The sequence below is a fragment of the Pungitius pungitius genome, chromosome 9, assembly GCF_949316345.1.
Source record: "Pungitius pungitius chromosome 9, fPunPun2.1, whole genome shotgun sequence".
Taxonomy (NCBI): domain Eukaryota; kingdom Metazoa; phylum Chordata; class Actinopteri; order Perciformes; family Gasterosteidae; genus Pungitius; species Pungitius pungitius.
The window spans coordinates 12,809,577-13,046,299 of NC_084908.1; the positions used below are offsets into that span (position 1 = coordinate 12,809,577).

General features: G+C 41.1%; 13 protein-coding genes across 24 annotated transcripts; 7 read left to right on the forward strand and 6 right to left on the reverse strand.

Moving 5' to 3' along the window:
* Positions 1 to 558: 558 nt before the first annotated feature.
* Positions 559 to 12,342, forward strand: lonrf1 (LON peptidase N-terminal domain and ring finger 1). Of its 3 annotated transcripts, none has more exons than XM_037472808.2 (12): positions 559 to 1,326; positions 3,828 to 3,946; positions 4,722 to 4,844; positions 7,193 to 7,384; positions 7,487 to 7,700; positions 7,936 to 8,041; positions 8,135 to 8,249; positions 8,357 to 8,478; positions 8,585 to 8,743; positions 8,924 to 9,086; positions 9,311 to 9,463; positions 10,557 to 12,342. In XM_037472808.2, the coding sequence occupies exons 1-12, from the start codon at positions 741 to 743 to the stop codon at positions 10,713 to 10,715; spliced, it is 2,211 nt and encodes a 736-aa protein (XP_037328705.1). In that variant the 5' UTR covers positions 559 to 740; the 3' UTR covers positions 10,716 to 12,342. The 3 variants fall into 3 exon arrangements, with proteins under 3 accessions (XP_037328705.1, XP_037328706.1, XP_037328707.1); XM_037472809.2 differs by having other exon boundaries at positions 7,490 to 7,700; XM_037472810.2 differs by lacking the exon at positions 4,722 to 4,844.
* A 109-nt stretch (positions 12,343 to 12,451) lies between these two features.
* cabp4 (calcium binding protein 4) lies at positions 12,452 to 25,546 on the reverse strand. Its single transcript, XM_037472811.2, has 9 exons — positions 25,491 to 25,546; positions 24,894 to 24,995; positions 24,398 to 24,524; positions 19,445 to 19,475; positions 19,103 to 19,246; positions 15,732 to 15,841; positions 14,886 to 15,033; positions 12,986 to 13,052; positions 12,452 to 12,619 (listed from the first exon to the last, which is right to left on the reverse strand). Exons 1-8 carry the CDS (start codon positions 25,544 to 25,546, stop codon positions 13,024 to 13,026), a joined length of 747 nt encoding a protein of 248 aa, XP_037328708.1. The 3' UTR covers positions 12,452 to 12,619; positions 12,986 to 13,023.
* A 13,447-nt stretch (positions 25,547 to 38,993) lies between these two features.
* Positions 38,994 to 64,744, forward strand: doc2d (double C2-like domains, delta). Its single transcript, XM_037472373.2, has 11 exons — positions 38,994 to 39,219; positions 41,122 to 41,542; positions 42,050 to 42,129; positions 42,654 to 42,728; positions 45,937 to 46,046; positions 50,968 to 51,094; positions 51,422 to 51,478; positions 52,173 to 52,297; positions 58,422 to 58,503; positions 58,756 to 58,852; positions 61,072 to 64,744. The coding sequence occupies exons 2-11, from the start codon at positions 41,140 to 41,142 to the stop codon at positions 61,209 to 61,211; spliced, it is 1,296 nt and encodes a 431-aa protein (XP_037328270.2). The 5' UTR covers positions 38,994 to 39,219; positions 41,122 to 41,139; the 3' UTR covers positions 61,212 to 64,744.
* A 71-nt stretch (positions 64,745 to 64,815) lies between these two features.
* On the reverse strand, positions 64,816 to 68,569 carry serping1 (serpin peptidase inhibitor, clade G (C1 inhibitor), member 1). Of its 2 annotated transcripts, none has more exons than XM_037472884.2 (11): positions 68,466 to 68,569; positions 68,085 to 68,132; positions 67,808 to 67,916; positions 67,558 to 67,725; positions 67,139 to 67,429; positions 66,835 to 67,050; positions 66,358 to 66,501; positions 66,044 to 66,247; positions 65,829 to 65,968; positions 65,469 to 65,691; positions 64,816 to 65,200 (listed from the first exon to the last, which is right to left on the reverse strand). In XM_037472884.2, exons 2-11 carry the CDS (start codon positions 68,130 to 68,132, stop codon positions 64,953 to 64,955), a joined length of 1,791 nt encoding a protein of 596 aa, XP_037328781.2. In that variant the 5' UTR covers positions 68,466 to 68,569; the 3' UTR covers positions 64,816 to 64,952. The 2 variants fall into 2 exon arrangements, with proteins under 2 accessions (XP_037328781.2, XP_037328780.2); XM_037472883.2 differs by having other exon boundaries at positions 68,085 to 68,220.
* Positions 68,570 to 69,508: 939 nt separating this feature from the next.
* Positions 69,509 to 72,513, forward strand: tmem134 (transmembrane protein 134). The gene is made up of 8 exons (XM_037473247.2): positions 69,509 to 69,728; positions 70,144 to 70,406; positions 70,504 to 70,571; positions 70,656 to 70,742; positions 70,833 to 70,909; positions 71,444 to 71,488; positions 72,010 to 72,063; positions 72,165 to 72,513. The coding sequence occupies exons 2-8, from the start codon at positions 70,188 to 70,190 to the stop codon at positions 72,245 to 72,247; spliced, it is 633 nt and encodes a 210-aa protein (XP_037329144.2). The 5' UTR covers positions 69,509 to 69,728; positions 70,144 to 70,187; the 3' UTR covers positions 72,248 to 72,513.
* An 888-nt stretch (positions 72,514 to 73,401) lies between these two features.
* On the forward strand, positions 73,402 to 76,635 carry aip (aryl hydrocarbon receptor interacting protein). Its single transcript, XM_037472424.2, has 7 exons — positions 73,402 to 73,549; positions 74,119 to 74,301; positions 74,381 to 74,569; positions 74,883 to 75,059; positions 75,176 to 75,317; positions 75,461 to 75,690; positions 75,789 to 76,635. The coding sequence occupies exons 1-7, from the start codon at positions 73,451 to 73,453 to the stop codon at positions 75,792 to 75,794; spliced, it is 1,026 nt and encodes a 341-aa protein (XP_037328321.1). The 5' UTR covers positions 73,402 to 73,450; the 3' UTR covers positions 75,795 to 76,635.
* Positions 76,636 to 77,169: 534 nt separating this feature from the next.
* cdk2ap2 (cyclin dependent kinase 2 associated protein 2) lies at positions 77,170 to 81,141 on the reverse strand. The gene is made up of 5 exons (XM_037472425.2): positions 81,060 to 81,141; positions 79,685 to 79,840; positions 79,312 to 79,403; positions 78,549 to 78,669; positions 77,170 to 77,844 (listed from the first exon to the last, which is right to left on the reverse strand). Exons 2-5 carry the CDS (start codon positions 79,737 to 79,739, stop codon positions 77,777 to 77,779), a joined length of 336 nt encoding a protein of 111 aa, XP_037328322.1. The 5' UTR covers positions 79,740 to 79,840; positions 81,060 to 81,141; the 3' UTR covers positions 77,170 to 77,776.
* Positions 81,142 to 90,544: 9,403 nt separating this feature from the next.
* Positions 90,545 to 97,148, reverse strand: gpr83 (G protein-coupled receptor 83). Its single transcript, XM_037470829.2, has 4 exons — positions 96,597 to 97,148; positions 96,192 to 96,317; positions 92,912 to 93,045; positions 90,545 to 92,497 (listed from the first exon to the last, which is right to left on the reverse strand). Exons 1-4 carry the CDS (start codon positions 97,029 to 97,031, stop codon positions 91,786 to 91,788), a joined length of 1,407 nt encoding a protein of 468 aa, XP_037326726.2. The 5' UTR covers positions 97,032 to 97,148; the 3' UTR covers positions 90,545 to 91,785.
* A 4,699-nt stretch (positions 97,149 to 101,847) lies between these two features.
* Positions 101,848 to 107,126, forward strand: ankrd49 (ankyrin repeat domain 49). 2 transcript variants are annotated; one of them, XM_037473082.2, is made up of 3 exons: positions 101,848 to 101,981; positions 102,775 to 103,005; positions 105,948 to 107,126. In XM_037473082.2, the coding sequence occupies exons 2-3, from the start codon at positions 102,787 to 102,789 to the stop codon at positions 106,425 to 106,427; spliced, it is 699 nt and encodes a 232-aa protein (XP_037328979.2). In that variant the 5' UTR covers positions 101,848 to 101,981; positions 102,775 to 102,786; the 3' UTR covers positions 106,428 to 107,126. The 2 variants fall into 2 exon arrangements, with proteins under 2 accessions (XP_037328979.2, XP_037328982.2); XM_037473085.2 differs by lacking the exon at positions 101,848 to 101,981 and adding an exon at positions 102,366 to 102,502.
* Positions 107,127 to 120,129: 13,003 nt separating this feature from the next.
* Positions 120,130 to 153,937, forward strand: LOC119218641 (glutamate receptor 2-like). 4 transcript variants are annotated; one of them, XM_037473230.2, is made up of 20 exons: positions 120,130 to 120,259; positions 125,489 to 125,629; positions 128,721 to 128,960; positions 129,205 to 129,326; positions 130,108 to 130,182; positions 130,598 to 130,651; positions 131,109 to 131,267; positions 131,605 to 131,772; positions 131,921 to 132,025; positions 132,142 to 132,249; positions 132,352 to 132,415; positions 132,597 to 132,739; positions 132,911 to 133,126; positions 133,640 to 133,794; positions 134,625 to 134,823; positions 134,935 to 135,182; positions 141,783 to 141,897; positions 145,634 to 145,768; positions 147,079 to 147,254; positions 150,214 to 150,355. In XM_037473230.2, the coding sequence occupies exons 1-19, from the start codon at positions 120,160 to 120,162 to the stop codon at positions 147,247 to 147,249; spliced, it is 2,718 nt and encodes a 905-aa protein (XP_037329127.1). In that variant the 5' UTR covers positions 120,130 to 120,159; the 3' UTR covers positions 147,250 to 147,254; positions 150,214 to 150,355. The 4 variants fall into 4 exon arrangements, with proteins under 4 accessions (XP_037329127.1, XP_037329129.1, XP_037329130.1 ...); XM_037473232.2 differs by lacking the exon at positions 141,783 to 141,897 and adding an exon at positions 142,779 to 142,893; XM_037473233.2 differs by lacking the exon at positions 147,079 to 147,254 and having other exon boundaries at positions 150,214 to 153,937.
* A 1,986-nt stretch (positions 153,938 to 155,923) lies between these two features.
* Positions 155,924 to 162,027, reverse strand: LOC119218568 (zinc finger protein 239-like). Of its 4 annotated transcripts, none has more exons than XM_037473099.2 (4): positions 161,734 to 162,027; positions 159,793 to 159,826; positions 159,201 to 159,386; positions 155,924 to 158,791 (listed from the first exon to the last, which is right to left on the reverse strand). In XM_037473099.2, the coding sequence occupies exons 3-4, from the start codon at positions 159,216 to 159,218 to the stop codon at positions 157,664 to 157,666; spliced, it is 1,146 nt and encodes a 381-aa protein (XP_037328996.2). In that variant the 5' UTR covers positions 159,219 to 159,386; positions 159,793 to 159,826; positions 161,734 to 162,027; the 3' UTR covers positions 155,924 to 157,663. The 4 variants fall into 4 exon arrangements, with proteins under 4 accessions (XP_037328996.2, XP_037328995.2, XP_037328993.2 ...); XM_037473098.2 differs by having other exon boundaries at positions 161,697 to 162,027; XM_037473096.2 differs by lacking the exon at positions 159,793 to 159,826.
* Positions 162,028 to 162,724: 697 nt separating this feature from the next.
* LOC119217656 (elongation factor 1-alpha 1) lies at positions 162,725 to 168,123 on the forward strand. The gene is made up of 8 exons (XM_037471481.2): positions 162,725 to 162,857; positions 164,882 to 165,046; positions 165,205 to 165,384; positions 165,640 to 165,936; positions 166,348 to 166,498; positions 166,760 to 167,016; positions 167,111 to 167,345; positions 167,433 to 168,123. Exons 2-8 carry the CDS (start codon positions 164,903 to 164,905, stop codon positions 167,555 to 167,557), a joined length of 1,389 nt encoding a protein of 462 aa, XP_037327378.2. The 5' UTR covers positions 162,725 to 162,857; positions 164,882 to 164,902; the 3' UTR covers positions 167,558 to 168,123.
* A 5-nt stretch (positions 168,124 to 168,128) lies between these two features.
* On the reverse strand, positions 168,129 to 234,604 carry kcnq5b (potassium voltage-gated channel, KQT-like subfamily, member 5b). Of its 2 annotated transcripts, none has more exons than XM_062564234.1 (14): positions 233,759 to 234,604; positions 186,051 to 186,141; positions 185,723 to 185,849; positions 182,982 to 183,157; positions 182,540 to 182,665; positions 180,971 to 181,081; positions 180,628 to 180,723; positions 179,779 to 179,873; positions 178,018 to 178,044; positions 174,620 to 174,843; positions 173,113 to 173,218; positions 172,465 to 172,596; positions 172,020 to 172,146; positions 168,129 to 171,629 (listed from the first exon to the last, which is right to left on the reverse strand). In XM_062564234.1, exons 1-14 carry the CDS (start codon positions 234,085 to 234,087, stop codon positions 170,400 to 170,402), a joined length of 2,997 nt encoding a protein of 998 aa, XP_062420218.1. In that variant the 5' UTR covers positions 234,088 to 234,604; the 3' UTR covers positions 168,129 to 170,399. The 2 variants fall into 2 exon arrangements, with proteins under 2 accessions (XP_062420218.1, XP_037327377.2); XM_037471480.2 differs by having other exon boundaries at positions 173,113 to 173,221; positions 233,759 to 234,511.
* Between the last annotated feature and the right edge of the window lie 2,119 nt (positions 234,605 to 236,723).

Consider the following 236,723-nt stretch of genomic DNA (forward strand, 5'->3'; position numbering starts at 1 on the left):
TATTTGTGTCAACTACAGAAACCCACCACATCAAAACACCTTTGAGCACATTATGGTATACATGGGAACACAGGGCTACTTGATGATCTTTTTTGCAAGTATGAGACGTGCATGAGATCATATTTTTTGTCCTTTCTCTATTCAAGCAAAATTTTCTCACACAAACAGAACGTGCATCATTCATAGTTAAAGTGAAATCCTTGATAATAAGTGTCATAATAAAGGACACCAGGCGACCAGGGAATATCAAATGGTGATATTTAAATGAAACATGGGTGTTACAAAATCCTATTATACAACCAGTTAGGAATGGGGGTTTTGGACAGCTTTCACAAAAACGACTGATAAATAGGACAACAGGAACGTATATTACTGTTTCTGTCGTGTTGTTTTATTTTATATTAGCGTACTAGTACACCCAGTGGGATTACTGAAGAAGAGCACAACAGGAAAAACTGTGTGCAATGCAACTTGGCCCAGTTTCAATTAACTTCACTACGTCCTCCCCTTAGTTATAAAACTTCCCAACGCGGGTTTCGTAACCAAGCCGTCCTGACCAATCACAGCTCGAGATCGCTGTTCACGTGATGGTGTTTTTATGTAACAAACGTATGTCTGTGGGTGAAGTCGGGTCCTCTGGCGCTGTGAAGGACCGCGGCAGCCGTCGAAATGCATAGGAACGTTAAGCGAAAAAATCCTAAACCTACGTAACATTTCGTTTTCTCATTTTTGACGCCGCAATGTCGCTCCAACCGCCGGTGGAGGACGCGCAGGAGGCGAGAAGCGCCTTCTTCATCGGGTCGGACGACTCGGAAGAGCAGGACCACCATCCGCTCATACTACAAAAAGCCAACGCGCTGGCGTCGGGGAACTGCCTGAGAGAAGCCATTGACTTGTTTTCGGTGGCTTTGCGGTACGGTCCCGTGCTGCCCGAACAACTAGGCACCTTGGCGGACTGCATCCTGCGCAACTTTAAGAGCAAAAAAGCGGCCGGTCCGGACTCGCCGAGGCACGCGGAGGAGAGCCGCGGGGACGACGTGTTTGACTGCCCCAACTGTCGTAGCTTTTTAGGGGAGCCCGTGACGATAGCCTGTGGACATTCGTATTGTAAGAGGTGTTTGCGACGAGAGCTGCTCTCCAAGTGTAAGCTGTGCGGCGGGGCCGTCGGCGGCGAGGAGAAAGTGAATGTAGTTCTGTGCGGACTTTTGGAGAAATGGTTCCCCGGCGAGCTGAAAAGGTCAAAAACGCTGTGCGAGGTGGACGAGCTGTGTAGAAGAAGACGCTACCACGAGGCAGTGTCGTTAGCGACCGACGCCATTCAGTCTGGTGAGTTTTAATAAATCTAATTTTACGTTAAATGCATGTTTTCAGATGGGGAGTTTTCTTTTTTTAAGCCGACGACGTGGTTGCTGCGCACCCTCGGTGAGCATGCGTAGGGGCGCGCGACGTTTCGAGTATACAATTGATACATTTGAACATGACGCAGCACTCAGTTTATTGGTAACGTTAGTTGACAAAGAAACTTGGGTTCCAGTGACCGGCATTTTGAAAACCAGTAAGGTATTTAAGCAGCCCGTTGCAGGCCTCTTCCCTGGAAGCTGTGTTACGCTCTGTGGCTCCTGCTTACGAAAGTTCTCAAACTGCGCATGCGCGCAGGAGACAAGTTGCGTAAGGCGGGTCGTGACACTCAGCGAGGCAGGTTTTGTAACTTAATGGAGGGCGTTAGGATTCTGTAACAGTTATGGCTGATATAAGCTCATTTTATACATGATTTAACTTTATATGAGCAGGAATGTGGCGTTAACGGGTCAAAAGAGGAGGGGGAGGATACGGAGGATGATGATGATGACGACGACGACGAGGAGTCAGGCCAGGCCTGGTGGCCCTGTGTCAACCAGGCAGTGAGGTGGCTTCTGTCACAGATCCTAAAGGTTCCTGCGGCGAGAGACACTAAGCCATCTCTGTGTCAAAAGATAGGTCATAGGTCGGCAGCTGTAGCACATCCTAATGTTTAAATGCACGTATAACTGATGTCAATGAGTTATGCTTCTGTCCCCAGTAACAACGATGGTCTCAAGCACCCCTTGAGCAAGGCATTTAATGCCAAGGTGCTCCAGCGCAACTGGCTTGAAGTATAAAACTGCTTGTATATCCACTGAGCACTTCCCTGATTTAAAATAATTATTTTGGTCATCATGGCCTGCCTTCGCTGGGACTCTAAGGACATATTTGCAGTATTGGTAGTTGACACTCGAACCGCTCAATCACAAATTACTTCTAACCACGAATGGTGACTTCCGTATACTATTTATGTTACTGTAGTTAGGTTTTTAGCATTAAATGGCTGTGGGGGATAGTTTCACATCTGATCTCCGACAGCCTGGTTGTCCGATAGTACGGCTGTAAATTGTTCAGGGCCCTTCCTTACAGAAACATCTGTGGAATCTGAGTCAAGTGATTAAACACGCATGTAACTCTGGTGTTACTTGGACCTTGGAAAATAAAAGACGTCATCTAAACCTCTGCATGATAACAAATTCACTGGCCCTGACACCAATGTAACGACAGACAGCAGTTAAGAGTTCAACATTTACCCTTTTCTTCTAACTCAAAATATTTGCACAATGACAGATTGGGAGAGTGGAAAAGCTGAATAAACATTACATCTCTTTTCAAAATTTGATTTCACAATCCAGTATGTTCCAGCATTAAGTAACTGGATTTACATAATCCAGTTGGCCCCACAGTATCTAGGGTTATGGGCCCACTGGTTTGTCCCTCAGACCTTTTGTCGTACCCCCCTTCCCACTCTCCTCTACTTATTTCCTGTCCGCCCTTTCTGCCATTTGAAAACGCCAAGATAATGTAAGAAAGGAAGACATTATACAAGTTCTGAAGAGGTCAGATGAGGCAAACAGTCACTAGTCATCAGGTCAAAGGTGCTCACTGTGGCGCTTGGTAGAAACACTCTTGACAGTTTCGGTCCCTAGAGTTGCAGACAACCCCGAGGAGAAGCAGGACATAAACGTCTGGATATTCAGAGATTCATCTAATGAGGTCTAGAAAAACTGCCTGCGGTCCTGCCCACATTAGCATTTGTTAAACCTCATCCCATTTGTCTCAGCGAGAGGTAATACATTATTTGGAGTGAGAGCAGCCATTCCGGGAAAAGCCACAACTCTGTGAGGAAAATAAATGCCAGTGAACTTTTGATCGATTGTAAACTTAATTCACTATTGGAATTAAATTACCTCGAATGTCTACTCCACAGATTCAGAAAGTTTAAATTTGCTCAAAATGAAGTGACATAGTTGAGTAATGAGATGAATGCCAAGTGTGTGCTTTTAACGTGATCCACATTCATTAAAGATCAATGACACGCCGTTAATTTTAACCCCAAATCCGTCAGCCATCAAGTTTTGAGATTACTTTTTTTGTATTTAGGGCTCTAGTGTCCCCAAGATATATTCTTAAAAGAAATTAGTGATCTGATTGGTCAAATGACCATTTATCCTTCTTCATGCCTTCTTGGCATTAATAATCCACCAAATGATCGTCCAAATCCATTATATCTCCTGAACCTCCCCCCCCCTGCTTTAGAAAAGTATGGTCTGTGTTTGTCATGCAGTTCAGTAACAGAAGAAAATAGAAAAAATAGAAAATGTTGGCAGCAGTCAATAGAATTAATGCCACGTTGTGTTTTGTTATGTTAATTGCAGTAAAAAGTATATTTAATTTGCTTCAAACCAAATGGCTGCACTCTCCGATTTTCTAGATTCAACCTTAAACGAACAAAGATTAACATTTTCCCCCCACTCCTCCTACAGATCCAGAGTCGGCGGCCGGGGCCCGGCTGTCTCGGGCCGGGGCGTACATGGCTCTCAAACTGTACCGGCTGGCTTTGGAGGACACCGAATTCAGTCCCTGGTCCAGCTGTTCTGCTGAAGTAAGTCACACGATGGTACAGGAATGTTATTCTGGGTCGAATTGTGTGCCGTTGATTTGTCTCCATACTTTTGCCTTTCCCCAAGAGGGTCTGCCGCGTGTTAGTCAGCCGCTCATATTAAGATCAAGATGTATTTTAGGACTGCCACTCACAGAGAGTGAGCCCATGATTTGTCCCGCCCCGGGAGCATCGTGACAAGTAGACTCTGGGCCAGTTTTCACACGTGTCGGGTTCTGGATGCTTCCTGGCAGATGAATTTATGACGGTCTAAAATTGATTTGTTAGGTTTGACCCAGTATTTTTTTTTTCAGGGCATATTTATAATGGACTGCTGCAGCTTTTAGTTGTATAAAAGGGCTTTTCATATGGTGAGTAGTTACAACAGCATCTAGACTCCATCTGAGAACGCAGTGATTAACGTCAGACATCATTTAATAATGGATTGGATAATGGAAAGACCAAATGTCCGGTATCCACGATGAAAAGACAAAATGTCCGGTATTCACGGTCCGGTATTCAAGACCAAATGTCCGGTATTCACGATGAAAAGTATGCCGTGTTGATTTATTCATTGAAGAATTGCGTTTAGACAAAGCTGTTTGTCTGTTTTTAAGAAAGGTTCAGCATGTTTTTGATCAGTTGTTCTTAAGCAGCACTGGTGTTTTTTGTCCACGGTCCTTAAAGGGACTTTTCATCAGAGGATTCACAGTGAAATGTAAATGATGGTCCAGAAGTATCATTTTTCTCTTCCCGTCCTTGCTTTCTGTTCTTTCAGGCTTTGTTTAGGAAAGCTATGGTGCTGCATGAGATGGGCCAAGTGGAGGAGTCCCTCCAAGTCTTTCTCCACTGCCTGGCTGTGGACAAGGACTTCCCCGGTGCTAAGAGACAAGTGGAAAAGGTCAGATGATTTAAGTGAAAGGATTTGTGATCAGTCTGTGACAATTTGGGAATGGAGAGGATGTTTGAATGTCATCCTTAAGTCTGTAGTCAGGTGGGTTGAAATCGCACTGTTGCTGCAAGTAGGCTGGAGGAGCTCTAGCTTCAAAGCAACGTAAGCCAAGGCTTTAAGTGAAACCTGGTGCGTTGCTTCTAGTGATGGGTAGCCAGGAACGTAAAGCTATTCCTTTATTTTAATCTTATTGCACAACAGGGCAAGTTGATGGAATAAGGTCAAAATACGGTTAACTGTAGGGATCAGTCAGAGTCTCAATCCGTCATGGAATTGCGTAAGTTGTTAGTGAAACAGATCTTAGGACTCTTGCTGGTAATGACATTAGTGCCACTTAATAGATTGACCACGGGGTTGTAGTTGGGTAAGGGCTCAACAGTTGACACCCGTATGCAGCACATTTTTAGAATGATGTGAGTTTGTTGCCACTATGTTTCATTCAGTCGCTAATGCTGCTCAAGTTTTGTGTACAACACATAAAAGCCTCATAGCAGTTTTCATCTTGTCTAAAGTGTGCAAAATTGATTGGGCCCGTTTGTAATGGTTGCTGGCTGAATTGACTTCTTGTTTAGCATGTCTTACCATTATGACCCAGAAAAATACAAACACTTCTCGAGCTAGACATCAATTTACAACAGTTTGAGAGGCAGATGGCATGTCCAATCATGTTTGTGTTGCCTCTAATCGCATGCCAAGACCTTCCCACAGCCCATCACATGAAGACCGCTAATTAATGCAATTGAAAAGGATGAGGACAAGGTATCCAGATAATGCTGCGCATATAATTAAATAATCCCAGTTAGGAGGAAATGCTCAAAAGTAAGCGAAATAAAGCAAATACAGAGGAAGAGTTCTGTGATTTACGTCCAGGATGTGCTGTAACTTTGTAAATGACTGAACTGGGCGATTAGGTTGATCTGTTACTGGGTCATATACACTAAGGTCACCGATATCTGCAGTAGTTGGAACATTTGTGATGCCTCCTCTTTTTCTGCCCAATGCCATGTCCATTATCATGTCTATGTTTGCTCTTAGTGTTGGTTATGGAATTTTATATTAGGGGTAGATGAAATCCAGCCTTCTGATAATGTCGATAATGTAAAATTGCTGTTCACATTGACCCGAGCGTTCCATATCAATGCGCACTCAAAGTAACAGGTTAGATTCTGTTGGGCCCGTTGGTTGACATTTTATCTTTTAGCTCTGTGGCGATCGCTGAAAACCCCCTGGAAATCCCACAAATGAGTTCCTTTCGCAACAATTAAGGTGGACGTCATAAGCGATGTGAATGAATGAGATGGTGCGGGACCCAATGCAGTTTACATGCACCTACAGGGACTATTTTTCCACTAGACTGATGAAATGTGATACAAAACGTTTGGTGGCTACAACGATCATTCATAATTTCGCTGGTAACCGTGTTATGAAAGCAATAAGGAACTAGGGTTGTCCCGATACCACAATGCTGACTTCAATACTATACCTGGAAAAATATTTCGATACTCGATACTTTTCGATACGATACCACAAGATATGCAAGATACTGGAATATTTATCTATGATAGTAATAAATAAAACATCTGTAAGGTTCCCTTTTTACCAGCCTGTTCCTGCTCAGCTTTTTGAACACTTAACAAAAGGCATTCATATTAGTATTAGCCCACAGCACAATATTAATGAAAAAGCATTGATTTATACACAGCTATGTAGGCCTATTGTCCAAATCTATATGACTACATAGTTTTTTCCATAAGTATGAATAACACAATTTTACAGATGTGTTTGAGGTGGAAAAAAACTAAAGCTATGTGGATTGGGTAAATTAAAGATGGACACATAACTAAAGGGCAATTTCACCCTTATTGAAAAACGACAATGAAAATTGCATCTAGTGTGTATTATTTTGTACAATTCTGTGTGCATTCTGACCTCATGATCACATAGCCCCATATGAGTGAAATTTTTCATTTGCTATCTTGCTTTGTCTTGTGTTGCACTTGCTTGTTGTTTGACTGTTAGGAAAGTTGCTACAGGCTGCCATCTCTTACGGTGGTACCTTTCTAGTAGTAGTTTACCTTTTGTGCAGATAGGAAAGAAAACTTATTTTCCTTCCAGTTTTAAGCCTTATGTTTAAACAAAGTTTTAACGAATGCTTAATCCCCACCCCTCTTCGCCCCAATAAGGGAATTTCAAAAGACATTTTTATTTTCAGTTTTATTCCCAAACACATTTTTCCTTTCACATGTGATGACTCAAAAGGTTTGTCCACTTGCTGACCAACTGCACGCTTCTTACAGATCCTGTGTGACTTGCTCTCCCCCGCTGATGAGAATGTCAAGGTCGGCCTGAGGGAGACGGCACAGAACACGTCACCTCACTTGCGCAATAAAAACCTGGTGTCCGACGCTGAAACTCAACCACCGAGCCCGGTGCAAAGACAACACCAGCTCCGCGCCGCCTCGGCACACGACCATCCGGAAATCCTTGAGGTATCAGCGGACTGAGTAATGCTGTCACATTGTTTGAGGAATAGCTCTGTTGGCACGGTCCATAACAGAATCGTCGTTAACTGGTGTTCTGGCATTGTTCAGAAGCGGTGGGAAAGCCTGGAGCGGCCTGGTCTTAGCAGAACTCATTCGCTTCGGGCGCACGGATCTCTCTGTGGCGAGGAAGGACTGAAGAGAGTTTGCTCAGCCCCTCAGCTGGGGGACCAGGACAAGGGGAGCCTGCTGAAGAGGAAATTGTCCGTGTCGGACACGGAACAGTATGTCACTGCCAGTGGAAGTAATAAGCTTAAAAAACAAGGTGAACGGCCCAAATCTCCTGTTTTTGTTCTGACGAATAACTTTTTTTAAACTGAAAACCTATAATGTTAGAAAAACTGAGTTGAAATAGCCACTTGAATACAGACTGTATTCTTTGATAAAATACTGTGCAATAGTTTGGGTAGACGTTCAGCCCAAACCAATGATTTAACACATCTCATTTCCCAAAAACCTATAAAAGTAACCATGATACGCTTTCTTCCTTTTGACTAAAGGCGTAGCGAAAGGCTCCAAGCAAAAGGCCGTCACAGGTAAGAGCCCCCGAAGTGTTCCTGAGGACCTGCTGGACCCCAACGACTTGGAGTGCTCTCTCTGCATGAGGTGAGGGAACAGACTGGTGGTCGGATCCATGAAATAAATGTCCGAGGATTAGAAAATGGGAAACTGAATGTTGCATCTCTGTGATCAATGCAGGCTGTTCTATGAGCCTGTCACTACACCGTGTGGCCACACCTTCTGTAAAAACTGTTTGGAGCGCTGCTTGGACCACACGCCCCAGTGTCCGCTCTGTAAAGAGAGCCTGAAAGAGGTGGGAGCTGCCTCTGCTCGAACTGAATCTGGATATTTATCTTTTTTTAAGTGAAAAACATGCTCCCTGCATCTTGTTTTAATTACCGCCTATGCCACTGTCTCCAGTATCTAGCGTGTAGGAATTACATAGTGACCACCGTCTTGGACATGCTGATCAAGCAGTATTTGAGTCAGGCGTATGCAGAGAGGACTAAAACGCACCTGGAGGAAGCCAGGGAGCTTTCTGAGTAAGCACTGCTGTCTCCGGCCTGGTTGATTCCAATCTTCAGCATCACAAGTTGTCTGTAGCAAAAGTTTAATGTTTTTTTCTTTTACCTATCTCCCTCCATGCAGTCTGACAAAGAACGTGCCTATCTTTGTGTGTACCATGGCCTACCCCACCGTGCCTTGCCCCCTGCATGTCTTCGAACCACGTTACCGCCTCATGATTCGCCGCTGCATGGACACGGGCACGCGGCAGTTTGGGATGTGCATAAACGACCCCCAGAAAGGGTGAGCATGCGAGCCGAAATACTCCTGCAAGCCCTGTTCTTTTATACGAGTTCTTTAATAGGTGAAACCAGACACATAGCTTCACATAAAGAAAAGAGTTCCAATTCAGCACAGGGGGAGAGGAACCACTGGCACAAAATGGCAAAACTTAATTCTCACAGAAACAAACGTCCACTGCAGGTTTGTAGATTACGGGTGCATGCTGACCATCAGGAGTGTCCATTTCCTCCCCGACGGACGATCAGTAGTGGACACCATCGGAGGAAAGCGCTTCCGCGTAGTGTCCCGAGGAATGAAGGATGGCTACAGTATTGCTGACATCGAGTACTTGGGTGACACAAGAGTAAGAACCACAATACATTGATTAATATCTTTGACAATATGTTTTACTTAACTGTTCCAAGTCAGTCTTCAATAGGAGAATATAAGCCTATAGTGGTTGATTTCGGGTGTCACTTTAAGTAGATTTGCTTTTGTTATCATTCATTGCCAATTCTTTTCAAAGCTCAATGCTTTTTGAAGTTTAAATATTCCAGAAGGAACTAAAGATTCATTATTTTCCACCAGGTTGAGAGCAGTGATGAGCTACAGAGACTGCAAGAGCTGCACGATGCAGTATATGAACAGGCCCGCGTCTGGTTCCAGAACCTCAAGATCCACTTCCACAACCAGATCCTGCAGCACTTTGGACCAATGCCGGAACGAGAAGCTGACATCCAGGTACACATCTCACCTGTAGAGGTCCTGTCCACATTAGTTCATGTGAGGACTTCGTTTTAAAAGGATTCCTTTGAATGAATGTTTCTCAGAAATCCCCTGTTGGAATTCCTTCAAATTTGACACAAACACTCATAGAATCAAGGAAGGAACTGATACAGTTTATGTGAACAGAGATCAAGGTCACTGTGACCTGAAGAAACACATTTTGTGGCATAACTCCAGAATTCCCATGCTAATTCACTTTTCAGCGGCATGTCACACCTCAGAAGTCCAGAGTCATTTGGTTAACTGCCTTCCTCAAATACATACCACTATTTAAACCACCAGATATGCAAATAATCAAAGCATCACCAATCTATAAATTATATATATATATATATATATATATATATATATATATATATATATATATATATTATATATATTTATATATATATATTATATATATATATAATATATATATATAATATATAATATATATATATATATATATATAATATATAATATATATATAAATTATAATCAGAACCATATCAGCTGATCTCTGGCAGTAATTTTCTCCAAAGTACTGCAAGGCCTGTAAAGATTTTATTACCTGATCTGAAACAGCAAGACAAATGGATCATTTCATGACCCACTTGCCTTTAGGGGACACCCGCATTACCACGGATTCACCTGCCTTAGAAGTCATAATACCGGAACATAGTTGTTGTGTGCGCTCGGCTCATAGCCTGCAGCGTCGGGAGGGATTACAGCTCTGCTCTAAGGACCACCGCGGGGAGGAGTCCATTGATAATAGAGGCTAAAGAGCTTTAAGGGTGCTTCATGCCTAATCCCAGTGGCCCTGTCGCGTGAGAGGAGTGGCATGGCGCACACACACACACACACACACACACACAGGGCTAATTCCAGTGTGACATGAAAAGTTTGCGCAGGCGCAGTACATATCGTTCACTGGAAATTCTCGGGGCGTGTTAAGCACATCTTGTAACTGGCCCGGTGTCTTTCCAGTGGTGCGGTTGAGACACACACACACACACAGGGATTCCTCTAGCTTTCACACGGGTCTAATACTGCTCCGCCTCTCTCCTAGGCAACACCTAACGGTCCAGCGTGCTGCTGGTGGCTCCTGGCTGTTCTGCCCATCGACCCGCGATACCAGCTCTCCGTGCTCTCCATGACCAGCCTCAAAGACCGCCTGGTGAAGATCCAGCAAATCCTCACATATCTGCAGAGCATCCCCAACAACTAAAGCCTCCCTTTCTCATCACCACACACACATCCTTTGGACTTAAATGACATTCAAGCAACCCTGTATCAACTGCTATTTGAAATCTTCTTTTTCGAACTCTTGTTTTTCCATCCACAAGACACGTTCTTTATAAGAAAAAAAAAAGCCTACACAAGATAAAAGCAAAGTTCTTGAATGTGGATCACTGAAACCAGAGATGTGGCCAAACCACCTCAGGGATAATTCCACTAATGCATTTTTTGTGACATTCAAAATGATTAATGAGATGAGAGAAATATGACCAACTATTTTCTACCGCCATCGTTCTTAATGCTGATCACTTTCATAAGAACATCCGTGAATTACCTCGTTGAAATAAGCAGAGCAGATACTTAGTAGATGCCATTGTGCTGATTGCGTAGAGTAACAATCCATCTCTTGTGGACCTTCTCGAAGGCTCGTACGTGCAGCACCGAGGTGAGGACAATATTATAGTTGTGTTGAGTCATCACTGTCGAGATCTTTTGAAAAGGTTTTTTTTTTCTTGTATTTTGGCTGGTTGTAAGATTTGTTACTAATGGAGGAGGGCTGAGGTGATTCTGTGAAACTAGATCCTAAATGCTGAAAGTCCAAAAAAAGTGATAGCAGAGTTGGGTTTAACTCAACCATTTAAAGGAGATTTTTACAAAACCAAGTGCAACTTAAGGCCGGCGTGTGTGTGTGTGTACCAAACTCTCCCGTAAGTATTCATTGATATCTTCCGAGCATCGCATTACTTCTCACTCACTTGTCCCACATGCTAAAGTGCTCGACTTCCAACTAGTGGTGGCAGGGACGTAGTTGTTGTAGAAAGAATGAGTAGGTTTGTGTTTCTTCCCATCTTTTTCCACTTTGATTTTCTTCAGTTGTCACTTGTGCAGAGATTGACTTTTTTTCTATTGAACCTGACTTCAGGTCTGAGGAAGGCTCACAGCGCTGAAATCTCCTTGATTCTGAGCTTTTTAAATGCTTTTCTTCCTCTCAAAACAAACCTTAAATCATATGCACTGTCTTCCAAACCGTTTGTTTGATAAGGAGCTTTTGAGATCCTTGGTGAAGTGCAGGGATTAAGTGTTGGAGGTTCACTGGTTCTGTCCATGTGCCATTTGGCCTTCCTTTTGAACCAAAAGATTCTGCTGCCCATTACATCCACTTGTACCTAATTAATTTAAAAGTAAGAATACTACTTGTACTTTCTTCCCGTGTGATTGTATGATACGTGTTCAGGTGTTCCTTCAATAATGTGACAAATCAAAAGCAGACAAAAACGAAATGTGTAGTCAACGGGTGGGTCTGCATTACTCTTCATTCACAGCTGATCTTTGTCTGCTTGGAGGACTTGACTTGCAGTGCTTGACACAGGACTGCGTTGGCCTTACACCATTTTGCATTGTGATTTAAACTACACGATACGTTGGCTTTACTACCATTCCTTTTTGCCATGCTGAGAAATATGCATTTTTGTTCTCAGAGCTTCAGGCACCATTTTATCCCAATGTGTATTAATACAAGTCAAGGCCGTTTATATGTAAATCATCTGTAAAAATGCTCTTTGGACGATGTTTAAGTTATCAATTTTCAATAATAAATGCACTTTTTTTCAACTTTAGGTCGAGTGTCTACTGCTTCATCCATTTCTGAAAAAGCACTGAGCAACCGGGAAGCAGTTTTTACCTCTCAAAACGTTGCATTCAAACAAAGCATTTCTAGCCTACATAGAATTTTAACCAAGTAAAAAAAACGTATATTTATTTATCAAGAATTTTGACACAAAAAATCAACTCAGGCCTGTGTGGTTGTGGCTTTATTAGATTTGATTATGACCAAACTATCCATACGAGGTACTAATTGTTTGCATTGTAGTATAGAAACATCATCGCTGCCCACTTCAGTCGGTCAGAGGGACATAGAAGAATAGAGGGGAAAAAAAACATGAGGACTCCATCACAGTAAAGCTGAGTTTAGAAAGTGTTTTTCATAGATTAACAGTTAATATGTAATCAGTGGGCAAAGAAATTTAATTTGCCCTCATTCTGTGGAATGCTGTTATAACCACAAGGGGGCGATAATGCAGCATTGTTGAAACACACATTCAAGCATTTCATAACTCATCCTTTGTTCTCTGTATAACTAAACTTTTATAATCAAATCATAATCGCATCTCTTTGGCCCCATCTTGTTTTTTCACAATCCTCCGTTACACAAACACAACGTTGCAGAAAACAGAATTATAGGAAGGAGAAAGTACTTACATCAGCTGTTGTATGCTCTCTTTTTTCCATCAGACGTGTCATTGAGCAGAAAGCATCATAACAAACTCTGTAGAGGAAGACAGCAGCAGATCCACTGATAAGCACTAATGACACTGATGTCATAAATGGACGGCATGGGATGCAAACACATTATTTCCAGGCTGTGAACTGAAAACTAACACAGCTCAGTGTGACGTAACGTTTTCATTATCACCGACTTAATGAAAAGTCATAGCAGCGGCGAGGTGTGATATGTAAAAGAGAAGAGTAGCAGAAACAATTCAGTAGCATTTTAGTTTTTTTTAAAAGATCTTTTTTGATTTTTTCAATTTGAAACAAGAGAGAGCCCAAGTTGATCCGTTGGATGAACGTTGCATTCAGCTCGCTCCGGCCATTATTGCATTCACGTGTCAATCCAGGCAGCTATCGAAGTGTCAATGAAACCCAGCTTCAGAAAGCTCGAGGCAGGTTTCCCTAAATCAATCCGGTCATGTCTTCCATTTCCCACCATCCCTCCGTGAGGCTTTGCCCTGAAAGACTTCTGCCTCTCGGTGTGAATCTATTGATTGACCGAGTCGTAAAGCTTAATTCCGGACTAAGCCACCAACATCATCTCTTGAGATACTCCCGCAGACCTTTTCTTCTTAAGAAGGAGTGAATCGAGCAGAACGCCAGCTCCTCGCCACCTGTTATGCTCAGCATAACGAGCTTCTCCCCGCACCTGCGGATGCTTGTTTTCTGCACACGTGGCTGAGCTGGACGGAGACACACAGACGCTCCCCAGAGGGCCAATCGAGGACACGGAGGAGCACCTGTTCATTGATCCCTTCAGGGACCGACAAACCTATTCATATGTTCCCGATAACCGTAATTGATTGGACCGCCGAGGCAGGACAAACAGGATCACGCCTCTGAGCCCTTAGTGGGCCGCCGTGCATAATCGCACACACGTGTGCGGTGCTGCTGGTGCCTACGCACGTGCAGATATGTAAGTGTGTGTGTGTGTGCTTGTGGAAATGGAAAGGAAAGTCCTTGAAAAAGTGCCCAAGTGTGCGTTCTTCATGTGGCAGGTGTCTAGGCATGTGTATCGATCGGCTTAATGTGCTGCTGATTAGATCTGCTGGGCACTTCCAGCTAACCCACCTTGACTTAACCAACCCTTCTTTCCAATTGCAACCTTTTCCCTCCCTTATTACTTATAGATTTTCTCCTTCGGTCCCCCTCATCCTGAACCCAGTTCAAGGAGATTCACTGACCCCTCTGCCGTTTCCTCTTTTGCTCCCTCAGATCCTGCAGACTAGCAGTTACCAACCTTTTTCATCGGATTAATTGCGCGTATGTAGTCTAGGAATACAATTAACATAATGAAAGATATTAGTGATATATTAGAAAGCCAACCCCAAATTCTCTTATTCCGGGAACACCTTTAGCTTCACCTTGCTACACTTTTGTTTCTTTTACTTGCTCACGATTTGGCACCAGTTCTTTTTAAGTTTATGGCCAAAATTACTAATGAAAGAGGGCCCTCTTTGCAGATACAGCTACGGGTGGTCTGTCCTAAGTGATGATTAAAAGCAATTCGTTTTTTATTTCATGTCATTTAGATCGATTCTACTCATTGTGCCTTCTAAAAATCCTATATGACAAATATATACAAATATAACATCATCATAATAAAGTGGAATATAGTTTCCACGCACCCTCTGGCACCTGCAGCAGTGTCCTCTGGGGTTCAAGTACCTCATGATTGGGAATCACTACTGCACGGCACTCCTGTTTCAGCGTTTCATCATTATTTGGAATTCATGGTTTCAATGTCCTCTCACACCTTGCCTGAAGTCTGTCGACTCCTCTCCAACAGACCCTCCCCCCGCACCCCCCAAAATCCCAAGCCACTCACCATCAAAGTCAATGTTGCCGTCTTTGTTGAGGTCAATGTCGCTGAGGATCTCCTCCAGCTCACCTTTCTTCATCTTCTCCCCCAGGAGGGTCTTCATGCCCTCCTTCAGCTCATCGAGCGTGATCTTTCCATCACCATCACAGTCAAACTGCAGCGCGTGTGGTCAGTGGAGAGCGTCGAGGTGGGGAAGTGGACGTGTAGTGCATGAGGAGAGACAAACCGATCGGAGATGAAGAGGATCAGAGATCACTCAAGAAATACGGAAGAAATGTCTGTGTTGCTGATGTGGAGGCTGGAGATTCCGGTATGACTTTCTGGGGTGCAGCAATAGCAAATAGAGGGAGAGGAAGTCTTTATGAGACATAAAACCTAGAGATTCAGAGGTGATGTAATTCTTTAAAAAAGTTTCACATTGTCAGTGCAGCTACGACATGGATGCACGAGGTCCCTGCAAGTCTGAGAACAGCTTGAGAGGCAGATGGGGCAATGCTGACTCATGAGGTGTTAGTCGAGTGTTAGTGTTCGTACCGAAGTGAGACCCACTTTTTTTACTGAATATGAGGGCTGAGTTAAGATGAGGTGAAAATGTTTCCTCATCCGCCACGGAGTAAAAAAACAGCTTTTTAAATGAGAGAAGCTGTGCTTATGAAGGAACCCCCCCCCCCCTTTGCTTTTCTTGGTTGTTCTGGAAAAGTAACACCACTGCTCGCCTTTGAGTGACAAGCAATTGAGCACTTTGCCTCTATTCTGACGTCAAAGAGAGCAACTATTTCCTCCAGACCAATGAAGCACAATTCAACATGTTAGTCAAAGAAGTGTGAAATGATATATTAACGTCTCAGTTACCTGTTTGAAGGCACAGCGGAGCTCCTTCAGCCCGACCATATGAGCCGTCTCAGCCAGCATCCGGGGCCCCATTAACTCGCAGAAATCATCAAAGTCTACGTGACCCCCCCCTGCAGAATGACACGGGACACACACACACACACACACACACACACAGCTTTTGACACACAGAAGCGCAGGTCAACAACCAAAGTTGTAACTTCTTTTATACATAAGGATTTATGTAGAGAGCATTGAGGGGTCAGTAGATAAGTCCATCTGTCTGCTCTGTGTTTTTCAAATACTCAAATCTTCATTTTTTTTTTGGTTGTCTTTGTTTTTGTTGTTTATGTGCCGGGAGAACAAAGTGAAACCCCGAGTCAAATTCCGAGCACGGCCAATAAAGCGGGTTCTGATTCTGTTGCCCTTTTTAGCTCTGCTTTGTTCTCCACCTGGCAGAGCTCAGTTGGGGCTGCAGTGTTGTTGATGAATTCTCTTTGGTTTCATCACTGAGGGACCTTTTTCTGCTTAGGCTACTGCTGGTAAATTTGATCCATTTTCAATATAGTGGTATTGATTAGAGACGTGTTGAGTAAAAGTAGCAGCAACACAATTGAGCGATTCAGTGTATGAACGTACAACATGTTGAATGTGTAATATACACACAGGTATGTTCACCATCTACTAGTAAATATTAAATTGAGACAAAGACCATGTTAATAATTCATGTCTGTTACAGGCAACTTGTATACCAATTCAAGTATTAGAAGTCCAGTAAAAGTACTGTACATCAATGTTGTAAATAAATATTGTATTTAAGTACAAGTAAAACGTGACACCACCCTTCTGTGTTAAAAGTTTATAAAGGTCTGTTTCCAGCACCTCAGTTAAACAGTTTGTTTGTGTGAGCCGCGTGTTCATTATCAACACACACTTGTACACAAAAGCAAAAGCAAAGCTTATTTCATTGTGTAGACCAGTGGACTTGTCTGTTTTCATTACGTGGGCCTTTGTAGGATGTGAATGACTAATCCAATAAAGCCAGGCGGTCATTTTCTCCTTAAAAAATGGAATCAGCGCTCAAAGTGTAAGGACTGTTATAGATGAAAAGCAAGCTATGCCAAAGTGTGCTTGCTGAAGAATCCTAAAAGGAAAGAACGTCTTTGATTATTCAAAGATTTAGGAGCTAACAAAGGATTTTCTCAAGGTAGTTTAAAATCTTTTTTGCTGACTGGCTTTGCCTTCATGGAGCAGCAGTCATCGGGGGATTTCCTGACACCTTCTTGAAGAATTGGGCCTTAAGTAGGTCGGTTTAAATCCTGCAGTGGAAGAACTGTCCCAAAAGTCGTCAGGGAGATTATTATTAATTCTTAATGATACTGCAACACTAATTATATAAGAGTGGCCGAATTTCACGGGATTAATGGCTCTGTAGGGATTACGCTTCAGAGATTAAGTTAGGGATGTTTGAAACTCATTCTACCTCGTGGGTCAAATTAAGGCATCAATGAGCAGATGAATAATTCATATTAAACAGTATAGCAGAAAATATCAAATGAAGACACCCCCACCACTAAAGCCTAAAGCACATGTTATGAACAATGCCTCTTTCAGGTAGAGCTTTTAAACGCTTTTCAACATAGTTTCAACCATCAGATATTACATCCAGTAGTGAAGTGGCAATTATTATTCATGTATTTGAATAATTTGTCAGGTTTTTTTTTTCTTTTTCTTTTCACATAAGATTCTGTAATGCACATCAAATGGGGACATGCATTGGGTACTTATGTGAGTTTGACGAAGCAACTGCTTTGAAGATCCTTGCTGTTGTTATTCTAACCACCTGATCAGGAAATTGTGTACGCCTGGGACACCAGGTGATGCTAATTAACTAGCTGCCAGGGCAAGAGCCAGCTGCACCCTGCACGCCGAGGACCGCAGCGGCGTGACTCACTCTAGTGATGCAAATGCTTTGAGGCAAATGCTTCACATTATTGTACTGCACCTTTCTTCTGGGTTTAGGATGTTTTTCAGAGTGGGCACTTACAGGTATCAAAATGACTCACATCTTCCCTGCATGTGTCATTGGTTATGATGTGATGTTGCATTGAAAATGACAAGACATCCACAGCGACATCGGAATCATCCACGGGTTATTTCTTCAACGGTCAACGGGAGGAATATCGAGCTAGAAACAATCATAAGCAGTGATAACAACAACACTTCAATCAAAACAAAGAAAAAAAAGGTTTCCAGAAATGCTTAATTCTCAGTGGACGGAGGTTCGTGTCCTTGTCTTGTGTCACATCGACGGAGGCTGGCAAGAGGAGCTCCCCAGCTGGGCAACGAGAGACACACCAAGCGGCCTGCGCCAAATGGTTAGAGACAGTTCAATAAGCAACGTGGGGGGGGGGGGAGAGTAAGGACCGCGGCAGCGTGCAAAAGGATCGACGTGGCACCCAGGAGTAAGATTACGAGCCGCTCAGTGTCCGCGGAAAACAGCACTGTTGGTTCGTCGCGCTGTTGTACGGGCAGAGGTCAGATGAGAAGGAGAGTGCCGCTGTCACTTTGGGTTTCACAGCAGACGTGTACAGGCCGACGGAAAAACGGAATCAAGTAAAAGTTGATTTAATTTCAGTCAAACTGTTAAGAGCATTTAAATGAAAGCATCAAGTCAGTTTCACCTCTGGTCACACACACACACACACACACACACACAGTAAGGGGTGTGCTGGGCGAGCTCTCTTTAGCCTTTAACCACACACGTCAGTGACGTCATGGTGTACTCGCAGGTACAGAAGGATCGCGGATGCGAAAATGTGAGTTAGTTGGTGATTTGGAGTTGGTGATCAGCTCCACTAGAAAATATTCATATGTAAAGTCTACCAAATAGAATTAACATCGATGCTGGATTGCTGAACACGTGATTCTAAATAAGAATATTACAAAAGGTCACACCTGTAGCGCGCTGCATGTGTGTATTTGTAGGTTTGTGTAAAGCCTCCCGGCAGACGCTCCTAGTTCAGATTTGTCTCCGACACCAGGTACGTGTTACGGGGAACTTGTGCTTCAGACTCCACACCGGACAAAAATCAATCAAATCAATACAGTGATTATTCACCTTAGACTTCAAACACACACCACGCCCGAATCTATGCTGGATCATTCAGTAGAGACGGCAAAGCAAGAGTTGGATCTCGACCAAACGCACACGTCTCCACGCTGTGCGGCGGCCATTAATCGGCCTGCTGAAAGGTCACAGACTCACAGGTGAGACAGCGTTGGTGCCACAGACACATCGCTCAGGCGCTCACACCCGCTCACTCCAGAGCGACAGGCGCACCTGCGTTAATGAACCAGTCAGGAGGCAAAACAAAGTGATGCGTACGCACATTTCATCTTGATTTGCTGGATGATCTCGATGAGCTCCATCTCTGTGGGCATGTAGCCCATGGTCCTCATGCAGTCCGCGATGTCTTTGTAGTGGATGAAGCCGTCCCCGTCGTAGTCAAATTCCTTGAAGGCCCCTTGGAGCTCTGACGGACAGGTAAACAAATGACAAGTAGGGTAAAATATCAAAGAAACTCTTTTTAAGTTATGTTTTTCCATTGTTTCGATTTTGTAGCTCTGAGTCATCGGCCCAAATGTCACAAAGAGGAGCGAATAAGTGTTTGACAAAGCTGTGCAATTGACTTTTTGTTTATTAATTAATCGAATCATAATTGCAATCTCACCATCTATCTCCTCTGGCATCAGAGATCTCTCCTGTGGAGCACAGGAGAAAAAACGATCAGAGGGCGGGACGTAAAATCAGGGTGACTTTTAAACAGCAAATTCCCCTGAGAAATCCCCCTGTGATTATCTGTTTTTGACAACCAAATTACACTATAATGCGTATCATGTGAATGCTGCTGCATGCTGACGGTAAATTCTGATGGGATTTCACCCTGCCACATGTCTTTCTAATTTGCAAAATGACAGACTACCACCTCCAACTACGTGCATACACACACACACACACACACACACACACACACACACACACACACACACACACTACATCTACAGCGTCCCAAAGGACATGCAGCATAAGCTCAGGACTGTGTGCACACAAACACACACCCACGCACAACCGCCAGACAATGAGCTGCGCGAACCGCTCACAGTCACAAAGAAATGGATACATGTCAAGTAAGATGCAGAAACACACACACACACACGCACGCACACGCACACCCACATACTTGCCTAGACAGACACGAGGCATTTGCATAGAGCCTTTTGTGTGTGTATGTGTGTGTGTGTGAGAATCATTGAGTATTCTCTGCCTTGTTTTGACATTTGCTGAGGGGGATCGCCCCTCCTTCTAATTCATTCTGTGTTTTCAGCGGAAAGAAAGCCATTAGCCAAATGTGCACATAGCTGTCGGAAGAGAAAAAGGTTCCAGTGGTTGTAGACGATCCACGAATCCACCTTTACGGTTGAATGACAAGTTGCAAGGCATGTCCTCGGGCAACAAATACTCTATTACGCTATTTTTCGTCGAATAAGCCTAAAAATGTGCCGATACATCAGTTTCTGTGAAGCAACTGTGTAGCGCTACACAGCAGGGAGAGTTACAGCAACAACAACAAACTCTGGTTCACAGCGACAGCTACGGTGAGGAAAAAGGAGGCGTGGATGGAAAAAGAGAGAAACTAACTGCTCACAGATAACGACTCTACTTGTGGCCGAGGTCCCTCTAGACGAAGAACACGTGTCTGAAGTAAAGTTATACTCTCAAATAGACACTGAGAACAACGTTAGCGGATGTGGTCTGTTTGGAGGACGCGTTCACCACGCGCTGGAGATCGATGGGCTTCCATCTGTGTCGAGGCCCCACAAAGTTGACTGTGAAATGAGTCGTCTACATACCCATTTGAACAGAGTTTAGGTTGAAAAATAGACTAGGTTTGTGTCCAAAATGTTGTTTTTCACACCAGATTTGTTGGCATTTAGTCTGTGAGGAACATAATATTCACTGCGGTCAAACTGTTTTGATTCACTGGGTTTTATTCAGTGATGCAAGTTGATTTAATTTAACACTTCACTCACCCAATGCATTGCTTTTTCAATTTTGAGGAGGTTTTTTATGGATTCTATATTCATTTATTAGGCTTATTGTACACATTGTGCTGTGAACCGTTGCACATTCTTTCAATAATTCGGCACATTTCAACCCAAAACTAATGCTTGTAACCCCAAAGCAGGTTCCTTTTTGAAAAAACGTACTGGATGATAAACCTGGTTCATTTTCTGAAACAATGCTCTGATTAGCACACTTGTAAACATACACCGACCTTGAAATGACATTCATCATCCAATCATGTACTAAAAATGCTTGTATCAAGTCAATATTGTACAATATGGCCTGTTAACAATTAGCAACTCTTCTGCTGAGGCATCGTCACATCTGCAGGGGAAGCAAGAAGCATGCAAACTCAGCCATATTCCTATGGAGCAATCGGACCTGACGTATATATTGCCTAGCACAAAGATGGCACAGGAGGTCTTTAAGTTCAAATAGACTTGACACGCATGCTTGTAAAGCTGATTATTGCGAGCACACGTTTGCCGTGGGCTGGTTTTTACTCCTCTTCTTCGGTGAGGAAAAACATTGAGACAGAATAGAACTGAGAAAAGGGCCCAGTGAGGGAACATGGTATCCATTCATGATGCTGTCATTTCTATTATCAGACATGTCCTTCCACTGTGTTGCCATAGCAGCCGACCAGATGAAAGGTTTCATAAGAAAAATGTTGCATTGTTAAAATATCCAATGGAGGAGATGGACAGCCTTGAATGTTAAAATAATTTGAATGCATCTGATTCAACAGTTTCCTCTTTGATCATAGACAATGAAGATGCTCAACTTGTGTTTTTTGCTTGGGGCCTTTTCTTGGGAACGACAGGAAAGGGGATGACGCACAACGGAGGGTCTAAATCAAACCTGGGCTTAAGCCAACAAGTCAACCAGATCTTTGCTTCTAACCAGTCTTTCCATTACTGTATGCATTTTTTTTGTATTGAAAATGAGTTTTATAACTTCAGTGCAAAAAAAGGAGTCGCAGTGCAACTGCAATGCAAAGGGAAGTTCAATATTTTCCCTCTTGATACATGTTGGCACTTTGTGTGGCTATTACAAAAATCATACAAGGTCATACTGCTCAAGAGCACAATGGCTTGAGGAAAAGAAGAGCCCCCCCCCACAGTTTTTTTGGAAGCTGCTCTCGATGGCAGCCGTTCAAATGATTATTCACTGTATAATATTGCCAACAGAGACGAAACACAAATGCGATGCCAGGTTGCAGTTCCATCCAGAGTTACCTCACTCCACGGGAACTGGATTTTCTTTTTTGTTTTTACTGCAGCATTAATGAAAAAACACATTGCCCAGAGTCCAACAGTGCTGTTTACCCTGCAGAGGATCCTTCAGCCTGCAAGCATAGCAAGGTCAACACTTTAATTGGATTTTTTTCAACCAGAAAGGATAAGACCGCATGCAATGCGGACTCTCAATTCATCCGTCAGAACGATCCCATTAACTGTTAATTTCATTCTGTCTGCCTTCCCACGGTCCATTGAGCAGCCTGCTGCTTTGCAAGCATGACGCATGGACACGTAAGTGGTGTGTGACAAACACATGGTCGCCACACTCAAAGAAACAGTAGCACATATGAAGCTCTGTGATTGGTACGGTTGATTTTTGCTTAACGTTCATCTCCGACTTGCAAAATGCATCGAATGTTTTTCCTCTCGCAATATCTTTCCTCGGGCCCCGTCTTCAGTTGGGTCCAAATGAAGGCTGACAGTGAACCTTGCCGAGGGGGTTATTAATACGTGCGGTGCGGCAGGGTTTAGGACTGCTGAGGGATGGGCGGCCTCCCTTCCCGAGGTGTCAGGGTTGCAGCCAACACCCTGTGTCCTGTGGACACGCTGCAGACCTCCCTACCTGGTAAATACAAGCCAGCGACTCTCGGAGTGAAGGAAGCCGGATCGGTGGTGGCAGGTCAGGCACTAACTCAGAGACAGATGTGGAAATCCACAGATCCACTGTGGCCAAAGGTCACTGGGAAACAGCCTCCATTTCCCCTACAAACGTTCCATTTGTTAATAGGAAATCTAGTTCTAAAATATAATTAATACATTCATCAGCTTTTTTATTTTGTCATCTTATCTTTTACAGTATATCCCTTTCCGGTGATGAAGGCATTCATGGTTGGTCTGCTTGGTTTTATGACCAGGGTCCCATATGGTTCCATAACCCCTAACCCTAACCCTATATTATAATGATAATACTAAGAAAAATCCCCAATTTTTTAAAATGGAAAATGTATTCAATTGAGTTTATTAGAACTCTAGTAATAAAACATGCCAGTTCTGTTCGCACTCAAAGCAAATCAAGTAGTGATGCAAGCAATCAACCAACTGACCAGAATAATAATTATCCTAAAGATATTAACATCTCAGGACGTTTCTACTGATTTGTAAGAGAATAATTATATCCTTCTGCATGTGAAGTTTTAGCTTTCAAATTCAGCAGATCATGACTAAGACCTTGTGATTAATTTCCATATCCTAACAATTATTCTAATGGGCATTTTGCCATTCTAAAAGTTTTTAAGTAGGTCTCATTAACATCTGCTCCCTTCATACAGAGAAACACACCATGCAGCCATAGTCTACAAGGATCCCCTTTATCTGCTCAGGTAGTTTTTCCCACTCTATCTTTAAATAGAAAAAAAGTTGTTTGTCTCTATATTAATAGTGTGTCAAATTTAACAGATTTAAAGATGTTTAAAACGTGTTCTCTATAAATCAACTAATGATTTTAACAGAGATAGGAAAGGTGCCATTGAGCAGGATCGTTTCATCTCCCCATTTACAGTTGGAATTTTCCCAAAAAAGTCAGTGATGCCCTGCAGCAATCGGGGATCAGGGTATCAGTCTTGAGCGGCGCCAAATGCTTCACTTGAACCAGCCAGAGCACGAATGGAAGCCAGCCCAGTGTCCAGGCCGTAAATCATCCGTGACGTGGAATTACTGGAGTGACTTCTTGGAAAGGATTTATTTTTATGTAGCATGAGTTAGCACCTCTCAGTCCTAATCATATGCTTTGATTTTCAAACGAAGAGAGGTGGCTACTGAGGTCTTTCCACAATTGTTTCACTGATTCTGTATCAGCAATTGCTGGTTTGCAAACCGGCACATTTATTTTGGGGTAAATCACACTGCAAACAGCTGTAACTACTGTTTTGAAGCGATAGTAACCACTTCAAATCAGCTGAATTAATGGTTCCATTTGCCAACTCTGTGTTGTGTAACGCTTTTCCACAATTGCTCATCTTTCTTTCTTAGCCGGCATCTTCAAACATCTGTTAATATCATTAAGAAGGGAGACGTGACTGGCTCCGCCCCATTTGTTATGTCGACAGAGAGAGATTTGAAAAAGCAACATTATGAAATGGCAAAAAAAATTGCATTGTGGAAAAGTGTTGGAATTAAATATAAATAGTCTCTCAGGAACATGTGAATGTGTGAGAAAACAACTGCGTGATCAGCTGGCACATGGCGTTTTATATAAATACCGGAAGCTTTAAACTAGCATCTGAGAAATGTGTCAAGACTGTGACTGTGGTTGAACTGACCTGTCCAAAGAGTTTGTTCAGGTAGGAAATGTAGGCAGCAGCCACCGCTGAGCTGTTGCTGAGGCTCCTTTTACTGTGCCGACGGGCCTCCTCCTTCCCCTGGGCCGAGGGCGACTCTGACCTTGAGCTGTGGAGTGTGTGGATTCACGCGCCGAGTGCGGAGATCGATCATCACAAAAGCCAAGCCGTTAGTTTTCCCTCCCAATTTACTTTACCAAACACACTTAAGTGCCTTTTGGGTGATTGATCGCTAGTATCCTTTGAAATAATTGCTCGGCTTGAGCGAAATGATCGAAAAACGTCTGCACTCCAATCACCTGACATCAGCAGCTACGTCAGTCACTACAAAAGGACTTTTTTGGGTGGAAAAGATTCCAATTCTACAGGCTTTTTTTGCAGCTTACTTATCAATTGACACTAATTGGGTGCACAAATCTACACAATCCCTTATTCTTGTGTTAATCAATGTTGATTAGAAACAGAGAATCATAATAACCAGAATTTCTTGGAGAGGCTGAGCTGAAGAGCCTTGTTTTTAAATCTCCCAGAGGCGGGCGATCTGCCAGCTGCTGCGCCCTTCCCTCCTCGTGGAGCGATGCTAGGAGAGAGAGAGAGAGAGAAGCTTCAATCAATTTCAAGTGCACTAACTGCTAATTAATGGGACTGTTATTTTAAGTAAGATTTCTCATAAACAACAATAAAACTCGACACTGAGCCCTGTGGCTTTTATTAAGGACGGGCCCTGTTGAGGAAATCAAGATGGATTCACACTGCAGATGAAGAGCAGCAGCAGCAGCAATGGGAGACAATTGTTATCATATTGGAAGTTTCATGCACTGTGTTACCCAGAAACGCTTTAAAAATGAAAAATATCTTTCCAAAGCAGGCTGGGACCATAGATCCTTTTATTTCCTGTTAGAGCCCAACATTGTGATTTCGACGAATGTAATCTTTTAAATCGAAGTCCTGCCAAGTGCAGGATTGAACCTCAGAGCTTCACCTCTTGAATTTGATTAGATTGTTAATTGGATTTTACTGAAAGTATTCATTACCTATTCATTTAGTCCACCACTATTAGTGAGATCTCACTTACCTGGCAGCAGAGGACGGTTTACTTTCTGGTCCTCCCTTTGCACCTTTTACAGACATCCTGGTTGGAAAAAGATAAATGTGGAAAAGGGTTAGCGTGGGGGTGTGTGGGGGGGCGGGCAAGGAGCGAAATCTGCCCTAACGGAGTACTAAAAACGAATAGCTGTGCAATTCCGACAAAAAGGAACAGCTAATCTTTCACTTTATGAGGATCTTAAGGCAGCTTTAAAACAGCAGAAAATGTGTTGACAACGGTTTTTATCTATTTGCAATTTAATGAGAGCATTCCAGAGGATTTGTAGTTCCTGTCAGTCTGGTGGATTTAAGTCCAGTGTTTTTAGCTTGACACCAACTAGTACAGAGTAATACTTAGACTTGCCAGCTCTTTGTGTCTCCATAGTGTACAGTGACGTTATTGGAGCTTTTCTGATTGGTGGCAAATAAAGTTGATTAAACATAGCTCTAAATGTGTTGGCCTTAAAAACGAAACAATTAAACAAATGGATTTGAGAAGAACATTAAGGCTTGGATTCATTGTTCCTATAAAGCTTTTGATTAGAACGGCTTCAACCATTGTATTTGCACAGCACTCTGTGTTCATTGACATGAGAATTTAATGACGCCCACATGTGTACGACTCGCAGAGGGAAGACTAATGGCCGCCTGTTTGAGAGGCAGATTAATGTTCTGTCACGGGCCTCTCGGTTCTGCCTATCAACTCCTTATGATGAACAGCACTGACGCGCCATAAATATAATGCCCCACTTGCATGGCACCAAGACACACGCCCGAGATCTGCTCCATCCGTCGCTGCTTCGCGCGCCAGAGGCCGCGGTGGCCTTAATGAGAAGGGACACAAAGACCAGCTAGTCCTCTAAATTACACTTGACCGTTTAAACGCGGCTCGAAAACCAAGCCCGCATCTCCAAACTCCCACCGGGTCCGAGAAAACGTGCCGTGACTTGAGTACCGATGGCCTGTCTCACGCCATGAGCGAGCATGTGATTCTTGCTGGTTGCAACACGCTTGGAGCATGTTAAGCTGGTAGTGTAGTGAAGGTACAGCTTAGATTAATAGATACTAGTTACTTTATTAATCCTGCAAGGGGAAATCATTTTTCTACATCAGCATTAATATACTGTATATATATATTAATTAATATGTATAAGTCAAGAAATAGCAGAGTAAAAAATATAGAAAAATTCAAAGAAATGTATGTGTTTAAAAGCTCCGTATTTATAGTGCTTTATGTATTATATAATCGTTTATTTTTTAAATATGTATGCAGCAGATGATGAATGCAGTTTTACATTAAGTTTTTAGTGTTTGTAATATTGCTCACATATTTGCGGATACACCCACATCCACACATCTCTTCCACTCCTCTAAAACATTACCTCTGTGCATTTGGGAAAAAGGGAGAAATGTTGACTTTCCATAGCGTTGGTTTCACATTGTTTGCCTGAAGAATTTCTTTCATCTTCACTGAGCACAACTCCCCTCAGAGTAAACATACAGACCGCTGCACGTTTCACTACGCCGCCATTGAGCAGCATCGCTGTGTGTCTGCAGCTCTCCTCCCTAAGTGGCCAATTGCTGTCAATCACCGAGCCAACGCAAGCAATTTTAGATCCTCATTATGCTAATCGAGGTAATGCAATCGAGGGCAAGGGGGACCTCCCTAAAGCGAACGACTAATGATGGAGAGCAAGCGTAGCTTGAAGAGCTGCGATGTCGTGGTAGCATTTGAGTTGTCCTCTGTGGAGCATTAGGGGTTAAACACTAAATAGAGTCATTTTAAAGGAGGCTAGAATGAAGACTCCAGATCCGCATTGTGTGGATCGCAAACAAGACGCAATCAGTACAGTAGACTAAACAAAGAGATATTTTAGTCGATATCACAAGAAAAATATTTCTGCTTTCCGATGAGAGAATAACAACAGAAACACACATCATGCTAATTGGCTGATAGGGATTAGGATTTTGGGGGGGGTTTCTTGGGCAGCGATCATTCCAAGATGCGTCGCTAGACACGAGCCGCCCACAAAAGATTTGTTCTGCTGTGATACGGTGTGATCATGGTGGACAATTAAAAGAAGCCAAAGAATAGATGTGGCAGAGCCGCAGATATCCTCCTTTTTTATTTTGCGTGTTCCTTGTCATGTCTGGAACCTACGTATCCTTGAATTGAACTCCTTCATTGATTATTGGGTCGGAGAACGACGGGGCCCTGTGCTGGTAGCCAGAGATCAGGCTCCAGAAGTCTAGTGATCTCGTTTCTTTCTTTATTTGCAAACCGATTCATGAGTGAAATCCAGTGTCATTTAATTGAGGCGATGTTTTAAAGTTCAATCCGCTCCCTCTGGATTCACAAGTGTTATATTATCACATGCAAGTAGCACACCACATGCGTTGAGTTATTTATATTGTTCCTGTCTATTCATTCACAGAAACGTGTCGAAATTCCACTGTTCCACTCGTCTTTTTGGGAGCGCTTTAACCCTTCAACCTCATCCTTCACTCGTTCACGCCCTGCAAGGTGCCACCTGCCCACCTGACTAACTAACCAATCACAATCATTCAAACACTGCAGGAGCAGCGGCACGGGGGGGGGGGGGGCGGGATTGCACCAGCTGATTCTCTGATTAGTGGAGTTCAGCACGACCCGGCGCTACCACCGAGACACCGGAGCAGTTATTCCCTGGAACAAGATTCAGATAATTACAGCACGTTGTTTGAGATACGCTTCCAATTACTCAGCCAACACAAGTGGCAGGAAAATTAACCTCCCTGGCAGACGTTTAAAAAAAACAAAAAAAATGACATACAAAGTAAGAGACAGAAAAACATGCACAGGGCAACTCAGACTGGCTGACCTCAGGTCAGTATTCACTCCTCTTTGTGCTCTCCCTCTATTGCCTCTTTGTTTTCGTATCACTTCTTCAATTCAAAAGCGAATCAATGGGCCGAACCAGCCTGTGTCTGATCCATAAACAACCGATAGTAATGCAATCGGGTCAGGCGCTCCATCTTATCTTCACCTATCTCAACACCTCTCCACCACTTGCTTCCCCCCCCCCAGCACTGATTTCATGTCACGGCTCCGGAATGAGACTGTCACCTTCATCACTGGTGGGATAGGAGGGAAAAGAGAGAACGCGTCACATTGTTCACATTCCCAGACATATTTTCTTGTCTCTTCACTTGGAACTATCTTATTATATATCATGGCCACTCTGTATAATTCATGTCTAATTACAAGCTCTTCCTTTTTTGTATTTCTGGAGGCGAGCCTGATAATCACACAGTAGAGCTGCTTTAAAGACGGCTGTAGATGTGATTGCCTTGAAGTAACAGTGGCATGATTATTGAACCAAAACAAACATAAACAGTGGGCTGGCCATCTGTTAGTTTAAACTGCAAAATAAATTCCAGATCCACATAATAAAATATTATAAAGCAGAGAACAGACGTTTCAGTGAAATTTGATTTGCTACTTCTGGTTTTTCACCACGAATTTGGTGTCACCACTTATTTATAAATCATGGCCAAGTTAAACAAGCATATACATGGTTAGCAAAAGAAAATAGCCTTTTAGACTAGCTTACCTTGTGCTATCCCTGTTTGTCTTTGTAGAGAGGTGTAAGTGAGCTGTATCTCTAATGAAGCCTCACTTGACCTGAGGATTATAAAATACAAGGTGATTATCCAGCTAAATATGTCTGGATTAGAAATGTAACTGGCTGCCTCTGTCCCCAAGAACAAAAAGGCCAATGACATTGTCTTACTCCAGAAATGTTGGGGAAGCAGATTCCATGAATCAAGATACATTTATATCTAATTTAAATCAGTTTTGGTTTGAATTACTTTAGAATGGAGATGCATAATGATTAAACCCCTTTAAACCCTGACCGACCGACCTCTGAGTCCATCTCAGATGCACGGATAAGAATTTTGTTACAAATAACTAAGAATCCAGCTTGGGTACAACGCTTTGTGACAACAAATAGGACAGAATCGAGGCCGGGCAGGTCTGCGTTCATGAATAAAATGAGTATGACATATAAAACATGTGTCACTGGTCCGAAAGGTTCGGGAGAATAACCACGGATGTCATGCTGACTTTGGTGGAGATGTTAACAAAAACGTTTGATATTCAGGAAAATGGCCCCGATGTGCATTGCAATAATGTTGCATTTATTAATTTGTGGCATCGTTACATCATCATTGGATATGAATGAAGTGGAGCGAGCAGAAGGAGAAAATAGAGGGTAGATTAAAATGAAAGTTTCAAAAGGTTAATTAACTATCAATAACAGATAAAGACGTTCATTTAAGCCAGATGTAACAGGTCCACCGGCCAAATGATGGGATGTTGAGTGTCATGTAATGAAAGTGGATTCCCCATTTGAGGTCTGAGGTCTGTTGGTTACATCAGACAAAGGGTGCAGAGGAAGTTCATGACCCCGGGGTCATTTCCTATTGTGCGCCACACTGTTCATCCACTGCGACCTGGTCCAAACATGCCAGCTGTTGTTGCTGACCTGACAGCTCAAGTTTCACCTGTGTAGAAGGAATAGTGTTTAACTGAGCCATAGAGTGGATGTCTGTTATTTGATCGATAAAAGTAATCTCAAAGAGCTGCAATTGTTCATAGAAACTCTTTTCTTCTCTTTGGCATTTTTGTTTGCCGAGCAGAGGTCAGTCCCTGAACTTGGTCTCACTCCACTTGGTCTCAATCCTGTGGCCGTACCCATGACTCTTTTAAATGTCATACCTCGCTTGAAAGTTATTAAAAACAAAATTGCTGTATTTTTCTGCCTTGTCATTGAAATAAAGAAAATATTCTGTAATTTCAAAGAGTTTAAATCCCATCCCATATACAGTACTTTAAATAGGTAGATTGTAGAGAAAATTACTGAATTGAATTTTTCATATTATAATATGATACAAAATAAGAGTAAAAAAAAAAAAACAAGGCATTTTTCTCTGTTTCTTTTGTCTCTGTTTCCCTATATTTATATATATGTGCTGCAGTGGGATCAGACCCTCGCTACGCTCAAATATGCTTACCACGTCTAACCAAAGCACACATTTGGCACGTTGCTTCCTTGAAGAAGTGCAAACTTATTTTCAGCCCATACCTTCACGGAAAAAAACGGAGAGTGCAATAATGTTGTTGTATTTCATGCACTAGTCAGCACCCAATGGAGTGTCGCCCTTGTTAGATCTACTTTGGTATGATTGTGATTAGCTCGAAGCAGTGAATTCTGCTTTTAAGACCAAATGCTTTTCACAAAGTGCAGGACTAAGATGTTGGAGTGCTGGGTTTGTATCCTGTGTTGACACTTTTGGTTAAAGGTCAGGCTTTCGGTTACACGTTACCATACACGGATCTTCAAGTCACGGTTGACTTTTTTCTGTGTTTCACAAAGACAACTTCCATTTCCAAATCTTCCTGAACATCCTTTCTGCTCGACAGACGATTGGGGCCATTGTCTATTTCTGTAGTCCCTGTCAGGATGTGTTTTTGGATGTTTTGGACTATTTATTTCCCCCGTGGGCAACAATAATGCTTTAAACAAAACAGAACCACTCACTCTGCAGGAGGACACTCTCATTCTTGTATTCAGACCAATGTTATTATAAGGCTGTATACAACGTTTGGATGGATTTTGAGTAGAAAATGAAAGGTGACATTCAGTTGGACGTCTTTGAGTTCAAGAAGCCATGTGAGCTAGAGACAGACAGGCCAGTGCGGTTAATGGTTGATGACCTTTTCAATTGTCTGCTCTGTTGCCTCATTAAGCACAAGATGAGGTCCAGCCCGGGGGCACTGGCTGCACACCTTGGTGCAATCACTGTTATTTTGGTAAGTCCCCAATTTACTCCTTTATTTGCTGCTATGCTGTTCATCCCATGGTCTGCATTTGGTCTCCTGCCATTATTTTATAGTTGGGCCATTTTCCTTTCAGCTTTTAAAATCCTTTTACAATCCACTGTTTAATCCTCCCCCGTGTTTCTTTGTATTCTTCCAGTTCGCTTCAGTCCATTTACTTAACTTTTAACATACTTACTTTCATTCTTTTTTCAATTCCTCTCTTTTTCTCTGTCTTTTCTTTTTACTGAAGTCACCTTCACACTCCTCATCTGAAGCGTTTGGCTTGTCTCTCCGTGCATTCTGCAAGTACTCATTGCCCTGCCTCTAGGCCAGACATGCTCCACCACTCTCCCCCTCTTTTATTTATGGGAAAACGCTGATGAAGCAAAACAAGGAAATACAATGTTACACGTACTGAGAAGCAGAAATTAAAATATGGAAAAGACGAGGACTAAACTGTGAAAGAGAACCCAGTTAATCACAGGCCAGTCATTTGTCCTAAAAATATAAAACCATTCATCAAAAGGAACAGAAGAGAGATTGGGAGAAGGGGAACGAGGAGAAGAGAAGGGAGGGAGTTACATGTATCACAGGATCCTTGCGGGATCTAATTGGGTCAGTGACAAATAATGTGGTTGTGTCAAGGCTGAGCTTTGCTTCACAGTTGTAGCAGCAGGCTGGTTGGAGAACAATATCAGCAAGGTGATTCAATCACATGAGACAACACGAAAAAAAAAGCAACCTGGATATCACAAGTGTTTCTCCAGCCATGTGGTTACTTATTACACAAAAACATGGAATTGAGCAAAAAGAGCGAGAGGAGAAGTATGAAATCATCAAATATAAAGTACATTTATCCTGAGGGAGGATCATTCAGTCACTCTGTGATTTTATTTGACAGGAGTCATTCTTTCTTTTGCATTGCTTGCTGGGCCTGTCAAAAAACATTAGAAAAATGAGCACTTTTTTTTTTTTTTTTAAAGACACGTCAGTGCTTTTTACATGCAATCTCTGTATAGGACACATCCCAGGTAGGGTTGAGAGGGAAAGAGAGAGAGAGAAAGAGAGAGAGAGAGGATGGCGGAGAAAGACGGACGTGGACGGCTTCTCATGCGAGACCAGGAACCGTGTGGGGCTGGAGTTGGGAATGTGGCGCAGGATGAAAAGAATAATGTATTTTGACAGAAAAGCACTCTCTGCCAACACGACCCTTGACCCCTCCCTACCGGTGACACTAACCGCCACCCCAGGGGACCTCCAACAACTGGCCCACCTGTTTAGGAATGCCCCCTAACATCACACTGCTTTTTAAAATTCCTTAAATTGTAAAAGAGTGTATTTTAATGATTTCTCTTCTGAATTCAAATGTCACCCAAACAATTTGTCCCGCTTTCAGGGAAAATGAGCTCCATTCATCTTGCTCTTGAAAAGCTAACTGGAACTTTTAAAGGGAGAAATTACACATTCGTCTTCAAATAAAAAGCACACATGCACTAATGCAGCATTCACACGGCATATGCAGATGAAAGAGGGCCAACCAGACACACTTTGATTGGAACAAAACATAAAAGTTAGTCGGTAGAGAATATGATGAAACGGGTATAGTTGATTTTGCTACATATATGTATTATTAATGAAAAACTACCTTTTTAACTACATGCATTAATAGAAAAATGGCATGAAACGTAGGCACAGAAAGTCATCGAAAAGCTCCTTGGTGGCGGATGGTATTTGCTCCAAGGTGCCGGAGCTCTCCACATCGGTGTGCTCCACAAATATTCGGCACAAAGTCAAACACGTTTTCCAGTGTGTGTTGGCCTTCGCCAGGGTTGTAACTTGTCACCAATCATGTTTGTAACTTTCATGGACAGGATCTCAAGGGCGCGGCCTCGAGGCGCAGACTGTCCGATTTGAAGAAGTCCAGAATTTCGTCACTGCACTCCTCGGATAATGCCGTTTGGTTGGATCCTTCAGAAAGTGACCTTCAGCACACGCAGTGGGGGTGTGATGCGGCTGGAATGAGAGTCGGCAACACCAAGTCTGAGGCCACTGTTGGATCATACCCTCCGGGGTATTGGAGAGGCACTGACGCAAGCGAGTTAAGTAGTTTGAGTTTCAAGGGGTCTAAAATTGAGCATGAGATGGACGGACGGTTTTGTGCACGCCAGCACTGCTGCGGGTGGTGCAGAATAATCAGTTAATCTACATTCCAACCTTCACCTGTGGTCGTGAGCTTTGTTTTTTTCGTGAGATAGCAGATGCAAGCAGCCGAAATGAGCTTCCTTGTTGGGGTAGCTCTCTCAGCGATAGAGAGATATCGTGAGGAGCTCAGACTAGATTGTATTTTATTTTGATAACTATGATATTTTGTATTTTAATTATTGATATATATATATATTTAGTTCAAATACAAATGACAAGTAATTGAAATACCTATTTTAAATACAACTAATAGAAATACAGCCCATCTCTGTTTCCCTGTCAGGGTTAGAGGCCCCAAAGTAGACGTAGAGCTGCTTTCGAGATCATGTCCTTCAGACCTCGGAACACCTCAGGGTTCCTCAGGGAGAGCTGGAAAGCATTGCTCGGGAAAGGAACCTCTGAGATACGCTTCTAAGCTTGGATGTGTCTCAAATAGGGGTTTAGTTTTGTGGTCCAGCCATTTTATTGAGATGTTTTTTTGTTCCATGTGAATGCAGCATATTTCAATACAGTCAGGATCTTCGTTGCTACAGTCTCAGTAGCTTAAAGTTGCTAACATTAGCTAACGGCTGTGATACTGACATCGGCATGTCTCTTCTCTACTTTAACATCATTTACCTGAGACAGGTAGTTATCCTAACCTGTCAATGTTAGCATTGATTCTCACTTGACCTTGAGTCAAAGTTTTTTCGACACCTGCTGAGACATTTGTTCAAACGGAAATTTCCATTCAATCGTATTACAATTCTTATCTGATTTTCTACAACAACTGCCGAAAAGAATGACACACATCCGTCCTTCACTGTAGCAGAATAGGAAGTTACCGCCCGAAGGTACCAGTGGACCACTGCAGAAGAAGAGAGGGCATCAAGATTATGTAGGAGTCTGAAAAACAATGTGTAAAACATTTAGTTTCCATCATTTTATATAATATATACACTCACCAGCCACTTTATTAGGTACACCTGTCCAACTGCTCGTTAACACTTAATTTCTAAGCAGCCAATCACATGGCGGCAACTCAGTGCATTTAGGCATGTAGACATTGTCAGGACAATCTCCTGCAGTTCAAACCGATCATCAGTATGGGGAAGAAAGGTGATTTGAGTGACTTTGAACGTGGCATGATTGTTGGTGCCAGAAGGGCTGGTCTGAGTATTTCAGAAACTGCTAATCTACTGGGATTTTCACGCACAACCATCTCTAGGGTTTACAGAGAATGGTCCGAAAAAGAAAAAACATCCAGTGAGCGGAAGTTCTGTGGGCGGAAATGCCTTGTTGATGCCAGAGGTCAGAGGAGAATGGCCAGACTGGTTCGAGCTGATAGAAGGGCAACAGTGACTCAAATAACCACCCGTTACAACCAAGGTGGGCATAAGAGCATCTCTGAACGCACAGTACGTCGAACTTTGAGGCAGATGGGCTACAGCAGCAGAAGACCACACCGGGTGCCACTCCTTTCAGCTAAGAACAGGAAACTGAGGCTACAATTTGCACAAGCTCATCGAAATTGGACAATAGAAGATTGGAAAAACGTTGCCTGGTCTGATGAGTCTCGATTTCTGCTGCGACATTCGGATGGTAGGGTCAGAATTTGGCGTCTACAACATGAAAGCATGGATCCATCCTGCCTTGTATCAACGGTTCAGGCTGGTGGTGGTGGTGTCATGGTGTGGGGAATATTTTCTTGGCACTCTTTGGGCCCCTTGGTACCAATTGAGCATCGTTGCAACGCCACAGCCTACCTGAGTATTGTTGCTGACCATGTCCATCCCTTTATGACCACAATGTACCCAACTTCTGATGGCTACTTTCAGCAGGATAAAGCGCCATGTCATAAAGCTGGAATCATCTCAGACTGGTTTCTTGAACATGACAATGAGTTCGCTGTACTCAAATGGCCTCCACAATCACCAGATCTCAATCCAATAGAGCATCTTTGGGATGTGGTGGAACGGGAGATTCGCATCATAGATGTGCAGCCGACAAATCTGCGGCAACTGTGTGATGCCATCATGTCAACATGGACCAAACTCCCTGAGGAATGCTTCCAGCACCTTGTTGAATCTATGCCACGAAGAATTGAGGCAGTTCTGAAGGCAAAAGTGGGTCCAACCCGTTACTAGCATGGGGTACCTAATAAAGTGGCTGGTGAGTGTATATCTATTCCACTTTGAATGATTTTGCAGCTTTTTCAGTCAGTTGGATTGGAACAACTTAATACTTTTCCCTAATTTCCAATGCAGGTAAGTACCTTTTTTTATATTATTTAATATATGATTACATTTTTATATGATTTTGCTGTATAACTAAGCCAGTCTATGCAAATATCGTTCCAGTAAAACCATACAGCATCTTACATCACCCACTCTGCACAGATGTAACGGATGTAACTCTGAAATTCAAGATATGTCTGCATATATCTTCAAGGGCAAGTGTAGGATAGGGTGAGCAGTTCCTTTTGATCTCTATCAGAAAATATATGCATTTTCCGCATACTGTGTGGTGCTAAAAAAAATGTCGAAAAATTCAGCATGTGGTGGTGCTATGCTGTGTGTAAATCAAGGTTTATTTGATCCGAGAGCTAATGGCTGGCTGACAGGCTGGGGAGCTTGTGGTTGTACACTAAATGGAAAACCTGCACTGCTTTGTGCTATTGTAATGGGGAGGAGATTATCTTGCCATGCAGAAGGACTGGATGAATGCTCCTCCACGAATTGGCCGTACCCTCTCCCTCCTTCCCTCAAATCTCTCTCACTCTAGATGTTTATTATTTATTTTATTCCGTGAATGCTTGAATCACACTGGGAAGGAGGCTGAAGCACGTTTTGCAGCTGGATGGGTTTTTGGTTCATCACGACTTTTTCTTTTAGCCTGTGATTTTTCGCCAAGGTAGGTTGAGTTATTTGCTTTTGCACACGTTTCAGTTGTGTCATTAACACTTTGAATTCACCAGCTTTCATCTGTACTTCTTTGTCACTCTTCTGGTGTAAATCCCACACATTTTTCTAGCTTTGAATGCTACTTACGATGATTCACTTGTCAGCTCATGGCCAATGCCACTGTGTTAAATTTCTATCTGACAGGCTGTCTAATGTGTGCCCCTGTGAAAGATCAATACTGCAGTGCCATTGTCCAGACTTCATTCTTCAAGCACAATTGATTGTGCTTCATGCTCAGAACTGCCGTGGACATGCTTAACAAGATAAATCCATGTGGTTTTGGTGAGCTGTGAATGGAAAGCCAAAGTATTAGTATAAAGTATTTTAAAGTAGTCTGCCTGTTTGATGCACCTATTACCTAAGTTACCACATAATCAATTTGTGCTCAAAATGTCATCTTTCCTTTCAGACAAAAATTCTTCAGTGCTTTCACGTTGGATTCTTGATTGGCATGATTTCTTTTCTCTATGTGTTGTGCTTGATTTAAAACAAATTGTACCATGTTTTTTAAAAACTAATTTATTTAGATTTCTATCAACTCCCAATGTTGCCAAACCCTCTGAATTCCATGGCAGACACCACCTCGGGGTGGGCTATGACCCTGGCATGATATCTCTGTGGGGATAATTCTTTGATTTGTTAAACCAACCCTGCACAAGTACATCAGAAAACAGCAATTCGGCATAAATCCTTCGTGACCTAAACATGCAGAGACCGCTGCCTCTCTCAGTGTGGATGCACGTCTCTTGGGTGCCAAGCTGCACGGAGAGCATCAGAGGGTTTTGGTGCTCAGCAGGTCAGCTGTGAGTGCTCTGCAGTTGGCTGATAACTGCTGCTGCGGGTGGAGTAAGCCCTGACCTATGCACAGTTGCACATGTGTGCTTTTTCCGGCAAAGAGACAAGCTGCTCAGTAGAGGCCAACCCCGCGGAGACTACGAGAGGACCCGTTGTCCGACGTGAGTCCTTCTGCGTTCATTTCAAGCGTAGCTCACATCTAAAGCGCATACTTAGCGGGGGATAGATGGTTTAGCGTTGGTAGACTGAGCTTTCATTTATCTCATTTCAGCTCATTTAGTCCCCCATGTTCTTTCTGCAAATTAATGCAGTGTAACAGTCCGTTAACACAATATTGATGAGGTGACAGTAATAAGGTGCCCAGTAACTCAAGGTGTTTACAAATGAACGAGCACATGCTTCCACATGCATTCTCTCTACTTCTTCCTCCAGCTGACCATTAATCTAATTGAACAGGCTTGATGTTGTTCATCTGTTACTTATCGCCCGTCGAAAATCCAATATATCAATTAGTGTGCTGATTGCTTCCCAAACAGCTCTTTGTCAATGAAGTGATATTCCATCAAGTTTTGTATTACTAGCTCTCCTGTTAAATCTAAAAAAGGGAAGATGGATTTAATTCATTTCTCACTTTCATTTTTATCTCGATGTCTAATCCTTTAAACATTTCTTTCTTTTATCTCTAGTCTATACTTAAAGATTTAGAACTTTCTCCCAGTAGCGCTGTTTTAATTAAGCCTTATTTCCTCTTTGTTTTAGATTAGACCCCATTTTTACATTCAGATATGCTTCTCCTGATTTAATTCAACACTAATGTGTAAAGAACTATTATAGTCCCTGACCAACATATATTAGTATATTAGCTATTCATGAACAATTATCCTGTGCTTTTCAAAAATGAATTCATAAACAAAGTTATCTACAGGATGTACATCCTCCAAGGGGATTTTAAAGGTCAGGATCAGTTAAACTCATTGATGCAAGTCTGTTATAATAGATATCCAAATGGAATTATTTGAGAGTTTGTAGATTTGTGTAAATAAACTCCAGTCAGAAATCTGTCAATCACAGTGAAAATATTTAAATACCAAGTTAAAGAGATCCCTGAGAGACTCCAAATGGAAGTGACGTGATTCTGTTGCAGACTGAAATATGTCATTGGTTTAAAATCCTGTTTTCAAGCAAATCTCATTAAGCAACAAGATCTAAACTTGAAATCCCTCACAGCTCATTCATCCGAGATGCTTGCACTCTGTTACTCTTGGAGCATTGTTGCTTTGATTCATGTTATCACTTGGGGAGGCTGCACATACAGACAAAGCGCACGCACACACGCACAGACACACATGTGCTTGTGTGATTTTGACAGTATTCATAGCCAACACAAACTCGTCTGGCAGTGCAATGGCATCCAGTCAGCGCCGCCAACCCGTTGAATTTAATTTCCTTTCTCTGTTCTTCAGCTATCGGTCCTCTTTTTTTTGTTTTCAATCTTTTCACAGCCATATATATATATATATATAAACCTATAAAATATAAATGGGTTTTAACTCACACGCACGCCCACATGCACGCGCATGCACTCATGCTGCTGTTTCCCGGGTTTCCTTAAATCCCCCCCCATCCTGCCGAGAAAGTGACCGACGGCATGCACAGTCTGCAAAGGACTGACGCGGATTTTAACCACATACGTCACAACTACTGGAGGAGAGAAAGAGAGAGGGACGGAGGAGAGGAGAGGAGGAGAGCAGAGACACAGGGAGAGAATGTGAGAGAGAGAGAGAGAGAGAGAGGGCGAGAGAGAAGGGGATATATTGACTCAAAGCTGCTCTGCATGCTCCTCAGTGTATGAGAGACAGAGGACGTGAGAGCAGGCAAGATGGAGTGCCGGCACAGATGAAGACTGTCCCTGGGTACGTAGTTGTGAGTGTGTGTGTGTGTGTGTGTGTGTGTGTGCACATGTGTTTGCATGTGCGTGTCTCTCTATGTGAGAGGAGTCAGAGCGATGGAGTTTGCGGCAACATGCTGCCTGAACGCGGGTACCCAAGCAGTGGATTTCAGTGTTGTTACATAAGAGCGGTGCGAGGGACTGAATGAGTGCAGGTATTGAAGATGAGAACAGACAGTCCTCGTGTGTGCATGTATGGTCTTGACACAAGTGTGTCGACTCAAGTGCTGGGACTCACCGTAGTGAGGAAGGAGCGATGTGCTCTTGGAATTGTAAGTTCACAACTGAGTCTAAGTCTCTTGTTCTGTTGGAAGCATTTGTTTATTGAGCCTACACACCGTCCATGTCCAGTGTGTTCAGCGTATATCAGCGGAGGTCAGTGTCGCTTCCGAGGAAGAGATACGATGTGTCTCATGATGCACGAGACGTGTGTCATAGTAATTCTGGTGTAAACAATTCCGAACCCAGATCTCAGTATTTCCAGGCACCCTGGGGAGGAATCGACCTCAGTATCCGGTCGGTTCATTGTTTTTCCGTAGCTTCTACCTCACGAATAATGAGACAATGTCAATGTGTGGACATAATGTAATCAGTTGGCAACACGCGTACTGTACATGACGACATACATGATCATTGTAACACATTATCAAAAAGGAAGATTCCACTGGTTCATCTGTCAGCTACTAAAGAGGGAGGACATTAACTATTGCTGAAATAATTCATTCATTACCTTAACAGCGGAAAATATATCTTCATTTTTGATCGCGATGTTAAGTCATTTCTTTTTGTAAAATCACAAGAATTCTGCAGTTTTAAACTTGTTTCTCGAATAGTAATCAGTAAGTCAGTGAGTCAACTCTTGAGTTTTTCAATGCAACACAAGATGAATGACAGTGAGCCAATTTCTTTCACACAACAGACCCATCAGTCAAAAACTAGAAGAGCAATATTATTTCATTTTGGGAAAAGAACAATGACAAAATGTGAAATGTCACGTGATGAAAGCGTGTTTTAGGTAAAGACCATGTGCATTTTGAACGGAACGGGTAAACAAAGGGATCAGATTGAGGTTCAGCGCTGTGGCTCCTGGAATAACGGCTGTTCTTGAATTAATAAAGACACGAGTGCACTGTTAGGGACGCATCAGATAAAACATGTGTTTGATCTCTCTGGTTCAATGTGAGGAAAATAGGAACGCATATTGGTTAACATGTTTGCAATTCTGGCCAGCAGTTTTTTTGCTTCATTTGGTTACAAATATGTTAAGGACCGCGAATGTCTTCAAATAGTATTATGTAAATATTTCTCAGGGGACTTGGAGATGAGCGAGAGGGAGAGGAGTGAAACAGAGAGATAAGGAATGGATTAGGGTGAAGTGCAGATACACAAGTGACATCACTTGTTCATACTTTACAGCACTGGGTTTGAATAATAATTGAGTGCACAGACTTGGTGTGCTGACACAACGCGTGAGTCACACTTGAAGTGCCAAAGGTTCTGGCAGATTCTATTTTGGCTGTTGTGATATCTGATTTTGCATTAATGGATGGAAATAGAAACGTGACTTATCTTCCAATGTTTTAGATGTGTGCTGTGTTTTTTTTTTTTTTGTTCTTTTTTTTGTGAATGCATTGTCGATGTTGACTTGCTTTGGATATAAATTACTCATTGTGCTACTTCACAGGCATTTAGAAAAGCGGCGAGTTGGAAGCTCAAAGGAGGCGGATGACATGACAGTTATTTAGTCTTTCTCTTCTAGTTCTGAGCCTCTCGTACCTCCCCTCCGCTGTGATCCCAGCTGCTGTTCTCTTTCTCTTTCTCGCCTCATTCATGTCTCCCTTCCCGTGTCCCCGTTGTCGTCCCGCAGTCTCGTTCGACAGTGCACATGAGCGTCTCCAAGCCCCCACCGCCCCCCTCCACCTCCCACCTGGCTATCCCCCCTTCCTCCACCTCCGCCCCTTCCTCGTCGGCGACGTCCCCCTCGGCGACGTCCCCCTCGGCGACGCCCCACCCCACCGGTCCGCCCCCTCCCTCGCCGGTCAAGATCTCTATGCAGGAGCACTTTGCCATCAACGTGTGCCCGGGCCCAATCCTCCCCATCCCACAGATCTCAGACTTCTTCCCCCGTTTCCACGACTACCCCTGCACGCCACCGCCTCCGAGGGAGAAGAAGATCCTAAAGGAGGAGACTTTCAACGGGGAGACGGGTGTAGGATACAAGGACGGGGAGAGAAGGTTGGACAACGACGGAGACAGAGAGGAGGCGGTGGACTCTGATGATGAGGACAGTGAGTTCTGAGGGGGGTTACCAAAGCTTTGTGGTGTGAAAGTTGTGTTCGTATTGTGCATATTTTTGCTCAAGGGAAAATTCCAAGATAATGCAGAAGAAAAATGAACACCTCTTACACTTTAGAGGCGAAAGTCATCTTTTTTTGTTTTTTACTCAAATCTAGTTCATGTATTTTGCTCCGGAGCACAGCATATGCTTTCAGAGTAATTGTGGAGTCGAGCATTTTTCCAAGTGTTTGTCACTCCCACTTTGGGTGACACGGCTTCTCCAATGATTTATTACACGTTGTAGCAGTAGGGACACTGCAAAGTTTATTTTCATTCCCAAACAGTAATAAAACAAGACAGATCAATTTATATTAAGGAGCATTATGTTTTTCAAGACCATCCGCTGCAAATATGACTCAGAGCTTCTGAGTGTGAGTGTGAGAGTGTTTGTGTGTTGGCGACTATGCGTTTCTTTTCCCCTCACTAGCAGTAATTGCCGTGGTTTGTGTTGTTTTCAGCCTACTTGGGAACGCTGGAGTTCACGCTGCTCTTTGATCAGGAGAACAACTGTCTCCATTGTACCATTAACAAGGCAAAGGTACACACTGTTTCAATATCTTCTCCATATAAACTGTGTCGTCGCATAATCCTCCATGAAGTCCCAATGAAAAAACATTTCCCTTAAGGCGTTCACAATGGCACCAGACGTCAGACTGCTTCCTCTCAACCTTTTTAAATTGGCTTTTTTTCCCACAAACTCTCTGCAGCTTGTCCATTCTAATGACACTGCGAAATGTTGGATAGTGTTGCCATGTCGCTGAGGCGGACACATTTTGGTTTGGACATGGTGCAAAGGCACAAGCCTCGTATCTTCGACTGTGTTCTGACACATGATGTTAATTATGTAGATGTCACCGAGCGCTTCCTTTGAGGACAACACGAAGGAGCCCAGGATGGTAGAATGTAGTGGCGTGGAAAGACGTGCCCCGCAGTACTATCGAGCCGTCACGACAGTAGAAGACAACTCTCTTATCTTCTTTGTGATTTTCCGACCCTGTCATTTCTGCAAAATGTTTGAGGACTTTTTGCCAAAACATAATGTGTGCGTAATTGTGTCCACAGGGACTGAAAGCCATGGACTCCAATGGACTGGCCGATCCATACGTCAAGCTTCATCTTCTCCCTGGGGCAAGCAAGGTCACTGCTCCAACCTCACCTCAGTGGCAATTAATGTAACATGCTACCACACCGGGCTATCCCAGACACTGACACTCACTCAGCAAGGTCCCGCATCACACAGAAGCTGCTGACCAAAAAAAAAAAAAAGATCTTTTATTGAAAAGACTAAAAATAGGAACCATTTCATTCATTATTTAACCGGAGAAAACAAAAACAGTTATTTACTTCTTTAAAATTCTCCCTTGTTGATTCAGACGCCACAAAAAGGTCAATATGCTCTTGCGGGAAACATAAAAGGGCAGCGGCCCAATTTAATGTGTCGTTTTGATCCGTTGAGCAGGGAGCACTCCAACCCGCTTACCGCTTAATGTGGCACGTCCGATGCTCAGCTTTATCGAGCACAAACACGCTCTGGTCTGCTGCACAGCTCCTGTCTTGTTTTCAGCTCAGGAAGCAGGGATGATAAGGCTCGCCACAACAGGAACCCCCGTCTACGGCAGAATGCAACCTGTTGTCGGCCATTTTGGCTCAAGGTTGACACGAAATGAGACAAGTGCGGGGAGGAGGCTGAGCCAAGATAGGTGGAAATAAGGCAGCTGTCTGAGGTGCGAGGGGCTAAGAATAACAACGTCTGGGGGAACTTTTGTCCTCCAGCTGTTTTCTTTCCCATTGTTATTGCACTCTTACCCCCCCCCCCCCTTTCCTGCCCCATCTGTGTCTGTATTTCACTATTTGGCTCTGACCCTCTTTGACCTTGAAAATACCGACAGTGTGTGGAGTGCGCGGAGACAACTGAGAGTGAGCAGTGGGGGACAGAGAAAGAAAGAATGAAGGGAGGGAGGAACGGAGGAAGGGAGAGACAGATGAGGGGAGGACAGCAGCAGGTGGTTGTCATGGAAACAGGGGGGATTGTTACACGGCTCACGTCAACAGGCAAGTGTTGATGGGGGGGGGGGGGGGCGAGGGGTGTGTAGAGGTGGGGGGGGGGGCGTGGCGAAAGCGTCAATGAGTAGGTAAGTACCAATGAACAGCCCTTTAAAGTGGAAGCGTGTGTGTGCTGTGAGTGAGTGTAGCACCAACCCACCTACTCCTGTGTCCACACACACACACACAGACTCAGCAACGATGCAGCAGCGAGTTATCCAGGACACAAAAGGTTTCACTTCCAGTGAAAAAAAAAAAATGGAGTTATCAAAACACAGAGAGCAGAGAGGCGCCTCCTCTGACCCACTCGTTGTGCTTCTCTCTCAGCCTTTCATCCTCCGGCACGTGATCTTTAACCAGCACAGAGTCCTACATGCCGCCTTTGTGATGTGGAACATCCACTGCAACACACGCGGCGCATGACCTTGCGTGAATGCAGACACTTGCTAAGGCTTTGGTCACACAGAGATTCTTCCTTCCTTCCCTGCCACCGCGTCCCGTCCACTCGCTGTGGACCCAGCAATTGCTTGAGCCTCTGTGTTGGTATTTTCATCGTCCCATTCCCAGTCATCCACAGCTCTGGGAAGTAAGGATTGAGAGAGAAGGGGAGTGTGAAATAAGTCAAAGAGATCCATAGACAGATGGAGAGAGAGAGAGAAGGGCAAGTGCGATGGACAGATGGAGGGCGAGAGATAAAACATTTAGAAACAGATGCAAACGCTCTCGTGTAGAGGGAGAAATGAGAGGGGAGGAGTGAGGGAGGGCTGTGAGAGGGAACTGGTGTTTGGAATATCTGCAGATGGATCATGTTGGAATATGTGTTACAAAAAAAATACATTCAGTCAAACTGGAGTAGTGATCATTTGTGAAATCGCTGCTGTTTGTTTGTCGAGCTGCGGTGGCCCACATACAGCTGTGCGACACCGCTGTAATTCCTGATTCCGCCTGTGAACGTCATCTCCTGCGCATTAATGAGTCAAACAAATGACATAAATCGAAAACACTTGTTCCATTCATGCAACAATCTCTGAGGGAGCCGAGTCTTTTAGATAAGCCACATGTTTCCAGCAGAAAATTGCAAATACTGGGAGTGTGGCACAAATGAAAAGAGAGAGTGAGACGAAGTGTTTATCTGCAAAGCTTCAGAAATAATCAAGAGTATTTGGAGAGAATAGTCTACACCAGCTGGATCTTCAGTAAGTACAATATGAAAGATATGATGCATTGTATAAACACAGATACTTGAATGGGGAAAGCAATTCTATGAAGTAAAGGGAATATACTCTATTAAAAATAAAGGCATAACGTGTGATGAATAAAAATAATCAAATGTTAAATATTAATTTTGAAGAAAGAAAAAAATGTGTCGGTCTATGCAGCACTTGAGTGTAACTGATGCACTCATTTGTCACCTTTTAATATACTCTTTGACATTTTTAAAGCTAGCGCTACACATTTCTTCTTGATTTGATGCAAACAGCCAAATCAACGAGGGGGAAGTCGGTCCCTCAATACTGTCAGACTCCTCCATGCCGAGCTGTAGCATTCAGCCTCGAGCAAACATGTTTCCTACTTTAAATGGGTCACAAATACACACTTTCAAAGGAATAACTCCCCAAAAGCTCTGCACTTTATTCCGATCGAGAGCTCACTCAAGCCGCAAAATAATCAACTGTGCATTTGTTCGGGACTATTTTCAGTGGCGGATTAATACACATTGGGACAAGACATTTTTTAATGTGGGATTGACTCAAAATAGACTAGCGTGCTTGTGGCCGAAGGGACACACCATAGCTTTTACAGATGTGGGCTGGTTTACTTTAGTTGTATAATTTCTTCTATGGCTCCAAAGGGAGCTCTCCAAAAGCTCTCGCATCAAGCGGTAGTTAGCAATTCGTCTCTTGGAAAAGCGTGAATATTTCATGCCGTGTTTGTTGTGCAATTTAATTGGCTGCCGTGCGGCGTGTGATCCACGGGGCTTGTTTGGGCTGTGATATCATGTTGGGGAGGAGACAGAAGGACAGGTGAGGCGAGGGAAGCCTCGTGTCCTCTAAACAGTAGGCAGCACATGTCTGCGATTTCCTGAGGGAGAGAAATAAATGATGGTTCTCTTTTTTTGTTTCCCTTCTTAATATTTTAGTGTCACTACGCTCCCTTCCTTTCATGATCTTTTTTTCTCCTCTCTCTCTCTCTCTCTCTCTCTCTTTCTAATCCGACAAGATTGCTTCTTCATTTTTCTGTTCTTCTGGTGTTTCCATTTCCATGAGTTCCTTTACATATTTGTGCTTCTTTTTCTCCTCAGGCCAACAAGCTCCGCACAAAAACCCTGAAGAATACGCTTAACCCAGTGTGGAACGAAACCCTGATGTACCACGGCATCACCGCAGCCGACATGACCACCAAAACGCTCAGGTAGGAGCTGCTCTCTGTTCTCAGTTAGTCCGCAAATGACCAGTTTGTTAGGGAGAGGATGGAGATCCATCGCTTCCAATCCTCTGGGGAAATTGCCATCAGCCGTCTTCACTTCCCAGTGGGCTTTACCAGGTAGATCATTATCTCCACCAGGCGACGCCAGCCAACTGTTACCGCTCGCTGTTGCTGCGGTAACAGCCCAGGTGTTGCCTGCGCGGTGAGTCTCTCTCCGCTCCCCCTCGTTCCCACGGTGCTCTTTGTGCGGAGGGATTTAGGTCAAGCGTAGCCATCTTGGCCCAAAAAGTCTGACGCACCCGTGTCATCCTGCGTGCGTAAGTTAATTCAGACGCAGATTGTTTGCTTGTGTTGTCTGTGAACGTGTCTGCTGCGTCCGATCACCGTCAGTGTGCTCAGCAGATTCACAATAGGGTTGGAGGGCATTGCTTCTCCTGTGGAAACAAAAGGATAGATGCCCACACACACATGAATCCAGCGCACACATACAAATGCAGGCAGTTGGGTGTGTGTGTGTGTGTGTGTTTGTCAGCGGCAATCACTGGCAGGAAACAACATGAATGGTCCCCTCCTCTGTATGTAGCTAAAAGATACACACATTGGCAAACGAAACACTTCCTTTTGCAAACACGTACATTCTGAAATAACATTTGCTCTCCCTCTGCACACACACACACACACACATGTACACAAAAACAGTCACACGAGGTCACACGCCTCGAGCTGGAGAGAACCCACTTGACCTCTGCTCAAGGACATCGCACACAGACACAAACCAGCAAGGGGCCGCGGGGCAGCAAAAACGAGGAAGAGGAGGAGGTGTCTGACCAGTGTCAAGCAGGAGATGAAGAGAGAGAGAGAGAGAGGGACATGCCAACATCAACAAAGAGAGTAAGGGGACGTAGGAATGATGTCAAGTGACAGATAAAGCGGCGTGGGAAAGGTCACTAGGGAGGCCAACGTTGAGGAAGATGACAGAGTAGAGGGATGGATAGGATCCATGAGTTAATCGAGGGAAAGACACAGATATTGGCTCATGGAGTGTGTAGTGAGATGTATGAATGAGGAAATTCATTTAGCCGAGGAAAAGGGCGAGTGACGAGTAGGAGTTCACTCAAAGGGAAGCCAAAAAAACAAAAGAATGAGCACAGGGAGTGAATGAAACGGCGTCTGACAGGATGGATCGAGGGGGGGGGGCGATATAAGAGGGAATCTGCTCCCTCCAGCGCTCTGTGGACGCGTTCAGGTGCAGCACGATTCCTAAAGACAAGAGACACACCGGGTTCTCATCGCTCCGTCAGAAAAGGGAGAGACATAGAGGGAAGCCCCCCCCGCATAGATGGGGGGTGCACCCGCTCTGGAGGTCCAAGCAGGCTGCAGAGGAGAGGAAGCTGTGCTCTTTGATCTTTGTGCTCTGCAGCCGAACTCTTTCCAGTCTACCTCCGAATGTAACGTGCCGGAAGGCCTGGAAGGTGTGAAGTTCAGCCGTGTCGCATACTGGTATTTTCAATGATTATGTCTAATCAGCTCTTTTCATTCACCTTCTACACCACTACCAACCATAAAACATTTGATACATGAAAAGTAGAAGTGCACTGATATTGATAATCGGATAATCAGCCGATATGAATTCAAATAGCTCGATCAGCAGTAGGCCAGATGTTCATACACCATCACAAACTGTAATTTTAATTTATTTTCATCAACTTGTTTCTGCATTAAAACGTTTTACAATTAAATTGTAATTTCTGTGAATTAACGTATTTTCATCATTTCTGGTGTACAAATTATTTTAATAGCAATGTTGCTTTCAGGCCTGACGTTGCCTTAGTGATCCCAATCTCTTCTACACAGTGAGGCGTGCAGATTTAATAAACACTGGAATGGGGTGTTCACAATGTATTGTGCACGGCTGAAGTATTGTTACCAATATGGAGACTGAAAAACGGATCCTTGATGAAAACTTTTTGTGTCAAAGTCCATCCTGCTTCACTGCTTTTACTCTGGAGGACAAATGATGTGAAAACCTTAATGCCTTGAATAAAGTGGAGAGAGAGGACTCGTTTCATGCAGTTATTTAATTATTTCGCCATTCATTCACTCATTTGCAGCTGCAATGATTATATAAAGCCATTAAACAGAAGCAACATGCACTTAAATAGAAAGGAACGATGGTTATGAAATGGCTTGGAGAGAAAAAGAAATCTCTCAAAGTTGTTGAGAAATCTTTTTTTGTATTCCATACTCAAATATTCCTAAATCCTGGGCACACTTAATCTCTGAGGGCCTTTGGACGTCCAGTCTGTTATGAAGAATGAATCAGCTGATTAAACTAACATCAAGTGTCCTCAATCCAGACTTCAGGGTTGGCTTCATAGTGGATAATCCTTCAAATGGTGCAGCAAGGCTGCCTGAGCTGCGTAAAATCAACCGAACTGGAGTCATTTACTCTGTTTCTTAGTCGTACAACTGTAATGGTCTAGTTTGAAAGAACGTTTTTATTTCTTTCAGTCCTGATTTCATTTTCCTTTTAAGCCTGTCAGCAGTTTGAGTCTCTCTGAATTTTGTTTTACTGCAGTGAGGCCGCTCACTTTATCTCCTCGGGGCGGCAATCTGCCTCTGCCTTTGGGCAAGAGTGAGTTGATTTAGCACACGGTGACAGTGGTAATGTCGTGCCTCAGTCCCTCCCCCCAATGAAACCGCTCAGGCTTCTTGTGCCTTTCTAAACGATGCAAAGAAAACTTCAAGTGAATTGTACATTTATGACTTTGAGGAGAATCTCATCTTTATTGTTTTCAACAAGTGTTATGTGTTTTTGTGTTAGTGTGTGTGTGTGTGTGTGTGTTAAAGGTGTACCAAAAATATGTAGAAGATGTCTCCCTCTCATTTTCGTCTCTATCGGGCCTTAATAGACTCCCACTGACCTCGGTTTTGGGAAGATGGGGATAAATATGGGACCTGGTCTGGTGTTTTATGAGGGGCGAGGCTGAGCTTGGCTTCTGGGTGCCTCCGGTGTGATGTATAGTAAAACAACTTTGACAAGGTGTAATGTCTAAAAGGGATATTTTTGACTTGGGTCTCTTTTAGATTGGCCAGTGGAAATATGTCACTTCTCCAAATTTCCCAAAGGAATATCTCAACAACTATAGGATGGATTGCTTATATTTTATGCAGACACGCCTGTGTACGAACGATGAGTTCTGCTGATTTAAGGGATTCTCTGACATTTTTCTAGCGCCAGCACCACATTTGTGGTTTGGAGTGAAATAATTCAACAGCTATTTAATGCATTGCTATAATAAAATATTATAAGCACTGGTAAGACTCTATACAGCCTCACAAAACTGGTTAAACGATAGTAGAAGATTCCTTTAACTTTTCAAAAACATTAGATTTTAATGTCCAAATTGCTCTTAGTGTACAACCAGCATTTCTGATTTTCCACAAAAATCATGTGGCATATACTTGTACATCCTGTATCATTCAAATTTACTTAATATATTATGTGGCCTAATTACATCATCGCCTAATATTTTAGGTTCATTGTTTCATATTTTATGGCAATGATCCTTTAAATTATTCTTTTAAAAACGAAAAACACAGCAAAGGTCATCCTTGTCAGCCAGTTTTTTTTTTCTTCCCACTTCCTGCTTTTTTTGACACCATCAAAGAGACATTTTCACGATCACCAAGCAGGCGTGCTAAAACACTCTGATTATCTAATGGAACTCAGGAGGCGGATTTTGTCAGCGACTCCACACTAAATTTGGCACCGCAGGTTGAACAGACTCCACGAGCATCTGCTTGGTTCGTATAGAAATTCTATGGATGCAAAAAATAGTGGGAGAGGGTGCGCGAGGAAATGAACGGAGCGCTTTTACCGTGAGACGCCCAGGGTTTGCGGCGGAACTGGTGTTCACATCCCCCCCCCCCAACCTTCACTTCATCACAGACAACCTGCATGTATGACGGAGCTAAGGCACATTAATCACCTGACAGCCGGGCTCGTGAGTCAGAGTTACTCTGAAGCTTCGGCTAGAGATACTCATTCGTTATGACCAAAAGGCTGCAAGCAGCATGTCAAACATCCAAAACGTCAGAGGGACAGGAAGAGAACAGGAAGATGGGGGGGTGGGGGGGGGGAGGTGGAGGAGCCAGAGAGAGCAAGGTAGAAATCAAGAGCAGTGACAGTCCGTCTGGGAATGTTTGAGCACAGAGGGAATATTGTAGCAGGTGATGGGCTGTGAAGCCTGTTCTGTCGAGCTGTGATGGAATATTCACCCTCCATCAAGCATCCCCATAACCTTAAGTCAGCGTGCACTGTGGAGGAGGAAGTCATTTTGCAGAGCTGTAGCAAAATCGACAAACGGATTCAGTTGTCTCTTTTGCAATTTAAAAGTAACTATTGAGAGATGAACGCATGCCTGGAAACTCTTAGTCTTGTTTTGTCTTTTGAGTTACTGCCTGAAAAGTAACTTTGAATTATTAATTCAACGCATAATGAATTCAACTCATAGCACTCCTTTTGATTTGTTTTGCTATCATAGAAGGCAAAATCAATGTATTTTTAACTGATTGAAACAGTCTCTCACACATTTCAATTACAATAAATTAGTGTCTGATGGAGTAACAGCCAAGAAGTAAATTACCCCCTTTTTTCTCTTCAGCAGTTACTCAATTTCTAACGATTCATGAGGCTGCTCACATGACACCACCAACCATGAACCCTGCTTTTGGAGGATGGAGGATGGTTTTTCAGGGTCTACGAGTGAATGAGCAAAGCAAAACAGTGGTGGTGGTTCAGCTGTTACTTTTTTACTGACTCTCTTGAAAATCTCTTTTCTTTGTTTGCATCTGTATGTGTGTGTGTGTGTGTGTGTGTGTGTGTGTGTGTGTGTGTGTGTAGGCTGTGTGTGTGTGACATGGACAGACTCGGACGAAATGAATTCATTGGAGAGGTGAGAGTGGCTCTGAAGAAACTAAAAGAGGGCGAGAACAAACGCTATAATATGGGCCTGGAGAGAATTGCACAGGTAGGTTCATTATATGTTGCAAGTCGCTTTGGATTAAAGCGTCAGCTAAATGACATGTAATGTAATATGTGTGTGTGTGTGTGTGTGTGTGTGTGTGTGTGTGTGTGTGTGTGTGTGTGTGTGTGTGTGTGTGTGTGTGTGTGGCCGAGCGCCCAAACCAAATGGGTTTCTGTGGACGTATACATCGAGATGTGTCCTATCTCCAAAGTTCATGTTTGCCTGGAGACAATCAGTCATCCATTTAAAACGCTGCATTATGATATGTAATAGATATTCACCTGGGAGCGATGTGGGCTATAACCATTATGTGTCTCTTTCTCATTTCAGAATAAAGATGCCAACAATCCAACGGTGGAGCAGGGAGCGGTCGTAGCAGAGGAGGAGGTAAAAGTATCATCAGCTTCACCATCACAATCATGACCATTATCAACCAAAAGCAATCTTTAGCTTCCTCTACTACTCTCCTATATCTAGTACCGTTAATCTGTTCAGCAATTGTAATGTATTCCCTTTTTAATCATCTCTCGCTCAATAAGGTTTTTTTCCGAATTGGTATATGTTTCTAAGGCATGACCTCTCGTAGACAGACGTAAAGGGACACTACTCCAGGTCCCCCCACAGGAACAGGTTGTAAATTACGCCGCGGCTGTGTGTTCGCTGCATTCCTCCTCTGGTGGACGTTGTCTAATTTCTCCTCAGGATTTCGAAGACAGAGGCTAATAGCTTTTGGTCCCTGATTAGATTCAGATTAAGAGGAGAGAATGAGCAGTGCCATTTTGCTGGGCTCAGATGAGGCTTTTTAATTAAACGTTTTAATTTAACTGCACTAGTTGCTAGTAGATACAAAAAGAACTGTTATTTATTAGGTAATGAAACATGTTGCAGCAAATTACATTTTCTCTATAATTACTTGGAGTTTATTGTGATTGTATAATGTGTAATTTATGTTGCTTTGAGGGAAAAAGGGTTTTGAGAAACTGGTGACCGTGCTACAGGATTCCCCCACTCTGCATTCACAGGGAAATGTCAGGTTGAAAACAGGTGCTGTATGTGACACTGTTGTTTTCTGTGTTACCAGCGGGGACGCATCCTGGTGTCACTGTGCTATAACACAGAGAAGGGCTGCCTGCTGGTAGGAATCATACGCTGTGCCCATCTGGCAGCCATGGACTCCAACGGCTACTCTGACCCCTTCGTCAAAATGTGAGTCATGTCTGGTAGTCATGAACCAACCCCGGTAACAAGTGGGATGCGCATACAACACTACTGTATATGGCCGTGATCTTTGACCTGAGCTTGGCCTGATCTTAACTGATGAACTTAACCATAAGCATCGCAATAATGTTCAATTTATTTCAAAAATGAAGAAAGCAGTAAACCTGTCACTATCGTGGCATTTTTGTATTTAATGTTTTTTATTTTGCTTTGTTAGACAAAATTGAGCAATTTATCAACAATGACGATTTACATTAGTATGCATGCTTTGTTTGGACAGGAAATGCGGCAGAGCAATAGCTTGTCAAGCTATGCAAGAGGAAAATAACCAAAAGCAACTTTAAAAATTGGCACTACACATCTGTGAGTTTGTAGGATAAATTAGAAAATTGACCAATATTATGTCTAATGTACATTTATGCAGTGAGGAAGCTTAGTGTGCAGATTGTTCTGTGTAGTCCTAGTGTTCGGTTTAGTCGTTTTTTAAAGACACAGCACGCATTCTAGACTGTTGGCACGCAATTACAATTCAGTCACAAAACATAGAAAACACAGAGCGATTGTGAGCTGCTGACACCCTGAAATCACGTTTGTCAGAGGCTTTCTTTTGTCAAAAAGAGCGAGCAAGATGTTTTTTCAAAGATTTAATACTTTTCATGTTGTGTTATCTGAAGAGTTTCTACAGGTGTCATTTCACCAACGACCATTTAAAAAAAAAACTTGTGTAAAGAAAGAAGCCAGTTTTTCACTTGTTCCTTCTTCTTCAAAGGGAGGATTTTCTCCTTTGCTCTTTTTTACACCACTGTAAATCCGCCATCTTTGGATGTTGGACGGGTGGTCGGATAAACTGGAATTCCTGCATATTTAATAAGTGCAACCATTACGTTAAACCTTACGTTTACATTTCAATTTTTAATTAAAATTGATTACAATCCACAGATGGATCAACGATTAAAAACAAGTGATTGTGGCCCAACGCTTCTTTTACCGATCTGCTACAGTTCATTCCACACTGAGAGCTTCTGTCAGCCAATGCGTTGAGTTTTCAAATTGTTTGAGCCACTGCACACCTGTGACAAATTAAAGCCACACAACTCAATCTCCGATCTGCCTGGAGCATTTAAATACCAGCAGTGCAGGGAGCGAGAGGAAAACCAATGTACAGCCAACACCACCTCCAGTAGTGGGAGGCCTCCCGGCATTGAGCTTCAGGTCGCCGAAATGCCTTCTAAAGTTTGAATGGCTCTTAAAGCGGATCAAAGCGGGATCAAACCCATCCAACTGCTATTGGAATACAGTGATTGAAGGTTCAGGTACTGGACTTGGTTTTCATCCCAATGACTAAGATAATTGTTTTAGGCCTGGCGGTGGTGGCATAAGAAGCAGGGGAAAAAAATGAAATGATGGATGTTAAGGTTGTTCGACATACACAGCTGGATGACACATTGTTTGAGGTATTCACTTTGCCTCCCCTGTGAGCGGGTGAGATCTACACCTACCGATAACACCCTTCTCTGTGCAAGTCCCTCGAGGAAAATTGGAGCGGCGGCTGTTTCAGCAATTGCCTGAAAAGAATGACATTTGTTTACTATGAAATGACAAAGCCCCGTAGCATAAGATGGTTGACGTGAGGGAGAAAGTAAGTGTGATGTTGTTGTGGAGCCACAAACACGAGACACAACTGTTCTTTTCAGGCTCTCGCAATCAACATTGGTTTCTTTTAACCATAGCAATTATAGTTCCACAACATTAAACATGTGGATATAATTATAAAAATGTCGTTTGAACCCAAACCATGACATTTATCAATAGTTGACGTTTCTGTCCCCCTCTTCGTGCACATGCTGAAATGTCCTTGGGCAACCCACTGGACCAAATTGCTCCCAATGGTCACATTATGTGGTTGAAAAGATGAATGAGAGGCAAATTGTGAAGCGCCTGAGGAAGTAAATGCTTTTACAATGCAGCAATTACCTAACCAAAGGAGTATTTGTCCGTAAACCTAATCAACCGTTGAAGTTCCAGAGAGACGGAAGTTGGAGGGACATGAGCTTTTGTGCTGTGATTTATTCCCCAGAATTATAAAAAATCAGAGCAATGAACATACGCAAGGGCGTTTAATCAAATTCTTTGCATCCAACTGGACCGCTGAAAGTTGGTTGGATTCAAACTGTAACTGCAGAGGACCTTGTCTCCACACACACACACACACACACACACACACATACACCTACTTTGTCTTTTACGGTTGCAGATTAAATAATAGACGGATGTCATGTCAAAATTAGTTTGAACAATTAGGATGCTGGATCAGAAAGCGCTAGTTGCAGAGGGCATGTATAAGGAACTATGTTTTTGTTTAATTAAGAGGACTTGTGATGGACTGAAGTTGGGAGAGTAAGTGCAGTTTGGTCCAAATTAAACAATTATAAAAACATAAATGAGCGTAACATTTTTGATAGTCACCCACAGTATTTGGATTCTCAAGGTTGTCTGTAGTTTCTTTAGAGAGATGGGAGAAACAAAAAAAAAAGGTAGCTTACGTCTTGTAAAAAAGAAAAGTATTGTTCTGACAGTCATGGCTATTAGTTCCCCTTTCTCTCTGAGGTATTGATTTGTTCCTCCACTTCAAAGGTTGCACCCAAAGTATTTGTCTCCTTCTGTCACTTCCTTCTCCCCGCAAATTGCATTTTATTCTATTTGGTTTTTCTCCCTCCTTTTTGTACAGGTTCCTTTAGTTTACATGGGTTTTTTAATCGTATTCCTGGCACTCACATTTTCCACTCGCCTGTCTGCCAAAGGTTCCTTTGTTCTCTTTTGTGACGGCGTCTCTGTTTCCTTCACAAAGAGCCTGGTCCAACCCATGTTTATTTGTTGTTCTGTAGAGTATATTTTGCTCTTTTTAATGCATATTTTTTGTGATTTACACTCTAGAGCAGGACATAATTAATGCGTGGATTTTGTATTAAACTTTAAACACACACAAAATAATATGAGGTGAATGTATTGCTGGCAAAGGTGGTTATTGAGCAATTATGTCTCCTCCGAGGTAAAGAATGAATCTGCTTCGGTAGCTTACATCACAGCCAGAGTGCTGCAGCAGTAACGCTTGCTGGTGGTCCTCATGAGGCATCTGTAGGCTGAACTAGATGGTCTGTCTTTATCCAGACTGTTTGTGCGTTTGTCCAGAGGGTCCAAATTAGTCTTTTCTCTCAATCAGCTTTCCGAAGCTAAGTGACACAGGGTCAGATTGATTGCAGAAGGAACTTTGCATTTCTTTCAAAAGGACAAATTGCCCTTTGGAGACTAAATGAGTTTACATCCTTCAGAATGACCCACTTTCCCCTTCCCTGCTCTTCACGTATTACCAGAAATGTTTAGGGCCGTCTGGAATAAATTACTCACTCCGAAGAAAAGATATGTCACAGCAAAAAAAAAAAAATGTGCAAAACATGTCAGATATTTCCTGCTGACCAAGCGCAGTGCCAAGCTTCACAGTTTCATGCTCTCTTTCGCCCTGTGCTCGTGTGAAGTGAAAATCACGAGTCCTCTCTGCAGAAGGCATATATTTAGCTCCTTTATTTGACTCGCTCTCATTTATCTATCACATTTGAGTTTGTTTGTGCCTCTGTGTGTCATGTCTTTGGTTCCGGTTTTTGACACTTGCTCCCTTAACTGCTAAATTGTAATTGTTTCTCTGAGTCACAGGGATGCTCTCGGTCCTCCACTTGTCTTTCCCTCGACTAAGCCTGCTATCAGAATAGTTTAAGGTACCTACTGAGAGATGAAGAAAAGAATTCGGCTTGTGTTGTAATCTGTCCTGTTACATACCCAAATTCAATTAAATTTTCAAATTATAAAATGAAATGAAAATGAACTAAAAAATGTAATAAAACCTTGTTTTTTTGTTGTTCAATGGCAGAAGAGGCAGAAGAGGTAAAGAAAAGAAATTCATTTTTAAAAGCTTTTTAAATACAACAAAGAAGGTCCTCTTCCTTGTGTGTTGTGAGTCGGCATTTTCTTTTCTAATGCGAGATTTGACTGTTCTTTCTGTGTGTTCCTGTTGTATTGAGTTCACCCAGAAAAAAAAACATTTCATGGAACACAGTGTATAGCACAGAGTGTTAGTTCGCCATATTTGCTGTGCACAACGTACTTTTTAAGGAAACCGCCAAGAATAATTGAAAAGATAATCCCCACTATCTGCAGGGGCCAGCCATCCATGTCATGAATTATTCTGCACATTGAATTCAACACAGTAATTTGGGTATATACAATATTTGTGCTGTCATTGTTGTGGATGTTGCTGTCAAATGATGTTTTGTTACTCTGCAAATTGAAATCCCTTGTCTGAACGGCCTCGGAGCCACATGTGAAATGTGATTTGGCGAAGCTCAGCCTGAGATGTCCCCCGGGCCCTCGCCTCACCCTCTCACATGCTGCCGGCCCGATAGCTGCTTTGTTTAGCCGCCTCGCCCAGTGGATTTCTTTCCTTCTTTTATTACTTGTTTTTTTCACAAAGGCCGTCAGACCATTGTATAAGGCTCTGGTATTTTAATACTGATTAGATTATGGAGAAAATGGCCTTTTTAATATACAATAAACACCTAAAAGAACCTGTGGGTTTTTACAAGAAGCTGTTTGGTTACATGTTATTGAATCTTTAGTGTATGAGGTACACTGTAGCTGTATACATCTTTTCAGAAAGTATTTCACCAAAGAGGAGAGACAACGATTGAGAATAATCAAAAAATAATCATACGGTATTTTGCTGTTGAGAATAATCTGTAAAGATGAAAATGGAAAGAAAGGCTTCATACATTTTTTTTTCCTGTAATTCGCACAAATTTGGAAAATGGACAATTTGTGTTTATTCCCCTACGATGGCCAATATCCTTATACTTCACAAAGATTAAACTTGAGAATCTCACACCGTGTTTACTGCACCGTCTGACAAAACTAGACACCTTCCACCCATATGCAGATTCATCAGCTCCTGTTTCCAACCTCAACCCACCACAGCATCATCACATTTTAATGTTTATAGAAATGAATACTGAGGTGTTTACTCGCGATCTCACTTCACAGGTTATTTATTGAAGTGGTGAGCAGTTAAACCAATAAATGACTTTAAAAAAGATGGTTATACCAAATTTGTTTTCAAAGTGATAGTAATCACTGTTATCGATGTTCACTGTGACCAACATGTCATCCGTCAGATTTATCTTGCCATCACAGCTGGGTTAAACATCTGTAATGTAACTGATATTGAGGCTCCTTCTGTCAACCCTTGGTAAAGACCAATGCAAGAGTATGCCAATAAGTTACTCTAAACATCATAAATTCAGCCAAATCAATACATTTTATGACTAATGTATTTTCACCCCCTTTGCGCCTCCCTTTTTAAAGTTCCCTCCCTTCCTGTTTCTTTCCCACCTCGATCCCTCCATCATTCTCTCGTTGTGTTTACGGCGCTGCGGCGACAACTCGGCGCAGCGGCTGTCAGGCCAGGATTCGTCACTGGCTGTGGGTGGGGATGAGGTCTGGCTCAAAGAGTGAGATATCTCACTGCCGGAAGATCTTGACATCTTGAGTTTATGCTGATGATGACTCCCGTTGCCCTTTAGCGATCCTTCTGTTGCCTCTTTGCAGGAGGCATGATTCTAATCTCTGTCTCTGTCCTGCCGTCACTCTCTCACTGACCCCGTCTCTGTTCAAAAGTCTTCTGGGTCACAATAAACTCGGAAAGAGATTTAGCAAATCCCACTCTCCCTTTTGTCTCCCATTCAGCAAAGTTCACTGTCAAAATAGGGCAAAGAAATGAAAAAAAGGGGAAAAGATGAATTCATTTGAACTCAGCAGTGATGGTTGCTCTGACCTTTGCTCTGGCATGTTAAGATCTCAACTGTACAACCCTCACCAAACTGCACGTTTAAATCTCTGCCTATTTTACTCACTCATTCAACTCATTACGGAGCGGATCAGAAAATGTACCAAAAATTGTCAAAGAATGTCTAATCATGAGGTTGGACACCAGCTGATGACTACACAAGGTCCCGATGAATGTGTGTCCTCTTTAGCATTTGCTCTCTTTTTTTTCTCTCTTCATCAGCATGTTGCAGCCAGATATGGGGAAAAAGTCCAAATACAAGACAACAGTGAAGAAAAAGACTCTCAATCCAGAATTTAATGAGGTACAACTTAACTCCAGTTCCACAAATAAACACAATATATCTAGCACCTTTTTTGTATCAAGCACATGCGTATATTCTGTAGTGTATCGCAATCAAGAAATATCTTTTTAAACTTTAAACATTCCTTCCGTGTATGTGCTCTCGGCGTCAATCCGCATGTTTCTCCTGAAAATCCGATAAACTATGAATTCCGTTTCTTTCAAACCCACATGTTAATGAATCATTAATATAAATATGCTCTTGTGTGCACAGGAGTTTTCATATGAAGTTACCTTGGACCAGCTGGCAAAGAAAACCCTGGAGATCTCTGTGTGGGACTACGACCTCGGAATGAGCAACGACTTCATAGGTAGGCTCAAAAGAAACGGAGGAGTCGGCGGGGGGGGGGGGGGCGGGGGGGAGACGCTGTGCGAGAGTGCTGGAATCAAAGCGGAGCAATTGCAGAAAACATAAAAACCAGGCCGAGCGTGGGCGGAGGGAGGAGCGGAGAAAAGGAATGCGGGGAAACGAGGGGTAATCGTGAGGCTTGAGGAGAACGATTTCATGAAGCAAAACAGGAAATGCTTTAGAAAAGAAAAAAGAAAGAAAGGAACCCCCCCCCCCATCCTTCATGGGCTTGGCACATCAGATGGCTGCTGCTTAGTCAAACTGCTGAACAGCTTTCGTAGGGTCTAATGTGTATATCATGGTAATGGCGCACATGGGAGCTTAGGGGGTGATGAGGAACTAGTGGGGAGGCACAGTGAGAACGGATTACCACCCCATGAGCTTCAAGGCCTTCAGATCAAAGCTCTTTCCAATGTGTGTGTGTGTGTGTGTGTGTGGGCATGGGTGGGTTGTGTGGTAGTACACACCTAGTGTTTAGATAAACTCAGTGAGCCATTAGCCCTGCCGGGAGAAAAGGCCATCGGTCTAACGCGAGGCATTAGATAACGGTCATTCCCCCTGACCGTTATCATTATCATTGCAGGTTCAGCTACATCGGCCTGCCAGTTATGTTAATTGATGCCGGGAGAAAAATGACACTGGAACAAAGAAGAATGGAGAAAAAGCGTTGATAAAGAGCCCGAGCGAACATAATCCCAGTGCATTTGTGTCAGGGTGAGAGCAATAACAAGCGGGCTAAATGGCTTCGCCGAAGACAGACAGGGTCTCAGTGTAAAAGGGGGAGATTTCAGAAATACAAGGAGACTAAAGATGAACAGTGACAATACAGCACGAGGTCAAAAGTACCCAAGAAAACAACACAGTAAATCAAGTGGATGACTTTTGTGGGCAAGATCGATACCCGAGAAGAGATGGGAGATTTCACCCCCGACCATGAATTAAGCCCAAAACTGATTTTAAGTGAGTTGTGTTGTCGTTCCCCCCCCCCCCCCACCAAACGCTCTTTACTCGAAGCACGAGTTACTCAAAATTAATCGATGATCCGAACAAGCGCTTTTTCTTTGAAACATATGCATTCAGGTTTGCACTTCTGCTCGCGTGTTCCAGACAGCGTTCAGCGGCGAGCTCGTGATGGCCCGATGAGTCGTCGATCGGCAAGATCGTTGCTGTCGTATCCCAAAAGGCGCCGTTAGAAACAGAAGGCAGCGTCGCCAAAATAGCGGGTTTAAAACTCCGCGGCCCATTAACTGTGCAATCGCAGCCGAGGGGCAATGGCTTTGCAAAAAAAGCCTCTGGGAGGCGACTGCCTGCATCTCTCCTTTCACAGTCCGCCTCTCCGCCGACGTCACCTGAGTCACTTCCTGCGTTTCCATATTCCCCCGTAAAACCTTTTCAATAAATAATTTGTGGTGTAACTCTCTGTCTTGTGAGTCCCCAGCTATTCCTCTTTATCTCTGCCTGGAGGAATTTGTGTTGGATGTCTGTTCAGTTCCTTCTTGGCTGAGAGTCAAACAATTATGATCTTTATTGGCATGAAAGTCAATATGCAATTTTATCAAAGCTCAATTACATTATCGAAAAGACTTTTCAAAAGAGAAAGAAATCCCCTTGTTATTTTCTGATGCCTCAGATGGTGGAAACATTTATGGCTACCTTAGTTTCTTAGGTGCTTGAACTGGCATACGTTTGTACTTCAAACCAAAGTGACTTTTCGGAATGAGACTTTTGATAAGCTTATAAAACAAAAAGGCATTGTTAAAAAAAAATGAAAGGAAGTGGATGTTGACCTCCTACAAACAAATAGTGTCAAGTTGGGTTCCCTGGTCTTGTCTTATGTGTCTATGCGTTGTTTGAAATTCCACTGATTTCTTTTTTAAACTTCTCAGCGCCTCTGATATCAAATGACGACGCGGCAACGAGGTCTGCAGAGAATTATCGGCTAAATCTGCCGCTCCCCTCGGCTTTGCACGTCTTTTGAGTTTCACTTCATTGTTTAGTTCTCCTGCTGCAGCAGCAAAGGACTTCTTGTGCAATGACACACAAGTATTGACAATTCGATAATAATTTACTACACGAGCCTTCCTTTCTTTAGTTTCCTATCCTTGATTCCTCTCCTTTCATTTGCCTCCAATGACTCCCCATCCCCTCCTGCTTAATCTTCTCTGTTTCATGTGTTTGTAGGTGGAGTGGAGCTGGGCATCAATGCAAGCGGACAGAGACTCAGACACTGGTTTGACTGTCTCAAGAATAAAGGGAAGAAAGTGGAGTACTGGCATACGCTCACACAGCAAGGAGCCCCGAGCGGTGACAAACCCGACTAGATTACACAAGACATTCATGCATACAAACGCACGCACACACACACACACACACACACACAAAGACACACACATTTGTCTCCCAGGACGATGGATGATAACAGAGACTAAGTAAAGCAGTAATAAGAGAAAAACATGCAATAATAATAATGTTGAAAATTATCATATAACTCCAATCATTACTGCACCCACTATTAGTATAATATGATATTCATACTAATATTATTGATAGTAATAAGGTGTAATCTGATCACTTTTTTAAAAAGTTGAACCAAAATGTGACGATGTCCTCATTGAAGTGACGTAACAAAACAATTCTCACAAAATTGTTCTCAAGACCTCACTGTATTGTGGAAGTCGCTCGTATTCTGTCATTCAAATTTACACCTATGAAGAGATTTGAGATGAATGTACTCAAAATGAATTCAGTAAAAGGCACTCAAAGTATGTGCAAACTGGAGTATCATAATGTGATGTACTGTATAGTTGCAGTAGAGGGAATGTTATGAAAGAGATATTCTATATTGAGAAGTTTTGACTTTAGTGGTTGTTGATCTGATGCAAAACAACACACCGTATTACAAAGCACAAAAGGATCCATTTGGTGGATTTGAACCTTTACCGTTTGTTTCAATGTTCTTGTTCTTCTGTCTTTCATTGTCTTTAAGTGACAGTGGCTTTCTCTCCACTCTCATTTCGGACATTTATGTATCAATATATGTGTGTGACTGTATGTGTGTGAATGTGTGTGTGTGTGTGGGTGTGCATGAGGGCTTTAAAAATATAAGTGCATACATTTTTTATCTGTACTGTGTGTTTTTGTGTGAATGTGTATATGTGTTCGTGTCATGACTCATTCAAAATGTCTGAATGCAACTTCAGAGCCACAGAGATGTTAATAAGAAATAATAAAAGCAATGGGGGACTCTGGCAGCTCGAGGGGTCAAGGGTGAAAAAAAAACCATAGGGACCATAAGGACAGCAGCATGCAGAAAGTTTTCAAGCATGTTGGGCGACCTATATGACGCTGCAACATGTCTTCTAAATTTTAAGGACACCTTAAAGGGCGCTTCAACATGTTTTCCCCACTGGAAGGGCACCATAAAGGGCACCTTATCATATTTTATCTACCCTAGGGGTTTTTAAAGGGTACTTTTGCATGGTTTTCCTTTCATTTCATGTTTTGGACAGGGGTCTCCAAGTGAATAAAGGACATGAAAGCTACATTCAAGAGCGTTCCCCACCACATCCCTCAGTGGTGTGAGTGCTCCTGGCTCGGGAAAAGTGCCGTCTCTCTTTTCCCATTGCCGGAGAGTCGTGGATCAACTTTAAGAAAAGAATTTGTCTTGATGCGTTACCTCTGGCTGAACAGATATTGCTCTCTTTGGAGGCGCTTTTTGCACCTTGGCTTCACTGCAGCTTTATGAACTTAATTTCAACAGGATCGAGGAAGGTTTTCCTCAGTTTCTCCAGTTCAGTCCATTCGGGGTGCCATCTCACCGCCACAAGTTGCCGATATACTTTGAGTGCATTCAGCATCTTTGTCTCTCTCTCTCTCTCTCTGTCACACTCTGTCTCTAACACACACATTATGCTACTGTTGTTCAAACCAAGAAATATGTAAACATGGTGACTGCACTTGAACCCGGCCATGGCCATTTTCTAATGGTAGTTGGCCTCGTTGCGACGTGGCTTCTTTTTCTAGTTGTTTTCTTCATCTACTACCTCCAGCGGTCTTACTTAAACCATCAGCAATATCTCATGCTGGCTGAAATGTATTTCAATGTAGGATATCACAATCTAATGCAGATGTTTTAGTACAGGCCGATACTCAAATAGATCATTTATTTTGAATCTCATTAACAGATTTCATTAACCAATACACGTAATAAAGAAGCAATAGCAATAAGAAGTGAATCCAAATGGAAAGAATAAATGCTATAAATGCGAACCAAAAAGGTATAGGCTGACACCTTATCACCGACTCTCATCTTTTGGTTTATAAATCTACTCAACGTCTAGGTTTTACTTCAAGCACGGTCAGGGATGATGCAACATTTTCTCCCTGCAGCACTAATGTATGCATTTGAAAATGCCGGTATCTGATTGGTCCTGTAATCTAATTTATGAGAATAGGGCTGTCTCGAACCCTTAAGACAACAATCTCAGAAGTTATGCAAGGAATGTGGCTGGAGTCTACGTCCACCATTAGAGGGAATCGTTGCTTTATTCAATGTTGCATTCATCCAATTACTTCAGACCCATTAGATATTGGGGCTACAGTGGCATGTATTTCATCCAATGGACAAGAGACACTGGGACTACCGTGTCCACGTCTTTGACAGAGGATCACCTGCTGTTAGTAGAATTGTCCTACATTTTAACCCCAGGAGGTCAAATGGAAGTTCACCCTGCATGCGTGGTAGCCCGGGACAGTGTCTTGTTATGCGTCTCAAAACACATCTCACACAACATCAGTGGTACATAGCGGCTAGACTACCACTGAATTGTGTAAATGTCTGACAGGATATCAAATGTACTCTCCCCTGTTCCTCTTTCTCTGCAGCTCCTGCTGTACACTAGTTCACATTAGCACCCCCACAGTCGGCCACTGGCCTGCAGGAGTTTTTCTAACTGTTTAATCGATCCGGCTGCTCATATTCTTGGTGTCCTTCAACAACCTTGTGAATGTCTCATCGTTGACTGCAAAAAAAAAAAAATGGATCCTTCAGTGGTGAATTAGGTTTAGAGTAAACAAGGGCTTGGCCATAATCGAAGCTTTGAACTACACCTTGTGGTGTAACAGAAGGATAAACATATTTTCTGTTCGCTCTTTAATGACTAATGGCGGGATTTATTCAGTACTTTCTCTATGCACATCAAAACTCCCAGCGCGTTGGCAGTGAGATAATAAAACCAAAACAACATTATTATGTTATCAAGGCATCAAAGATGCATTTCTGGGAATACTCAGTACTTTGATTGGGTCTAGGCTGGGTGACAGCGATCTAATAGAGGTCACATTTCAGGCTGGTTGCTTATTCCTGTCTCTGGATCTGCTGGTTTTGTTTACAGTCACCGAATTTAATGACTCTTGTCTATTGACCCCGCTTTGCTTATGTAATCATTTTACCTGCAATACAGCTGCATGTTTAGCAATCACTATCAGCATGTATACTAGAGTGCAACCATGGCTGATCATTCGGAATGCTGATGTGTTTACAGTCTATGCCATCAGTGTGTTTTGGGTTTTATTTGTGAATACAATGATTCAGGGTATTTTTTGCTCAGTTGCCGTTCTTTACCAAGCAAGCTATTGCTTTAAGAAACAAAACCTTTACTAACACAGATTTTGACACTTCGTCTTCCTTAAATTGATTACAGCTGTAATGATACAGGGGGGCATGGCCAATTGAGATGGGGAATTCACTACTGCAGTCCCTGTGTATTCACTGTCAATGTCAATCACACAGTATGGCTGCCATCCTGTGGTGGGTTTGTGTAACTACTTCACCAAATAAATTGAAGTTGTTTCAGTGGTTGTCCGTCTTCCTTTGATGTGATCTGCACCTTATTCTTGAAAAATATAAGACAGGCAACATATAGGTTGTATTGATAATGTGTTTATTCATCATCATCTTGGAAATCAACCCACGTCAAGCTCACTGCAGTCCAGGGACTACTTGAAGCAATGCTGTTACTGGATTTATATTGTGCTCACGCAACAATAAATCTTTCTTTCTCTCATGGGTCGGTCACTCTGCCAATAAAGAGTGGCACATTGGCCTGGTCACTCCACAGCAGCATGACGAAGGGCCGCAGTGCAGAGAAGGAAGGGAAGGAGCGAGAGAAAGACACGGAGGTGACGGCCCCGGCCTCGACCCCTTGTTCGGTCAGGGAGAGGACGGCTCTGTGTCTGGCATCGTCCAGGATAATCCTCTCTTCTGAGCAGAGGCCACACAAGTTGGCATCCTCAAAGAGGGACGAAAGTCCTGGTGGTGGGGGGGGGGACAGGAATAAAATAGTGCGGAAAGGTGAACGTAGGGAGGGAAAATGAACAGACAGAAGCAAAGTGGATCAGATGGTTGGAAATCAAAGCACGGAAGAAGGTATGGTTATTTCACAAATGAGACTTGATGGATGTCTACTAGCTGGAAGCTAAAGCTATAAACAAACTGAAAGCATGGGTGATTTTCAATTTTGGCCACATTGAGCTGAATGATTTTGACGGACGGAAAAGATGATGAAATAAGAACAAACCTAATTTCTTGATAAGCATGTTCATGTCTGCCTGGATATTCAGCCGAATCTGGGGCAGAGTGACCTCGACTTGCTGCGGAGATGTTGTCTTCATTTCTTCTATCATTTGACGCACAGTTGTTTCTGTCATCCTCTCCTCCACCTGCTGCAGGCCTGTCACTTTGCTGGAGTGAGGTAGCAGGATGTAAAGACTGGCGTCTCCTGTGAGGGCAAAACTTGCCACCTATTGACAAATCAAACACCTGTTACCGTTTGCCAGAGGTCCTTAATGTGCCACACCGTGGGCCCACAACACTAAAGTCATGTATTTTTATGTCTGAGTTATGAAATTTGGAGACAATTTCAAAGGATTTTTCATACCTGTGCCTTCAGCTGAACAATGTAATTCAAAGCCACCATGTATTTCGGGTGATAGAGGAGAGGCACCGTCACCATATCACCATCCAGTTTTGTGAAAAGTCCTTTCTTGGGTTTCGCATCATACTTGACCTTCCACTGACCTGACATACACATATACACTGTACATTAGTTTCCACCATTTCCACATGAACACACCCACAGCATTAGACACTGACCGTTAAAGGAGACAGCGTTGAGCAGCATCAGCTGTGTACTCGGTGCTACAGAGTCGACCAAGTGTTGGATTTTATTGTCGGTCTTATTTGCCACCCAGCTGTTGATCATCTGTGTGTTCTCCTCGCTGGTTTCCAGCAACCTGGTGGGCTCTGCGTCATAGAACTGGATTGACTGGTTAGTAAAGGACCTGCTAAGATTCATTTCTAAGGAAGAGAACGGAAAAATCATGATGAGCTGAGCAGACAAAGACCGTTCTCTGATCCAATCTCTGTGACCTCAGAGGAGCCATTTTGTGAGCTTGTGATAGTAATACTTGGGTTGTAGAAGATCTGAGAAGCCATCTGCAAGGAACTGGCCAACTTCTCTCTCAGCTTCTTCATCTGGAGGTGAACACAATGGAAGTCATGAGGCACAGAGACGGCCCTCTCAATGGCTTTACGTGTGTCGCCCCTTGTACCTGAAGGTAACGTGATGAAGGAAAGACAAAACTGAAAGATATTTATATATATATATATATATATATATATTTACTTAATGGTGACCACCAAGGCTGCGAGGATTTAAACACACATGAAGAAAGACTTGCATGTCAAAGTAAAAAACACAAAACAATGATTCGTTCAGCCAAGCTCCACAATTGTTAGACCAGCCAAATTGTAAAATATATAGATGTTATTCTGTTTTTTAACAATTACAATAACAAACTTTTTGAGTATACAAGAATAATTCAAAATGGTTATGTATCTTCATGTTGTCATTTTAAAACAGGGTCCTGCTTTGTTTGTCTTACCTAACAACAAATGGGAGAGCAAGCCGCTGATACTGATCGGAGAGAAGAGCAAGTTGCTGGAGGGTTGTGATTCTCTGAGGAAAGAATACAGCTTCATGGAAAACCCTGTGATGGATTCCTGCAACATGGGCTGCCCTGTGCGACTGTTCTCGTCCTGGCAGGTCTCCCACGGTGTGGTGAAGCCACTGCAGGAGTGAGGAACAGCGGTGGGAGAAACTGAAAGAAATATTAAACAAACCGATAAGTCTGCATTGATGTGGACTAAAATTACATTTAGGAATATGGAAAAGGTTGCCAAACCTACCTTCAACAATGACATTCACAAAGCTCAGACTCTGTCCCTCAGGAGACTGACATATGTAATTTCCAGCATCCTCCTCCACAATATCTCTGATTAGGATGGCCTGATCATGGTCCAGTGGATAAAGCTGCTCTACTCTACTATTATTGTCTCCAAGGGGAAGCTGTGTCCTCTTTTCACGATTTGTCTCTTTAAACCAAATTGCATCGGTCTTGACTTCGTTGGAAGGTGGAAAATGGCACGGGAGGTTAGCAGTGGAGCCCTCAAATACCTTGACGGTGTACATAAACAAGACTGTGAAGAGAACATGAAAAACACATTTTTAGAGTCAAGTATTGCATAATGTTAAATATTGAAATGTGTTCTAGATACTCTATTCAAAAAGTTCCTATGGGTTCATGTATAGTGAAGACTATATTCACCAAGAACTGTAATGTGGTAAGTCCTTATCATCTCCATGCCGTTCTCCTTTATCAGACACAAGTAGTCGCCCTCGTTGGCAGCAGTAACGTGGGATAAAGAGAGATACAAGCCACCTTGTCGAACTCGAGGCGAGTCACGTGACTGAGCGGTGACAGGCACATCTTCCCCTGCAATAAGAAAAGACCTGACTCATTGCATTCTCTAGCAAAACAGTCCAGTGCTGGTGGTAGTTAGAAAATATGATAAGACCATTGAATTTCCAGGTGATGGCCGCTCCAGTGTAGCCAGTTTGAAACGGAAGACAGGGCAGCTCCAGTGAGGAACCAGGTATCACCACTAGATGAGTGCACGAGGAAAGCTAAGTGGAAAGACAGAGTCAAAACGTGTGAGGAAATGTTGGTAATTTCAAAAATTGAGAAAGAGGGGGTCAAAGTCCTTAATACAATATTTGGTATTGAAGATGAATAAACATTCAACTTGAGCTACGGTGTAAGGAGATTGTTCTAAATTGTTCTGGTAAGGTTACCTCACAATTGAGCAGCAGCAAGAGGCCAAGTAAAGCCTTTGGTTTCATCTTCGGTGGAAGAACGGAGCAGAGAGAGCAGGTTAAAGTGGCCAAGTTGTTTTGCAAGTGAGGATTTCAAACTGAATATGGCACCAAGCTGGAAAGAGGGTCAATAATGTGGCGCAATCTGTGAATCATGTTGCCCAATATTGAAACTTTTTAAACTTTATTAATTTAGCTACAGCTTCCATTTGAAATAAATACACCCTTACTAGAGAGTAATCCTAATACAACTTTTGAGGATAAATTACAAAAGTAATGTATTTTATACTGCAAATCTAATCGCTTTAGTTCAGTGAAAAATAAACAATAAAACAGAAAGAAAACATTAAAAACTCAAACCTTGAATTGAATGTATCCAAATTCAATTTCTGCCACACCCGTCACTGTTCACTCTATCTACAGCTCGAACTGTCTGCTCCTCAAAGCTATAACACTCAATAACTAATCTGTGCCTATTGGTTTAGAGATGTTTATTTGCATAATGCAGGTCTTCTGACTTGGTGGAAATCACATGACTTCCAATGTTGGCAACAGGCATCAAGTGGGGTAATTTATTTTTCTGTTTTTCCTTTAATGCATTTATTTTTGCATGGCAAATATATGGTTATTTTATTACCTATGACATTAGTACTTCAGTCCAGTTTTTCTAAATGTAAATCATAACAGCTCAGCTTGGCAAGAAAAATACAGTTATTAGAAGTTGGCACTAAGCAGTCTCACTTTGGCTGACTATCTGAAGGTCGCCCTTGAAACCCTTGGAACACTCTGAGAGGGGGGACTAGGGAGGGGCATTCTGCTGGATGCAGTCTGCACTATATGCCACTAAATCCTATTGCTTTTAAGGGTACATTTGGGTTACTTTGATTCACTACACTTTGACATGGGAGGCAAATAGGTTACTGTACTTAATTCATCTCCATTTATTTGAGTAGTGAGTAATTAGTTCCAACCGATTCAAGTTTTTTTTCTGAAAAAACATCAAAAGATCTTATCATATATTGTTGTATTGTTGATTAAAAAAATATATTATTATAATATATAATTATTTTGATCATTTTAAAACATCTGGAATTTGACTATTTGTTAAACCACACAATCATTGTCAGGATAAGTAAGTAAAATAACAATGACCAATTTCTAGATAAAATAATTTATTATGAAAATGAATTATAATATAGTATTTTAAATTATACTTTAATTTTAAGCAAGAACAATACAATTAAGCCTACACATTTATCCGTGATCAATGGTTCTCTAATTATGTAATAGTACATTAACATGACATAAAACACGTTTTCTACTTTAAGTACCATTACTATCCTGGAAAAACTCTACCACACGATCGAGCAACCGACACTCGATTAAGAAGACTGACCTCTCGAAGAGATCTTTGGGCGTAATCAGACATGAGTAGTCAATTATCGAGTTAAAAACAGAACGCGATCCTCAAAACTTTTGAAAAATCTTTTATCGCTTTGCTCTCGAGATCAAACGTGATAAGAAGGGTTGAAATATAGCTTTCAGTGTACAAATATGTGACCTGAGTGGTTAAATCTTGGATTTGGGTTTCAGCCTTGCCGGAGAAAGAGTTTACTTAAGAAAGTAAGTATTCCTTCTAGTCATCTGATCGACTAGCGGAAAAAGCACCAACAATGGCCAGTTAGCTGCTGCTTTATTTTTAGGTAACTTTGACCCAGTCTGCTCGTAGGCCGGGTCGAGGCAGTACTGTAGCAAATTCGGACTGAATGGGTACATTCGCCCCTTTCGCTTTGTAAATATGAACTAACGTAACGTTAGTTAACGCTAAGTGCGTTGCATAGAGGGGATATTGAACGCGAGTCTATTTGTTTGCGAGTAACATTTTAGCGTTATAGTGCTATAGTTACGTGTGCACGTGTTTAAGAAATGGCCGAGGTCTCAGGGAGAAAAACGGATCCGTGATGTTACGCCAGTACTTAACTACCATGAAATGTTTCTCCAAGCTGTGAGGACTTTTTTTTTTTTACTGAATCAACAGTGCGCACCAAGCCACAGGCCCTCAGCGCGTGAAAGGCTATCACCATGGCGACGCAGTTTAGTATCGACGATGCCTTCGTACTGGAGGGGGATGAGGAAGGAGCTGTGTCGGGTGGAGAAGCACAGGGACGGAAAGGCAGAGATAACGACCGAGAAGCAGGCGAGATGACTTTTGGTCCCCTAACTTTCTCCAAACCTCAGACTCAACCCTCACCTGCTGCTGCTGCTGCTGGCTCTCCTGAACACTGTAACCTAAAATATCAGGTATATCATTTACAATAAATAATAATACATATGTGTGTGTGTGTGTGTGTGTGTGTGTGTTTTACTGCAACTCCTTTCTTATCCGATGCATCTTCAGAATCTAGAAAACGAAGATGCCTTGGGCACCAATGGAAATTCCTCTTTCAATAATTTCTTCAAAATCAGGTGGGTGCTACAGGTATAATTAGTGATCGTAGACTTGATTGTGCTTTGAAAGTGAGGTAAAGTGTGTCCGTGCTCTCTCCCCAGCGACCCTTCCACTCTGTCTTACTGCAGCTCCCAGTGGTCATTCAGCACGTTGAGTTCAGTCACACAGCTCTCTGCGCACTGCTGTGGGTGAGTCCAACCCCCCCCCCTCCTCACACACACACACACACACATAGCCACAACAGACAAACACATTTACTAAAAAGAATGTTTTCTTAGGTGGGTGTCCCATCCGATGGTGAAGAAAAACAGAAGAGTTGTTCTCGCTTCATTCCTTCTCCTCATCACTGGAGTTGGTAAGTCTTTACAGAGATGTTTACTCATTGCCTATGAAATATCCAACCAGAAAGATTTTGCTGTGATAAAGTCTTATCTCATCAACGAATGCTGTTATTTTAATTTGGTCTTAAGTGCCTGTTTTTCATCACCTTTTCATAGATTTCTTCTTATGAATAGTCTAGTGTCACATGAATAATGTATGTCACTAATGGCTCTGACCTTTTTAGAATAGTTTCTTGAAAGGGACTGTCAATGGTTCAGAAAATAAAATGCAGTAACTGTTTCTTCTTCTTGGATAAAGTAGATCCAATTTAAATGACTATAATGTCAATTCTATTTTTAAACTGCTCTGAAACCTTTTTGTGTGACACAAGAATGCTTCATATGAAATTGTGCTCCATTATTGTAACATAAAGATAATTATTCATCTTTATGTTAAGTTTGTGTTAAGTTTAGACCATGTATGTATGTATGTATGGACTTGAAAATCTCTAGCATTTCCGTACTGGATTGTACTGTACTGTTGTAATATTTGTATTGTTTCATTTTAGCTCTTATTTTCACGGGTGTTGTCATACAGCTGAATCCAAATGCGGGTAAGGAAAAAAGATGAACCAACCATGTACAAATAGTTATAGTTTGCAAGTTTGGACCTATTCAATTAGATACCTTGATAGAGGGAAATACATACCGTATAACAAATGGCTAAATTACTACATGGTTTTGTGTTATAATATCATTACAAGTGGACAACAATAATGGAATACTAAGTTGTCTGTGGACTCTGAAAAAGTGATGCTTGTGCATCACTTTTTTCTTTAATGTCATGGTATTTGATATTTGGGGAAGAAGATTTACTATGTTAATTAGGGAACTTCAGTCTGATTTCATTACCTTTGGACAGAGCCAGGATAGCTTTCTCCAGTGCTAAGCTGACAATCCTATAGCTTTAACTTCATATTTAGTTTAGAAACACGAGAGTGGTATCAATCCTCTAATCCAGTTCTTGGCATGAAAGCAAAACAGCCTTTTCCCCAGATCTTTTATTGTGTGGTTTCATTGACTAGTGTTGGATGACTACTTCTTTGCGTTGTAACTAATAAAAGTGTCCTTATAGGGGTTTCAAGTGCTATTTTCTTTGTACCTGGATTTCTTCTCTTCATCCCTGGAGGTAAATTTAGCCATTGTTTCCTACAATTTGTGTTTTTCTTGGCCTTTTTCTGTACCAGTAAATGCTTGTTTTGTTGATATTAACAATATCATGTCCTACAGTGTACCATGTGATATACATCAGCTGTGCTGTCCGGGGAAGGAGAGGCTTCAAATTGTTCTACTTGCCCTATTTTGAAAAATGACATATTTTCAGTAGATTTATTTTTTTGCTATCTTAAAATGAATTGTATTTTTTTCACTTGTAGCACATGTATGTACACATGGTTGTTTTTTTCTTGTCATTGTAATGACCACTACTAAATCAACCACTCATTGCATTAATTATGTTTTCACTACAATAACTGATATTGCTGTAAGTGTCCACAAAAAGAAGGATTGGCCCTACCTGTGTTTTTATGTCGTGTGAATGATGACTGTGAAATTATAATAAAACTTTTTGTACATTTTATTTTGTGCCAGTTGAGATTTTCTTTTTCCAATCAAGGTTAAAGCTTGTACCCAGTATGTCTCTAAAACAAATTACACTGATGCAGGACTTTTTCTGACATAAAACACTGACTTTAAAGGCCATATTATTGGTGCCGGCCAGAGACGTTATAAAAGACAAAAGTTTTTAGCCTATTCTTAAATTTTGCGATGATGTCTGCCCCCCTTACTTAAAATGGGAGCTGGTTCCATGCGAGAGACTCTTAATAGCTAAACTGAAATTGGATAGAAGTCACAAAACTTCACAGGTGTGAAATAGAGATCAAAATAAAGTGTGAGTTTGAAGTGTGGACAGAGCAAGGGAGCCAATTAACTGTAAATGTTGTGACTTTAGATATCCGGTCCTTGCTGGTTTGAATTACATAAGTCAAACCGGTACAATGGCAAAGGGAAAAAGAGATGGAGGAACTTGTAAAACAATAAGGGAAAATATTTATTAAGCTGGTATTATATAATAGGCAAAGTAAATCTATTCCGATTTGAAATAAACTGATCATGATAAGAAACTTGCATTAAGACTACAGATTTAGGGTTGCATGAAATAAGAATCTATGCATCCAACCTATAGATAAATAATTACACCCTTAATTGACCTACAAGTGTATTTTCTTAACATGCACAAACCGCAAAAATGTCATGTCAGCAGTTTTCACAGTGTGAAAGTATTTGGAAATTCAGATGAATTTACCGAGTGACGAGAGCAGTTGATTTTGTATATATTCAGGACACATTTTATTTGTTATTTTAGTAAAGGAGTATTGGATCGCAAAGCCTTTACTGGCACTCATGCAGACTACGACTAGAGGGCGCTGTGGGGCGCAAAGAGAAGTCTTACGAAACGACCAGGCTGGCAGCTTCGGCAAACATCGGCATCCGTCGTTAATGATACTCGATCAAGGATGGAGGAAGAGGCACGCAAGCTTCTCGAGGAAGGAATAATAAAGAAAGTGGTCAGCCCTGGTAGAGGGGAGCTATCTACATTTCCCAATGGAACCAAGGTAAAACTAGAGTGTGTCGAAGGTTGGAACTGTTATTGTCCGGTACGCTGAATTAGTTGAAGAAATGCGGTGAAGCACTTTAGCTAATGCTAACATTAGCTAGCTAACACAGTAGACGTGTTAGATGTTAGTGTAAACGTTACCGCAAACGCAATGCGTCAGTATTCTGACACCGCAGACGCTCATGGGAACGTTGCTCCCTTTTTGTGTACACAACCATCGATTCGTTTGGTGCTGTCTTTTTTGTTTTTAGCCGGTTTACATTTTTCGTCCCTTATTTTTTTCATCTGATGGAAAGGCAGGGGGTGGGACAGGATGGCGTGTGTTTATGAATGCTGATTGGTCGGCATACTACGTCAGTCTATTTTCCATTGTTCTGATTGGTCAGAATAAGATAGAGCATAGACATTTCGGCAGGCCTGTGAGATCCGTACAGATTTCTCTTTGGTTTCTTGTAAACGAGCTCGATCGAATACATCTCGTCCCCCTCAAACGGCGCTGTCCTTCCAGTCGAGCGGTGTGTAACGTGTTTTAATGTCGTCCATGTTCGTCCTGTATTTGTTTACCAGGTGGTCTTCCACTACCGCACCAGCCTGTGTGATGGCAAAGTGCTGGATGACTCCAGAACCATGGGGGGCCGCAGCAAACCCATGGAGCTCATCTTGGGCAAGAAGTTTAAACTAGCTGTGTGGGAGAGAGTGGTCATCACCATGAAACAAGGCGAATTGGCAGAATTTACCTGCGACACTAAGGTTAGTGAGCTGGCAATTTGGGATGGAGTGGCAATCAGTTGTTCTTTCAGTGCATTTAGTATTTCTGTTTATCCCCTAGCACACAGCACTTTATCCGCTTGTGTCCCAGTCCTTGAGAAACATCAGTGCTGGTAAGGATCCCCTGGAGGGCCAGAGGCACTGCTGTGGCATTGCTCAGATCCACTCCCACCACTCTCTGGGGCACAAGGACCTGGATGAGCTTCAGGCCAATCAGCAGCCTCTTGTCTTCTCCATCGAGCTGCTGGAGGTGAGAAATTCAGAGGAGGACCCGGAGTTCAATATCAATGGTGCTCATTGTATTTGGTTCCATTCAGAGTTGCAAACTCAGTATTGTTAGATTTTCTTTTCTGTTGTATTACACAATAGCTGAGTTTTGCTAGCACTACCAGCACCCTTTTATATATAGCTTTCTTTGACATTTGTTATTTTCAAACCATTGTTGCATTAGACTGTAAATGTGAATCTCATGAACTTGCCATGCGCTCCAAACCACAACTGCAGTCCTAACCCCCCTTGTAAGCTCTGGCTGCTTCTGATCTTCTATCTCTTTCTCTGCTCAGGTTCTGCCACCAGGATCTTTTCAGCTTGATGTGTGGGCTATGACGGACGAGGAGAAACTCAAGCTTGTGCCTCAGATCCATGAGGAGGGCAACATGCTTTTCAAAAAGGGCCAAATTAAGGAAGCCACAGAAAAGTACTACAATGGCATTGCCTGCCTCAAAAATCTGCAGATGAAGGTTAGAGCACAGTGGAATACAAGCGGATAAGGACCAGCTTTTATAATATCCATTTCTTTCCAGTCTAAGCACTTAAATATGCAAACCTTTCTATGATCTTTGGTCTCGCATTGAAGGAGCACCCTGGGGATGAATTGTGGGTGAAGTTGGACCATATGATCACGCCGCTGCTCCTCAACTTTTGCCAGTGCAAGCTCCTCCAGGGGCAGTACTACGAAGTCATCGAACACTGCTCAGCCATACTCTTCAAATATGAGGGTACGGTTTTGTTGTTGGCACTGTATATGGTAGATTGATACCATTTAATTAAACCTAATAAGCTTTAACTATGTTTTTTCAGCGTTTTTACATTATGTGTAAAGTAAGATTTTCTATTCATTCAATTTCCCCCTTCCCAATAGACAATGTAAAGGCCTTCTACAAGCGAGCTAAGGCCCACGCTGCAGTGTGGAATGAGGTAGAGGCACGAGCAGACTTTGATAAGGTGTTGGAGCTGGACCCCTCTCTGGGACCATCTGTTGCCAAGGAGCTGAAGGCCATGGAGGAGAAGATCCGCACCAAAGAGAAAGAGGAAAAGGGACGCTACAAAGGGCTGTTCAACTACAACGCAAGACCAGCCACTGCCACCACGGTCAGTCTACTTTAAGTTGTATTTCTTATAGCTGAATCTTCCAATCTGGATCTTTTGTAGGAACTCAGAGGTATCTGTTCTTCCCCCCCCTCTTGCAGGGTTGAATCTTACAGTGGGATCAAGAGGACGCCTGTGAATTTCATGATTGGAGGAGAAACAGTGCTTACTGCTGTTTAAGATTTTATCCATGCATCCAAGCCAAAAACTGTTGCCAGTCAGCCCTCCATGGAACACACACAAATATTTGCAGAGGAATCAGATCAGATACACGCAAAGTCATGCATATATACTAAGGAGCGATTTGCATTGCTGCCTTATTCCTTTTCTCAAAGTAATATTAAGTTCCATGATTAAAGCAGGCTGAGATTATGAGATTGACTTACTTGAAAGTCCAAAATCCCAGGAATGCTCCGGCAAACATCATCATTTTAGAACGTCATACTTTCCAATCGATACTAATCTTGTTTGTTCTTTACTTGGCCCATTATGGCTTCTGAAATGTCAGCACTCTTGGTAAATAACTTGCGCACAGTAAAGAGCTATTACCGACAGCATGTTATCCTTTTTACAGGATTTATTTTTTATTTTTAAACAAATAGTTAAGAATTTTTATGTTGTCTTGTTTTCCCTGAAATATGAGCACCGCTGTTTTGAAGATCCTAAAATGATTTGGAATTGTAGGAGATTCCAAAGGATTCCCCAAAAAACGTCATGTCCTCTTGTGCTCACATCTGCCTTCCACGCCAGATCCCCTCTTTGATGGTGACACTGGGAGCACTGAGGAGACCATGATTCGGGTTGATGTGACCAGGAAACCAAGATGTCTTGCGACAATCATTATAAAACACCCCAAGGACTTGTCTTATATTCGCTTTTATCTTTGTACTTAGTTCATTATGTAAGAACGATACCATCACATTGTTTGTCAAGATGCACTCAACAAAGCCCTCACTATCTCCTTCACTTGCTAATAAAGAGCTACTCATCACCCTTCTTGTGAAGCAGCGGTTGTTAGGCAACCTTTCAGAAGTGAGGCGTTATTGAGTTTGTGTATTATGTAAATGACAATAAATTTGTGTTAATCCCCAATTTGCATTTTACTTATATTTCATTACAAATGTCAAATATAAATAACGTAATTCATAGAAACATTCCCCATTGCATTCTAGAGTAACATGTATTTAAAAAGGAGCCCCTTTCACATATCATAGGAAGGTATAAGATGTGTAATTGATCAAATTTACTACAGTCCCATTCTGTAGTCCATATCTCGTGAACCAGGGTGCACAACTGTCACAACGTCCTAAATGTAACTGGCTCATAATTTAACTTGTGTTTACCCTGCAAAGACACCAAAATGACAGCTGTGAAAATGGCCTTGTGTCGCAAAAATGATAGTGGATTTACAGTGTATGTGGAAAATATCCCTTCCCTAGAAATCTATTAAACATGTTTCACAAATGAATCAAACATGGAAAGTATTTTTTTCTATTATTTAATTAAGATATACATAACTGCAAAAATCCGGTTTACAAAATTTCCATACTAACAAATTGACTTGAGATGTACAGTGTTTTGAGGATGGAGAAACTATGTAATGGGTGTCCACATTACAATAAAGCAAAGTGAGGATGGATAGAAATGGGGTATATTGAAAATGTCCCAATTAACAAAAAACATTCAGGGGTTGATCCAAAAACAAACCTAAAGCGGTGGTCGAGTTGCAACAAAAATGTCATTTTCAAAAAATGCTGATATATTGGCTTAATTTCCATTATTGAACAAATACTACTTCAAATATTACCATCCATATTAAGGTTTTAACACAGAGCTCAGATTTAAAATGTTATGAAATTTAGAAATCAATGCAAAACTGGATTTTGTCTAAACACAAAGTTTGTGTTGAGCCAAACGGTGTGGTGGAACGATGGAGACAATAACGTTGTAATGCATCTATAAAATCCTTTTAGAAGAGAGTAATAAGTGAAAAGATTTGGTTGGAAAACAGACGATAGGGATCTGAATGAAGACCGGGTTTTTTTTTTAAGAGGGAAAGAATGAAGAGTGAAGGGAGCTTTTGAAAAGGTTATGTGCGGGCACTTCTCTCCGTCTCTGCAAGACACTCCCTGACCAGTGCACGGGCGTGGATTATACCTGGAAAAGACCGACACAGGGTGCAACGAGGCATTAAATCAACAGTTTGACATTCATGAGATGCATTGCTACAATAATTGGTAAGAATTGTCTTCTACCTCTAGTAAAAACAAATCTCAAGTTAGAGGGCTTTCCTAATGCATGTGATTCTATTTGAATCCCGCCAGTCTATCACTTCACTATCTATCTGAATTTAAAAAACACTGAAATAAATGTGCGTGGGAGAAAATTGCTGCTCATTCACAGGCTCAATTACCACAGTGACTGACCCTGAGGTTTAGTTGCCTCCCTTTCCAAAACAGACAATCCAGAGTTTCCCTCATCTCAGGGTTAAAAAACAGGGATTTCACTAAACACTAAAACTTCTTGAAATGGACCCCAGGTGTCTATTAGAAAAAACACATTTCCAATCTGAAATTACATTTTCCCAGAGAACCCAGATGCTCCAGTTTTCCACCAGCACGTAAACGTAGCATTGGTATACACAGGAAGCTTTTCAAAGAGGAGAGTTGTTCAGACCTGTGAATATCAATTTAAAAATAAATAAATAAATATATAAGCAAATTATTCATATTTGCTGAAAAAAACCTGTCTTATACATTTTAAATTGCTTGGTGTTTGTGTTTAGATTGGAACGTTAATTTGAGAAGATCACAAATGATTGTCCACATCTATAATCCTATTTGTGAGCAAAGTAAAAATACCTCTCTTTAGCCTCTCCATAGCGCTCTTGCTCCCAGCGTACGTTGGTCTGATCTCACGGCTCATTTCCTCAATGACAGAGAGAAGCTCACTGTAGGTGGATCCTTGAGAAACTTTGACTGGCTGTGTGTGTAATTTCACAAACAGCCATGTTTGGGGGAGACGATAAATAGAGAATTTACTTTTGTCACATCTTGAAATAAAAATATAAAACACTTTTTTATTTTAGACACTTGACCCCATTGACTATCGCAACAGGCTCATATAATCCCATGTATGCAGCTGCCTCTCAGTAACAGTGATGAGGTCAGAAATTAAGGAAGATGGTCAAACCAGCCCCCACATTGTTTAGTGGTAGATGAATAAAGGAATGTGAACTGACTTCGAATGAATGAATGTAAAAAAAAAGGATGCAAATAACTTTTGCAACTTAACCATAGAAGACAATATTTCCAAAGACGAGGTTTACACTCTGTGTGTCACTCAGACTATATTAGCACATTTTGATGTGTAATTACAAAATAAAAGCCCTTAAAAGCAGGGCTCCTTTTAAATTCAGATTCCTTTATTACAGCAATAATGCTGATATGATTATACATATAAAAGAAAAGGATCAAATAGTTATTTCACATAAAATACAGTAAGATGTATTGTGTATCACGACATAGCTTAAATAATGCTATAAGTCATATTCTTCAGCCCTTTGTGTATGTATGTATTAACAAATACAACATTACAGCATGAACAACTGTTCCTTAGACATACCTGAACAAAGCCCATGGAGGGTGGGCCAAAGTCACTAAAAGCTGGCCTAAAGTTGGACGACGAGGGCAGGGATGGAGAGGGCACCGAGGAGCCTAGACAGAAGATGGGAAGAGAAGTAACACACAATGGTTGAAAGTTGTAACACCCAGAACAGTGAGAAGAAACTTACCTTCTAAAACCTATAACTTAATCTCAGTCTAAATATTCATTATTGGTATGAACCCTGTTTTTTGCATTATAATATAATATTGGCAACACTATAGCTTTATAATGGTAATTAAAGTGTTAAGCATGAGTAAGTCCCATTGCCATTGACATGATTTAAAGTGTTTTACATCCATAATGTCAATGTCCAGCTGGGTGGTGCAAGGACCTGGAGGTGTGTGGTTGGAGCCGGATGGCGCAGGGGCGATGGGTTTGTAACTCATGGCGATCTCGGCAGGCAGCTCCCCGTACGATGCGCCGCTACCTTCGCTCCCGTCAACCCGGTGCTTATACAGCTTTACTGGTGGTTTTGAGCTCCTAAGAGCTGATTAAAAGACAACAAACAGAAACACAATAAAAGGTTTAAAATGTCTAAGTAATCCTCAGAATAACAAAGGGAGCTTAGTTGTGCAGTTAAGACCAGGGAATGCCATTTTGTTGGCGTTTCAGTGTCTTTGATACGCTTTACTGTAGAGAGATGATATAGAAAAGAACAAGGGATAGAAAAATAAATGTCCCCAGACCAGCCCAAAGCCAGCGATGCTGCGGTGCATTCGATGCTTCTCATCCTTGAGCTAAGGAGGTTCAGTTTTTTTACATGTTAAAAGTTTTAAAAGAGAGTTAAGATTCATGCTCTTTGTCCTTTAGAGTTGTGTTTACCTTCAGTCCATCAGACATGTATGCAACACCAGCCTCAAGTAGTTAATTCTAAAACAACAATAGTGACGTGAGAGTTGTTACAGTGTCCAGGTATTCAGCTGAGGGTAAGCACTTCCAAATGAGTTACATCGTAATGAACAAAATTCCCCCCAAAAAATGAACCAATGGGTTGCATGGAAGTCGAGATGCTGCTGCTTTTCTGTGTATCCTGTGAACAGAATACATCTCTGACTGATCCTGGAAGAACCACCTTGGGTCCTCTGTTAGTAGTCTGCTAATCCTCTCCAGTCTAAATTAATTACTCATTTACCAACCCCACTGATCATTATCATTTCATAGCTTCTACTTTCTCATCGTGTTGTTTGGGTCCAGCAATATCATTTAAATACAATGTTCTCCTTTCTTTTCAAACGCGTGTTTAACATGTAATATTGTTTGTGCATTTTGAGCCGCGTGAATGGAAATGAACCGAAAGCATTTGATTTCCTTTCACTTATGACACATGAACACGAGAAGGATCCGACCTGTTCGCTTTCCTGCGTCCGGGTTTACAAACACCCCCCTTTCCACAGGGAGGATTATACGAAAGTGATCGCTCGGCACGAACCACTGACAGGTGGTGTCGAGTAAAACGAAAGCTGGCGTGACGTTAGTTTCGGAGGAAGTTTGCGAGCTAACGAGCGTCGCTACTTGGTGATGTTAGCTAGATTAGCTAACATCACCGGTTAGCATAACAACAGAAGTAACAGTTAACGTCTCAAAGAAAATAGTCGTGTTGCAAAAATTGACAACCCACACACAGACGGTGAACGGTACAGAGGTTATTTACACTCGTGACGATTGAGAAGACTAGAAATGACTCAAAAGAGTGTCATTTGAATTACCTTTATAAGGAGACTAGAAATCCTCTGTGGGAAGCGAGACTCGAGCCGGAGTGAGTCTGCGCAGTAGAGACGCGTAGTGAACTCGCGTTTTCTGTTTTTTTTTTTACTTTTAAAGCGTTGCGATTGGCTGACGGACTGACCTATACGGTATGTCCATCACGAAGAACGTCCGCAGTAAACTAATCAAATTAATATGCGAATCGATGTGTGTTTGATCAGCCGCAAGTGTATCAACTTTTCGATGTGGTAACGCTGTCATCCTTATTGCATTAATTCCAATAGACCATCACGTGAAAGAGGCAGAAAGACAGGCTGTGAGGTCCGGAAGGCACTTAGATCTCACACACCTGAAGAGGACAAGGGAATATACAGTATAGTTATAGAAATAAAAAAATAAAAAAATAACATTTAATAGTGTCTAGAAAACAGACACAGACTGAGAAACTGTTTGTTTTCCAGAGCTGTAGCCCCCCCATATTCCGAGAAAGCACATACATTAAATACAACATTAAGTGACAATATTTAAATCAATATCCTGTAACAAACCAGATGGTTCGAGAACTCAAGTTCACCAACATTTTATATAAATAACATGACATTACTTTTGGCCTGAAGTTAAGTGGGTTGAGGAAATGGTGCTGATATAATTTTGTCCACCAGAGGATGTGAGGAACAATCCAAGTTTCCCTTCAACTCACCTTCATTACATCCTCAATTCATAAACAAATTGAGATGGGAGTTTGCGGACTATTAACCTCAATCTATTTTCCTTTTGAGGTTAAATAAACCATAAATACAGACTCTGAAAACTAAATTAACATCTATCTGCAAAACAGTGAATGAACCACATTATTTTGTGGCTTCTCATTTGACAATTTCTTCACATCCTGCCACTTGATCTTTAAACAAACCAAATACCAAAACCGTTGAATTGATCTGCAAAGATGTGATCAGCAATAAATAATTCAAGAAACGTCCTTGTTTTCCATCTGGAAATTAGAAAGTATTTTGCAGCGTGACTTGCAGACAATCAGCTATCAGAGAAGGTACAGCTGCACACAAGAGCTCCCAAAGACTGAATCGCACCTGCGTTGGGGGTCAGGTGACATTATTAGGCATGCAGAATGAATCAGCTGAAGGTTTTTCCATAGTGTTTAATCCAGCATTTTGATTCGTAACATACTTTTAAGCCACATAAGGAAGCCAAATGTTTCTATTGTTCTGATAATTGTAGTCTACATACAACATCAAATCTAAAATGAAAGGGTTGAGTGCATTGTGTGTGTTACACAATGGTTGTCATATCTTATGAACAAGTTACTCCTCCTCTGGGCGTTAAGGCAGGATGTCACGTAAATGAACTCATCCACCTTTCCCAACAGCCCTGTGTGGGTTTACGAGGGCTTTATGCTTCCTTGTTCATAACTATGTGGATTACATAAGAACAGAAGAAGAAGAATTTTGTGGGATATCTTTGAATTACAGTGCTTTTATTTGTGTTAGTAGCTGCAGCTACAAATGCTTGCTGCATGAATGCTGAAATAGTTTGGTTTAATTGACAAGAGAAAATGTAAGGTGCCGGGTGTAATGCACCAGCATTCCTCAGCTGACAGGTGCAGACAGGTGCAGATGATTCATAATTTGCTTTCTTGTGATGATGTTTCCTGAATGAAAGAACATGTAAGAAAGAAGAAACCTAGCCGAATTCCTTGAATAAACTCAAACCGCAACACGGAACTGTGAAAAGAAGAGACATTGGGTGAATTAGCTCAATGCCTTTCATATTTGCCATTTCTTTATTTGAACCAATGGTTTTTAGTACATGCTTTTCGACGCGATGAGTCATGATGTGAATCATCCTTGTAGGGCTGGTTCATGAATGTTGAATTACTCTTTGTGTTATTCATCTTTCCTTAATACTTTAACTTAATTAAATAGTTTTAAGAATTTCCAGTATTTCCTTGTATACATCTTTAACATAACTGACACACACCATAAGTTATAATGTACTGTTCCCACTGCTCAATCCAATGAAATTGCTATGTTTTTGTTTTTTGGCATCAATGCATACTATGTAGTGGTTGTCACAATTTGATTAACACAGTGTATCACAATTATTGAAATCCACCTGCTTTGATTTGACACAATATTCCGCTGAGTGTGAATTCAGATAATAATGAATGCATTTTGCTGACTATGAAAGACTCTGCAGCTACAGGTCATGGGCGCAGAATTTCCATGACCAGAAAACCACTTACCACCGAAATTGGCCTTCGGAATGATTACCATAACAACCACAATTTGCTTTAAATATACCTTACTGTCTTTAGAAAAAGCAGACAAGGTTGTTTGAGAAACACATGGAAACCTTTCAGCAGCACTTTCCAGCAAAGGCAGGTGTGACACTTGTCCACTTACGGAGGTGATCTAAAGCCGGAAGGAATAAAAACTTTGGAATCCAAGTCCATGAATGACGTTTTTGAAGAAAGTGTTGGAGATTTTGTCTCATAAAGTATTGGCTGTGAGATTAGATATGCACTCAGTTATTTATGCAGAAAACACTAGGGAACTTCATTAGCGCATACACGGTTCAGATGGAATTGCAGGAGTCAAAAAACAACCTTAAAGCTCCATTTGCTTAACTATATGGTGCTCCTTGACTGCATTTGTTTTGTGACTGAATACACTCATTTTTTTGTGTGGTATCTATTTGTAAACCTCTCAGTACTATATTTAGCAAGTTGTAGATCACAGGAGGCGGAGCCTCTACCACCAAGGTGTGCACAGGTGTTCTGCAAACAGTGATTGGGATGGAATTTGCTTCTGGCCCTGGTTTTCCAACTGAATCATGTGTGCTGTGATGGCCACACAAAGTGTGCAGATAACTATCCATTTGAGCTTTTGACACCTCCAGCTGCCTATTTGAGATAAAGACGGTTGACGTTGTCGGCGATGGTGGCGCATGGAGCAGTGCAGTGCGCTGGGGGCAACAAGGTTGGTGGGTCAAATCCCAGCTGCCCCATGTGCCATGTCGAAGTGTCCCTGAGCAAGACACCTAACCCCTAATTGCTCCCCAGGCAAAAATGTAATGCATGGGTTATAATGCAATGCATGGGTTATAATGTGTAAGTCGCTTTGAATAAAAGCGTCAGCTAAATAACATGTAATGTAATGTAACGCAGTGGTTATCCTGTGTTCCTGTCTTTAACCCTTTGACGTTTTTCTCCTATGTTACCAATGTTTTCCAAGTAATTTTAGAATTGTATTCAATAATCCATTCCACATGTATCTTTAAATACGAAATTACACTCCCCTACTCATCAGCAAAAGTAAAGTGTTACACTTAAACAGATCAGATTGCCAGACATGTTGTGCTTTTGCTTCAAAACTGGGGTTGACAAAGTAATAGAAAAAAAAAACACTGACTGTTGAGGACGAGCAGGTTTGAAGGCTTACCAGGACTATATTTTTGGAAGAGTGTTTTACAATCCCAAGGTCTACTTGTCATTTTCTTGACCTTGTCTTAGACATCAGTTAGACAGGTTTCATACAGATCGTTTTAGGTATGTCTGCCCACTTCAGGAGGGGTTTGTCAAGGAGCATTTTGCTGCGAGAAGATTTCCTTGCCTCTATGTGCGCATGTTATGTGGCACATGAACATAGTTGGGATTGTTTTTTTGTACTGCTGTCAAACAATTAAAATATTTAATGACGATTAATCACATTTATGTCATAGTTAACTCCAAATGAATCACAATGAATCGTACATTTGTATCTATTCTAAATGTCCCTCATTGATTTTTGGCTTGCTTTATGCAAATGTTTTATTTTACTGAAAAACAACATTGCCAACATTGCAATTTTGCTGCACAAAAAAAAACAAGAACTCAGCCTATAGTGCAGTTAAACCATGGCTTAATATTTTCTTATTTTAAGTTTGCTGTGAACAAAGCAAGCAGGCCTCTTATTTCAGAAACAATGTAACAGTTAGGTTACCAATAAACTACTTCTTTGCTTTTAGCCAGCTTCTCCAACAGACAAGCTTGTTGACATTTTCAGGCAACAGTCATCCACCCCCCTCAAATAAAAAAAAAATGAAAAAAATAACGTTGTTGAACATTGTATGAACGTTGTTCATAGCGTATTTAACTGACAGCACTATTTTAATTATCTGGAAGGAGTGAATTAACTATGTTGGTATCGCATTAGTCCTCAAAGCTGTTTTGTCATGATGATGGAAAATCATCCGTCAACATAACTGAAGAAAGACAATTGACTAAAGGTTATGGACAAATTGAGATAATCACAGGACAATAAAGCAATTGTGGGGTGGTTGCGCTCAATTTGGCTGGTCTATAAAATACAAATCTATTATAGGAGTTGTATTGTACTGTTGTCAGATAGATATTTGGGATTGTACAATGTAGAAGAGGAACTTAATTGCATAATACTTAAATTCATTTTCTTGCTTTTGAATCCCTAAATGGAGAAAAAAAGAGACATTTTATACAGTAGACAAGAGTTGATAAACTGTTCATTAATATCATATCAAGACTAAAATTGTATTGCGTTCTAGTTTGACAATTGTGTTTTAAAAATCTGCTTCATCAAGGCAATCACTTTAGTTCCTTCTTTAGGTAAGGATTTGAGACATGGACAACAGGTGGTTCGACTGAAATATTAAAAGGCTAATTATTTTACAACGTATAGCTAGAAAAGATAGATAAGTAGGGGAAGAATTTGTCCAAGAAATTATAACTATAATAGATACATTTACACTATATATATTCCTCCACTGCAGCTCATCTTGAAAACACGATAATAACAAGCCATGAAGATTTATTATTTTATGCACATCTCTCTAGATAAAAAGAAAAGTCACAGAAACAGGCAACATTCAATAAATCTTCAGTTTACAAGGGAGAAGTTTGACTGGAAGGATTTTAGCCAGAGAGGGTTGATTTAAACTCAGATGTTGATATTTTCTTATACCTTACCAAGTAGCTTTGTTGCATTAGATCAGAAAGGGCTCTCTGGATGAATGAACTCACTGATCAGATTGACTTGTTGGTATCGGTTCGTAACCTCTTGTTCTTCTATCTAGTACATTGTTTACTGGTGGATTACAGCAGTATGAAGCCTAAAGCGCCAAACTATACTGTCCCCGAGTTCATTTACTCCAAACAAGCTGATAGAAACAGGACCATTATACGTTTCTTTTCCTTCTATATTTTAAAAGTTTGCTTGACAATTGAATGGAAGTTAATTTGAAACACTTAGAGGTACGCATTCACAACACTTATTATAAATATTAAGGAAATAACAGAAGTCTAATACAAACCTTTCTATGAACTTTTTAGCTGTTAATTACTAAGCTGCCTACGGTCAATTTGAGTAGAGAACTGAGGTCTTGAATTGACCGTCGTGTTCCAACTTTGACTTGACATTTACATTTTCTAATGATATGTCTTCATTTTCTTCTCACCACTTAGCCGTCAACAAGAATAAAAGCCCTTTTCATCTGAAGAAAATGGCCTATTTTTTCGTTATTATTTTAATTGCCTGACCAATACTTCTTTCTTGCATTCAAACACAATGAGTGCTCTGAAAAGACTAAAACAATGTCCTCAGGGTCATTAAAATGTATGCACAGCGTCTTGGGGAAATAAATCAATTGCCTCCTCTTGATTTAAGGATGCAGAAGAGGTAACGCAAGAAAGAAAAACACAATTTTATGGATTTCACTTTTTTGAAGCCTAACCCTGATGTTTTTCCCAGACCTCTATTGCCTGTAACACAAATGTGTTCTTATTTGAGATAAAAAGTTGGATACGTCGTCTGATTTCCGCTAATATCCATATAAAATGTCATGGCCATTCACACATTTGACACATTTCAGTCAGAATCAAAGGGGTTTGAGTGATATCATAGACCTACACAGCAAGTACAGCAAAACATCTTCCCCTTAGCTGCCTTTCTTACAGTTTTCTCTCTGGTGCTTTCTTTGGACACACGGATGTGTTTGAGTGTTGAGTGTGCCAACTTTTCTATCTTAGTTTTAATGAGATTTATGTATAAACCGGACCAAACATTCTGCCGAAAGGTTCCTGGAAGAAATGATACTCAGGTTGTTTTTGCTCTTGCACAGACTGGACCCTTTGCCTTTGCACTGCAATGTTTGCAATTTAAGGAGGATCAAAATTTCTTAACGCCATGAGATAATTACTCCTAATATCATTTGTCATTTGTCAACTACATATGCCAGAGTACTTGCACTTCCATATCTTCTTTAACATAGAGCAATAATGCAAATTATTGTTATCTCTCACTACTAAATGGGAAACCTGATGATTAACAGGAAAAAGGTGGAATCTTTTGCACTGGCAATTGCTTTGCTAAATGAATGTTCTTTAAACAACGACAATAACTGAGCCTTGCTTTAACCTGCTTACTGACCTGCTTACGTCACTCTCACCAGACAAAGAAAACACAAGAAGCTCAAGTTGATCAATACAAGTTTACGGGATCGGTTTCTTCTAGGCAAGGCGAGTTCATTTGTACAGCACATTTCAACAACAGGGCATTGCTTGGTGCTTCATATAAAACTATTAAAAGCATCAAAACATGAGACAAAAAAGGACATTTAGGTATAATTAACAACATTGATTAAAACATTAGAAACAGTCAAAAAATTAACCAAGCCGAAAATAGAAACATTTGCAGAGCAGTTTCAAGAAATAAAATACTGTATGCTTTCAATCCTTAAAGTTGCTTCAAACAGAAATGTCTTCAATCTTATCGATATCAAGCAGCTGAGACTCTAAGCAGACCTTCAGCGTTTAGGGAGTTTATTCCAGATATGTGGAGCAGAAAGAAAAAAAACGTATAGTCAATATTACACAGTTAATCACGAAAGGAAAGGAAGGGGCTGCTGAATGCACACCGTGCACAAAAGGCTAAATCTTGATTCAGAAAATAATAATCGCTTGCTATTTATAGAACTGTCTCGCCACAAGCATGCGCCCAGCATGTCTACATCTTTAATCAAAGGTCATACCGAAGTCATTTCAAAATCATTGAAAGGCGCAGCATAGGTCCTCGTTGGGGATGATGCACTTACATTTACAGTTTCTGCAGCTCTTCACAGTACATAATGTCACACGTAGAACTGCCCGCTACCAACGTTTGTCACTTCAATGATGGAAATGTGGATAAAGTGTTAAAATTGTGTCCCTCCATCAGTCTTATTTTTTTCATCTTAACAAAGCTATTAAAAATAGTGCATGATCTCCGTACATGCTGTAGGTCAGTGCTTGCCAAACCAAATGAAGGCTGACTCATGCCAAGAGCACAGTGTGCTTCTGTCCCATCATCCCTCCCGTAATATGCCACCGGTGGTTAAGTGATGTTTGTACTTGGCATTCTGTTGACGCGGCTGGTCAGAACGATCTTCATCTTCCGGAAAACTCTTTCGATTTGGTAAAATCGATATTCGCTTGTACTCAAGATCTAACATTATTGACAGGTTTTGAAAGTTTTGAGCACATTGTCAGGTTGAAGTATAAACAACGCATATAAAACAGGTGCCCAAAACCGCAGATTATTCAGGAGGGGGCCAACCACAAGGTTTATGAAGACATTAGTTGAAAATCCTGAATACAGCAAAATAAAAATGGGCATGCATTCGTCAATAAAAGCAAAGCAGCATGAAGGACTCTAAGCTGCACGATTGCTGCTAGATTTGCTCAATAGAACATGATTTTGCATCTATTAAAAATGAGAATGCAGGTTTCAATACATATTTTGTTATTAATAACCAACCAGTCGCCAAATTATAATCAGGGCTTTACCCTAGTAACAGCTTTATTATGAATCCCACTGCTTTTCTTCACTCTCAGTTATGAAAAACCTGGTTTATCAGGTCAATGCTTAACCCTTACCAACAAGCTGTACCAGCAGGTCTTGCCAAGAAAAACAAGATCTCATAAGAAAGTCAGAGGATTATGATTTATTTAATGTCCTTCACTGGGAAAAATGTTAGCAACCACATGTTGGAATTAAAAGAAAATCAAATTGAGATCATTAAGTCATTATGATTAATTTTCCTTGAGTTACCTAATTACCTTGAAGGGTTGAACAAAATCGTTTTTTTGCTCACCTGAAGATGGAAGACGTATGAGGACACAGGATGCTCTTTTTAATAACCTCTGATAATAAAACTGCACTGACAATGTGTAAAACTCTGAGCATGTCTCCACCTTTACTCAAACCTCCTTCAATAGTCATTGAAAGGCTCAACAGACTCATGGCATGCAGGTATATGCACTGCCTCTATTTATTGCTTATTGGGAAAAGGAATCATTGTATTTTTCACTGCAGTAAAACCAACACAACAAGTGTGAGCACACAGACCCCCCCGGGCTGTGTACTGAGTCCCACTGCTGTACTCAATCACCACATACAATTTTATTGTAGAGACTAACTTATAGTAGAAATGTATACCTTTTCATCATATTTTGTCATCTGTCCTCTAAGGAGACGATTAGATAAAGAAAGCTTAGCTTTAAGAAAAGAGAAGAGCAGAATCCTAACCCATCTTTGGGTTGTGATCATAGGATCACACAATAGCGCTTTGGTTATTAACAATAAGTCCAATTATATTATATTGTACAGTTATATTGCTGTAAAAATCCATTTTGTCTATGAGAAGCAAGTTGTGTTGACTTGAGTGCCTGCAGCGAAGGCCGCAGATAAGAGTGAGGAGGCGTCCAAAAAGGGAGGGGTTTAATTCTAAAACAGATTCCTTTGGTTGTTCACTGTGAGGCACAAATACATGACCTTGAATTTAATAAAATTCAATCTCTGTGTGGTGTGGGTGTCTGTTAGTGAACAAGTCAGAAGTCAAATCTGCCTGCCGACTACTCGCACAATGTCGTTTCATTACCAAAATAACCCATTAAATATGGCAAGACACCAGGAGGAGCCCCGTGGTGGAACCGAGGACCCAGCTGGCGCTCCTTCTCCACTACGACAAAATTAAGGTAGGCAGAGAAAACTGTTCTGAGCTTACTAGTCTACTACCACAAAGTAGTTTCCTAGTAGTGAGATGAATCTATTCCTGTGGGTTTTGGAAGTCTCGGGTCCTCTGAGCTGTATAACAGACAGAAGGCTGAGTGAATTCCCGGGGCAAGGCAAGGTCGTCCGAGACAGTAGTCTCAGTCGACGTTGTTATTATACATGTGTTCATCACTTTAGGATTAAAAAGATTTTTTCTTAAGAATTTCAAGGTTGAACCATCATCATAACCCATTTGTTGTCTTTTCACCGCAGCAATATGTCTCATGAAATCTGAGGTATTAATCAAGTCAAATACATTTTATTTTAGTCAATGTCAAACATTCACAGTAATAAACAGCAAAACACAATGTTCTTCACATCGATGAACTATTAACTGATGATCATTTCTACAGTTGCCCACAAGCCGATAAACCAAAAATAAAGCAACTGTTTATGTACTACAAATTTCAGCAATTCTATTTTTAAATAAAACATGCACAAAGGAATATTTTAACATACAACATAACAATATATTTTGTACACAAGACAAACACATGTTCTATATCTTCCCTGCAATCCTTTTTTTTGTTAATATTACAATTAACACGCATTTTTATTTCAGCTACAAAAACAATGCCTTCTTTTCTCAGCTAAATGCTGCCGTTCATTTCTAACTCAGATTATTCTGAAAACCATCAGCACCATTACATTTATTGTTGTCATTTCCACTGCTTTGGTTAAAAAACTAAATATTCTATTCTCTAACATCTGTTAAGTGATGTGATGGAAATTTTTCAAAGGGAAAAATTGTTTTATATTAATTCAAATTACTCTAGCAGCGGGCATAACAAACCGAAAGATATCAAGCATGGAAAAAACAACGGATAACCACTTTCTTTTTGAACAAGCTTTAACCTTTCCCAATGCATACTCTAGGTAAGTGGTATGAGTAGCAGCATGTACTGAATGGGGCCAGTGGATCAATATGAAGATGATTTTGTTCTTAACATGTATATATGTCCACTGAGATTGGATGCATCGTATGCAGAATACGTTCCCTTTGTTCATGCAGAAGGCTGCTGAAAAAAATGACAGACCTGACTGTTACATTAGAATATGAATATCAATGCCCAACATATTTTTGGGCGAGAAATTTGAACACTATAAAAGATAAGGTTTCGGTGAGTTTCATGTAGATCGTCTTAATGCTGCAAACGTATGAAAACCCTTCATACAAATTGGTTGAAAGCGGTAGAACATCTACTTAATGGACAATATGCTAATTGTTTTCTCTTTACAAAGATGGACATTTTTTCAGACAAAATGAATAGCCAGCCAACATGGGGGAGAATGCATTAAGAATATAATGGAAATTTTAAAAATAGTATTCAAACTAGGGTCGGGCATTCCAATTGCAGTATGGTAATTACTGCAAATATCTCTTGTGCTGAGGCTTAACTAGATTGAAAAGCATGGCGAATAGAAATAATAACTAAAACCACAGGGAAACCCATGGAAAAACAACCTGACCGAATGTTCTGTTTAAAGCCACTAATGAATGTCCTCTGCTTCCATTAACATCCTGTGAAGACACGCCGAGGCAGCTCTGACATTTTCTGATTTCCCGTCCATTTTAAAGCACCATTCCAATTGCGGCAGTTATTTCCACTCAGCTCACAGCCACGATAGGTTCCACCGAGAGGATGTCTATCTTTCCGCTGAGGACCTGTCTGGCCGTGAAGAGAACACGTTTATCTTTCAGGTTGTGGGAGCGACTGGAGGTGGTGTGGCTCGGCTGTGAGGAGGCGGGCCCCATGTGGGACAGAGCGCGCCTTGGCTCCGACGCCGCGCAGTTGTCGGGCCACGCAGTCCTGTGACGGGGAGGAGCTACTGGCCGGAGCTCTGGCTCCAGCTCGACCACCGCCCCGCGCTTCCTCCTGCAAATGTCGAAGAGGAGCCTCAGCTCGGCGCGGAAGGCCGGATTCAGGCAGCAGTAGATGAAAGGGTTGTAGCAGGTGGAGCTCATAGCCAGCCAGTGAAAGCAGAAGTACAGGGCGTTAGAGGAGTGGATGGCCTGGCTGGACAGCAGCACCACATAGCAGTTGAGGGGGAACCAGCAGACGGCAAACACCCCAACCACCAGCAGCAGCATGGCCAACGTCCGCCGCCGCTTTCTTCGCTGCGCAGCGTGCTGAGCGGTCGTGGTGTCACCGATGGTGTTGTGGCTCCACAGCCGACAGGCCACCGTGGTGTAGGAGGCGGTGATGATGAGGAGAGGCAGCATGTAAAGTAATATGAAGGTCAGGAGGTCAATGTACTTCCAGTAGACGTCTGCGGGCTCTGGGAAGTCTGGGACACAAAAGCTGCGCTCTTTTTCCTTGCTGGTGAGGTGTGTTACAGTACAGTGGAAGCAAGAACGACAGATTAGTGAACAAGCATTGGGTTGCAGGAGAGTGTAGGCCTGCTCCAATAAAACGTATTATTAATAAGACAACTGAAAATTTGGGAAATAAGCCATTATGCCTCACCCAATGAAAGCTTACTATTGTTTGACAAAACCTTGAAATAGCCAATTCATTTTGTAATGTATATGATTAAAGAAGCAGGAGGACAGTGTTGATGGTTTTGTTAACAATATGCTGGCCTTAGACACAAGAGTTAAGTGACATTTAATCTCAACAGTTGACTCAATGAAGATTCCCAACATTGACAGAGTGTATCCCCCAAATGCTTCTTCTATTACCAACCTCTATCGAAACATCAACAAGATCTCTTTGAGAGTGTATCATTTGTACCTGTACATAAAAGTCAGGAGTTTTTGATAGATTGCATGAGGGAGGGAGAAGCAGGTAGCCATCATCCATACAACAGCAACCCAAACACCGCCTTTTGTCAGGGACATTCGAGGTCTCAAAGGGTGCAAAATCACCTGAAAGAAAATCACCAGACAGATTGAACTGTACAAATACACAAACACATACACACACATGAGAGCACATTATTTGCAATTTTTCTACATCTTTGAATTTCTGTCTGAGTTGCTTCAGATCTGTCTTGAAGCCCTCCAACCTCCATTGCCCTCTTCTCCAGCGCCTCATGGCGCTCCAACTCTCACTGGAGCGGATTGCAGCCGAGTGCGATGCGGTCGGGGCCAAAAGGCAAAACACTCGATCTACCGGTCAATCTTCGTTCCCACCCTCACATATGGTCATGAAGGATGGGTCATCACCGAAAGAATTAGGTTACAGGCTCAAGCAACGAATTGGTTTCCTCAGGAGAAGGGTGGCATGGCGTCTCCATAAAGACCGGATTTGACGAGTTTAGCTGGTGAACATGTTGAAGGCTTGTATAAGGCTGGCTTTGGAGCTTCACTTCTCTCACTCTAGATGTCTAATAGCTTCTCACAGACATAACGAGTGGTCACTCAAAGTGCTTTTTGTTTTACCCATTCACACACACATTCATACACTGATGCCAGAGGCTACAGGCAAACAAGGGGCCACCTGCTTATCAGAACACAAATGGCACGGCCCTTTGGGACTGTTCAGGATTCTGTCTAAAAGACATTTCAACAGGTGGACTGGAGGAAGCACATGAAGGCGAGTCAGCCGTTTATCAATACTTTTATCCGATGCATCGAAAATAGGAAAATCCTTTGAAGCTTTTCCAAAGGGGCAACAACATCCTCTTCCTCTAGAGAGATACTGGATGTAAACAGAATAGTTTGTAAATGAAGACTGGACCTATTTACATACTATTGATGACAACATTTTGGGGGAATATTTTTTTGGAAAGAGCAGTTGTCTTTGCGGCGCCAACTGAAAACATGGATGGACGAGCCGGCCAAAAAAACGACACTCCGCTGCATTAGAAAAAGTCCCTTCAAAATGATTTTTTTATTCTTTTTATTTTATTTTCCCATGCAACGGCCCGCGACCCACTAAAAACGGGTCCGCGAGCCACTAGTGGACCCACCAGTTGAGAACCACTGCTTTAGAGGATTGTTGATGTTCGTTGTATTGCAATAAATCCAAAAACTATTGTAATGTTATTTTAGAAGCAATTGTTGCAATTGTTGCAATAAAAGTTAAATAGCAATGCATGTATGAAGAAGCACAGTTAACTGATACAAAATACTTTCTTATTATAACTGGGGAGCCATTCTTGCACTTAAAAATCCAATTTAACAACATGTTTTGCACTTTGCAAAGCAAAACCTAAAGTATAGCAGAGGAGGATCAGACAGGGTATGGGTATAATAGGTGTAATTAAACATTTAGTGGAAAGAATAAAAGCCTTAAGACAATCCAGGCCAATGAGTATGCATATAATTGAATTGCTATTGGAATAGGATTATGGCCACAACAGTATCAAAAGCACTAAGCTTTCTACCAATAAAAGCTCAAACACATCTTCATTTAAGTCACAGACCTGTCCCTTAGCTTTAACCAACCGTAAATATTGCAGAAATGTTGTAAAGGTAATATTTACAGATAAACCGAATTCTATGATTTCATAGAATGATTCACTTCAAATCATTATTCTCCAACTTAACAATGTTGCAGCTTTCAAATTCAGCACCATGGACAGTGTAACCAGGACCACACTGCGAGACGGTGTCCATGCAGGATTGTAATCCAAACTGCGTATCGCTTGAAGAGGAAACACCAAAGCATTCAGTGGGCCCATGTACGCATAAAAAGACCTTTGAATTTGCAGTGGGCTTTGTAGAGTTTCCCACAAAGCTAAGCAGCAAGGGAAAAAATGATGAATGGTAATGAAAAAGACCAAAATCCTATCCATAAGTTTTTTGAGGGTTCACTGTAAAAATCTGTTGAAAATACGCTAAAATACTGGCATCTGTGGTGGTCAGAACTCCACTGTAAAAATGACAGCGACACTGTATTAGACATTACGGGATGTTTTCTGGCAGTTGTAAATTTCAAAGTTCAAAACCGTTATTTGTTTATGGTAATTTACTTTGAAACCAATATACAGTGTTCAAGGGCAAATTTGAATTTCCCCACTTTCACTAAAAACTGATGCTGGAATGAACATATTGTTGTTTATGTCGGCATGGCATTGCTAATTACTAGTATGTTGCCTAGTGTTTCATAAACAATAATGTATTAAATGTATTGTTAAATGTTCATGTATATTGGAAATGACTTGAGCCTATCAAACACCTACATCACAGTAGATTTTAGGCCAATTTCTTTTATTGTACAGATTATATATATATATATATATAGAGGATTCTATTTTCTCACTGTCCATCTGCAATATAATGTAGTTCCCTTTCTTTGCTTTGGTATTTGATGATTTCTTTGCAATTCTTAGAACTACATACTGTGTTGCAAAAAAAAGCAATACACAAATATCTACGCCTCTAGCAATGACAGAAAATTGGCATTTATGAGAGTCTGAAATTGCTGTTTACATTCTCCAGTAATGTGGGTTTAGCATGTGAAGAGGGTTTTCTTAATATTTTAATGGCATCTGGATCTTTCACTGGGCAAACTGCATTTTTCTGATTTGTAAGGGAAATGTGAATGATCAATTTCAAACTCAGCTGTAAAACCAGTTCAAAGCCTTTGATTTGTTCTCAGATATCTGACCATTGTTGTGGAGACAGGTAGAGCCGGTTCATAATTTAATTCTTAGGTTAGGATGGAGTCAAAGGCAACTCAAGTTCTATCTGAAAACCTTATCACTTTATGTTGCACATGTATCAACAAGATGAGAAGTTGACGTTATAGCAGCTGCTGATCTCATAAAAGGGCCCCAAATAGACATTACTTTTTTCAGTTGTGAACCACTGGTTCAAGTTTAAGAATTTAGTTTGTCAGTTGATTAATAAGAATAAGAACTAACATTATCAGAAAAATGTAATGGAGTATAAAGTACAATAAGTTGCTAAAATAAAAGTTGTAGTATTTCATTTGACTGACTTTCCACTGCTGCCAAGGACCAACATGTGAAGCTTCCAGCTAAAAACAGTTAACTTTATGGCATAACTTCAAATTGAGATCTCTGTACAAAACCAAAAGAAAAAATGTCAAGCTGGAAACAAACCTGCCGACGGTCCAGGGCGATAGCGGTGAGGGTGAGAGTGGAGACGTGCAGGGAGCAGTACTGTACGAAGCGACTGATGTGACACATTGTCCTCCCAAACACCCAGGTGCTGTTCACAAACCGGACCTGAGAAAACAAGGGGGTCATGTGCAGCCTCATCATTCCATCAAGACATCACTGTATGGCCACGGTTATGGTCTGTTTCTCTCATGATAGACAGCTGTGTGACCACTAAGCGACACTTGAGCGTTTCGTTAGTAAGCAATGGTAAAAATTGTCTTTTTCAAAACAAGTTCCAGACTAAGAAATAGATAGAGGTCTCTCTTTCCCTCTGTCTCTGGCTCTCTTGGTATCTATCTCTCTCATAGGTACTCATGCAGGTACTAAGATGTAAGGTGCTCCTACCAGAGTGAACGGAGTATTGAGGACAGTGATGAAGATATCAGCCACGGCGAGGTTCATAATAAACAAGCTGGTGGCAGACAAGTTGCGCTTGTTTTTGACCACCACGTGGCACACCAGGGTGTTCCCGAACAAGGAGATGACAATGATGAGGGAGTAGGCGGCCACCAGCAGCGCCTTGACGCCGCCGTCCTGCGACTCCCCGCCGCGACGCTTCTTGCTGGCCAGAGAGCGCCAGTCCTCCAGCATCCCCTCATCGAAGTCCAAGAGGAGAAACCCTGAAGTCCGGTTACCGGCCCGCCCCGACCCGTTGTGCAAATGAGCCGTGAGGGAAAATGTCTCCTCTCCCATAAGTGAAGAGTCGTTGAGTTTGTGTCCCGCTGCTGCGGGGCTGCCGATCCAGAGCAGCGCGCAGAGCCAAACACACGCCTCTCTCATTTCAGCACTTTTTCTATTTTGTAGTGTTATCTGAAAAGCTGCGTCCCCGGTGTCACTGTGGTGGAGAAGCAGAAGCGAGAGCAACAGGTTGTGTTAAGCAAGGCTACTCATTTTAAAGAGGAGAGAGAGAGAGAGAGAGAGAGAGAGAGATGAAACGCAGACATCTCAGCCTCAGGCACCAAAAGCTGGCAATCTAAAAAGGAAGTAAAAACACGGCAACCATGGTTACTGTTCAATGGGTGATGGTGAGACACAAAGGCACTTCCTTATAAAATGCAACACGTTCAATGAAATAACAAGCAAAACCCGAGGAGAGGTTCAGCTCAGTCGGGATTTTGACAACATTCTTCTTGAATCCCTCTAGTCAAATTGGGACAACTTATCCATTTTTTGTCCGTCAAAAGTGAACACTGTAAAGAAGATAAAGTTGAGGAGAAGACAGAAATTGGGTGTGATTTCCGATTTAGACCCATCATTCTTGTTGTTGTCAGCCAGGCCAGTTTCCTACCAGCTTGAACAAATCTCCGACTCTCCATAAGACCCAGCAGGGCTCCATGTAACTTTTACGGTTTAATCAACGGTACTGTACAAAGGTTAAATTCTATGTTTGATTCTGATGATTCCTATAAGGTTTATTTTACTGTGACTTCTGTACAACTTTGCCTGGCTCAGAGACTGCAACAAAGCAGGGAGACCAGCAAGCTACTAAGAAGGAATAACTGTATTGTTAACAAAAAGCAATCAAGCACTGTAAGGTGGAGGTATCAGTTATAAGTGGTGCGGTGTAGATGTGTATGGACCTAAGGCAGTGAGCACAAAACACAACAACACAGCAACGGTCTCATGCCAGAGACACCAGAAGCCCCCCTGTGGCCTTCTTCTTCTTCATTGGCGGGTAGCGAATACAGGAGTGTGTAAAGTGACTTATGGCAAGGCTGGACTATTTCCCCCGTGTTGCCAAATGGAGAAGATAATGTAGGCCGTGCCACCCCGGCTCAGGTGTGGCTCATCCAGCTGACGACACTCCAATCAGCACCTGCGACAAACAACCAAAACCACCAGGCCACCTGGAACATGAGAGGAGGAGGTAAATGTCTACAATGTTTGCGTTGTATAGGCAAAATACAAGTAAGAAAGATGGTCCAAAGCTGCTTATGTTGTAAATGCTTGTTTATTAAAAAAAGCCTTATTGATAAGAACGAAACCGCTGCAAGGTCACCGTGTTCATAGCTATGTTTCATGAATATGATACAGATATTATACCAGGCTGTTGACTACTTAGTTTGGTTGTTGCTAATGTGTGCAGAGGGATGTGAGCCTGAGCCTGTCTTCTTTTACTGCTTTTTTCTGTTTGACTGATTTAAAATGGTCCCCATTCTCTGTCTGCACTTTGTCAAATGATGAGTGTCTTAATACGTGGATTTATTTTAGACCCCTACTTTCCTTGCTCTGTACATGGCTTGTTGCAACACATTACTTGTTCTACCAAAATGAAAAGAAAGCCACCATTTGATGAAAGAAAAATAATCTTTTAAGAAGACTGTAAAAGAAGCCCGTAGCGCCTATCACTGCCATAGGCCATAGGCAGTGATAGGCCTATCACTGCCTATGAGTCGTTGCGTTATATAAATTGATCACCTTGAAATTGTGTAACATATCACGTCGCCATGACCACGTAAAAAAAATGAATTACAACTGAGAATTTAAAACTTTATTTGAATGGTCTGTCCTCACAAGACAATCTCAAATACTGTTTTACTGTTCTGTGTCAAAATAGCTTCAAAGACAAAATAAAATATTTGATGAATAAATAAGTAACAATCCTCCCATTTCATGTGGTTGTTTTCTACATCTCCATGCTTTCACCGGTTATCCCATGTTTTACGTCACATTGCAAGGACTAGTGTGTAATTCCCATGTGATGAGGTTCGTAACCTACAGAATGGACCTTCCAGGATGTAACTGTTTCACTGACTTCCTCCACATGATTTAAAAGGTGCTGGATATAATCAGGGTTCGAAATGACTTAGGACTCTTGGGGGGTCCCGTAAAATACTGAAGACTACCTTGCTACACTATATACTGCAGACAAAATTATATTGACATATTTTGAAGGTGGGATAATGGTCTTGGGATGTTTTTCATGGTTTAAAATCATGAACTAAATCTGCACAGCAAAATTTGTGACTCTCCATACCTCACTGTGTAGAGCAGTGGGCCTGTTGACTATAGGATGTTTTGATCCACGGGGTTCGAATCCCAATCGCTCCGATCTTTTTTTAAATATATTTTCTTAAATACATGTTTTCATACGTTGTTGTAATGTAGTGCTCACTTATACAATCGTGAACGCTGCAATGGATTTGTGATGCGTTTTGTAGATTTTCAGCAATATGTTTGTGAATGTGCTGCTGTTAGCTGGCAGGTTGTTTGGCTTCATTCAGATACAGCAAGAAATGTTGACAAGAGCACTCTTCTAATCATTATGTTACACTGGGTATCTAAGTTAGTTAATGCAACTTTTGATATAGGAACACCAACTCCAAATATTTTACTATAATAAGCATTTATTATGGAGATATAAACATAATCGAAGCACTTACAGGATTTTCATGAGGGATTTCACTTTTTGTGAGGCTTCGTTTTTGCCGCGTTCAACAATAACCTACGTGTCTGCGCCATAGACAATAACAACAATCTGTGATGCTATTAGCTGCCCTGATTGATGCCCAATCGCGCTAGGAAATAAATACATTATAGTTATAAATATAAAACGTCACTAAAGACCTATCATTTTCACAATCATTTTTAATGTTACAAATATTTGTCGGGGACCCGCCAAAATCTAAAAATAAATTCTTATACAGGGTCCCTAATGACTTGTAGGGGGTCCGGGACCCCCACAGACCCTCCTCATTTCGAACCCTGGATATAATCCCAACCAATGAGAAGCAGTAATGTGCGTCGAGGCATCCGGTCTGCTAGAAACAAAAATAAGTGACTCTGTGAAATAGACTGGCAACAGGTTAACTATAAAATAGGAATGTTCTTGCTCATAACTGGCCAGCTCGTTAGCGTGTTAGCTTGTTGTGGCTGCTAGTGTTGCCACCAGAGGCTCGACAGACTTTGCAATAAATCATTTTCCTTACGTCGGATTTTTCAAAACACAAAAACCCTCCAAACAGACAGGGCTCTTCTCTTTGGCACAAGTTGTGTTGGTGCATCTCTGGTCTCTCGTTGTTCCTCCTGTATCACACTATTCCGTGTTTTCAAGTAGCAACAGAGTTACTTCTTGTTGCGAGCTGTACCCAGCATGAGAGTTTGTAGTTGGTTATTTATTATTGTTATAAAGTTATAACCATGACTCAATCTCAACACACGACCGCTGATTGTTCCTTGACGTGATTAAATAAATACTGCCGCCTGCCTGACGAACAACATCAGTTGTTATGGCGTAACTGGCGGTATGAACGATACCGTTTGAACCGGACACTCTTTGAACCGGTATATACCGCCCAGCACTAGTTCACATAAAGATTGTGATGAGTGTCAAAAGACTTCAAGCACAAGGATCCCTACAACACAATCTGATAAATGGAAAACAATTGTCAACTAGAATCAAGACAATAGTAATTTCTATCCAATTCATACTAAAGTGGAGCTTGCAGTGCACATTAAGAACATACGAATACACAGCTAATGTCTGTTAAATCTTTTTTGTCCATATTTAAAGAAAACGGTTTTGAAGTTCAAAGGTTTATCAATAAGAACGGGACAGAGAAGAAAAGAGAGCCTCTTGATCATACTTAATTTGGTATTTCTTTGATGTTGTTCTTCGCAAAGACATCTGGGAATGTTGAAACATTCAGTCAGAGAATATATTACTATCAATGGTAGAGTACACGTAGCATGTTAATTCAGGGAGAAGGAAAAGGCGTGCATGGTATAAGATATGCATGTGGAGAAAGTAAAGGTCTTTCTTCCTCCTTAAATACAAAGATATTTATATATCATCACAAAATAATAAACTACTATAATTATAGAGTAGCAATATGTTTTTGTTAATTTAGAATTGCATTTGGTGGATCTCTCGCCCGCAGTTGGCTGGGATAGACTGTAGCCCGCCCACAACCCTGTGTGCAGGATAAGTGGTTTGAAGATGGATGGATGGATGAATGGATTGAGTGGATCTGTTTGGAGTCTTGGGCAGTGGCCAATATTTTGTACCAACATGTTTACAGATTTAATAGAAAGTCATAACAAACCAGTTCGTATTAATCCAAATAATACCTTAATCAGTCGCTCATAGGATTGATAACACATATGACTTAACACCCTTTCATTTGGATCTTCAAGATTGCAACTATAAGGAATTTATAAGTATTTGAAGGGATTGATTACAGAATATATACAGAATATATATACACTGCAATCATTACTGGTAAAGGTTTACCTTGGTGGAATGATGAGTGTAGAATGGCCTTTAAAATAAAATGTACAATTTCAAAGCTTTTGAAATGATGAAAAATAATTGAAATCACAATATCGATTATCAAAGCAAGATAACTCCAGGAACATTATTGAATCAGCAAAGATATATTTACAAAAACTGTTTTTCTCATGACTTGAAATATGAGTGCATTACAGGTTGTTGATAACTTGCTAAAATGTGTTACATATTGTCAGCACAAAAGAGGATAAATAAACGTTTAGCCATTAGACGGCACGCCAGAAAAGGAAATTGGATGAGAGTTATAACGAGAACATAACGTTACATTGAATCTGTGCAGCGGGGCTTTTATATTGTAAGGTTACTTCCTGATTCACACTCCGGAGCGGAAGGTGGCGGTAAGTCACCATGGAGCCTACTGCGAAGCGCTACCGAACAAAGTAGAAGAGAAGAAGAAAACGTCGGAAAAAGAAGACGTCAAAAAAGAACCTGCAACGCGAGTAAGTTAACGTCTGGGAGAGTTTAAACAAAACCAGCTTACATTTCTGTGAGAATTGCTATGCAAAGGTTTGCTCTATAGGTTTCGAACACAAACCATTATAACGTTACTTTGAACGATGTGAACGTAACATGCAAAGTTGTGGCTTGTAAGGTAATTTACGTAATTTAATTTAGCTAACTAATGTTAGCTACAACAACAAGCATAACAACAATTTAATGATCCGTCCCGTGTTCGGCGTGAAGGTAACTTAACGTCGGAAGCGTCTGTGCATTGAATGCAACGTTAACCGGGACGTTTCCGAGTGCTGGTCCACACGTCTGGCTCCACGATAACCACACGTCACAGCACTCGATAACGTCACGCATCTGCCGGTTCACGGTAGTAACGCCAAGTAACGTAAACGTAGGCTGACGTTAGGCTAGCTAAGGCTAATGCTACAGTCAAACGGCCGTACAGTTACACATGGAGTGACTAGATTTTAAAAGGACACTGAGGTTAGTCTTTGTATTCAGAATAAAGGTAAAACGTGACAACCGAAGGGTGCTAGGGACAGAATGGATGATTAAAACCCTTTTGATGGTCACAAGACACTAGATAGAGTATATGGATTAGCACATCAAAATGTTTAGCCAGGGGTTGTGAAATTCAACAGAAAGGACAATTTCAACAAAACGGCTAAACTTCAATGTTCCTCTAAATTGTTCGGTTTCCAAATGCTCTCATACCGTCGGGACCGTATGTCTGTCTGATGTCTCTGTGTCTTTCTGTCTTCAATTCTCTGTCAATAACAGCAACGTTAAGTGATGGAGTTTCCAGAACATTTTAACCAGCTTGAGCTCCTGGAAACACATGGACACCTGATCCCCAGAGGGGCGAGCAGCCTGTGGACCGGAAGCAAGGATGAGGAGGAAGAGGTGGAAGAGGAGGACGGCGACCACGGCGAGGACTGGTACCTGGAGAAAGAAGAAACTCTCAAAGACAAACCAAAGATGCTGATCCTGTGGGCGGCGCAAAACAACCGCGTAAGTGATGTTTTCTTTTGGCACCACTCTCGGGACTCGTCCTTTACCTGTGATAATAAGGGGTTTAACTGCGCTTGAGATACTAGTACTGATTTTCAAAACATTACACTATCAATACCTTATTTTGACACAATGTGGATCTTTTTCTGACAAACCTTTTTTTCATTGAAAAAGAGAAGACAAAGCTAATGTTTTTCTGCAAAGGAAACTCTTTATTTCAATTTAGAAAAGGTATTGATTTGGGATATCGGGAGGCCAAGCTCGTAGGAATGCAATTAGGTCAATGAAAAATTATTGGTTTATATATTACGTGTAATTGTCATCTTCCAAAATGTGTCTATACTGTATAAAGAAATCTGTTGCTGCATTGTTTTTATTAACATTTCAATATGTGGAAAATAATGTCTTATGCCATTTGAGTACATTTCTGTAGATAGACATCTGATAACCATTTAAAGCTGTAATGATTAGTTAAATAATCACTTAGGTCGCTCAACTGAGGAAAAAAAAACATGCACATTTTTTACTCATTGTTTTTTAAAGAATGACTACATCTGATGACCGCAGCTTCTTAATTGTGGGGACGGCCGCTTGTCCTTGTAAAGGAAGGATGGGGTTAGCAAGGATGAACAGTTTCTCCCCCCACTGAACCCCCCCCTCCCTCCCTCACTCACCACAACAAGCATATCTTCAAACAATTATGAGTTAAGGCAGTGTGCATAAACCGCATGTGATTATTTTACTAAAAATGAAATGTTGATCGCAGTCTATTATGTTTAATGATAGGCAATTGGAGCCTATTAAATGTGTTTGTTAGAGGCCATAATTATTAAGACTGACTACCACTAAAGTAAACAGCATTTGTCCGCTAAATGGGCTTCAAACTGTGAGGTATTATGTTCATGATTGTTTTTTAATTGTTGCTGAAGAAACTTTGCAAAGTCTAAGCAATAAGTCACAAGTAGATGCCATGCTTTTCCAGTCTGTTGTGCTAATTTGAATTAAATAACTAACATGTTCAATGTAGTGCTGGTGATTCTACTCCGAGCACAACAAGGCACAATGTCTTCTATCTTTTTTTAAAATATTTTGTTGGACCAACAGTCCAATCCAGATGGATGTGCTGAGACAGAATGAAAAATGGAGTTTGGAGGGCGAAAAGTGGTCAGTGGAAGGTGCCGATGGTTGGACAAACCGTTTGTCCGGACGGGGGAGGGGGGAAGTAGTGGGTCCGCTGGTGCTCTCTGTCCGCTGGCTGCGTTCGGGTATCAAAACATTGGCCAAATGACCCGCTTCAAACTTCATGAACACATACAGAATCCCTTTGTGTTGATTTCTAAAGCCTCGCATTAAGACATACATCACTTTATTTAAGACGCTGCGCTACTTGTAGGTCGCTGTGTTGTGCTGCATTCTCAATATAGTTTGAAGAAAAAAAACCCACTTGGGGCAAATCCATGGTCGTAAGATACTCATTTACATGTAATTTGCATGAGGGACTAAACCAAACGCTACTAAAAAAGGATCCTTCCGCCGACCACCGGAGGAATCGCCACCTACCACTTTTGGCACCTGGCGCTACTGGAAAAATGATTGTAGGATAAGAAAGACCCAGGTGGTTGAAAACACAATCATCCCTAGGTGCCGCTTTTACAGGGTCGTTTCAATTGGCCTGGTTTAGTCTTTCAGCTGCTCTTCAGATATCATTACACGTAAAAATGCCAAATCATTTAAAATCTGATCAAGCAAAAAAAGCCAACATTTTAATTATTTCTCTCAACCAAAAACCACGGAAATCTCAACATGATTATGTTGTAAACGATTCTCACTCCTTTTATTATTATTATTACAAAATCCTTTTGTTTTTATTCATCTTATTGAAGATGTGGGTTGTATTGTTTTACTACATGGCCTTTTTGTAAAGATATTTAAAAAATCTTTCAAAGAAGTTCATTTAGCTCTACATCTGAATACTTTGTTAGTCCTAACCAAACATTTAAAACACTGTTTTCATTATAGAGAACACTGCTGTCCCTTGCAGTAGTTTTTTTTTCTTCACAAAGCAAAACACACGGCCAAGATTTGAGAAAAAACACATTTTCTGAACCCTGAATAAAATGTTAGACCTACTAAGAACTAAAATAAGCACCCTTGGGATAATTACACAGTACTTTCCTTGGAGGACAAAAATCTATCAATCTAATCTTGTCACTATTTATTTTATAATTCTTTATATGTAACACCGTTGCCAGGTAATGAGTTTCAACACACTAGAGTTTTCTTTTGTAGTCCTGGGGGTATATTTTGTAAGTCTGATTATTTCCAGCGCAGCGAATTTGCAAATAGATTTATTTTGAGAAACACTTCAATCCCTGCTCAACTTTTTCCCTCCTCCCTTAAGGAAGTCTTGTTATTGTAGTGTCGTCAATACGTCCGTTGAGATCTCCTCATCCATGTCCCACCAAAATAACCCCAAAATACCCTCAGAAGTTTTCATTATTTCTTAGTTCTAGGAAATATTTCTGGCAAGAGAATTGCATACCTTATTACCTCAGGGAGTGTTATGTTTGTCCATTTTTCACATAAATGTTTATTAGCGTAACTTAAACGGAAATATACATTGCAAAAAGCTTCAACCAACCCTACTTTGAACAAAGGTTGAGGCATCCGTCTTTGCCGGGATGGTTCGGCTTCAGCAGTACTTTTCACTGTGCTCTTCATACTGCTGAAGGAAGGAAATACTAATGTGGTTATACTGAACAAGTTTAAGCAGAATAAATGATTCAATTGGATTATTTCATGCGTCGAGAGGTAAAAAGTCACCAACATGTAAGTCTGGAAAAGGGCTAGAATCAGCCAGGTAATGGGTACTTATTCCGATCAGACATGAGTACTACTTTGCAGTTTCCTGACCCTCAGCATTTCCGCTTGTTTTTTCCCAGCTTGCAACAGTCCACAGGTTGGTAACCGCTGATCCCTCGCTGGTGCACTGCTGTGATGAGGACGGGTACACGCCACTGCATCGCGCGGCATACAGCGGCCACGTCGACGTGGCTTCTGCTTTGATCGCCGCTGGGTCCGAGGTCAACCCTCGCACCGTCGATGGCTGGACCCCGCTTCACAGCGCCTGCCGCTGGAGCCGAGTCACTGTGGCGAGTTTCCTTCTGCAACACGGAGCCGCACTGAACGCCCAGACCAACGGTGGACTCACGCCGCTCCACCTGGCCGCCTCCGACACCACCCCCTTCAGAACGGACTCTGCTCACACGTTAGAGCTCCTCCTCTCCCAACGTCACCTGACCCCGGGGCTCCGCAGCAGCAGCGGGGAGACCGCCAGAGAGGTGTCCCGGCGTAGCGGCCCACATCACGCCCTCTTTGAGATGGTAGAAGACTGTGTTAAAGTGGGACCCTCGAGTTCTTGAAAGTGCGATGGACAGCGGTCACATGAACTTCACTGATGCTATTAGAGACGATTTAAAGTTGAGCATTATATCACTTGCCGTTCATTGCTTGAAGTTGTGGAAATGTGTAAGTCTTTCCGAGGTGCATTGTTTTTGGGAAATACTGTTAATTGTGGCTCCTGTAAGATCAAAATGGGTCTTCAATTAAAGCCCCTGGCTGAAATATTGAGGAATTTCTTTCTCTCTGGAACTAATACCAATAATAGCACAGCTATGTAGTATAAACTCAACTAAAAGCTATTCTATTAGAAGAAAAATGTAAAGGTGAGACTTTACTCATAAAGATACTGGAAAATGTAACAATAATGTCCATACTTTTATTAAGTAGTAGTAACGCTACAAAAGTATTATTAGAAATGAAAAAATATATATTGTCATTGATTGTGGAAGTGAGATACATTTACATGAACTTGTACACTGTTGGATCTGTGGTTGTTAACAAGTTTTGTTTATTTATATTCATCTGTAAAATAAGTAGTAGCTGAAACGGTCACATAAACCTTGTGAAGTAAAAAGTATTTCACCCTGAGATAGAAGGTAGAAATCAGAATGGAATTCAAACACTTGAGTAGAGAAAAAGTACATGAAAATGATACATTAGTTCAGTCCAGTGAATTTGAGGTAAATAGTGTGAATACTCTCACTTTATGGATCAGATATACACTCACCGGCCACTTTATTAGGTACACCTGTCCAACTGCTCGTTAACACTTAATTTCTAAGCAGCCAATCACATGGCGGCAACTCAGTGCATTTAGGCATGTAGACATTGTCAAGACAATCTCCTGCAGTTCAAACCGAGCATCAGTATGGGGAAGAAAGGTGATTTGAGTGACTTTGAACGTGGCATGATTGTTGGTGCCAGAAGGGCTGGTCTGAGTATTTCAGAAACTGCTAATCTACTGGGATTTTCACGCACAACCATCTCTAGGGTTTACAGAGAATGGTCCGAAAAAGAAAAAACATCCAGTGAGCGGCAGTTCTGTGGGCGGAAATGCCTTGTTGACGCCAGAGGTCAGAGGAGAATGGCCAGACTGGTTCGAGCTGATAGAAGGGCAACAGTGACTCAAATAACCACCCGTTACAACCAAGGTGGGCATAAGAGCATCTCTGAACGCACAGTACCTCCAACTTTGAGGCAGATGGGCTACAGCAGCAGAAGACCACACCGGGTGCCACTCCTTTCAGCTAAGAACAGGAAACTGAGGCTACAATTTGCACAAGCTCATCGAAATTGGACAATAGAAGATTGGAAAAACGTTGCCTGGTCTGATGAGTCTCGATTTCTGCTGCGACATTCGGATGGTAGGGTCAGAATTCGGCGTCTACAACATGAAAGCATGGATCCATCCTGCCTTGTATCAACGGTTCAGGCTGGTGGTGGTGGTGGTGTCATGGTGTGGGGAATATTTTCTTGGCACTCTTTGGGCCCCTTGGTACCAATTGAGCATCGTTGCAACGCCACAGACTACCTGAGTATTGTTGCTGACCATGTCCATCCCTTTATGACCACAATGTACCCAACTTCTGATGGCTACTTTCAGCAGGATAATGCGCCATGTCATAAAGCTGGAATCATCTCAGACTGGTTTCTTGAACATGACAATGAGTTCGTTGTACTCAAATGGCCTCCACAATCACCAGATCTCAATCCAATAGAGCATCTTTGGGATGTGGTGGAACGGGAGATTCGCATCATGGATGTGCAGCCGACAAATCTGCGGCAACTGTGTGATGCCATCATGTCAATATGGACCAAACTCCCTGAGGAATGCTTCCAGCACCTTGTTGAATCTATGCCACAAAGAATTGAGGCAGTTCTGAAGGCAAAAGGGGGTCCAACCCGTTACTAGCATGGGGTACCTAATAAAGTGGCCGGGGAGTGTAGACTCCAAGATGAATTTCTCAGATCATTTTTTCAGTATTGACCCCTTATTGACATCACCGCTTAGAGGAGTGCTGAATGTGCTGAATGTTCCCCAGCGTTTTGAAAAGGATTTTTTCTACTTCTGGATGTTTCCATTGTTCCAAAATACAGATATATTAACAGACAACCACAGTAAATCATTGTCTGATTGCAGATTCAAGCTTCAAATGAAAGAGACCCTGACCCTTTCCTTCACCTTCATCTCATCCAGATGGATTTTCATGGATAGCTCTGACGACCTTGCCTGGGTACACCCACTCCACAGAATGGAGTTGACATTTCTGTTTATAGTCAGTCAAGGGGCAGCCTGATGATGTCTCTTTGTACACGTTTGGATTGTGAATTGGGCAAAATACTGCTTCTGCTGTTCAACAGGTGACAGGTGAGGTTTGTCTCCTCTTCAACTTGTCAGTAACTAAATGTGCATTTTAATATTTGGAGATTTGGATTTGCTATTGTAGGACAACACAATACATTGACACATTTGTTTTGCAGTCTACAACCGTGAAGAGTCGCCATCATTAGCTGTACCTCCCTCCTCCTGTAGCGAGACGCTGTACAAAAGCTGCTGATTGAAATGAAGTGCTGGAAACCTGTGGCTATGGTTTGCCGTTTTTTTAAGGACCTAAAGGATCTACATTAGCAAGTGAGGACACTCTGAGGATTATGCTATTTTTGGTTCACATAGTCAATTTACTGTTACTACTAAGATGTTTACCACTTAGCTCTTGGGGGCTTGTAGGTGGTGAAGATGTTCACCCCTTAGCACTTAGGGGCCTTACAAGAACCATTATGATAATAACCTTTTCTCAGACTGCCAGTACTTTAGTGCTCACTCTTTAATTGGTTGTAATACTATAAGCTGTCAACATTAAATGAACAAACCTAGAGTTGTTATGGCAGCTGAGTAAACAAACATCTACTGTACGTCTACCAGCTGAAAACATACATTCTGCTGATTGAAAGGGAAAACCTGTAGTTGCTAATCTTTGGGTTTGTCATACTTCTTTTTTTCTCTTATGTTATTGTTTTAAGTGACACAGTAATATAAAACGATTATTGCAGCTCTTACAAAGTGGTAGCATTTATTGTACCATAACACCACTCGTCTAAGGAACAATGCCATGGTTACTTATGACTGCAGCGAAGGCAGAAGCAACACAGGGACGAAGTTCACCAAACATCAGATTTTAGCGGGAAAATGCTGTTAGTTTTTTCACATAACCCATCAGTCAGTCCCTATTTTTTGAGTGTTCATCACTGTAACCATGGCAGCGAAGGTTGTCTTTCCATGAGAAAGCACAACAATGCTTTCCTTTGTAGTTATTTAACCCAGAACATAATGTTTCTCTAAACTTAACCAAACCGTTCAGTGTCTAAACATAACCACTCCTTTGCCATAGTGTTTACCCAAACGGGCGCGCGCGTATTATCTAATCTTGCCGGAAGTAGCATGTGATCAGAAAACTGTTGTAATTGATCCAATTAAAGCACCATGAAAGGTATTTCAAACCTTCAGATCCCTCACTTCACAGGCACAATCACCCTCAAAATATAGAAAACCTGTGAATGTGATGAGGTATTTTTGTAGAGTCATTTACTTTGAAGGGGGAATGGAGGATAATCGGTTTAACATTTAATCAGTAATGCACCAGGTGAATCTGAGCCAAAACCCTCCCGCATTGCAAATGAATGCCAACATGTGATCACACATTCTTTTGCTAGTGTCCACTTCCTCTATGGACATCGTACCAACCTAGTGAGATATTTACATTCAAACACAGCAAAGCAGTTCATTTATTTTAATTTATTCATTTTATTTTTTTGAAAGCCAGGTACAAAATGTCAACTTGAGGTTTCTTCCCGCTGTATCACCCTGTAGTTTCACAGAAATAAATTGAACCACGTAATTACATTTATACTGCTGTCTGCATAATTGTCTGGTAGTTAATTAAAAACGAGGGGAAATTAAATCGGTTCTGTGAATTCCAGTTGCACAGTAAGGTGAGGACAAATAGGGGGCTCATGGGGCTGCATAGTGGATTACTTGGATTAAGCTGATGCTCTATAAAGGGACTTTGTTTTTAAGGCATTGTTGATCCTCCTTTAAGCTCTTTTTCTTGGCCAAATCCTTCAGAGGTAGACATTTCAAAGATAATCAATAGACCAGTCAAATCTGATGCAACTTACTCCACAAGTTTGAACCTCACGGACAACGTCTCCAAAGTTATTGTTAGATCTCCAAAGCAAAGCCATTTCCTGCAAACCGCACAATCACATGACCACAGACAGGACATGAACCCCCTTTTGCACACAAATACAGATCCTTTTCCTGGAAACAGTACAAAATGGCAAGATTACTCTCCTGCTGTATTAATAAAACATAAAATAACATTAAGACCTAATTGATCCAGGGGGAATTACTGGCAGCATATGAAATAGAATGTGTACAAAAAAGAAATACATCCCATTACCAGCTGCAATATTAAACATAGGTAACCACAAAGCATAACAAAATAATGATTCAATATACATTAACCCGAACTGGGCTATTCATCCCAATGAGAACTTTCACAAGCGCTTCTAAAAGAGCCTATGGTGCTATTTAAGGTCTTTCTTTATATGAGATCGAAATTTTGAACAATGTCAAATGTGATTCAATATGTAGAATTCAGGTTTAGTCCCCATAATAAAAATGATCTAATCAAAACTTCCCTTCAGGGGAAATCAGTGTTTTTGAAAGGGGAGACAACTGTGGTGAACCAAATACCCTTTGCTGTTTAATTGGTTTTCCAGTCCAGACTTTAATGACTAGTTTTCTTGAAACATTGATTGTTGTATTACTTAAATAAATGATCTACTTCTTCCAACAATCCTGATATCATGTTGCAAAGGAATCCAAATTCAGCCTGTTTCCTACACCAAAATACTCATTTATAAAGTCTCAGATTTAATTTCAATAACCTACCCTTTACAAATAGTGATTTATTTTTTCAGTGATGGGGAGAATAAATGTGTAAAAAGACATGTTAATATCTTTGCTCTTCAGACGCTTTTACACAGTGGGCTTACTCCTCCAGAGTGTGAGTCACAGAGCCGTGACTCAGTCACAGAGTGGAGGTTCAGTTACTAATGGGCTCATCAGGAGAACAACATATATAATTTTTCCAATTACATATGATGACGTATATAATTATCAGCTAATTTTTTGTGAAAAGGATTAACAGTATATATTTCCCGTGATTACATTCGCTGCTGTATACAATCATCAGACCTCATGTTTGTTCTGTAAAAACAGTTATTCCCAAAAAAGAGTTAGGAGGACCCTTGTCATTCTTAACAGTAAACAGAATGTCAAATAAACAGAATTGTGAGTGTGTGTTACCATAGGAGACCTTTGCAATGGAATAAATAGACATTGAATTGAATTGGTTCAAGCTGGGTGTCTTCAAAAAATGCTTTATTTGAACAGATGTAAAAGTTTGCAAACAAAACTACAGACGAAATACTACGGACAGGATGCTGATATCTGATGATATCTGAAGTTAACAAGTGAAGCCTGGGAACCTGTGTGTATTTAGTACATATCTAGAAAATGAGTCTGAGGCTGAGAGACAGAGTCAGAGGAGCAAAACCTCTCTGGAGTCGGGACAAAAACCCTCTTCGTCGATGATATCATTCAAACCATCAGCATGCAACTAGTTTATTCTAATTTGTAAAACAAATGTTACAGCAAAATAAAAAGTAAAACTTCTTTGATGATGAACTTTAGTTTCTTAATACTCCTCTTTGGATTGCTCGACCCAAACGTCTGAAGAAGAATTTTATCATTCCTAACCCTGGAAGAGATAGAGACATTTCTTTTACAAAAAGTATTATATGCTTCATCACGCACATATTCCATCAATCTGTTTGTTTTATCCACTTGCTTTGCTTGGGGACAAGGGTTCTTTTCCCAGCATGCAAGAGGTGAAAAGTAACAAGTCACCCTGGGGCTCAAGGTCCAGCACGTGGGCCACACCAGATCAATATCTGCTAGAGAAACACATTAACTTCTAGTGGATTTTTGGGCTGTTATGTGTTTGGAGCTGCTGTGTGGAAGCGATGGGCAAAATGTATGCTTCAAAGTGGTGTGATTACATTTTGATCACGGTACCATATGGAGCAGCATGTAGTTCCCTCACAACATCAAGGCTGCCCAGCTTGATTAAGCAGCTGCACTTTTGATCCTTGAATTCAGACTTGATAAACGTCTTCTTGATATTCCCCCTAAATGTTTCTTCTCTAAAAGGAAAAGTTAACACTCATGAGCATATTTTGAATAAAAAACATCTAGTTCTTATATAACTTTGAAATGTGATTGAGAAGATTAAATATATTTTAATCAAATTAGCTTACATTAAAATAGATTGTATAGAAAGAAAAGGCTAATCCCCTGAGTCAGTGTCTTCAAGACGGAAATATCTAAAAAAAAATATGGGCTGCTTTGCCATACAATTTGAGACAAATTAACACAATTAACTGCATCTTGATATATGCGGCTTCTTCAAGCAACACCATGAACTTGACATGTTTAACCCTCCTGTTGTCCTCATTTTCTGTATACACCCCGTGTCCTCCGGGTCAAAATGACCCGTCTTCACTAAACCTCTCATATAAGCAGCTTAATTTAATTTTAAACACCAAATTTCAACTTGCTTGAAGAAACAACTTGTCATTCACCACAAAATGTGTTAAGAAAAGAAAAAACTGTAGAAAAAGGAGTTTTTATTCATCCAATGACTCAGTTTCTCATTTTTTCTCGTGAACAATTTAAGAACAAGTCTGAAAAAATGTACCACAATGAACAATACAAACATGAAAAATAACATAACCCATTCAACTAATTGGCACATGTAGGGCAGTATGCAAGTGCACAGCCTTTGCAGATATACTCACCGGCCACTTTATTAGGTACCCCATGCTAGTAACGGGTTAGACCCCCTTTTGCCTTCAGAACTGCCTCAATTCTTCGTGGCATAGATTCAACAAGGTGCTGGAAGCATTCCTCAGGGAGTTTGGTCCATATTGACATGATGGCATCACACAGTTGCCGCAGATTTGTCGGCTGCACATCCATGATGCGAATCTCCCGTTCCACCACATCCCAAAGATGCTCTATTGGATTGAGATCTGGTGATTGTGGAGGCCATTTGAGTACAGCGAACTCATTGTCATGTTCAAGAAACCAGTCTGAGATGATTCCAGCTTTATGACATGGCGCATTATCCTGCTGAAAGTAGCCATCAGAAGTTGGGTACATTGTGGTCATAAAGGGATGGACATGGTCAGCAACAATACTCAGGTAGGCTGTGGCGTTGCAACGATGCTCAATTGGTACCAAGGGGCCCAAAGAGTGCCAAGAAAATATTCCCCACACCATGACACCACCACCACCAGCCTGAACCGTTGATACAAGGCAGGATGGATCCATGCTTTCATGTTGTAGACGCCAAATTCTGACCCTACCATCCGAATGTCGCAGCAGAAATTGAGACTCATCAGACCAGGCAACGTTTTTCCAATCTTCTATTGTCCAATTTCGATGAGCTTGTGCAAATTGTAGCCTCAGTTTCCTGTTCTTAGCTGAAAGTAGTGGCACCCGGTGTGGTCTTCTGCTGCTGTAGCCCATCTGCCTCAAAGTTGGACGTACTGTGCGTTCAGAGATGCTCTTATGCCCACCTTGGTTGTAACGGGTGGTTATTTGAGTCACTGTTGCCCTTCTATCAGCTCGAACCAGTCTGGCCATTCTCCTCTGACCTCTGGCATCAACAAGGCATTTCCGCCCACAGAACTGCCGCTCACTGGATGTTTTTTCTTTTTCGGACCATTCTCTGTAAACCCTAGAGATGGTTGTGCGTGAAAATCCCAGTAGATTAGCAGTTTCTGAAATACTCAGACCAGCCCTTCTGGCACCAACAATCATGCCACGTTCAAAGTCACTCAAATCACCTTTCTTCCCCATACTGATGCTCGGTTTGAACTGCAGGAGATTGTCTTGACAATGTCTACATGCCTAAATGCACTGAGTTGCCGCCATGTGATTGGCTGCTTAGAAATTAAGTGTTAACGAGCAGTTGGACAGGTGTACCTAATAAAGTGGCCGGTGAGTGTATTTCTTACACCTGCAGCACACCGTATGTGTTTTACAGTCTTTCTTTTGAGGGCAGAACTGACATCTCTTCCTCTTACTTGCCTTAGCTGGGGAAGTGGCTGTGGTAGCTGGATCCTCAGGTTGATCAGGAGTTCCTGCACTCTGAATAGCTTTTACCACTGCGGCTGAGGCTTCTGTGCGGGGGACGTGCTTCCTTCTTTCAATCAGTGGAGTCACAAGTGCCTTTCCTACCTGCTCCAGGAACACCCTCCTCTTGTTCTGCTTACGAGACATCCAGGTCGGGTTGATCTCTCTCCAAATCACAAAGGCATTGTAGGAGGAAACATCAATGATGTTGTGGAAGATGACCAGGGGCCAGCGGGCAGTCATCCTTCTGCAGCTGTATGTTCCAATCCCCTTATCTAGGTTGTCCACACCTCCTTTGTTCCGGTTATAGTCTAGGATGATGACTGGCTTCCTGTCTTCACGATCGCTAATGTCACCGTCTGTGTGCAGTGTGCTCAGAAGAACTACATTCTTGTTTTTCTTTGGGAGGTGAGAAACAAGAGCAGTGGTGGGAGTGAAGGCAAACTTCGATGAGAAGACCTCTCTCTCCTTTGATGCAAGCAGTGCAGGTGGGAGTGAAGGCTTGTTCTTTCGAACTGTACCAACCTTGGTGATCTTCATCTTCAGGAGCTGCTGTCCAAGTTCATAAGAGGTGAAGAAATTGTCACATGTCACATTGTGACCCCTCAGTCCCTCTGTCACATCAAGCACAACTCGCATCCCCTGGTTCTTCTCTGGGCATCCACTGGTCAGCTTCCCGGTATAAACTTGCATTTTCCAAGCATAGCTTGATTTGGCATTGCAAGCCACCCATGACTTGATCCCATATTTGGGAAGAAATCCCAAAAGATATATTGTGTTGTTTACTTCTGGAACTGATTGATCTGAGACACAACTAAAACATTGTAACATTCTGTGGTGTTTGAAAAACTCTGTGACCTTGATTTCAACTCTATTTGCCTCATGGGTCATTTTGACCCGAAGACCACCTTTGTACATTTTTTTGTACAGCTTACATGGAAATGTGAATAAAAGCAACATTTCACTTTTTCTACTATTGGGGCCAATCTAGGCAAAGTCATAAAATTTCAAGTGAAAAAAATATCGTTAAGGGGGATTTTTGGGGGTTTTTAACACAGTGTCGGGTCAAGACAACAGGAGGGTTAATGCGTCTTTGGGACAGAGAGGGCGCGCCGTTAACCCTCACGACTACCTAAAGTCTTGTCTTGATGTGTTCCTAAGCAACACATCTAACCCATAACTGGGGTTAGTAAAGGATTTTTTTTTCTTTTTCTTGTTGTTTTTTTGTGAAATGGCTCAAAATCTGTTGGATGGTCACAGACACACATATTCCCCTCAATAGAAACAGAAACAGCCATTACTGTTTTTTTTCTCTTTTCCTCTGGTGCCAATCAATCGGTTACTGGTTACCTCCCTTGTGGGGGCTGCTTTTACATATGCCAAATGGGATGGTCCAATCAATAACTCACGATTATAAACAAAGTGGACGGCACACGTGTTTTCATTCTGAAATATTACATTTACTCAAAAGGTTTACATATTTCAAGATTGAACATACTGAGGCATGGAATCAAATGAATTGAAGCAGAGGCCATAGAGAGAGGGATGCATTAGTCTAACATTTACTCCTCTAAGCTAAAGATAAACGTAAAACAATTATTTTAAACTACTTCTCATCTTGTGAGGAAAGAGTCTGGAACACAATAAAGGGTTTAAAAATGATAAGTAATATTCTTTGACGTCGTCATGGTAACGTGACATGTTGTTGCGTGTCCTATTCGTATTTACAACATTTCAAGCCCCCCACAATCTCTCTCAGATCTTAAAATAAATCTATTCCTTCCTTATCCATAAACTAAGATGGTTTCAGAATGAAACCAAATTGATGTCCCTTTGCTACCATCTTCTGGACCAATGGAAACACAGCAACTGTTCTTTGGATTTTCTAAATTGTTACACACTACACTGGTTGAAAAATACATTTGAATGATAAAAGGGATGAAATTAATACGTATTTTGACTCGACCATTTTTCTATAAATTACTGAAGTTAACATATTTTGTATTTGTATTTGTTTATTTATTTGAGCAGTACACATGGTGCTCAAAAGGAGTGGACTGAAGCAAAAGCTTATGAGAGCCCACCCCCAAGTACAATAAAATAAATTAAGTAACAATAATAAAATCAAACAAACAAAAAGTAAAAAATAAAAAAGAACATTTCTGAGCATTTCAAACAGCTACATTTCAAGCATTCATTCATGCTCCCCCTAGTGGCAACACATTTCTTCTTGTCTGTATATTTCAAAAGTCTTTGGTTTGTATTTAACTTTGAACAGGTTGATGTTTGGACATCGTTTCAACTCCATCTCCAGTTTATTCCACAATTGTACACCATTAACTGTTGGACTGAAATTTTTCAAAGTTGTGCTATGTTTCTGAATCCTAAAGTTTAATTCATCACGTAATTCATAACAGCCAGTACGTTCTTGGAACCTTCTTTGTATTTGGTTTGGTAACAATTTATACCTTGCTTTGAATAACATCTGTACAGTTTGGAAGTCAACAATGTCACAAAACTTCAGGATCTTTGAATTTAAAAATAATGAGTTTGTGTGGTCCAAAAACCCAACTTTATGAATTACTCGGATAGCTCTTTTTTGCAACAATACTATTGGTTTAACTGTGTTTTTATAAGTACTACCCCAAACCACAGTACAATAATATAAGTAGGGCAAAATCAGAGAACAATATAAGGTATGTAGAGCTTTGATGTTTAAAATGTGCTTTGCTTTTGCTATTACTGAAATGCTTCTAGAAATTTTCGTAGATATATATTTAATGTGAGATTTCCAAGTAATTCTGTCATCAATAATCACACCAAGGAATTTGATTTCCTGCACTTGCTCGATGACAGCACCCTCTATCTGAATTGCTTCCTGAGCATTGGAATTACAGTTGCCAAATATCATCATTTTGCTTTTACTCAGATTTAGAGATAATTTATTTAGTTTGAACCACTTGTTGACACTTTTGAGTTCCCAGTTAACAATCCGACACCGCTGCTGTAAGTCGTCTCCTGATGCAAAAATATTTGTATCGTCAGCAAACAAGATAAATTTAAGTACTTCAGACGTTTTACAAATATCGTTAATGTACATATTAAACAATTTCGGGCCCAGAATAGAACCTTGAGGTAAACCACAGACAATTTGTCGACAACTCGACTGATAACCACCAATTTTCACACATTGTTTTCTATTTTTTAAGTAACTGGTAACCCACTGTAGAGCTACCCCCCTAATTCCATAATGTTCTAGTTTATTAATTAATATATCATATTTTATTGTATCAAATGCTTTGCTCAGGTCAATAAATAACCCTATTGCACATTTCTTGTTATCTACAGCATTAGTTATTTCTTCAGTTATATCAAAGAGCGCGTGTGAGGTTGAGTGATTGTTCCTAAAACCAAACTGATTGTCCGAGATTAAATTACACCTTTCGATAAAGCTGTCAAGTCTAGAGTTAAAAACCTTTTCTAAGATTTTAGAGAATTGCGGAAAAAGGGAAACAGGCCTATAGTTTGTAAAGAGATGTTTATCTCCTGCTTTGAACAGAGGAATTACTTTTGCCACTTTCATACTATCCGGAAATTGTACAGTTTGCAACGATAAGTTACAGTTACAGTTACTTTCAATAACAGTTTTTAAAGTTTTCATGTCCATGTCATGGTAATCTGTTGAGGTCTTATTTTTACACCTTTTAACAATGTCCAGTATCTCCTTTTCCTCCACAGGACTGAGGAACAAGGACATAGGATTTGTGTCTATCAGTTTGCTTCGAAGCAACATGTCATGAATCAACTTTGGATAAAGACAATGAAGGCAGAGCTTCAGGTAGAGCTAAATGTGTGAGGAGTCAAATAGATTTTCTTTTTAATATGTAACAGCTCGCACAAATAAAAAACGTTTTCTTTTTTCTTTTAGTTCATATTGACGCTGTATGTAGTGTTGGATTCAAAACACATTCCATTAAGACATACAAAAAACTTGCTGGTTTGCATACTGGAAAATGCCACTGCATCACATCTTTGCATTTTTGGCTTACTAAATATTGGGACTACTAAACTGCTAATCCCTTCAGCAGAGACACAATGAGCAAACCTAAAGTATCCTATGGCCTATTTTAAAAAATTGCTGAAACAACTATAAGATTACATCCGCCTTTGGCTTTATAAGTACCCTAATTATCACTTAACATATTAAATTATACAGGATACCGCCGCAAGCCAATATTTTAATTGGCTGTACAATTATACTAGTAGATCAATATCTCCAAAGCCAGAAACCTCCTTATACCCCACTTCAAAATACTCAAATTGTTCTTTTAAGTCTGCAGGTGTGGAATGTTCTGGATTTGAAATTTAAAAATATCCTGAAAATTGTTTGTTGCTCATAATTATTTATGACACTGCGGGGACATCTGTTGATTAACCCTTGATATTACATTTGAATGGAAAAACTAATTGCAAAACATGTTAACTAAATGTACATTTGCTGCAATAGTTTTTTCAGTGGCTGATTCTTTGATGAGTTGTCTTCTTTGAGCGAAAAAAGCTGAAAAAAGGCCTATGTGATATATTGCAAAATAATACAGTTTCTATCTCATAAATGTTCATTTATGCCTCCCTGTATTCTAGTTGTTCAGGACCAAATCTGTAATTTATCTTTCCCGAGGGAAATTTATTTTACACTCTTTCTTTTATATTATGACTCAATATGCATTATTTAGAGAATGATCAAGAGATTTTTTATTTTGCGCAATTTTCTTTAAATTGATAAATCACCTCCAGAGCTAAGGATTAATCATCAGGATGAAAAAACGTATCTCTGTCTGGAGATAAACTTGAAATATTCCAAAATCTGAAGTTGTGCTTAAAATCCTTACCTTTATTTTTTGTTCTGTTTTTAATTTTCAAATATGAAATAAATCAACACATTATTTTCCATCTGAACAACCTGTCTAGTCCTTTTATAATTTTGGATTATAAAAAAAAGGAACAACCTGTGCCATGATTTACCGATGCAATACGAGCATTATTATTCAAAATAATTAATTCACACAATTACAAAAAACCATACAGAAAATACAGAATTCTAAAATCTCCACAGCAATGTCATCCACTTGGGTTATGCACAAACACAATCTACACACATTTTACTCAAAGACAAAATTCTTGATGTTTTTTTGAAGGAACACAAGCTCCGCCCCTAGGGGGCGCGCCACTGCTCCGGCCCCATCAGCTGCTCTCCCAACCCTTGTCCTACGTCACGCTCTCGGCTGCGCTCGGTCCTTCTTCGTGTCTCATCGGCATTCCTGTGCGATCCTCCAGCAGCAGCGGCACGCGCATCTTAGTAGAGAGGACAGGACGCCATGAGCTCGCATCGGGTGGGATGAAGGTGATGTTCTGGTAGGAACCCCCCCCCCCCGGCCCCCGCCCCCCTCCTACCCTCCCCCCCCCCCCCCCCCCGCTGCCGTAGGCTGATGTGGCGTCGCGGGAGGAGGTACACCACCATGGAGCTGCTGTTCGTGGTGACACTCTTGTGGAGCGAGGCGCTTTGCGGATCTCCGAGCGTCCAGATCGGTAGGATTGTCTTCTGTGTCATCGCCCCCCCACGGCGCTCATCTTCACATCGCACGTCCATCCGTCCGTCCGAACTGTTCTCACCGATGGCTTTTCTCATTTCCCCCAAGCCATCATCGCCCCCCCCCCCCCCCCACCACCACCACTTCCCGACATCCCCGTGTCTTCCTCCTTCGAAAATGGGCCTGATCGTATTTCTGTCCTCCTTGTGTGCCGAGAGGCCTCCTGGCTGCTGCAGTGTTCTAATTATTCAACGATTTCATCTTTTATATTTGTGTATGTGCCTGTATGCGTGTGCATCTCGGTACCAGTGCATCGTGCGTGCGTGCGTGCGCGTGCGTGCGTGCGTGCGTGCGTGTGCTTGCATATGTGCGGGGTGCTGTTCGTCTTCAAGGTGTTGCTTGCACAGCAAACTGGCACAGGGGCTTAAGCCAGGTGACCGCTCAATAATTCAAATCCAGCACTCCTGAGCTCCACTCTGTGCTGGACTGCATACAACCCCTGAAACAATGGGATGGACTTTCAGACAAATGCAATTACTTTCAGATGTATTCATAGACTATTGTTCGAGACACATTACTGTATTTTTCTATTGCTAGAATTAGATTTGACTATACAGTTATTATTTACATTCAAATCATTTCAAAATTGGTCACTTTACTGTGTTGCTTTTTCAATCATTCCACATTAAAGAGGTTGTCAAATTTAAATTGTGTATCTCTTGTCAACAACTGTATTTCTAATGAAATTCGTAATACTTGAATGACTGAAGATGGATTCATCGTATTATCAAGTATTGTTTAACCGAAGCCTTATTCCTGTGCCATTGACCCCATTAGTCCAAAGTCTGTCAATACGACTAACGCAAGGATGTGAGACGTATCTGTTTACTGGATCCACCTGAAGTGCATATATACGGGTACCAGCCATGGAGCTCTGTGGGCCACACTTACATAGAACTATTGATTCCAACCTTGATCACTGCGGTTCTGAATAAAACAGAGATGTAATCCTATTGCCATCTGCTGTACTTTGTATTCCAGGCGTGGGAGTCGGTCGCACATAACGCACAGTCGTAACAGTATAAATCAGGCGTAAGAGCCTCGGTGGCGACTCTGTGAAGCTGCTGAGTGATGTTTTGAGCTAAATTCTAACGACATGATGCTAATGGCACCCAAGACAATAACATGCTGACTTTTATTTGCTGCAGCTCAGTGTTCATGTATGCTAATATTTGCTAAATATCACTAAACAAAAAGTGCCCCTGTGGCTGATGGGAAGGTCATTTTTCATCAAGTCTTTGTAGATGGCCCGACATGAAAAGGAAAAACGATTACCATGGTCTTTGCAACTTGTCCTCAGGGGAATGTTAATGTCTATACCAACATCATAAGCAAGCTGTCCAAGAATGCAAACTTTAATATTTAAGGTCTCATATTCTGCAAAATGTACATTTTCTTAACTTTCAAACATGAATCCTAAATAATAATAAAAACTATGTGTGACCACCACACCTGCTACGGCCAACTTCAAATGTGGAAGCCATTTTTCTGCGCTGTTAATGTGGCTTTTGGTGTAGGTGCACAGGCTGGAGAAACGCACACTGAGATAGTCTTTGTGGACATGAAGCCTCGTATGAAGGCAGATGAATAGCAACAGTAGTGGTTACCGTTTAGTGAAACTGGAACGCAGCTCAACTGTTTTTGTTTACATGAAGGACCGTCTGCCCGGTGGTCTGTTTTGTTGCTGCTGTGTGAATGTGTGTGTGTGTGTGTGTGTGGAGTGACTTGATGGAGCGCCCTGGAGGGACACATGTGAAAAACAAATGGCCAAACTGTCTGCAGTTTCTAAAAAGAAAATTTGATTCAGTTGCTTGGCAACCATATGCAGCTTTAATTAGCTCCCAGTCACTGACGTTCTCAGGCCTCTGGGACAAGGAAGCTTGGCTCTCTTGAGAGGCTTGAGATAAAATTACTCTTACTGGCTATAGCAGCCACCTGGACTGTGGTTATGAGTTGAAAGGATTCGTCCCAATTCACAGATACAATGTAATTTAACCAGTTTCAGTTTTACATACACTTACATACACTTCTATACTGGATTCTATTCTCCACAAAGTTACTCCCCATGTCAAATGATCAATTTCTTCCTCCATATTTGATGAAGCGATATGTTATCAGTATTTATACAGTGTGTAGCTGTTCACTACACAGATGATGATGTTGTAGGTAACAATAACTTCTCCTCCTCCTGTCACAATTACTATTGCACAGCTTGATGTTATTGCATGAAAGAATAATGTAAACAGATTCTTTCATACGTTTAAAAGGTGATCCGAGTGACTTTATGCTCGGTACTGAAGCCCCTGTCTGGTTTGGGGTCCTTGAACCCAGCAGACTCTCCTCGCAGAATGAGTAACCAGGATGACCTCCGACCGGAGAGCTCCCTCAGCATCCGTACAGCATCACTTATTGTAAGTCGCTTTGGATAAAAGCGTCAACTAAATGACATAATCCGACACAGCTTTTGTACCAGAAAACCTTTAATGATGGAGCACGTTTACATCAGCAGTTATGGCTTGCCTGTTTTTATCATTATGTGCACCCAGATCATATTTCATTGCATAAATAAAGGGCTTAATTTGTAAGGAGGGTTTTGGAATTTTTGAAGATTGACCAAAATGACCTCATTCTGCCAACTCCACCATGTGGTTGAGCTGAGGGAAAATTGTTTTAATTTGAATGGTTACATTGTTTCTGAAGCCTGACCTTCCAAAGTTAAAACCTGTAGAGCTTTAGCAGAGTATGTTAGCACCTGATTAACTATGTTAGCACTCCCATGTATATGCCAGGTGATGTGTTAGTTTCTATCTTTAGATTTTTAACACGGCAGCTGAATTAGTTTGACATCCTGGATATATCCTTCAAACACATGCTATAGTCTGTTTCTGAAATGTATTTTTATTTGTGAGATATTTATTAAGAATGTGCAGTCAGTTACCTCCATGGTCGCTCTGACAGCTTTACTGAGTCCCATCCAGACTTTCTGTGTATGGATTTTTTTCCTGTGTGCTCCCCTCTCCCACTCCCACTCGCCTCCTCTTTTTCTTTTTCCTCATCTGTCCCTCCCAGAGGTCTCCTGTCCTCTTCTATCCTAATGTTTGAACCATGGCTCGTCACATTCTATTGCACTAAATAAACATGTTTGTTTGATCGAATAGGTAGGTTCCCACTAACTAGAACAGATATTTATTATTTGACAGTCGGAATGAAGCACATTCTATAGCACGGAGTAAATCCAGAAACAACTCACTTAGCAATAGGTAGACCACATTGCACTGGAGTTGCTAGGCAACAGCCAGAATCCTATGAGAATACTAATTCTTGCCTGTTCCTGTACAAAGTTAAAAAATGAATTGCAATACATTCTGCATGGAGGAGGAGAACACAAAATGTGGATGAGCTGGGTGGAGGGAGGGCAACAGAAGCTGTACACACCACGGAGAAGGCTGTAGGAGAGGGGACTCACGGGGAGCCGAGGCCTCTGCGCTATAACCTGAAGTGGATTATAAAATGACTCCTTGAAAACCGACTGTGTGGGTGCTGCGTGGTTGTCTGCAGTACTTTTCCGCTTGTTTAAAGAGCCTCAAATGTGCCGATGTGAGCGTGAGTGTGAATGTGGTGGGCACGTGTGCTCGGGCTGTATGCAAGGCTAAACCCACTCAGTCCGCTCTTTTTTCCTATTTGATTTGGTTGTGATTCAACCAGGCTGCTGGTCATTTCAATGTGGTGGTAAACTGTTGTTTTGACTCAAATGATTTCTAATTGAATGCCAATGTGACGGTCTTTATATAATTTGACACAGCAGATGGTTTGCTTAAATAGAACCATCTCAGATGCTGTTACTGAAATGCTTGGCATTTGATTGGACAAACCATTTGTCAATCAGAACTCCTACCAGTTGGGAGAAAAGCAAAAATATATTTTCCATCACGGCATGACTGCAGATGCTTATAAGACACCGTTTACTTCAAGCCAGATGGTTGTGATGTGATATGTGACCCTGTGATGTTCACTTGACTTGATGTGGTGAGAATCCAGCTGCTTTGCAAGGGAACAATTTAAAGGCTTTAGATGAAAGGAGAAAACACTTCTTTGACCAAATACACCAGTTTCTACAATGATTGTGGTGTCTTCTTACTTTTAGCTTCTTTTCAATATCTACATCTCACAGAACTTCATTCAAATGATGTTTTTTTGTGTTTTTGATGCCTCTTGCCGTCATCCATGCTTCAGGACCACAAAAGCATAGAGGCTCCACCTGAACGGTTACTAATGCTGCAGGGTTAGGTTAGGCTAGGTCATTCTAGTCATTTATTGTACCCTCCCCCCAATTTACAAACATTGGGGTTTCCAGCGAGCTACGAATAAAGTAATTCATGCGATGTCCTGACAAAGTTAATGGTCGATTATTAATAGGGGCCTTGTTTCTGAAGACAGAAGCTCAGCGAGCATGCCAAGACTTGTCAGTCACAGAAGCCAATAACTCTGCCTCACTCTGAGCAGATACCAGCCCTGTATGGCCCCAGCCTCCCTTCTCTGGGCCAAAGATCGAGTGTGTGGAAAAATGACCTCATTCTGCCAACTCCACCACAAGTGGTTCAGCTGAGCTGAGGTAGAATTGTTTATATTGAAATTGCATTTTTTTCTTCCTCTGTTTTGAATTCTTCTTTATTGTCATCATCTAAACATACGGCGTTTGGCTCTTATTGGTTTGATAATATTCACTCTGCATATATTTTGGCGGATCCAAGAGTGTGTGTGTGTGTTTGTAACGCCTCCTTGCCAGTGCCAGCTGAGATAGGACACATCTAATGAATGTATGGATCGTGAAATTGTTATTATCCCCTCAATGTCTCTCTCTAATAATAATCCATAATGTTTGTTCCTTTCCTTTGTACCATCTCTTTTGGCAAAAAAGTTCATTGTTCTGTTGCATTAAGACTCTGGGGCTTTTTTCATTTGTGTTAAAATGAACAAAAATGCTGCGTGGGATATTCACTGATTCTGATACTGGTTCTCAGGGGCAAAGGACAAAGCGACTCAACTGTGATATGACTTCATTTTGATGTGCAGAGTATCCAGATTTACAGCAGTCTATTCTTTTAAATAGAATAGATCTGGTGAAAATGTCTTTCTAACCATGGTCTTGCTTGTGTTTCCGCCTCAGGTGGGTTATTCCCCAGAGGCGCAGACCAGGAGTACAGTGCATTCAGAGTTGGCATGGTTCAGTTTGGGATGGCAGATTTCCGACTGACTCCACACATTGATAACTTGGAGGTGGCCAACAGCTTTGCTGTCACTAACTGCTGTAAGTATCTTTCTTCTAAAATGAGCTTCATTAATTCTAAACCCGGTTTGAAAATCTCCATATGTTATTGCAACACAGGACTGCATTGTGTTTTGAAGCTGCTACCAATATCCTTACTTGATCTGGTGTTATTCTATTTAAAAAATACATTTAAAAAATATATGTATCAGCTTGATGTTTACATTCAACTGCAAAAACTGCAACGAAGAGCTTATTTAAATCACGAAAAGGTCCAGGGTAGCCCCGCTGTGGTGACTCTGGAACTGTGGTCCACCAACATGGTTGTTAGTTCCCAAACTCTCGTAGCTGAGGTCAGTAAAAGCAGCAATGTGGTCAAGAACAACGCCGGCTTCAGTGGAGAACGCTATAGAGACTCAAGGTCACCACTCAACGAAGCCTTGAGCACCAATGGCAGCCCCAGCTGCAGGGTGGAGGCCCGTATCATCACACTGGTGAAATAACAGAGCAATGGTGGTCACAACAGGGATTTGGATGACTTCCGGATCATTTTAAGAGAGTGTTTCCCATAGACTGCAGTCGAGGGCGGAGCCTTTTTGAGTTACAATTATGTTTATAGTAATCTCTATGCACTGTCTGTCTCTAAATCCATGTTTAAAATGCAGCTGTGGAGCAAAGAGTAGCGTTGAGAACGAGGACTCCAAGCATGCAATGGAGTCTGCCTTCATCAGTATGTGATGTAATGATGGCCTGAGGGTCAAAGCTCTGCTATTTGAGTACAGAGTATTGAGATAGCAGTGTGTGCATGTAGTCCTCTTTTTCTGCTGTCCACAGTCTTGTTTTGCATCTGCCACAAAAACATAAAGATCTTTGAGGAACCGTTTTGATCAGGAATACCTACATGTTTTAGGTTCCAATTTTTGATACATTGTTAAAGGAAATAACCACCACACCAACAGCATAAAATAAGATGGCAATGATTTCATGGAGCTATAGACAAACAAAAGGCTCTATCACAGTGTAAGTGCATGGCCACAAACACAGCTTCATATTGACATTTTTCTTGGTCGCCCTGAAGTTATTTTCTAGACTGGGCTGGTGGCATGTTGGTGTGTTGCTGGAGTGGAGGAGTAAATAGGCAAATAGCGCTTTTCTAGTCTTCCCACTACTCAAAACACGACATGTCAGTCACCTATTCACACACTCATTCACATTAACTAGCACACATGCTAGCTACTGAAGGAATTGTAGTCCAGTTAGTGAAAATCAAACTAAGTCTAAGTCTTTTTCTGAATTGATGGATTAGCAGCAAGGGGGAGTGGGTTTTATCAATTGGCCAGATCTACTGAGTGAACTTCTCAACCCTTGCGCACAAAAACATTTTATGATTTTATGCAGTTTCTTCTTCAGTGTAAACCACTGTTGCCGACAAACCGAAGGATCATAATTCACAAAGTCCCCTGACAAATTGCTAGCCAACTAAACCTTTTCCTTCTAACGACACCCTTCAGATCATCTGTTGCTATGCTAAGTATACCATGTTTTGATTTATTAGTTTATTTTTTTCCTGCATAATATATGGGATAGTCTCTGTGATGTCACCAATAGGAAAGCTCAAAGTGTAGCTCCACCCGTCATCTTCTTTACGGGTCAGCATGCTGCTTTTATTTGTGGTGCTATGGAGGCTTATAATGCAGATGGTTTCTCTGTGGAACATTGTAATGCAAACTACGACTTGCAAGTAGAATGTGATTACTGATACATCTCCAAAATAAAAGTCAATTCATCAACTTTTTATGACAGTTTTTGTGAAATTTGCTGTATTTTCTTTCACTATATACTCATAAGGGGAATTTTGCAGTCCCCACAAAACAAGTTTTTCTTTGAGGATAGTTAGTCTACATGACAAGATGTTATCTCGAAGCATCACTAAAGTTTCTAAGAAGACAACATAAACCTATGAATTACCACAGTATATAATACACACTAATGCAATATTGTACCCAGGGAGATGACAGTAGACATTGTATTTCTAGAGGAAGAACAAGGTCATTGAAGTGGGACAACCAAATATAGCTGTAGACACCTTTTTAAATAAAGAAAAGGGATATATGCTATGACATTACAGCCCAGTTTGACAACATATTAATATGACAAATATTAAAATGGAAAAAGACCCCTCTTTTATTAAGAATTGTTGAAAATAATTTAGGACTTATGATGGCATGCCTTCATTGGTCAAAATGTAAATAACCTATATGCAATACTTTTTTTCCAACTGATTATAATTTAGTGTTGCAAGTATCATACAATCACTTTTAGCCAGCTAAAAGGGTAGCAATGCTGACTTATTATATTATTTGATTGATGTATGTAGTTTCGCATTATGTACATGGTAAATAGACTGTACTTTTATTGTGCTTTTCTAGTCTTTAGACCACTCAAAGCTTTTTTCAACTACATGACCAAACAGAGTGCCTCCTCCCCATCAGTTACTAACATTCACGCGGCGTAGTCACTGCTTCTCCAAGAACACACCGATTTACGGATTAGCGGAGACGGGGTTCGAAGCGCCAATCCTTTGATTGAAGGACGGCCGTGCTCTCCCCCCAAGCTCAGTCACCCATAACCGTTGCTAGTATTTCACTGGTAGGATTTTGCTTTGGAATGTGCTCGTTAATAGAATGAAAAGAATCGGGGGGGGGGAGAGAAGTGTCCGTCATGTGTTAAAGACGATGTTTAGTGTGTTGTCCCACAATTCGTAGCTGGAAGCTTGCCTGCTGCAAATACCAACCTATAGAAAAGCCACCATCATCCACTCCAATTTGACAACCAGGCTCTCCTAGAGATGAGCACGTCGCAGGGTACAATAATGATGTTGAATTCCCCAAGATTCCCTTCTCGGGCCTCTTCTGTCCCACCTCTCTCCTGAGCTCAGATTATGGAAAACCATGTGGCGTCTGACTTTGAAGCTGTAGCATTAAAGAGTTCTGCACTCTGTTACATGTTATCTTCGGGTTTACTGTGCATCCCCAAACATTCACAGTCACTGTAAAACTATTTATAACCTTTAATCCTCTGTTTGTCGCTGGGTAATGTTTTAGTAAAATGTTTCTCTCGCTGTCTTTCTCAGTTTGCTCCCAGTTCTCTCGAGGTGTCTACGCCATCTTTGGCTTCTACGACAAGAAGTCAGTAAACACCATCACATCCTTCTGTGAGACATTACACGTCTCCTTCATCACGCCTTCCTTCCCAGCTGAAGGAATGAATCAGTTTGTTCTCCAGATGAGGCCTGACATCAAGGGGCCGCTGGTTTCACTAGTTGAGTACTACAAATGGGAAAAGTTTGCCTATCTCTACGACAGTGATCGAGGTAATACTCTATTGTGTATTATAGATTATGTGATCATATTGCTTTTGCTTTAAGCCGTACAATTATATTAGTGTATACATTGTGTGTCTTCTCAGAAAAATCCTATACAGAACAACTTTTAACACAAGTTTAATTTAAGGACCTCTTGATATTGTTTTTACATGAACAAAGATGGGAGTAGTAGGTTGCATTTCAGATTTAGCTGCAAAACAATGTTTTAATTCAACTAATCATTTTTGTTTAGGTCTTTCTACTCTACAGGTAATACTGGACACTGCAGCAGAGAAAAAATGGGTTGTCACTGCAATCAATGTAGGAAACCTCAAAGATGAGAGGAAGGATGAAGCCTATCGCTCGCTGTTCCAGGTACTGATTTTCTGCTCCTGCACAACACCTCACACAGTTTGTACACACGCCAAACCTTTTTAAACACCAAGATAAACAATCAAATTACTCTCTCCTTTATGTTTTTTTTTCATTTGGTTGGTATATTCCTCTAACTTATGTGAAGCTAAATTGCTAATTTGTACATCAGTGCCCAGAGGTGCAAGGGCCCATCTGCCACAACTCACAGGTTCAAATAAAACTTTACTGAGATACTTAATCAATTGTTAAATACCCTCGTTAAATAAACGCAAATGGTCATTACATAGAGAACTGAAAACATTTACAATATACAATTCAACGTATTATATATTATTGTATGTTGAACAAATTGAACAGTGTCCATTTTCCATGCTCTCTGTGCCAAGTGACACTGTCGCTTCCGGGAACAGCTTCCTTGATCATTCATTTACTACGGGTCTGTGAAAGAAAATGTGTTACCAATACATTATGCAGTAAGTGAAGGATTGTTTCAATGATTGGTTTCTGGGATTTTAGGGAGGTCCGCGCTGTGGCAGTTGGTGCAGTTACCAAATTGAAGTGACGAGAATAGCACAAAAAAACTTGAGCACAGCTTCCGAAGTCTGTCATTGAGGCGTCAGTATGCGGCGCGCAGCTGGATGAGTCACTCTCTGCTGCACCTCCCTGCAGACTGCCAGCCAAAACCTCACTACACCTTGGGGAAATACCTCTGGGTGTTTTCAGAGCTACGTTTCAAGCTGGCTGCCTGCACAACATGAAATGAAATACTTGTGTTTTCTAGGACCTGGAGATCCGTAAAGAGAGACGCATAATCCTGGACTGTGAACAAGACAAAGTCAGAGACATCATGGAGCAGGTGCATTCCAGTCTTTTTACTACGTGATACTATGAAGTAATAGTATCCATCCATCTGCAAGAAAGCTTCTTCTCCCCTTTAATCATGATAGCAATTTGTCCTACGCAGTTCATTGTGTATCTGTCAAATACAACAACACTTGCAGATGTTTATTTCCAATGTCCATGGTTTATGTGAATGCAATGCAAGTTTCATCCAAGCTATTACTTTAATTGCTGTCTGTAAATGGCACCACAACTTATTTTCTCATTCTCATTTTTCCAGGATTACAAAACTAGCAGAAATATAAAATTGGCAAAATCATGGTTTCATCATCTTATGAAAAGTAGACATTTTGAAAACTTTCATTGTAGATCACTGATGTATAACGTTTTTCATGACAATATTAACACAGCTTGTACTCTTTTCCTATCAGGTGATCACTATAGGCCGACATGTGAAGGGGTACCACTACATCATTGCCAACTTGGTGAGTATCTGTCTGCCTCTGATTCATATTTATATACAGGTGAAACTCGAAAAATTTGAATACCGTGCAAACGCTCATTACTTTCAGTAATTCAACTTAAAGGGTGAAACTAATATATTATATAGACTCATTACATGCAAAGTGAGATATTTGAAGCCTTTATTTGATATAATTTTGATGATTATGGCTATATAATATATACCGTATTTTCGCGACTATAAGGCGCACTTAAAATCTTTTTTTTTCTCAAAAAACGACACCTTATAACCTTTTGTCTCTGCTGCTTGAACTGGTCAATCTTTAGTAGCCAAATGGCCAAAGCCAAATTCAGTAGACTGCCATTTCTTCATTCACAAGCTTTGTCGGTTGTTCTGCAGCCGATCTGCATCCAGTAGGAGGTCACAAATATGTCACTACAAAATCACCAATTTAATTAACATTTCTGTTCTTGTTCTAGGGTTTTGTAGATGGGGACCTCTCTAAAATCCAGTATGGAGGTGCAAATGTGTCTGGGTTCCAGATAGTAGATTTTGATGATCCTGTGGTGGCAAAGTTTGACCAGCGATGGGAGGCCCTTGAAGAGAAGGAGTACCCAGGAGCTGATATTCGGATCAGAGTAAGAGTTGGACGTTTATCATTGTTGGCTGGTTTGAATTATTGCAAGTTATTTCAGGAAAGACAGGTACTGGGTAAGGAGGATTATCTGTATATAGTGCATTACCAATAATGCACAGTTTTACAGGTATTGCCTTGACAGTTTTTCATTTGAGACATTGAAAAGTTTATAACCCCCCCCCCCCCCCCCCCTTTAGAGCACCATTTCTCACACCAAGCCATGGATGATGGCTTTTAGAATTGTTCCTAAATGTCTTTGTAATCAACAACACTGCCTTGCTGCACGCAGCCTGTTATGGAGGTAATCATTTTTTTGGCAATGTTTCTGTGTCTTTCAGTATACCTCAGCCCTCACTTATGATGCTGTCCACGTGATGACGGAGGCGTTCCGCTTCCTTCACAAGCAAAGAATAGACATGAGTCGCCGTGGCAACAGTGGAGACTGTCTAGCCAATCCAGCAGTTCCCTGGGCACAGGGGGTGGAGATTGAACGTGCCCTCAAACAGGTAACCATGGGTTAGACCCTCATCACTAAGAAGTGAGATGTGTCTGCAACAAAACCCTTGTGTCATGTTTAACGGAATCAGTATAAACTATAGTGTCAAACAGTTTAAACTTCAGTTAAATCAGTGTTTGTGTGTTTGTCGTGTGTAGGTGCGTGTGGATGGTTTGACCGGGAACATTCAGTTTGACCAGTACGGCAAGAGAATCAACTACTCAGTGACCGTCATGGAGCTGAAGAACAGTGGACCTGTTAAGGTGACTGAAGAATCAATGACTGTAATCATGACTGTAATTATAGAATATAGCTGTGATGATGATGTAATCTTTGTGTGTCCCTGTGTGTGTGTGTGTGTGTGTGTGTGTGTCTTTAGATTGGCTATTGGAATGAGGTGGATAAAATGGTGGTGACAAAGTCGGACCTTTACCCCAACGACACCATGGGAATGGAAAACAAGACTGTCATCGTCTCAACTATTCTGGTAATAACTTACATGAATGAAAAAAAAACCCAAAATGGAACAGTATCAGCACACATGCTCAAATGTGTGCGTGTGTGTGTGTGTCTGTGTGTATACATTTAGGAAGCCCCCTATGTAATGCTGAAGAAGAACTCTGAGCAGTTTACCGACAATGAACGCTATGAAGGTTTGTTTGCATACAATATTGTGTACATGTATTTTTTTATTTCTCAAATACCTAATTTCATTCATAGTTGTTAGTTGTTAGTTGTAAGTATTCATCACTGTAGTTTGTATTCCAGGACACTTATCTAACATTTCTGATGTGTCCCCCTGCTTTGTTTGTTTTATGTTTGAACCAATGCCAGGTTACTGTGTTGACCTGGCTGCTGAGATTGCAAAGCACTGTGGTATCCGCTACCAGTTGAGAATTGTGGGAGATGGCAAATATGGGGCAAGAGATGCAGATACCAAGATCTGGAATGGTATGGTTGGAGAGCTGGTGTATGGGGTAAGATTTAAAAGACTCATAATGATACTAAGTCTAATGGACATTCAGATTTCCTAATGTTGAAAGTGTTACCGAAGCGCTCGTCGACATGGTAGCTTTGATTGGCTGCGCCGTTTCCATTGAAAATGACCCGTTAAACACTCGACCTCTCTGTCTTTGTTGTCCCAACAGAAAGCCGATATAGCCGTTGCTCCTCTGACGATCACGCTCGTTCGTGAAGAGGTGATCGATTTCTCCAAGCCCTTCATGTCTTTGGGAATCTCCATCATGATCAAGAAGCCGCAGAAATCTAAACCTGGAGTCTTCTCCTTTCTGGACCCACTGGCCTATGAAATCTGGATGTGCATTGTCTTTGCCTATATTGGAGTTAGTGTTGTACTCTTTCTGGTAAGTCAGTCTGTTGTGTGAAGATGTTTTTTGTTAATACCAGAATTGTCAGGTACTCTGCTGTCAGAAAGGCAGATTCTGCTCCGAGTAATGCACATAATTTATGGCTTACACATGAAGTGCATGTTTTTCATCAAAGGGACGTGAAAAATCAGACCTGCATTTCATCTACCAACTCAAATTCCCTACCTTGATGCAAATCGATGAACAAAAATCCTAAAATCTAACCAAGCTAGTTTTAGCAACCTGTTGTGATTTTATCATAGCGCTAAATCCAACTTGTATTGCATTATGCATTTAACCGGCTCTTATTAAATTTGCCCAAATGGGTTTTATGAGAGAAAAATGAACGCAGATGAAGCTTTCTAGTTGAACAAAAGCCATGTTATGTCAAATGCTTTGTTATTTTTTGTTTTACTCTCCGTGCAGCTTTCTGCTCTGGAAAAACAATTAACATGGACGAGTTGTTACAGAGCAAAACAAAACTTTAAATTCTTATTCTTTGACTTTTAGGTATCCAGATTCAGCCCCTATGAGTGGACGCTAGAGGAACCAGAGGATGGCGCGATGCCGCTGACCACTGAATCCACCAATGAGTTTGGGATCTTTAACTCCCTTTGGTTCTCTTTGGGTGCTTTCATGCGGCAGGGTTGCGATATTTCACCAAGGTCAGTATGGCAATTACTGTATTTTTGTCTATTTTTGTCTAATGATGTCAAAATGGAAAACTATACACAACGGAAGACCACTCTGAATATATATATATATATTATTATTATTATTATTAAAGTCACTGTGAGTGCTGAAAGTGAGTCAGTATTCACAAATACGAAATACTTTTAACTCAAAACTGAACCACAGTGAATTTTGTCTAAGCGTTTTGGACATTATATTTATAATAATGATCTTACATTATGTAAAATTGTAACTATTAAATCCCAATTTCTTAGTAGAGGATCTTGCAACCAAATATCTATCAATCTAATATATTTTCATTGCTGTAGAAATTCAGAATGCAATATTGATTGCTATTACCAAGTAATAAACACAGCAACGAGTAAATAAGAGGAGTATCCGCAATTTCCAGTTCAAATTTGGCATTGACTTTTTACATATTGAACTTATACCTACATTGTTTCTTTTACTATTGAGATGTTTGTTTCCTAACCCTGCAACAAGTTCTTTGAGTTGATTAAAAAAACGATTGTGCATCATTCAGATAATCAGATATTATGCAGAAGAAAAATAAATGATAAAAAGTAAGAGAACAAGGTTATGTTAGTTGTTTTGTTGATTTGACGTAGTTGTGTGTATGTTTTATAACCAGTCGGAGGTTTAGCATTTTTGATGGTTAAAGGAAATAAATATACAATTCATAAATCAACTAGAAATATAGAATAGAGAAACTACATTTTTCTTTTGAACTCTCTCGTCAGCTTCCTTCATCGGGCCCAAAATTGTCTTAAAACGGCCTCTTTTGGTCTGTTTGTGTGTGCAGATCCCTGTCAGGTCGTATAGTGGGGGGGGTGTGGTGGTTTTTCACCCTGATCATCATCTCATCATACACTGCCAACTTGGCTGCCTTCCTGACGGTGGAGAGGATGGTGTCTCCCATCGAGAGCGCCGAAGACCTGGCCAAACAGTCAGAGATTTGTTATGGAACGCTGGACTCTGGATCCACCAAAGAGTTCTTCAGGGTAACTACTTGGTTCTACAGCATATCTAGTACCCTGTTAAAATTTTTATTAACAAGAACTTAGAAGTTTGTGGATCTCATTCGTGTCTCTCTTTCTCTCTTTCTCTTTCAGCGCTCAAAAATCGCCCTGTTTGACAAAATGTGGCAGTACATGAAATCAGCGGAGCCTTCTGTCTTCGTTAAGAAAACGTCAGAGGGCGTCTTGCGCGTCAGAAAGTCCAAAGGGAAGTACGCCTACCTGCTGGAATCCACCATGAACGAGTACATCGAGCAGAGGAAACCCTGCGACACGATGAAAGTGGGAGGGAACCTCGACTCCAAAGGCTACGGCATCGCCACGCCAAAAGGATCCCCATTAAGGTGGGTGGATCAGTATAACAATGCTAGCCAACCTGCACTGCCATGTACCATTCACACTACTAACATGCTGCCTAGGAAATGTCCCTCTCCCCACTCACACAGCTCATTTACCCACTCAAAGCTTTGAAAACGGACACTTTTAAGAGTCCACTTACGGTTGAAAGTGGATTCAGACTTTCCCTCAATTAGTGCTCTGAAGCCCCAAATAGTGATGATCAGAATGCACTTGCTGACCAACCTGCTGTAGGAGTCAGGTGGTTTTAGCCAGTGTGTGAGCTGTGGCTGTGTTTATGTGCAGCTCTGCTCAGGAAAAACAACCCACCGTGGGGAGCAATGTAGTCGGGTCCCAAGCCTTAGTGCCAATTGGGTGTTGCAGTATGCGAGTGTGATGAATGGGGCATGGCGGCTTACTCGTTGTTATAATAATCCACCTACCCTGATGACATCATCTCAGTGGTTTGTATGTCTACCATGGTTACCACCTCTGACCAACGGCTAGTGGTGGTTGCCGTGACAACTCGGGGAGGGCTGTTTCAGGTCTTAATGAAATACTTCATCTCAAAATTCAAAAAAGGAGGTGTTTGATTGAGCGTAAGTAAAAATGGTATTATGTAGTCCCTTTTTGCAAAAAAGGATATCATGATACAATGACCAAATCTTAACTAGTCATTTCCAATAAAACTTCATTTTCTTTATTGTAAGAAGAATTTGGCAAATCTTTTAACCAATTATGATGAGCTGACTCTTTAAGACCTGGATCAAGGGATTGTATTTTCTGAGTTTATGACATAAACATTTTTCTGTGTTTCTATGTCTGTCTGTGTATGTGTATGTTTATTCTCCATAAGAAATGTTCTATGTCTCCCTCCTAAATAACTATTCGGACATATTTTATATCTAAATGTTCCCATTTCTTGTTTTAGTCTAGTCGGAAAACCAGACAATAGGCAGATTTTTGCGAGGTTTGGTAGCATGAAAAAGGGTCATTTAGTGCAAAATGAAAAGTTATCAAACAATACTCATGTGTACCTTTAGTCTCGTAGTTAGGTACAAATTTAAGGGATAATGAAAACAGTCTTATTGAACATAACTAGAACATATTTATAAAATGTATAATTAAGAATTCCACTTAACTCAATTTCTTTGTCTTTATATTATCACAAAGCCTCTAGAGGGACGTGTTTGATTAGGCTTGGAAGCATCAATGCCGGTCCTTAAGGGCCCCTGCATTTGCTGCCCAATAATAATAAAGCAAAGCCAAGCTCTGACTTTAGCTCATTGCCTGAGCTATTCCTGTGATTGGGACGGGTTGGCTGCTAAGGTAATAAACTTGGCCAAAGCAGCATACAGTCTGGTACTCTTTAAATCTGGTACCTCTGTTACTTCAGATACAACCGCCTAGTTGCCGGTACACCAAAGGATCAACACAACGCTCAGCCAACACAGCTATACGAATCAGTCAGAAGGAAAGCTTTCACAATCAGGTTCAGCTGCAGACAACCATCATAATTAGCCTGCCCTGTGACTATCCACCATAGCTGCAGACACAACATAATACAACTCACCATACATGTTTTTATTATTGTGTAAATATAGTAGTCTAATTACTATTAAACCTCTAAATGTTAGAAAGCTTCGGTTAGATGTCGGTTTGAAGACATCTAGTGGCATCTTGTTCTGGTTCTTTACTCCAGAATAATAGATTAAGATTTACACTGAACTATGGATTAAAAATGACTCCCTCATCAGATTAACAGTGAGGGAATTGTACGCCGTTGGGGTATAGTATAATATGTATAGGACAAATTAACATGCATATTATTGAATGACATATATACCTTTAAATTATATGCAGTCAATAGCAGCTTGAAATTCACAAAGAAAGAATATTACCTATTTGTTTTAGTTTAACATGTCTGCGAGAATTTAAATTATTTTTGATAACCTGCACTGTTGGCTTACATGTGTTTGTGAACTTAAAGCCACTATAACCACAATAATGTCACCTTCCAATGTCAATCCAACGTTCTAGAGTACAGAGACATCCAAATTTAAAATGTGTCAGGGTTTTGCTGCTTACCGACCACGTCAAACATTTTATATCTTTGTGTAAATAATGACACGTGTGTGTGTGTGTGTGTGCGTGTGTGTGTGTGTGTGTGTGCGTGTGTGTGTGTGTTTGCTGCATGGTTGTCACTGAGTTTGTGTCTCACCTTTTGTGTCTTTTCAGCACACTACAGATGACTGTATGGTTACGTCTGCCCTGCCTTCTCACTCTTCTCTGTCTCTTTGTGCTTCTGTCTCTGTCAGTCGGATCCGAAAGTTTTTCCCTGCAGAATGTTTTCAGTCATAATTACAGTTACATGTATTTGTTGAATTTGCTGTTAAAGCTGCATTAAGCGATTTCTAAACAACAAAGGCCAGGAGTCTTAAACAATAAATTATATACATTCACTTATCAGGCTTACAGCTCATCTGTCAGCTTGAACTTCCCAAAAGATTTATTTTTACAGTCTGAAACAGTAGTTAGCTCCTGGGGCCTAATCTGCTGTAATACAGATATTTAAACAGGACCAACCAGCATAGTGCATCGTAATCAAGTAATGAAGCAGCACCCATCTGAAGATCTCTATTAAGTTGCGTGCTAGTCAGTGCTTGAGCATTGCATGTTGCTTTCCACACTATGCTGACTTCATTGTGCACGGCCTGCTCATTCACCTTAAATATAAGAGGGATCTGTGGGGGGAATGGGGAATGGTTAAAAAACATTCATACAAACTCCACTTTAAGTGCATTTTCATTTCTGGTTTTCCTTTCTATACTTTGTCTCCAATCTAGTGAAGGCAAATTCTCTGTAATCCTCCACTTGAGGTGCATCGACCCAGTTAATTTGAACTTGTTAGCAGAGCAGGATTCTTATCTATCAACTGGGTGCTGTGATTTTGGGGGAGGACAACTTCATTCGAACCACCTGGGGTCAACCCACATGTGAACTGACGCTATGAGTTTAGAGAGGTTGGAAGACGGCTGTGAGCTGACCAGCAGCCCTTTGAATCTGCTTCACATTACTTGACTCAATTCCAATATTATTTACATCGCTTAATGGAGCTTTAATTTTAACCCCTTGACAGGTCTACTGTATGACTTCTGTTGTTCTAAAGCATGGTAGAACCAGAGACATTTTATTTTTCATTTCCGTGACCTTCAGTTAGAGAATCTGCTCGTTCAGAACTAAATAGTGGACAAATTATTTGTTTTCCAATACCTTCCCATGTCTCTGCTTCAAGCATGATCTTACTCTTGTCATTTAATGTATTTTTCCCCTTGTTGCTACTACAACAGTCAAAGTGGATGAATAATGATATGATGTCTATGCTGGGTTTAGTTCAGAAAAAAGACACTCTCACATGGAATGTGGAAATCATCAAATTCAAATCATACAACATCAAATCTGAGCTCATGCCATTTTATTAGTCACATTTTTCACCCAACATTATTTTAGATGTCCTAAAACATTTGCCTGTATTAATCACTACATAATACATGAGGGTTGTTATTGACACACTGGCTTGATTCACTAGGGTACAGAAATACCACTCCTCATTAGCATCAATTTCACCGCCTTTTCGTCTTGCCATTACATCATTACTTTAATGTTAGAAGCTCTTCCTGCTGGATTGTCTCTTTTTCTTTACGAGAGATAATCAATAAATGTAGGATATTTAAAAGATACACAGAAAAACCTGCGCCGGCATACAAAAAAAGATATATTTAATACAGATATCGATCAGTCGTAGAGAGGTCCTTAGTGAGAATGTTTGGAAAAAGTAGACTGACTTATGGGAAGACAAACATTCTTCAAGCAATCTTAGAAATGAGGCTGTGTTATGAGGAATGGTAACATCAAGTAGCTCAAAGCTGTTTTTCAAACTTGGTTTGGTGTTTCCTATGGGAGATGCAGACCATTCTTGGAGTTCATAAGCTCTTAAATTCTCAAACCCCAGTACCCCAGTGGAAGATCTATTTCCCGCCAAAGGGGTTACCCCATGACAGTGGATTTTAGCGCCGGCGTTCACTATCATGCTACTGCAGATAATTATCTGCCAGTGCCCCTCTGGAACTTGATGGAAGTTAGAACAGTGGAGTTGACTGATGTGCTAAAAACATTGCCTCAGGGACCGAATGCCATTCACTGCTCTGCCTGTTGTGGCTACACTGCACTCTAACAGGGATGCATCCATTGTCCTTGTTACCCTGAAAAGTAGGACTAGTAACACAACAGCTGACGTCCCTCCACTGATGCAGGGTGACAATGCACGTCAACATTTTTGATCTTATCATCCTCAGGGATCTCAAGGGCACAGTTGGGTTGAAGCGACCAGATGTTGAAAATCCCTCATTGTATGAAGACTCGCATATACAACAGATACCACTGTGGGAAGATAGGGTTTAGGTATTTTTAAACACCATAACTTTACCCTTGATAAAGAAGGGTGACAGATCCCTGGGACGGTTTATCACTAATACAGAATCCCAGACTGCCTGTTGATGCACGATCATGAGCAATAATAATCCTCATTGTAGGAAAATATTCTCATGCTGATGTTATTTCTCAACATGGACACTGAATCTATTCGCAAAAATGACATTTTCTAGGTGTCACAGCAGCAAAGGCAGGTTTAGTTAGGGTGGCGGGGGTCTCTGTTTTGTCCTGCCTGTATTCTGGCGCCTTAGGGCTGCTTCTCCATCCAGCTTCCAACCTCCAAGGTTGGGCTGAAGAAGCTTCGCTTGTGTTGTTGTTGGCCAAATCCATTTCTGCCGTTTGTGCATCACACGTGATAGAACTGGATCAGTAGATCGTTTTTTTCACACTCAGCACAATCTGGAGACTGTGTAAATGTGGTCTTTGACTGGTGTGTCGGACACATCTGGTGCCAAAAGAGCTTCCAAGACAATTCCCACAATGAAAACAACAAATTAAGTTTGAAAAAAAAATACTGTTTGAGAGTGTGTTACCGTCTACACTACCCCTACTATTTCAAAATGATTACACTGGTTAAGCTACACAAGACACGATAATTCTACACCAACTCCTTAAATCAAATTTAATGAAGATTAGATGTTAGATACTAGTTGTAATATTACTGGCTATACCAACAATTCTAGATATCTTTAATGTGATTCAAAGTTGACCATGATATACATAATATTAGGTTTGCGTAGTTACATAATACAAAATATTTAGTTAAAGGAAATTCGATAATTATTTCTTACACCAGTGTATACATTAATCCTGTTTAGGGTGGAATACCTGAGAAGAGTAATTCCTTAGTTAATTAATGCGTATGCTAAAACCATTTGCTCTAGCTCTAACCATTCTACCATTTATAATTATTTTCAGTGACTTACACAGATATGAAAGTCTCCATGAAAATGAATGACCAGAATCACCATCAGTGAATGTTACCAGGCTCAAAGTGATTCATGTAGATGTGGTGCCTGATTAACGACCTTGAAGCTGGCTTAGAGGAGAATGATTAGAGGAGTCAACAAAGCAAGCAAATCATTTAACATGTGGTTCGGATCTGTTGGCATTTTATAGAACTGAATGCAATATTGAACCATGTTATTGAATGTGAATTATTTCAAATCTCTTATTGATTCTAATTCAGACAGGATGAGTTTTCTACAATTGTAAATAAATGGAAGGTTCTGCAACTGTTTAAACTTCCAGTAATGTCAAATCTGAGATATGTTCCTAAACATATACAAATGTTAGAATATAATTGCATAAACAAAAGAGGACCAATCGGTGTATTGTTCAGAATTGTGGAGTTAGACCAAACAGATTTAAAACCATATGTTTGCGGTCAGGATATTTTGGGCAGACTGAACTCTAAATATAATCTAGTTTAACAAATATGAAAATATTTATCCATCACACTACAGGTACAGCCTTCCGACTTTTTAACATCTTTCATTAGAAGCTTCCTAATCCAATAAGCTAGGGTTCTGATTAATAAATATGATCCTTCCCATCCATATTGCTGAGCATGCATGTACCTAAAGTTTACATGACACAGCTCTTTTCTCCAGATACGAGCCAATATGTTCAGTTATACCTGTGGTCTTTCATGTCAGGGAAGCCTCCTGTTTAAGATTCCAATATCTTATCCAATATATTATTTTCACAAGTTCAATGATACAAAGATTTTGCAGGGAAAAAGCACAAAAGTAGCTCGCAGTGAGCCTGTTATGATGACATTATGAATCAATAAGAGATTTGTAAATGATCAATCAACGACTGCCTATCAGAACCCAACCCCATCTCCATGGTTCTCTAACGGCATAAAATGTGATTCCAACTCAACCATTATTGACTTTCTTATTTCCACGATTACGCAGCGAGTTGAGCTTAGCTGCTGAGACATGTTAAAGCTAATGCTGATGAGTTTGCTGCTTAGAAAAGAGACGCATTTCAGCTGTGTATATTCTGTTTTATATTATAAGGATTAAGAGTTCATGCTGCTAACATGCATACCAGCAGGAGGACTGAGATTGACAACAACTGAACTGCTAACAGCCACTGTGTTCATGTAGAAATGCTGTGAACCTGGCGGTGTTAAAGTTGAACGAGCAGGGGCTGCTGGACAAACTGAAAAACAAGTGGTGGTATGACAAGGGAGAATGCGGCAGCGGAGGAGGGGAGAGCAAGGTTAATGCACACACACACACACACACACTAAAACACACGAACATGAAGGTAACTCTGGGTTATCAGGTGTTAAAAATGACCTAAAGAAGCAGCACGGTTATAACGCCACATGTGAAGGTACCAATGTGCTTTAGCTATAGCCATTCGCATACCCCCCCCCCCCCAAAAAAATCGATTCTCATTATCATTACATTGCCAGATTCACGAGTGGCTTATAAGCACCAGCAGCAGGTAGCGTTGTTGCCTGTGCTGCTTCTTCTACAGATATGTTGCACCCTGTTTGGTTGAGGTCAGGGTTAGGGCAGGTTTCAGGGGCAAGGTCAGGGTCAGGTGACCTCATACCAGATGGCAGCAACAGTGCAGGAGAAGGGCTGTTGATAAAGAGTTTGTGCATCCTGGACAAACTCTGTTATCTATGGCTCTGGCCTGGAGGAATACTACTGCTGAAAAAGCAGAAGGTTTTTCTTACTGCAGCACCTCTCATTTTCTGTCTCTGAGGCCAAACAGAAGGGCAATAAGAGCAGGCAACTTCATTATTTTGCAGTTTTTTTCCAGGCTTAAAGGTCCACCCATTCCACTTGGGGGCTAAAATAATCTCCAAAATACAACATGTTAGCATCTAGCAAGAGAGAGGAGGAGACCTTCTTCTGCAAAAATGAACTATCAGTAATGTCACATTTCAGTCTTTCATTTGAAAGTTATGTTTTGAGGTATCGTAAAGCCAAACTTAAATGTTTGTATCTTTCATGACGAATTAAGTCCCTGCAAAAAACATTAGTAGGCCCTGTCTCGGTCACTAGACTAGATTGTGAGAATTGCTGCCCCACTAATAACATAAGATAACATTGATAATGATGTTATTTATGTTATTCCCATTAAAGAGTTCCAATAAACCTTGCCGTATTGAAACTGAATGAGCAAGGGACCCTAGACAAGATGAAAAACAAGTGGTGGTACGATAAAGGAGAGTGTGGCTTCAAGGACTCCACCAATAAGGTTAGTTTTATATGTCTGTGGGTCAATCCAACACAGTGTCTGTTCATACATGCAACATGCACATTTAGCTTTGTTCTATACCTGTACTTTAGGACTAAAGTAGTTCCAATTTGTACAGAATGGCTAATTGCAGATGATTTCCAACTGTATGTGATGCTAAGGAAACTCCAGGTCAAAGCATTAGGGTTCAGCTGTCTATAAGTACGATGTTGATAAGAAGAATAACAAGTAGTGTCTTGAAAAGATAAACCCACTGTGCCTTAGCAGTTAGGCTCACTGATGTGTTTGTTTTGTCTGTTTTAACACTTTTGTTTAAGTCTGACCGTCTGTCTGAAACCTGATTCTGACACACACACAGTTTCCATGTTAGCGTCTGCTAATTAAGAGTTGTAAATGGAGATTTAACCATAACCACACATTTTATGAATGTAGAAGAAAATCTGTTATTACGTGCTGTATTGAAAGGGAGAGCCAGGTCTGTAGGTTAGACCTTCTGGAGGGAAAGCATGTTGCGTCGAGGCAATTTGTTATTGTTGTTGTAGGTGTAAGTGTTTCCACTCAAGGCTTCACCCAGATCCTTTAGAGGGACCCTCAACCTTACACTGCCTGCCTACCTTAACTGTATTATGTATATTTGGTTTACGGGTTGACTCCCGTAACCCCAAGCTCAAGGCCTCTTTACGTATAATATGATGCATAAGCTAACTGGTTCGTTTGCAGTCCTCCGTGGTTCAGCGGTCCATCAGGAAGTGCTGCTGGCAGCAAAGAGCTCCTTTGTAGCTTCAAGCTCTCGTGAGGCGGCTAAAACTGGTGTTCAGCCATGTGTGGTCCTTGTAAGATAGAAATGAGTTTGGTACGTGAACTAATTCCCTCGGTCCGCTTTCCTCGTTTCAGGCACATCACAGTCTTGTTTTAGCAAACAGAAGTGTATCAGGTGTCATCATCACATAAGTGAGAAACGTCAACTAAATTATTTACTAGTTGATTTTACAGTACATTGGTCTGATTCCACCCGACTCTGGAGATCAAAGGTAAATGGGAGTATGTAACGTTGGTTCTAAGAATTCTGGGTAACCTGCCGGAGTCGCAGCTTAACACTGGATGTTATCCACCTTGTGCATATGCGCAGGTCGTGTATTTAATGTGAAGTCATATGAGACCTGAGATTACGACGGCCAGCTCCGACGTTGTGAGTCATCATCATTAAAGATATCCACTGAATTCACGCTAGGATTCTGAGGGATGGAGAATTCTGATTCAGAATTCATAGCACTGGAGTTATACACATAACTTTCAATCTATTTCAATCTCCCTGACCACGAGAGGCAGCGCCTTGAGGAATCCAGTACAAAGATAGCTGGATGGTTCCTGAAAGACAGCTGCCACCACTGCATGGGGAGCAGTGGAAAAAGATCCTTCAGGTCTCTCTCCTACTCCACTCCAAACGCCTTCAACTGTTGGCTCAAAGTTTGGACTACCTCCTGGTCGCACGCCTTTAGGAGTGTGTCGGACCCAACAGGGGGCCATAACCATGCCATCCAATGCAAGCACTCTGGTCTTAGATGCCTGATGTGGCCCCCAAACTGGGACTGCGGGTCTCGTCTCCGGGGGGCCCGTACCATGGATATCCGTCCAGAAGTCTGTTCATCACTGGAAACCACAGGCCTTTGAGGTTATCTTGCTGAACTATTTGTAGCGTTAGCCCTGTTAGTGATGAGTCCATAGGTGTGCCATTTGTTGTGCCCATAAATGACACCACCTTGACACTTGACACGGTAGTTGCTTTCAGAAGAAGGATTCACACTGTGCCCCATCAGAAGGGAGACGTTCCATGCAGATGCAATTCATGCATCATCTTTTGAACACCAGGGCATTTTGGCAAACAGCTAAAAGCCTAAACCAGTCGAGTGGCTGCTTGATAATTATAATTGTGCTTTTGAGTTATTTTGCACATATTTTATTCTATTTATTCTTGTATTTTCTTCTCGTCAAAGAGATCCGGTTTCTCTGGAGCAAAGGCAAGCATTGTTAGAATTACACTTCCTTCTGTAGCCGAGCTTCGTAGCTGTCAAATATCCCATCCATAACGTCATCTGCTGAGCATAAACACCTGTCTGCGGGCTAAGAAAGAGAATGGTAGCTGAGATTGTCTAATTGCAGCCTTTGGAGGACCTAAGCATTGCTGCAACCATGAAGTCATAGGGCTGCTAACACAGACTCTCCGATTGCCTGCTTTTTCATGCTAAGCTTTAGTTTTAAAATGCATTGGTGGATTTCCAGCGAGAAGCTACATGGGCTGTCGGCCGGGCTGCCCCTCCTCACCCCAGGTCACAGAAGGAGGATAATGTCCAGTGTTAAGCACATCTTTTGCCCTTCGGGAAGAATTCGATTGGACAACAGTTTCCATGATTATTTTGGGTCAAATTGTACCCACCAAAGTAACAAGCGGACTCCTGTGAACACAGTGAAATCGATGAAAAAAGTTCACTTCGTAAAGGGTACACCTGCGTTTACACATAAACAGACTGATCAAAGGTAAGAGTGGTTGAAGTGTGTGCAGGTCAGGTTTAGTATTGTTGTGTGTTACCCCTTGTTGTCCCAATAATCTGTATTCATAATGAGTTAAATGTGTGCACATGAGAGGTTAGTGGTAGTCTGTCAGTTGTTGGTGGGGTGTTTTCATGTTAACAGCCAACTAACCTTTCCTGTCTGGCTGCCTTCTTTCTTGTGTGTGTACTAGGAGAAGACCAGCGCCCTGTCCCTCAGTAACGTAGCAGGAGTCTTCTACATCCTGGTTGGAGGTCTGGGTCTGGCCATGATGGTAGCGCTGGTAGAGTTTTGCTACAAGAGCCGTGCAGAGGCCAAAAAAATGAAGGTAGCTTCCATTTTTAAGTAGTAGGTAGTTTAATAGTTTAGATCTGCATTTTTGAAGATTCTGAAAAAAAGTCTGAACTTGTGGAATGAATAATGAAAAGAAAATGAACAAATGCCATCTAGTCGGACAATAACAAATATAAAGTTCTGTGTGGTTGATGTGAATGATATACGTGGAATCCATTAATATAGAAGTGCATCCAATGTAATAAGAAATAGTCTATATAATATCACAGTCAGTTGCCAGTTTCTTACAGATGATGAAGTAGACTCCATTAAATGTAACTCTGTTGACCTAATTCAGCAGCAAATGAATGTGTATTGGAAATCTGAACTTACATTCACAAAAGAGATTCACACCCTATTATTTAACTTAACATCTGGAGTATATGTCCAGACTAATGTTTTCTTCTTGTATGTCTGCTCCAAAGCATTTACAAATTACTGCCTCCAGCCTGCACTGACTTCAGCTTATTTTTAGAGAGAACCAGAAAACTTACGTTTAGAACCGTTTGTATTCAACACTTTCAAATAAAATAGATTTTTTTCTTTAGCTGCTAAATGCTACACTATGTTCACCCGTTAATCTCTAACTGTGATTGTCTGCTGTTTATTTGGAGCGGTTAGTGTACAGTGGATGTTTTTAAAGCTTTTCCACAAAATGACAATTCCTATTTCTATTGCATTATATCTGCAAAAGGACTAACAGCCTAAACAGTCATTGGTGCAAAAACATTTTAGGGAAAGGAATTATTTTTCACAAAAATGCATTTCTAGATATTGGTTAATAGTTTGTTGTTCTTGCAACTGGTAAAGATTTTAATTTATGAACACAGTGATGAGAGTGATATTTAATGTTTTACTCATAATTATTCCTACATTTATATAACCTTTATTTCAATGTTGTTTTTTCCTGAAATTGAAGCAATTCAATTAAGTGGACAGTCATAATAGATTTCTCTCATAATACATTTTTTTTTTTCATTATTTGCAGCATGACATTTGGGCTTTGAAGAAGACATATGTTGTTGCAATTTACTTCAAAAATAGCAGAATTATTATAGAATAATCTATTTTCATATGTGGAAAGGTCTTAAAAGGCCATTCTCTCTCTATCTCTTTCTATCCCTTTCACAATGTATTGTATTGCAAACCCATAACGCTTTTGCAGTTATGTACCATTGGTGCTATCAGAACTTGAGCTATTGTTGTCCCATGAATTAGTCATTTCAACCACGCGGATACCGAGTCATCATTGCTACAGTATAGTATCAGTATAGTAATAACCATGACTTTATTTTTGTTATGAAGGTGGCAGCCAACACCTTGTCGTCCCCCCAGCACACAGGAAACTACACACACACTTTGTCCTCTCCTCAACATGCCCCCAACTTCAACGTGCTGTCCCCCAGCCACCAGCCAAACTACGCCACCTATAAGGAGGGCTACAACGTTTACGGCATTGAGAGTGTCAAGATCTAACACGGGTAGGAGAGCGATGATTGATGGCTAAAACTTTCCTAACCTCACAGTCATAGACAATGTTTAGACAATTTAACTTTTCATTGGCTTCCATCCGCATCATCGAACAACAGCTGCATTCAGATGATGGTTGTGCATAGACGGTGCAATGGCAATGGGCGTTTGGGTCAAAATGATCCAAAAAAGGCCATCATTTAAACGGCAAATGCATCTATCACTGCAACAGCCACTTAGGCAACGTTACGGGCTGCTCATATATAATTAAATAAATGTCAGTCCTTCTGTTTCCCTTCTACTGTCCAGAGAGAAGGGTACCAGGTTTTAGTTCAGTTTTGTCTCCAATTCATTAGTGGTGGCGTTAGACGTAACAATCAATAAACAGGATAACCTGTTCTGAAAAGACCACCCAATGCCTTTGATCTGTATGATTTCATTAATGTCCATATTCATGGATGTTTTTTGTTTATTAGCATTATCCCTACAGTAAGTCAAAAGTGGCTATTAAGGCTGGCAGGCATTGCAAAGTGGTAAACGGCATATTCATGTCATGATGTGAATGCAGCAGTTGTTCTTGATGAGCAAAAGTAACATGAAGACAACAATAACGTCTACTGTATACAAGGTATTTTGTCAAAACTGTAAATGGCTGTGAAACTCCTTTCCTTTGTTCACTCATACCCAACAGCTTGCTCACCTCCTCTATCCCTTTTTTCTCACCTCTCCTGACTCCTTCTCTTCCGTTAGCCACACCCCTTTCTGCACTCCCTTCCTGCTTCTTTCCTTTCCTTCTTCCTTCCTTCTTTCGTTCCTCTCCTCTCCTCTCGTTCTTGTCCTCTAACCCACCTCCACTTTTCCCTTTTTTTATTATCCTGCACCTCCTTTCTTACTTTCTAGCCAATCATGCTCTTTAATGGACTACCTCATTGGCCAATCGCTGGCATCCGTCTTAATGTCAGCTTTTCAGTTGGCGGGCCCATGATTTCCTTTTAAAGATGGGACACTTTGGACTCGCAGCATATTCAAACACTGGGATTCTTGGTAGAACAAATGTTGTGTTGTACCACTCCAGTACAGTGATGATATCACTCATCCCTTTTGAATTGATATATTCATTACAACGCGCGGGCATGTCATACCCCTGCATGGCCTGATTAAAGGGCCTGCTCATGAGGCACGAGAAGTGAGCTACTTATGCTCTGATTGGTTGGTCTACTATTACAGACCCACCCCAGCTAAATACTAAAGTAGAACAGGCAAAGAAATGTTTTTCATCGGCCCCCAATGCGAACACAACAGACTTTCTTGGGACTATTGCGTGATGGAAACTACTGACAGAGACTCAGTTGTGTATTTTGTCGTCCGGTTCAGTTCTTAACCCTTCAATAATTGGCCACGTTTGGAAAACACGCTTTTCTTGCACCGAGGGACATTTTCCGAGCACTTTCCCTCACTAGAAAAAGAAAAATGCTGCAATTTTTTTGTAGAATTAGGGATCAGATCATTTGGCACATTATTGTTACCTGATTTTGAGATATTGAGTAGTACCCACATTAATTAAATTAAATTAGCAATTTAATCCAATGTCATTTTTTACATTCAAAGCTATATTGAGGTTTTTGATTGAAGCTCTGAATGTATAGAGTCCTCCCCCTAAAAACTTGTTTTATCAACATTGTGTTATAAATATGTAATTTATGGTACAGTTGCTGCTCAACTGCCCTGTTAAAAGGTGTGTGCCAAATTGTGTGTTTTTTGGTGAAAATATAGTTTTGAAAAGCTAAACGTCAACAAATATACAAATACATACAGTATTAGGGAAGATTTCACAGAGATTGTAACTTTTTCACTAATTTGGGCTTAACCACCTGCCTTGTGTATTTAATTGTAATGGGTGCATATCTAGAAGCCTATTATTCTTTATTACACATTTATTTTAAAATGGTAATCCTGCTTGTAATTACAAATTTGACCAAATATGAGGAAAATCTGATTTTAGATCTAATCTGATCTTACCTTTTTTATATCCTAATAAAGACTGTCCCGGAAGACATCACAATTACCTCTTTTTCCACCTAAATACAGATTTAAAACTGTGATTTATTTTAAATAAGACTTCACTCCCTTGCTTTATTTTCCACATAGAGAGACTCTTAGTACTTTATTTCAAGCTTATATTATGCATCTGAAGTAATGTTACCTAAGGTCACTGTAACTAATCTAATTACTGGCTATTTTTGGGGGCGAGTATGTTGCATATTATTTGTGTTGTGCGTGAGTGGATCAATCAATAGGAAAGCAAGGGTGAATTTCATCATATTGATAAATGCAAGAAATGAGGTATACTGAGGTACACACTCCATATATGCAAGTCTACTCAATGGGCCTTTTGTTTCTTGAGTGCCCATTTTTCTCTTTACTATCTTTTTCTGCCTCTCTCCTTTTGTCTCATCGGTTAAATGACATTTAAAGGTCGGTCATGTTTTTGGTCCGGTTGGAAACAGCAATTCTTAAACATAAAAAATGTCAAATATGCTTAAGAGGAGGTTGGCTGACTCACATTGACCCATTCAATGGGTCAATCAATATATCAGTCTTTATTCAGAAGTGTCACAGGAAAGATTCTCAGTCAGTTAACTGTTTCTGTCTATGCAACAAGTATGCTCACACTTGATTTCGATACTCTCTAGGTTCACCAGAATGAGATTGCTTTTCTATTCAAATTACTCTTTACCCTTCACAAAATGTATGATGATTTTAACAATTGTACGCTTCAATTGTGCTGTGCTTTCCCTTTCAATCTTCTCATGTCACTCTTGGAAAGATGACAAATAATAATGTTTCCCAAAACAGAGAACTGTTCCTTCAAGGTTAACCTTCTATCAGAACAGATGGTCAGAAGCAGCTGTGTATCAAGTTTCGGTGTTAATGATTGAAACACGATTAACATATTTTTTCCTTGTACAGATGAAATTCACAGATGCAATGCGCTCCAAAGCTCGTCTATCCATCACAGGATCGACTAGTGAGAATGGTCGTGTCCCGGTGGCTTACCTGCGTCCAGGATTACCCATGAGCCTCAGCATGACTGATATGTCCTGACCACACCCGAGCCAGTGCCTTACAGCCAATCAACACACATCCTCCCTCCCCCTCTGAAAGTGAGTGGAAATGCTTGTCACCCTCCTTCAGGTGACCACTTACCACTCAACATTGGTGATCTGCCCTGATTTTCAATCCGGAGTTTAGCCAATCATTTCTCTTTGAGGACTCCTGATCTGCTATTTAACATCTGGCCGAAAAAGACTGGACAGATGTTGTCCTCCCACCGCTTGGCTGTCAGGCTTTAGCAAAGACCTGCCCACCAACGAAGTGAATCCCTCGACCGTCAACGAGAAAGATGGCTGTTGGTCATATACAAATTCCTGAAAAAACAATCAAGCACAGTGGACAATTTTCTAAACAAACACACATCATTGTTCCGTAGATGTTCGCCATGGAGGCTATAGAAACTAAGGACAACAGTGATGCTGACGTTAACGCAATAACAACACTAATCAGGGATGTGATCAGGCATTGTGGGTCTAAAACTAGAATCTTGTTTAAATGAGTTTGAGTGCAATGAAAAAAAACGTCCTGAAAAATTGCATCCATGACAAAATAGTAATTATAATAGCAAATAATGATAAAGATGTTATTGATCTTAATTGTTTTTTTCTGCCTGAATATCCCTAATTAGTAGAGACCCAGGAGATGCATGGACTGACACACTCACACACACGCACACACATACATACAAAACCACCGGTATGAATACATACACCATACACAGGGATGGGCAAAAACTGATCAAAATGTATGATAATACAAAGTAGCTTTCACAATTTAAGCCCATATTTGTAGGATTTTAGCATTTCTGATGGTTAGACCTACCTGTAGCATCAAAGAGCAACAAACAAAAGCAGATTTGCTCATTATTTTATGTAAGTTGTAAGCCATTCCAATAGTAGGAAGAACACTACAAAAGTCCCAAATGGATTAAGTGATTGAAAGTAAAAATAATATATTTCAAATCTATTCATACACAAATATACTACTGCATTTTATAGTGTCTTTAACCACTTTTACTAACCTGTTTATGCAGTTTAAGCTTAACCTTTAAAAATGATTGTTTTGGCTGCGTGAAACACACACCCCATCTTTTTAAATGGTATTATAGCCATTAAAAATACTTTTAAACTACTTTGGTACTACTTAATGGTAACAACAGAATTATATTTATTGCATTTTTATCATATAGATATTTTTTCGAGATGGGTCATCCATCAGACAGGAGCATGAGGGGGACGTTGGTCATTGGAATATGAAACGCACCGCTTGCGTATTTAATTAATGCCGGTGTTTAATTAAGGTGTGAATTGTCTGAGCCACATGTCAGCTGCATCAGGTTTCAGTTCTGTTTCAGACCATTGCTTCAGGTGAAGCTTCAGACCAGGTGCAGGTTGTTTATTCATAGTATACTTAGAAAGTTTTCATCATCCATCTTTGTCTGCATGTGACGTGTTGCAAGTCAAGACACAAAGAGAAAAATTTACATTGTTCTCGGCGAGCTAAACGTTAAAGGCACAGTGCATTTGTGGTGTGTTTGGAAGGTTTGTCCCCTCTGTGGGTAGCATTAACTGTGCAACATTTAAAATGGCTACAACTTGTACATGAACATTTCAAAAGTTCTTTCTTTAACGGCCATTTTGTAATAGAACTAATTGACTTCACTTAAACCAATAACAGCATTACTGTTGAGAAGCCTCTTTCTCTTGTATGCTGTCTTTGAAAGATCTTTGAAAATTGAGCCACTGTTCTTGTTAAACAGCAAGAGGGTCGGAAAGAAGATGGAATTAATATACATTTCTAAGTGAGAGATCGACACAAATTGTCTACCCTAATAGTGCCCATACAAGCCATTGTGATCTCGCTAGATTAAGATAACGCCACTCTGACATCAAGAGGGTATGTTCATACAATACTTAAATACTAGTCAGACATGTTGCCCATCCCTGTCTGTAGGTCAGTACACCCATACAGACAAAAACACATATCCTCAATCCCAGTACATCACTACACACTTACATACAGTCAGAGCCAAACATTTTGCTCGTGCACAGGCACATCGTATTGTCAAATGAGTTCTGATGCCAACTGGATGAAGTGCCAAACAGAGTGAGAACCAATCAGAGCTTTCCATGCTCAGCCAATGGCAGCTGCTGATACTGAAACCTGAGCCAATAGGAGCTCTCACTGCTGTGAGGTGGACAAGAAACTGTGAACAAAGACCTTTCTACTGATTAATTTACTGCACTGATGATGGCAACGGGGATGAAGAGAACGAAGAGAACTTTTGCATGTCACTTTGAGTTTTTTCTTTCAGATAAACTTGTCAGCCTAAAGCGTTGTGCCTGGCTGCATTTTAGTGTTTAATAATGATAGTAATAAGAATAATATTAACAATATTAATTGCAGTATTAATGTGGTTCTTGTTATGTATAGTGTATGTTTTTAAGAACTCAAATCTGCTACTTTCTTTCACCAAGGAGCTGTTATTTGTGCTGTTAGTTAGAAGCAAGCCGGTGGCTGAAAAGCTTCTCACGCAACATGATTAAATGCCCAAGACGCGATCAACGTCTGGTTTAAGTTGAGCTGAAAATGTCAAGGGATCTACTTCATTTTCTTCTAATGGTCTCATATCATTTTTGCAATGACCACATGTTGTAATTATCAGAGGTATTTTGATGTTGTTATTATGTGACAAGGAGTTACCACGGGATGGCCCCCAAACATGACAACCACTGGGAGGAATGTGGAAATGATCACCTTCACTGACAGCTTTGCTTCTGGTATAATTTCATTTTCTATTAAACACATCACTTTTGAACAACATATTTTTTGTTGCCTTCCAACAGAGCAAAATAAGCATTGGATTAATGGACCCCCCCCAAAAGTGTGTTTGTTTTTTTACAAATATTAACACCTGTGTGATATGACCCTTTTCAGTATATATTAAACATGCCTGGGTTGTGAATTTGACAGAGGAGAGCATTGTTCATTTTATATTTCCTTCCCCTTGCATATCCTAAAATCCACTCAGAAGTATTTGTGCCTAAACTTAACCAAACCTGTTACCAGTCTTGCACTGAATGCACACGTGCAAATAGTTTGGGAGAGGCAGTGCATAGAAGGGCGCCATAGACTTACCATGCGGTCAACCTGGAGGCTACTCCCCCTTACATCAGAATGTTAACCTGGCCTCCCCTCTCTGATATTTTCTGCTATAATTAAGATTTTATACTTTAGAAATTACACTATAACCCCTAGAATCAGATTAGAGTAACGAAAAGTTGGTAATTCTGAGATGCACTGAACTTGTCATCCTTTCTTGTCTGCTGTAAAATATTTGCTGACATAACTTTTACAGTTTCCAGTCAAAGCCAGAATCCCCATTGGATGGACTTTGTGGAGGTTAGTCTTTGGGGTGGCAGCTCTCTTTGGATGAACTAGTGGAAAGGTCTGTGGTGCATCTGAGTATTGTGTAGGAGACTGTCACTCACATCCTCATGAGGACCATCAATTAAAGCTCCACTGTGGAGTTTTTGTAAACTAATAAAGGTTCTGATATTCTTCAGTGTCACTCACCAAACGTATGATGTGTATCCTTGGGGTCCAGCAAGCATGTTGAATTAAAATGTACTAACAAACCAAATTTTGGGGATATTTTAAAACCTGCATTTGGTTCTTGACAGATGTGTGTCTTGTTGGTGCATTTCTGTATTTGATACATTACACCTTACAGACTCCTTTAGATTTTTAGTGTTTGGCTGTGCTTGTGTGCATGCATTTGAGGACCAAGTAATGCCAATTAATCTATAGCACAGTCAGGCTCTTTTCCAAATTTTTTACAAGTTGCCTAAACTTAACGAATATCTGAAGGATAAATCAGGAAACACTATGTCAAAGGAATTTGACTTGGCGGATGGCGCATGACAGCAGACAGTTTGACAATGGACAACAAGACAACGTAGTGCAAGGAATAAGATAAAATATAATAAAATATAATGCATTGGGTTAGTAATCGAAAGCTATGGGTTTAAAATAAGGGAATAAGAGTTTAAGTTTAAGTTTAAAATAAAGTGCACCAGCGACAGAAAGTGACAAATGGCAAAGTGTATGTACGTGAAGAGAGTGAAGAGTCAGTCCTGATGGACCTCAGACTCCTGCCAGATGGAAGGGGTCGGCAACAATCTTTCTAGCCCGCTTCAAGGTCCTGGAAGCAAACAAGTCCTGAAGAGACGGCAGATTGCAGCCAATCACCCTCTCTGCAGAGCGGATGACCCGCTGCAACCTGCCCTTCTCATTGGCTGTGGCTGCAGCGTACCACACGGTGATGGAGGAGCAGAGGATGGACTTGATGATGGCCGTTTAAAAGTGCATCAGCATTGTCTTTGGCCGGTGGAATTTCTTCAGCTGCCTCAGGAAGAACAACCTCTGCTGAGCCTTCTTGGTGATGGAGCTGATGTTCAGCTCCCACTTGATGGAGTCCAAGAAACAGAAGGAATCCACAGTGGTGACGGGGGAGTCACACAAGGTGAGGGGGGGAGGTGGGACTGCGTTCTTCCTGAAATCCACAACCATCTCCACTGTCTTCAGGGCGTTGAGCTCCAGGCTGTTATGGCTACACCACGTCACCAGGTGGTCAGACTCCCACCTGTAGGCGGACTCATCCCCACCAGAGATCCCTCCAATGATGGTGGTGTTATCCGCAAACTTCAGGAGCTTGACGGACTAGTGACTGGGGGTGCAGCTGTTCGTGAGGTGTTCTTGTCTTATTGTCTTCAAATCCCACAATAGTGAGCTAAAAATATATGTTTTTGTTCATCTTTCAATACCCTACGACTTCCCTTGAATTTCTGATTCAGTCAGCTCCAAGCCCATTTCTTCAAATCGAAGAAATCTGAAAATGTTGCATCGATTTACGGTGTTTCAAAAAGCATATTAATCAGTGTTTGGAGTAGCAAAACGGTGTATGTGGAATTTAGTCAAAATAAACACTGTGTTCATGATGAATGAAGTAATATGTGCTCCGGTGCATTGATGTGTTGTGAATCATTTAAACAACTATGGAGTATGAAAAAAAGAAAACATCCAGGTGATTAGATGAACAATCTCTCACTCAAGCTCTTCCAGAAGCAGGTCAGCAGAGGAGCAGGAACCTCCTTGCCATCGAGACAAGCCTTTAGTGTAGTCATTTTCTCTTCTTTCAATAAAGAACGGCTCGCCCGTTTCTGATAGAACTGCTGCTATAGCAGAATCTCTTTAATCTGTTCAGGAGCCGTAAGTTGTTGTTCAAAACGAACCGTCGCGTCTCAGTGATGTTTTCACACGTCCAAGCACCGCCCACAGATGGCAGCATGTGAGCCCATACGAGCCCCTCACATGACATGATGTTATTTCGAGCAGGCAGTGACGTATTTCAAGACGATGGAGCCGCAGGCGGGCGTTTTAATACTAATCTACCTGAATGTCTTTGCTTGTATAGAAAATGCTAAAAAAGGCATCACAAATATGAATGCAGGGGATTGTATGGATTAATAAGAGCCAGGTTCCAGTAAGAACAAAAATACATGACACATTATTTAATAGTTTCGTCAATCATGTGAGTCTGTATATCATAGATTATTTATCAAAAGATGTAGGTAAACATTTTACATGAATAACTTTAAAAATGCAATAGTTCAATAATTAATAAAAAGGTAATTCTAATTCCATGATTACTTGTATATCAATAAAGAACACATGTAGGCAGACTTCAAATTCAAACTTCAGATATCAGAATGACAGACTACATCAAATTCAGAAACGTCAAGATTATCTTCATTTGGCATTTTAGCTTTTAGTGACCTGTGTTATAGTCCAATCAAACTTATCTAAAATGTTGATGTGTAGTTTAAATGTTCAGTCATTTGCAGATGCGAATAAAACCTTTATTTCAAACGTCATCTATTCAAACATTTATTTCATCTAGTATTAATATTAGGGCCGGGACTCGATTAAAAATATGAATCTAATTAATTAGAGGCTTTGTAATTAATTAATCGAAATTAATCGCATTTTAATTGCATAAATATTTGACCTGAGAACAGTGAGAAGTAATTTTTTTCACATGGATTTTTATTTTTGTTCAACCAATTCCAGCAGACAAGTGTAGAAATAGCATATTTAGAAATATAGTACTTTCAGAAATTCAGGTAGCCTATAGGTAAGTAGACCTTCTGTAAAATAGGTTTTTTTAAGTAGACCAATACTTTCAAGTACATTCAGAACATTGGTTATTTTTTCAGACGTGGACTTAGTTACCCTGGTCCTTAAACCAGTCATCTGGTGCAGTGTGGGTTGTGTGTGGGTCCTTGTACTCGTAGTCGTGCTAACGTCCACGCTAGCTGCTAATTGTTTTGTGTTGAGGTGATACTTGAGGCTCGATGTGAATTCCTTGTTGCACAGCTTGCACACAACCACGCTCTTATCGACGCTTCCATCCGTGTGTTTATTATAATAAAATGTCCCATTCACGGGGCCAACCGACACGGTCTCGTCAGCTTCTTCGTTCATGTTCACTGTGGTTTGTTGTTGTCTGAAGTCATGAACGCTAGTTGCTGCTCCAGTATAATCGGTCCTCCAAAACTCATCCAGTGAGAAACGTTCCGCGGTGCAAAAAATAAGTGTAAAAATGCGTAAAAAATGTTTAATGTGTTATTTTTTGTGTAATTAATCTTAATTCACATTGTAATGTAACTATGTACAGAAAAGTACTTCATAGTATAATATACATATACAAATATACAAATTTCCAAATCAGTCAAGTGTTTTAATTGTGTTTGGAGTAATTGACTGCTTATAAAATTAAAATGACATAATTAACACTTGAGTCTCACCACAGTCCTCTTTGAATGATGATTATTAGTGTCACATTCTGATAACTTATGTTAACATGAGCTTGGTGATTCACCAATAGCAAGCTATTGTTTGACTTAAATACAGTTAATGGTAAAAAAAAGATTATTCAGTATGAGTTAACTCACTTTTTAACATTGTTTTTGAAACATTTATTTTAATTCAAAGTGCTTTGGCCTGCATCTCTTGTAAGAAAGGTGCCATACACATAAAAGCTTATTTTTTTTCTCAATTCTAGCTTAAGAGTATGCAGAATAGAGACATGGAAAATATTGAGTGTATCCAAAGACATTGACAAGAACAAGACAAGAAGATATTATATTCCTGTGCAATAAGGCTCCACTGTTTGCTAAAAACTATTACCAACACAAACAAAAGCCACATCTGCGCCACATAGCTATCGTGAACATGCAATGGATTATTTTGTTGTTTTTTGTTGGTCGTCGCTTGTTGGTGAGCAACTCAGTTCTTTCTTACACACTGTTGGACTGTTATCCATTCTCTCATCCATGTAGTCATCATCTATTGCAATACAGCGGTGTTTTTTTAAGGACTGGGATCGCGTAAATAGTCTCTTGCAGTGTGAACACCAGTATGGTTTCTCTCCCGTGTGCACACGCAGGTGTCGGCTGTAACTATATGAACTATTGAAAGATTTCCCGCATTGGTCACAGCTGTATGGTTGCTCTCCCGTGTGGATACGAAGGTGACGCATGTAATTACTTAGACGACCGAAACCTTTCCCACATTCTTTGCACTGGTAAGGCTTCTCTCCTGTGTGCGTACGCACATGTTGTTTATACGTTTTGGAAATTGAGAAGCTTTTATCGCATAGTTCACAGCGGAAAGGTTTTTCCCCGGTGTGAATACGCAAATGTGATTTGTAATTACCCAACTGAGAGAAACTTCTACCACACTGACTACAGCAGTATGGTTTCTCTCCTGAATGAACACGCAGGTGTATCTTGTAACTACTTAGGTCACTGAAACTCTTTTCACATTGGTCACACTCGTATGGTTTCTCTCCAGTGTGGTTACGCAGATGCAGACTGAAATGCCCGGACTGCGTAAAACTCTTTCCACAAAAGTCACACTGGTACGGCTTCTCTCCGGTGTGGCTCAGCTGGTGTCGCTTGTATGAACTTAAAAAACTAAACGTTTTCGGACACTGATCACAGCTGTATGGCTTTTCTTTAGTGTGGACACGCGTGTGTATCTTGTAAATACTGAAGTAACTGAAAGTTTTTTCACATTGGTCACACTGGTATGGTCCAGTGTGGTCGCGTAGATGTTTTCTATATGAACTCTGGTCACTGAAATACCTCTCACATTTTTCACAGCAGAATGTAGTTTGTTCAGTATGGGTCTCCAAATGTCTATTATAGGCTGTTAGTTCGCTGTAACTGCCACCACATTGTTCACAGGTGTACAGTTTCTCTGCTGTGTGAGTGAGTTCATGTCTCCTTAGACTGCAAATCCGACTAAAAGATTTCATACACTTCTGACACTGGTGGGATCTGCTGCTGTCCGTGTCCGTCTGTTTCAACTGTGAACAAATGGAGAAATAAACGTCAGTGGAGAAATTTATATAAAAAGGCAATCTTGATAAAAGGTGGTGGGCACTTTTTTGTCTTGGTCAATGATGTTGATGACAATGACGTAATGCAATAGGTTAAGTTTGGTTGCTTTGTGTATTCCTCCGAACATTTGGTTTGGACCTTGTTTGAGTCGTTTGTCTTAGTCGTTTGAAACTTACTGCAACAGATGTACCTCCGTTTTCATATCCTAATTACTCAGTCTGCATTGTGTAAATCAGTTTCAATATAATTTTATACCATTCATATTGCAACTGCTTTTCTGTTTCAAACAGCCTGTAAAATACTACATTACTGGACAAGATGATGACAGGGCTATCGTTTTTGTTAATGACAAATACTGGATATTGTTGATCTCACCTCTTCAGAAGAACTCATTTCACTGGCTAATTGGTGGAAGTCACGTTCTCCAAGTTCAGATCTTGAATGCAATCCAAAGTGTTCTCGATGACGATGATCATATGGCTGTTATTAAAAATATCTGGACAAAGTTGGGGAGTGGTGGGGAGCCAACAGCAACCAGGGGAAGTGTGTTGCAAGGTGAATCTGCCAAAAGAAAACAGATCATGCAAAAATAAATACAATGTCAAAGGAAGGATATTCATGTTATTTGATGTTGCTGAGACAGTTCAACATATCCTAAAATCATGCATATCATTTGATATTTTTAGTTTTAGAAATAGTGTCCAAGGGAAGAAATAGGTTGTGCAGTGAATGCTGTGCCAAAAGATAGCAAGCATACTAATACAGAATCCTGACAATACAGCAATATTTGTATTGAAAGTAGCCTTTTAGCTAGTGTTACTGTTATTATGTTTATATTTTGTTTAGTAGTGGAAGACCAGAACGATCAAGTCAACAGCTGCAAGGAGAGACAAAGATCTCAGATTAAAGAAGTCATGCCACCCAGTTGGGTTGTTGTGCATTTTGACCTGATCAAGGCTATGTGTACCTGAAAAAATCTTGAGGCTTCATTGATGACATTCCTTCAGATAAAAAAAATGGAACCAGTTATGTTATCATAGTTTCTTTTTAGAATCATATTGTAATTTCAGGCAGGCACAATACCAGTTGCAGTTTATCTAGTAATTTTCAAACCCACATAAAAGTGATAATGGATCTGAAACCTGGAATTCTTTTTATTATTTATTTGATAATATCCATGTTTGATCATTTAATTTAGAGACCAAAAAGTCAGAAATAGGATTTGAAACTACTGCTTAACTGACCTGTGGAAGAGCCCTTAAATATTCAGAATTCCAACTACCCCAACTACCAGATGGAATTTACTCAATCGACTAATTGAACTATTTTTATTTATAAATCTATACTAATTCATCAAATATAAAGATGTATTTTATGTTTCCCAAATAAATATTAAAACATATGATTAATTTGAATATTTTATTCCCATCATTTAAAAAAATACTGAACCTTGCATTCAAAAGGATGGCTGCAACACAGATTCATTTAGTCTTTGTATTTCATTGAAAACCCCGCCCCGAACTACAGACAGCGACAACTGCTGATTCTGTGAATCAAATCAACAGTTTTGTAATCTATCATGTATCAGCAAATCCCTGCAACTCTAGTCCAAAGTCTTGAGAAAATTAACAAAAGCTATACACAGAACTATAAAGGAAATATTGCTACAGTTCGTTAAGAGTGCCATCAGACAGGGACTAACGGTGGAAGCATCAGCTGTCCATTTAGCACTTTACTCCATGGACATACACCTTTAAACCTATGGTAGCTTACCAAGAAACAACTGAACAACTTCAGTAAATGAATCCTCTCAATGTTGAGGATCCATTACTTATCCTCAAGCACCATCGTCAGACTGAAATGTATAATATCTAGTCAGACTAGTTGCATTCCCCTGACGTGCACCGTGCCAGTGGAACAGCACCACCGGGACTCTCTCCAGGCCTAGTTTCAAAGCCGGATAACAGTCACCTGCTTTGATAAATGCATGTGGGCGGGTTTTGAGTTCTTTTTTGTACACAGCTTTTATTAAGTATCCTTTGGTGTACTATGCATTAAGTTCATTTTTTCAAAATGCAACAGCTTGCATTTTCTAAACAAAAAATTGCATTCAATTTTATAAACTTAGATATGTGTTTCTTCTTTTTCACAACTCTCCAAAATGCAATAATGAGCAAGATTAGTGTGAAGGGGAAACGTAAAAAAGATGCAGCTTTCCCATGATCTGCTTTGACAGGTCGTCCGTGGAATGTTTTTATTCAATATATATATAATAATAGGAGCAAATGTAAAACTCCTATGGAGTCATTTGAGTTTAGTGTGTGCTTTGGTGCAGTTTGGGGGAAAAGGCTTCCCAGGATGTTTCAAACCAGCAAACATCTGTGGTATGTTGGTCCTCTTTAGGACCATTATCCGGACACTCAAAACGCAGACAGATCAATGTGAGATCGTAATACACTCATCATTTTATCAAGAGATTTTCATTTGTGTGTGTAAATGGACACAGAATAAATGCCAACATTACGTCGCCAACGTGTTCAACACAAACTGCATTGTAACGTTTCATCATCCACCAGACACGGCGGCCGACGATGTCGATCCCGTTGATAAGGGTTAGTAGAGTTTAAGGTCCATCAAGTCCGAAGTCTATATACGTAACGTTATCTCATTATTTCGCTCCAACAAACAACAACAACGCTTGTCATCACTGGGTGAACGTTAGCTTAGCACCGCCGCGGCCTAGCATTAGCATAAGGCATCTAAACTCGGAAGAGAGCGGCGAGGAGCCGGAAGCCAGGCGCTACATTTTAATACCATATTTTAAACCACCAACGAACCCGAATCGTGCCATTAAAACAGTACAACACATACATTTCGCTCCCCCACGGGTTATCTTCAGTTAACGTACTATTATGCTGCCACGCAAATGTCACCATCTTGGATAATCTTGTTCTTTGGTGTTTTACGGCAACGGGGCTTCGCTGCTGCCATCTTCTGGGACGTCCATTACGGTGCCTCTTTCATTCTAGACCATTTCCATTGGAGTACCGAATTCCTTTCCTTAACCTGCGTACTCTTGAATACTCCTTAATGACATTTATGGTAACTCTATTTATCTGATTTAAGGTAACTACGCTTCTCTTTAGTGTTTATTGATGGCCGGCAGACCAGTGCGCCTCACTGCCCCCTAGAGGACTGGCGTGTGGAGCCGTAGATAATCCAACGAGAGAAGGAAGGAGATATCCAAAGTAAAACTGTGTCACATGGGAAATTGCATCCAACAGTTCCTCACCTTTCTCTTAGTCTCACTTTTATTTCATTTAATTAAAATTATTAAGTGGGTGTCATTGGTATCGTTGGTAGTTTTTTTTCTCCCATCTTTTGTCTCCCATCTTTGCTTTTTATTGTTGAAGTGGTTTGGACAAGAACAATTTAATTTGGTAAGAACACAGCCTGGGAGACGTTCACATCAAGGAGTAAAAAGTATGAAATTAATACCCTCAATTGTACATCATATTTTTTGACGTTATCATTGACTATTTTTAGTCATAAGGACACAAGTTGCTCAAACCGTCACACCTTACAGGTCCTTGAATTTAAATGCATATTTTCGCTACAATATCTAGTGCTTTTTGTGATTTCATTTAGAATAACTCCTTGTATTATTATTGTTAGTAGTTCACCCCAGTTGAAAATGAAGTAAATCTTAGAAAAGGGAAATGTTGCATGTTTGAAGTAATGTATCTCATAAGATGTGCTCATTTTATCATTTTGTGATGTGCTATACTCTATCAACTGAAGTAGGAATTGAAAAAATAAAATCTGTCTAAGCACAAAATAGACTTCTTTTTGTGGTCGAATCTGGTTCATTTCTCTGTTATCGCAGCACTCCACCTAGTGGCCAAACCTCGTAACTTCAGTAAATGACGCTTTCTACGCCACCTGTCATAGTGTTACATTGGCTGCGTGTGTGTTAAAACAGCATCTCCTGTGTCATTGCAGTGAACCAGTGAAGGCACCACTGAAACAAAGGTAGGAAGGTAGAGGAAACTTTTCCAATGTTAACACCAACAGTTAACATGCATTTTTCCTCAGTATCCACGATCAGGCAAGACTGGCAATATCAGCGGTGTTTGTACTAACTGTTATTTAAGTCTATTACAGTAAAAGAAAAAAAAGAGAAAGGGATAGTTAAATATTGTGTGGCTTTGACGTCATGGTAATTTAAACATTGACCAAATGGTGCAGACGGGCGTGCATGGGGTGTGTAGCCACTTGCTGGCTAGGCCGGTATGGCGCAGTTTCAGCGGATAGCTGACAGTCACGCGGGGATATTCTGCGTCCATCATCCGGCCGCCGCAGGCAAACCAACAGTGCTGCGTATCCGTCTGCAAGGTGGATCAACCAGACCCAACAATCTGCCGCCGTGTAGTGTTCGCTGCTTCTTCGTCGTTGCGGTGTCTCCTGCAAATGTATTTTTCCGACATACTGTAAGCACCAATCAATTCCATCGGGAGATCTGAGATGGAGATCAACTAAACCACGTTTTTGCGAGTTGGGTCCAGTCGTGTGATATTTTTTTCCTAGTATCTCGGGATATGAACAGAGCAATGAACGTATAATGGATGTTTTGTAGATCACTACCATGTATGTTTTGAATAGTGAGATGAAGACGCAGTTACATAAAGTTCGGCGCAGTTTGGAATCGCGCTCGTGTCCGTGGCCAGCGGCGCGCGCCATCGGACGCATCGACGCAACACTCAATCGACGTAGTTCCCTTAAATTGATTGCTAAACTCACGGATCAACTCAGTTACTGCACTAAACACAGACACTAAATTGATTCTTTCTTCAATTTCCGATTAAATTAGGTCAGTTACAGACTTGCAGCAACGTTTAGAATCGTCTCTCCCTGTAGTTGCTGCAGTGCGTCCTGCACCGATAGGTGAAACATGCTCAGCAGGGAGTGAAGCCCCTAACTGACCAAATTTAAGCAGTAGGCTACTGCATGAGTAATGCATATCTCGGCATTGGTTGATTAATCAGTCAATCAACTCTATATTACAGACTCACGGTCCAGATAGTACAAAAAAAAAACAGTAAATACATAATAAAATACAGGGTCACAAGCTGAGTACATAGACCTACAAAGGCTGCATGAACAAACAGCTTTACCAATGTCTCCACAGCTGGGACTGGTAGTGTGTAGTGCTAAACTTTATATTTGACATGGCCAGGATAATGACATTTTCAGAAACGTTAACCCGGCAGATACATTTATACATAAGGTTTCTTAGTACACCTTTAAAAGTGTTAACTCTCGCAGTGACAAACATATCACTGGCACTACACCATCTAGGCCTCTTAAGCAATATTCGCATGGCATCATTATAAGTCTCTGTAGACTTGCCTGGACCACAAGTGTGTAGTATAGAGTGGTGTACAATAAGCTCTAACCAGAGACATCTTCACTCCATCTGTACACATACCGAATTTGCACAAGAGAATGTTAGCTTGTGCATACATGTTACGACATTGCCTTTAAATATCATCATCATCGGTCATCCGTTCTGTAATAAAATGTCCAACATATTTCACCTTATCACAGGCAACAAGGTAATTATCAGACAATTTAAAATTAGAGAATTTTATAAATCTGTCTTCTTTTGTTTTACAAATTAAAATAGCTTACTGGCATTGTATTTTATATCATGTTCAACACCATAGACAGTACATGTATTAAGTAGCTGCTGGAGACCAGCACTGCTTGGGCTAAAAATCACAAGATCATCTGCATACATAATATGATTCATTAAGGCATTACTACATAATGCACTTCATTATGTGCAATGGAAGTTTCCAGTTACTTGTACTGTACTTACACATGGAGGCCTTCATTCTGCACTTTGAGTTGAGCTTTAACGTCCCACGCAGATTAGATCATTACTATTCAGACATGCATCAGGTATATGTGAAGGAAGTGATAGCTCCTTACAGATATGGGATCTTGGTCTCCTGCTGGAGGTTTTTGATCATTCTTTTGCTGCAATCTCACAGTGTTGTCCAGGGTGAGCCGCTATGGGGAAAGAAAAGCTCCACATAAACATTGTGGTGATAGGACACGTCGACTCAGGGAAATCCACCACCACCGGCCACCTCATCTACAAGTGTGGGGGCATTGACAAGAGAACAATCGAGAAGTTTGAGAAGGAAGCTGCGGAGGTATGACTCCTATTGTCTAATTGAATAATCCTTGGTTTCCTACTTTGCCACTGGAAGTGTTCTAGTTCTAAAGTATTGTGAGCTTATGAACTATTTGAAGCATTTATCAAATATAACATTTAGTTAAATGAAATTGACATGGTGTTGTTGTCCTTTAGATGGGAAAGGGCTCCTTCAAATACGCCTGGGTCCTGGACAAGCTGAAGGCAGAGCGTGAGCGGGGCATCACCATTGACATCTCTCTTTGGAAGTTTGAGACCAGCAAGTACTACGTCACCATCATTGATGCTCCAGGGCACAGGGACTTCATCAAGAACATGATCACTGGGACCTCTCAGGTATAGGGGGAGAGCAGAGAAGAAAAATACAAAATGAGAAAATGTATGACAAAGAGAGACAAGCTCTGGAGGAGGAAAGCAGTTAAAAACACACAAGAAAAGGAAGGAGAGCTAAGTGTTTCTGAAAGAAAGCATAACAAGGTTTTGGGTAAAGCTAGAAGTTTTTTACTCCACTGAAACTAGTGTCAGACAAGTTCAAAAAGTTGTGCAAATGAGCTGAGGTTGGTTGAGAGCTTATCTCCGTGCCCCATTCAGGCCGACTGCGCTGTGCTGATCGTGGCTGCAGGCGTTGGCGAGTTTGAAGCTGGCATCTCAAAGAACGGGCAGACTCGTGAACATGCCCTCCTCGCATACACCCTGGGAGTGAAGCAGCTCATTGTGGGCATCAACAAGATGGATTCCACGGAGCCCAACTACAGCCAGAAGCGCTACGAGGAGATTGTGAAGGAAGTCAGTACTTACATCAAGAAGATTGGCTACAACCCTGCCACGGTGCCCTTTGTGCCCATCTCTGGCTGGAACGGAGACAACATGCTGGAACCCAGCCCCAATGTGAGTGTATTTATGCTCACAGTATTTACAGATAAGGTGGAAGGATTCTGTGCGTCAATTGCATTAAAGCATTGAAATGCAACATGGTGCAACTTTAGTGTGTCCTCCGGTTCCATCCATGCAGCTGTGTCATGAGCTCAAACGAGCTAAAAAGCAGCACCCAGAGGGAGACAGGCTGGAGAGTTCAGACTAAAAACTATTGATGATGCTGGGCGGCTTCTGCTCACTGTCTTAGAGCACTTTAATTAACAGACATATTGTATACAGTATAATATAATGTAAAGCTGAAATACACAGCAAGGACTCCCATTTTTTGCATCCAAATAAAAACATTTCAAAGGCAGCGTGGCTGCTTTTTTATCTTTTCCAGTTACCTCACAGTAAACATCCTAGCTTCCTGTCCCTCAACAGATGCCCTGGTTCAAGGGCTGGAAGATCAACCGTAAAGATGGCAATGCCTCCGGTACGACACTGCTTGAGGCTCTGGATGCCATCCATCCGCCCACGCGCCCCACTGACAAGCCCCTCCGCCTGCCTCTGCAGGATGTCTATAAGATCGGAGGTGAGGGAGGAGACGGTGTGGTGGTCTGTACGGGTGAAAGGTGTGTGATTGGTTGTTGGTATAGCAACGTTTTTTGTTTTTTACAGATTATACGTTGAATGTATTTTGGGAATCAGAGCACTGTGAGACAAAAAGAGAACTGAACTGAATTAGCTCTGGGAAGAATTCCCTCCGGCTCTTTATGTCCTTTAGAAACTGTCCTTTCTTTCAGAGCACTGTGCAATACATATGTACCACAGGGCTAATGTTCCTCTCTGCCAGGCATTGGGACCGTGCCAGTGGGCCGAGTAGAGACTGGCGTGCTAAAACCGGCCATGGTGGTGACCTTTGCCCCTGTCAATGTGACGACTGAGGTCAAATCCGTGGAAATGCACCACGAGGCCCTCGACGAGGCGCTGCCTGGCGACAACGTGGGCTTCAACGTCAAGAACGTGTCCGTCAAGGATATTCGCCGTGGCAACGTGGCCGGAGACAGCAGGAACGACCCACCGCAGGAGGCAGCCAGCTTCACGTCTCAGGTCAGCCTACACGGGCTCAGCTCAGCAAATGGCACCCACTTAAACACCACTGCTGAAGAGAAGGAGCAATTAATGGATCCTTGCTGTTTTCCAGGTGATTATCCTGAACCACCCCGGTCAGATCAGTGCTGGCTACGCTCCCGTGCTGGACTGCCACACTGCACACATTGCATGTAAATTTGCGGAACTCAAGGAAAAGATCGACCGTCGGTCCGGTAAGAAGCTCGAAGACAATCCCAAGGCTCTGAAGTCTGGAGATGCAGCCATTGTTGACATGCTCCCGGGCAAGCCCATGTGTGTGGAGAGCTTCGCTGAGTACCCACCACTGGGTAAGTTAACTTTGCTTGTTTTATTCTCACCTCAGGGACCATGTGAACCTCTAACTTCAAGGCAACAAACGTGTTTCCTCTCCTCAGGGAGGTTTGCGGTCCGTGACATGCGTCAGACGGTGGCGGTGGGAGTGATCAAAGGTGTGGAAAAGAAAGCCATCGGCAGCGGTAAAATCACCAAGTCCGCGCAGAAGGCGCAGAAGGTCAAATGAATGTTGTTCTGGGCCCGTCGTGGACGTAGACCCTCAGGCACCCCCCTGCACCTCGTGCACTCAATAGTCAGCGTCTGGTCTATTATCACAATGCATCGCAAAAGCAGAAGAAGGAAAAAAAAAAGGACTACAAAGCCTGTTAAGTGATTAACACGTTACAACACTGTTAGTTATTCTGTGTCCCTGACTTTGTGGAAGAACATAACATTTTTGCATTAAAGCTGTCTAAAGTGTGTGCTTTTGTAGTAAAAGATAAGCTGCTCATCTATCACTGCAAAACATCAGTAATAATCACGAGTCAGAGTTAGATGAATGTTTCCTGTTCAACCAACAAGCTTCAGATACTGTCCGATTCCTGGATTCTTAATCCTTTGTGCAGTAGCTCTGTTGAATGTAACTGTTGTTTTAGTTCATGCACTTTAATAATTGTTAATTGTTTAAACAGAACGTCTTTGTTGCTGGTATTGTTGCTACGTCTGTAGAACCTCTCACTTTCAGTGAATGATGAGAACGCAAATGACAGACTCGTCATAGAATTTCCTTTATTGTTGAATGAGAATAAAAGTTCAATTACAGGCTTCATGAATCTAACTGAGGTTATTACGAGTGTGTAAATCTGTGCACATAATTTAAATAAATTAAAAGAAACGAGACAGAATGTTGATGTGTTTTATGCCCTGTAGCAAAATTATCTTGGAATAAGTTCCTTGAATGAAAACATCTACAAAACGAAGACAGTGCAACAATTATTTCTGTTTGAAGGAACATAATGCACATCTCTGAAAATTGTAGATATGGAAATGAATATGTACCACAAAAGCAAGGCACCAATATATTGTATGTACTGCACATTTTTAGGTTCTTTTTCTTCTGATGCAGTCAAGCTGAACCATACATAGTGATTTGTCTTACAGACATGGCATTCATTCTCAGTTATAGATTTGTACTGTATATGACAACCTCTTCATGCTAAATAAATGTAAATATTTGAAAAAGTAAAAATACACTAAGCAAATCCACAAAGCAAACTGACCCCAACATTCCTTCACATATATTCTGGTTTTCAATATCTTTGTTTAGGTACCGCAAGCTAATGTTGATTATTTACCACTGAGGCTTTGGATGCATTATTTGTATAATTTAACTGACGCTTGTGGTGCCATCTTTATTAACCTGATTCTGTACCATGCAACAGGAATACATTCTTCAGAAAATACACTTCAAGGAAGCAACAATAATCCTACATGACACTGTATGAAAAAAGCAAACATTGACGATGATTAGATATCATCATTTCATGTAAAAACTGAAGCTAAATGCAATAAACGGTTAAAGTTCTGAATATTTATTTCAGTGTATCGGTTTCTGAACCAAAACAAAAGTACTTTGTCAACTCAATCTGAATAAACATCAAACTGATATTGTGAACCAAGAAATAACATTCAAGATGTGTGTGAATCCGTAGCCGCCCATCAGCTGCAAAACCAACTGGCCGCTGATCCCAGAATCAATAACAGCACATGGTTCCTCTCTGATGTCTGAACTAAACCCAAGATTCAGTTGGGCGGCGTTTATCTGTATCAGAATATGTTTAAGATTCTGGTGGCTTTCCGGCATATCAATGTATTTTGTAGTTGGTACTGGGCCTCTATGTATAGGTTAATGTTGGCTTGTTTTACAGTAAGAAGTAAATAGAATACATATTAAAAATATTGAAATGTCATATACTGATGGCTCTAATTAACATATGTTCTGTAAGTTTGCACTTATACACACATATACAGAACATATGAGGAAATCAGAATGCATAAAATAGTTGCAGAATGTAAACTCTTCTTCGTGCAAACTGCGACAAAGTAAAAACCAAATGTTTTAAGTGTACAAACACCATATACTTGAAAATTACACAGCTCAAGCAAATGTCAGAAGTCCAACTGATCTTTTTTTACAAACATAACTGCCAACCTGGAGCTGTAGAAAGTATACAAATAAAAAAAAAAACTGTTTTGCCCATATTCAGAAATTCCCAGGAAAAAAGAGCTGTAGTGCACATCATACACTTGTACACTAGGTCCTTGTGTTTGGTATTTTTGTGGACAACCGTCATTGGTTTTCTAAAATATTCCGGAAATAAAATAGAAATGGTGATTTTAAACAAGACTCCAAAGTTTAGGCAATGGCAAGTTAACATATTACCTTCAATATTGAAGCCTTTCATCGGATTGAAGAGGCAGGAACGGGATTTCTTCAAAAATATATGAGTTGTGTTCTCGGAGGGAGTGTTTGATGTCCATGACTTCCTACCTGAAGTGAACTATTGTTCCCAGGGTCAGAACCCAAGATGGAGAGGCAGCGTTCTGCTCCACATACCTGGAAGCTGCAGGTCTCTGAGACTCTCAGCTGCTTTAAATTAGGACTAAAGACTTTTCTGTTTGCTGCTGCTTTTAATTAAACCACATTCAAGGATGAAGTGGATGTTTTTGACTATTTATGTCATTGCCTGATGTTTTATGTGCAACACTTTGAATTTCCATGTTGTTAAAATGTGCTACACAAATAAACTTGCCTTGTCTGGCCTTACTAATGTCAGTGCCTTTAAATACAAAAAAGCAATGCTCACTCTTTGTCCTCATCTTTTATCTCCAATTTCCAAATCACAGTTTAAAACAAAGAATAAATCATATGGCAATGATATGCCATATGATCAGCCTGTATGAAAATACTGCGACTCTTATCAAATAGATCGACATGAAATCAAACAAAAAGTTTCCCACTGTTTAATTCCCACCCTCCCAAAATGACAAAAACGGTCCCTGTGAGGTGTGCCTTCAGACGTCAAGCTTTATTTTAGCCGTACGTGCGGCAAGTTCAGCAATTTGGCGCTGCCAGCCGAGGGCGAGGATGTGTGACTGCTGGCCAGGCTGCGGTTGGAGCCGTGAGACCCTGTCCCTTCCCTGGTGTCAGCCTTCAGGAGCTCTGATGAGTAGGTGCCGGCCTCAGTAGTCCCCAGAGACAAGAAGTCAAATCCCTGCGCCTCTAGGTCCCTGTCGCTGATAAAGAGGTCCTCCTCACCCCATCCCTCTCCACCGCTCCGTCCAACGCCACCTCCTCCCCCGGGGTCTTGGCTACAGCTGCGGTAGCCAATAGGGGAGTCACTGCTCGTACTGGGGTTTGGAGATGAGAGGGCGTCCTGGACGCTCCCCGGGGCCGCCTGCATCAGGTCCTGCACTGACATGGACTTGCCCAAGCAGTTCACCTGGCTGGGACCTGAGCAGCATCCGAGGGCTGGCGCCACCAGGGGATGCAGCTCCAGGCTCATGTGCCTCCTCCAGGAGCCTTCCTCCTTAGTATAGGGCCTGCAATTGCTGTTGGTGCTGCTCTGCACCCTTTGGCCCAATCCGCCGGGCCCAAACTCGAGGTCCTTCCCAAAACTTCTGCCCTCCATCTGCAATCTTAAACTCCCACCAAAATCGTCCATGTAAGGGGACACCCCTGTGGAGGTCGTATGCGGCAGGTTGGTCGGGCCCGCGCTCCGGCTGGGAGGGGGTGGCGGTGGAAGCCTCGCCAGCAGAGGAAACGCCCCATCTCCAACTCCTCCACCAATACCGATACTATTTGGGGTGAGGATGGGTGGAGATCTCCCCACAGCCTCATCCGTGCCACTTTCAGGAGTCATGACCTGAGCCTGGCTATGATGATGGTGGAGGTGATGAGCGTGACGCTGTTGGTGATGGTGATGTTGAGGCAGCGGTGACGGGCTGAAAGGGGAAGATGGGAGGCCCGTGGATGGGGAGGTATTGAGATTGAGGTTGAGCTCGTTGGGGGGCGCCAGGATGAGATGGAGACCTCCCTGTGAGATGTGAGAGTTGCTCCCGGGGGGAAGCGCTGCGTTGCTGCTGGACTGAGTGGAGCTGGACAGGTCCTTTCCAAAGACGGAGGAGTGGTAGTCAGAGGTTTGCTCCAACTCGAACAGGGGCAGAGAGGAGAGTGTGAGGGCTGAAGACGCTCCTTTGCGCAAAACCTGACGATAGATGTCGAGCAGGGAGTCAAGCTTTGACTCAATGGACTGGACCTGTGGGGAGGGAGAGGGAGGATGGGAGATGAGAAAGCAGGAGCTTCGATATGTGATAATAACCTTTTCAAACTATTCCGGTGAAACAACGGGTGGGGTTCAAACATTTGTCATTTTTATGTTGGAGGAATACATGCTGCTATTCCTGGTGGAACAAGAGCTGATTTGCTAACAATATATAATAATTCAATAATTAAATTAGAACAATAGGCATGAAGATATAATATTTTCCAGCCAAAACATATTTCAGTATATATCATTATGATATTTAGCAGAGTAATATTGTAATACATAGCTTAACAGTACATTTCTTAGGGATCAACTTTCGTGACAAACTGCAGTTCAATTAGAAGAATGAGCCTGAACCAGAAAAATAAGCAAAACACACACCTGTCGCTCCACCTTACAGACTCGACCAAACATGCTCATGTCCTCCAAAATGTCTCCATCAGACAGCAACTTTTCTCGAATCTTTTTGTCCAAAGGTATTTGACCTCTTCCGAGGATTTGGTCCACTCTGTACACACAGACACACACGCAGACAAACAAGCAAACAAAATGAGACATTAATGATGGAAAGAAAGTAAGTACAAGTAGTAGAAATCTGCTATGCGATCCAAACAAACAGGGAAACATGGAGAATGCAGGAGGAGAAGGTTTTTGTGGCTACTGTCCAATGTCCAACAGGCGAGGGAAGCCAATGCAACACACACACACACACACAAACCAACACACAGAAGAATCAGTTTGTGTGTGCTTAAACGGCTCGAGATGAACAGCAAAGTCCTCCAGCTGATGTTTTAATTGTTGCATTATGTGTAGTCTGTCTTCCTACCTGGTCTGCAGGCTCTTGATGCGACAAAGCATGTCCAAGTGACCGGCAGAATACTGTTCAATCACATCCTTGACATCGTAAGGACGCAGAGTCTCCTTAAACTTCTTTTTGGCAACATGAAACTTCATTATCCTGCACACAGCAAAGGAAAATTAATTAGCCACAAGGAGGAGCTCTTATACAGTCAGTATATATGTGGCGTGCCGCGATGGTCCAGAAGCGCTGAGATTATTTTTGCAAGAATTGCAGCAAATGAAAATAAACAAACCCTTAAATTTGACTTATTTTTAAAATGGCTTCATTACACTGATGGAAACAGGCAAAACACCTGAACAATCACTTAAACATTCCAAAAACACCCACTGAGATTGTGGCTGATTATTTTAGCTGAAGAAATGTAAAAATAACGCTCTGAATTTATGCACCTCAAATAAAAATCCAAAAGAATTTGACTGAGTGTGTTCGTTTGAAAAGAAGAAATCTGCGAGTAATGAGAGAAATACAGCTAAGCCTGGCTTCAAAAAGTAAGTATTTAAACAAAAATGAATGATCAATTAAGCAACTGAGTCATGAAAAGCATTAGGTATTATCTGCTGAGAATTCTCCTACCCTCCATAATGTTGTTGCTCAAAGGACACATGGACCTACCTGAGTGCTCTAATGACAGACTTCACAGAGGGCAGCAGGTCCTGCACCGACATCTCGCAGTGACAGCCTCTCTCATCGTAGCTATCCTCCCCTGCTATGTTGGAGTCTGCTGCTCATGCGAGGATACAAAAAAAGGGAGATTGTTCATCTGCCCAGCCATCTTTCATATGAGTGCGTACAATAGTTTACTGTGATGGAGGGGAATTTTCTTGTGTTGCGTTACTCTACTCTGAAACCTCTGTATTCAGGCGTCAGTGATCAGATTTGTCTAATTGTTATCAGTCTTCCCAACATGGATGTTCCCAACAAGGGACGTTTGTAATCTTAAAATTGTGGCAATATATCAGTAACTATATTTTTCTGAAAAAAATAAGTTAGTCCTTCCCCCATGTCTGAAAAAAACACTGTAAACTGTGTTTTTAGCTGGTCCAAAACAGCAGAGTAGTGGTAAAGAACAGGCCTCCGGTGTGCCTGCAGATATATTGCTCACAATGCAACCTCGTGACAATACCTCTCTCTGTTTATGGGCCTTCTGAGTTACGACACCTGGAGGAGGTACACACAGAGCTGCAGAACAAGTCCTGGACTGTAGAGTTGAGCCATTTGCTCAGTTTAATGAAACGCTTTAAAAGGCCTCTCGATAGAGCACAGTATGTACGTATTTGCTCAACGGCTTTTATGTGTGTGATGAGTAAAAGCTACTGGTTGTTAAAAGATACTGAGGCTCCGGGATTGTGTGCCACCTGATGAAAATGTAAAACAGTGGGGATTAATGATTTTCTCCATTTAACAAAAACAGACATTATTCATATAACCCTCACTTAACATCTCAATTAGCCAACATGTTGGTGACAGTCATTTTTTTTTTACCCGAAAGAGCGTGGCTAACCAGCCAATCATTTTGGTTTTCATTTATTCCTGTGTCGCCACCAGTAGGCCTCAGCCAACTGGCCGTTTCTGACCCCCTCGTGGCAGCTGGAGTTCAACAGACCCACCTTCCATCAATCAATCAGTCGAGAGTTGGATTAGAGGGATTTCATTTCTGTTTGTCAATATGAAGTTAGAGCCACAAAACTTAGAATAAAAGCACAGGGAAACTTGGCTCAGTCCAAAGAATAGCAGCATTATACTATAGTTATATTTTATAGTGACAATAAGAGTCTAAGTGCCCGATCAACAAAAAGCATAACACATAAAACCACAAGTTTCCATTTTATTTTACTTTAAGGGGCTCATTAATGAGCTCTCAGCTAACGTTAGGCAAGAAAGCAAAACACATGCAAGATTTTCTCAATTTCGAGCTATTCTTCAAGAATTATATGATTTTAGTGTTTAGTAATTATTTAACCTTAATCAAAAAGCTATTTCCACTATGTTGTGTGTGGGAGAATGACAATGAATTTTATCCTGAATTGGCAACAACCCCTAGGAAACCCGGTGCTGCTAATTAGTCCATAGCTAAGCTGGACCTCGTCTGGAAATGGAAAAATGAGACGGCGCCACTCACCGTCCGTGGTGGAGCGGGACTGGCTCTTGAGGCGGAGTGAGGGTCTGAAGCGCGTGCGGTCGTTGAAGCTCCAGCTCTTCTGTACCTTGGCCGGGCTGGTCCCATCTGTCCCAGCCTCAGCCACCGGAGACCGCCGGTCGTTCACCGAAGACGTCTGTCTGTTCTTGATGCTCTGACCTCGGGGGCTCGCCATCCTCACGCGCTCTTTGAAGCTCAACTTCTGACTGCGGGGTGAAATGGGGACGAGTGAAGAGCGGGAGGGGGAGGAAGAATGAGAAGGGAATGACGTTGTGAAGAGGTGGAATGACGTGAGTTTGTGTTAATGTCGAAAGTGTAAGAGCAATAACACAAGTCATCCAAGCTCATGGCATGATGCTGTTCCTTTACACGATCGTGTCATGTAATCATCCAGGACTTGATCTTCTAGTATGAAGCTGAAGGACCGCAGGACAATGTGGAGAAGACCAGCATGCATTGCAGCATTGCACATGCTTTACACAAAATGCAGGCTCAGGTTAGGTATGTCAACACTGTGTTGTGTATAGTTGTTGTATGTATCTTGTTGTATGTATTCATCCACTGCATTAGCTAAAGTATATTATCACCAAATATTTAGCAAGTTACAAAACAAAAATAAATGTTGTAATGTCATGTCACAAATTTCCATTTAATGCTAAAGATTTTAATGCACCTAAGTGCCATGAAACAATTCACGAAAAGTGAGGTTATGCAAGACTCGGAATGGGAAGGAACAGGCCATTAGAAGAAGAGAAGGAAAGGGAGTTTGCTGATTTCGTAATTGTTCACATTTATATAATGACTGCTTGCAAAAGGAATGGCTCTTTAGGTGTTTCTGGTCATTTCACCCAGTGTGGCTCGGTCAGTATACTTTTAATAGATCATGGACAACCATCGAGCTTTATTGACCCCTTTACAGCCAAAGCCATGATTACGTCACAGTGTTAGCTGGATGCAAAACATCCAATGTCGAAAACATTTTAGATATTTGTTGAGGGTTGAGCAGCTACCTTGCTAATCGTTCCATGCTAATGTCGCTAATGTCATGGGTTTCTCTTCCCAAGTCATTGTTGCCAGGAGACCACCTTGGTACTGTTATCTTTCTCAAGTAACATGTGCTGTCCAAGGAAGTGACTGACATGTGCATATTGAGAGATTGATTTGTTTTTCAGCCATTGTTAAAAAAAAAAATGAATTCATGTTTAATATAAGAAAAGTTCTCTCACTAGCTAGACACTAGAAATCTAGAATATAACATGTCTTTGATTTTGGATACAGAGAAACATCAAGTGATTGGATGACCAGAAACATAGTACCATAGAATTTAAAGTTTGCGTCTACGATACGAGAAGTACAGTGTGATAAGTAGTTGGGATTTAACACCAGCAAGAAAAACACAATGTTAATCTATGAAGTAAATTATTTTACATTCAGGAAAAAGCTTACAGATCATTATTTTTTTCAAAGGGGATCTGCTACTTACAATGAATACTGGTACAAATATTCGAAAAGGACAAATGTTGTTAAAACAAAAACCACAAGAGGCAGAAGTATGCGCGTTGCTCAGGCAAAGATCAAACAAAAGGCAGATAGCGTATTGCTACGAAGGTGACTGATGTCTCTCCCTGCAACGTTCAATTACTCTGCCCCCTCTGAGGCTGCGGAGCCTCCTACGGATACCCATGCACCAAGAATTAGTCAGCATTCTCAAATAAAAGGGCATATAACACGCGAGCAGAAGCGCTGTGTACCTATGTTTCCAAGTGGTAAGCCTCCTCAGCAGCTTCTGTTTATTACTATGACTTTTACTAAAGAACCAAGGGGAGACATACGGGGGATGTGTTACATGATGAAGAAACAAAGTAGAAATATTTAACTCTGAATGTTTTGTGCTATGAAACAGAGTTTCTGTACCCTTATTTGCCCTGGTATTTATCTGTTTTAGCCATGTGCATAAAGCCCACCTGAATAACAGATGCATAAATGCAACTATCCTTTGTAATCCTGTATGTAGGAAGGTTACAAAATATAAGGTGATACTTGCCCAGTTTCTGCTTTCCTTACCACTGATATTTAGAAGCAGCAGAATGAAGGCAATTCAGCTTAGTGGAGGAAAATGAACATCAACAGCACCGTTTGAAAAGGCTGCAATTTGGTGACTCACGCACCTCGTGTTGATACCACTAATGTAGCAATGTGGATTCAGATGGGCAATGCCAACGAGTCACCAGTGTAAGATCAGTAACCTTTCGACAGACGCTTGTGGCTTCATAGAGGGTATTAAGAAACAGAACTCTTCGTATTTTTCATTTTTTTTTCTCATATAGCTGCATTTTATAACTGTGCTTCTGTTATGTAATACTTTGGAGATTAATATATAAATCTAAATACTAAATGAAGGGAGTCAGCTCCAATCGTGGCACCATGTGGCTTTAAATCGTCTCCTCTGCTCTGCAGTGGAAAGGTAAATAGATTTAGGGGCTTGCAAAAACAAAATCATAGGTGGAGGCTGGAGGTCTCCTGCCTGCCTCACTCTGCTTAGTTGGGTTATTTACTTTTGATATTCTTAGGCTTTCTCTGAAATGTAAATACAGTACATATTTTTGACACCAAGTTTGCCTACAGTCCTGTGGTAATTTACAGACGGATGTTTACTCAAGGTTTCAAATATGAAATCAGCCTTTACTGCCCTACATGCCGTACTCCCTTTGTGGCATTAGCTAAAATACATCGATAATAATAACTCACTTTTTTACAAACTAAACATCATTTCTAATCAGACTATAATGAATACCTGAGGCAACAGGATGCTCAAATACATGCATATGACTACTTGATTTGAAATTCTAATTTTGTTGAGAGGAGAAAAAATGATGTAAAAAGATAGACAATGGAACCAAACCAAAAGATAACACAATGAGTCATACATAGGGCTAGTGTTAGGGTCCCCATCACAGGGTCAACATTTCATTACCGGCCGCCTGTAGCACGACCCAACGCTCTCTAACCAAGTGCTGTTCAGATGGAAGTGGAGCAACGAGGGTCTTTGTGTTTAACGCTTGAAATTATTCCACAATGAGGGCTGGACGTTGTTTGGACAAAATGTTTTCCTACTAGCAACACAATTCCTTGTTCTGCTACAAATAGTCCAGCAATGTCTTTTGTAACAGCCAAGTTCCTAAGGAATATAATCGTGCTTTTCTACAAAATTGTTATTTTCTTTTAGAAGCCAAACTTCTCAAATGGTTTGTTTTCTTGAATAACATTTTCAAAACAATTAACATAAAACTATCAAGAAATTCAAAATTAAAAGTATTACGCAGTCAAACTCAGCCCCATTCCACCTAACCGAAGGCCGTGTTTGTTCAGCGGTTACAAACCTTGTGGTTGACTCTCCCTGCTCCTTCCTGGGGTTGGAAAATGAGAAGAAGAAGAAAAAATATATATATTAGCATCTTTTCATTATACTCCAGTGTCAACTGTGCCTGAGGGACCAAACCAATGGTTCTGCTTATTTTAGCTGATTTATTACAAAGACCTTAAATTAGAGCTAAGCATGTTGACAAACCGCACTACTGTGTAATATACATTTGAGCAATTCTTTTCCTTTTACTTTTGAACAATATACAGTAGAAATCAATTAGACTCCTAATAGCTGAGAGCAATACTTTTGTCAGTATAACAATGACAGAGTCAATTCAAATTATGGAAATAAATGAATGCCCAAATAAAAAAAATATTTGAATAGCTTTCATTTAAAAAAATAGATATATTGTACATGATTTATAGTTAAGGAGCTAAAGGCTATAAACTCAGTGGTAAGGTCCACTACATCAGCACAGTACAGAGATTTCATTTACAACCGCTGCAGAAGATTTCAGGGTAGCAATTCCTCATTCAGTAATAAGCATTCCAAGGGAAATAGACCTGGACAAACCGGAAAGCTCACTATAAACATGCAGTGTCAAGACAAACTAAGGAAGCGCTTTCAACCAGAGATCGTGACTGAAGATCTGCTGACTAACTGTAATCACTTTCAACTGTGTCTTCCAAGAACTGTGGGACTGCATGAAGTAAGCAGCATATGAGCCCTGCAGATTGTTTTCACAATATTCCCAGGCTCCATTGGCAGGTTTCGGGCGTGGACACACACAAGGGGTAAAAAAAAGGAAGGGAATGAATACTTTGTTGGCATTTTATAACTGTTCGATTCACAAAATAGTGGTTGCAAAATGTTCAGGAAGGGACCCTCCCCAGTGAGCTGAGAGTGAAGACTTAGCTGGACACTGGTTCATCTGGTCCCACTGGTCACGGCCATGGGTTTAAATGACGTGTGTACAAGTTTTACACACTTTATACGATTATAAAATACAACAGTATATTCAAGAATGCTCTTGAACTTGACAAGTTTCTCCAACCCCCTGCTGTGTGCACATATTTGATTGTAAGTGGGAAACCTGTCTCTAGTGATCCATACTAAATCTTGGCTCCCAAATCCACTGGCAGGCTGAATTTACGAGTCGGATAGTCAACAAAGCACTCATGTTAGAAAATGTCCTAGTTAACTATAATATTCATGGATATAAATACATTTAGCAGATATGACCTGATCAACAGGAAGAGTACTCAAGAGGTTTGAATGCTTCATTTTTGTTACAGAGTATCTTTGAAAGAACCTCTAAGTCACTCAGAACATCAGTGCTAAAATTAAGGAGACTTAAGTGGAGCAAATAAAAGAAAACCTTCATGGCTTATTGAAGCCAGAAATGTTGTCCAAATTAGTTACGCTAAAACGACTGCATTGAGCACTCAACTGACTTTAGTCAAACAGTGAGCCTGACTGCAATGTGGATGTGTGAAATGGAAGTTTATATAATAGCAGAAAAAATTCAGGGTTGTTCAGTGATGTCTTAGAGTCTGATGTTTTTGTTATTTTCCTAACAGAGCCTGGAAACTATATTTTCTGCCATGAACTAGAATAATAATTAGAAAATCAATGCAAAAGAAAGAGGTCAACACAAATGCATCCATCAAGACAGTAAAAAAGAAAACGGTCGAATTATTTAAAAAAGATAACTTTAGAAACTTGGTTTATGTGGCACAGGCACCACATACAGACCGAAGTTGCCAGTTGTACCTACTTTGTAGGGCTGCAGGTATGCAACGCCTTCAAGTGAGGCTTCCAGGTAGCAATGGAAACCGAGTTCTCATCAGCCGCATAACTGCGCCAAACACACTGCATGCAGAATACACAAAACCAGAAAGAAGAACAAAAAAGCACAAAGAGAAAAAAAGGGAGGTTAAAAAAGTAAATAAATACATGACAGAGAAGGTACGGGAGGATGAGGAGAATAGAAAACAAAATTTAAAAAAGCTAATTGAAAACCAAAAAAACAGGTGTGTGGTCAGGTAAGGAGACTTTTATAGTGCCGCCTGGTGCTGTCGGTGGAGTAATAACGCCACGAGTATACAAGTAAAGGGGAGATGGGCACATGGCATGGGAGAGAATGGTGAAGGGGGAAAGCAAAGAGGGAGAAAACCAAAAAGCATGAAGGAGAAAAGTTGGTGTGAGGGGAAAATAAGGAAGTGCACAGAGGAATATAGGAGAAGGACAGTGTGAAGTCAGCACCAATAAAATGCAATGTGGGAAGGCCATGGGGAGAGGAACAGCAATAATGGGTTTGCCCAACTGGTGTTTCTTGGCCTGGACGCAGCCTTGAAATGGCAAAACAAATCCCAGTTTATAAAGCTTCTTGCAATGTGAGAATCACAGGGCTCAGGGATCTTCAGAGGGATGCTACATGTTACAGGCTTTTTATTGGTTAAGTCAGGACAACAAGAAACAAGAAACTGAGAAATGAAAATGAAAATAGAAATTGTTCAAACTAATTTAGTACTGATGATTTGGTGTTTAAATTGTTTTTGAAGAACAGCAACAACTCATTAAACCAACATTTTTATTGTATAGCCCAAAGACAGTAATGCTTTACCTGGATGAGGTAGGCGGCCGGGTTTCTCCTTTTCTCAAAGTGCTTCTGTCTGTGCTGTTCCTGAACCTTTAGGGCAAAGCCTGAGCCCAAAATACCCTGGTATGATAGTGAAAGGATTAAATACTGAATGTGAGTGCACACCAAAGACTGTCAATGCTGACGAGAATGCCCCATTGTGAGTGCGGTTATTATTTTTTATCTGGTAAATCTTAACGGACTGCAATCAAATATTCTATTGCTGTGTAAATAACTTACAGCGAGTTAAACACAAAGTGATATTTCAAAATAAAACGGAAACATCATCCTTTTGACACTTAAAAAAATGATTTTTGGGTTCACTTACAGCGGGCAAGGCGAAGAAGGAGATTCCCAGGAGGGCAAACCCCGCGGACAACATCCGCCCTGTCCACGTCTTTGGTGTCTTGTCTCCATAACCAATGGTTGTCAACGTGATCTGTGAAAACATAATTCATCGTCAGGAAGGATCAGCATGAGGCTTTGGCAATGTTTACATATGGGAGGAAAAAAATACAAGTATGAGCTTTACTTATAGAAGAAACATTAACATCCTTCTTCATCATCCTTCAGTTTGTCAAGTATTAGTACATTAATTATTAACATTGAATTCCTTACTATCATTTGATTTCTTTGTTTATTAAAACTAAATCCCAGTGAGGAGCATGTAATTGCGGTTTTGTCACAGGTTTCTAACGTTTAACAGTTGTGGTAGACGGATGAAAAAGCATCTTCTTGTGCATTTCTCTAAGAGGGCTGAACTCAATGTGTCAGTATACTTTTAAATGACATTAATTATTTATAATTAGTCCAACTAACCCCTCGGTATTTGCCTTCTTTTAATACTTTGAGTTTTGCATCTTGGTCTGGTGTTCCAACTGTATTACATTGATATACTCGTTAGTTTGCATAATGCCTGAGCTTGCTACACAAAGGTTTTAAAACGATGCCTTCAGGCAGCACAGCACGAGTGATTGGACTGGTGTGGAGGCTCTTATGCGAGCGAGTCGGTACAGAATGGCCTTGATTCGAAGAACAATGATAAAACCCTCTGGCTGAAATGTTTATTCAGCCCAGAAAAATGTTGAAGTACTATGAGGTGCTTTTTTTTTGCATTTCTGTTCTCATATATGTGTGGAGTGCTAAATAAATCATCTGTGACAAGAGAGCAGTTATAGAATACTTACATCTTTGACTGATTGCAGTGAACATAATTTAGTCAAAGAAAATGAATTCTTAGTAATGGCCGCACCTAAATATGAAGAGCGCTATGTCTTTAGCTAAACCCAGAAAAGATTAATTTAATGACTAAATAAATCTGGCTGTGGTTTGGAATTTGCATGGGTGGCCAAACTCCTTGCTTGCTTTCATTAATATCTGTCAATCCATCTATCTCTCTATCTATATATTGCTCTCTTTTGGCAGTCTGATGAGTTTAGATTATCTTTCATTTAGACTCTTACTTCTTCAAATGACAAGACAGCTACAACCTTTCGGTATCATTGTGATTTTTTGAGCTGGTATGGAAATGTAGGTCAATGGAGCTTTGCAAGACTTATGTTTATGGATGAGCTGTCAAATGCTCGAGGCAATGATGAATCCAATAAAAAGAAAATATTACCGTCCAATGCAGGCCTTATTTGTATGAAGAGGCACCAACGCTGATTAGTAAGAGGTGTAACTATGAGATGTCTTGTTGCACAAAAAAACATGACTGCGGCGATGAAAAGAAAAATATTCTACAAATTAAAAAGAGATTAACACTTATTGGTTTATTGTAGAACGAAGTTTACAACTACATGTCTCTGTAACCCTGTGTGGCACAATGATAATACATGATTTTTAAATGATGAGATTTTCCAAAAAAGTAGAGCAACAGATATTCCTAAAAACTCACCGTGCCCCACCACAAAGCATCGGCGTAAGTAGCAAAGTCCTTGTTGAACTTGTTCTCAACAAGATAGACGAGGAATGAAGAGAAGATGAGAACCAAGAAGCCGATGTACCAGGCGGTTACCAGTTCCTGCAGGCAGACACTCATTCTAATAACGCAAATCAATTTTTCAACGCTACTTCACCCTTCTTTGAATTTGGAGGAAAAAAACATTCAATGCAGTAATCAGGTAGTGAAAGTTTGATCCAAGCTGTGTTCTACAACGGCATCAATGCATTTTTAAACAAGAAAAGCCTCAAAAGGGTAAGTCGACGTATCCAAACAAGTTGTCCTACGTACACAGTACTTCACACTGGAGCTTACAATATTACCAGGGATATTAAACTGTGCCTAAAAACCACAATGTGTGTGTCTGTGTGTGTGTCTGTGTGAGGTGGCAGCTCACCTTGCTGTGTGCGTAAACCACAGAGCCCAGCAGCTTCCAGGTGCCTCCTCTTCGGTCCATGCGCACCATGCGCAGGATCTGCAGGAAACGTAGGCTGCGCAGCACCGAGGTGGCGAAGACGTTGCCCTGACTACCCACCGAGACCACCGCCACCGACGCAATCAGCACTATGATGTCTGAAGGGCAGAGAAGATACGCGAGCAAGGGACAGCGATAACTTGTTACGACTCAACCCTGGAAACAAAATACTGTACAGTACATCTGGCGTCATGATCATACATTTAAATCTTATGATTTTTACTTAATGGATTTCTTTTATCATGACTTCCTTGTATTTTTCCCACTCGCAATACTTTGTGAAAAATGTGTTTTTTTTAAATGTCTTGAAAAACATTCTGAAGCTTCTATTGTATTCATATGTATATTTCCAATCCCAGGTGATCTGAAATGATCCGGATCTCAACACAGCCTGCAAGTAGGATGCTAACGTCTACAGATTTTGATGTGAAACATCCTGTCAATCAACTAAATCTGTCAGGACCAGATTAAAATGAGGACTCAGATGCAGAGGGTTTGGCGTCTTTATTCGCGTCGTGAAAAAAACAAACAAACGGCTATGAGCTATCAGCGTTTCCGACGAAAGTTAACAAACTAAAATCTCTCTTAAACGAGGAAAACGAACGGCTTCGAAAGCACGCTAAAACTAAATCTAAGAAGCTCAAACAAAAGGTCACTCTTACTCAGAGGAAAAACAAAAAAGGGGTAATCATTCCGAGACAAGGCGATGGTATAAACGAATCCTGTGGCTGTGGCGAGGCTTGGGTGAACGCACGGTGGTACACTCAGGCACAAGACAAAGGGAGACGCAGACTATAAGACACATGAGGGTAATGGGAAACAGGTGGACACAATCAGGAATCAGGGGAGACGATTCGACTGGTGACATGAGGAAGGGCAAGTGACCTGAAACGAGAGGAAGGTTACTACTTTCAAAATAAAACGGAAATGACAAGACCAAAACATGCCGACAAAAACCCAACTTGACCTCACCCTGCTTTTGAATAAAAGTGCTGACAAATCTGTGTTTGATGGCTTCTCTTCTGAACCACCAGACAGTGGGCAGACCCAAAGTGTGAAAAGGGAAAAGTCAGCAACAGCACCATGAACAATGCATTAATGACACTCAGGAGATGAGAGTCTCTGGGACACTCTCTTTGAAGGTTCAGTGAGTACATTTGAATTATAGAAAATTAATGTGTACGTATTGTACAGGATGAAATACCATTCACAAGTATAGAGCAGTCCTTTCAGACATCGCACTCAACCCAATTCTAGCTTCTTTGCCATTAGGCTTCTTGAAGGAGGAACTGCAGTGAATGTCATCACCATCTCCATTTTTTTAGTTAGGTTTTTTTATATTACGCAATGCAGGAAGAGGCACAAATAAGGATAAATGGATCTGTTGAAAGCAGTTTCACAAAAACTTTGCCATCTAATCTCTCAAGCACCCAAATTTTTTTTTATTAAAGGTGTATTGCACATCATCACATCATTTTTGTTACCATATAACAGGATCATGTTTGCTAATGGGTCTGTATTTGAATGACCTCAAAAAGACAACAAAAAATAATACAATACACTCATAATGTGGAAAAATAAGGTTAAATCAAAGTGCTTATTCATTTTGTCAGGATTTTCAGCCGTAACACACAGGCTTAATTATGTAGATAATGGAAATGGCGCAGGTGTCTTCATGTGACCTACATCTGGAGCCCTATCCAGCAGTAATTCAACTTCATCAATTTACAGATGAGGACTATGAGATTTGGTTAAAAGCCTTGATAAAGATAATAAGTGAACCTCGAGTGAAGATTAAAGTATGGTCCTCAATGCTCCATTGATGTTATTTCTAAATAAAACAACAAATGTAATCAAATCTAGAAAATTAGAAAGTACAACTCCGATCATCTCCTTTATAGAATTTTATCCACTTCAAGTGATTACTGGATCCGCTTAAACGTTTAAAATGCATTATGCCAACTACGATTGTTCTTAAAATAAGAAGTTATTTAAATAAGAACACACAGAAAGCTAATGTCAAAGTCACAAATGCATGACTGGATGGATCATCATGTCATCTACTTTCTCTTCGCGAATTACTCAGTGTTCAACTTATTCCTCACTTAGTCCCATTATCTCTCTTGTTTATGCTCTTTTTCACGCTCCTTGCCTGTCTCCTACTTTATTTTCATCCTTTTTTACGCTCACATTCCCTCAGTGCTGGCAAACTACAGCACGCACTACGATGTGTGACTGCGGAGCTCGAGGCACCGTGCATGACGTCTACGCCCTCTCCTCCCTCCCCAGAGCGTCCTGCTCTAGTTTCCAAGAAGGAGCAGAGAGAAGCAACAATGGAAAGAATAAAACGCAACCTCATTACGGAAATGCTCTCTGCTCTCATGAGGTCTGACCACAACTGTAAATGACACGAGAACACTATGATCAATAGCGTGCAGCGGAACAGTGCTTACGTCCAACATCTGACTGCATTCGCAGATGGGAACAACCGAGGTTCAATAAACGCCAAGTAAAGGCAACAGAAAGTACTGTGAAGAAGAGGAAATGGTGCTTTGATTGTAACAGATTATTTTTTCCTATTTTGGGGGTTGGGTGGTGGTGGATTATCGGTTTCTGCTGCCTCAAAAATAGGCCGAACAAAAAGGTGGGATCCGAAAACTCGCCTATGACGCAGAAAGGCTTCCTGGCAAAGCGGAGTCGTCCCGGCCATCCTCTGTAGCGACAGCAGCATCCCGCCGACCAGATACGGATGATGTACTCCAACCCAAACACTACAATCATCACAAACTCCTGTTCAAAAACACACAAACAACAGTTGTTTTGCCGGGATGTCAAAGGTGATAACATTCAACATTCAGCATGGCTTTTCCTTTTCAGGGATTCCCTAAAAAAATGGATATTTCACCAGCATTGGCAAGCTTTCCAGGGCTTAGTAGCACACACCCCAGCAAAATCTGTGACTGTTTAATCCATCAGCTTTGTGTTAGTTACCAGAATGAGGATACAATCGGACGAGAAGTCCTGATGAGCTGGGATGGTTGAGAACACAGAGAGGACCAGGCAGCTGAAGACCAGGACGAACCTGAACGAAGCAACAGAAAAGACAAAAAAGGACAAATCGTAAATACAACATATGCAGAATATTCAATAGTCTGACCTCTGAAATAACCACACTGACCGGCAGATCAAATCTCAAATTACAGTTTTCGCTGGTCAGAAATGTGCTGTTGATCTAAAGTGGAGTCCACCGCTGCATTTTCCTGTGTCAAACTCTTGAACCCATTCTGGCACTGAAGTATGAGTAGAACACGAACACCCTGGCAGCAAAACCACAGAACCTATTTCCTCTCTGCAGTGAACCCACTATTATTCAATATCCTGAGATATCAAGTTAATCAGGCCTGTTTGTGTAATACGATTTGCAAGAAATAAGCAGTGAAACCGCGGCTATTTGGAAAACCAACAGAAAACGTCCAGTTCCACACTCTGAATGTCCCTGCCTCTGCCAGGAAACCGTAGCCTACCATCTTCATAACCATAGCATTTTGTTTTCCATCACATAGATCCTCCAAAAACACGTCACTGTCTGAAATGGCAGCATGGAGTTACGGTGGCTCTTGATGCTAAATAAGGAGAGCACATCTGCGTTTTATCATCCGTGATCTCCTCTTAGGCCTCTCGGAGAAGGACTGACATGCTTTTTGCAGGCGTTCAGAGAGCAGACGGTTTCTGACCTATAACATTCAGCTGTAAAGATCACTCCCAGGGATCTGCTGTCCCAATAGTATGAGCCATCTGAATCTCGTCAAAAACACTTTAAGGGATAACGTGGTTTGTCCTGAACAAATTCTTTTTTAAAGAAGCCTGCGTGAAAACAGGAAGTGTGCAGAGCGGGCTAGTGTCCCTGTGCCGCTCTGACCCCAGTCGGCCCCTCTTCGAACATCCAGAGGCACAATGGAAGTCAACACCGTCCACAGCCATCTGGATGACTATGTCCTTTTTTCTTAACCCATATGCTCTCATCTGGCTCTGTCGTTTGGCTGAGAGCTTTTGCTGGTTCGGGGTGTAGCACGAGCGCTCAGCATCAAAAGATTGAGGTTTGCTACGTTGACATTTCCCAGATTTGAATAATGTGGACTTGATTGGAGGAAAACATCCAGTGACAAGCATTGTGACGCTGTCATCAGAACAGCAAGCTCCTTGTCACCGGGACACCTACGCCTCTCACACTTACAAGGTTGTCAGACCGAAAAATACAGAGTGGCAATCAACTCCGTAGCCAACCTTATGTTTTGATTTTGAATATATTTACTCTAAAAGTGGGTAGAGAATAACTGGCAACCCCGACAGCACTATTAAGCTCTCAACCAAGTTTGCTAATTCATTTTGAAAACTAGTGTTCTCGGCGGGGCCTTGTGTGTCCTCATGCCCTGCGCTCATAGGCTGCAGAATTAATCTGAAGGGTCTCGCTCCGCACTTCCAGCAGAGTGATCGCTCTTAACCTTCCAATTAGCCACTGCTGAATATGAAGAAGGCTTACACACACGCACACACCCACACACCCTCACAACACGGAGACATCAGTCCTTCCACCTACTCATCCAATTACCTCTTACGAATGCATCCTCAACCTTCCTTTACTCAGTTCTAAACAGATCCACTGAACACGGGGTAAGTGCTGCTCTCATTTGCATAATCAAATTTATATATTTGACAGGAAAGCTGCACCTAGGCATTGTTACCCTTAAATAAAGTGCCATCTATGCAATGTATCTAGGACTTGCAGCTAGCTCATTTTCTAATTTATTGTCCCTGGTAAGGCTTTTAAGAAACAAAATATATGTTTTGATGGATTTCATTTATTTGTTTTGAAAAAGGGTTGTAATTTAAAGACTAATATCCTCACAGGGTGTGATTTCAAGTTTTATTGGTTAATAATAAACATAAGGCAACCGTGTACAGAGGCGGTGCCAGTGTTTATAGTTAATTGGGTCACAGCGGATTAATAGATGAATTATGCTGCAAAATCAAATTGTAAAGGAAGATCTCACTTACATAGACACAGACGGATGCTGTCCATGGTCCTGAAAACAACTTTCCAGGAGGGAGTTATTGGCTGCATAATAATCAAAAACGAGTATAAAACTTGTTGCAACTTGATGCAAGATATCTATAGATATCTATCTTGTAAGCTGAGGCCTTAACATTGGTGCATGTTCCAACGCTACAAAGCCACCGTTTCCTGTGTGCCATCACTTCTTTCTTTTGACTAATAACCAAGATATCTTGTTATCAGCTGCAACATTATGACAACTCACCCAAATATATATAGGTGCAATTCTATATTGCCGGAAAACCCCTGTAACGGTTTGACACATAAAATGACTGTGTTTAATGCTAGTGCAATGTTAGATATCCTCAGATGCTTTTTATTTACTGCTCAGGTGGCCATTTGTGAAATTTCTCAACAATGAACTATTCGAATACAATGCCATTTGCTACAAACATTGACGCCACAATCACAATGAATTGTAGTCACTTTGGAGATCCCTTTGCATTCCATCAAACAACACCCTCAGGTCACAATTGTCAATGTCTCCAATACTTGGTTGATGGCCATTTAATACCATCAATGCTGGCATTCCAGTTCCTTTACATGTATTATTATTTAGTAGGATACTAAAATGGTGAACATTACATCAATTATAAATTGCACAATAATACCAGTCTAATCCACTGATAGACTTGTGATTTGTTCTGTTCAAATGCTGTTGATTACATCAAAAATAAGTTGAACAGAGACACATGACGACCTTTTCTGTGAAGAAACCTCTCAGTACGGTGCATATTAGAGGCATACATGGTGGAAGACTCAATTTTCAATTCAGGAGACAAATAAAACACCTGTTATATTGCTATCACTTACACTCTTTCTTCACAATAAAATACACCAAGCACAAACACACAAACTCTGCAAGAAAGCATGTACAGCATGTGCATATTTTCTGTGCATCAGCTGCTACGTGTTATAAGCCACAGTGCTGACAGTGAGTGTGACTGTAAAGCTCAGCTGGAGCAATTTCCATAATGCACCTCTTTGAAAGGATGAAGGCAGGAAGGCACTTTGTATTTTGTCAAGCTGTTAGGTGCAGGGTATTGTGTTTCTCCTTCCCTATTACGCTGATGTTATGCATCTCAATCTGCAAGAAGGTTTGAAAGGGAGAGCAGAATGAGCAGAACGTGTTTGGGTGATTAGAGAAGTGCAAATGGACTCGCAAAGTTGGCTCAAAGAGGCACTGGGAGCAAGGATTTTACTATTGATGCAATAATGTGTTTAGGAAGAGTCCTGTGGGCTTGTTTGTTGGCGTGTCAAGTTTTATGCTGTGCACAGTGTTAAATGTCCCTGTTTTGATAATACAGTCGGAACACCCTTGTGACACCTAGTTTATATTTTGTATGGGCAAAAAAAGCCGAACCCATGACACGTTTTGGGAATAACTGCTTCTCATCACTTGAAGGTGTCACAAGCCTTAAGTGTTCCTAGAATTCACAGTAGTCCTAAGATTTAGTTTAACAGTGAAAAATAGTAGCTTACTTCTGAATGGCGATATAGGCTCTTGGAGTAAGCTTATAGCATATTTAACCTATATCAAGCCAATGGAAATATTTCAAACCTTTTAGCAAAAAAAATACTGTATGAAACTGCTTGTTTACATCAATGTATCCCTCATTTGGCGTAACATATTTTTGGGTCATTTGAAAATCATATTGCATTTTCTCTGACTTATTTCTGCTTTCAGCTTCAAATTTGGACGAACATCTGGTTGCTACCTCACTCTCTGCTCTTTGGTGCAGCTCTACCGGTTCTAACGTTAGCACGTCACCTAAGAAGACCAAACGTGCACTTTTAGACAAAATTACAAGTTTGAGGGGCTTATTTTCAATCTTGTGAAGAACCTGTCGGGAGAATCTTTTTGAAACTTAACAGCTAAAATGACTGTCTTCAAACACTTTATGATTTAAGTAATGTTACTGAGTGCTTATTAAGTGCTGGAAGTTGGATTTAATACTTCATGAGCACAGACTTATTTTATTCGAAAAAGTCCCAAGAAGAGCGCAGGATAAGTTAAATGTTAAATTGTTAAATGTTAAAATGATTACAGTGATTGAAATGGTGCTAATGTGGTGCTACAAAATGTCATGTTAAATGCAAGCTCATGACACATTTTTTCTACCTCAGCTCTCTCCCAAATGCATCTCTCATCATTTTTGACATCTTACATTTTTCTTCTCATCAAGCGAGAAAACTTTTTAAGTTAAGTTCAAGGTGCACATTTTGCTGCCTTCAGGTAAGGAACCCCTCTTTTATTTCCTACGGAGACCCAAAAAGAGAATTATGGAGAGAATGTATCCTTTTGTAATGATACCCCCTCACAGCAACAGTGGAGATGGAGTTACCGATACAGATAGGCAGAGATTTCCCAGATTAACTCAACAAAAAGGAGAGTGCCTGTGTAAGGACATGCACAAAATACTCTGGTGTGGATTGACAAATATAGAATGGGAAGTAATGTCCAATGAGTAATGGACTTACAAAGACCACCCACAGTGCAGCTATCTATCCATAAGTATCTAATGAAAAGTTAAGGCCTCTGACACGCTTGGTAGAAAAGGAGGGAAATACATCTGGATAAAACCATAAGTGTGGAGCACTTGTAAGGGAAAGTGAAGGGGAGGTAGTGAACTATTCTGACTAGTTGCAAAGGAGCCAGACCCTGATTGTGGGGCTTTTCACTGTTCATTACACAATACATTTCTGATTATGCTTCAATGCTTCTTATTTAAAAATGTATGATATGTAACATCGCCTCATTAACGTGTCTGAAAACTACTCGACTTGTGTTACATATTGTGTTCAATTCTGTAGTATCAAAATCCAAAACTACGATTTCATTCAAGTCCAATACAGAAATTCAGTTAAGATACAAAGTATTTATGTGTGATATTTTAATATCTATCCAACTTAGTAGCATATGTCCAACATTTCCATCAGCAAGTATGGTTGTTTAGCGCGTAGAAGCCTGTGAAGCCTGTAAGTTCATTTTTGGCAATTATTGTGATTGAGTCCCACTTTGCGGCATTAATGACCTACTGTGAGTTTTAATTACAATGGACCACAAATAAAGTAGGACATTTTAATATTCAATTAAAGAATTCACAATTATCTTAAGTGTTTGCACTTTGAAAAAACCCAGATGCCCAATGTGACATCTGAAAAAAGGCCTTACACAAGTAATGTCATGTTGACAGTTCAAACTTCAGTCTTTAAAACTAACGTATGATGGGCGTTTGTGGTTTTTTACACCCACTTCAAAGGGTCACCTGCTTTTGCACAGACACACCTTCACATCTGGGATCTAACCAGAACTTACTGGCATCCTCCTACCAGACAGATCTGGTAAATTGGCAACTCAGAATCACTGTGAATATTTCATGTGCAGTCATGTGCTGGACTGATTCAGAGATATTAGGTACTTGATGTGCAGCATCTTGGAACAGTGTTTGGCAACATGCTGAAACAGATATAATTACCTTGTCAAAGCGAGTCACAGTTATTGCTGTGTCGCAGTCAGTGGTGTTTTCACTTGGTCTCATTAGGCGAGTGTCCATAATCCTATTTCTATTAATATTTGCAATTTTGTAGTTTAAAAGACTTGTTGTAACATCCAAAATTTAAAAAAAAAGTATGTGCAATGTAAAGAGATTTAGCAAAGCGAATATAACCTTAACTGCCATTGTTCCTCGTAACTTCATACAGATTTGTCCCTTCTATAAATTGGTATAGGATTTTTTATATTGTTTTTCACCTTTCAGCTGTTTTATTAAATTGTCCCATTTTGCACTTTTCTTCTATGCAAAAATGTTTTTTTTCTGATTGGATAATACGCGTATTGTATTCCCTTCTTCAATGACCTACTCTTAATAAGCGCAAAACGAAAGCAAATTCTGACAAAATGTGGTTAATTTTTGCAATGCATTTGAATTGAAACCTGGCTATGGTATCAATGTGTATCGATACGTGCTTTCACATTATTCATTATTTTTGTTCTCTCATTACCAAGCTTCAGAGGAATTACCATCAAAAAACCCTGTTGCCAATTGAGATTGATAGACAGCCAGATGAAAGGGCCATTGAGGCCAGGACTGGCACAATGATTCATCCTCAGATTCCTCACTACATTAATTTGAGAATCTCTGACAAACCACTCCCATTATCTCCGACATGGAAGAGGATATTACACAGAGCTATCATTTGTAGAAATTGATCAGTGTAATTTGCAAGCTTATTGATTCTATCCCATAGTTGAAAGTGTCCACAGTGACTTTCTCGTAAGTTGCGCCCTACTTCTTAGTGTCTCTCTCCATTGATCAACATGGAAGAAAATAGTCTACCGTAGCCAAGCCGGTGACAGGTCAATACTTTGACCTCACTCCACCTCTACCTCCACTCTCACTCTCGAAAAACAAGTATAAATGGTGCCAGGTGAGGAGATAATGAGGCACCTAGATATAAAATCACAGAGGTCGGGCCTTAGCATATAGACACAGAGAGCTTTCATTGTCACACCATAATAAGAGGCGCACATGGAGGAGGAGGGAAGCGGCCTCCTGGACCAAACCCACAGAGTTTAGAAAACAAATTCCTTTATGCACGACATAAAGGAATCACCTGCTCGGATGGCACGCAGGCCAAAAGCACCTGGAACCACCACACCCAGGCTCCCCTGTCATGTGCAACGCCACACACCCAAAGGTGAAATTCATATATAAATACACCTACTGCACGGATAAATCAGCAAAGGGTGGAAAAACAAAATTAGAGCCATTCAGCTCGACTGCAGCGGAAAACAATACTCTCAATAGTCAGCAGAGCTTAGATCAAGAGTTTCAGCAGAACTGTACAGCGCTAAAGGGAAGGAAATAGTGGTGACAAATTAACGCAGGGGCCAAAAAATGTACGACTTTAAATGGATTGAAAACACTCAGGAGAGCAAACCACCACACGTTACTTTCATTTGAATATGGAGAATGCTGCGAAACGAATTCATTCTCCACGATATCCGCCCAGGCAGACCCTTGTGTCCTCAAAGTAGCGAGGAGCCCATTAATCAACAATGCCAGAGTGGGCCAGTCGATGGGCTGATGTCTAGCATCCATCTCAATGCAGTCTGAATTTGGTTGATAACAAAGGATGGGGCTGATGGCTGAGAACATGGAAATGGGCTGAGCTGCTGTTCCAGTGCTGAATAATTAACCGTTTACAGATGACGACAGCTTTTCAATCAAGCTTTGCTTTCTAATCTTCAAATCCTCCATTTTGCTTATTTTCCTGCGGTGGAATTTGAATATAATCAGTTTGGTCTGCTAACCTCAAAGTGGTCAAGTTAATGATTTAAAAACACAGTTATCAAACTAAAATGAAAGGGGTTTGTGGAGTTTCTTTATTCCTGTGCATTGAATTTTCTTAATACGCTGGCTTTGCATCAGAACCCAATGAAGCTTAGTATCAAGTTAAAAGCTCTTGAAAAGGGTGCGAGCAGCAACAATGGAGGCTTCAGTTTTGCCTTTTATGAGCATAATAAAGAATGTTTTTGGAGGTGCCGTGGTGCATCGCTCACATCAAATGTACAGAGTTTGTCATAGATTTCTGCTTCTAACAACATAAAGTGCGTGCTTCCTGGGCAGAGAAGGCAGTAAGTAAAGGTGCTTAAGTGTAATTAGCCCATCTGACATCCCCCACTTATATACCTTTATTGTTTTCTTCGAAGATATGCACTCATTTGGGCTTTTCTTTTTTTTAGTTCATCTAGCCATGTACCCAACGCTGAAAGTTCTTTCTCTTAGTTGGACTGCGAAACATTTCTGTCAAAAAATTAGAGTCGTGTTGCAGTCTGGTACCTCATAACCTCACCATGAATGGAACTTATTTCTCTGCATATATAACTGTTTAAATCAGTTTCAGCGAAATACATACTACCACTGATATTCCAGTCAGTTCTTCAGCGGTAGACTAAGGGAACATGATAATGTGATCAATGAAATTTGAATGACAATTTAGCTTCAAGGAAGCAATAAAGACTTTACAGAGAAGCCAAAGTACGGGGGATTTAACTGATGCTTTGATCCTAGGCGACTTATATTGCATTATAACCCATGCATTACATTTTGCCTGGGGAGCAATTGGTGTTGGGTATCTTGTTTAGGGACACTTCGGCCACACTGTACATGGAGCAGCCGGGATTTGAATCACCAACCTTGCGATTCCCAGCACATCACACTACTCCATGCGCCACCATCGCCCAGAATAATCCCTTTCTCTGTCACTCAAATACAACACAAACATTCCACATCACTAATTATTTTTGTCAAGGGAACCAGTGTCATGCTAATTTCGGGGGTTTGCCCACAAAAATACTTCATCCCTGCCAAACTCCATCTCCAGTATGATTTTAATTAGAAGGATAAAATCTAATTATCAAAAATGATTTAGGTGGACTTCTATTAAATTAACTTTGTTTGGAAATCCCATTGTGTCACCCTGCTTTTGTTGCTTCTTTGAGTTAGTCTGTGAATGCAATTCTTTCTCTTGTCATTATTTGTCTACTTGCGGAAAATAGAAAAAGACGTGTATTTCTGTGTATGTCAACAAAGTGTTGACATAGAACATGTGTTCAGGCTATGCAAACGAACTGAAGGTGTCAGCACGCAAGAAATAATCAATGCAGTACAGCTGAAGAAAGACACGTAACCTCGATTGTATTTAGGATGGATGACTGACAAAATGACACAGCTTAAAACTCACATACGTCTTTTGGTCAACAGCAGCACAATTGGTTAACTTACATTTTCTTAAATAATCATTTATCCCACTTCATACAACAAAGATAAACTACACACACACATCAGCACATTTTCACACACATCACTATAAACATTGTTTATTTCTTTATATCTAGCTGCAATGATAAAACACACTCAACTAAGCTCCCAACAAGGGTTTTGATGGATTTTCTTCCTACTGTATTTTTCTCATCATTTCATTACATTCTGTGGTTCCTTGTAAACTATGAGGTGTGCTCTTTCATTATAATTCACGGCCGAAGAAAGAAATCTACACAATGGTGGTTTTTAATGCATATTCAGCACAAACCTACGACATCAGGCATGGGTTTTGCATTATTATGTTTCGGAATGATGAGATTAGACCGAGCCCCGTTGTTCATCTTTTTGCCCTCGGATAATAAAGAAATGTGAATTAAGGCAATTACCACCAACAACTGTGAAGAGATGAAGATGTACTCTCAGTAGCCGGCGCGTTCCTTCCCATGAATCTCCAGCCTCATCAGCGCACAGAGGTGGAGGGCAGACAATGCGATCATTGGAGGGATCATTTGCTCTGCTAATTCGGTTACAGCAACACGCGACACGGTGTTCAGCACCTTTCTACCTCCTTGCACCGTTGAGACGATGAGAAGGATGACAAAATGATCGGCTTTACCGGTTTCTTTGGCTCCACTGGCAGCAGATATTACAACCGAGAAAACACATGCACCTGATTGCGTGACACCGCTCATGGAAAAAAAAAATCATTTTCTGCAGAGTCCTGTGGAAAAGCAGCACACTTCCTGTTCTGTTGCAGAGTGGTGAGTTGCACATTCTTTGGCAGGTGCTTAGTGTCTCTGTTGAAGGGATTTGTCACGGCATTCTTACAAAGTGGGTAAGCGACCAATGCGTGCGACTGACAGTGCTGCTTGGCTTTTGCAAAAAAAAAAAAAAGAAAAAGAAACAATAATTGAGGTGTCATATAATACCGCTCACTGCTTTCTGGAAAAACTGTTGACTTTTCTGTTCAAGGTTATTTGAACATCAAGCCACGGTGGTTTAACACAGAAATCCAAAATCCAAAACAGAAATCAGAAAGCAACTGAAGAGGCATTCCAATGTTTTAGACTGACAGGAAAGACCCAGCAAGACCTCTTTCTGGTGTAAGATACATTTCCAAAAGCCACGCTTATTTCTATAAATGAGTGGCATTCCCAGGGCCAAGAAGATAAAACACACAAAAACGCCTGGCTTGTGTTACAGTAACGATAACAACCTCTCTGTAAATTATGACCTGGCATGATAGCAGACAGCCGAGGATGCCAAATAGAAACGTACGGAATATCTGAAATGCTTAATCTATTTAAATCCCTTTCGAAGGCACAAGTTGGAAATGATGAGTTCTCTGGTTAAAGGGTGTGGGGAGGAGGAGGTTGGAGATGGCGGTATTTTCCATCCATTAGTGGGGTAGCATGAGATACAGACATGATTTACTTTCCACAGCTTCACCCAATTAACTAATCCCATCATAATTGAGTGAGCTCCGGCTGGATGTTTCACTTAAGTGAGAAGTAATCGATCCTCAAAAGCCAAGCAAAGCTTTTCTCCCTCTAATTCACGCACACACGTGCACACACGACAGAGAGTTAAACCCCGTGCTCTGAAAGGATATGAATGATCACAGCTGATGCAACAAAATACACCAGCCAAAAAAGCCCAAACTACTGAAAATAAGACTAGAAACCAGAAATCACAAAAGCACATCGCAGGGAGCAGAAAGTGATACGCAGGTCAAATTCACTTTTATTTTGTAGATTTTAGGGCTGTACTTATAGAGACTTTAAATATCAACATCAAGCGGTTCCCCTTGTTCGCCTTATTCAACCTCTGTTTGGCTCAGAGTTTGGTAGCTTTGTTCTATTATTATCTTTGAAGAATAAAGTGCTTGATCCCACACAACCACAGATGTGAAAGTGCAGTTTTAGATCAATAACTATCAAAGAAGGTAAAAAGTCCAGAGAGGACACAGAGTCTAGATTAATGTGTTACAAGCGGTGTTTGGGAGATGGCGGCTCAGCAGGGAGACAATAGTATGTTTGAAAATGACATCCAGTGGTACAGAATGGCCTACAGTTCTTTTGTCCCTGTGACAATGACATTCTAGTTCCCATCTCCTGCACCATTGACTTTAAACCAAGAATTGGACATCCATTCAGCCAGTATCTCCATTTCATGGCCAAACAGCCCTTAAAGCAGACATTTGACAACAATGTTCACAAATAGACATATTTGCAGAAGGACAATATGCATAATAAGACCTTTTTACCCACCTCTGGCTGGCCAGTAATGTGACAGACACATTAGGTACGGACCGATTTCTAGTCTTCAATTTCACTTTCAGAGGTATCAGTGAGAAAAATGTATGCAAACAATCTGGTTGCGAATAAAACAATTAACAATAGTTGCTTTCAGAAAAAAAAAACAATCTACAATAAAGTTGTGCGTTCCTGCAAAGCCGGCAACAATAACTATAAAGTGGACAAACAAATAGATTAACCCACACTGCCCTCCTCCTTGATGAGACTAGCACCATAACTCCAAAAGCATCTATTAGAAAGGTTTTTCAGCTGACATAATTGTTTGTGTGATTAGAGGATTAATGAAACAAACTCATCTTATACAGGTCAAACTTGAAAAATTTGAATATCGTGCAAAAGCTCATATATATATATATATATATATATATATAGATAAACTAATATATTAGTTTCACCTTTTAAGTAATTAAAAGTAATAAGTCATGCCTCTCCTTTGGGTTTCCCCAGGACGAGTTGGTGAGGACCTAAGACCCCGACTGGCAGGAATCTTTTGTTGTTTTTCGACCCTGGCCCCCTTCCCCACGTTATCAATTAAAAGGATCCATTTTTGTTATTGGACTAATGTGTCCGTCTACTTGATTCTGACATCTTGCCTTCATATCCCCTGGGTTTGCCACTATATATGTATGTGTGTACCTTTAAAATTAGGCCGCTTCTTGGCCAGAATGCCGACACAAGCACCACGCAGAGTTATTTTAATTATACTTATCCATAAAATAAAAATCCCATCCAGCGGGCTGCGAGATCAACGCTATTTTCCGTTGCATTGTTCATGTTAAGAATCCCTCCTTATCTTTATCCCAGTTTAGCGGTAAATTAATTTGTGTCTGATCAAAATTTATCAAACATTTGCACATTGTTGTTCTTCCACCTGATTTGTACAGCTTGGTTAGTGATTTTGTTATCTCTAACCTCTCCACTAGGTCACGTGTTCCAACAGGTAGCATCTTGGCTCGGGCCTGGAGCAGCTCAGCTGCTTCCCACTTCAGTACAAGTGCGAGACTGTTTACATCTGGAAGCCATTGCCTCATAATCTCATTATCAAATTACCCGGCTGAAAAAACAGCGTGAGAAGTTGCCAGCATTATTCTCACTTACATTATACTGTACCAGATCATAGACTGAATATATAAATGGACAACGCATCTCCATTTCCTCCAATAATGCAAAGGTAGGGCCAAAAAACCTGGTTTGTGCATTTGACAGTAAGCGGTATGTACACATTTTAACTGTCTAAGTTTTTAGAATGAATTGGTCAAATTCCTGTTGTGAGTTAACCACTAGCACCCATACTATACATATACTATATATATTTATTATAACATAGGGGCCTTTTGTGAACAGACATAGTGGTCAGAGAGAGTTGTGGTTAACAATAATAAAAACACGTTGGGGACCTGCACTGTTGCTTTGAAAAGATTCTGTCCGTTTTACACTTTTTAATCTAAATGCTTAACCATATTGTAGCAGAACAGATTGTTATGTTAAGACTCCTGAACAGCTAGGATTCAGCTAAACTGAGTACAAATAATATTACGTTGATATTTGGCTTCTGTGATTCATCTATTTTGAAAGCAAAAACAACATAAATAAGGATTCTTTACAACTTGGGTTTCATATTTCCAATGTTTTTCTATCAGCATATGAAAATGGAAGAGGTGCATGATTGTTAAGCACCAACTTGCCAAGGGATGTAAGTTCTGTTGCCATGGGGGATATTGTATACAATACATTGTATTCTAATACAAAGAGACACTCACATATAGATACACCACGTTACTTACATGTCATTTAGCTGACGCTTTTATCTAAAGCAAATTACAATAAGTGCATTTCAACCGTAGAGATACAAACTCAGAAAAGCAACAAATATGAAAGTGGAATTTCATTAAATAAGCCGATTTACAACTTGTTATAAATAAGAGCCATTATGAGTACAATTCAGACGTAAAGACTCTCTGCCGTCTTGATGTCAAACATAGACACCCACATGTCAGAAATACACAGACCTCCTTCCAAAATAGGGTTTTGACTTTATTTTCAGGTCAGCAATAACCAACAACAGAAGAGCCTTTGAGTCTAGAGGGAAGAAAAGGAAATAGAGAGGGCAGTCGCTCATCTCTTGGTGAAGTGGAAGACGCCGGAACTCATTTTGGCGGTGGCTCTTGTATAAATTGCTGGCTGTCAAACTAAGCCTAACCCCCATGTGGCTATACAATGGCCAAAGACTTTACTTGCTGATGTCTAATCTCTTTGTTTAACAAACTCGGAACGAAGCCATGTAAAAATGGACAAACATCGTGGCTTACAGTAATTCACCGACAAAACAGTTTGGACGTGTGTGTGAGCGGGCGATCGCTCTCTCTCTCTCTCTCTCTCTCTCTCTCGTTGTTGACGCCGAGGAAATTATACTGCACCTGTCAGCTCGTGACTTGTTGATTGTGTACTTTTCGCTGGATGCCGATGTCTGAGGATCAAGTATTGAGAGAGTGGTTTGAATGCCGTGTTGTCCAACATCTCAAGGCAAAAGTACTGTATTTACAAAAGGCCTGTTATGTCCTCTCTTGTGGCTCAATGCCACTTTAAATAGGGCTAGGCAATGTATATACATTAAATAAATATTGTAATATATGATACAGGAGTAGTTTTACTACAATTAAGAAATGTCATTTTCTCAACTCACCAGACAAGCGTACCATTATTTGCCCTTAGTCTACCTACCTACATTAGTTATTATGGTAACGATTATCAGAAATTGCATTGCATAATATTTTTGTGAAAATCAAAAATAAAGTACCAAACTGTATAAAATACAGAAAAAAGTAAGTTTATTTTTTCTTCAAATCTGTGTTTTTTCATTCTGAAGATTACTGTCTGTCTGTTTTTAATGAAGGTTCATTCACTAATTAATAAACTTGCACACAAACACATTGAAAAACGTCTATTCAATATGCATACTGTCAGAGCAAGCTGTGTGTGGAGAAAATAGTATTTATAAGTTGGTTTAGGATAACGATGTGAGTGTGTGTGTGTGTGTGGTGGGGGGGGGGGGGGGGGTAGGGTCTGCATCAGTGGAAACGACTCACACAATCCATCTGCTCTACGGGCAGGTCAGAAACACAGTAGCTGAATGTCCGTCTCGGAGCCATTCGACAGAAAGCTATCACAATTGCATCAACAAAGGCTTAAGGTGAGTCATCAAAATGGTCCCTGCACAAACAACGGTGACATGAGGGAAAAATCCTAAACAACCACAGGCTTTGAAAATAAACCCGCCTCCAAACAAAAGTGCAAAAGGAAATGTCTTTTTGTCTTTGCTTGATCAGTCCTCCTCGATCTGCTGCGTTAGCGATCTGCTGCGTTAGCACTCCCTGTGCCTTTCTCAGCATTACTCCTTTTTTTTTGGTCTTTTGTCTCTCACCCTCTTTTAATTTCTTTTTCTGGCTCCAAGGGTTTTTCTGCAAAGCAGAGTAGTGGTAACAGTTGTTCATGCTTAACAGAGTCTTTGGAGGCAATTAAGGATCTTTAAATCCCATAAACGTAGCAAAAACTAATGCGTTTTGCCTTTGAGTGATTGTAATGGGATAACATAATAAGGAAAACCTAAGAAATGAATAGTTAAGAATATAAAAGGAGACATTACAATATTTCAAATTGGGTCCGATGTGGAAAACGCTTTGATTGTGCCCAACACAAATCTGTTTGTGCACACACCCGAGCATACAGACCAGCGTGGCCGGGGGCGAAACATTGTGAGCAACATGTTAAATAATTCAGTGTTATTGTCTCTGCAAAATGACATAAAAGTGTATTTTTGAAAAATGCCTCTGTGCCGTAAAGCGAGATAGGAAAGTGTTTTTAGGAGTAGGGGTTTTACATTTTTAAGGACCATCTATTGTAGTGTCATCATATTATATGATTGCACACTGGTGTAGAAAGGATAGGAGAACCTGTTTTTTCTCCTTTAAGAAATTAGGAGTGGGTATGATAACAGAGACCTGGCTGCTTAGTCAAACCGCTTTACAGCTTTCTGCTGTAAGACAATTCTTGCCATCCTTCATGTGGATAAACAGGAAAAATGTGTATTGCACATTTGTTAAAGAAAACATAGTGTTCTAGACAGATCAAATGGCCCTTCGGGTGAAAAACTATAGTCAAGTGTTTTCTAAAAGGAAGAAGAAAAAAACACTGAACTTGAACACAAGGGCCACCAGATGGTTAAAGGAGAATCAGCCAGAGGGCCTTTTCAGAGCAGTAGATGAAAACAATTAATTCAGCTCATCAGTTCATTCACTTCATTAGTTTACTTCGCTCATGGATTTTCCAGGCCTTGAATCATTTTTCCTCAAATCAAATACATCAACATACATAATTATCATTGTTGCGTGGTATATTTTAGAGATTTTGCACCCTCAGGTTGGTACAATAATGTCGTCAGGGGCCCTCCACAGACAGCATAAACTTACCAGAACAGCATGGTAAACTCATGAGATGCAGGTCATAGTGGCTTTGGAAACCCTTTCCCCTGACATTTTCCATTCATAAAATTCCTGGAATTGAGATGAAAGAGGGAAAATAAATCAGGCTACAGCCTGGTGACTGTGTTTTTTCATATATCCTTTCTTTCATGTTGCTGTGATTGGCAGAATGGGGGTTTAGCATATGTTTCCTCCTGCTAACATTCTCCACAACCTCCTTTTGTTTTTTCCTATTGACGTTAAATAGACATAAAGAAGAGATTTGCTGAGTTTGCCTTCCAAGTAAAGTGGTTAGAAATAAGAGGCTTTTACGACATGGAAAAGTCTACATTTTTCTGCATATTACCAAGAGCCATCTATTGATGGAAAGTTCCGCATCCGCTCACTTAAAAAAAAAAAAAAAAAACTAAACAAAAAAGCATGACTATAATTTCAAAAATGCCTTTTTTAATTTGTCCCCCGAATAACCTTGGAAACCGTTTGTCTCGTCTCTAATGTACAGAATCTGTGCCACATTCTGGCTTTTTTTGTTTTCATATTAACTCAACAAAATTGGTGAACAGGATTGCTTTGAGGTGTTTTTTTCAGTCGATTTTAGGGTCCCACGCTGCTGCGTCAATAGCTGCGCACTGTAAAAGATAAAAGGATGGACTTTGAAGTAGATGTGAGAGAGAAATCTATCACTTCATTAAGTAGACCAAAGTAATCCTTTCTTCTTATTTCTTTCTACCCGAACTAAGTGGACAAATATTAAAAAGCTAATGAAAATTCTCATCACCACTGACATCACATTGAGCCCGATTCAGTTGGCCTGGTTCAAGGTTGGGAAAGAAGGGAGAGATGAGCTGTTGGTTGCACTCTGCAAGCTCCTTGCTAGATGCCAATACATCTTACACAATGCTTCTTTAAGTAGAATAGTTACACATCACAAGCAGTGATTTAAAATGTATGCATTCATTATTTAGGTGCTAACAGTTTACACACAATTCATGTAAAACTGTAATTTAAAATGGCCATGGGAAGAATTCATGGCAACCAGAGCCTGTGGAAAGGTGGCTGTCCTTGGCCATATTCTCATACTTTCTTATTTCTATACACTCTCCTGTGTGACTCATATGGATATGAGGTATGTGACGGGCCTTGCTGCACAGTGCTGCTGATTGGAATTAGCATATTACACACCAAAACAATGCAGTGGTGATGCGGGTCTGCAGGGTCTGGTGGCCTTTATTCCCCACAAACCCAATAATCCCCCTGTCTCTGGGAATAAGCTCATTAAATCGAGCGGAATGGAGCCCATTATGAGGACCCTGCTGGCACCCTCTGCAAAGCCAATCATAGCACAGATATGGAGCACTGGCTAGCGAGGGGCTAGTGGACGGCTAATCAGACGGTGTTTTGACTAGCCGATTAGCACTCCTCATCCATGATGCTTCAGGATTAAAGCCAAATAGGTTCATAGAAACACGCAAGTATGACCCTCCTCTCTCTCTCAAACTAACATGCAAACACACACACACACACTCATTTATACACACACAATCTTTTTATCAATGTTTGGCTTCAACATCCGTCTGTCAGTACCAACACTGGAGGATTAAAGAAGCTGCAACATAATTACAAGTGAAATGATGATCATCTTACACCAACAACAATTTATATGTTGCTCTCAAAGGCAACTTTTATGGCAACACAGTGAGCTGTTTACTGTTTGTCTGCAACGTTTAGGTTGTGGCAATTTCTTATGTGTCCTTTTTTTTAATATCATCTGCTTTTATTTTCTTTATTGTGTTTAGTTGTTGTTTATTTGTCCTTTTATTGAGTGCTTTATTGTGCACTTTTAATGTGAAGTGTCTCCAAACCAAATTCCACTTGTGACATGTAACAGTAAAGCTAGAATTTGATTGTGCTTTGTGGTTGATCCACAAAGGATCTTTCTGCAAGACTCTAATGGGAAGCAGAACACTAGAAAAATAATGACATGACACCGCTACTGCCAAAGAAGTTGGACACATAGTGGTGGTTTGGCGTACTCTCCATTTCAGCTGTCACTTTTTAAATATTTACATTTGGAATGAATTCAAAATATGTAATTTTTTCATTTCAAACTAATTTCAGGAAACATCCCTGTCCTAAACTATGTGAAATAACTGATGTGGTTCGCTTTTTTTGCACTACTTCACTTCGTTGAAAAGACTATAAGGCAGGGGCACTTTACAAAAGTCCGCTAAAAGCCAACACAATTATCACCCTTATGGTGATAAATTTAAAATCAGAAGCTTTAGTGTCCTTATTAGCCTCACTACACAGCTTGGCAGTCTTAAATTAAACTGTCTGCCTTAAACGCTGCACAGATTTCTTCCAGTGTATAATCACATCCTTTAATGTTCAAAATGTTAGCAGAGTAATACACAATAAAATAAAATCAGGCTTATATCAGATTATACAATAACACTTTTGATGCTGCTAGCTAGTGCGTGCTCTCAAACATCTAAAGTGCTGCACAGTAGGCGACGAAAGGGCTCAAAACTCTCTTTTTAGCTATCACAAAAAATGAAAACATGAAAAGTATATACATACATTATTGTGAACTCATAATTCACTTACATTAATTCATCTGGACACTGTTTTTTCTGTGGCTATAGATAGGACTGAAAATGGCGTCACAGAATCAAACCCTGCTGTCTATGATGGAAGAGGAAAGGTACAGGACGGAGCCAAGGAAATTTGGCAAATGTGGGACCCCAGAAAAACAAAAGTAACAAGTTCAACGTAGACGAGCATATAGACTTTAGCAATGGCAACCCAGAACCACCTGCCAGGGGTGTCCGCATTTTGTTTTTCAAAAAAGTGTGTAAGCAATCCTAAAAAACTGCCAAAGCGAACCAGCAATATTGTAAAGGACTCAAGCTCAAGTTGGATTGATGAATGGGAAAAAAAAGAAAGAAATTGGAAGTGAAATTTCTCCAAATGACTACTGTGTAAGAAGAGAGGATGCTTTGGCCAGACGACTGGGGCCACTGAGGGAGTCTGGGTGTGTTTCCAGAGTCAGTAAAAAGGAGCAGGCCAGAGATACAAGCACAAAGTGTGCAAGGCAGACTGGAAGTTGAAGAATTTCCGTCCCAGCTTGAGTGTGAGAGAAAGAGAGTTTGGGGCTAGTGTCTGCCAGCTAGAGCAGCACTCTTTTTTTCCACAAGAGAGAAGTTATGGTGTGATTTGCATGTCATCCAAACCACTCGGTGTGCATGTGTGTGTGTGTGTGTCTGTGTGTGTGAGTGTGTCCACTTGCGAGCGAGGCCACCTCTGGTTAATGAAATCTACCCGTGACTGCCCAAACAAGTGGGCCATCATGCCAGGCACGGGGGAGGCAGGACTGTCATTCACAAATCAGCACTTAGCCGCAGAATCACAAAACTGCCCCAGAATTTATGAGCACACAACAGTCAAATAAACCACAAATAATAGTTTTGCCTCTTTTTCAGTTGGGCACAATAGTTATGTGTCAGTCAGGTCTGATGTCTATATTTTCTATCTGCTTAGCTCACAAGTGCATCTGTAATCCTATTGTTTGTATTTTCGCATCACAGATGCTGTCACAATGAAGTGGTGCACGGTGACACTGCTTATCAGGTGTGTACGTAAAGTGTAAGGACAGCAAAAATAAAAACTGTGTCTCAAGTCCCTCATCGTGCTCCTACATTTCTATCAGCTACTCTAATATGACCGCCAATGAGACGAAATGGCTCTGGCTGTCATCGGGTGTAAGTATTCATACATGGACAGCTCGGCTCTCCAACTCCACTTCACGAGCCTCGTTATTGCACAATCACGCCGCACAAGCTACGAAGCTGTTTTGGTCTGCCTGTCCGTCTGTTCAGACAGGTGGGTGGGAAAAGAGACACAAAAACAACCCAGCCAAAAATAGAGCGAGAGAGAGAGAGAGAGAGAGAAAGGGGGAGTAGGATAGGGTTGATGTATGGCAAGGGGCTGGAGAGTAAGGGCACATGGGTCACAACACAGAGAACATGGCAAGAGTCAAGAGTAAAGTAAGACAAAAGAGGTTCAACCCCTGAGTAGAAAGAAAATGAAAAACCAGAGGAGAAAGTAAAACGAGAGCGTAACAGAGACGGAGGCCAAAAGAGTGAGGGGGTGCAATAGTTCGTGGACAACTGTGGCAATGTTTTCCTTTTTCCTCCCCCTCCTTATTTTCCGTCTGAGTTACACGGTCATTTGGCGGCACTGCCTGAGACCACCGGCGTGTTTCCACTTGGCTATTTAGTCGTCTGCCATCCTGTCTGTCTGCAGGTTCTCACTGTGGATCTGGTCGTCCGCTCAATTCCTATTCCTGCCTCTGTCTTTCATCCAGTCCGACTGTCTGTCTTTCGGTTGAACCGGCTGACTGTTTCTCGTTATGGTCCACACAGGAAGGCAAAGCCCAGATTTCCCCTCTCCACCGTAGAGTCGTGACCTCTGTGGGGCTGAGCCGAGTGAAGCAATAAACGCGCACATGCAAGTCAATGGAATCAGCATGACACATAAAATGTGTACAGAATATTGCTGTGAATTTTTCTCAGTCTTTTCTGTGCAATTCGGTACTAAAAAGGAAAGTGGATTTGCAGTTCAGTGTCATTTACATAACCTAAATCCAGCATTACATGCTGGCAGGCTTCAATAAGGGTTTAGTTATTAATGCCCAAAAGTCAAATTTGATCATTGTACCAAAATTGAGTTGATGAAATTGGCCAAACAATATGATTACATTATCTGAGTTTGGGCTGTGTGTATCTACAGTATTTATGTGTCTTGCATGTGCAGCAGCATGTCTCTTCCAATTAGGCTTCAGGTTTGAAGAAAAGACAATAATTGCCGGCAATATAAATCAAATGTGGAACATCAGGCTTCACGTTTGGTTGGAGAAAAGTGGGTAAAGGTTGCAGACTTTACTGTGGTGAGAGTGTGGAAACATGTGTGTCAATTCCACACCCTTAATACCCAAAACTGTTCCGTATCTGGAAACAGCACCCGAATTCCAAATTTAGCTCATTATGGCCTCATTATCGTCACAAAAAGGAAATATGAACTCCAGACAGAACAGCTGGATTTTGTGAATAGTTTTTTAAGATGTTTCCTGAATGAACACTGGAGACATCCTTCTAGATTGCACGCAACACATTTTACAGTAGCATCTGTGCGTTATATTTGGCATCATATGCAGCGTATTGCGTTTTTTTCTCTGGTTCAGCATTTCCATTATCCCAAACTAAGCGGAAAATGAGAGTGAGACGGACATGCAAAAGAAAAATCCGATTTTTATAGTGGAAAACAACAAAATCTCCCAAAATGAACGACACATGATACAATTTTACAAGCAAAAGAAATGTGTTGGAGGGGGGTAAAAAAAAGTTAACAAGCACAAGGTTGACAGCCCTCTGGCTTTCAGGTGTGGTCAGAGCTGACGGCTCACCAGGTTATTCCGCTCACCACACGGTCACCCAACATAGAAACTTCAATACTGCATGATTCCTACCACCATAGACACTCATTACTCATGTATGATACCGACCTGGCAATCGAACAGGAACGGTTTGAATCGAAAGCAAATTTGGCCACTATTAATTACCACTCTGTTTTAGGACTTAGCATTTGGAAAAGCGCTATATATACATTTAAATATTATTATTACCCTAAGTAAAGCCTTATGGACCAAACAAAGTGACATTCTGGAAAAATGCATTCATGTCTTGAGGTGAGAATAGAGCTATAAGAGTAAAACCCGACTGAGCATTTCAATTTTTCTTTTAACAAATAAGCCGGTTTACTCTTTAGTGTTTTTACTGTCAGTGTTTTTTTTATATTGCTCTGGGTACCCAAAAATGCTTTACAATGTTAATCGAAGAGAAATAGAGAGAAACACTAAAAAATAAAATAAATATAAAAAATAGAACTGGAGAAAACTGGAGAATGATTCAGTAGGCGGTAGCATTTGAAAGCGAGTTTGAAGAGGTGGGCTCTGAGGGCTTGTTTGAAAGCCTGGCGAATTGGGATGGGGAGGGCATTCCAGAGGGGAGGTGCTACAGCGGAGAAGGCCCCGTTGCCCCAGGTTATTTTGTCAATTTAGTCAAAAGTGCAGAACTGAGATCGCTGGGCTGTTTTGGTTGGGTGTTTTGGGTTAAAACAGATATGGTACTGCAATAACAGCATCAGCGGTAGCAGAGAACAGCTTGTTTTAATTGTCTCTGAAGTGGAACAGCTGGCTGCGACTACTGGGCCTCACAGCACAAGACACAGAGAGAGAGAGAGAGAGAGAGAGAGAGAGAGAGAGAGAGAGGGGAGGGAGAGGAGGGGGGCGTCCATGGCCAAGGATCGAGGCTAAGGCCAAAAATTTGATTCCGCTATTCAGAAGTGAAGACATTAAGATGACTTGGCCTTTATATCAAAGTCAATACAGATTTCACTTGATGTGTATTCAATGGAAAATACAGCTAAAAACCCTTAAACGAAACAAAACAAAACAAAACAGGTGTTTACCAGTTTTAAGAAACATCAGACTTGATCTGTTGATACCTTGAACACAGCTCGCATGCTTTGGAAAATAAACCAATACTGCCAATTGAGTCAGATACCAAGCTACTTTCTCATTTTAGGACCATCTCCAGTGGAGAGGCACTGGTCTCTCACCCCTGTGTGCTCGTGCAATTTTCTGGTTGCTTTCCATTGCACTGCAACAAATGCAGAGACCGAGGCCAATTACTCAAAAGATAATATTTTATTATAATGGGGCCCTCAAAGGAATACAGATTCCCACCAGGAGCTGTTGTATTTTTAGCAATACGAACCATATCTGTCTAAGCAACAATAGACTGTAACGCGTTGTACAACACACTACCTTCAAAATAGAAAAAAAGCGGTCACGTATACAGGGAATTGGCTCAAAGTCATCATGAGTCCCCTCATATAATCTTGCCATGAACCAAATGAAATTCCCGAAGCGGTGTCTCTATGTTAGCTCCGTGGGCGAAACACATTGTCACGTCTGCAAACGGTTATTCCCCACTGTGAGCAAAGAGCAGCAGATTGGGGGATAGGCGATGCAAAGAGCTGTGTGTTATCACTAGCGGCTCCTACCGGCCGGGGAGCCAATTAAGAGTGGCGGGTGAGGAGTCAGCAGGCAGTCAATGGCAGTACAAAGCAGGCAATAAAAGGTACTTTGAGAAAGTGTGAGTCACTCAGACCATAAGAATCCTCCCAGAAGCATGCAGCCGTTGATAGCCACCCAAAATATTATGCAGTTTGCTGCAGCACAATGAGCGATTAGCTGTCGATATACAGAGGTATGTGCTTACACATTTACAAACACACAGACGCACATACACAACGGTATGCATGATCTACCTCGCGGAGATGATAAAAGTAATCTCTGTGCAATCAAAACTCCCCCATCAGCTTTGATAGTTGTAATAGCTCGGTGGCAATCACGTGGCTATAATAATGCAAGAAATTCATGGATCGAGGATAAGAAGAAGTATACTACGCAAACTGCATGTATTAAATACAGAAAAGAGTGGCTTAAACGGGATGCAGCAGTTATTGCCAGAAAATGGTAACACACGTTGAATGTTATCCCTACAAAATGAAGAAGAACTGAAATGCCCAGTGTGGAGGCGATGGACATTACAAATGTCCTCTTCTACCAGACATCCCACAACAAGTCCTGCAGAACAAACAATCCAACCAACAGGGAACAATACCTGTGTCTCATTTCAGAGGCTGCACAAGGGACCCAGCCCACTTTGACAGGGAAGGCTTAACTGAGAGTTCTCTGAAATGAGACGGTCTGGCCTACAGGGTGGATTTCCGGTTTTTGCGTCAGCTTTTCCTCTGCCACTCCCGTTGCCTAGCAGCCAAAGCCTTCAAACGCAAATGCAACCAGTGGTCATCTTTTCGTTATATGGTTTTTGGTTTTGGATGATTTGATTTACTTGTAAATGATTTCATGGTCCAACTCATCCCATATTCTTCATAACCACAGAGGCAAAAAAAAGTGTTTTCCCTCTGCGCCACAGGGGAATCTTTGTTATCAGTGGTGTACAAGAGTTGTGTACGGTGCCATAGAGATTCCTGTTACATATTGGCCATCTTTTGAAAGGCCAGTCTGTGATCTTCATTGTGCAGATAAAGGCATTGAACTGTCAAAATTGCTATGTTTGTGCTCTGCAGTCGGCCCAAAATGTTTGTATTTCACCTTAGCGTTTTGCAAAAACGTACCAGTGCACACTTTAGTAAGTTGTGACCATTTCAGTCCCTGCTTAATCGCACAGTCAATGTATGATAACCAGCATGCATTGTTCTAAAAATGCAGTAAGAAATTCTGACTTATTTTGGTTTGAGGAAAAGTATGGTCAAGATTGGAGGATTAGGTAAACTAGCGAAATAATACACAATAATAAAACACAATACAAGAGTCACGTCATCTGATGCATGTCAAAATAAATAATTTATTTGCATCTTTTTCCTTTACTAACAATTAAGTCAGCCCTGAAAACATTAATATATTAGATTTACACAAAAAAATCAAGCTGCCTTGAGCTGCTAAATACAATCATTTTGTTCCAAATTCATAAAGTCGTCTGCCTGCTTCTTTAGAAGATCCATTCAAAAGTAAAACTGATTCAACGCAGAGCCGGCTTCAGCATACAGCAGGTCTCACCTCCACGGGTCGGCCACACCCCGCTGAACATACACAGACTATCAGAGTTTAGTATTGTACTGTGAAGGAAATACCCAATCTTATTTTATTCATGGTTTGTATTACTGAATCAACATCCAATCATCATCAGCTGGGAAATGTGTGCAGCTGTTAATAACCAGCTGTGATTTATTTTCATGAATTTGACTACAAACAAACATGGTTCTTGCAGGATTTATGCTGTTTGGGTAAGTGTGCTGTACCATCTTCCTTTTAAAGATTATCTATAGGGGATGCACAGCATTAACAAATAAGGAAAAAGAAATATTTGCAACATTGTGATTGAAGGGATTAGTGTCTGCCTGAGCAGCCTCTCAAGTCTCCCTCTGTGATGTAATTCAAGTCTGTTGCTGGCTGCCAGTCTGCATGCCGAGAGCCGCATGGAGGTACATGATATGGTCTGCATTTTCTATAGAAAGCCTTTAATGGCTTCCTAAAGAAACAAGCGTGTGTCATTATGATGACTGCAAACATAGAGAAAAAAGTATTTTATTTTCTGTTCAAAAACACAAACTAAATAGTAATGTTTCTCCTCAGCATTTATCAGTGTATGAATGTTGGTGGCAATTGAAGGTGATGCCAATACATACAATACACAACACATCTTTGTTTTTCTTCCTGCTATTAATCTAAATGTTCACAATGTCACAATGAAACCCGATTAAAACTCTGCCGGATATAAACCGGCAGAAAACCAATTCTGTTCTTGCAACAAGGCACTTCTAGAGAGTATTTAACTTGATATATTGCATCAAAATGCTGGTGAGACTAAAGCCCTCTCTTCCCCAGTTATGAATAATCAAATGAAATGTTCAATTTGTTTTGTGAATATTATTGGAAAGCTACAGAACCAGACATGATTCTCCTTAAAGTCTGGTCGAAACCACGTTATGCCCAAGAGTGAATGACTTGCTGAAATTAAAATGGGATCTCTCTATTCCCTCAGAAAAAAAAATAGCATGTTGGCATTTTAAGGCTTTGGCCAAATCCAATATGTCTGCTAAATATAACCTTCTGAATTGTGCTCAGCATGACACAGCATTAAGTATTTGCTAAGTCTGAACTTACAACTTATAATAATAAAAGACTGCCGACTGGAAAAAAATCAAGTGTGTTTGTCCAAAGATTGGATAGAAAATGTATGTGACCTCTGCCGGGCAGAAGCACTGAGGTAAAATTATACCTCCACAAAATCTAAAATCGTGATGTTTCATCACTGATTTGAAGATTATAACAGAATTACCAAGGAAAGAAAGAAGAACACAAAATATAAAATGTTGTTGAAAAAAAACTTTACTGTCTATGAAATGAATTAATAAACCCTTTCAACTAGGCTTTTTCAGAATGTATAGCTACCAGAGGGTAACGGCAGAGTATCATGACAAATGTGGGTTTTCTGGAAACGTTGCACATGGAAATTGTGACATTCACACACCTGAAAGCATTCCCCCGCACAGTCAAAGTGCAGCACTCACAGAGGGAGCTTTCTAATAACCTGTGTCGTGACTCACCAGCCCCACCAGACATGCTACATTTCAATATAAGAGACCATTAAAACAGCAACAACAGTCATTCCTTGCACACTGGAAGAGTGGCTGCAGGTTCACATGGTTATTTGGTGCGTGCACATTTGCCTTACATGCCAGTCACTTAGAGGTCTCTCCTCCCCTTCTCGCCTCCTCACACTGCTTCAGACATCACTTCACACAGAGCGCCGCTAGAAGAACACACGCATCTTTCTGGCTTGTAGTCAGTCGGTGTGTCACTGCATTATGGCAAAACAAAAGGTTCTTGTACATTATTATTGCACAGTACGCCTACACTCTGGATATGTGGCCCTTAATCCTGTTCTTCAGTCAGTCAGATTAAAAATGGCGAGAAGAGAAGATAATACATATGGTGGTAAATACACTCACTGGGTCCATGCTACCTCATTCCCAAAAAGCTTCTGATGATCTATTACTCACCACGTGTTTCCTTAGTTAGTGAGGGGAAATCTTATGCACGCCTCCACTGCAGAGATGCGCTGCGTTTTTCTTGTGCAAGTCTGACCTGTCTATTGTTATGTTCAAAAAGGATTCTGATTTTGCAAAAGTGTATTAAATAGTATGCATTTGAGAAATAGTGTCCCGATGACTAGATAAATCACACTTTTACTGCATATGTAGTAAACAGATGCTTTATATCGTTTTGCAGTAATTAAATGTGCGTCCTATGTACTCCTATTCTTAAACGATTTTTCAGATTTTGGGGGTTTTGTTTTCCCTGTGCAAGGCATGCAAGAAAAACATTTAAGAAACAGTCCTTTTGGGGATAAAGTTATAATTTAATTTACAGAAGGAGTAAAACAAAATTGACGGTAAATCTGAGAAATATCCGAAGACACTAAAATAAGAAGAATTCACTTTCACTGTTTTCGAAGAAATATCAAAGTGATATCCAAGCTCCTTGAAACAGCGAACCCCGTTTCTAAGAGCTGGAGAACCAGAACGAAGAGTAGGCTCAGAGAAAGATGCGTGCAGAGACATCACAGGCAATGGAAAAAGCTAATTTGCTGGAATGAAGCAATGCCCCGGAGCAAGACCATTGCACTAAACAACGCTACTGTACAGGAACAACATGGCACTTGTGAAGCAGTTCAATTTCTGGCAAATTAAGTTTTTGCCACCTCGGCACGTAGTCCAAATGAATGCCATTCCTGCTCTCAGGGCGTACGGTTAATGTGTCCTGGCACGATCGGACGTCAAGAGTCTCATTGAAAAGACAAGGGTAACCACGGCATCTGTTGGTGCTGGCACTTTGCATTAAAATCAGATTGAGAGACTTGAGTGAAAAGAGTATGTAAGAGTTTTTTAAGATGCCTTGGGCTCAGGGGCTACACCAAAGAAATGTTTGATGCTATTCAGAAAGATGTCTCAGAATTGAGGGTTTAATTAGTTTTGACAACCCAAAAGATAATGAATTATGAGAGAGTTTCAAGGCCAATACTGCAAGCCTGTGGCCATTTATTAGGATTCATATAATTTCCTCATAATTAGTTAAAAACATTCTGCAATCTTTGCCAAATGTGGATAATATACACTTGTTGGCTCTAAGGGATTGTGAACGTCATGTACACACTGTATTGAAACATGGATACATTTAATCTATCGGTACCCTGCACTATTTGCCAGTTTTGACGACTGTCCAAATCAATTATAAAATACATTTTTCATCATTTTCAGTAAAATAACATACAGTAAAAGAAAAAGAGTGAATTATGTGAAAAATAGGAATTGATTTTGGACAATGAGATTCCGGTTGCAGTTGAATCATTTGCTGTTTTCCACATAAGAAACACGAAGGGCCAAAAGCAGTAGCGTCCTGACTCAATGCTACTTTATGAACAAACAGGGCAGTCAACACAAACTGCGTCCTCACCTAAATCCCTTTCACATTCACTCATTATTCTGACTAATGATATAATCCCTAAATGTGTTTTGACTTCAGCCTTCGCAAGCCGCCCGGCTGTATATTTGGATTTACTGCAGTAGTGTTAGTGTATACAGAAGCAAAGCAGCCTGCGTAGAGGGTTAACAAGGTTGATTCATGTGGGCTGGATGTTGGAAACAGTCAAAGCGTCTGGTAAACAAACAGTCTCTGTTGGTGCCGCACTTTGGTTGAAAACCAGATTGAGTGACTTGAGTAAATCTTACTAAAAGTATTTAAATGGTGGGCTTTAAAGACGTTCACATGATGAAGAGCAGGGGTGTTAAAGAACTGATGCATGACTATGATGCTCACACTTCCCCAAGAATGAACTAGGTTGCAGAGAGATTGAATGAATGATTTCTGAAATATACAAACCACTAAAGCGCTACCTTTATTCACATGTATACTTCCATAGATAAACTACATACACACATTCACTCGTTCAATGCTCCGTTCTAGACTTGCGGCCGTACAAAAACACACTTTGTACTGTGATACACACTCTTCCCCTTTTGTTTACACCGCTGTCATATCATCTATTTGTCCTGCTCAGCTCCATCTCTCTTCCCCTCTCTCCGTTTCTCTGCTCTTTCTTTCCGTATCTTGAACTTTGCTCCAATTAGTTTGAACCCCCAAGGCAGCAGTTTACCCGGGAGGACACTTTATAAGGACATTTCTACACATTCTCTCTCTCACGTAAGTTATAATGCGAGTTTAATAGTTACAGATTACATAACCATGTTCTCATTTCCTTGAAGAAACAGAGCTGTTGTGATATGAATGTGACTAGTGTGTCAACTCCTCTTTGCCACTGACAGGAAAAGACTCATTGTTTTAGGTTCTCGAAAACATTTTAATTGAGCTATTGTAAAAAATAATAAAAATAACTCGTCAAATTGCTCATTTGCTATTCAAATACTAGTTCTCAATGCCAGCAGTGTTGGGTAGAGTATCACCATAAAATGCAATGAAAATACTTTATTCTTCACTCAGTTCCCCCCAAAAAATCAAATAACTTATAGCTGCATTCTAAAATGCTAGTGCTATTGCATTAGTGCATCAGTGCATTAGCAGCATGTGCCCATGATGTAGGAAACTGTTCAGGACGAGCCGGGAAGGCGCATACATCGGGCTGAATTTCATATTGCTCTTCAGAAGGGATGTAGCTCACAGACTTAGTGAGTCATTGTAACGCTCCTTTTCCTGTATTTCGATGTGTTTGTCTTCTTTAATGCCGTCTTAGCGGCTGTATGCTCAGCAGTTTGGCTGGCAGTGAGATACGATACACCAGGGAGGGGAAAATCCATTTTTAATATTCAAATAAGAAATGTGAGTGAGCTGACAACAGCAGTGCATTCATTTGCTGGCTGGATTAAAAACTGACACATAAAGCCAATCCAAGCTGACGTCGAACAGCAAATCACGAGGTGTTAAAGGTCCCCTTTTAAAACGTCATACTTTGTGTGAAATAGTAGCATCCGTCCTTGTGCAGAATTTTATAAAAGGAGTTCTTTCTCAGGTACAATCTAATAGCTTGAATGGCTGCTGAGACACTGCATGAAATCTACATTTGCTGAGTGGTACACGCGGTGCATTTATCGTGCTCTTTTACACGCTCACTGAGGCTTTCTATTTCACTCCCTCATTTCTCCCTCATTTACTGAAAAATACAAATTACTGGAGAGGAGAGAGAGATTATGTGGGGATCATACTCATTTGCGAGTACAAGTCATGCATCCAAGTCCATCTTTGCTATGTCATTTACATTGATCATGTTGCTGTAGGAGAGCCAGCAAATGGAACTGCAATTTAAGTACAAGCTGTGTTTGAGAGTTAAATAGGACATACACAAAAAAAAAAAAAAGCAACCGGTAATAATTTTCTTTTCTGTATTTTGTGCTTTAGAGCCCAGTGTGAGCTGAAGCTTTAAGCAGTCGTTTTGTTCGTCAGAGGCACAAGCACACAAAGACTTGGCGGGGGGGTCATCATTCAAACACATGAAACACATTGCCCGCAATAATAATAATAATCACAGAATCTGGGGTTTTAATAGGTGTGTGTGCGTGTGTGTGTGTGTGCGTCTACTGACCATTATTGGTTATTTGTACGTTTTTATGTGTTTTAGTCTATTGGTAAAAATAGAAATATTAAAAAAATAAAAATATTCTGGTTGGCAGCACACCCTTTTAAGGATAATAATGTGTCATTTAATCCTCATTTTCATTGCATTTTAGGTTTTCAGCCCGGTATTTTGAACGTTCATACCAGACTACTTTGTTAAGGTAAAAGCATCATGGCTGGGGTTACAATAAGCATCTTTTGTAACATGAATTGTATTGTTAATGAAATTACTAAACAAGTTAAGCATCAAAATGAATAAGTTACTGGTTGGTTTTTGGTCTCACACAGAATACAAACACGTGTCTCCTGACAGTCATATTTATTTGCTTCATTTCTTTGATCAATTTGGCTGTTACCATGTCCCAAAAGTGAAGCAGTCTAAAAAATGAGGAAAGGGTGGACGAGGATGGTACAGGATGGGTGGATCATTTCCTAAACTCACTCGCAACCAGCGATGAAAGAGACTGAGTCCTTGTCATTGATTGATACCAGATGTGAAAGGGTACTAAGATCTTCAACATAAATACTACAAAACCATGATTTCAAAACACTGTCACACCTTAACCTAGCGGTATCTAGTTGCAGAGCTTAAAGATCAGGATTCAGGATTTTTTATTCTGATTTTTTGGAGGTTGAATCCGGCTTGAGGCCCGGCATCCGCGGCCGGTGCAGCTGTTGTGTTTTGGTATTCCGCAGGTCATATGGTGCAGATGAAGGGATATTCGGTGTTGGTGGGGGAGGGGCAGGAGCTCTAGAGGGCGGCGGTCTATTTCTGAGCACTGCCACCACCTCCCTTTCCCCACTTCTATCCTTCTCTCTCTCCTCCCCTAGCATCCTATTTCCCTGTGTAATTAGGCTTCTAATTGAGGCTGTAGATGTTTAGCAGATGAATGTCCAATGTTTGCTCTGCCTCTCTCTCTCTCTCTCTCTCTCTCTCTCTCTCTCTCTCTCTGCACCGAGCATACAAACTGAACCCTAAGTCTGCAACACAGAGACCCAGAGCTTAATTCTCTGACAAATTTAGCTGTTGAGCATTTAATACTGAGCTGTGGTTAGGTATATTCAGCCTGCTCATGAAATGACTGTGTGTATGTTTTGTATGGGTAGTTCATCTGCCTCTACAAGGGCAAAATGTGACATATCGCACCACCTCTGTCTTTGGAAAAATACTACTAAATACCAGAAATGTTATGTGACATACTGTAAGAGCTATTTCATTTTTAGTGAGGTGCAAATTAGTGTACATGAACATAAAACCAGTGGTGTTGCAGTGGTGAAATGTTCGTCAGAAGGGACTAACAACAAACAGGCCTGACCCAACATGACCCAAGCTGACACGTCACACCATCACAAATCATTTATGTCTACAACACAAGCATCTGCACATGTTACCAGATGTATGTGATACTGGTCGGTATGACTGAACCAGTTGGTAACAGCAGCATTGTCTCATATCCAAACCTTAAAGCAGGCTATTCCGTCTGTGCTGGCCTCTGCTGACAAGAGCTCCAGGAAGACGCTGTCAACTGCGGATACACTGATGAATGGCTGATCATGGTGATAACAAAAAGAGAACTTTCCTATCTCCACTAAAAGAGGTGTCCTGAAGCCCTCACTAGTTTTACACCTTTCAATTTACACCTGAAATACTGTTTCCAAATTGCACAACTACACATTTCTGTGGTTCCTTTCTAATTTCACCAACATAGTCAGAGTTTCAAATAGATATAAAAAAGCAGAACAAAGCACTTTTGCTTTAATTGGTGCAGCTTGTCCATCAGCCATTACTTTACTTGAAATTAGAGATTGTCATTATTTATTATTATTATTCCAGTTCAATAAATACTGTTGTGATATTAATCAGTTTAACTTTTTTCCCCTTGAGAGTCAGTTGATGACTACATAAAGATGTTAATACAATAATACAGTACTTGAATACAGATGGCACTTGATCATACGGGACAGTATTGTGATGTTCTAAACCATAGCATGAGGAAATGTTCTTAGTCCATCTGAATTGAATGGCCCTGCCCTAGATTGTCAAGGACAAAGGGATCATCAGGTATAAGGGTGAGTATGGTAGCCTACAGCAGGTATGCAGACTCCAGGTGGAGTTGGTAAATCCATCATTTACGATTGTTTATACTCCCAAACCTGCACCCACTTATATTTTAGTTAAAATGTCCAATATGAAGAGAGCCACAGTAGGTCATTTGGGAGATGACCTACTGACCAGTAGCAACACACACAGGAGAAGTGGATGTCAATTTTAGATTCTGTCGGTGACTGTGTGACGTGCATATGGATTAAATAATGTGTGGGCTTCAAGTGTGTGTGTGTGTGTTTGTGTATGAGTGTGTGGGCGGGAGAATGTTTTTATACCTGGTGGGTGTACTGTACATAAACATAAGTGGTCACTGGGTAAGTGTGTGTGTGTGAGTGTGTGTGCGTGTGTGTGTGTGTGTGTGATGGAGCACAGGGTGCAAAACAGCTGATGGGTTCAAATTGAAAGCATGACAGTGAATGTGTGGGAGAAGCAATAAACACATTTAAATCCCATACATCTCTGCCTGAATATGACAAACTCTGTTATTCCATACTAATATAAGTGAGCATGTACCCTTTGTGTGTTCTTCTTTTTTCTATTCTAATGTTTTAAAATATATATATTAAATACGAAATATTTCCCATATAATCTATGGCTCACAAGGTGGTGAAGAAAAGTGGTTACTGATATAAAAGTACATAAATTAAGCACAACAATGGTTTTTATACTCTGTGTCCAGTATGTGTTAAAATAAAGTGTTCAAGAATATGCCTTCTAACTTGTCCTCTGAATTCAAGAAGACGTTAGAGGACACTCTAACGTCTTCTTGTGTTCTCTTCTTGAAGGAAGGGATACAGTTTTATGGTTGAAACAGGAAGCATTCCTTTATAAACCACTCTCCTGAACTCACATGACGGATCACAACATGGATCGGATCAGCTCAAAAGGAAAGAAAATATAACTTTAAGAGGTCTTTTATTAATTCCCGACGATCGCCTATTTTTGGTCACCGTGTCAAATATAATTTCAACTACACTGATGTCAGTGCAAACCATTGAAAATTCTAATGTAATTGATTTACTTTGATATATTCGTAATTGTTACCTTATAAACAAGGCAACAAAAACCAATCTTGTCATTACTAGTTATAATTAGCTATTATATGCTTATAGTCCAAACAACTGAATCATTTATCTACTTCATGTTTAAATGAAAATATTTTATTCAATATTTATGTTTATTTGAGTTAATCACTAAAACTATTTAGATTTTTATTTTGCGAGATTACATGTGAACACATCAAGTTCAACGTTATAATTTAGCTTTCCACAATACTGTCAGGGCTGGTGGGCGCAGGCAGAGGCAGGACTCAGATTCAATTCGAGACGAAAAGTAACTTTTTAATCATCCAAAATCCAAGAAATCCAAACCCCATCAAGGGAAAGAAAACAAACAAACAAACAAACAAACATGCAATGACACGACCGGGGACAAGAGACACACAGGGCTTAAATACACAGGGGAGGTGCAGGTGATTGGAAACAGGTGGAAACAATCAGGGACATGATAGACAATCACAGGGGATGACAAGGCAGGAAGTGAAGTTACCCCAGGGACACAAGACGCATGACACTACAAAATAAAACAGGACATGCACCCAAACCGTGACAAAAACGTATTTTCACCAAACAAAGACTAAACACAACACAATGTAACTGTCAGAACTGTGTATCGCAGATAAATAATAGACTGATAGACAACCTTTACTTACTTAATCGATATAATTATTCCATCATTTAAATCTGGGCTATCTCAGCTGCAAAACAGCTCCAAAGCGTTTGATGTAAATTACTGAATAAATCTTAATCAATTGAATAAAAAATGTATTTACAACAAAGATAGACCTTGCAGGTATACATGTGTATCTATATGCTTAATAAATGAACGGATAGGAATATAAAACAGTATTTATGCACAAATCGGTACTAGATAAGGAGAGGAAAATGTTCCTCCCCCTCTTGGAGAGACAGGCTTGATGTCTGTTATGTTACTAAACCAGACATGACGAAGCAATTCTCATACAGGTTTTCTTTTTATCATCTTTCCACAATTGGATGCGGGCCAGTGTCCTTTTGCTCCTCCGGAATGTAGACGCTCGTAAAATTGTAACTCGTTGGCTCATAAAACCTTTTTGGATCAGACTTAACGCAGGTCTAATAGTTCATAAATAAGGTTTGAGTGTCGAGCTTGACCCTAATCTTACCTTGAGTCGGTCCAGGCATGTGGTACACTGAAAGCATTAAGTGCAATAGACTCCTGAGGGAAGTTCATTACTGCAGATTGTGTCATTGACATTTTAGTTTTGTCATCTGTTCGTGGATGTCCACCACACTCTGGTGTGGCTGTCCTGTTTCAGCTACCTGCGATACAATGAAATACCTTCCAGGAAGGCAGGTTCAGTTTTTCCATTGTTGTATCTTTCATGGTGAAGATCTCAATTTAAATGGAAGAAATACATTGCTCACATTACAAATGAATCTACCAGGAATGTGCCTGTATTTTATTGCCCACACCACCAGTGCTTTGCAGGATGACGTGATGTCTGCCTCACCACCTTCTAAGGCTGCGCCTCCACTTTTCCTTTTCTTTTTTATTAATACAACTTTAATATAGGTTTCTAAATTGTAGAAAGAGCTTCATCACTCACAGGCAGGCATCTTATGATTTACCAGGCGCTACACAACGTGTTCCCACAATTGTCTTCACGCGATACGTCGGGGTCACAGGTCACCAGCAGTGAGCACACGAGGATGTCCATACTGATAAATTAAGCCAACGGCGAAGTGCAAAAAGACTGCAATTCTTCAAATGGCCCATTAAGGCTGGTTCTGAAGGTAATTCGATCCCTGAGACCAATGTTAAAGAAATAAACACGATAACAGTTGGATACAAAAATGTTGGTGGTTAAATACCTAGCTCCTCCAGCCAATGTCGTGTCCTTGGGCAAGACACACGCCTAGCAAATAATGACTTCCAAAGACTGTGCTATTGTACCGATGCTTGTGAATGGATGAATGACACGTCCTGTTCATGTAGTGGTCCAAAAGACTAGAAAGGCCCCCCCTGACGATCCCCTTCTTGCTCATTTCTAGAGTTACACTTTGTTGCCAAAATAGCAACAGCTGCAGCAACAGGCTTTGAGCTTCAAAGGGCTCCTCCAAACATCCCGGGGGGACGTTATGGAGACTACGTCCATATGTTATACAGTAGACCAGTGGGCTTTAATATTATTATCTAATCAGACAATGCCACGAAACAGCCATGTCCCCGGGTTTTGGTCCATAATAACAACACGGGCCATCTAGAAAACATACAGTGAGTTTGCTGTGTTGTTATGTGTCTCAAGGCAATAGCAGCAGTGGAGCTGTTGCCACCCTCTATGATTTACCAGGGCCCTACATAATGATAATGTGGAGCAGATGCAAATGGGGCCCAGCTGAGTATTAGAGGCACACACTGCAGGTGGACACGGTACCTCCTAACGGTTACATTCATCATTCCCAGAGTGTTGTCATTCATTGCGAGTGCTGCTTTGTGTAAGACGGAAACAAAAGTGCAGCTATTACGTGTTCAAAACTAATTCAACATATCTATTAACTACAGTACTGTTGGCAGCGTTCAAGAATATGTATGCTTCAAAATTGCAATAATTGTAATTGCAATTAATGCTCTAATGGCTCAGCCCTACTATCATTTATCACATTTATGTTAAATACATCTACAAATGTTAAAAACTGATGCAAAAACTGCATCTATTTAACAGCATATCCCACACTCCTGACTTCATACTCATTATAACGGTTGTTTAGTGTATTGTGCTTGAAGGAAATTGAAAACAGTTGTTCTCCAAGACAAAAACCTTGTGATATTTGTCATGGAACAATAACTGTGGCTGTTGTCTGTAGAGGCTGCGTAAGTGTAAGCGTAAAATTTTACAACAGCAAATTAGTTATCTGTAGAAAAAAAACAAGTCTGGAGGTCTTAAATATATGTAAGAGGACAACAGTGTGTAAAAGAGTGGATTTACCAGCTCTTAGTGGTAGTTTTACTGCTCAAAATGCCCATGACAGAGAAGTCTTCTAGACGCTTGCCCACAAAGACGCGGTGCTTCGATGCTTGTAAACCCCTCTATAAGAACAGTGGGTGGGCCCCAGTTAAAAGGGCTACGGTGAGAGTGTGTGTGTGATAGAGCAACGAGCGTCATTAAGTTACATTGGGGCGAGCAGAATGATATGATGCAATTTTTATTCATTAGTGGTCAGGGTGGTATTCAGCAGCCTGTGGTTAAGAGGGGTAAACAGCAGCTGTTCACGGGAGAGAAAGTTCTTCCGCCGCGAAAGGTTTAAAACTGTGGACACCGAGGGAATAAAAGAGATGCTACTACTAAAATGGCACTTTGTGTTCAGGTCACCCTTAAGGAAAGGTCGCGGCCTGAAGCCCTGCAGGGAGGACAGGTAAGTGGGGGAAGCAGATGGAGCAAAAGGACCAAGGAACAGAGGTCTTTCGGGGTGAAGCAGCAGATGGCTGAGGAGGAAGATGCTTGGCATGCATTAATGTTCATCCAGGTGCACAAAGAGAGAAAGCAGCAGCAACACGGATGCATAAGCAGTGAGATCTGTTCAAAAGTCATTGTATTCTTCTATTCATGAGTAGACAGGCAGAAGTCGAGATACGGGATTACAGTCTCAGGTTAAAAGAATATATTCATTATGACAGAGACGGTGTGGTCTCCATTTCTCGCGTGTCTCAACCATCTTGCAGGATACAAAAAATCTTGTCAAACCGTCTCTTACCTGAGTACTGTGTTTTTAATCATCATTTTTACTATGCTTTGATAAGGCATATTTATAAGACCCTTTTAGTATACCTAACCAGATTTCAGTAAACAGTGCCACAAAATCAACTTCTTGTCTTTTCCAAATTGGATAGAGTATATAAAGTTAGGCCACACTTTGGCAATCGTTACAAAGGCAAGTGGAAAAATCAACTCAATTAGAAAAATAACAACAAAAAAATTTTGAGGGAAAGAATTGGGACATTGTGGGATTTAATATATGCCAGTTAGGGGTGAGGTTTTTCTGTTTTCCACTAAGGGAAGGAATCATTTAATTTAAGTTTTTTCCAAATGGAAACAGCCATTCGCAAACCTGAACACACCTTGAAAATAGAATGCTTTTTGTTCAGTAAACAAACAATCTATTTTTAAACGTTTTGTTTTACAATACATCATTTGTAAGTTAATACACCTCTCATGCATTTGGATGCTTTATGTGTCTTTATAAAGGCTTTTGTGTGGCTAGATGAGACACGCCTTTATAGCCTCGTCGCATATACTCACCCACTTAGACAATGGTGTAGCTTGTTTAAAACATGAACTTTCGACATTCACCCTTCAGAAATCAGAAAGGTGGTGTTTATATTGTGAACCTTGTCTCGCTGAACAACAAACATGCAAAGTATCATAAACTTGTGTTCATTACATTCTATTTGTTAAGTTTATTCTCTGGAATAATCAAAAGTCCAATGGGAAAGCCTCGTTGCTTTTCCTTTTTGAAGTAACCAGTGTGATGAGAACATCCGAGGTGCATTCAAAGTAGTATTTAGTAGGCCATAGTGTCATTGAAGTTATGAAACTGCAGAAAACGTTCATTTTCAGCATCAATATTGAATTACTAAATGTTCAAAAAGGATCTCAAAATGGTATTCTGTCATTTGTAATGACCAATCTTACCAACATTCTTCACACTTCTACATCTGACGTTGTGTTCAATGTGTACTTAATCTTATATTTCTTAATGGTATCCTTACACTCGTGTGAGACTGTATGATTTATATAGTATTGTATCGCTCGGTACATTTACTGTGAGTTCTTTAACCAACTCAGAACTACAGGACCTTACGCTTAAAAGGAAACGGGTTTTGTTTGCCAGTTGACTGTCAAAAGTCGTAATTTAACCATCAAACTAAATATTCATAAAACACACACACAACACCCAATTTAAACCAATAGAATTAGACAGCTGGCAACCGTATTAACTATAATGCAGAAAAATACTCTACGTAACTTATGAACCATAACTTAACATAAGGATTTTAGTTTATAGTGGGAATACATTAAAATGCCTCTGGTTTGGGGATATTTATAATGTACTCTACTTCTTAACCTTGACAGGAAATTGGCAAGTGTGGGTGTGCTGAACATTTTTCATCTTTAATGTCCATTTTCCGCAAAGGAGAAAACGGACAAAGCACCAAGAGCATATGCAAGCTGTGGAGAGCAAATATGCAAAATACAAGTTATAAATAAAATCTCTCATTAAATATATTTAATTATCCTATAAAAAATAATAATGACATTTGTTTTTCCATCCCTGGAAACTGCCAAGAGCAATAACTATGTTTTACAATCCTCACCAGCAAAGCCCATCTAGAATATAACGACAAATATTTTTCCAAAAACCACAGTATATGGCCAAATTTAGAATGGAGCTTTAGTGGAGCAAGAGCATGACTTAATCCCTGTGACAAGTCAGTCTGATGGAGGTTTCAACAGAAAAACCCTTAGAATTGAATCAATGAACACTTTGGCATAGCTTGCTTTTCATCCATAACAGTCCTTACACTTTGAGCGCTTATTATATTTTTAAGGACAGAATGACCGGCTGGCTTTACTGGAGTATCCGTATGAAAAGCACACACCTTTAATTTGTAAATATGAGGATTTCGGTGAGAAAAGTGCTTCATCGTAAGCTTCTCTATTCCCCACAAACCTTTACAAAGAACACACTAAGGCGATTTGTTCCTCTGTCAACACACTTCTTGAACTTCTTCATCTATGATTTGTCATCAAGCTACTGTACGCCATGCTAATCTTTTCTCTCGGCAGTCAAGCTAGTCTATTATAAGCCGGGGGGGGGGGGGGGGGTAATATGACCTATGCAATGCAGTCATTTCAGCCACTCTGTAATTCCAACAAGCAGCTGTTCTGTGTTGCTGCTCAGCTTGATTCCCAAAATCGAACACTCGCTACTCTTTCCCCCCCCCCCCCCCCCCCCCGACACACGGGCTCCTATGCTGTGGGGTCAAGCTTATTTTACAAAGACAAACACTTATCGCTTGATTTGTCGAGATACAGGCAGACATGACTTGGCAGACAAAGGCAACGGGCTGCAGCTCAGAATCGATTTAACAGATTTATGTTTGGGTGGTCGCTGACATTCAAGCTGCTGTGTGGGATTCCTCGTGAATTAGGGCCTGGATACGAGGTTTCTGCACAGGCAGTTTTTAACAGAGTCAACATCGGTAAATCTGGATTTAAAGAGAACACGATTTGACCCCAGCTTTCAGAACATCAAGTACGGCAGGGCTGAGAAAGTGTACCGTCTGGGTAACAGCCTTTTCAAACTTCAGCTGCAGACTTAAATCGTTTCTCGACATTATTTTACAATTAAAGAGTTCACATTTTGGGTTATTACCATTGTCATAACAAATTTATATTATATATATATATATATAAATATATATAAGAACTATACAGCTCAAATCTAGTTTAGTTTAGCTTTCCGTATTGATTATTGCTGCCTTCAAATGGTTTATTTTGCATACAGAGGATGTATGGCCCTCCCATAGGTATATTGACAATAGATGTTTTCTTTTGGAGAACATTTTGCAAAATTGCTGGCCATCAAATTGTGTGTGCAAATGTAATTCTAACAAAATCTCAAAATGGGAGACATGGTTAGCAAAGAAAATGTTATGTAATTAGCAACTTGAGGATCAGGTCTACGCTCCTCTTTGTCACAGCAGTTTTCATGTGTTTGGAAAAATGATCCTCATTATTTCAGGGACCATCTTGCATGGCATATTTAATTATATTGACCTTTGCTGATGCCCCTGTACTATTGGCCAAGATAAAACTAATTGCCATTCTAACATTAGCTAATATTTGTGTTTGTGATTAATTTCACATGAGAGTTTAGGTCCTTTTACAAACGATCATATGTGCTCATCACATTGCAAATCAAACGTACACACAATGGCATTGCGAAATGCACAGTGGATTCAGCTGCAGGAGTTGACATAACACTTCTGAAGTAAACAGAGTGCGCACACACAAAGTGCCGGAGGCCTTGGGAAGACTTTGTGGAGGCACACGAAGACTTCTTTGTGTCAGCAGCATGTGCCGTCCTTTAGCCCCCCCCCCAAACCCCCCCTTCTGAGATAAAAACACACACAACGCTGTGTCTAGATGACAGGAGACTTCGCCTGGGGCCACCTCGGGGCCAAACTCACCACTAATATGTTCTGACAAGTGAGCTACAAGGAAGTGCAAACAGAAAAATGGAATTGTTAAAATGACCCCGGCGCTCATCCATACCTCCGCACTTTGACCTCAGCCCTGTGAACACGGCTGACCATTTTCAAGTACACGTTGTCTCATTTTTAGACAATGAGTTTAATTCGCCGGGTCTTGTGTGTACGAGCCGGTTCCGGCGGTCTCGACAAACACATACAGCGTTATCCAAGCTGGCTGTTAGTTTTGGAGTTGAGTGAGTTTCACTGATGTTCCAACACTGAGCTTTTTATGTTCCCAAACAGAGGGGCTGTGTATGGGCTCACTGCTACGTTGCGTAACGGGGATATGTGGATATTTATTTATTTTTCTGTATGTCTGAACCGTATGAGGACAGGGACTACGGGAGGAGTAAAGTGAGGGGAAGGAAATAAAGGTCAGAAAAGCTGGAGTTGGATTCGCAGAAGCGGCTAGCAGACAGTCGCAGCCTTTTCTTTGAATCGCACATACAGTGGTAAAAAAACAAGCCTCTCTGGTTTCCATAGATTGCACTTGCATGGAAACCCACATACAAAGAGGCCAGTCTGTTGTCTAACAACAAAAAGTCAATATTGTGAAACTGACAAATAAAAGAACTGCTGGCATGCAAAAGGAAACAGGAAGCAACGACAGCGTCACAGGTGGAAAGAAACTTGGAGACATTTAAACTGTCTTATTCGTCTTTTATTCTCTTTCCCTATTGGGCTGCCTCCATTTTCCTTTACACTTCTTATGTTTGCTTCTTCCTGGCTTGAGGACACATTAGCCACAAATCACAGAATACAATGTGACATAATAGGAAAAGCACTGGTGTGTTAGATAATACTAGTCATAGCTGCATTCTACCTTTGCTCCGTGCAGGCTTCACTGGGACACTTAGGGGTACTGAACCGTCATTAATGTCATCGAGTTTTGTTTTTTTACTATGTCATGAACAAACGTCCATTTCATCCAGCTGTAGTGGTGGCCCTGTGGGTAAGACATGGAGGTCAGAGAGCCTCTGGCTGGTCACCAGCTACAGAGCAGTCTTACCGGGCTCGTGCCAAACCGAGTGCCCTGGAGCCTGAATCTGCCTGATGTTCTGCCATGCCACCAACCCCCCCCCCAACCTTACCCCAGTCACAGCCAATACTCAATGCTCTCCCTGACTGTGTGTAGATGGCGGTAAATCCTTTGTCCTTGCATAGAAGCCCCCAAACACACACATTATGGCTACTGTAGCGAGAGGCCTACGTCACACTTGGGACCAGCCTCAGCGGTGCTATTTTTGAACCAAGCTGATACTGTGGGCCTTTTGATGTCAGCTGCAGTATCGGTTTAAAGTGTGTTTCAGTTGTATTCTACGGGAAATAAGCTATCCCGGAGGAAAACTCAAACTCAGTAACAGAAGGCTAGTGTTTCAGTCATCTTCTATATCACTTACCCTTGGAGTGTCACAGGGTAGGAGGGGTGGGGGTTGAACCCTGGTCATTCTTGCTGTGAGGCGACAGCGCTAACCACCCGACCAAAGTGAAATCCAGAAAAACATGTAATGTTGAATAAAAACAACTGAAGACCCACATCAAGTATCCGATTAGGGCACCAAGTGGAGTCGCTGTGTTCTATCCATGACAGGACCATAGACCCATGAACACTGAACTGCATATCTAAATATACTATTGTAGGGGTGGCTATGGAATGGCTTGTATCAGCCACCATCAACGAGATGCCACTGTGAAAGAGCGGTGACGGCATGCCATGACCGACATGCACACACAGACAAGGGCACACTCTGATTTATTTGATACATTTCTTATTGAAGACACACACAAGACATCTCTTTTTTGTTACGGTGGAGGTATCGATTGCCATTGAATCATGGAAACACGCATACTAACACGAAAAGGCTGGCTGGTTGGTGTCTGTGCGAGTTTTACTTGAGGCTCTGCTGAAGCGCCTCAGCAGCCATCAGATAAACTCAGTTACTACTATTAATACTTCATATCCGATGAACTATTACACTCCAAATTAGTCAAGCGGCCTAAGTCCCTCCGTATCTCCTGCCTTGAGGCATGCATCTGCCAGCACATTTGTGATTGAGGCTCAGAAACAAGGGAAGACTAAAAAGATGACAGAAATAGACTCCGTAGAGAGGTCGGAGCGCACGTTTTGCTACTCTCTGAGAGAATGGCTTCTGCCACAGTGCTCACGACAGAGCAGTGGTGACGGAAATGCAAACAAGCAGCACTGTCTGCACAGCCCACAGGGGGAGAGCGAAGAAGGGACAATAAAAATGGAAGAGGCGATAAAGACTCTGCAGAGATGTTTGTTAAACACCACTCACAGCTGATGGTGTGGGTCCTTCTGATGTAGTGCATCTACAGGCTTTTCTTGGGAGGGAACTGCAAAGACTAACAAGAGATACCTGGAGGAGGCAGAGAAGTAAATATGAACTAATACAGAAAAGAGAGGTAATAAGGTGAAATGGTGTGATTGGAAAAGATGACTCACTGAGTGCATTTTCAAATGACTCGCCACAAAACCATCATATCAGGTAGTAAGACCTAAAGGCAGCCAGGTGGAAAAAAACTCGAGCTTTGATTTACAGCATTTTTAGCTGCGGCCTCTGGCACCTGTTGGAAAATAAAATGAGTCTAGACCATCAGGTATGCGTGCAAGCTTTTAAAATTTGGAGGACAATATGAAGATAAATCTGTGAAAATTTTTATTTTTTCAATTGAAATGAATAAACTCCTTGCCAGCTCGTTGTGGGATTAAAGTGCAGCAGCCTGTGAAACAAGTAGCGTTTAGGTAAATTAGGTTTCTCATCGCTGAAGCACAAGGCCCACAGTGCGTGTACATAGGCTTCCCCCGTACCAAGGCATTGTCTTTGGCTTCACGGAGAGGACGAGGGGAACTCCCTCTGAGAAATAAGAGACCTCCAGCCGCCGATCTCAGTAAGCGGTCCTCTGATTGGATTCAGATTAGCAAATTAGTGATTTGCAGATGTAGTTAAATCCATTCATACAGTTATTGCATGTGATCAGTCAGCTTTAATCACTACAGTCATGATTGGATTTTAATTCCTTCACTGAAAATAATTACAAAGGAGAAGATCTGTTTTGCCGTCAAGTTAATTCGTTTTGATTGAGCTGAAGAGTAAGTAAGCAACCAGTAGTAACAGCTTTGGAGGTGCAGAATTTCATCTGTACAAACTGATCCTACTGAAATGTGTTGACTGTGTATTCAAAGCCTAATATTTCTTATTGCTTTGTGCCTTAGGGCACTATTGTTGTCCAAAACTAATGAAAATACATCGACGATTGTGTTGATGAGATTTATTACAACGACTCCCATAAACATCATTCCGCTGCCGGAAATTGATATTATTCCACGGCTGGAAATGAATGTACTATTTAATTATTTATTGATTTTTTTTAGGGCCCATTAGTTTTAGGAAATTACTGAGCTTTTATTTTTAATTTTTAATGATACTTGTGAGCTGATCGTGAAGATCTTCTGGAAAAAATACACGAAGTCAGTTGAGATATTTACGACGGTCAAACATTTCCTACAGTGAAAACTACCAAATTAACTCATTAAAATGCAGAAACCTCATTTCCAAAAATTGTGTTACTCTAGAATTCAGATATATGACAACTAAGGGGATGAAATATGGAAACCACAATAATTTTATACATGCTCAAAACTAATTTTGAACAGTTAATGCACACACCAGTTATATTAAAAGGTACAAATCCTGTCCTTCCACATCTGAATCAAACTTTCAGCCCCTCTTATCGAGCCGCCATTGAAGAATTTACACCACAGCGCATATGCAACGACCATTTCGACACCGCCTCTGCTTGTCGCCCTTTCACTGACACAGTGTCAAGAAACACCGCCATCTGGACAAAGACATCACACATTGCTTTATGTCTTCAATGTGCTGATCAAACCACCCTGTACATGCACAGAAATAAACTCTCACCGTTCATATGAAGCACTTTTCTTTTCATTGAGTCACACTCTCAAAAAGCGGAAGTCTCCCCCGACCGTGTGCCACAAAAGGTCCTTATGTTTAACACTGCTACATTTATGGGAAATCGGCATATATATACAGTACATATGTATAGACGGCAGCACCTACAGACCCATACCACACCTGAGGGCGTGTTACTCACAGAGATAATGAAAACCTGGTTTGCATAGAAACAGATTTTGTAAGCGACGCAATGCCGATGGCTGGATTTAGCTCTAAATATAATGCATATAATCAATGAGAGCAGCGTAATTAGTCATTTAGATATCTACTGAGCACTTTATGTTTCCGTTGGCCTCAAATACCCAACGACGTCTCCCAAAGCCTGTAACTTCAAGTACTTCTAACAACGAAGCGACTGCTAGATATTTAACAGGCGAGAGCGGCCACTTCGTGTCACCACTCCGGTAGCTTAGCGTGCAAGTTCAGAACCCTGAGGTGAAGGAACACCCTTCCACCCACCCCACCACCACACACATTTGCCTGCCCCCGAACATACTTGCAAGGAGAAGAGCTTGTTAATCCAGAGGTGAGATGAATGGCATCACTGTGCATGTGCATGTGTGCGTGTGCGTGTGCTTGTGCGTGTGCGTGTGCGTGTGCGTGTGTGTGTGTGTGTGTGTGTGTGTGCAGGCAGGAAGGAAGGCAGGCAGGCCCGGGACTCCAGGCACAACTCAACTCGGCACAAAGGCCGGCTCTGTACTGCCGCTGTCACACATTGGGAAAAGCAATACAGTATACAGGAAATAGAAGAGCAGTGCACACTTGAGCAAGATATTTGCATTTAGTCAGCAATCAATGCTTAGAATAAAGTTGACAAGGGGGGCAGAGGTAGATTGGTAGATATCAATGTATTTATAATGTTTCCGGACTCTGGTGCAAAAAAACATTTTTTTTGTCACTAAAGGCCAAAATAGTTAAAGGTGAAATATCTCTTTGAGCATCAAAGCCAGTGAGGATGTGCTTTTTGGGCATGTCAGACAGAGGATAATTGGGTGATGCGAGGGCAACTGATTTATGAGATACACATGGAGGTATAAAAAGGAGGTATAAAAAGGATTACATTTGAGAGTTATTAAATGTGTCTGGCCATAAACCTTTTTTTTTTACTAATAACATGTTGATGATAATCATGTCTGCACATTATGTACCAGCGTGTGTGTGTGTGTGAAATATCAGTTGATAAAGACCTTCCATATGCCGTGTAATAAACTACACCCATATTGATGAGAATAAAAATATATTTGACTTTAACAAAAACCTACACCTTTGGACAACGCGTACATATCGCATACAATGAATGTGTACACGTTTACATATGGATTTAATTAACGGACTGTGAGGCTCTCAGCTTCAACATTTATCCCATCAGCAGACCAGCAAACCTTTCAAGGCCACTGACCCCAGAGACATTCATTTAAGGAGAGAGACCAAAGGCCTCAGTGGTTCAGTACCTCCATTTCCCAGTTCATGGGAGGAATGGAAGTCAAATCCTTCACCAAATTCCCAGCCACTCGACCGTGGGTTCGTAATGTTCATGAGCCTTCATGTGAAGAGAAAACGGGTCTAAGGACACGTGTGGGTGTGAGTTACTCAACCTTTCGTAAGATATGTAAATTAGCATTTTTGACTCAGCAAAGACGTGGACCACCTTGGAGCTCCAATGGTGTCCCTTTTAAATGATGGCCCTAATAAGAGAAGATGAGGGAGGTCATCATTTGACTCATTGACATCAAAACCTCTTTGAGCACCAAGTCTCGACTGCCCTCATAAAAGACAGAGACTGAATTGATGTCTAAAACACTTTCACAATCCAATAAATGTCATCCTCCTGGGCAAAGAATTATGATGCAACAGTTAATAGAAGGGAGCGACGACAGATCATCTTTAACAGCAAGGACATTGTGCAAAAAATGTCTTTACAAGATATACCTATATACAATAATTTAACTAACAGCTCTAGTTAAAGCAAAGGTCGCACACCATGCACATCACAGATGTCGGGATTTAAGAGTGTACGTAACACTAAGGCTGCTCTGTCAGAGCACAAACGGCTCCATTAAGGAGACAGTGTTCTATAGACAGTAGTCAGACAGTCCAACTACGTATTTTGACGGACGAAATAAATAAAAAAAAATTCCCACTTAGAAAGAATGTTCAATCCTGATTGTTTAATATCTGTGGGAGTAAACAGTTCAGCTCAGACTAGCATTAGTGTTTACTTTGACTTGCTATTGTGTTTTCAAATGAGATCCTTACATCACTAAACGTCCAGTGTACTTCCCCTTTTCACTATTCATTTTAGTGTTGCCACTGTGGCCTCGTCTATAGTCTGAATCTGCCTGTGAAGTTCTGCTGGTTTTGAGTGTTAAAGATGGTATCAGGCACACATTGGATATACGAAGCAGGCTTCTTAAAGGATGCTTTAAAGTCACCAGTTTCATGAGCTGCAAAGAGACGAAGAGCGACAGCTCAAGCAGCGCACTATCAACCTCTTTTCTTTCCAACCCCTCCCCCTGGTGCACAGAAACAGACACGAACCTCCACCCCCACACCAAAAAAAGATGGTTCTTTCGTCTTCAGTGGCCATGTGTTTCAACTTCCTTCTTCTCACAGACACTCATGATGAAACAAAAAACACGAGGGACATCAAACACAGCTGGTTTGGAGGCCGAGAACGATGGAGAGGTGTCAGATGTGAAACCTCTGTACATCATTATACATATATATACACATATACATGCACATATAATTTAACAAAGACTTTGTCCTCAAAGAAAGTAATGCATCATTAGGATCTCTTTGTATCACTGCATATGGATTTCGATGTGTTCTTTTCAAACACCAGAGAGCCATGAAAGAGGTTCTCACCCAGCCTATATTGTTAAAGATGAGCTCTGCCTTCATGACACCTACCGTCCTATCACGTGTCGCATGTCGGCCATCATCCCGGCTACTAAAGTGACAAAGTGACGTGTGTAACCAGATTCACGTATGCAATCTGTTGCTGTTGGGCGAAGCCAGGTGGCATTCAGCAATGATGCAATTTTTCAGTGTCAAAAGGGTTCCTGCAGAGTTGGTGGAACAACATCAACAGGTGTGCAACTCCACAGCTTTTTAACAACACACTCTCCTACGTGTAAATGACGAAAATGGACTCACACAAAGGCATGGTAGATGAACGCCCAGGCTCTCGGTCTCTCGAGCACGTTGTACAGGCAGTTCTGGAGCCGCCGGTAGTGCACGTTTCTCCGGCCGCTCTGCGCGCTGTATATGAGCGGCTTCCCCAGGAGGCTCAGCCGGGCCCCCTGCTTCCCCCTCAGGCTCTCCGAGCCGGCAGCACCTGCTGACAGCAAACCGTCTCCCGCGTTGTTCATCATCTTTCCACCGTACTCAACATCTTTCAGGCCGTAGCCTTCGGTTCGGTGCACCGGCGACGTCCTCATCCAGAGCCCGGTGGCGCCTTCGTCTCCGCTGTGGTTGCGGGGCATGGCATCACCGGAGTGGGCATCGAGTGCGCGGAGGTCTTTGCCAGCATGCGTGTGGTGGGAGCGGCGCCCTGGACTAAACAACGCCGTAAACGTGCGAGACGCGGTCTAGCAGTCGCTGGGAGTGAGCAAGGCGCACGCTGTTTACCGTCACACTTTGACCGCCCTCTTTCCTCTTGCATCTGGAGCCACTGACACTAATGCGCGCGTAACGTATCCACGCGCCAGTGCTGTGCGCCAATGTTACAAAACAAGAAGCTAACAGTTGTGTCCGTTGGGGCTGGAGGGTAGTTTTTTTTTTCTGGTGCGGGGGGGTTCACATCCCCTTCTAGTGCGCTTTACCGCCTGTTGCTTCAGTGCACAGCTGCGCGTCCACGCCAGATGATTATCAGCGCGAGCGTAGATAAACAGTTAGACTTTATCTCATCCCCACATTGATTAATAATAAACATTCCAATCCCAGAGATTTTATAATATGTCGGTGTTGCTCAAGACAAATGGTAAACCATCGCTCCTTCTGCAGCCTCTTTCATTTCCCGAAAAAGTTCCAAATTACACCACGTTTCTGAAAAACGGCGACTGGTGATTTTCCATTTGGTCCATTTGGCAGACAATTAAACCACCGACGACTGTTCACTTAACACCTGCAGCTAAACATATGCAGCAGCCCAATGCACTTGTGTAGAAACACGTAATACATGTTGTGCAACCTTTGGTTTGATTTGCTGTCAACAGCTGCGTGGTGGAGATACACATTTCTGATGTCTTATCATTCACATGTGAATCATTTAGGATATATTAGACATGATCGGTGAAGAGTCATGAACTGTGTCGGATTTGTTCAGGGTGTTAAATAAATCAAGTGCTTCGTTTGCGTCCCTGTAGCGAAAAAGGAAATGGTTTAAAAGAAAAATGCCATGTCTGTCATAGCTGCACGTGGACCTCTCCTTCACAGGTGCACATGTGGCCTCCGCGATTGCCTTTAGACTTCTTAATTACTTTACAGAATATCAGTTGAATGCTTTTAAATCAAATCAGTGAAGACACTTTTAAAAACAGCTATTGGGCAAAATGTGACTCGCTCGGCATTTGCGTTGTCAGAAGGAGTCGGCATCTTGTCACTAACTGTGTGACACGCGGCCAACGACTACGGAAGTGTGAGGTTCTTCTGTGTAGAAGCTGCGAGAGGGAAGGACTCTACCTCAGAGCATTGCCTGAAAGACACACAGCTTACTCTTCCAGCAGAACTACGCCATCTGCTGGCCGCTGCAGCACCGCGCAGACATGGGAGACAGCAAATCTTCTATATCGCTCTCATGGCTGATTCTCATTTTGCTCTTTAAGTATATGATGCAGCACAGTGACAGTGAGACCTTCTGGGTACTGCGCATCACACAGTTTGATGGACGTTTGTGCGCAGTATTGGTGATCCATGGCGTGATGCTTTTTTCTGTCGCATTGAGTGACCATTTAGTTACTTTCCTCCTTTGCATTTTCCAATACTGTATCCTTTTCTCTGTTGCATTAAAAGGGAAGTAATCACCATACAAAAGCCAATGCAGTGCAGCTAAACATTGTGCAATTTTATATGACTTTTGAAATTATACTGGTTATCCCAAACGTTTCAAACAGTACCAAATGTGGCTAGAAACGGGAAATGGACGTCGTGTTCGGCCTAAAATTTTATTATGGCCCTTCGAGATGACTGTCCTCCACTCAAGGGTCCCGTTACTTGTTTTTCCGTGGTTTACAAACCACATCGGTGGACAAAGTTCACACAGTAAAAGCGTACAACATGTTTACGTGACACAAACAGACTTTAAATAAAGTACCGTGTATGACATCATCAAAACAACAACAGATCCAAACTCAAGTTGCTGATGAGACTTTGTTATGTGGTTGACGTCAAAGTCATTTGTTTCCTTGAGTAGAGATTGTTTTGTCAATTGATGTCCCTGGGTTTGTACATTTCACTCATGTTTAACATCAAGTACACCAAGTACCCACCGTTGGGTACACTATGTATATCCATTGTAATCCAACACCATAACATCCATCTTTACAAAGACGATATTGTCACACAACGGTGGGTCTAATTTTGAGGTTTTTCAAAATAACAATCTTGGGGTTAGGGGTAATACATGAAATACACGAGTCTACTCGGGAAAAAAAAGCAACTGAGGGAAAAACTGGTCAAATGTAGTGTGACGGTGTATATCTATGTAGGACTCAACCTTTCCTGTGTTCCTCTTGAGAGAACGCTGTGGTGAGCTTGCAAACGGTTCAGTAATCGTCTAATCTGGTCACATGATGAGCTGGCTTCCTGCAAACAGCGCGTGCCGCCTATAGTACACTTTCAACAAATACTACTTTAGAATGGAGAGATCCCGCGTTATATTCTCCATATTGAACGCGTCTCAAAGTAAACAAAATTCTTTATATCTAGAGACATGGCTCAAACTGGTTTTTAGTTTGCTTTTACCAGTATTGCCCGGTTTGTTTCGAAAAGTCATCTCGGTGTATAAGACCAAAGAAATGAGTCATTGTGGCTTTTTCCATCGATGTGCGTGACCTGATTTGAAAGATTAACCCATTTCCTGGGAGCACTGTGGAAATTTCATCTTGGCCTCTGACATGTA

What these genes read in the sequence shown, in the direction of transcription:
- cdk2ap2 (XM_037472425.2), bottom strand. Translation starts at nt 79,739, where the DNA reads ATGAGTTACAAACCCATCGCCCCTGCGCCATCCGGCTCCAACCACACA. An exon ending in CTCCAACCACACACCTCCAG is followed by an intron (nt 79,404 to 79,684) that starts GTCCTTGCACCA and finishes TCTTCTGTCTAG; the next exon opens with GCTCCTCGGTGCCCTCTCCA. An exon ending in CCTCCATGGGCTTTGTTCAG is followed by an intron (nt 78,670 to 79,311) that starts GTATGTCTAAGG and finishes TTACACACACAG; the next exon opens with CCAGTCAAAGTTTCTCAAGG.
- serping1 (XM_037472884.2), bottom strand. Translation starts at nt 68,132, where the DNA reads ATGAAACCAAAGGCTTTACTTGGCCTCTTGCTGCTGCTCAATTGTGAG. An exon ending in TGTGAATGTCATTGTTGAAG is followed by an intron (nt 67,051 to 67,138) that starts GTAGGTTTGGCA and finishes TATTTCTTTCAG; the next exon opens with TTTCTCCCACCGCTGTTCCT. An exon ending in CAACGCTGTCTCCTTTAACG is followed by an intron (nt 65,969 to 66,043) that starts GTCAGTGTCTAA and finishes TGTGTATGTCAG; the next exon opens with GTCAGTGGAAGGTCAAGTAT.
- aip (XM_037472424.2), top strand. Translation starts at nt 73,451, where the DNA reads ATGGAGGAAGAGGCACGCAAGCTTCTCGAGGAAGGAATAATAAAGAAA. An exon ending in TCAAAAATCTGCAGATGAAG is followed by an intron (nt 75,060 to 75,175) that starts GTTAGAGCACAG and finishes CTCGCATTGAAG; the next exon opens with GAGCACCCTGGGGATGAATT. An exon ending in CATACTCTTCAAATATGAGG is followed by an intron (nt 75,318 to 75,460) that starts GTACGGTTTTGT and finishes CCTTCCCAATAG; the next exon opens with ACAATGTAAAGGCCTTCTAC.
- gpr83 (XM_037470829.2), bottom strand. Translation starts at nt 97,031, where the DNA reads ATGAGAGAGGCGTGTGTTTGGCTCTGCGCGCTGCTCTGGATCGGCAGC. An exon ending in TCAATACTCCGTTCACTCTG is followed by an intron (nt 96,318 to 96,596) that starts GTAGGAGCACCT and finishes TTGTTTTCTCAG; the next exon opens with GTCCGGTTTGTGAACAGCAC. An exon ending in CTCCTGACTTTTATGTACAG is followed by an intron (nt 92,498 to 92,911) that starts GTACAAATGATA and finishes ACACCTCACCAG; the next exon opens with CAAGGAAAAAGAGCGCAGCT.
- doc2d (XM_037472373.2), top strand. Translation starts at nt 41,140, where the DNA reads ATGAGCGTCTCCAAGCCCCCACCGCCCCCCTCCACCTCCCACCTGGCT. An exon ending in CGGTCGTAGCAGAGGAGGAG is followed by an intron (nt 51,479 to 52,172) that starts GTAAAAGTATCA and finishes CTGTGTTACCAG; the next exon opens with CGGGGACGCATCCTGGTGTC. An exon ending in AATGAGCAACGACTTCATAG is followed by an intron (nt 58,853 to 61,071) that starts GTAGGCTCAAAA and finishes ATGTGTTTGTAG; the next exon opens with GTGGAGTGGAGCTGGGCATC.
- LOC119218641 (XM_037473230.2), top strand. Translation starts at nt 120,160, where the DNA reads ATGTGGCGTCGCGGGAGGAGGTACACCACCATGGAGCTGCTGTTCGTG. An exon ending in CCAAAAGGATCCCCATTAAG is followed by an intron (nt 135,183 to 141,782) that starts GTGGGTGGATCA and finishes GTGTTCATGTAG; the next exon opens with AAATGCTGTGAACCTGGCGG. An exon ending in GCGGAGGAGGGGAGAGCAAG is followed by an intron (nt 141,898 to 145,633) that starts GTTAATGCACAC and finishes TGTGTGTACTAG; the next exon opens with GAGAAGACCAGCGCCCTGTC.
- tmem134 (XM_037473247.2), top strand. Translation starts at nt 70,188, where the DNA reads ATGGCGACGCAGTTTAGTATCGACGATGCCTTCGTACTGGAGGGGGAT. An exon ending in CTCTCTGCGCACTGCTGTGG is followed by an intron (nt 70,743 to 70,832) that starts GTGAGTCCAACC and finishes ATGTTTTCTTAG; the next exon opens with GTGGGTGTCCCATCCGATGG. An exon ending in TCTCCTCATCACTGGAGTTG is followed by an intron (nt 70,910 to 71,443) that starts GTAAGTCTTTAC and finishes GTTTCATTTTAG; the next exon opens with CTCTTATTTTCACGGGTGTT.
- kcnq5b (XM_037471480.2), bottom strand. Translation starts at nt 234,087, where the DNA reads ATGCCCCGCAACCACAGCGGAGACGAAGGCGCCACCGGGCTCTGGATG. An exon ending in CCTTCTTCGCCTTGCCCGCT is followed by an intron (nt 180,724 to 180,970) that starts GTAAGTGAACCC and finishes CTATCATACCAG; the next exon opens with GGTATTTTGGGCTCAGGCTT. An exon ending in CATACCTGCAGCCCTACAAA is followed by an intron (nt 178,045 to 179,778) that starts GTAGGTACAACT and finishes TTCCAACCCCAG; the next exon opens with GAAGGAGCAGGGAGAGTCAA.
- LOC119217656 (XM_037471481.2), top strand. Translation starts at nt 164,903, where the DNA reads ATGGGGAAAGAAAAGCTCCACATAAACATTGTGGTGATAGGACACGTC. An exon ending in TTGAGAAGGAAGCTGCGGAG is followed by an intron (nt 165,047 to 165,204) that starts GTATGACTCCTA and finishes GTTGTCCTTTAG; the next exon opens with ATGGGAAAGGGCTCCTTCAA. An exon ending in TGATCACTGGGACCTCTCAG is followed by an intron (nt 165,385 to 165,639) that starts GTATAGGGGGAG and finishes TGCCCCATTCAG; the next exon opens with GCCGACTGCGCTGTGCTGAT.
- lonrf1 (XM_037472808.2), top strand. Translation starts at nt 741, where the DNA reads ATGTCGCTCCAACCGCCGGTGGAGGACGCGCAGGAGGCGAGAAGCGCC. An exon ending in GAAGCCAGGGAGCTTTCTGA is followed by an intron (nt 8,479 to 8,584) that starts GTAAGCACTGCT and finishes CCCTCCATGCAG; the next exon opens with TCTGACAAAGAACGTGCCTA. An exon ending in AACGAGAAGCTGACATCCAG is followed by an intron (nt 9,464 to 10,556) that starts GTACACATCTCA and finishes CCTCTCTCCTAG; the next exon opens with GCAACACCTAACGGTCCAGC.
- ankrd49 (XM_037473082.2), top strand. Translation starts at nt 102,787, where the DNA reads ATGGAGTTTCCAGAACATTTTAACCAGCTTGAGCTCCTGGAAACACAT. An exon ending in GGGCGGCGCAAAACAACCGC is followed by an intron (nt 103,006 to 105,947) that starts GTAAGTGATGTT and finishes GTTTTTTCCCAG; the next exon opens with CTTGCAACAGTCCACAGGTT.
- cabp4 (XM_037472811.2), bottom strand. Translation starts at nt 25,546, where the DNA reads ATGTCTGTAAAAGGTGCAAAGGGAGGACCAGAAAGTAAACCGTCCTCT. An exon ending in AAACCGTCCTCTGCTGCCAG is followed by an intron (nt 24,996 to 25,490) that starts GTAAGTGAGATC and finishes TCTCTCTCCTAG; the next exon opens with CATCGCTCCACGAGGAGGGA. An exon ending in AGCCTCTCCAAGAAATTCTG is followed by an intron (nt 24,525 to 24,893) that starts GTTATTATGATT and finishes CACACTCCACAG; the next exon opens with CTCAAGGTCAGAGTCGCCCT.